This window comes from Megalopta genalis, chromosome 8 (genome assembly GCF_051020955.1).
Source record: "Megalopta genalis isolate 19385.01 chromosome 8, iyMegGena1_principal, whole genome shotgun sequence".
Taxonomy (NCBI): Eukaryota; Metazoa; Arthropoda; class Insecta; order Hymenoptera; family Halictidae; genus Megalopta; species Megalopta genalis.
Genome location: NC_135020.1, coordinates 4,589,570 through 4,877,927, shown reverse-complemented (window position 1 = coordinate 4,877,927; position 288,358 = coordinate 4,589,570). Strand labels below are relative to the sequence as shown.

General features: G+C 38.3%; 1 protein-coding gene and 4 long non-coding RNA genes across 7 annotated transcripts; 3 read left to right on the top strand and 2 right to left on the bottom strand.

Moving 5' to 3' along the window:
• Positions 1–73,258: 73,258 nt before the first annotated feature.
• LOC117225138 (limbic system-associated membrane protein) lies at positions 73,259–259,433 on the bottom strand. Of its 3 annotated transcripts, none has more exons than XM_033478458.2 (7): positions 258,516–259,433; positions 182,308–182,390; positions 133,852–133,960; positions 113,727–113,899; positions 81,230–81,379; positions 78,532–78,865; positions 73,259–74,518 (listed from the first exon to the last, which is right to left on the bottom strand). In XM_033478458.2, exons 3-7 carry the CDS (start codon positions 133,907–133,909, stop codon positions 74,379–74,381), a joined length of 855 nt encoding a protein of 284 aa, XP_033334349.1. In that variant the 5' UTR covers positions 133,910–133,960; positions 182,308–182,390; positions 258,516–259,433; the 3' UTR covers positions 73,259–74,378. The 3 variants fall into 3 exon arrangements, with proteins under 3 accessions (XP_033334349.1, XP_033334348.1, XP_033334350.1); XM_033478457.2 differs by having other exon boundaries at positions 182,182–182,390; positions 258,516–259,432; XM_033478459.2 differs by lacking the exon at positions 182,308–182,390.
• On the top strand, positions 87,174–88,517 carry LOC117225139 (uncharacterized). Its single transcript, XR_004491434.2, has 2 exons — positions 87,174–87,395; positions 87,676–88,517. It is a non-coding gene; the product is annotated as an uncharacterized LOC117225139 (long non-coding RNA).
• LOC143259938 (uncharacterized) lies at positions 88,770–93,145 on the bottom strand. The gene is made up of 2 exons (XR_013033994.1): positions 92,757–93,145; positions 88,770–90,498 (listed from the first exon to the last, which is right to left on the bottom strand). It is a non-coding gene; the product is annotated as an uncharacterized LOC143259938 (long non-coding RNA).
• LOC143259988 (uncharacterized) lies at positions 165,092–241,850 on the top strand. Its single transcript, XR_013034051.1, has 2 exons — positions 165,092–165,309; positions 241,033–241,850. It is a non-coding gene; the product is annotated as an uncharacterized LOC143259988 (long non-coding RNA).
• A 4-nt stretch (positions 259,434–259,437) lies between the features above and the next one.
• Positions 259,438–262,969, top strand: LOC143259989 (uncharacterized). Its single transcript, XR_013034052.1, has 2 exons — positions 259,438–259,954; positions 261,863–262,969. It is a non-coding gene; the product is annotated as an uncharacterized LOC143259989 (long non-coding RNA).
• The last annotated feature ends 25,389 nt before the right edge of the window (positions 262,970–288,358 follow it).

Here is a 288,358-nt window from a genome sequence, read left to right as displayed (position 1 = left end):
GGCAACTGAAACAATGTCTTCCATAGCAACTAGTCTCGATAGAAATCATTCTTTTGTATCACGAACGTGTTGTTTTCTGAATGTAATAGAAAATTTCACACATGATTCTTAAAGTGAAATTTACTCTGTCTTAGTTTGTGATTTTTAAATGAAAAACGAAGCTGAATCATGCTATCGAACGAAATTCTTATAACTGCTTTCACGATAATCGCACTGTTTAACTGATGTTTACTGCCATCGATTATGAATTGCTTGAACTTGAATTCAATTTTGCGTTCGAATTGCGTTCGGTGTTTTGTAAATAAAAAATGCACTAGTATGACGATGAAGCAATCCTATGACAAAAATTGAATAATCGTATTACGAATCGCTGCGCCATTTTTCAGCGGAATTGATTTTTCGTCGAGAAATATTGGGGTTCCCACTTTCGAAAATATTATTTTACGAAAAATTCGTGTAAGCTTCTTTAATTTATCGTTTTTATGTTCAAGTTATAGTAATGACAGTTAACGGTGATAACAATGATAAATTGTTTTCTTCTGGCGCGTCGATTTTCCAATTTTCTTAGAAATTGTTTTGCAAACAAATTATTGAAATTTCTCTAATTGAGTTAATTAAATCAAAGACAAATGATGCTTCGTTCCGTCGATCATTAATTCGGTCGAACTAAAAACCGTAACAAGGTTAGTACGTATTTCGTTAATTTCGCAGAGGTATAATTCGTGGTGCAATAAATCCTGGAACATCAACGATGATTAAACAATACATGGCTGCGCGTGTAAGCGGGAGCTTAGATAAGCTTTAGCTTAAGCTCATGCGCCAGTGTTCGTGCACTAGAGATTTGTGTTTTACTGTCGTAGTAGTCGTACATTTTCCTTGATAGTTAGTGATTTGCATTACGTTATATATATGTATATATTCGTGCAATCACGCCAGAAATTACGTACGTACCTTCGAAATAGAATTCGACTATCTTAGAACAATAATAACGCTTGTACTTCTTATAATTAGCACAAGTCTAATTGAATTAAAGTTAACGAACTGTAAGCCGTAAAAAACTCAAGTTACCAAAAAAAAAACAATAATAAGAGATTTTGTTAACCCTCTATGGGCCGATTTTTTTCTTAAATATGAAAAAATTTGTGCAACGGAAAATCTATTACTATAAACATATATATGCTAGTTAAAAAATATTTAACAGTTTAAACAACTTTATTATAATTAATTCAATTTGTAACTTTGAAGTAACAATGGCTTACAATGTTTCCACTTCTGTGCATAAATGCTTAAGCGTGAAATTCCATAAAACAGTTTCAATCTGGCGTTAAACATTGATGTACGTTGCATTTGGAACTGGTTGCCAAATAGTTTCTTGTGGTCCTGAATTTTCCTCATCTGATGATAATTCGATACTAAATTCAACGTCGCTGTCAATAATATTTACGCGTCGTCTGGTAAATGCTACTGGATGATCTTCATCGGACTCAGAATCTAATAAAGAATCTTCGGATCTATTGCCGCTAATGCGTCTAATTCTAATTCCTCTTTTATTTGTATATGATTTTGTATCCATATTTTGGATATTTGATATATAAATTTGAAAATAGAAGAAAGCACAACTATTATCCTAGATACACTCGAATCTACCACAATATCCCAACGTAACCTGAAAGTTACAAAACTGTATCATGTACAAATGATAACAAAATGATTACTGAAATGCAAATAAATAAATTGATAGTGATATACGAACTCAGAGCTATTATATACGCTTTTTTCTATTTAGTAAACACCGACAAAAGCACAAATAATCTCAATTACACACGGTGGTCCCTTTGGTTTCTATCTGCAGACAACTTGCAAGGTATTTATTTTGACATTTCAGGTTGGTGGTGCTGCCTACCGTCATCAATATTGCTATCGGTTATTTCAGAGGTATTATATAATTAAGACGTATACATCATCTTGTGAAAAAAACTAAAACTATTTGGTAAAATGTGGATATATTAGCTTGAAAAAGAAATATGTGCTAAACAAAATGAAAGTTTAATTAAAAAATTTCAGTTATTTCAGCTTTCTTTGAATCTTGTTTCCGATACAACACAGTTAATTCCGTTACATTTTTCACGTTCTCTAAATATTAGATAAGCCTAAAAAATTTTAGAGATTAAATGTGGATTCTAGCTGTTACAGTTCTTCGATATTCATTTAATTTTACCCACAGTACATTTAGTTCCGTTATATGTATATATCAAATTCCGGGCGTACCATAATATGCACAAAAACTGATATTTCAAAAATTCCGATTTTCCATAAATCCAAACCGAAATAGAGGAATTAACAATGAACGGCGAGGCAGCTAGTCACGATCAATATTTCAAGCGCAAACAGATCTGTTAGACAGACTTTCCCGTGTCTGCGCGTTCGTGTAGGATTATTTGAAAACTCGAATGCGTTGAATAACATCTAATTCTTCAAGAGTGGATACGCGGATAAATCGGATCGCATTGAAATTTCGCAACGCGGCAGTCCTACTTGGGACGAGTTTATCCAACACCGTTTTCCCACACCGCCGCCGGTCCCCGATTGAGAAGTTGCAGATCCGTCGGGTTAATTCGCGAAATAATTCCAGGCATTGTCGGCCGCGCGATCTAATGTTTAATTCAGCCGTTGATCTTTACTTTATCAGAACGAACCGGGCTTATCTTCGCATCGGCTGCGGGGCAGTGCGGGATGCTCGAAAAACTTTCAGTGAAGTTGAACCGCCTTTTCCCGACGCAGTTATCCACGTGGTATTAACACGGATCGTAAAGTCGAACGTGCCCGGTGGCGATATAAACGCGCGATACGTATCCCACAGAAACTACGGAAAAACCGGAAGAAAGAAAGAAAGGAAGGAAAGGAGGAAGGAAGGAATAGAGGAGAATGCGGATAGAGGACGGATAGAACCGGCTGGCAGTATTAGTCGAAAGTGAGAGACAGAGAGAAAGAGAGAGAGAGAGAATGAGGTAGCAAAAGAGTGAGAGAAAAGACGTGGGAGTCAGCCCGGGGAGGAGACGGTGGCAGGACAAAAACGACGGTCGGGAACCGGCAAGGACGAAGGAATCACAATGCGGTGCATCCGTTCGAAAACTTAATAAACCGATTTAATTAAAGCGGAAGCAATTCGCGAGCACCAGAAGCGAACAATTAGTGCCACGAGCAGAGGAAGTGGCGGCACTGCTTAGCGAGACCTTCCGTAAATACCCGCAATATTGATTCCCAATTCCTTGCCTGATGCCCATAATCCCCGACTATTACACACGCAGGCGAGACGCAATACGTTCGCCAATTTCGGAGGTAATGTCCGCGAACAACTTCACCGGCATATTATGAGACACTGCCAGAAACGGGCGAAGGTACAATAAATTCTCTCCAATTGTCACTCAACATCTAAACAGAAATGGACAATTTGGAAAGAGGTGACACGATTGTTCGAGCCTCGTGACTCGTTTTTATAGTTGTTGAAAACGGGCGACTATAAAAACAAGCCGCGAGGCTCGAATAATCGCGTCTCCTCATCCAAAATTGTCCACTTCTGTTTACATTTTGTGTGACAATTGGAGAGAATTTATTGTATTTGGTAAACGATATGTGATATCTTCTTCTTTTCTGAATTCTTGAGCATGTATTGAGTTCACAATCAACTGAAGCAGACATTTAAAACAAAGCATTGGTTGCAGAACACATTTGAAAAAGAGAATTAGTTGTGAAATATTGAAAGGGAGACGTTTCCAAGTAATAGCAACGTAACATTGTTTAAATTCTGCTGCATGTGGGAATTCAAGAAAACGTGGATACAGAGAACTTAGGAAAAATTGTGAATACTGGGTGAACCATTTAAAACAGGTCTCTCGAATACATAGCTCGTCTGTAATTGATAATAGAATCCATCGAATGAAATTTGCTTGGAGCTTGTAATAAAATATTGATAATCTTTTATAGACGCGGATATAGAGGGCATATAAATTATGAAGGTCATACAAGGGTATTCAAAATCGATCGTATGATCTGCCATAGATTTGATTATTGAGGTCTCTGATAAGAATCGAAGAAGAGGAATACTTGGAAGAACGCTCGCAAATATTCAGGATTATCACTTTTTAGAATCATTACATATTTATATAGTTACAAATTTTTGTTTTCTTCAATGTTTAACTCCTTAGATTTACCGTTTGACTCTTTAGGTTATTGATATTTATACAAATATTTGATTGTATTTGATTATTAGATTGAGGATCTTTATGAAAATTCTCATTTTCACATGTTATTTTGGAAACATTTCAATTATAGAAAACTTTTCTTTGTCAAGTAAAAGATTACTTAAAGTAAAAAGGAAATAAATATGCTATATTTGATCTTGTTAATTTATACGTTTCTCTTGAATTTTATACATCTTTGCAACCATAAATGCATACAGATTCGCCGTCTACTAATCAGTGTCCTAATTTTAATACTTTTAATATTTTTGTTATTCTGTACACGTCATAAATTGCATAAAGATCCACAGTCTGGTGATTATGTTTCTGTATATATCTCAGTTGTATCCAAGATGGATGCAGTTTTTGTACGTCCAACTCCCTGATCTGTTTTTAAATCAGGTGTAAAATTTAAAATATTTTGTATTCTCTAAAAAAGCGTTTTCGTCTAAGTCTAGAAACACAATACTATGTTTCACATTGCTTTTTTTGTTTTTATTATAACTTGCTAGTTCCATGTTTATTGCAGGAATTTTTAAGGCCTAAGTTGCAATTTTTCCAGAATTACGTGCGATGACTGGTGTCGATTATAAAATTTTTTCTTAAATTTTCAAAAAATTGTTTACCTAGAAAACTTTTGAATTAAACATTAATTCATTTTAGAATTATGAGAGATTTAAATTTTGTACGCTATCGCATTTGTTATGTTAACATATCTGTACCATTCGTTTGCGTCCAGAAGCTGTTGTAATTATTATGAATTATTGCTCTTTTCCTCTCTGTTGTTTAATAACCACAGTACGATGCAGCAGGAATTAATGTAATACAGGCATTTGATAAAAGTTGACGATTTATGCTGACCAGTACGATAATCCTTTGCTGGGAATTGGAAGGGATTTAAGACGTTCATTTAACCCGAGAACTACAGAATCTTATTACAGTTTTACAGAAGGGCATTCGTTTGACGTCACAGTTCGTTTTATAGACGAAATTATAAGATGGAATTCTCGCTGACTGACTAATAATTTAGAAACGGAAGAGATCGAAATTAAATCAGTGACTGGCCAGACCTAATCACATTTATATATTATTAAATTTTGCAAAGATTCGATTAAATACTATGATATTTTTACAGTCACAAATATTTGATAAGATTCTGAAACGAATTTTACTAATTCTCTTGCTCTCGTAAAAATTTAAGCTAAGTAATAACATAATTGTATTATAATAATAATTATATTATAATATGCTTTAAATACATCCTCTTAAAACTGAAACATCAAATATAATGATGAAGTAATTACGATTACCTTGAATATCTTCAGTTGAAATAGTATTATTAAATATAACGATGGTATAAGTACGAAATTTGATTACGAATACTGCGCAGAAAATACTTCTTTATGGATGAAAATGACGAAACTCTCGAATGCTAATGATTAGACAATGGATTTTTATGCAAAAATAATTTCTCTTGATGATTTCAATAAACAGAGAATAATGTGGGAATGTTCTTAAATTTTTCTAATCCCTTCATTGCTTGGAATTTCACGCAGTCATTTTTATCATCAATGCATAAAATCCGCAGTCTACTAATGATCTTTTGTATAATTGCACTGAAAAGCGCTGATCAGCTAATGCTCTTCGAAGCAAAGCCGTGGAAGTGCAAACTCAACAACGTGCATCATAAATTCATCCGATTGCAGCATTGTAACAATTTGGCTTTTCAAGGGATGAACCACGGCGATGGAAAATCTGCGTACCGTTCCGCGCGTAATATGATTAGCGATGAACCGGCTGGAATTGCTTCAAGCAAAAAGTGATAATACCTGGACGACAAATTCGACCGCAAATGCACGCCATATTGATTCTTAATCCCTCGAATCGATAAACGTAATCCTGCGTATTACATGGACCAGCAGCACAGCCACGTGCGCTTTCCTAATCATGCCGCACATTTTGCAATAACGATCGTGTGGAACGGCTGGAAAATTCTATCTTCGAATATTGTCTCTGCATCGCAGTCGATTCAGATCGAAAGATATTCAGTGTTTAAACGACACGCAGATTTTGTATCATCATTTTTTTTTTATCATCATTTTTTTTATCATCATTTCCCGTGAAACCAATTTTTCGAACACGAACTTTTACATATGTTGCAGATGTACTTCATCGTTTTTAGCAGTTTGCATGAAATTAAAAAATTTAACACGTTCGCTGTCGGTACAATGCAGTGATCGTTTCCAATCGAAAGTAACATAATACAATGTTACAATACACGAATCGGTTGCACACGTGAAAGCAATCAATGCTATGAATACATTCCGTGTGAAGGGGTGTTTTTGTTAGTAAATACAATAAATTCTCCCCAATTGTTCTTCAGCTTATAAACAAAAATGAACAATTTGTGAAACAGAAATGCGATTGTTCGAGCCTCGCGGCTCGTTTTTACAGTTGCCGATTGTCAACAATTATAAAAACGAGCCGTATAACCGTATCCCCTCTCTCCAAATTGTCCATTTTTTGTGCGCAATCTGAACGCGAATTAAGGAGAAATGACAGTATTTCTGTTTGATTATTCTTTCTTTCTCATAATGTACGATAATCATACAAGACACGTCAATAAAAACACAAACTCCTTTATTTATTAATTCCTATAGAATATCACAGGAGTACAATGATTTTTATTTCAATTCAACTTTGTATAGCACAATCAAAATTTTTGCAAACTTTATTCGGAGTTGCTGATAGCTATGTCTGAAAAATTTTCCGGGTGCTAAGAATTTATATAATCTTCTTAACATTTAATTAATTAAGATATACACAAAACAATTGTATAAAAAACCGGCGAATCTTTTTTGTTCCTCTTTTGCTACGGAAAATGAGAAAATGGCAACGCAAAGTGCTGGGAAACGTTTCATCTACGATTCTATCGCGTTGACAAGAATTGTAAAATTTTTCCTATCAACATATAATTTTGATAACGATATTTGCGCGGGATATCGCTTAATTCTATCATTTGAAATACCGTCCCTTGCCCTCGCAAACTCGGCGGAGTGAATTCTACAGAAACTTGTACGCTTTTACGGGAGTCGTCGTATAATGAAAGTATTTTCATTTGTGGTGGAAAGGAGGAACATTCAGATGGTCTTTGTTTTGCGTTGCCTTCTGTTTTCTTTTTCCAGTGAACGAGATGAAAAACAGTTGCATTCAGGTTCCGCGGTTATACGCTCGGTGCTATTTTTATGTATACTTGAACATCTGCGTATCAGATATTTCTTGAATATCTGGCGGAATCGAGGGAGAACATTTCGGATAATTAAGCCGACCACGGTATTCCGCGTTTTACTGCAATAATCTTCAAGGGATTACTCAAAAATAGATATAAAAATCGTGATACTTCTATTGTCCGAAGTCATACGAATTGCACGTGGCAAAATTGAATATTAATGAATCCGATGGTAACCGATGTTTACAGCAATTATCAGCTTGTGTCTTGTAACTGCCTCGCGAATCTAGTCTCTCTGTAATCATTCACTGACAAACTTTCCGCGAAGTAGTCAATCAGAGGAGCCAGAAATTATGTTAATTTGAGCGTAATCTAGCAAACTTTCAAGATGTTAAGGCCACCGAGAAGGCCAGGCGGAAGCAATTTATTACAGCGTAACACGACGATGGATGGGCTTCCACGATGGATGATTTTCTAATGACAACAGTTTGCTAGACTGGAGACTTTCCGTGGTAAATCGATCTCGGACGACTTTTAAAATTCGATTTCGAGAAACTCTTCTCCAATATCCTTTTATTCTTGCATGAATCTTTTGCGTCATGTAACAAGGAGGTCTAAAAAGTTCATCGCTAAAGAATAATCTTGCTGGATACTCAAAACATCATCACCAAAGAAGGATTGTACTAAGAGAGTCGACTGTTTCCAATAATTCCTGAATATAGACCATAAATCCTGATATGCGGGTTGTATGTGCGCGATGTTTCCAAATGGAATTACATTGAATGAAGTCGCTGGTTGTTTTTATGTACACTTTAATATTATAGTACAGCTATGGTCTTAGCGATGCGTTATCTGCGTTCTTAGAGTTCTACGAGTTCTGACCGTTCTAACAGTTCTGGTGGTTCTAACAATTCTGTCTAACGTTCTAGGTGCCTTTCCGCTTGTCACCTCGGTTTTTTTGTTGATTGGTGGATGGAGGGTTTTGGTGGAGGAAATGAAGCGTTTTTGATTGGAGATGGGTGTGTCGGAAGGAACTTGAAATGAGGAATGGGAAACTGTTCGAAAGTTCGGGTTGTAAATTTTCCGTTTTTGGGAAATATGGAATTTATGAGTCGTGTCGTCCGTTCGTCGGGTCGAAGGGTATTTTCGTTCGGGTGCATTTTTTACTGTCGCAGGTATATCGCTTAATTGCTCAAGGGATGGCCAGGGACGTTCGACCTTCGGTGTTGCCGTCGCAACACGGGTAATAATCTAAAACGAGAAATTATAACAACGATAAATAGATGTAGATCAGGCCATTATAATCTCGTTTTCCCACTCGCTCGAATAGGCATTACAAACGACCCTAAATGTCAACGTGCATAAGAAAGAAAGGATATTGACCACGTAATCTGGCAATGTACGTTATTTGAAAGTCGGAGAACCGCCTGCGTCAGAAAATTATATAAAATGAACTACAGTAATATCTCCCAGAAGTGTTCGGAGGTTGGAATTGAAACTGGCAGATCTGAGAAGACTAAGTCCCGATTTTTCTATGGGCCTCGCGGCTCGTTTTTATAGAAACTCGAAGCAGTCGGCAAAAAAGGCAGCGAGCACTATGCCGGTGTACATTAATATGAATACATAGCAATGCTAGAATAAAAGTGATTTCATTTCTAATTTTTTGCCATGATTTGAAGGTAATTCGGAGGCCGCATGCCACGATTCGAAGGCAATTCGGAGGCCGCATGCCACCGTTCGAAGACAATTCGGAGGCCGCATGCCACCGTTCGAAGACAATTAGGAGGCCGCATGCCACGATTTGAAGGCAATTCGAAGGTCATATGCCATGATTCGGCGGTCATGTACCAATATGCCTACCTGTACCTTATAGCTCCGCGGTTTTTCTTACCTGGCTCACACTCAAACATTTTTAGAACACAATTTTGTGTTCTCTTCTGGGATCTCCGTCGACTTTTAGCATCAACTTAGCAATAAATTACATAGGCGCAGGACTAGCACAGGAAAATTCACAGCAACCCGAAGTTTGGCATTTCCGGAAGAAATTACTGTACTCTCCTCCATTTTGTGTGTGTGTGTGTGTGTGTGTGTGTGTGTGTGTGTGTGTGTGTGTGTGTCATACAGCGTTATACTTTGTAAACTCACAGTAGAGATTTGTAATGCCGTCCACCCGTTCCCCAAAAGCTGCAAATTATCTGTTTAAACATTGTAGATTTTAAATAACGTTCTATATATATACGATGCAACGCAAAATAATCTCAAGAGATACTAAAACGTCTTGAAATAAAAGAAAAAGAGAAAATCTCGATGGAAAAGAAAAAAAACCTGTGGTGCAAGATTAACAAGCATACTAATAATCAGAACTTTCGATACACTTTGTCTACCGTCTTTCCCAACAATGTTTGCCTTAACCTTCCAAGTTGACAAAAACATTTCCGATGACTGTTCCACGAATTCCCAGATTTTTGCAGGACATATATGGCGCGCGACGTAATCGGTCGATGTCGTCGCTCTCTAAATAGATACACAGCCAGGGGAACCAACTCCCGCGGCAGAGATTAGCGTGTAAAGTGCTCGAAACTCGTATAACATTAGTGCTGGATGAGACGTGGCTCGGTCGGGGATTCTGCTCTGCTCCGACCCCCGTTTGGTAGCGCAAGAACCACCACCTTCGTCGTCGAACCGGGCTGAGCGTCGAAAGAGGACGGGTCTAAACGAACTTTCGGTCGCTTGCAACAAGAATGATAATGTGGATAGTGTTCGGCACGTTTTGGATTAGGTTTCGGGAACGTTGGCGTCGCTATGAGAGTCGGTTAGGTGCCGGTACGGCGCACCGACGTCTAATCGCACGGGGTAACCGGATCTGAAGCTTCTGTGCGCAAGTTGAGGCGTCGCAACGCGTCGTTGCGAAACGGCGCCGAAGAACGGACAAAAGAGAGTTGCAATCGGTATACAAAGGGAATAGAAGAGAACGTGAGATCGGGGGGCGGGGTGTGGAGACCTGGATTGTCGACTGGCAGCGGCGAGCGGCGCGGGGCGGCGCGAGGAGCTGGCATGAGTTGATATTAGGTATTTAATAGACAGCTCTAGGGAGTTGCTCGGCCGAGCGAGAACTGAACCGTAATGTTAGCACGCGGCAGGAGGGATTTCTCATAAGCTGACCTGGCTGCGGAGGGGAGTATAGTTGAAAGGTGTTGGGCAGGATGGAGTGTAGGGCGAGGTCTCGTCTGACGGTGACTGAAGCCGATCTTCCACGGTCAAATCGCCGCACGATGCTCGCGTGCGTGGTAGTGTCGGCGCCGATGTGTTACCGCGAGCTTCCTCCCGTGGCACGCGGGGGCGAAGAAAAAGGGATGCCTTGAGTTTTCTCACGCTAAACCCTACGGATTACGCGCCGCTTTAACTTAGCGGCGTCCCTCGTTTCTCAGGTGTCGTTCTCCGAGTGTCACCATATTGGACACTTTCACGGTGCCCGGCGTATTGCGCGAGCCTCGACGCTGTTATTAGAAGGAAATTTGATATATCGTCGTAGTCGTATTCGCTTCGCCAACATCACGGTCTACACTGTGCTCGCGTTGTTCTTTGGCACCAGGAAAAAATCAATGTCAGGAACTCGGTGGATCCGTCTTCGTAAATGGCCTATGCTCCTCGATGAAAAACATGGCACACCTGACTCCTCTCGAGTCCCTGCGAAAGGACAAGGACGACCTGGCGACGCACAGTGCTGCGAAAACGACAAATAATCAATTTGGTTCGATTTTGTGTAAATTAAAGTATTATTTTTGTACTGTATAATGTGCAAAGGTGGGATATATAAGAAATATTGTCTACAGATTGCAAATAACCTTCCCGTCTCTCCATCATTCACGACTCACGACCAATCGTAAAATATCTGGAAATTTTCGCATCCTTTGATACTTGCAAGTTCGCCGTCTGTTCGTCGATTTTTAAATTTTCGTTATAGATTAAGAAGAAAAATTTGTTAAATATTTCTTCATTTTTATTTACTTTATTTTCTCTTTGGCATTCCAACTAATTACAATTTTTAGAAACATTCTCTATTTGCTGGCTAGTAAACGGATCCATCTAACGTCTCAAAAATATTCAAGTCTGATCCAATTTTTAAAACGTTTTCGCATTTTAAATATGGAGCTTCTATACTTAACAACATATGAAATTAAACAAAATGTATCGATAAGAGATATGATCCACCATGCAATAGGCTTTAAAAGAGTTTAATGCGTAGCAAAGTGGAGCACTCGAATTTCAGGATCAATCGACTACTTCGCTGTGTGATTTATAATTTAAGAAGGTAAATAAATAATTGGAGATCGATACGTCTATTGAAATTGATAATATATCGTGATGAGTTCGACTAACTTTACTCCTGCGTTTAAATAATTAAACGCTTGTTGAAATACTAGAAAAGGATAAACTTGGTTATTGAACTTCTTGAAACTGGAATTCTAGAAGTAATATCTTGGGAGTTCACCTATTTAATCTCGCGATTAATTGATATCCTCGCTGTACACTTGTATATTTTAAGAGTAGCTTACATCCGCGTTCCGTGGTCCGCAAACTTTGCCGTCGAAAACAGAATTTTAAACGTTCGAAAAAATTCGTGGTCGACGGAAATCACTAACACAGGCATCTACAAAGTATCCATAAATTTTTATGGAACGTTCCCCTTAAAAATTCGGACACGAACGAGGAAAATCGAGTGAAGGGTAGAATATTTTCCTCTTAGATGTAGGCGTCTCGCTACTTTTACTATTCCGCTTTAATGGAAACTTATGTTCTTCTTATGCAAAATCCTACTACCCTAAAAAAGATTTTTCAAAATATTAAAAACGCTAAATAATATTTCTATGCAATTTATTGCAGTTACCAATAAATTCTGATTCATCTCTCTCTGTTGCAAAATGATACATTGCGTATTAAGTACAATCTATCTTTCTTTGTATTCCTAATAATCATAATCAATTTTATAGTTAGATTTCGAATGATCTATTTCAGCAGATAACGCATATTACTATTTCCCGATACTTGAAATTTTTCTCGGTTTTGAGGTTCCTCCACTCTTCTTTTCTCTTCTCCTGCTGGTGGCCTAACCCTTCCCAGCCCCGTCTCCGTTCCCAGCGCCGGGCGCTGACAATATGCCAAATGCATATTCAATTTCAGAAATCCACTCTGTTCTCCGTGAAAGAAAACTTTTATAAGCGACGCTGGTCCCCACATAAATTTGAAAATACAGAAACGTTGCAGGCGCGGCTCTGGATCTCCGAAGATTCTCGCAAACTGACGCGAAACTCGAAGTCGCGCGACGCATATTATGGAGAATATTGGCATTGCGTAATATTGGAATTAAACCGCAACACGCCCGTTAACCTTAGACATTCCAGTTTCTTCGGATCTAATGTCCACAGTTTCTCCTGAAATTGATGCGAAAAATTGTAAATGAAAAGAATATTTCTTAAATACGTCCGCTATTCGAGATATCCAAATACAATTCATCGTTAATAATATAATTCAATTAAATATAATTAAATTATCAGTATATTAATAATTATATATGTATAATTATATAATTGTTTTAGAAAAATTATATAGGAATAAAAGTATTTTTTTAATGTTGATAGCGCTATATTCAAGTATACATACGTTATCGATAAATCGATTAAAAGACGAATTTTCTAACGTCAAAGATAGACTGCAGATTTTTAGACCGAACAGACCAACAGAAGCATGTCCTTTCCCTTAATAATTCGAATATAAATTGAAAATAAAAAAAAATGTATTCTTAAATCTTCTTAACCCTTACAGGACCATAAGGTTGCTAAGAGTAAATATTAGTATGCAACTGTTTATTTTAGTTTGTTTATACGTAAAATAAATAAAAATTATAAGAGAAATCTATAACAATGTGGAATTTTTTTGGAATTTTGTGGAAAATATTTTTCCCAATGGATTATAAAGGTAACACAAATTATGATTAGACTTATTATGCAATGTATTTTATTTATTGTTTTATTATAACAAAAAATGTTTAACTAAAATAATAGAAAATTATGAATTAAAATTACTATACAAAACGATGTGCTAATTATGATATTCTGCGAAGCAATTTCTTTTGATTGTGAAGCAAAGATGAACATTGCACATGGTACATATATTATGCGTCCTATTTTCTATGCGGCGTTTAGCACAATTTGCATAACTTTTCATTTTCTCCGCTTTTTGCATGTTGTGCACCGGCAAATTGCGTTTTCTACCAAAAATAACCAATAATTAAATACGACGATCATCGATTTTCGAAAGGGGAAAAATGTTTCCCTTAGTCGTGAAAAGGGATTAATTCTTCTAATCTCTGTGGTTTGTATTTGATCTATTTATCATAAATGCACATGAAATCGTCCAGCGACGAATTTTTCTTTTCCAATCGCGGGCACGACCGGCTTTTTGTTTTTCCTGGTTATCGCCAGAACAGAGAAATGAGAGGTGCGAACGCGATGCGGGAAGTAGGATGTCAGAAATGGGCAGAAAGTGTTCGTCTCGGTTGGTTTGGTAGGACTGCCGGCGTGCATTCCCGGCCACACTGCCCCGACACCCCTTACCTACAAAAATGTCCGGGAATATCCGCTTCGCTGTTGCTCTCGACAAATCCTATTAAATCTGTCCTGTGCTCCGCGGGGACGCCGGCAGCAGAGCGCGACGGTAAGCGCGATAAGTTCGACAAAAAAGTGCCGACTCGAATTCAACTAGACGCCGCGGCTCGGTTAATGGAACGATTGTCTCCAAAAATATTCATTCCAATTGACGCGGGCGACGCGGAGACGGGCGGCAACGCGAAATATAATTAGAGAAAATGCGAAACACCGGTAGAAATTCGTTGCCATTCGCTCGCACGCTGAAAAGAATGTTCCGAAGTGTGAACACAAAGTAGTGTCCCCATTCGTTTCAAATCAGGCAATCAAATTTCGAAAACTGCAGGATATAATTAAAATAAGGCACGGGTTCGTTCCTTTCTGTAGCAATAATTTACTGTTATAATATGTTATCCTTTTCGAGCAGTTTTTGTGTTTCGTATTTAATTTAATTATTACGCTTCTTGCATGATCCAACAGGTTTAGTGTAATCTCTATTATACACGAACGAATTTTATAAATAAACATATTCACGTGACAGAAAATTCTTGAAACTTCCTTTTGTACATTATAATCATCTTTTAATAAATAGAATTAACATTTTTGCAGGTATTACTCATGCGTATATAAATCAAGTTCATTTTCTTGCAAATAAAATAATATATAAACAATTAAATAAAACTATACATACTGATATATATTAATAATAAGAAGAAGAGGCAGAATCCGAAATAAAATAAAATAAAATAACATTCTATTTCGAACCATCCATCCCATTTCTCATTATATGCATTATTTGTTAAGCTTTTATACTGTAGAATTGAATTCCCGAACGAAAACAAACAATTGTTCAATTTAAATAAGCTTGAAATTTACCTTTATCGAAACTCGTTTCTTGCGACGGGGAAAGCAAAAATATTATTGCAGTGCAAAAGTATCCTGTGACGGACAATCCTTAAGGAATTGTAAAAGAAAGCAATTGGGGAAGGCGCATGTGAACATATAATCGAATGAAATACATGTAAATAAATAGTTCAGTGAATTAATGACTAGTGTTCGTGGAGAATGCGGAATAAGAAGATACGCAGCGATATATTTGCTTGCCGCAATGTTTCGTCGAGGAGAACAGAACGTATTTAAATTGGAAGGAACGGCAGAATCCATTTGGAGCCAGTCTAATATCTCCGATCCTCCATATAAATTATCGTAGACGATTGAACAAACTCCCGATCGAGGGGATGTTGCGAAATCGTCTGTGAGTCCTCGAGTTTTCTCCGTTCATCCACGACGATGCCGGGTGCTGTTGCATAGAAGTTTCGATCATTCATATAACATGAGTCTCCATCAGGCGGTAGTCCATAAATTTTCAAGCAGCAAATGGTGGTACGTCCTCATTTTCTTCGGCAGCCAGAAACATTTCACGTTGGGGGCGAGCCGGTGATCGATAAAAAATAATTACGACCATCCAGTGCTTGATTTCCGGCAGGCAAATAATAGAGCAGTTTCGCCTGTCGACGTTAAGGATCATTCATCTTTTCTTCGTCAAAGGAGGCCTTCGCTGAGTGCATAGTAAACGAATCTCCTTCATTCATTATATATCGCTCTTACTTTGTGAAAATTTCCAATCATGCAGCCGGGAGTGGAACGCGGTCGGACCTGTCGTTCTTGTAATTTCGAACGTCAAGGGGAATACATCGGAAACGCCGCTGCGCCGTATGCAAGCGGGAAGATACGTCAACAAAGACCGAATAATCGCTCAATATTCCCATTCTCTTTCTGTGGAAAAACGGTTTCGGCAACGTTGACAATTTTAATCGCCCCGTGAAGTTAGGTGTACAGTTTGTTGGATGTTGTCGGAATGTGTCATTTAAAATTTCGCTCTCGAATTGTTCAAGCGTCAGGACTCCGTATCACAAATTTCTGTTACGATAGCATCGATTTCTCAGAAAATTGATATAAATATATAACAAGCATCGAATTAATGGTGAATACTGTAATAAACTTTGGTTACCTGTATCTCTACCAGTAGGTCCCGAATTAAACACATCATGCATCTATTACAATAATTATTCGTATATTCGATGTAGGACATTTTGTCGTATTAACAATACTAGCAAACGTATGTGATGAAACAAATCAGATACAAACAAACACTCATGTTATGTATTCTACTAGATCAACATTGTTGACAAATTAATAACGCAACGAAGATGTATTCCATTGTCTACGAAATCTTTAAAATTATGTGAAATATAAATATTATAATACAGATATCCGACTTTACCGCGAAACACTATACTTTACAATTTTATATAAAAATTTACCGTATGTACTTACTCATTATCAAAATCTCAGCAAATTAAAATCAAAATATCAATATTTCGTGTTTTAAGAAAATTTATATTTTAGAAGTTCTCGAAGATTGCGACGCTTTATAAATGTAGACGAATTTTAAACTTAGTAAATGGAACGTTAAATCGTGAAAAATAATCAAATATTTATAAGCTTTGATAAAGTTTGATAGTTCGTATATGTATCAGGGGTGGAATTTGCCAAATTCAGAAAAGAGAACGGTGGCGCCATCCAAGAGAATAACAGTGAAACGTAATGCTCAGAACCAAGACCGGAGATCTCAATGCCTGACAGTTCATGTACTTATGCATGCAATTATTAATTACATGTGTGATTAACACTAATCTTTTTCTTGATGTATTAAAACTAATATTTTCCTTGTAATAATAAATCTTGTAAATATTTTTATAAAGCCCGTGAACGATAATAGCAATGAAATTACAATCTTTTATACATATTCTTCGTGCAAGGATCAGTTGTACTGAAGAATTTATAAAATTTAAAGAATCAAATTACTATGTACGGTATTACTATATGTACGGTGTGAAAACGCATTACTAATAGCATATAAAATCAGATTAAATTAAATCCGAAATTTATAGTTTTTTAAAAATCGAATCATCTACTTTCGTATGCATTAATTGACAGGACAGATTATGTTAAAACTACTACTCCAGATGATGTACCGTGATTTCAATGTCTCTGCTTCCATTAAATCAATATTCAAAATTTTACCAATAAAAATCTTAACCCTCTGTTGTCGAAATTTCATATACGAGTATAAAAAAGTTTATTTAACTCCAGACCAGGAAATACCAATCTTCGCATGTAAATTTAAATAAATTAAATCTTCTGCAATGTGTAAAGTGAAAGTTGAAAATTTCAATGCGTCATCACCACGATTGTGATGGTGAAACAACAGAACAGTATATTTTTTCAACACTGAGACTAAAAAATATGATAAATAGGTATCTATCTTCATAGTTACATCGACCTGGAGAAGGTAAAAATTAATTTCCAAATTTTGCAAACATGTAAACATTAAATAAGTTCGAAAAATTTCCGATTTGAAAATTGATTTCGGCACGCATGGTTGTAGAAAAACAGCAAAGTCACTAATGTTGTTAACCCTTTGCAATCGAGTGGTGACTCTGAGGCGTTACTAAAAATTGATACGCTATTTTCAAGAGAATCATCACATTATTCAATTTGCCTGTATTCGATAAATTATCAAACAACAGAAGTCTTCTATGAGCGTACATGTTCAATTTTATATGCATCAAACAAAAACAATTGTACCAAATGGAGATAATGCAGGTTTGAAACAAATGTCTTCGTTTTAGAATGAAAACAGTACCGAGTGCAAAAGGTTAATACTATACTATACTACTTAATACTAATGTTAAATCAATAAACAAACATGTATACAATGTAACAAATAATTACATCCAGGAACCAACTTCCATCGTTCATGTATCTCCAGATTGCGACGAAAAGCGTAATCAGCCGAGAAAAGCACACATTACTGATTACATTGAAAGACACGCGAGCACATTAGCAAAATCTCCCTACGTGAATCACTTGGTGTACAGACGTACACGCGCGCACAGGTACACACGTATATGTGTAGGAGAGGGGCTCTTGTATCTCTAGTGTCTGCCGATGATACCTTCCGGGCAATAATAAAACTTTCTGTGCTCGAGGACCGGTGTTCCTCTCACGGAAAGCAGCAGAAGACGCGAGCCAGTGTGCGAGAAGAGAAAAGAGGGACGGAGGAGATCAACAGACAAAGAGAGAGAGAGAGAGAGAGAGAGAGAGAGAGTTAGAGGGTTTGTAGATGGGGGAGGTGAGTACAAGAGTCGTGCAAATACGGAAGGGAAACGGATTTCTGTGGTAGGAGTGCTTCGGGCAAGGAGATCCTTGATGTACGAGACGTTTGTTTCGCAAGTCGGGCAACGACAGTTCAACCCCGTAAAGGGAAGCTAAGATCGAACCAGCTTCGTGCACTTTGTGCTGTATGTGCGATAAATCCGTCATGCTTTCGATAAAGAATAAGAATAGCGAACTGCAGTACGCTGGAAACCGAAGAAACTGACAGAGGAATACGCTCGCTTTGTTACACGACACCACGAATTACACCGTACTACGACAACAAACTTTTTATTGTTGCACACGTGGACGCGGTCTATATTCGGAACACTCGCGATGTCCCGAAGTGTGTGAACAGAAAAAGTACTCTTTCTTTTAATCATCTCGATAAAGATTAATCGAAGCGTATTTAAATCTTCAAAAGTGCCTAACAGTGGATAGAAGATGCATTTAACACTAGATTTACGGAGCACAAAGAACAGCTGTTTTGTATTAGTTTATAAAAGTAACAATAAGACATTTATTCTGATTTTCAACAATTGTTAACAAGTGCTGCCGTAAGTCACAAATAAATTGAATAAATAACTCATAAATATATATGATCGCATTATAATCGTAATCCGTAAATCTAGTGTTTAAAAAATTGTAATACTGGTTCGGCGCACAGTGCTACAAAATTAAAAAGTTTGGTACGAAAATTTATATGCATTTACGAAACATGATATTAGTAATCAAAATACAAAAACAGTAATAAAGTTACCATTGCCTGCGATTTGAAATGGAACCTACAAGAGTCGTTTTCCGGATAAAGATTGTGGTGTCCTGTCAGCAATAGTTGTTGCTGAGAGGAACATCGGTAGATCATTGATAGACACATCAAGGAAAACATGCGCACATAAACCGATGACTTAATATATTTCTGCTTAACTAAAAGTAAATAATTAAGTGTAGTGCAGACAAGAAGCTTCCACGATATCGCGGAAAATCGAAACAGTATGAAAAAAGATGTCGCGAGTAAGAGCCAAGAGAGACCTCTGTAGGAAATGATCTCCGGCTAAATCCCATCAATCGCGTGAATTTCTAAATGGAAAAACTTTCTGAAACTGGCAAGAGAGGGACTAGAACTTCGACTTCTGCCGTCGATTGTAAAGCGACGGTGCATCGGTGACGTGGCAATCAGTGCGTCGAAAGAAGTTCTTATCCGTAGGATTTTAATAATACATTCGGCGGGGGAATAAGTTTGCTAGACATGCTTCAGATCCGATGAAATTACATTCCGCGCACAATGCCTGAAGAATGTTGATGAAAGTCGCGTCGTCGATTCAGTCCATCAAATATTTCTCGCCCGGCGCAATATTTGCGCTGAGACAGAGCGCGTTCCCAGTACGATTGTAAACGGCGTGTGCCAGCTGAAAATTATTAAGCGGACATGGAAATATTCAACGACGTCTGCTTACAGTGATATGTAAATCACGCGCGGATCTCTGGAGGCGCGAGAGCTTCGCGTTTTGCCATCATCGTCGGCAATATACAAACGGAGCCGGAATAATGGAAAAGGAAGATAAATAAGGCGTCGCTGAAGTAAAACCTCGCCGCGATTTGACCGAAGACTGACGAAGGGAGGGTAGACGAAAGAAGAGCCGTGTAGCGGTGTGTAATAAGGTGCATCGTGCAAGCAGAATAAAAAGATCATCAATTACCGGCGCGGGAGGCGCGTGTAAAATAGTCCGTTCACGCGAACGTCAGGTTGCAGAATATTATTCAGAGCATTAGGTGTGCTCTCGACCGGGAAGAATTTCCATAAAACAACTATCTGCCATCTAAGACACCGTAGCCTCGCCCCTGGCTCTCTCTTTCTCTCTCGCACTCCTCCCCACGTTCACCCCAGCCTTGTCTTTCTATTACTTTCGCCGTTCCGCCGCTTTCAACTTTCTCCGGTTCCGTCTCGCTCGAGAATAGTTTTCTCCCTTTTTACTGCCGCCAACATCGGCTCATCTTCTTTTTTCTATGAGACCGAGGGAACGGCGCGGAAAACGCTGGGATACAGCGCGTCGCCACGGTTGTTACAACGCCGTTTACGATCGCCTTAAGGGAGCGGGTCGCCGCACACTATGACGAGCCACACATACAAGAAAACCATATACGTATATTAGTTTTAGGGGTTTCTATCGACCAAAACTGACGCTTTAATATCGAAGTATGCAGTTCACAAGTGGAAAATTTAGATTCCGGAAAGACTAAACGACTGGGCTTCGGTTGTAGAAATATCCGTTTTGCAGTTATTGCGGAGATATTTGCAATATTCGGCCAGAGTGGTGTCAATCTCACGAGCATGACGTCACAAGATGGCCGCCGCTAACAGTTTTTCGTAAATATCGAGAGATATAGAGCTCGAATCGAAAATTCACAACCGAAGCCCAGTAGATAAGGCACGTACAAAGGCAATGGAGTGTATTTTCAGTTGATTTCTTAGTTAATTAAGACACAGGAGTAGTTGATAGACCGAAGCACCAACCCCGAGCTTCCGACATTTTTCACTACTAGCGTCACAGTTCTCTTCCAACCAACAAGCTGCACCACAGCGAGCTCAACCGTCAGGTATATAACATAACCTTGACATAATCTTGACATAACCGTCTTTGTACGTGTCTTATCTACTGGGCTTCGGTTGTGAATTTTCGATTCGAGCTCTATATCTCTCGATATTTACGAAAAACTGTTAGCGGCGGCCATCTTGTGACGTCATGCTCGTGAGATTGACACCACTCTGGCCGAATATTGCAAATATCTCCGCAATAACTGCAAAACGGATATTTCTACAACCGAAGCCCAGTCGTTTAGTCTTTCCGGAATCTAAATTTTCCACTTGTGAACTGCATACTTCGATATTAAAGCGTCAGTTTTGGTCGATAGAAACCCCTAAAACTAATATACGTATATGGTTTTCTTGTATGTGTGGCTCGTCATAGTGTGCGGCGACCCGCGCCCTTAAACGCGTGAGCGCCACCCACGCTGTCTCGCGGAACGCTTCCTTCTGAATACGTACTCACATCGACGTGTTTACAAGCGATGCAAGGGAATCTCGTAATACGTGCGGGTTTTTACAACCGGGTTTGTTGTTTTCAATGGTCTCGCCGCACGGGTCAAATATATTTTAGTGCCCCATTATATGGACGTGCTAGCCCGTAACAGGTGGTATCAGCGCGACGGAAGCGATCCTTGCGAAAAAAATAAATGGAGAAAATTGTGATCCGTGACGAGGACAATCGCCGAAAATCTCGGAGCGATGATTGTCGCAGTGATGATTGTGACAGGGTTTGTAGCCTATTCGGTGATAAGTGATGGGATTCAATAGTTAGAATTTTGTTAACTCGTCAAACTGCGACTTAAAAGACGTGGTTCTAAATTTGACTTTGACGGAGTTGATCGTTTCAGTGTATTCGCGCGAGTGATCACTAGGAAAAGCTAATTACAGAAAATTCTCCCGAATTGACGCCAGATTGTATTAAAAAATGGACAATTTGGGACGAGAATATATGATTATTCGAGCGTTGCGACTCGTTTTTACAGATACCGATTGTCAACAACTATAAAAACGAGCCGCAAGGCTTGAATAATCGTATCTTCTCTTCTCAAATTGTCCATTTTTGTGCACAACCTGAGCATCAATTAGGAAGAATTTACTGCAATACAGTTTTTGACCGATGGGTGATTTAATATGTAACGACCTAGTTCTTTATCAAGAGATTAGGAACCTTCGTATCGAAACCCTATTTTATAGAATTGAAAATAGTGATCATATATTTCAGGAAACATAATATTTCTATATGACTTACATTATACACTTGCCTGAATATCTGTGATTCTACATTTATGATATTTCAGCTTTAAGAGTTCTCCATAGGACGATACTAAAGGAAATCTACACCTGAAAATAGTTTTATTTTTTTTAGACAAGCATGTGTGTGATGCTTGGATTAAACGTTAATATTGTAATTGTCAAATTTTGTTTAGTCTGACCTATGAACAAAAAGTACCGAACTGAATAAATAAAAAAGTAAATAAATGAATAAATTATCACAAGATTTAGTGTTTTTATCGATGCTGTTTGAACGATGTATTTTTTCCCAAATACAAAATTATTCAAGGCGTAGTTTGGAATTAATTTGGAAATATCATATGTGAAGTAATATAAACAGTCTATGGATCCTTATGCAAAATAAAAATTGCAGCGTTTGTTCTGTCTTAAATAATCTTAGAAAGTTGGTCCTGATATATTAACTATAATTACTGTTAAAACAACTAGAATTAATGCAACAGTAATAAGTAGACAGCGGATTTGGGGAACTATTGAAATGAATTGCTGAAATATAATATTATGAAGAAACAAGATGTGAATTTATTAATAATGCTACGCTGCTTTCAAAATTATTAGAAGATGCAATTTATTTTCATTTAATTTCTGTTTCTTACTATCGTTGTGAATCATTTTTATTTTGCATAAATATCCGCAGTCTAGTAATGAGTAATATTAATCCTAAAACGGTGGTGCAAGAGTAATAGTCAAACGAAATGATTTTGTTCATCACATGATCACACGTAACAAAATAAAATGTCAGAAAATAGAAAAGTTTTAAACTCGAAAGACTAAGTTGCTTATAATTAATATTTGTATGTTTTTGCATGTCGAAGGTCCTCGCTAATACTTAATTATGTAAATTGTAACGCAGTATTTTTATCATGTTGCAATATAGTCGACTGTTTGTCCCATTACGGCTCCTTTTAAAGTGAAGAGGTTTAACAACCCGTTTTTATTACTCTTCGGAGCAGTGCGAAAAACGACCGAGGTGTTTATGTATAGCGGTAAGTAGGTTAATTAACGTATTTCTTATTACTCTACCTACAAGCCGGTAAAAAAAGCTAATAAGAAAATTATGAAGGTAGCGCATAATGTTTGATAATTTCCTTGCACTATAAGTAACTAATTGTTATGCGACCGTTTCATTTAAGATATTCCTTCGACGCACACATATATACTGTTTGCGAAAAGCGTTACGTTCAATTTAATTTCTTGCGTTTCATGATTCACTTGCGAATGAGCATTCATTCTTAATTTCAAAATTGACGAGCGATTTAGTTACATAGCGATTGTTTGCAGCTGTGTTTGTACACGCTTGTTCATACACGAACATGCATTTGATTATTATCGTCAATAAAAACACACAATTACAATATCGGATATCATTTCAGTGCGACAATTAATTAACGATTCTACTAAAATTAATTAAATGCATAACATATGAATAATTCGATATTGTCCTGGAGTAATTATGATTGGTATCATGTATATGGAATCGTTACACCCATTAACTAGGTCCCATCAAATTATGTATCATCGCAACGAACACTGGTACACATCGATCTAGAAAGAGCAAAATATCTAGGGAATCCAGGGGTCCACGGCGAGGTAGATTCGTTCCTGCCCGAAATGCACAGTCCAGGGAGCGCAGAGATTAGAATTAATTCAGGGCATTGTCTGTGTTTCCGTCAGCTTTGTAATTCTGTCCGGAAAAGCTGTCGATAATCGTTCTATCTACCTGACCCGTTTGCAGGCGCTTACGCATCTCTTCTCTGACAATGTGTCCCCATGTTCGTCCGGCACAGTTTATACGCTGACAGGCTGTTATCCATAAGCATGTTGGCCTAACGGGCAGAGTAATTTAATTTTGCATGGTTCGTATCATCCCCCGACTAGACCGCTAATGCCATCCGCTGGCTGGTTATATTTTTAATGAGCTCGAATCTGAGCCCGTTAAGTTGAAATCTCGTGTAATCGCTGATTTTCGGTCTCCTGCTTTGACCGCCGATCGAGGTAACGCGATTGGGCGGCTGTTTAAACATGCAACCGAACTCTAATTTACAGTTCGATTAATATTACTATCGCTATTATTAGCACCGGATTAGCAGAAAGCAGTGTCTAGACATGGATATTAATTTCTGTCAAGTGATTTTCAAAAACTCAGAGTTAAAAGTTAGTTGCTACGCTAAAAACGAATTTATACGAAATCTTATACCGATTCAAAATATTAAAAGTGATTTATATTTTGTCATTCTTGGGTCGATAGATTAAGTCGGAATGAGTATCATGACACACGTCGCTTCAAATTAACATACCATAATTCAAAACAGCGCTAACATTATTAAATTTATTCGTTTTAAATGAATTGACAAGAATTTAAGGGTTGCGTGAAGTAATTCTTCAATGCTAAAAAGTTGGCCAATAATGTTGAATTTTTATGCAAGAGTTTTATGATGACTTTAGTATTATAATGATCCACGTTTCAGCAGATTTATTGATATTTATAGCTATAAGATTGCGACGTTACTATTTAGCAAGCTCAATCTACCCATCAAACTAATTAAATCATATGCAAAGGAAATGTACTGGACTGCATAAAATATATAGGGTCTAGGATTAAAGAAGTCACTCTTCTTCAAACAATGCACTTACAATAAATATATCTACAATTACAACGAAAATAAAGTGACCGAAAATCTTTTAACAATGAAACGTCGCAGTGGTTGGGTCATTTATTTTAATAAAACTCTGTCTGGTAAATTCAGAACAGAAATAAGCTAACCAATATTTCACCGTTTTCACCAATACCCATTATTTGTAAAGATATTTTACATTTAATTGATACGTTTCTCACAAATACTGGATTAATGGAAGCGCATTGCAGGAATTATGATGGCGAAGCTGATGAAATGATTGGGTCTTAAATCTCTAGACTAGTGCATGGTTTAAGTTTCGGAAGATTGATACTTTTTTATTACTTTTATCATGAATTAAACGTTTTAAGTTCTTTTTCACATATTTGTCTTTTCATAAACTTTTTCCCAATTTCTTATAATTTGATTGCGATGTACAATGGGACGAGTAACACGCGTTACAAAATATTAATTTCCCGAGATTTGAAACAACAGAGACACAGGAACAATATGGAATGCTATTACCCCTTGCACTATAACGACGAGTCAGACTTGTGATGAAGATTTTGCACATGATCTACTAAATGTGAATATTATTCATTTTTCTTAAATCGAGATAAAGTTTGATTCTTCTGTTATCAAAATCATGGAAGTGAATGAAGATGTATGAGAAACAAAAATTGTCTCTCCCCATTAGAGAAATGATTAAAGACCAACGTAACTATCATAGAAATCGTAGTGCACGGTATTCATTCGGTATTTGTTAAAATCGCAGAGATTAATTGTAAAAGTTCGTCACAATAAGTATTGGAATCTGTAATTATAGAATAATACAAAAGATTCCTTCGTTAACTGAAAGATTATCAATTATAAAAAGAAAATAAAAACTTTATTAGGTCTCGTTAATTTATACGTTTTACAGCATTTTAAAAGTCAGCACAGACCATAAAGTGTACCGCAAGTGTACCAATTTGATCACTTTTAATAGCATTATTATTTCCCATGCGTTATATTGTAATTGGTTAAGAATCGGTTTATTTGGATAAAATTGTACAATCTGGGATCTAATTCCGTATACTACTATTAGTATATAATTGTACAATTTATTGAGAACCGTAAATGTTTCAACTTTAAACAGACTAACGTTTGGTATGCAAAGTAATGAATACATTCTATGTACGTGATTCTATGTATTCTATGTATGCAGACTGATAGATATCTTATTATTATTAGTGATTATTTTGGATTGCTTTTTATTGTACATTCTGAAAAAAGTACTAACCAAGTGAATCAAGAATTTATAATTTATATGTTCTACTGATTTCGTACAAGACTAGTGAAAAGTTTATTTTAAACAATTTTATAACAAAACCCATTGTATAATACCAATATAGTGCATTAATAACACCTAATGTTCTAAAATAGAATCTAATTGCATTCTATGTATGCGGCAGCACACAGACTGATCGATGATATCTTATTATTAGCGATTTAATTGTAAAACATCATCATAATAAGTATTGACGAGAACAGCAAAATATAAGTTGGCTTATTTCTGCTTCAGATTTATCAGAAGAAGTTTCATTAAAATCAGTGACCGAATGACTGAGATCTGGCCTTGTAAGTAAATGTCCGAAGTGAACACAATTTAGCTCTATTCGAGGGTCGCCGTCTCTCCAGCGTGGAAAATGAAACACAGGAACTTTCGTTCGCCTATTCGACTGCAAATACCTAAATTTCCATGAAGTCCTGCAGTCTGCCTGTCGCACAAATAAATTCTGCTTATACCGTCGTCGCCGTGAACGGAGCACGATGCTCGTTTACGACGGAATTCGTAACAGACGCGGCCGGATCCCGATCGTGGCCACGAATTTTGTTTCTCGTGGCGCACTTAGAGGGACCCTCGAAAATTCAATGGCCCTGCTCCATCGGCAACGCGGATATTCGGTCTGGAGTAGCGTTAACCCGGCGCCTTCGATCGCGCATCGAGAAGGAAAAGAAGAAGGAATGCAAATTTCAGGATCGAGGAGCTAACCGGTTTGCATTCGGCAATATGTTAGTACGCGAGGGAAGAAGAACGGATGGGAGGGTTTAGACAATTTATCCCATGGGTATCACCGACAAGACTCGCGATTCAGAGCGAAAGATCGAAAGGTTTCGTGGCTGGGCGGGCTCTGTGTTTCCGCAAACGAGGCGAAAAGGGACGTAGACCCTTTCCTCTGATGTACTATGCAACGTTATTCCGGGCGAGGGTCGAACGGAAAATTCAAATATGTATTTTAACGCGCCGACCTTCTCGAGAGGTGTGTAATCCATTTACTTTATGAATCCTGCGCGTGAAATCCTTCGGAACACACGCGGCCTCGTCCGCGGCCGCTGAAATTGAATTGTAAATCTAAACATGCATAAGCACGCGCCTGGATCTCCGGATTGCAGTAATGCTCGCATTCTCTCGCTATAAATTCGGAAGAAAAGGGCGACGAGACTGGCGAGGATAAATATCGGTGGCAGCGCAGCTGTGGGCATTAGATCAATACACTCTCTCGTTATGAAATATTTTCGCCGCCGAGTCGAATAAAGTGTTACCCTGTTCGCATCTCTTCGGCGTTCGTCTAAAAGAAGGCAAACTCGATGATAGAATCGAGAGAGATAAAATTAACCTTTCTACGGCGTTCATAAAATCTTATACTTACGGTGTTCGGTTCACATTTTCCCGATTAAAAAAATGTGTGCATATCTTTGCGAACTGCATTATGGTACGATGCTTTTAGGCTTTTTGTATGAAAGGGTAGGATAATTAATGTAAAAATACGGAAGAAAGTAACAATTTATTTACAGAATTACCAAAATAAATAAGAGCGGTAGAGAATGTAAGTAGGGGACAGAATAAGTAAATTACGAAATAATAAAGTATAAAATAAAAATATAAAATAAATATAAAATATAATATAATATAATAATATATATATATAATATAATATAATATAATAATAATAATATAATAATAAATAAATATAAAAATATAAAATATAAATAAAGTATAAAGTATCTAAATTTTTACCATGCTATAATAATAATATATATACCTTGGCTTTTACAAATGTGTTTTTTTGCATTTTACTCACATTTGTTTGTCGTAATTAGTTGATGGTCAATATTTGCATCTTGCTATGACCCGAACACCATAACTATAACAATTTCCAATTTACACTTATGCAATTTTGAGAAATAACTCATTCGCTATCTTAAAATCAGCAGAAAAATAAGCAAAGTCAGTAATTGCAACTTAAAAAGCGATAATTTAAAAAGTACATAAGTTTGTTACATGCTGTGAGTCATATTGACACGAAAGATCATAGAAGGGTTAATCATCCTGTCAAACATGTTATTCCGTCCGTTAAAGAAGCAATCCGCAGTTTTCTTTTATACGAGGATCAGATTCGCGAGAAGATGACACTTTTACGCAGGCAAATTTCCTCTGCTGAAAATTTCATTTTCTTTTTACCATTCTTCTCCTTATATTCTCACTGTTCCGGGCCCTTATTACACTTTACTATGTATAACGGTGTGCTGCATGCAGTGCTTTGCACGCGAATATCGCGATGTTCACCGACAATTATGAGTTGATGCAAGAAAATAATTAATAAGCAAATGGAGAATTGTCTGGAAATAGTGAAACAAATGATACAGAGAATTTTTTGTGGCTACTCTCAGAATTTCCGAAGTAAGTTGACTAATAAAAAAAGGAAGATGTTTTCACTTGTGAATCTCCTGTAATTGTTCATATGGGTTGAAAATAATTTACGTAACGTAAAACCAGCGGATATCAAACTCTAGATGTAAATCGATAACAAATTTCTAATTTCGAATAAAAGTGAATTTACTTTTATGTATGAAGTGATCTAAAAATTAAGATGCAAAATCGTCCGAATAAATGGGAAACAACACAACTAAATATTTCTACCATATTGTGGCTAAAACTGAAGTTATTAAGATCGTATAAAAGATCAAAATGCAAGTATAAATCAATACATGTGACTTCAAAATTTCAAAGAGCTATAAAGTGATAATTAGACTGCGGATCTTTATGCAAAATAAAAATTTACTGCAACAGTTATAAGAAACGGATGCTAAATAAAAATGTATTTCATCTCTGAAGTGCTTTAATGAATTGAAAATAATATTACAACAATCTTAAATTTCTCTAATATTTGTGCTATTTTGTATTTATAAAACAATCTTAAATTTCTCTAATAATTGTGCTATTTTGTATTTCATCCATCCATTTTTGTCGTAAATGCTTTGAGACACATGATCAAATAATTACTAACACTGTCGACGAGGTACAGAATTTCTTTAAGATTTTGACAACGTTTCAAAATTCTTTTTCGCTTAAGGAGAATCTACGAAGGTTGCGCTGCAAGGATTATGCCCTTATAGGTCAAGCCTCTTACACGGAAGAGGTTTTCTTTGGAATAATTAACAATACTGGTACCTTTGTGAGGTCCTTAGTCTTTAATTACTGCATCATCGTCTAAATATCAATTCGGCCGAGAGCGTTTCATGCGCTGGATAACGGGCTCGCGAGATAACTATAGAAACAACAGCAAGAGCCGTCAGTGTAAAATTAAATTAGCGAGCCTTCGGCAAAATGTGAAAACAGTGTTCGAGGTAAAAATAACAGGTTGTGAAAGGCTTTCCGCCGTGCACTTTACATCGTCCGGCCAGCTATATGTACCTTTAGCAATATGGATCCGCTACCAGATCCTCGTATATCAGCTTTGCGATAATACGATCAAAGGATAACTTGGCAAAACATGTTCGTTCCGGAGACACTTCGCTTCCATTGCAAAGACTGCGGCATCGAAATCAAAATTACCTTTCTTCTATTATCTTTTCTCGTTCGCGTGGTTGCCACTCTTGCAAGCAATTACTTCTCAGAATAAACTAACTCGAAAGGAAAATCGTGAAATTGTTCTATAGAAAGTGTAAAATTGTTCCTTATGCCGTTTTATTGGATAATTCTTCTCTGTTCCATTCGCTTTTTGATTACACAAAAATAGTAACCATATCGATTAAACTAGATTATCATTATTACTGTGGAGCTTCAAGTAAATCCAAATTTTCGTTCCAACCTTCGTTTCCTTGGTTATCAATTATAAAAAGAAAATAGAAACTTTGTTAGGCCTCGTTAATTCATACGTTTTCTAGCATTTTAATAGTCTGCATACACTATAAATGCATAAAGATTCGCAATCTACTAATCGGTGTACCAATTTGACCACTTTAAGTAGCATTAATATTTCCCATGCGTTATGTTACAATTGGTTGAGAACCGGTTTATTTGGATAAAATTGTACAATTTGAAAACCAATTCCGTATGCTAATAGTAAACGTTTCGACTTCAAACAGTCTGATGTTTGGTATGCAAAGTAATGAATGCATTCTATGTATTCTATATATATGTAGTCTGATCGATGATATCTTATTATTAGTGATTATTTTGCATTGCTTTTTATTGTACGTTCTGAAAAAGAGTACTAATCAAGTGAATTAAAAATTTATAATTTATATTTTCTACGAATTTCGTACAGGACTGGTGAAAAATTTATTTTAAACAATTTTATAATAAAAGGTATTACGAGCTTACCTGAACACTATACCAATATATTGGAGTAATAGCACTCATTGATCTAAAATAGAATCGAATTAACATTTGCATGACATAGTCCGTCTTCCGATTATTAAAAAAGCGAGAAGCTTTCGCAACAGTGAACGATGTATCAATCACGGTGTGTAATAATGCACTTAATAGAACACCGCGGCTGAACTTCTCTTTATGATCCTGTTGGATCTACTATCTCGTTATAGCATTACCTTCGAGTTTATCGATCTTCGAGGAGCTAGTAATTTTACGAGATTGTTGCGTCGCGTTCACAAAGTTTATCGCGTTGTCCTGTGGACAATGAATTTTGACAGCCGACAGGAACTTAATAATTGACCAATAAGTAGATTATAATTTTTGTAATCATCGTTCAACGAAGCCACGTATTTACCAGCACACCTTTACGGTGGAAAGGATCGTTTGTTTACGAAGCTTCTATCGCTCGACGGAGGTGCCTTTGTTATCACAGCTTCTTTCGTTCCATAACCGTCCGAAGGGATTCGTGCCGATGATGTACGACCTGGCTTATGGAGAAAAGCCCTTTTTTCCCCTCGTTACTCGAAAGTGCTCTGCCAAGTTCCATAATAATTCTTTCCCAAATATCGTTATTGTAGCTCTTGGTCTTCTCGTTGGACTTCGATCCCGGGCATCCTGCAGGAATCGCGGATGAAATGAAATATGCAAAAGTATTGGGACCGGAAGGTGTATGTAAGAAATCCCGGTTTGCTGACCGCCTTCAGTTCTCTGTTCCGCCTTCATTGATCGTACCAGCTTCGATTTAATCGGAACCTTGGGTATCCGATCTGATTAAATGTTTCTAATCGATTAATCCCTTGCCGTACCATTTTCTTCATAGTTACAATGATAAGCACGATTATTTCTTAGAAGAAAAAGAAAATTTATATATATTGTGTTTGCCCACATTTACTTAAATGTTTAAATGTTGATTGTAAGGGGACAGCATTTTATTCCAGCTTAAACTCCCTGTCACGAGTCAGACTCGTTAAAGTATTATAAAATTTATATTTATATTGTGTTACACACAATACACACATTTACTTAAATGTTTTGATATTGATTGCAAACGGACAGAATTTTATTCCAGCTTAAACTCCCTGTCACGTGTGTGTGTGTGTGTCAGACTCGTTAAAGTACTATAAGAGGTTAATTTTACATTTACAGAGTTTTTTGAAAGATGCAGATTTCATTGTTCGACAAATGATTCACTTGTCGACTCATGGTCAATTCATTCATCTGTAATTCTTTCATTTCTTCATATAATGTCCATTGGCATAAATTAAAGACATCTCTGGAATTTGGTGAGTGCATTTTTCTCCTTTTATTTTGCATCACCTTTCGAAAATTGAATAATTTTAAATAGTTTTTCCATTTAAAACAAAAATAAGTGATTATTATCTTACATTTGTGATAAACAATTGAAGTTGCATAAGGCATCTGGTTAGCTAAGTGAGAATTAACTCTGACGATGAAATCACCTTCTGTAGTTATTGTAGCTCACTAACTTATCAACAATAGTCACGACTGGCGAACATTGTTGATTGTAGATACGTAGCAGCACAGATTTAAGATCTGTACCCACATTGCATGCAATGCTTTTCTTTGTCTCAGATTCTGAATTACCGACCCTACAGAATATAATGTGGTACGATAGCGCACTCTATCCAAATGGAACGGACAGCTAGTGAACTATATCTGACCGTGACAGAGAAAAGTGTCTGTCTGAGGTGGCCAAATTTACAGTGTTGCCAGCTTTTAAAAGTACATTGTTGCTACGTTATATCCCTTCAAAAATTATCTATGTTTGCGGCTAAAGCGTTCAAGCAATTTCTTCCCGGGTTGTCGGCGACAGCACAAACTTCGGATCCGTACAGCTCCTAAATAATACAGAAACGTATTCTAAGTTATAATATTTTTTATTTGACATGCTTATATTAAACAATTATGTGGCTATTCGTTGTATTAACATGTTCCGTACCGAGCTGTTTTAATTCGATTCTTTACACTGACCATTTGGTACTTTACTAAAACTTGATATATTATACGTATTTATTAATTATCGTATACAGGGTGTTCCACAATTATTTTAACAGCCGAAAATGAGGGGTAGCTGAGGACATTTGAAGTAACTTTTTCCTTTGCGAAAATGCAATCTGCGGCTTTGTTTACGAGTTATTAACGGAAAACATTGACCAATGAGAGGTGCCGGCGCGAAGTTCGAGAGCCCGCAGCACGAGGCTTTGACAGATGGTCGGGACGTACTCGAGCCGCGTTCGAAGTATTGAACAAATCACGAAGCGAGAAATCTCCGGATTTTTTTTACTACGTAACAGTGATATTTTTAAGAAAAACGCTGTTCACCTTTACTTTAAAACGTCTGAAGAATATTTACTATTTTTTTGGACCCGAAATAGTAAGTAATTTAACCGTGACGGCCGTTTTAATTTTCTAGTGTGCATGATACCTCGTGTGTAACATATGAAATTTTTAAGCAAGGTGTATAGTGAAGATTAACAAAGTATGTAAATGATATTTTAATTTAAATAATTCCGTGTCCGAACACAGTTCAACGAATGATTCGCAATGCTAATTTAATAAATAATAATCGTGTTAAAGGACGTAAGGAATATGTTTGTTAGAGAAACATGAAGTATATTATCAATAACCTTCAAATAACCTTCAAATAACCTTGACATATCAAGGTCATACCAAGGTCATATCAAGGTTATGTCAAGGTCATGTCAAGGTCATGTCAAGGTCATGTCAAGGTCATATCAAGGTCATATCAAGGTGATGTCAAGGTTATGTCAAGGTCAACATGTGAAGTTGGGAAGAATATCATTTACGTACTTTGTTAATCTTCACTGTACATCTTGCTTAAAAATTTCATATGTTACACACAAGGTGTCATGCACACTAGAAAATTAAAACGGCCGTCACTATTAAATTACTTACTATTTCGGGTCCGAAAAATTAGTAAATATTCTTCAGACGTTCTAAAGTAAAGGTGAACAGCGTTTTTCTTAAAAATATCACTGTTACGTAGTAAAAAAAATCCGGAGATTTCTCGCTTCGTGATTTGTTCAATACTTCGAACGCGGCTCGAGTACGTTCCGACCATCTGTCAAAGCCTCGTGCTGCGGGCTCTCGAACTTCGCGCCGTCACCTCTCATTGCTCAATGTTTTCCGTTAATAACTCGTAAACGAAGCCGCAGATTACATTTTCGCAAAGGAAGAAGTTACTTCAAATGACCTCAGCTACCCCACATTTTTGGGACACCCTGTATATTAAATCTCTATATTATCCCTCCCTTAGTGTCCTGTCTGCTATGGTAACTCGTCTGTGCTGATATCTCATTTGTGCTAGCATCTGTTTGTGGTAGTCCAGTATAGGGGTAATGCATGTACCATTTGGGATTTCTTATCCACGTTCTGAAATACCGACGTTGCTCGAAACCGGTGGCAGAGACTTAGGATTCTTACAGATATTGCATCAGAGACGAAGTATGTATAGGAGTAGATTTAACACACAGATTTAGGTCCCGTACATATTACTGCAATGCATTTTGATACCTTAAGATCTGAATTACCGACTACAGTAATGTCTCCCTAACTGACGTTAAGATTGTGCACAAAAATGGACAATTTGGGAAGAGGAGATACGATTATTCGAGCCTTATAACTCGTTTTTATAGTTGTTGACAATTCAAAACTATAAAAACGAACCGCAAGGCTCGAATAATCGTATCTCCTCTTCTCAAATTGTCCATCTTTGTGGACAACCTGACCGTCAATTAAAGAGACATTACTGTATATTGAAAATGCTTTGAAGTTGTTTAAATGCTGTTATCGGACTCTACATAAATGAAATGGTCATCTCGTGAACTACTTCTGAGTATGAGAGAGAAAAGTGCGTCCGAGGAGGCCAACTTTTGAAAATACATTGTTGTCACATTATATTCCTTCGAATACTATCAGTGCTTCTGATGGAAGTATACATCAAGCGATTTCTTCCCTACTTGTCAACACAAACTTGGGAATGGGATTCATACCGAATGATCGAAACGTAGAAACACACTTGAAACTGTAACATTTTCTATATGAAACAGTTTTCTAAATAATAAATAAATTACAAAGATAAATGCCGGATAGGATTATTTAAGTATTGACGTGTAAACCTCTCGCAAATATGGTTTCTTTTTATATTCCTCTAAATTATTGTTAACTAAAGGTTTCGAAGCTCCTGTAAATAAATTATTGTACTATTTTTATATTATTTCTAAAATAAATGCTTAGAATGTCGAGAACACAAATTGTTTTGTCGTCATTTTATGCATGATAGTGATATGCATGATATAGTGATTAAAGAATTTATAACGTGATAAATAATTATGTGAGTTAATTATGCCCGAAAATACAACCGAAGCACAGCAATTGGTCACTGCTAAATCTGTGCCTCGTCTGTGCCTATACTTCATTTATGTCTCGATATCATCTGTCACGATAAGGCACAACTTATGCATCGTGGGTAAGAGCGGACGTACGCGAGCAACTACATAGCCACAGTAATCGATATTTATACCACATTCGTTATTTCACTGTCGCTGAAATTCACTTCCAGCGATACTGAAATCACGAACGCAGAAAGAATATTGATTTATGTTGCTCGAAGTAGCTTTTGTGGCTCATGGTAAATGCGCCTATTCTTGTACCAGGTGAGACACACCTCGTTCAAGTTTACTTCTTGTGTGGTGAACATTAATTGTTAATATATACCGCCTGTCAATCGGACAGGACGCAATGTCTGGTATAACACTTTCTTGTAGAAATATTGCATTTATCAATCGAGCTTTCTTTTAAGTATTTCTTACAATTTACAACATGCTCGAATGTTCCAAAGAAACTACGAATCTTTATGTGTTTACCATATCTATGTATTTTCAAAGAGTATAAGAAAGTAGATTTGTTAATAAACATTATTTATTTAACTACAAACTATTGGGTTGGCAACTAAGTAATTGCCGATTTGTTCAATGAAATAACAAATTTTTTTTACTTGGAACGAAGTTTAATCTGTAATGTATTTTCCATTTTGTTCGATGACCTTTTGCCATCTCTCTGACAACTTGAAAATTCCACGCTCGTAGAAAGTCCGATCCTTTTCGGCCAAAAACTGAGTTAAGTGAGATTTTACAGCGTCATCATCATTCAAAGTTTTACCACGAAGGGAGTTGACCAGGGATCGAAATAAGTGGTAATCCGATGGCGTGAGATCAGGGCTATATGGTGGGTGTAACATCAATTCCCAAGCAATATCCATCAATTTTTGCCGAGTGGACAAAGACGTGTGCGGCCTAGCATTGTCCTGCTGGAAAATGACACCTTTACGATTGACCAATTCTGGTCGCTTTTCCTTGACCGCTGCATTCAATTTGTCCAGTTGCTAACATTCATGGATAATAAAAAATAACATAATAATAATAATTTTATAATATGACATTCACGGATATCATAAAAATGGGAGTGAGAGACATCTATATAACTGAAATCGGCAATTACTTAGTTGCCAACCCAATATATTTCTAATCAACGTTTAGTGTAAGCTACTGTATTCTAGCTAGTACATTTTAAAATAATCTTTCTAAGTGGGATTTGCATAAAATTGCGCATTTTACTTAGTAAGAATATATTCGAAGCGGTAAATTGAATGTTTTCAAGATTTATCCCGTCCGCGTTGTCGAGGTATTCCAAGTTTTACCTATTAACATGAAAGTGGATTGGACTTGGAATAGTTAGTAGACATAAAAAAAAGTAGCTGACGTTGGAAAGTTTAGTTAATTGATAAAATATTTTACTGGGAACGCTTTGAAAGTTTCAACAGTGGAAAAGTTTTCAAAGTGTCGCCATTTCTCATTTGCTACCGTCTTTGCGAAGACTTATCTGATCACAGTACTTACTAAAATTGTGTCAAGTTCTAACTATAATATTGACTGCGGATGTCTATTACAGTTTAAGAAATTTATAAAGTACGAGACCAGAAATACTTTAGAAAGTTTGGTTAACAGTAATTTCTGACATATGGTTCAATCGTACTCAAACTACTTTACTAGATTGCCACATACTGAATGCTAGAATTAAATTCGAACCGAAGACCAGAGGTGAACACAGTTAATTCTCCCTAATTGACGCTGAGATTGTGCATAAAAATGAATAATTTGGGAAGAGGAGGCACGATTATTCTAGCCTTGCGGCTCGTTTTTACAGTTGTTGACAATCGATAACTATAAAACCGAGCCGCAAGTCTCGAAAAGTCAAATATCTCCTTTCCTCAAACAAGCTGAGCGTGTCAATTAGGGAGAATTCACTGTATTTTTGTTTCTCAGTACTCAATTTTAAAAAGTTTATGTACTAATTGGACTATAGAATATAAGATTTACATATTTATCAGAACAAAATTATAAAAATAAATTCGATTTGAAAATTACTAATACGAAGAATTAATAATCAGAGCTTCGACCCACAATATGTCACAAATGAACGCATGTAACATGCGGTATTTCTTCTTGCAACCACAGATATACACTCTAGAGAATTCAATATTGCGTAATAGTTTTAGTGCAATTTGCAAATAGCTTGTCAAAATGTGAAAACAAAGGATATTGGAACACTCATTTCAGTGATGGATCTTCTGTTACATCTATAATGTTTCATAGTGTATTGATAACGCCGCGGATTACATGGGGATGGTAGTAGGCCGTTAACGTCACAGAATATCGGGTCACGAAAATTCATTCTATATCAAATTTATTCTTATATTTCGTCAATGTTTGCATATGGAGTAATCCAATTTCGAATGTATCTGACAACATTTTTAGGTGATGCCGCCTTCAGATATTTACATTAAATAATCAAATTAATATTTAAATATTCAAATTAATTTCTACCAGAAAATCTAACATATTTCTAATAGTTATTATTTGGCAAAATATTATGTACATTATATTATTACATGGCAAAGAAAAAACAAAAACTTCCAAAAATATTTCTCCGCAGTTTTCGTTCATAGATCGTATATGCGAGTTTTCATAAAATTAAGTTAACTAATCGAAAAATTACACAACACAAATTACAAATAAAATTACAAATATTTTACGAAGAACAATGTGTTTCGCACATTTTCATACGAAAATCGGTGCAATCAGGGTCGGTTTGTATGTTTCCGCGGAGTTTCTCACGGATAAAGCGTTCGTCAAAGCAGGTATCAAGGACATGGGCTGAGCCTAACCCATTCTGTTTGTCGATCTGGCAGAAACTAGTGCCGATACCCTATTCGATAAGCTCCGAAAACTTGTCGAGAAAGCTTCCGAGTAGGCTGAAAGTATTAGCAACTGGCTGGGCTGCTGGCACACGCAGCCACGAAAACGTAAACCTGCGGAATTAAGGATTCCATCGAGTTGCAAATGTTGGCTCCGTAGTTTCGAAGTTAGTTACGTCTTGCTTTAGCCAGGATGCCTCTCAGCTACTTCCTCGCGTTGAATGTTCCGTCGGCTCTGGCACGGGCGTCTGTAGAATCCTGTCGAGATTCAGTTCAAGGACCTCATTCCAACCATATGAAACGCCAGGAGTCATAACACCCGCTTCACCCGTATGCGGGAAGTTTTAGAACCGTGTCGGACCTTCATTGTTTCCTCCAAATAGTTATAGAACATGCTTCTCCGCTCGATCATCGAATTCGTCTGGTAGGGATCAATATGTTCACTTTGCGATTAAACATTCCACAGCGTACTGCTCTTTACGAGGGCAAAACAAGTTGTTGGATCTGTAAACGTTGGAACGTATAAATAGGTTCGGAGTAATTATTATTTAATTTTTTATGCTTCGCATTTTTTGTATGGGTTATGTCAAGGTTATTTATATAATTTATATAATTATAATAATATATAATAATATTATAATTTATAATAATAATAAGTGGGTTTTGAATCACAGTGGCGAAAATTTTGACTTATGTCTTGAAATGTAATTTGTACGTGCTAAAATGTTACGTAACATTGTTACAATAACACTCCTCATTCCTCGCAACGAGAAAAATCTGGCTTATGCTGCTATGATTCTGACCCATTCAAATAATAATCTCCAAACGTGAATTAATGACGTATTCACAATTTTCAAAAAATTGCATTTTCATAAAATTTACATGAATATGTGAAGTGCAATTTTCAAATTGCGATGCATGAATGTCCTTGATTACGAGGGAGAATTACCAGAGCGAGATACTTTTGCCATATCATTGCTAAGAATTAAATTGCCTTAAAATATCTGATAATTCTAGCATTTGTAGAATTTAGAGAATTCAGCACACGTGTGCCATCTTTTTGCCCAGAAATGCAGATGATCACCTCCGCCCGGAACACGTTGTGATTACATTTCTACTCGCCGCGGTGATTAGATTCGGCGCGACGATTTCAAGGACGATTTGTCGGTCTTATCACTGTTCCCGTTATCAGATCGACCTGCGCGATCCTAAATCAATTTGCCGGAACGATCGGCGAAAGTTCGGAAACTGAGTCGCTCTGTCCGCGTCGCTCGGCTTATGAATCGCGCCGATAAATGCGGCCGATCGATCCTCGGTCTGTAAATACAGCTAGACAGCGCGATCCGTCGCGAAGCGTATTCCGCTCGTTGTATCGCCGGCTCGAAGGGCTAAACCCGTCCATTAACCTCGAGCTCGTTCGCCGTCTCACGTAATCCGCCGGTCCGTTGGCTGGTACAGGCAATTTTTAACGTATTTCTGGGTCGGATCGCGTCTTCTCTAGGACAGCCGGTGCGCCGTGCAACGGCAATCGACGTAAATGGAAATCCGGGAAGCTGAAACTTGGATTGAAATCGCAGCCGGGTTTCTACCGATGAACCAGTCGATACTTCTTAGGAAAATTGCCGGGTTACCCTAGCCCCAGCGCGTGCTCTCATTCATTTCCTGCGGGCCGATCTACATCCACTTTGTAACCGATCCAGTCGCTTCGAAGTCGAAGCGAAGTCGAACAGTTTCGCGTTCAATGGCTGATTAATTACTGTGATTTTCGATTAAGTTCCCTACCCCGACTACTGTCACGGTCTAATGATAGAGTTTGCTCCGGCAACAGCCTTCGATACAAGAGAGGTATCGGGCAGGTGTTCGAAGTTTATGGGTCACGTGGAACACTCGAATTCTGTACAGCTTTAAATCTATTTTACCGGGAACAATTCTGTTACGCCGCAGTTAGTTCAATCATCGCTGTTGATTCCGATTGGCTAAATTTATTGTAATTTAGCAATTGAGGGCGTATGTTTGCCGTTCAATTTCTAGTATACTTCTGGCAGGTCGATTGTAATTATCGAATCGTCATTGCAGTTGTTGTTACACATTGCACACTCTAATTATAACTGTTGTCGGAAATGATTTGAGCGGTATTTATAATATCGTATATGAAAAATACCCGACACGCTAAATTGTAACTGCCCACATTCAGGAAATTATATTGGAAATCATTAGACCGTGACAATACGACGAATATATTACACGTATCGTGAACGTAGAAATTTCGCTATGATTGCATACTTTCTCATGTCCAGATGAAATGAAATTATTAATAAATGAATGTTTCTAAATAAATATGATATATATCATTTTATTTGGATATGAGAAAGTATGCAATCATAGCGAAATTTCTACATTCACGATTCGTGTAATATATGCTGCGACGTTGATTGCACATTGGAGAAGTGTAAAACGTAGTAGATGAATATTTTCGGATGAATATTAGAAGACGATGATCTTTCACACAATTTTATGAATATTGGCGTGGAATAAAAAAATCTTGAAAAACAAGAATATGGTACCATGTGCTCAATACATCTACCGATATTCGCTGGGCCAAAAATCGTTGTTTTAATAATCCAAATGAAATGAAATTATGTATAATATATATATAATAATATTCATCTATTACGTTTTACACTTGGATTTCTCCAATGTGCAATCAACATCGCAGCATATCGGAACCAAAGAGTGAATGTGATTTCACAAACGAATGAGACCTACAAGAGTTTCGTACAAGATGATTTATATTATCATAGCTCTATTTTTGAAGAAATTGATTTATATTGGTGAACGAATTTTTCGTACATTCTTCGAATATCGGTAAATAAGCGTAGCAAGTTCGGAATGAGAACACTCGAACCGTTGCTTTAAAATAACCTAAGATTTGTCTTATAATCAGGACGTTAAACCAGGGAGGTCCCTTGGCGCATAATGGAAGTACAGGTCGCTTTTAACCGATGCACCGAACAACGGATGCATTTCGTTACAGGCTCCGTCAGTCAGCTCGATCGGGATCACGGCTCGCTCGCTCGCGAACGAGCATCGCAGGCCAACGCACCGAGTGCTTCGAACCGAAATTGAATCGAGTCGCATTGTTCCCCTCGCTTCGTTTGCCAGCAAATCTACAATGTTGCAGGGAATGCGCAACGTGACCCGACTTTGCTTCGCCGCTAGTAATTGTCTCCCGATTACGAGCACTGCCTTCAACAAGCCATGTACAACCGGAAAACCAAACGCCGGGCAAGTTAAATGCATCGCAATTGCACGATCCGTCTATGGAATTGTCACCGAAACTTCCACGGCTAAATGCGCCGTATTTCTTCAGCCAAACGGGCTCGATGTTCACGGAAATGCGAATGCTATTTTTGCGTTACCGAACAGTAAGTTGTTAATTACGACAGAGGATGTTTTTCTAAGAGCCGCTGTTGCGATCACAGCGGTTCTTGTATTTTTTTACAAATTTCTGATTCATTGCTACACTGTGGATATTTATGTAGATGGACAGGATTCGGCGAATGTAAAATTGGAGAACATTTCAAAAATTCTATAAAATTGTAGTAATTTAGTCATTTTATTCAACGAAATGAAAATTGAAATGCTTGAATGGACGACACTCGTCCTTCTATCTCGTCGCATTTCATAGATTTTAATTAACTGTGATACAGTTATTATTATTACATTCTTATATTATTACATGTATTACATTTTCCGGAGCTCGGGCCTTTAATAATAAAAAAGTTAAGTCATCGTTTTTATTTTACCATTATTATGTACTAATATTAACGTACACCGGAAGGCTGGCAGCTGCCTTTTTTGCTGACTTCCGCGAGTTTCTAAAAAAACGAGCCAAGAGACTCGAAGAATCGTGTCTGAGTGTCTGGCGATTACTGTTTCCAATTCCGAGCTCCGGGCCTTTTACGAAGAATGTAATATATGTGATAATATAAGAATGTATTATAATAATAATAATAACTGTACCACAGTTAGCTAAAATCTATGATATGCGAAGGAATAGACAGTCGAGTGTCATCCATTCAAGCATTTCAATTTTCATTTCGTTGAATAAAATGAACAAATTACTACAACTTTATAAAATTTTTGAAATGTTCTCCAATTTCACATATCACTGTTCGAAGGCAATTCGGAGGCCACATGCCACGATTCGGAGATTGGTCATGTACCTTGTGACTCCACGGTTTTTCTTACCTGACTCACACCCAATCAGGTCATTCTGTGTTGTCGTCCAGAAATTCGCGTAGCGTGCCGCATCATACGCTTCACTGACTCCGTCGAACTTTAGCATTGACGTTGCAACAAATTACATAGGCGTAGGACTAGCACGGGGAAATTCACAGCAACCCGAAATTTGGTATTTCCGGGAGAAATTATTGTGTATTGTAGATAATGACGCAAAAATTCATTCCTAAGTACAGTAAATTCTTCCTAATTGACGCTCAGCTTGGAAACAAAAATGGAATTTTATAGTTGTTGACAATCGGTAACTATAAAAATGGGCCGCGCGTCTCGAATAATCGTATCTCCTCTTCCCAAATTGTTATACAGTGGAACCTCGATTATCTCGACTACGTAAAGTGAAACGAATGTTCACAAACGTTACCCAAAATGGTAGTAGCACTTGAAGCAACCGACGGTTGATCTGGTAGAAGCACACCACGTTTCCAAGGTCTTTGAAGTTCCACGTCCGTACAGATATCACCATCCTTTTCAAAGGTAATCGCGCTTGCGCGTTGAAGCATCGTCTTCAATTCGCCAAGATGTTTCTTATTTTCTTGGAAGATGCCCATTGTTAAACGTCTTAAGATGCATAATGAAGCCGCCGTTAGTAAACTATTGCCTAGGAAACCATTACCGTGGACGCCCGCCGTCCGGATGCATGCAAACGGACGAACGGAAGCGTCGCGTCGCTAGAACGTAATTTGAGGATTACGCCTGCTCGTATATTATCGCTGAACAATGGCCGAGAGACGTCGCCGTCGTACAATCACGCACGTAATCCGCAAGGATCTTCTGAAATTCTGTGCGCTCCGCACCATCTCTTGACTCGTGCCCCGAACACCATCGGGGACCGACAAGCTGCTTCCTTAGAGCTTCCGATGTGATATGCTATGATCCCGTAGGATTAACTTCCTCGAAAGTGGGCCAAATTGTTTTCTACGTTAGGACCTTGTTCCGCTAAACACAGCGGAATTATTTATCCTTCTTGAAGGAGATTGCTCTAACAGCCGAGCGGTATTCTACGGCGAAATTGACTGCTCGAGAGTTAAAGGGAAAGCTTCAATTATCGAATCCATGGCAGATTAGATCGTGAATAAGTTTCCTAATGTTTTCAAAGATGTTTGTCGCAGGGGTTACTGCGACGGTTTATATCAAATAATCCGATAGAGTTATTGGTTTTATGTAACGAGAACTTTAATACAACTTGTAACAAAAAAGGCGATGGGGTACAGTGTGTTTGAAAATACGTAAAAGGTAAAGGTAAGCGAGTGACGGAGGAGACAGAGATACGAACACGTCGAGAGTCGGAGGAAAACTAACTAACTAACTAAGGTCTCCCGGTCGAGAGGTCCTCGTATTTATTGGGGAGAGCGTATTAAAATCGGTAAGGGAAGATCCTTGGGAAGGGCGAAGGCCTTTCCCGAAGATTTTCCGACCGGGATGATCCGGAACCTAAGATCCGAAGCTGTATCTCGTCGTTTTTACTGTTTCATGGCGGTGTGTACGCCTCGCGTCGGGAAAACCCGAAAAAGGCATCTGCACACCCCGCTTTTGGAGGACGTGGCTTTTATTATGTCTGGTCCGCCACAGATGTTTCCATTTGTCGGGTATTTGAACGAAAGTGTGTCTTCACTTTCCTATCAACTGTATTGGATAAAGTATTGTTTAGAATAAAATGAACGATAGACTATGAAAACAAGGACTGGAAGATTTAAAGTCGATGCACATCTACGCGCTAGGCTCGGGTCGTGCTCACAGCGTGCTGGATTCAGAGTGTTCATATTAGACGTACGAGCATGGTGCCAGGCAGGACCGATGACCTCGGGACTGAAGTGCCTTAGTCCGAGATTTCGGAGTTCGACTTTATCTTTTCCGAACGTAGAAAAGGACAGCAAATGAAGGATAGATAATAATGCAATGTGTAACTTCTTTATTTTTTACTATTTCTTAATGGGACTTTTTTTAATGCAATCGTGAACTGTTGCTGATTAAAATAAGACCAAACACGATATAATTTTTGTGAGATTATATTGATTTTTATGAAAAATATATACTTTTCATATTAATACTAACTTAAATATTTCAGGAAACCAGTGGAACGTTATCTGAGACGTGTCGATAGCCGATTTTCCATTTTTTAGTCTTTGCGTAAATGAATCTTACATTAAAATTTATATTTTATTGTACAATTTAAAATGTATTTTTTAAACGAATAACTGGGTGTACATCGTGGTCCGCGTTTGAAAGCCGTAAAGAATCAGGAAATTCCCTTTCGACCCCATCTGTTCGTCAATCAATACCAAGTTATTCTGAAAAGCCGTTACTTATTGAATTATGACCCACAGGTGTTCGCCAGAAGTCTCGAGCTACTATCTAGCCTTCATAGATTCCTTTCCTTGCATGCTTTGTCAAGTCGAAATGTTTCTCCGGGTTTATTGCCTGGAACGTTTGAACGAAAGATTGCGCACTCTGTCCGCATCGTACCAGTTCCGTAGTTCTGTCCCGCTTTGTTTTGGTTACAGGCGAAGCAAGCCTGACCCGAGCCTGCCTGCAAGTGTGAACACGTTCGGACTGTGCCGAGCGGTCTGGCACGCCGCAAGCACGACACACGTAGTGCGAACACTCCAATGTAAATCAAATGTAAGAATGATTCGGCCTTGAACAGCCTTGGATCACGGCCGAGCCTATAGCACGTCGATGTGAATCGACCCTTAACAGGTTGAATGCCACGCCGGTTTTACAGAAATTGTCCGTGGCGCCACGATGAATTTTCTTTTATGAGATACATATCTTGAAATATTATCTGCAATAGATAAGTTACAGTGTATAACCAAGTTTGACATGTTAATTGCGACAGGCGTCACTATTTGAATTGACGATGGTAATAATACAAAATTTTAGATATTGACATTTGTTTAAAATTATATATATTTCTATCAATTTGGGCGCGCCGGTCACCGATGGCCCCCATGGCATCACCGCCAAGTTAAGTGCCGGTCACCGGTGGCCCCCATGGCGTCACCGCCAAGTTAAGTGCCGGTCACCGGTGGTCCCCATGGCGTCACCGTCAACTTAAGTGGCGGTCACCGGTGGCCCCCATGGCGTCACCGCCAAGTTAAGTGCCGGTCACCGGTGGCCCCCATGGCGTCACCGCCAAGTTAAGTGCCGGTCACCGGTGGCCTCCATGGCGTCACCGTCAAGTTAAGTGCCGGTCACCGGTGACCCCCGTGGCATTCAACGTGTTAAGGTGAATCCAGGTGTTGTAGGATTCTATTTAAACGTATTTATATCATAGTTTATAATACTTGCACAAGCCAGACCTGCATAATACCATAATTTAATAAATTGTTTAAAAGATGATCTTTATGTTTTACGATAGATAGTTGTTATTTGTAACATTATTGCGCGTTTTATCACCGCTTCACCAAAATTACCTCAAAACGAAGTAGTTCAAAGTAATTTCCCGCTGTAGGTTTAATGCTTACGTGTGAATAAAATTGGGATAAGTTCACGTTGCAGGATGCTGAATCAGAGAAGTTAGTACACACTTGCTCGCTTAAATGGGGGCCACGGGTCCGTAACAGACCGGACAAGTAGTACAGGCTCGTTTCGGGTCGGACACGCAATATAGACTCACGCATGGTCAGACAAGTAGTGCAGGATCGTTTCGAATCAGAACAGTGATGTAGGATTGTGTAGTCCAAGACAAGTAGTGTAGAGCTCGTTCAATCAGACAATCAATAGTTACTGTTATTTGAATGTGTACAACGCCTGGCTAAGAGCATTCGTTCGCCTTTTAACACATACAATAACTTTTTTAAAACTCCACTAAATGATTTGAATTACTAGTTTGCTGTGCAATAACTAAAATACTTCTTGTTAATTTTCCTATTACCTGGAATGAGACAAAGAAAAAACGAAACATTTGTTCTTTAACTTTTTTATTTGTGTCTAGAATGAAAATTTAAAAAATGCATTTCGTAGATCTAGGTAACTTGTACGCATACTGAAAACACAATTATGCATGAATGCACCATTAAAACAATATTCAAGTAACTTAGATCAATTTAAAAATAGTTATTGCGTTTTAAGAGGTGATCGAATACTTTTTGCCAGGGGTTGTACTGCTTGCGATACAATATTAACAAGCATAGAAAAAGCGCTTAACTCGAAACTTTCCAATTATTAAATGCTTTAGAAGTGCCGTAGAAGTGAGGAGAATAAATTAATTTAAATTTTGCAAGATTTTAATTAAAATACGTGTTGGAACAGCGAGAAGTATCGTTAAAACTTCAGGAATATTAAAATGAAAAACCGGTTATATTTAACTGCAACACAGTAACGGAAGTAGTAGCATAAAATCACGAATGTGCCGAGTTTAACAGCACATTGTCGGGCCGATGTGTCGCACGTCGTCACGCCGGAAACTTCGTCGATGAAAAATTGAGAACGTCACAATGAAACCGGCGCATTAACGTTAGTTTATTTTACAGTTCGCTTTACGACGCACATAAACGTTCAGCAGGGAAGTTCAGCAGATCGTTACATAAAAAAGGGAGGGGGAATAAGCATCGCGAAACTGCTGTTACAACGTTCCAATTACGGTCAGATAAGTTCTTCGTACAGGTCGCGAAAAACTTCCGGAGAGAAACTTCACGGTTACGTCGCCGACTGCAGTTTTTCACTCGACGAGCGTCTCTCGAAATTTTCGCGGAGAAATTATGCGGCCCTGAGGCTGACAGCCGACGCTGGCTGCGAATCAAACTTCTCTGGTAACTTCTGGTCGTTGGCTGACGACTGTTAATGCGACCAGCCGAGAACAATGCCGTGTAATTATCATTTATATTAGTACGGAATGTACTCACTTTGCCGACGAATACCATGAATACTGTTTCACCGACGGTGAAAAGTATCTCGCGGAATAATCAACGGTGTTGGTCGCAAAAATTATTCATACGCTGTCTGTGGAAAATGTTTCCATCAAGTGAATGAAATAAAATAGCACGTTTATTCTCGTATCAAATGAAACAGTTAAATAAATTCCGCTGTGCAATAATTCCCGTCTGTGTTCGAGAAAACTTTATGCAAGGGCGTTTAAAAATTTTGTAATTAAAAACGGTGTTCTTTAACATTTCCCTGTAACTATCGACGTTATTATTTTACCGAGACAGTTGTTGACTTTCTTTGACTGTTTACAGGATCTGATCAAGTTTAGTCTTCGTAGTATGAACTCCCTTATTTTGTTACGCTGTTTACATATAGATTAAGTAACATTGCAGTCGAACCTCGATTATCCGAACCTTCGATATCTGAATTCTTCACCAACCAAACAAGTATGTAAATCAACCTAAGGCGATGTCTATACAAGATTCAATTATCTAATCAATTCAGATTTAATCTAGCGCTTAAATTAGGCAACCGTTCCATTATGCTAACGCTCAGGATTCTCTGGTTAGTTTGGATAGTCGAGGTTTTATTCTATTTATTTTACAACTTATTTTACAATGTTATTTTACAATTTAACTATTGTCTAAGATCATCAAATTTCGATGCAAATTCTAAATAAACATACGTATTGTTGGTAATATTTACTAATAGCATGAAATCATATTTTACGTCAACGTATACAGTGTCTTCAGAAATACATAAAGTATTCCAGACGTCTTTTGTACATCAAAGAGTATATAATATTAAGTACATAATATTTATTTGGAATATGAGTAACTGGAATAATGAATAAATCAATCGAAACATGAAGTTATTAATTCAGTAATATTTATATTGTTAATTGGAAAACTCGAGCGTTATATGCAAAAGGCTTGAGCAGCCTCGTGATTCGCCAAAGAAAAGTTTCGTAATCGAAAACAATTATATATCGCTAATTAGAGAAACAAATAATTTATTATCTGCGATGGTAAATCGGCGGCAGCGTCCCAGTTTCGGGTCAACTGTTAAATAGATTTAAACGAAACTCGGAAGAAATGGCGGAGAACAAAAAGCAAGAGCGGTTTCTCTCGCGAATCAAGAAGGAGTTATCGAGAAATCGAATTTCAGACGGCGCCAGCAACCACCGCGCCGGATCGTTTCGAATCCGTTTCGCTTCGAGTCCTAATCCAACTCTCGCGGATCACGGACGGATAGCGCGGATGGAAATTCCGTCTGATTGACGGAAATAAATTTTTCTCGAAATCGTGCCGTCCCACTCCCCACGGTGTTCCCGCTGGCTCTCCCCTTGCGTTAGACGTTGATTCGCTCGGGAAAGGATTTACGTTCTCAATTACGATAAAACCGTTTATTTAAGAATTTCACAGCAGTTCGCGAGTTTCTTGATAAAAAGAGTCTTTTTCACCCGATGTTGTTCGGAATTAAAATACGTCGACAGGGAGAGGGGGAGAGTGAAATCTCCACGTTCTTTGGCAGACCCTTTTATCTTCGCTGCAGGGTGGAGAATTACTGCAGCCAGCCAGAAACGGCGAGACACTCGGTCTCGCGCAAGCATTAAGACGAGCGCGGAAATGGCTTTCTTTTTTCCGGCCTGGTAGTCTTGCTTGCTAATTAAATAAAAGGCTCGCCGAGAAAACGACGCCCTTAGTTACCTACCTATCCTCCCTTGCAGAAATTCGCATGACGACAGGAAACTCCAGGAAACGTCTTCCAGCCGTGGGCTGATAGAACTCTCGTGCCGCCTATCTTTTGACTCCCCCGCGACGGTCAACTTTCAACGTTTTTCAAGCACGTTCGCCCACATCCCCCCCTCTCCTCAATTTGATCCCGACGACCCCAACCATTTACGCTTCCTCTTCTCCTCTTCCACACCTATTTTTTTTTCTCCTCGAGTATCTTTTACGCTGATTACTGTCTGAAAGGATCGCTGCAGTGCCTCGCGCCGTTTCTGGCCACGATTATGGAGCATATTTCTATGCAGATGCTTCTGGAATGGAAAGAAAATGTTTCACGATATTTTATGAAGAGATTAGGAAATCTGTAATGAAGCGAGCTTGAATGGAAACGTTACTATACCGCTTCCTTTACACTGTCTTCACCTTTTCTATTATGTACTCGATATATTTTACTTTTATTTGATAATATGAAGAAGTGTCACAGTGAAACGATGTTTGATTTAAAGAGGTCAATGTTGTTATGAACAGAACATTTTTTTTTAAATGGGAGTTTCTTTTGTATTGGCATTCGTCTGAGGAAACATTACGAACGATATGGTGTAGGAAAATATTTTTTGTTTTCGTAACCATTGCCCCTTTAAATCAAACACCTTCAAAGTTTTCTTTTTTATATTACCAAACATGAATACAATATTATTATTATATATTTATATTGTGTATTTTATGAAATAAATTATTGTCCAGCAGCTTCTAATCGCCTGATTAAATGGACATGCTTCCTTTTCCCATATTTAAATTCGCGCATTATATATATTTCGCATCCACGTTTTAATATGTCATGTATCAGACTGAAACACATCGCTTTAAAAACGATACTTAGAAATATTACGTTAAGTGCTATTCAAATAGTAAGAGTTCGCGAATGATCAGACTATTGTAACTCATATCAACGTTAACCCATTTGCATCACACGAAAGAACAAAACAATCATCTTGTCATTGATTCTTGTATATAACATTATTTGAAGAGGTAGTTCAATGCACAGAGCTATTCCTTCCTTTTACGATAAATAAAGGAATCAACGATTTTGTCTCCATATTCATGAACTTTCATTCCACGTTTAAATCCACGCAAATTAAATGTTCATTACGCTAATAACGCAAATTGGTTTACACATTTCGACGATATTTTCAGAATGCAAAATCGAGGCAAATGTGAGAAATTAATTTTTTACATTGTTAATGGAGAGTTCCGCATACAAAATCTCTCTTTTAAAGGTCGTCCAATAAGCTAATTTTGAACTTCTTCAAATAGCTCAACTAAATTGATCCTGTGCTAACGAAGTCATCCCGTCTCCAAAATTATCTGAATATCAATTCAAGTCACCGTGTACAAATGTGAATATAATTTTTCTAAAAAAAAAAAAACGGTACAGTTTATTTCAGTCCCTGGTCGACGGTTTGTCCGACAACAAGATGATCGAGCGTTTCGCGCGCTGGCCCTTCGCGCCAGGCGCTTCGCTTTGTTCCAGACGGGTCCCGTCGAGACCCGTGACCTTTCACAGCCAAGAAGTACGTCAGCTCAGAGTTGGTTTAGCTTGCGGCCGTTTCCACAAGGCGACTTACCTTCGACTCGGCTCTAAATGGAGCCCTTCAGACTCGACGGACGCAACGCCTACCGAAAAGGTGTCCGTCCGAGCGAAGAAAGCGCGAGCGGAGTGCACTCGGCCTACCTGAATGTTGCACAAAGCCGGATAAAAGGTTCCGGCGCATCGGGCGAATTGAATAAGCTCTTTTCTTTCAGTGCCGGAGGTCGTGTAAAAGTTTTTCCAAACTCGCGACTTCAAACGCTTCGTAGCAAAAAAATCTACCCTACAAAGACGGAGGGTCGGCGCCAGGAATGGACGTCACGTTTGTTATTTACAAAAATACGGGAAGTCGCCTTCGGAACGAAATTTGCGAACCCTTGAAGCTGTACCTCTTGCGAACCAAGTATCAAAGGAACCAAGTATCTCTCATTATTAGTCTACGGATGTTTGTATAAATATTAATTTCATATAGCCTGTTGTGTTGGAAATGCGATACAAATAGTTGTAAATGTTGTGAAATACTATTCTGTAACAAGACTGCCTTGCATCTTGTAATGTAAAGACTACCTTACTATTTTGTAGTCACATATGTAGAAAATCTGTAATCTAATCATTACGGTCTTATTTGATGTGACCAATTGTTTTATTACCAACATAGATAAATGCAATGCTAAAACTCGTCATATATGCAACAATGTTACTGCAGAAGTGAACAGATTTATTACTCGATCAGGCAGAGTGTGAGGAAATGTGACAGTTACTTGAAAAAGGTTCAAACCATTCCCAAGTGTTGTGGGAACTTCTTAAACCTGATTGTTGTCATTGTTAGACTGTAGATTTCTAGGCAAAATAAGATTTGTCTGTATTAACACTTTAATAGCCATAAAACAAAAAAACGATAACAACAATAACAACACATTTAATACAACAAATTTAACATATTTCCTTTGTATGATAATTATTAAAGCAATCATCACCTACATGCAACGATACTTGGCAAGTCTTACGCATAAAATATGTTGGTTTTCTATTTTCATTCGCATAACAAACACGAAAATCCCTTCGTACACGCTTTTTTATTACTGATATTTTAACTAATTGATGTTTTATTCCTCCGACTAATCTTTCAATTGGATCGGGACGAACGACGCGAGATATAGCAAGATCACCATCCATTTTAATCCACGCACTTGCTAATGTAAGTAAAAAATCGTGGTAATTTAATTTCCGAATGGAATCGGTGAAAAAGATATGGCACAATTCATTAAATAGAAAGAATGTTTCTTTGTTCACCTTTTCGTTCTTCCAATAACCTTCGGCGGTAGCATCACACACATGTTGTATGAGCGGCCATTAAAGTGTTAACTGCAAGATCCAGGGACTATAAAAATATTCTTTTCTTTTCTCATAGAAATCATTATACATTGTGTCGAAAACAACTCAACAGCGTCTTTAAATTCTTTAAACGTTTGTACCGTTTCGATTTTGTTCCATTCATTTCTGTCGTGAATGCACGAAATCCGGAGTCTAGCCACGATCGTCGTTAGACAAATTAGTTTAAACAGTCTATCATTTGAACTGAATATTCTGTTCTATTCCAAAGGAAGTGTACCGTAGCTTGACTCCACAAAGCAATCCTTCGAACGACTACAATAGAAGGGGTCAGACAATCGTGTCCGCAGCGACTCGCTGAACTTAAAGACAACAGTTCTAATAAAACCTCGGTTTCCGCGGGCAATTGTGTGCCGCTATAAAGAGGCTGCCTTAGAACCGGGTAAGTTAATTCTCGGATAATGCCAATGCTTGTTTGCGAAAGTCTCGATATCATGTTATTTGAGGTACGTACGGTATTCAGGCGCAGGATCGTGCCAACGTGATTCCGAATCGAATGCCTTTGCCAGTTGTCGGGCGGTATAAGTTTATTAAGCCCGTTCGATAAATCGTTATTGCCGCTATAAACGAGACTGCCGCGACCGCGGTTCCGCTCGATTCTGATGGATACAATAGTTTCGGCGTTCTTTCGGGCCAATATCGACTGTCCGAAATTTCGATAAAGTTGCTACCCCCCGCCTCCCAGCGTAGTGGCGGATACCGTTGTAAATATGCTCAGGAAACCCGGAATTCTTGCCGGCAGTTATCGTCAGGATGCGCGGTTCATGTTCTTCGGTGAAACGCATCGCGATCTGCAATAATCAGTACGCTCCTGCGGGGAGAATACAAAGGGTAAAGCCGGTTTGCTCGCCGGAGAATTGCTTAGTTTCACAAAGCGTTGGAAATTAGTGTCTGCGACAGCAACAATGGAGACGCAAATGAGAAGAATGCTATCCGCGTGCATGCTCCCGACGGTCGTCGTCATACAACCGTTCCATTCACAAAGCAATAATTGTTATACGCGTATCTCGAGTAATTCGAGCGTGCCGAGATCCTGAACGCTCGCCCCGCTTTAGTGTCTAATTGACTGTAACAATACGGCGGGTAGTCCACCCATTCTTATCACAAAGCGATAAACCCGTTTCTGCGAGAAAAGTAGCATTTACTGCGATGCAATTACGACAGGAAAATAGGACTTCTTCAGGTGAGACAGCCAGCGGGACATAATGTTTGCACTGTTCGCGAACGAGATATAATAACAGTCTTCAAATTCAAGCATGCTAGACATTTGGGAAATTGCATTGTTCCAGAAGTCCACGATAGGGGGCTAAATCACAACCAACACAACTCCTACAAAAATAAACATTTTTTACAGCTACGAGAGTTAAGCGTGGTCTCCCCTCTCCCCTCTATCGTCGTAATCTCCGCCGTGGAGTGAAAGGGTGATTCTCTTTATCTGGTATCATTGGCGGTTGTGGAGTTACAGCCCGAACATCTGACGCGCAGAATTGTAGTAAGCTCGGCATGGACCAGCAAGGTCTCAGGTATGACTTGTTTTCGACGGATAACCATCAAGATTCATACCTACATATTAATTGATCAGAAGTCCTTTTCATTATATGCGTGCTTGATGTGGAACGATAGGAGCATGCGCAAGCAGCACAATTCTTTTTTTCGTTAAAACTTTATTGTTCTTTAAGTGTTCTTAGAATGCGTTATGAACATGAACAAGTTTATTTATAGTTTATTATTTTAGAGCCCAAACATCTGACGCGCAGAATTCTAGTAAGCTCGGCATGGACCAGCAAGGTCTCAGGTATGACTTGTTTTCGACGGATAACCATCAAGATTCATACCTACACATTAATTGATCAGAAGTCCTTTTCATTATATGCGTGCTTGATGTGGAACGATAGGAGCATACGCAAGCAGCACAATTCTTCTTTTCGTTAAAACTTTATTGTTCTTTAAGTGTTCTTAGAATGCGTTATGAACATGAACAAGTCTGTGCAATAACACAAAGCCAGATTAAACAATACATCTGCTTTATTTGATTTCCTTGTTAGCAAGATGTGCTTTCAATCATGTTCGAAAATATTTCATTTGCTGCCGGGAATACTTCGAGCCTGCTCGTATATTTATTAATTTATTCCCATATTTTCTGACGAATCCTGTATTCCCGCTTATCTCGTAATCTCTGCATTTCAATTTTTACTGTCACTGAAAGAGTACCGTGTGTTGTTCAGCTGAAGGGAAATAGGCCACTCAAACAAGTAAAAGAGATCTTCTATCTGGAAAATAATGTAACTCGCTTTTGAGTTGATCAGTAAAATGTGGTATTTTATAGCTGGCCATGTCCAATCCACATTGGACAAAACTGGATATCTGCATTAGTGATAAAAATATAGCACAATCAGTCTTTAATGAGCCCAGTAATATCCCTGAAGTCTTTAATTACAAGCCTGCAGATATAACCTGATTAAAAGAAAAATGTGTAAATCAAGGATATTTCAAGAATTTAAAAGTACGCTTATATTTAGACTGCAGACTTTATGCATTTGTAGCAAAAATGGATAAACGAAGCAGAGAACAGTGGAGACAAAAAAAAAGAATTGAAAAATACTGCAACATTATTTTTGCTGTACTAACAGCATTAAAAGAGGAAATACATTTTTATCTCATTTCTGTTTGATTTGAGAGATAATGACCATTTTTATTCTGCATAAAAATCTGCAATCTACTTGTATTATTTTCATCTTGTAGAAATTATTATTGAAAGAAATAAAGTGCTCAGTGCTGTGTAACTTTTATAAGTAACCTTTTAGTTACATTTTCGTTACCTTTGATCCAGTAGCAATACTGTAAGCACTTTGAACGCATGCAAGTTCTGTGCAACTAAATGAGAAGCTTCGACTGAGATGACCAACATAAGACTACCTACAAAATAATGTAACATGCCTTTAATCTGGTCAGTAGAATAAGACAGTCTATATCCGGCCAAGTAGTATTGGGTTGGCAACTAAGTAATTGCCGATTTGTTCAATGAAATAAAACTTTTTTTTTTACTTGGAATGAAGTTTAATCTGTAATGTATTTTCCATTATGTTCGATGACCTTTTGCCATCTCTCTGACAACTTGAAAATTCCACGCTCGTAGAAAGTCCGATCCTTTTCGGCCAAAAACTGAGTTAAGTGAGATTTTACAGCGTCATCATCATTCAAAGTTTTACCACGAAGGGAGTTGACCAGGGATCGAAATAAGTGGTAACCCGATGGCGCGAGATCAGGGCTATATGGTGGGAGTAACATCAATTCCCAACCAATATTCATCAATTTTTGCCGAGTGGACAAAGACGTGTGCGGCCTAGCATTGTCCTGCTGGAAAATGACACCTTTACGATTGACCAATTCTGCTCGCTTTTCCTTGACCGCTGCATTCAATTTGTCCAGTTGCTAACATTCACGGATAATAAAAAATAACATAATAATGGTGATAATAATAATTTTATAATATAACATTTATACGGATATCATAAAAATGGGAATGAGAGATATCTATGTATAACTGAAATCGGCAATTACTTAGTTGCCAACCCAATAGTTTCCATACAAATCAGGCAACACGGGATCCCGGCATTACTAATGCAAATACCGCAGCACAGTCTTTAAGAATATTAGCATATGGTGTTTGTCAACCTCTAATCAGTCGCGCAGTGTTGACCAATTTTTAATCTGTAATTACCCAAGTGGTATGGATCGATGAAGCATCAGCTTTCCATCGTCCCAGTACTATAGATCAATCTGAAATTATTCATGTCGCATAGACCAGAGTCATGACTACACGGTCGGAAATCGATCACAGGTACTTATACCCGAGAATGCAGTTGTACGCGTTCCTTCCGTTCCATTGTCACGGGCTACAGTATTCTCTCCATAACTTGCAAAAAGATCTCGATCACAACTGACAGCAATATCTCAACCATAACTCACAAAAAGATCTGTATAATAACTGGCAGAACAATTACTGGCATAACTGGTGAAGGGAAAGAGGCAATGATTGAAAATTTTCCAATTCTTGATTCTCTTTTATAAAACTTTTACCACTGCAATTAACTCGTATATCTGATTGAAATGACACCAGACACAACGCAATTGCGACCGTAATTGTTCGTGTAACAAGCGACTAAAGTTTCGGACTTCGATGAATTACGCAAGTGGTTGCAATTGTAATTACATCGTATTTGCTGTTATTTAAACAAGACGAAAACGTGGTAAATGTTTCATCGACGAAAAATCAAAAGTAATGAGACGGAATTTAGCGAGACGGTCATACAGAAAGTAAGTATTTATGACTGATGAAAACGGCAAACGTGGTGGTCGGTCAAGCACATCAAATACCGTAGAAAACTGGATAAAATTCAAAAAATTTTTCTCGTTTTTCGAATCACTATTGGGGTGGTTGCTGAAGTAGTTGGCTCTTATGGGCATATGTGATGGAATTTTTACTAGCGTGTTGGGTATGAAACGAGCGGCAGCCAAAGTCCCAAAATTTACTGGTTCACGTTCCGCCACTCGTTCGTGAATTTTTGGGAAAAATATAAAGCAATGGTGATCCACCGTATTCAACGAATTTGGCCCCCTGGGACCTTTTTCTGTTCCCCAAAATGAAAAAATCTATGAAAAGGCATCACTTCTCGACTATAGAGGAAATAAAGGCAGAATCGCTGAACCAGCTGAGAGCAATTCCAAAAAGTGGGTTTCACAGATGTTATGAAGATTGGAAGCAACGTTGGCAAAAGTGAGTCATGGCCGATGATGAGTACTTTGAAACAGAGTTAAGCATTATTCGGATTATATCGAATAAATATTTATCTAATATAATTATCCGAATAAATTCCTTTTTGTCGAATTTTTTATTCGAATCATTCAAAAAGTTTTTTATTTGTATCATTCGAAAAATTCTTTATTCGAATAATTCAAGAAATTCTTTATTCGAATAATTCGAGAAAATCTTTATTCGAATAATTCGAAATAGTAATATGGAAGAAATAAATGAATAGACTATGAAAAACACACTTTATATTCTATCATTTTTATTGAAATCAATTATTTGCTATATGAATCCCTGTGCAAAAAATTCTTATAAGAATAAAATTTTATTCGAATAAGAATTCATTCAAAAAAATAAGATTTTATTCGCGAATAAGAATTCATTCAAATAAGATTTTATTCTTATAAGAATTTTTTGCACAGGGATTCATATAGCAAATAATTGATTTCAACAAAAATTTCAATAAATTTTTATTCGATAGCGTCAAATAAAACTTTATTCGAATAAATTTTTAACTTAGATAAATTTTTATTCGATTTAATGCCAATTCGATACTACAGAATAAATTTGTATTCGTTAGTTTTTATCTTTTATCCGTCATCCGAATAAAATTTTGTCCAACTCTGCTTCGAAGGAAAATGAATTATATCTTTCATATAATTATGAATTATATTTATTGCTACAAATACATATTTTGGGAACTTTATGATCACACCTTATACTTGGTTTTACACGATCGGTCATCGAAGTCGGAGAAAGAAACTTTGCAATTGCATCGTGCAGGCCGGTCTTAACGGTACCGTTCTCTTTAGACGATCCGCTATCGGTACCCCCCACCCCCTTGTATTCCTGCAGACCCGTAGTATTTCGAAGGAAAACCGACTTGGCAGCCGGGTAATGCGAAGCATCTTTCACGGCAAAGTGGTGCCGCGTTGCGTGCTGCTCGCCCGGGACAAATATGTCTGCGAAATAGGGCTGAGCTCCAATTCCACGCGGAGAGCCGCTATTTATGTTGCCTTGCTCACGATCGTTCCGTTTGTTCATATCTCCGCGGTACCTGCGTTTCCCCTGGCCCTTCCGCGACGATTCCCTTTGTACAGGCGCCCCGTTTAGACGATACCCGAACCACCGTCGAGATAGTTTTCAGAAGAACGTTGACGTCGACTTCCAAACCGAGCATTAAGCAGCTATCTGATTGCGGTGACGTCGTTAAATAACGTCGTTTTCGCACGTAACCTTAACGCGTTGGCTCTCACGTGAATCTCCGCACGTCTCGCATAAGTATCACTTACTCCTGAGGTACAGTCTGCTGCATAAGAACGTGGGCGAGATTGCGTGAATGTGAGCGTCTGCGCTTAAAATTTAGTAGTGTTATAAAGGTATTCTTGTGGAGGTTAAACGTTTGGAAGCAGCGTCGAGTAGCCAACATAAAGGACTAATAATAAGTATTAGATATAGAAATTAAAACAATGAAAGAGATAAAGTGACTCAGCGCACTCAAGATTTAATTGATAAAAAAGCAAAAATATTTGTATGCTAATAATTATAAAATAATGTTAAAATTAAACATTCTGGTTGGATGTTGGCCACAACGTTTAGAAGTATTGACCAGATTAGGTAGAATGCTAGAACTACCAAACTAGTTAAAATTTTTAGTAAATTCAACGTTGTTATTGTTATAAGAAAATTAGTGCTGTTTTTCTTAAATGGTACAAAAAATGAATCGTATTATACTTTATTCAGAAAAATAGATATCGCGAATGATATTTGTGCCCATAATTATGAAAGTGGTCTAAGTCAAAATTTAAAAAAAAATGAATTTATCACTTATTTCACACGACATGATTTTAAACTAAATTTATTCAATGTAATTTTTACGATATCATCAAAAATGAACCTTTAGATAGTAGTTGTAATTACAACGTTATACGGAATTCATTTAGTGTTAATTATGAAAGTGGTCTAAGTCAACAATTTAAAGAAATTATATAATAAAAATTATATGATAAAAATGGATTACTTTTTAAAAATGATTAATAAATGTTTATGAATTATTTCGTTAAAGTTGTTGTTTCAAATGGGCCGTTTATTTTGAAAGTGGTATAAGTTCTTTTTTTTAAAGAAATTCAAAATGCCGAATCTGAGCTTGTATTGTCTAAATACCCCATGCAACGCCACTTACAATTTCTTTCGATGACATTGGACTTACACCACTTTCAAAATAAACGGCTCAAATAAAAATCACAATTTTTTATTACTTTAAGTCAATTATAGGACATTCAGTTAATTTTGAAAATGGTCTAAGTCAATTCAAGCTTTAAAAACAACATTTTCCTATGAAATTCACACAAAATTTCATATCTATAATAAATCTCCATTAATCAAGACTAATAAAATTATAAATTAAAATGTCGCATAATGTACAAATATTTTTTAATTTATTCAAATGCGATTCATTAAATATCTCGAAACAAGAAATATATGACTTAGGCCACTTTCATAATTATGGGCACATTTAATCAAAACTATTGATTATTTAAAAACACACTTTATACCTATTGTCTCGACATTTACAAGAATTGTTTGTTTGCTAGCTCTCACGTGGGATTAGTGTTTACTAGACTGTGAATCTGCATGCAGTTATACCATATGCGAATTTCTAAAATACAAGAAAACTGACGCACGCGTGAAAACTACACAAATGATTCCACCCTGTATTTTACTGCCTATACAATTCAGTATGAAAATGCACATTTGCATAAAGATCTGCAGTTTATTGATTACCATAGCCATCGTCTTATCAGTGCATTGGGAACGAGAAAGCAGAAAGTGCTTATTTTGAATTCTATAGTGAATTTTTTTGCAGCCATTTATAATAAATATCTGTAAGTGAGAAAATAAAATTGAAGTGCCCCTCAACAACAAATCCCTAAACGTACACAACGCCGAACATTTCGGCAAGCAATCCACGTCGGAGATTCGCGCTAGATCGAAGTGCAAAGCTCGCGAAGCGTTTTCACGCGGGATAGCAGTTTCGTTTTAATATGCGTCGGTTCTTATAAGCCGACGATGGAACCAGGTTACTTATGGAGCGCTCATCTCCCTAGATTAGTAATCTTACGTCGAGAACGGTTCGATGGGATTGCAGAAACGTGACACAGTTCCGCTCGGTCTGGGACTTCGATTAGGTTGGAGAATATATACGCGCCGAGATGACAGAAATGATTATCTTTTGAGAAAAATGCACGACTCTTGAGGGAGGAAATAATACCGATGTAAATCCTGGCCATAATTCCCGGTGTCGTATTCAGTTAGGAGAGAGGATCGCGCCACGGCGAATTTCTTCTACGTTCACGGAGAATACGCGCAGACGGAACGTTTATGAATTTAGTCACTGAATCAGGGAACGAATGCGAAACTGCTATGTCATGATAATTCTCAGTCAAGTGCACGTATGTCTCTGTAAAGCTAAGCTATTCCCTTTGAGACGGTGCAGCCTGTACTTAAGTGACGGCTATGGTTCAATAAATAATACCCCGGCGGACTGCCACGCGGTCGATACCTACGTTTATGCGCAATAATAGCGATTGAAGTAATTAGTTCATACGTAATTATTGGTAGTCATACATAATTACGCTACGTGGAAAACGTGCGGCTCACGATCCAATTTCTAAAATAGCAACTGCATTTTTAAGATCGTGGCGATTCGGTGCAAAGGTTTACATGTTTTCAGTAATATTTACATCGGAGAAACATTTAAAAAGCATTTCAGTATTCACTGATATTTTAATCGACATACATTTTAATAATTTGTTAATTTATAGACATCTACGACCGTATTTATAGGATTTCGATCTCATTTGATCAGTCATTATACATTTTTTATAACTACACTGGATCTTGGTCTAAGTAAGTGCGACGCTTTGACATTACGTGTTATCGAATTCATTCAATATTCTGCCAATAGATTCGAGATGATCTATCAATTCAAGGTCATAGTAAAGCAGGTCATTGAATCTCGATGTTGCATATAAGTTACGAAGTCGGAAATACGTGATACTATTTAAAAACATTATGGTGATTAATTTCTTGTTGAAAATAAATTTTTTGCTTCTTTTAAAATTGCAACTTCTTGCTGGCTAAATGTAGATTACTTTTCATATGAAACATTCTTTTGGCAGACCATCGGAAATGGCTGAGAAATTGCGGGGACTAATTTGTGTGTGACCTATTCTGTATTTCTAAGACTATGTTCTTTAACCCATTAACTGCCACGATCCCCATTTGGGGATTTTGGAATTTTACGTGCGTTTGGAATATATATATAACCAAAAATATCATGCTGCAAATATGATAATTTTGTTGTGTTCAACTTGCAGATGATTTCCAAATTTGTTGTATATATATATACAACAAATATACCGTCTGCTGTAAACAATATTGACTGACTATCAGTCAATATTGTTTACAGCAGACGGTGTATTTTGTGTTTCGTTTCTTTTCAACAAGTGAACAAATTTGGAAATCATCTGCAAGTTGAACACAACAAAATTGTCATATTTGCAGCATGACATTTTTGGTTTGCTTTTTATATTATAATTAAATACCATACACACACACACATAAATATATAATTTAGAGGTATAGTAACTATGTGTTACTTACTCAGTCAATTTGTTTTTCTTACAATAAAAAAATTTTTTCTTCTTTTTTTATTCATGCAACCTGCCACAATTCCCATTTGGGACTTTTTAAAAAATATAAAATATTTTAACGACACAACATAAAATTTGAATACAAAAAAGTTTGGCAGTTAATGGATTAAGAAAATGAAACTTAGGAAAATCGATTTTTTGATGGTTCTTGGCTAGAATACACGTGACACGTTTAGGTAGCGAGAACGTTGGCAAACAAGGCGCGAGTTACGTCTCTTCTCACTCGATAGCGGAGATCAAGAGCATCTTTACGAGACTGTTTCGGTGAGCAGGAGAATGGCCCGGCTGGTCGGTCGAGCATTTAGGAGCACGGAATTCTCAGGTGTACTATAAACCGCATTAGAGAGGATGGCGCGGGAACTCGTAAAACTAACCCGATGGCTGGCTAGAGCCGGGGCCAAAAGTGAAAGCTCAGCGAAAGCACGCCGCCGAGGAACCGTGACGTAGTCAGCATCCAGTATTCCGTCCGGGACGTCCCGTTGCATCGAAGTCCTGGGCCGATATTATCGACTGGATGTACCGAGTTCCAGGCAGATTGGCCAGGAGCCGTACAACGATGACGAATGACGTCCGGGGGAAATTTAATTGGCCCTGCGCGGCGTTGCAATCGTGTCTCCGGTAACTCAAAAATCTGTGCAATCGAGCGGTCCATTCTTCTCGTCCCCGACAGCTCGACGTTCGCGAATGACTGGTTTGTCCGTGCAGCAAATATCCGGCGGCGAACGAAACGACGAACGAAATGTTATTGCCACCTACCGTGCGCCCGTTCCGCGGCCCGAATCGCGCGAGACAAGGGACGAGCAACTTTTCATAAAGTGAATCGCTCCCATCGAGAGTATCTTCGTTCCTCCCTTGTCCTTTCATTTCCTTGATAAACGACTCGCTCCTTCTGACAGAGAAAAAATAGAAGCGGATCGCGTCGAGGTCGGGCCAAAGGAACGCGCTTTCATCTTTTATGTCAGGAGTTGCAAGAAGTCGAGCCGCTTCTGAAGTGCGCTTGCGAGAATCGCGGGAAAGAAAGAACCCCGTTATATGTATTAACATCGACGCGCGAGTGACGACGAGGGAATGGAGACTTCTGTTTGCCCTGAACTCTCGGCTCGTAATAAAGTACGCGTATCGGGATGGAAGCGACGAATCCTGTACTGTTTACAGACCAATCTGCCAAAGCACTTTCGTTTCCGCCCGCCGCCGGTCATGTAAAACACTGTCCGACATCGATCCGATTCGAACGCAGGCAGAAACAAAGAATCCGGATCGGACCTTGGTGTTCTTTCATGTCCACAGGATATTATACGATGTGGTTATACTTTGGAAGTCAGCGAAATAACAGTGATACTAAAGCATCTAAAAGGCTAACAGCTTGTTCAGAGAATAGAATTAGATAATACGGTAAGGTAATTTGGCGGCTTCCTACGATAAGCTTGCATTTTAGTCTACCAGAAATGCACACTTGGATTAACTCGATGAAAAGCTCGAACCTGCGGCTCGGACAAATGGAATAGCCTGACAGCGATCAGGCGGGGAGCACATGCTAATGATCGTAATTGGTAGATAAGGCATATGGCGGCTACTAATCTAGCAAATAGGACGAGAATGTATATGATCAATTGATCAATTTCATTACATATCAGTCCAACTGGTCAGATAAATAGTATAAGTCTGTTACTAATCGGGCAAGTAGAATAAAATTGCATAAAAGAGATTATATCTGTTCACCCGTTCTACCTAAAAGACTTTAGGTAGAGAATTATATATATAATTAAGACTGTACTTTTTCATCCGTTCTATCTAAACGATTAGAATTTTACTTATAATAACACGTGTTCTAATTATTAGTCGATATATTGGATATATTTAAAAAACGCTTAAATCACAAGTTGCAATTCGTTTATTAATAGCCATTTTTTCATTAAAACCTTAAAGTTTTTAAATTGTGTGCGATTATATTTTGTTGAATTTCAATACATCATCAATAGCAGCGCGAAAAGGTATTTTTGCTTGGAACGTTTTCCCATTCAATGAGTAATTTACGCGACATTGTAGCTCCTCACGTTCGGAGACTTACCTCGTGTAATTAATGCCGTTATAACCATTTTTCTCTAAATTGGAACACGCGCATGAATGAATAATCGAATCCTTCGGAGAGAAGAAAGATGGCAGAACGAAGTCCATTATTTTCCCAAAATGAACGACATCGCTTCGGAGATTGAAAATGGTATCGTTGCGAGACGTTTCATATATAGTGCGTGAATCGCCACTCGATAATTTTCCAATTTCGCCCCTGAATGGAAGCGAAACGTTAAAAGTTTCAATTCTCTTACCTATCACGGCCGGAAATGAAATCACTGGTAAACTCCTTTCCTTTACGAACTGAAAAATTGTGCTATAATGGATTCGTTATGTCGTATCTGGTGCATTATTTCCCTAGGATATTGTCGGGAACTGAAATTCAGATTTGTTTAGAATTTATTTTTGTTTACGTCGCGTAAAGTAAATATCGGCGCGTTTGATTCGCATCGCGTATATTTTTTTTCCGCGAACGATGGCATTCGACGAAACACGGTGAACACGATTCGTTGGTACAAAGATCGACGATCAAACGATTTCCCTGCAGAATACATAGTTTCACTGCTCACATGGACACGATCCACCAAAATTAATAAAGTCGAGCGATAGTCACTCGTATGATGAAATTTCTATAGCGTTGCAAAAAAGAAAATTTTGGTAAAGTAGACCCAGTGGTTCATATTTGCGGAAAACAAGAATAAATTAATAAGAATTTATTTCGTTCGTTTCATTGTTACAATTTATTATTTTAATCTCGTTTTAGGATTCCACGATATAGTTTTAATATACAGTGGGTAAAATACGTATTCGCACTCCTTTTAAAACGCAATAACTCTTTTAAAACTACACTAAATGACTGGAATGAGTACAATGCTTTCTTTTTTTAATTTTGCTGTTACTCGGAATGACGAAAGAGATAATGTAAGAAAACTCTCGTTTTTTTTCACTTTTTTATCCGAGTTTGCAACGAAAATTTAGTGCAATTTTAAAAAAGTTATTGCGTTTCAAAAGATGTGCGAATACTTTTTTTGCTCACTATATATATGATATAATTTTAATGTAAATAACTTCGTACTTGCACAAATAAAAGAAACGACTCTTCGCATTAAACATGGATAGTACAACACAAAAATACATTATTAATTACTTTTCTTTTTGTAAAGATAATTAATCTCTTATATCAGAACGAGTCAGACTCGTGATGAGGATTTCATATATATACATAATCTATTAAATATGAATATTCTAAATATAATTTCTAAATATAATTCTTCTATGTCGAGACAAAACTTGATTCTTCTGCTGTCAAAATCAAGAAATGAATGTAAATGGAAACATGTAAAAAACAGAAATTGTTTCGTTCCATTAGGAAAATTATTAAGAATGAAAAAGTTCTAATTAACGTACACCTATGAAAGAAATCGTAGTGGAAAGGTTTGACATTTCCTATAAATTTCAGGATATGAAAATATTTGAGTTCACGTAACGGCTTCACAACGAAAAAACAAGAAATTGTAACTTGGTTTTGGGTCAGATACACCGAATTTATGTAGAACGATTAAGTTCCGTGGTCTAGAACCTTTCGCGTAACTGTAGCACAGGTTTGCGCGATATTGTTGAATATCTCCAACCATGTTCTCAAATAACCGTCTCTGCTACCACGCGTATGACAACCCGGTGCTCACGTAATAATTAGTAATTACCCTCGAAGCGCGGGATTGTTCTAACATCGTTGCTTTGACTATTTACGCCGTAACTTGGCCCGAAGTCCGCAAGTGTCAAGAGTCGATCATCTCATAAAGTAATTACCATGCAATTACAGCGATTGTTCCAGTTGGACAGAGGCGGTAACGCAACTTGTTTACCTAACAAAGTGAAGTTTTCATATCGTCGGTTGACACGCAACTGCGCGAGCCGTGTAATTACGGCAGCGAATCATAGTCGAGTGCGTGTGTTATTCCGTGAAACGTTGCACCCAAACGAGACTCCTTCACTCGGGAATCAACACTTTCGTTTGAGAAAAAGCTTTCGCGGCATTGCGATAATTACTAAACACGAACGGTGCACGCGGATCCAGTACAATAATTGGCCGCGTTCCCTCTGTCACTGTCAGCCGCGGGCATCAACATTCAGATGCAAATAATCTGAATTTCATTTTTCTTGTCGTCCGATCTCGTCACGCAACGGTGTGGACGCGGTTATCGCGATTCTCGGTGTTCGTAGACACGAGGAGGTCTGGCTGTCGCGTCGGTCCCTTTACCAGCTGGCAGATGTTTGTGTCTACGTGGGTAGAGTCTATTTATCGACCGGATTTACGGTAGATGCTTATGAGCTGTTTCACACGGCGATACGTGTATGCGATACAAGTAAAGTGATATTTGTTTTCCAAAATGTCAACGATCTCTTTCGCATGATGATACATCTATGATGGATATCAATTGATACATTGTTCATATAGAGATGAGTTATCAAGACGAGTTCATCGAGACGATTCTTGCATCGCGATGCTAATCTTGTGTATCCCGTGAATATCATCGGCTGACGACATTTTTCCTGCGAAGTAGATAGATGAAACGTGTTGGTCATTTGTTCTTTACTTAAAAATATTGGGTCGGCGACTAAGTTCCGCCGTTTTTCTTTAACACGTTGACTGCCGCATCACCCGTATTCGAGTGACAGCAAGAGTTCTCATCAGGCCACGTCACCCGTAATTCGGGTGACGCTGATTTGATTACTTAAAAAGGATTTCCGAAAATATTTCGACAAATATTCTACAGGAGGTAATGAAACTATTGAATTCTTATAAAAATGGTTTATTAAAAAAATTATTCGCAGTGTATAACATTAAAACATTCTCTGCAAAGTTGAGGTTAATCAGGACAGCTTGGACAAAAACTTGTTTGTTTTTTCAGATATACTCGTGCCTCTGATCGGTCCATTTCGTATCTTTTATTTGAACTGTAGCTTCCTCAGTATCGTCAACATTTCTTTCTTCTTCCATGACCAATTCTCGTAAAATCTCGTCAATAGTATCTTCATAACATTCATTATCACTAAGATTATATTTATCAGTATCCAAATCAGAATCTGACGATGTAATTTTATTTATGCTTCTCCTTCCGGGCAATCCGATCTCTTTTCATTATTGAAAAAAAAATAAGGGCAGAGATTTTAAGTTATACCATTCGGTACTCTGCAAAGATTCCAACTGTTCATGCAGGAACAGAAACAGATATGAATTAACAGCGCACGCTTCCTATAGCGGCACGGGTGGCCTGTAGGAGATTTTGTTGCAAATACGCGTGGCAGTCAACGTGTTAAACTTTAACATGCCGCATGTCATTCAATGTTTTTGGCACAATGTTTTAAATCATTCGAAAGAGAATGGTTTGTTCTACCGGAATCTATGTTTTGTTTTCTTGTTCGGGTTAATTTCTGTTAATTTTCAGATCGTTAAAATGGAATGTCGAGTTGAGAAAAATGAGCATTTTCGACACCTTCTTTTTGCTTCTAATCAAGGTTCGAAGGCCGCAAAAGCCTTGAGCTGTGTATGGAGAGGGTGCCATAGCTGCAAGTACCGCTCGTGATTGGTATGCCAAGTTCAAAAATGGAAATTTTGACCTCAAAGATGCATTTCGTTCTGGCCGTCCAGTTGAGTTCGATGAAGAGCGATGAAATCAACTTTTGTAGGAAAATTCGCGTCAAACGACAAGGGAACTGGCAGAGAAAATGGAATGCTCCCACACTGCTATAGAGAAGCATCTTCATTCAGTGAGAATGATGCTTCTCACTGAGCATGGGTTCCGCATGCTTTAAGTAACAACAACAAAAATCAACGAGCTTGGTTGGATGAATTTTTCGAAACCGGCTGATTTCTACCAACGAGATATTGAAAATCTTCTTGATCGTTGGGAAGAAGTTGCAAATAACAAGAGAGAATACATTATTTATTAATTAGTTATTAATTTTTATTGATAAATAAGCTTTTAAAAAATTGATTAAAGCAAAATGATCGATTAAAAGCAAAAAGAAGGAGGTGTCAAAAATGCTGATTTTTCTCAACTTCCATTTTAATGATCCGAAAATTAACAGAAATTAACCCGAACAAGAAAACAAAACATAGATTCCGGTAGAACAAAACATCCTCTTTCGAATGATTTAAAATGTTATGCCAAAATCATTTAATGATATACGGAATATTAAAATTTTAAAAAACAGCGGAATTTCGTGTCACACATTCTTTTTTGGACAAAATACTTCTTTTAAAAAGTGAATGAGATTGAAGTGATATTGCAGTTATCGTTAGACCAAGGATTGTGGATCCGTCTGTTTTCAAGCAGCTGACAAAACTGCATTGCTTTTAGATTAGACAGTGGCAGCGCACGTGCATGCCAGACGTTTGCCTAATAGCACAGAATCGTTCAGGGGTTTTTACTGCAGGTGTTAAGAAACTAAGAGCAGCACACCTCCGTCGCTAGCAATAAGTATCGCCATCACATGAATCGCCTCGTGAAAGATCTGCAGCGCTAATAGCTTAATCGGAAAGTGTGACTGGCATCTGGCCGATAAACGTTTCCCGGTAAACGAAAATCCCCCATCGTTTTCATTACTCTATCAGATTGCTCACGGCGACCGTAACGAAAGTCATAAACAGCGCGGAGAATTTACGGTCGGGCGTTCATTAGTCATTTATGCGCGGCGAACTTGGCCCGCGCGAAGGAAGGGAAACGCGCTAATTGAGCGGAAGCGTTGCTGATGAATTTTTATGATGCAATAACAATGCGAGGAACCAGGCCAAGCCGCGACGTCCCCTCGTTCCGCGACGAGTGCTCCGGGAATAAGACATCCCGCTCCTCCCTTGAATTACCCTGTTATGTGTACATGCCGTCTCCGGGACGGGAGCACTCATTCTTCTTCGAAGAAACGGCGAACTTTCCGGAATACCTCCGACTCGACGTCCCATCCTCCTTCCCTTGGTCTCTGTGTCAGTACACGTCTTACTACGGAGCTATCTTCAGAGAAAGTTGCGCGAAGTTGAGGCTTTACCGCCGGAGCATCTCGTAGTCCCTGTCCCATCCCTCTTCTTCCTCCTCGCTTCCTCGTACAGGATATAAGCTGTCCTTATAAAGAGCTTACCTGTGATACGCACCGGATCCCCCGTGGATTAAGATCCTCCGATTCCGGAGCGTTCAAGATGTACGACTGCAGAGAATCGGGTCACGAAGTCAAGCCGGTCTCACGGCGGAACGCCGATTAAACGATCTGTGAAACTGTACTCTTTTAGGCAGCTGCGTTAAGTTGCACTCTCGTAGCTCAGCTACGCACGATGCGTATCCAAGGAATATATTATAGCTTTGGAGTTCTATTAAAACATTGCAGAATTTACCTCAAAACTGTATTTTACAAGCTGTAACTTCTTTTTATTGCGTCGTATTCAAGATGCTTGTATCAGCAATATTCTCGTGGTAACATTTTTTTATCGGATTTTTATTGGTTCAGAGTCATGAAATCGCGTGCAATTAAAAGGACGGAAAATTGAAAGAATATTTTTCCATGGAAGCATCGTTTTCAGACACATTTTTTAGAGAAAGATTTGTCGTATCACTTAGGTATGTTGCAAAAAATACAGTGCAATTTGTATGTATCTATCATTGAACTTACTCACATTATCAATTCATCATTTTGGACAGTTTTCATGATTTATGATGTATTAAGCCAAATAAGATAAGTATGCTACCTTTCATACTAAAATAGAGAGTAACAAAATGGTAACTGTGTAAAGTAAATAAAACATTAAAATGAAACACATGAAAGACAAAAGTAACTCAATTTCAAAGCCATCGAACATCTTAGAGTTATTCAGCAAGTTTTGCAGATTATAGTATTTCAATAGTAGTTGGCATATCTGTAACTTTGTCAATTCTTCAAATTGAGACGTACAATATTGCAATCACATTTCTGATACGTTAAAAGAGAATATTCACTTGAACGAAATTTCTTATAAAATGTTTCGGGGTAGTATGAAAAATATGGTAACGCATTTTCTACTTACGAGAGGTATGAAATAGTAAACAGGTTCAACACTCTAAGTAGCGAGAACTTACGGTAACTTCGGTTTTGTATCAAGTATAGGATCATAAATGGCAAACTACGTAGTTCGAAGGTTCGCGTAATTCAACAAGTAGTTTGATACAGTTTGTGAGCAAACAAGTATTAGAAGTCTGCCTTTACTAAGGCTAGAAGCGCAAGCGTTTAATCTCTAGGCGAATACTATGAGATTATTCTCAGTTAGACAAGTAATAAGGGATTGCGTTCACTCGAGTAAGGAGTATCAAATGGTTCTATTCAAACAAGTGGTAAGAGATCGTCTAAGTGAGCCAAGTAGCAAGGTTCAGCAAAGTTCAAACAAGTAAGTGTGCAGGATAGCTTGGAATCAGGCAAATGATACACTTCCAATGAGACTGTATCATCCTTCAAATAGCTATAATTGCATTTTGTTGCGATGTGATGACATGGTAGACTTTTAATAGAAAATATTCTGCGCGCGTGAAAGTTCATTGTTATGTAAAAATAATGATAAACCAAAAAACAAGTTTTTAAATAAATAATTAGGAAAAGTATTTCGAATTTTTTACCAGCAAACTCTGATTATGAAAAATAAAAGACGCGAAAAAGTGCGGATTTTATGTTGAAGTTTAAAATATGGCGAAGATTTGATTTCTTTATTGTTCTCAAAATAATTACCGTCACAAATAAGATATAGGCTTGTATTTAGGCAGACGATATTTTTTACTTATTTATTTTTGTAGAGCTTGTCATTTTTTTTTATTAAAGTCAGCTAAAAGGCGATTTTTACGTTTCGCATCTAACCTCCAACGTTTAAGAATTTCGCTCAGAATGACTTTAATTCAGCAAAAGGTGCAGGGTCGTTTTTGATGAAGGAACTGCACGCTGATCGGTGTCAATTTAGGAGTTTCCCGAACAGGAGCAGAGCATTAGCATTTTAGTTACACAGCAAACGCATTTACCGCAGCTGATACGCAGAGCTAAACAAATTACCAGATTGTGGAACCACAGCGGCATCGACGTATCGACATGTTCCCTCATTATTTCTTGTTGCTGTATGTATCTATTGCACGCAACCATACCCAATCTCATGCTACCGCAGCGCAACGGTCCCTTCGACGAAGCAGCCGCGAACGGATCTCGTTCATCAACCTTCGAATGAAATGATTTCTTTGTATGACTCACTTTTGTTCAATCTATGGATATTGTACTTAGATATTTTACTTACAATACTTACTGCTCAAAGGTGCCATTGTTACGTGATTTACCGAATGAACTCAGGAAACAATTTTTGTTAGCAGAATCATGCGTATCATATATGAAATCGTCGAAACGAGTCTGCTTCGTTATAATGCAAAGGGTTTAGACGTTAGCTGACCGAATTTCGCAACAAAAGCTGATCGTTCGCGAAATCCAACAGGATATGCGCCGGTGTTAACTCGGCGAAAAAGGCAGCTTTCTTTGTTGTAAATCCGGGAGGGTGTAGTCGCGACCAGGTAGGAGTGGCCGTGGAACGGTCTTTGTAAAGAAAGTCACGGGACCGTGCCGGTATATTGCAGCAGTGTTTCAATTTAGCACCCGTTAAAAGAGTTTCGGTGCTTTTATCGCGAAAGTTTGGTGTGGCCAGGTAGAAAATAAGACAAGAAAGTACGGCCGGGTTCAACAGAACGAGGTTAAAGGACAGACGGAGGGGTCGAAGTTGGAGGCGAGGAGCAAGAGACCTCGGATACGCCGTACCGTGGCGTGTCGGGGCACCAAGAACTAACCGGTGCCACGCCGATTAACACCTGGCTGCGAAATTAACTTTCTATTGTACTAACTGCACACGGTATCTTCGTCCTCCATGAGAACTTTGCAAATAACGAGCGATACTGCGATCTCCTCGCTCTGCGAATTACTCGGGCGCCTTTCAACGGCTAACCAGGACTAGCAACGCCAGACACCGCTTGCACATTAAACGGTAACAGCGTATACATACCGTCTAAGTGAAGTGGCTGAAAGCTGTTCTTCATCGAATAGGTATTATAGTATCGATCACACTTAATCCTACAACTACCTGGTGCAGTTGAACGACCATTCGAGGTACCATTTCGTTTGCATTATGAGAACCCACTGTACATCGGTCGTGTAGTGTTTCTCGTTGAATTATTGATCAATATCAAACGTCGGTGATCATAAACCAACAGAAAAAAAGGACAAAATATATAGGAAAAAGTTTACATAACTTTATTATGGAGAATGATTAATCCCTTGCACTATAACGATGAGTCAGCATTGCGACGATTTCATACGTAATGTACTAAATATGAATGTTGTTCTTTTTAGATAGGAAAGTGAATGTTGACTTACAAGAAATAAGAATTGTTTCGTTCTACTGGAGAAATGATTAAGAACAAAGAATTGTTAACGTAGCTGTGAAAGAAATCATAGACCGAATATGAAAGTACAACATTAGTTTACATTATTGTTCACCTATTTAGCTATCTCCAAAAGCGAAAATTTTATAATTCAGAGAGAATTCTAAATGCAACTTGTGGTCAGGTTTTCTGGCCAAATACGCAACCGTGCTTCGCTTCAGCGAATTTGCAACAATCAGCAGTATAAAATCGTTGCTAGTTCGATAAGGAATATCGACGACACTTATATCGGCGATGAGTCTTATCGATTCACCGAAGCCCGGGGTTATTGCAAGCAGCTCTTACCGTCTCTGCAGCGGCAAGGGGAGCACATAGTTCAACTCTGCCGGCGGATCGTGATATTTCTCCGGTCGAATTCGCGGTCGAATTAGTCCGTTTTAACACGATTCCGACGGAAGATAACGGGCCGGTTCTTGTAATAATGTTTGCCACGGGCGTGTTAAAGCCCGCGGAAAGTTCGGGGACTTCGTGAGATAGGAAACGCGCGCGTTTATCGGCCGAAGCTATTCGAGGTAACTTTCCTAGGTATGGAGTTTCGTGGAATAACTTTTCTCGTGCGACGCAGGGACGTTCGTTTCACCGGCGAGCGCGCTACTTTGCGTTCAATTTCCTGTCTCATCGTTTGCCTATCGAATGACGAGAACAAATGACGAAGTTTACTCGTGTTCTCGCTTCGTCGATGAACCGAGGAACGCCTTCTCCTTCGCTTTGACGACGGGTAACATCTGCTGCTGGAAGACATCGACTAGAAAGCGACTCGTTATCCTCGGCATTATTCAAGCCGCGAGTGTTTTTTATTATCTGCCAATTATCTTGTCAGCGTTCGAAGAAAACTTGGCTAATATTAATATAATTAAAGTGCTTAATTTTTGTGATTAGTTCAATGTGAACTTAAGTCTCTGTATCTCAATGTAACATTGCTGTCGCTCACTGATTTATCGTGCTTTTTAATGTCACTTTTAGCGATAATGTGGCGAAAGCTTGCTCTGTGGTTTCTTCTTCGTAATCGAGCATGTATCATGATTTTGAATTCTTACTTCGCACATCAGAGTAAATTTAACACTTTTCAAAAATTCTGAATCGATTATTGATTTATATCTAGAGGATGATATTTGCTGGCTTCGAGTTATATGAATATTTATATACTGATATTAAAAATTCGAGCTATAAGAGGTTAAATGTAGTCCGTTGTTTTCGCAGACTGTGCCTTTTAAGTGGTTTCCTTCATTTTAATATAAATAGGTCGTTAGAAGCTTCGTTCATCTTCTTCATTGTTCTAGATAAATTTCTTTTAAGTAACTCAATGATAAATATAACAATATATTGCAAGAATTTAACAGGGTTTATATTGTCGTTACTCGTTTTTATATTTAATTGATAATAATCAAAAGGATCATCCTTGATGCACCTTGAATTACAACAGGATCGAGGATTGAAGACACTTTGTATCGCAGGAAGTAAATGGTCACGAGCATCGTTCACGAGTAATGTTTTATTGAATGTATAATTAGAATGTAGTATTTACATTGATTCCATTTACCAGGACGAGTGACGATATCTGCGACGGATCTTCCACGATCTACTGAATTCTGTTCAACGGTAACGCCAGGGACAACAGCCGTTTTTGCTGTCCGCATTAAAAACTGAACACCGTTAATTTTCTTGGAAATCTGTTCCAAATAAAAGAGTTATCAGCCTGCAAGGTCCGCGATGCCAGATGTACGCGAGAAGAAAGTAAAACGAATCCGTTTCAGCGTCGCGAGTTCACGCCACTCGTCCGCTGACGAGATTCGCGCAGCAACTTACACGCTACATGTATGTGTACATATATATACGTGCATTCCGCGTACGTAACGAATATAGATATATGTATATATGTATGTATATACGTATATTTATGTATTTATATATGTATAACGCACATTACGAAGGAAACGGTTCGCCCATCGCGGACACGGAAAGACGCTAACGAGTTCCTGTCCCTTCACGGCGGAAAGTGGGACAGCAACGGGGAAGGAACTTCCGTTGGCGCGAGCTTCTCAACGCGTTCGTATCTGTTCCATCGTTCGAAGTCTAAAGGATGTGTCCTCACCGCACCGAGTCCTACATCAATTCCAAAACGGAGGACAATCGTTGATCGCGGCCACGATCGCGCGCGGTCTCCGGAAATCAGGAGATTAAGTGGACCACAGTCCGGACAAGCGAACGGACAAGGAGCTCTCGTACAGTTCAAGGACGCTCACAGTTAGTCTGCCGGCGCGGGCACTGGAGCACACACGTAGTCCTGCGGTACACACGAGGGGATCGCGGGAGTGGCGCGGTTGATTCGTTACGTTCACGTTTCAAGTTGTCACAGGTGCACACGGGTACGAGACACTCCGGGAACGAGATCTCACGGACACACTGTTGTTCCTCGCGGGATCACCGGTCCTGGAGGAAGCGACCACCTCGCAAGGTAGACCGGAGTTACAGCTGGAAGAACGAGCGCCGTAGATCCCTCGATCGTCGGAGTCGTCCTGCCGGAAGATGGTGGATCGGGTTGCTGCGGTGGCTCGGGCACGGCTAACGGCAGCCACTCCAGTAACTTCGACGGTGATTCACGTCGGGTAAAGGCTGGTGAAACTCGGTATCCTCCAGCTGACGGCCGCCAGGAGGGACACCAGAAAGTTGCTCGCCAAAATTGCGGGGCTAAGGTTCCTTCTGTCGCCACCGTGCATCGCCGCCGGTTTCTCCTCCTCTGAAACCAGATTAGAAACTCCGACTTTATAACAGCGAGAAGAAGATCCCCCGCGTCCCTCCCGAGCTCGGTCCACCTCGAACCGGGGCTGGAGAGAACGGAGGCTCTAGCAGAAGACCGGTAAAATACCCCCGAGGGCAAACTACGATGTTTTAAACGAGCTCGATCAGTTGGACACCGGACGGCGAACCTTGGGCTAGGACTCGGCTATTTTCCGTCCCGGCCTGCCTTCTCCGCAACGACGGCAGAGTTCGCAGTCCGATCACGCGCGCCACGATCTACGGAATCCACGTGACGGAGGCCAATGCTCGGTTAAGCTCGTCCTTCTCTCCCCCCCCCCTCGCCTGTCCGGATATCTATTAAACGAGGATCCCGATTTTATGGCTCAGAAATATCGATTTTTTCTTCAGTACCTTTCACGCCACTTCTAGATTAAGCAACGTGCCTGCGAAGTTACTTTGAATGCGGTGACGTACAGTGGAAGCTTCTCAGGGAACGTTGGCAACAATTCACAATTTCGTAAGATTTTTATGAGAATCGGCACGCTCCTTTCTTTTTAATCTCGATATATCATCAGGAATGGACAATTCAAAATGGAACATTAGATATTACTGATGACATAAGCATCGTTTTTAACTTATTCTTTTGGTGACTATCAATGATTTTTCGTTATTCGTTTCAGTAGAAAATTTGGTATGACGATCTTAATTTCAACAAATTAAATATTGTTCACGGAGGGCGTTGATGAGATTTACGCTCGACATTTTCATACGTTAACTCTTTGCTGCACAGGATTTCAGAAAATCAAATAGTCCCATGTTGCGCAGAAATTTTATCGCGTTTTAAATGAAACAAAATTAGTGTATTTCTATTAACAAAGGAATCGCTTAATATAAAAACATTAAAAAATAATAATAATTCAATGCAATTTGTTGCTATACGGTGGAACTCGAATAGTCCTACCGTGCTACATGGGTTCATGAATGCGCATGCAGCTATTGCAATATTTCGAGGCGGATCTAAAAATGTCCCACCATGCATTACCGTGCATTAAAAAGATGGGGCATTTTTAATTCCACCGTGCCCCAAAGAGTAAAGTGCCAAATATCAAGCCCAAAAATTCTCAGAAACAACTATGAGGAGATATAACTGGAATAGATCATTCTTAAAACTATACTTCATATATTACTTTCACAGGTTTACTCACGGTTAAAACACTTTAATCCAATTAGCTGCATTAGAATGACAAAAATCGATGGCACGTCATCGGTAGATCTTTTACCAAATATTTCGAACAACCTCCATTTAAATAGTCGGATCGAATACTGGCCCTTTGGATTGGTTCATTGATGTTCACCATTGCATATGAAGTGGTTGGCTCATTTCCTTCAGCTAAATATTCCTGCATTTTATACCACGATGCATGAAAAAGAAATCAGTTCTTTGACCGTAGGGCACTTTTAAACTTCGGAAATATCGACAACTTCTCCAGGAGTTCAAAGGTTTTGCTTCCTTTTATGCCGTGCAGTGTAGCTCGGTGGCTTAGCATATTCGAGGTCAAAACACTTTTGATAGAGAGAAGCGAGGCTGGTGGAAATGTGAAAAGGCTGGAAGCTACTGTAGAAATCCACCGTTTAATAATTGCTATTCAGATTCGGAGTAAATAAAACATTAATTTTCATTAAAGTGCGTGTCCAGTACGTTCACTTTGTTTCGAATGTTTACGCATTATATTTCAGTCGCGGAACATCGATTAATCCCATCGAAAAACATTATCTCCGAAAGCGTTCAAGTACCATTTCCTTACATTTCAATGAAATACTCTCGTCGAAATAATACTTGCATCAGCTGCTATTAAAATACGGTCGCTCTTCGCACGGGTTCGTTTATACGAATTAAATTGATAAAATGCAGTTAGAAAATTATTTCATATTCAACTGAATAAACTTTGTCCTCGTGGACGAATACTTCAGTGGGCCGCGGCATCTGTTCGAAATACAATTCGATGAAAGAATTGAGCCGTTTATTTTGAAAGTGGCCTAACTCCGTTTTCCAATTTTTTGCCGGTTACCATGGTTAAATGTACAGCTTCATGTTATGTATCAGTGAAGCACTTCAGGTTGCTTATATTCAGAGCAAATACGATAAATTTTTCACACATAAGTTTTCAGAATTAATTAAATAACTGAGCCGTGTAGTTTGAAAGTGGCCCAACTCCATTTATACTTACATCAAGATATTTACTATTGATAACGTCGAAAAGCAGTGATGAAGGTAATTTCAACTAATTAGTATTTACAAGTTAACCTAATTTTTGGGACAATTGCGTTAGTTGAATAACCTGTACGTTTAATTAATATAAAACTTAAAATTTAATATTAAATTTTAGAAATTATTTCACCCATGAGGAAAAACAGAACAAGACCATTAATTAGTTCAGATAGTGAAGAAGAAATAGTAACGAATAATTTAAAAAAAAATCGAAAAAGAAACAGAATTATAGAACAATATTCGTCTTCAGAGGATTAAGATCCGAATAACAATGGAGAAAAAATTGATGCATCATACATCCAAAAAGTGCGAAAGATTAAACGGAATTCAGGAAAAAGATATTGCACTGAAACCGGAAATATTGTTCCTGAAAAAATGTTCGAACACAAAGATTGACACCATTGTATAAAACTATTAGACAAATTACAAAACAGCAAAATTTAAGGACATAATTGACCTATTACGATACATACCACCAGAACATCATGATTTCTTCAAATCACTTTCACACGCACAAAATGTAGACGAATAGTAAATTGTTTTGTAATAAATTTATGTTTGTAATTTTCTATGTTCTGTAATTAAAAAATGTTTTAAATCGCATAAATTATGTTTCCGAAGTGTTTTCAAGATATGTAAAACAAATTCAGTATTGTTTTTTTCAATTTGAAACATCTTAAATTATGTTGAATGGACTTGGGCACCTTCAAATTTTATAATGAATCTGGCTGTTAATTTTGAAAGTGGCCCAACTCCATTCTTGATAAGAAAACGCACGTTATTTACTTAATAATTGCCACTATTTTAACAGGAACTTTAAATTTAACATCCTTAGATACGCTTAAGCAGTATGACCCATTAGTATCCTATACGTATATTTTTAAATTCATTGAAACGCAAAACTTTAAATATCTCGATTTGAAGATAAATGGAGTTAGGCCATTTTCAAAATAAGCGGCTCAATTATTGTTTCACGGAATAGGTGCATCATCTGTGATATCTTATTACAAGGACACGCCATTCACGCTACGAGGAACTTTATATACAGAAGACCGAGTGAAAAGGAACCTGTAGAAGAGTTTCCGAGTAAAGAAACCTGTAAGGACTTTATAATCTGATAGGCCCCTTTTATTTTCGCAGAAAGTAGATCCAAAAGGTCAGGCGAGTGATATAAGATTGTCTAATCAATAAAAAAAAAAAGTTGAACACGTAGTGCAGCAGGGTGCGTGTCTAAGTAGGCTCTACGTGTCAAGGTTCATCAGATTGCCAGCGAGTGATCCCACCTGATCAGCCGAGTAATATTGCACCGCGGTTAATCATGCAAGTGGTAATAGATTGACTTGTGAGCAGTAACGCGTGGTGTATTAAGCAGCGGTTCTAGCATCGCGCGATTACAAGCAATAGAGATCCGGTTAAGGAAAAAGTATTGGTCGGTGCCCAGGCGAGTGGAACATTAAAGCTCCGGCGCACGCGAGTAGCGTATCGCGATGATCAATCGCCGTTGGAATACATTACGGCGCAGCCTCGTGGATTATTAATTGCGTTGAAAAAGAAGAAAAATGAAACGGCCGCATTGGAATGCATTTATGCGCGGGTGTTGCCGCGGTCACGCGGTACAACCGGAAAATCGCTGCGATTCCCCGTGAAAAATGGACCGGCAAATATTTCCCGTGAGAATCAATTTAGCGGCCGTTCTTACGTCGCGTAAGCTGCCGTTATAACCGCGGATCAATTTCGCTCACCTTCGATCACGTGGACGACCACGTACGAGGACCTGGCGTTGCTCGGATCGCAGGTGTAATTGCCGCCGTGCACCGGTTTCGTCTTGTCGACCATCAGGATCGATCCGTTCTTCGTTAGCTCGACTTTCACGCCCGGCTCCTCGTCGTAATTGATCATGCGACCCTGACGATACCAGAAGACGTACTGCGGCGACTCCGCGGCCGCCATCAGTTGACACTCCAGTCGAAGACTCGAGCCCTGCTTCACATGCAAATCAGGCGCCCCAGGTATGACCGAGTACGCCTCCGTGATCCGCAAGCGGACGAAATGCCGTTGCACTGGATGCGACGTAATCTGAAACACCAATCACTCTAGTTAGATCGTAAAACCACGGGAACGTGAAAGCTAACACACGTGGACCACTTCTCCGCCATTTTAATCGATGTATGAAGTGTTCAAAAAGCCCTCGGAACTCGTATTTATTTATTCCTCAGTATTGATGTGATCCCATTCAAGGTACAGTCATTTCTCCCTAATTCTCACTCAGATCGCGCACAAAAATGGACAATTTGAGAAGAGGAGATGCGATTTATTCGTGCCTCGCGTCTCGTTTTTACAGTTGTTGATAATCGGTAACTATAAATAATCGTAATAATCGTATCTCCTCTTCCCGAATTGTCCATTTTTGTGCGCGATCTGAGCGCGAATTAGGGAGAAATTATTGTATTCATCGACTGTAACACTCTTATGCCAACGTTGTTTTTAATCTTCAAAACATTTGAATGGGTTAGTTAAAAGACGAAATGTTGAAAAGGCAAGTAACAAGTTACTATACGTTATCTTAACTCTAAATGATCCCAACGATAAATTCGGTCAGTAAATAATACAAATGTTAGTGAACCGTGACACTCCTCGTTTTCCACAATGAGGAAAATGTGACTTACTATGATTTTAACTCGCACATTTGTGAAACGCGTTTCTTGGAATTGCTCTGAATTTGTTCAACGATTTTGCCTCTAATTCCTCTATAGTCGAAAAACTATGTTCTTTCATAGATTGTTTTTTATTTTGGGGAGCTGAACAAAGCACCGGGCAGAGGGTCCGGTGGTCGCGGAATCCCAATCGCTTTATTTTTTATCAATAATTCACGAACGAGTAACGATGCGTGAGCCAATAAATTTTGGGACTTCGACTTCCACTCGTTTCATACCCAACATGCCAGTAAAAATTCCATTGGATGAGTCAATAGCCACGTAGAAGTACTTCCATAAATGGATGAGTTTGTATTGTACGTAACATAAAAATCTGGCGAAATGGAATTCTTAAATTTCTTAAGCTTCAAGTCAACGTCCCCGCGGTTCTCACATCAACTTATCAAATCTTCGCTTACTTTCTTTTCACTTTCATTATCGTTTCGCCTAATGCTATAATTGTTCGACTACATTTAAACAGCACATTGTAATCAGTAGCTTCCTAGATTGAAGTAACAAATCGTCTCTGCAGATCTTAATCGCCTTCAAAACACTATGCTAAAATTAACACTAACTAAAATTTTATTAAAAATTAAAGCAGAAAATTAAAAAAAAGTGTTATTAAAAAATAATTAAGCACTGCTTCTTTTTCAGAAGCTCTCAGACGTTACAGATAAACCAATTAATAATCTATTAAAACATGTCTGCAAAAAAGCTGTATGATATCAAGTACAAAATCATTGTCACAGTTGAAATAGACTTGCGTTTCTCGCAACGATCGCATCGAAGCATTCGTAATCCGTGATTCAAAACAAACAGTGCGCTGCTGATACCATTTAAAGTCAGTATCGTGTTTCATGTGACGCGCATATAACCTGCATTATGGAGTATGGTCATGGTCGCAATATCATTAATCAGGCGCAAGTACTATGGTATCACCATCAATCAGACAAGTAATAAGAGTACGTTTTTAATCAAGCAAGTGGCACAAGGCCGTCATACATGAAACATGAGGCACGAGACAATGACTAAGATCGCGAGGAGTACGTGTCCATATTTCAAAAGAATGCTTGCTGAATTCCTTTAAACGTTACTGCATGTGGAATTTCCATTTGAAACGAAGCACCAATTACGCGGACTCGTTCATCAGCAAACAATTCGACCGAAATACGAATCGACAAAGATTTCGTTGATTCGTTGTTTTAATGGAACGAATCATTACTATCAAATTTGCAGCGGACCATGAAATTTTCGGGAAACGTTAACCTTACTGAAAGGTCAGACCGCTGTATAGACTTTGCGTCGAGTATAATGTCCGGTGGATAACATTTAATATAACGGGCGCTATCAAACATTAAACGCATCGATGAGCATTCTTGACCTTACGCGTCCATTGTTGCGTGTTGGCTATTCCGACGATGACATTTCGGCTGATATTTCGCTCCACGGTAATGTATTACGGTCGACGTAATTAAACGACCACCGCGCGATATTAATGCTCAGCGAACGTTTTATACGGGCCGGCACTGGGCTATCTGTACAGTTTGTTTTCTGCTATTGTCCACGCAGAAAGAAATGCTTCATAAAAGTCGCTGGAAAATTGTGTCGTAAATTTAGGATACGACCGTGGTTTTTACAACCGAATGAATGATATGCACGAGCCAACGCTGCCACACGATAGTAACGCTGTCGCAACAAGGAAACACGGATTTTCTTCCACGCGTGAATCCGTCGACATAGTGCATACCTGACACTCATAGATGCCTGCATCTTCTACGGTGACCGCTCGTATCTGCAGCGTCCAATCGGTACTCGAATGGATCACGACAAATCGTTGGTCGACCGAGTGGGTGTTCATGCCAACGGTCAGCAGCTGCCTGTCTTTCATCCATGTAATCTGTAACACGAGACGAACAATGGTCGAATTGAAATGATGCTCGTACACGGTGTACATTTGAGAAATTATCGGTTTCGGATATTTTCGACACTCAAAATGGAAATGTCAAATGCGAAGAAAATGGAAACTCCATCTGACACATTTCTGTTGGTATAATTGACATTATTGGCTTTTTGATCTATACACAGCTATATCAGGAAGCTTTTCCATCAGTTCGATATAGAATTATACATAGATAGAAGCAAATGTGTAAGACAGAATGGAGTTTTCATAATTTTTAATTTAATTCTGAAAAAATAGTATAATTATTAGAAAACTACATCGAGCCAATCAAATTTAGCTGCGAGATTCGCAAGATTTTGTATTGGTCTTTTTACTCTCACAGGTTGTGTGATTGCTTATTGACAATTCGGCTGACATGCATACAGACTAAAACAATATGTAAAGTCAGTTGAAGTATACAGTGACTCACGTTAATATTCGGACACCTTTCAAAACGCAATAACTTTTTAGACCTGGACTAAACGACTTGAATTTTTCTTTTTAGATGATAGAGTCGTAACTAGAATGCTTGTTATAAATTTTGCTATTGCTTACAATGACAAAAGAAAATAAAAAATTCTCGTTTTTCAACTTTTTTATCTGAGTCTATAACGAAAACTTAAAAAATGCGTTTTGTAGATCTCGGCAAGTTATATGTTTGTTAAAAATTTCACCGAAATCGGTTGATCTTCTTATATGCTGTAAACAATTAAAGACCGTAAGAATCGCACTTTTGTCCCGATTTTTCACACTTTCGACCAATAAGTGCGAGAAATTTGCAGTTCTTACAATCTTTTAACGCCTGTAACTTGACTTTGCGTTAATCGAATTCGATGAAATTTTCAGCATGCTTAATAGCTAACCGAGATCTACAAAACGCATTTTTTAAATTTTCATTTTAGGCTCAGATAAAGAAGTTAAAAAACGAGAGTCTTTTATTTTGTTTTGTCATTCCAAGTAATAACAAAATTGTAACAAAGAAACTTTCCTCTATCATCTAAAAAAAATTCAAATCGTTTATTCTAGTTTTAGTTAAAGTCACTGTATATAACATTAAACATGAATTGGGAACAAAGAACATAGAGAAAAAATATCTCTTTATGTAGAAGTAATAAGAAAACAAGAGAATATTTCCGAGGATTCGCGAACAATTAAACCGGACAGAAACATAGCGTTGTCTTTTGAAATTACAGAAAGTTCTCACACAAAGTGAAGGCCATCGTAGATAAGGGAAAATGTACAAGTTGTTCTTAATACACATGCAGAAATCCTGTAATCTGTTCTAAGGACTTTCGCCGTGAAGTACACGCGAAATAATGTAGAGGTGAAAACGAGTCGCGGTCGGTGGAGGCGTTAAAAGCATTTCGGCCATTTACGGTAACAATGTATAGGAAACAGCGTGTATCATATCAGGGAATAGAGAAGGAGGGGTAAGCAACGCTTGCATCCAATATCAATTACGGAGGCCATTAGTGCACCCTAATTTCGGGCCAATTTTCATTCCTGACCGTAGTGACCACGAAACTTTACTCAATTTACCCGACACCCATCGCTTCTCTGTTCTCCCTGTATAGTACGCTTAAAAATCCCATCATTGTTGTTGATACAGTGGACGAGAACTTGTTCCGATATCCGGCACGTAACGATAGCATAATTTAATGCATTACATACCACGACATTAAATGTAATAATGTAACAAAAGAAGTTGGAAAAAGAAAACCATCCTGATATTTCTTTTGCTCCGAGTCATCTGATCGTATGCTACACGATAAAGACGTCATATTTTCAAAAAATGGCTTTCTGAAAAATAATTGTAAAATACATCTATTTAAAATAATCCAAACCTTTCGAACCGTGTTTCTTTCATGCATCTTTCGTATCATTAAAAATAAGATAGACGTTAAGTGTACGGTTTTATGTGATACCTCCCGCATAAAAGTACTGCGATAATTCCGTTTATAAATTCAATTTAGCAGGAGAAATGAGCAAGTAACATGCATCTATTCAAGTGCATCTCTGGCACGGTATAACAGAAAAAAATATGAGATGAAAACAGCCCTCCAATTTAACGCTGAAAACGGTCTATAAAATATTTAGGTTGGTATTAAACGTTGTGAAAAATGTTTTAATCGACAGACAAATTTCAGCTTGCCCGTGTTTCGAATATTGAAAAACTTTTATAGACATACATTTCCCTTTTGCAAGAAAAATACGCAAAAATGTGTCATACTTCATATTACCTACAATATATATATATATATTGGCTACAATCAATAGCTTGCGAGATATTTGGTTAAACATGGCATTCATTACGGACTCCGATAACTATTTTTATCATTTCAAACGTTCGCAGACATAAAACAAATATGTGATACATATTTTTGCGATCACTGTATTGTACTAAAAGCGTACAAAATACGGCGTTCGTTAGTTGCACAATTCCGCTCGTCAAATATATAAAATCGATATCAACAAACTGATGGTGGAATTTGAGAAGGTCGAACTTTAATTTTATGCAGAAAGATACAGTAGCCTCAATAGTCTAAACTAAAATTCTGTAATAGCCGATTTAGTTGCTATTCGAATATGAGACTTCGATTAAAATTATCTGTGAAGTTTGGAGCGTGTAAATCGGATAATTGATTTTTGAGGTACAATAAATTCTCCCTAATTTTCCTTCAGCTTGTAAACAAAAATGGACAATTTGGGAAGAGGAGATGCGATTAATCGAGCCTTGTACACCTCATTTTTATAATTGTTGACAATCGGCAACTATAAAAACGAGCCGCGAGACTCGAATAATCGTATCCCCTCTTTCCAAATTGTCCATTTTTGTTTACAAGCTGGAGGAAAATTAGAGAGAATTTACTGCATTGTGGTGAGCAATTAGGCAAATATCGTTCTAAAAGAAACGCGATTAGAAATTCAATATTAATTAAAGTTAATAGGACTTACTAGTTTAACATTAAGAGGACTACAAATAGATAAACACAGTGGCCCACAAAAGTGTTCGAACACCTTTTAAAACGCAATAACTTTTCTTAAAACTGCACTAAATACTTTGAACTTTTTTTTAGATGATAGAATGGTCTACTGGACGATGACCAAAATGCTTTTTTTTTTTAATTTTTCTACTACTTGGTATGACAAAAAAATAAAAATCTCTCGTTTTTTAACTTTTTTATCTGGGCCTATAACGAAAATTTAAAAAATGTCTTTCGTAGATCTCGATAACTTATATGCATATTGAAAATTTTATCGAAACCGGTTGACCTTCTTATGAGTTATAACAAATTGAAGATCGCAAAAATCGCAGTTTTATCATGACTTTGACCAAAAACTGTAAGAAATCCGCAGTTTTTAAAATCCTTCAACGCCTGTAGCTCGACTCCGGGTTAACCAATTTTGATTAAATTTTCAGCACACATATAAATTACCAAGATCTACAAAACTTATTTTTTAAACTTTCGTTATAGGCTGAAATAAAAAAGGTAAAAAAGGGTTTTTAATTTTTTCTTTTCATTCCAAGTAATAGCAAAATTATAAAAAAGCTTTTTAATCACCGTCTAGTAGACTAGATTCAGAAAATTCAAGTCATTCAGTTCAGTTTTAAACAAATTATTACGTTTTAAAAAGTGTACGAACACTTTTGTGGGTCACTGTACATACATTAAGGTCGTTAAATTAGTGAACCCTTTAGGGTACATTCTGGTCACTTCCTATAATCCGAAGAACGTGAACAGTGGAAAGATTCGAAGCAACTCGTAATTTGCGATTGCTTGTGCTATGCGTGCTCTTCGACTAGCTGACTCCGTTATCTTCCTGAAGGCTCGATAATCGACCTACCAATCAAGCTTAGATGCGGTTGCAATCAATCAATCCATCCTTGGTTCGCGGAACGTTTACGATGGCCTGTTTTAATGCTCAGCCCGCGCTCTAATTACTGCGATTCCATCTAATATGTCTGAAGGGAGCCGCTGTCCGTGATATGACTCTCGAGAATTCTCCGAAAACCGTAATCCCGGATGTTTCCTATAATCCTGGGATCCACGTGAAAAGGATCTACCTTCTAGAGCTATCCAATAGCAAATCCAATATTTCGACCTAGCGTTTGCGCGTGTACGTGCACGTCTGTACGTGGCCGGTATTGGCACACTATCTCGCAAACATTCCGAAACCGTATGAGTTACCGAGGACTTCAGTTTTCCCCGATCAGCGCAAACTTTGTCTTTGCCCCGTCGAAAACGTCCGACATCGTGTAAGCAAAGTCGAACCACCGACGTTTATCTCGATCATTTTGACTGGCAACAGTGTGCTGGATCATTTGCAAATTTTCTTCAAACCATATTCTTCGTTGCGAATGCTTTAACCCGAGAAAGATAACCTACGTCGCAGAGGCGCCTGCGAAATAAACAACTGACTGCACCGTGGATGACGCAAAGACTGGAAGCACCCACTTTGCCAAGGCATGTGCGAAGCAACATTGAAAATATTCTTCCAAAATCTGCTGTACAGGCTTCCACAGATGATGAAGAAGAACCCTCAGCCAAAAAAAGGCGTTATTGCAGTCTTTGCACGTCTAAAAAGAAAAGAATGTCAAAGATGACCTGTGCCAAATGCAAAAAGACAGTTTGTGGTGAACACAAGAAAGACGTTTGTCATGACTGTCTCTAAAGAAATTTTTTATAATATTATAGTTTTTTTTTTACACTGATTATATTATAGTCTACTAGTTTGTAAGGAGAAAACACTATTTTTTGTGATATTTTACGGGATTTGTTCCCATAAACCGAAGACTGTTGATTTTTGTTAATTTTTCATAGAGGTCTAGTGATTTAAGTTTAAAATTACTTAAAATATAAAAAAATATAATATAAATGCATTTTATTTTTACAATAATGCCAAACCTTTAAAATGACTAGATTAACTTAAATAAATATCCATTGTTAGTATAAAATTGACGCCTTAGAAAAGCATGCGCCTCTGAAGCGTATGGTTATCTTTTACGTACGTTGTCATATGGTTATCTTTCTAGGGTTAAGCCTTTGGAGTCTGATTCATTTTTCGTTAATTTGCGCTATATCTGAAGTCAAGTTTTACGTACATGTAGATGCTAATAATAAGAAATGTTGATTTTATTAGTATTGGTTATCCCTTTTAGACGCCAAGGACTGGGACATTGGTTACATGTAAACAAACATGTGCGTGGTATGCATGCTAAGCTGGTATATTAGTGTACTGTGGAAAAACGGGATTCATTTCTCCCAATAGGCGTACGAAATACATAGCTGGGACACATATGTCCTGATAGACTCCAAAAGGTTAAGGGCTAGAAATCAGTTCATTAACACGTACAGGGCTGCGACGGTCGCATATGCTTAGGTGAGACTAATTTTCAACTAAATCTACAAACTCATCGTTATTGTAATACATTGAACAAACTGAATGTTACTAGGATTTTTAAAGTACAAGAGAGTTCAACTAATATTTCCTGTGCGTAAATTTTAAGTTTCTAATTTCAGTTTCATTAATTAAATGATAACGTGTTAACATTGTCAATGTTAGACCAACGATGAATATTCGTTTCAATCGAGTTTATCTATCTTTTTCATATACGTAAAATAGAAAAATATGTAATTTTATTAAATCTATTTGTGTTAAATTTAAGAGCAGTTTTATAATTCAGTAATATTTCATCTTTTATACAATTGTTTCTAGAAATTTTAATTTTTGAATTGTCATTTTACAGTGAATAGTAAGACTTGGTGAATTCAAATTGGAGAAGAAGACTGCAGAAGCGCCTCGGAATATATAGAAACCCTGCGGCGGCGGCACAGTTGGTGAACACACAAGACGTCGTTGGTTTGAGAAATTTCGTTTAGGTGACAGAAGCTTCCACGAACAAGAAAGCAGAGGGTGCAAACCAATAGAGATTTCGAAGACTGTGTTAACGCTGTGTGCGACTTACAGACGGGTAAATAATGCTACATCTTCGGAATTTTTATTTTACTAAAGTAACCAAAATTAATATCAGTTAATTTTAATCACTAAAATTATTAACGTGGTAATATTACAATAAAAGTCGACTTATATCGCAAAGAAAAAGGTCGAAAACCAGTCACCTGATATGCTTACAGGATCAATGATTAAGTTCAGAAAGTCTTTTCTGAACTTTTTTCATGAAAGACATGAACAGTGCAGTACTATACACTAATAATGTGGCAAGGAATTCATGGAAGCGTTTTCTTTTTCAGTAGCATTAAGCGAAACGTAGTTGACATCGGGGAAATAAGATGTCAAGAATCAAATGAGGGGTATAAGTCATTGATGACATACTGTAGAGTGTTCTGTGGACACGCGAAGAGGAAGGCTACATCTACCACCAAGTATCAAGGGGTGACTTATAAATCGACACGTAGTATAGGTCGGCTCGTAGGCGAACAAATATTTTAATATCGATTGTGAACGGACAAACAGTGCAGAATGATTGATAGTCAGATAAGTGGAACCGTGCTGGTTTTTGTCAAAACAAACTGTAAACCAACTGAGATTATATTCATGAAGGAACAAGCAAAATAGTTTGCAACACAAATTTGTCTCTAAACGATGTCAATGAACATGAAATTATCATTTTACGGATGGGAGTTATAATAAAAATATATTGTTTGCTTTCTATCTCATTTGAGAAAACTAACTTTTGTGAGACTTTCTACTTGACAATTCGTTAATGTTTCTAATCTTTTAAAATGCACTATATTCTCGATGAAAATCTCGTGAATAAGTGATGCAGTGTTAATTTTACCTTGAAAAGTCAGTCTTGCTCAACAGGTGTTTATCAAAAGCTTACGCATTTATATTAAAAATGGGTTCGTGAAAGTTTAAGCAATAAAAATATTTAAAGGATTTGAGGACATCTACGTATTATTTTCAGCTCAATGAAATTATCAAAGAAAAAAAGAAATCTTTATGTGACACATCTTAATTTGACACACTTCATCTTAATTGATGAAGATAAATTTTATTTTTTTTCCATAAAATGATTTGCGGACTACTAATGTATGACCTAAAATTAAAAAAAAAATGATTTGATGTAAAATTAATGTGGCCTCATTATTTCCCGATAAGGGATTTCCAACATTATATTTTTCTTCTAAAATTAGGCGAATATCTGAAGTTTCAAAAAAGTTAAAAATTAATCTGTAAAAAATGAGCTTCTCAGTCTACTTATCAGAAATATGTGTAGAATGTAAATATGTAGAATATAAAACCATAATCGTTCTTTCGCTATTGCTACGTAATACTGTATATGTGCGTTGTTTCCAAATGGAATTAAGTTTGAACGAAGTCGCTGGTTGCCTTTATGTACACTTTAATATTACAGTACAGCTATGGTCTTAGCGATGCGTTATTTGCGTTCTATCTGCGTTCTTAGAGTTCTACGAGTTCTACGAGTTCTGGGAGTTCTAACAGTTCTGACTAACGTTCTAGGTGCCCTTCCGCTTGTCACCTCGGTTTTTTTGTTGATTGGTGGATGGTGGGTTTTGGTGGAGGAAATGAAGCGTTTTTGATTGGAGATGGGTGTGTCGGACGGAACTTGAAATGAGGAGTGGGAAACTGTTCGAAAGTTCGGGTTGTAATTTTTCCGTTTTGTGAAATATGGAATTTATGAGTCGTGTTGTCTGTTCGTCGGATCGAAGGGTATTTTCGTTCGGGTGCATTTTTTACTGTCGCAGGTATCGCTTAATTGCTCAAGGGATGGCCAGGGACGTTCGACCTTCGGTGTTGCCGTCGCAACAAATACATTTATATTTACCGCCAAATAATAGGATCACATTAACTTTGCGCGATGCAATTTTTCATATAATCAACACCCCCTCGGCCGAAAACGATGCTTTAATTTATTGGCCCGTTGTACTTGAAATACCGCCAGAATCGATTACGCATGCTCATCCGACGTGTCGCACTGCTGCATACCAATGCAACAACAACATCCTTTCGCGATCCGCCAAGATTAATCAATCGAATGAGCTTAATTCCGTTAAAAACTGATTAGCGAGGAGGTTTAAAGCGTCCCCGGCAAGATCCTGGTTGATATTCAGATCGATGGAAAGCTCTTGGCGAAATGCAAATTGCGTACCGCGCTAAAACGCCGACTTCATTACGCGATCCCTAATTCCCTTTGACATTGTTTCAAGCCATCGGTCTTCTTAGACGGGAATCGAGCGACCGATGTTCCGGGAATTCCCGGGGGAAGCTATTAAAGCCTGCGCGGGCAAGAAAGACTTTGTATAACGCCGGAGCAATGCTACCTGCACCTACAAGTACGGCCCTCGGAGGATCGTACGTGCGACGAACGCAGATGTGGATCCGGCACACAACCAGCGCGAGCTTTTCAAGGGAACGCTCACCTACACTGCAGGAAGCTTAATTGGAAACGGCTATCCGCAGCATCCACTAACTTCGCCTTACCACCACCCATCCCCTGCCCCTCCCGCAGATGCCCCCGCCGCCACCTCTAACATCCTCCATTCTTAATCTCTCGAATGGGAATTGCCGTGAACTGTGGAGGATGTCTTCTCCCGCGATCACGGGATAACGTTATGGTCGCGTTTCGTATCTTGTCGAGATCTTAACAAACTAGTTCAGCGAGAGCTAAAAGCCCGTTCGACGAGGCCATTATGGCTCGTAGAACGTCGCTGAAATTCCACCGCCGCTGACTTATACTTCCTCATTATGGAAATCCGCGCCGATGCCGACCACTTTGTAAACCGGAATCCCCTGATCAAATGCTTCCGCGATATTTTCGTTACAGCTTCCCTCGACCATTATGATTAACCTTGCGAGCGCTGTACATTATCGTTACGCAGGGATCTTTAATCTTAGTGCTTGTGCACATGTATTCCGTGTGCTCGTGTTTTCACCCGTAGAATACTGATAATTATGGTGTATTCAACGTTAACCCATTGCATTATAACGAGTTAGACTCGTCACGAAGATTTCCTACGTAATCCACTGAACACGAATGTTAGTCATTTCTTCTAAATCGAAACAGTATTCGATTCTCCCGTTATCGAAATCTGGAAATGAAAGGAAATTGATGCATACGAGATACAAAAATTGTCTCGATTTACTAGGTAATTAATGAGGGAAGTAAATTTTGCAGAAAATTCGCATCGGTAGAATTTGATACGAAATTCTCTAGAAATAGAGTAAATATTTACAACGTTATATCATTTTATGTTTTCTTGAAAGCATTACTTTCTATTTCGCGAATGAATAGGTTGTAATTGTTGGTAGGTGATTCGAGGTAATTCTATGAGTTGGTAAAAGTTGAAATCAGTTCAAAGCAGTTACAAGACAGTTCTGAAACTTGTGGATCATTCTATTAAATTATTAGATTATATTATTTAAATTATTACATTAAATTATTTTATTTAATTATTAGATTATTCTTGATGACACTAATTTTATCGAAGTCGTAACAGGTCGACCAGATGTGCGTGTCTCGTAAAAAGAATACGTCGATAAAAAAGAACAACGTTCTTCCATTTAGAGCTGCGTTTATAAGATAATCAATATCGAACATTCGTAAAGTAGAAAATCTGATCACAGTCAATTCTGGATTTTGTACTCTATGCATTTTTCGTCATTTATAAGTACTTTTAGGAATTCGTAAATACATTTTTGCAATCTGTAAATATTCATGGAAGCGTTAGAAAACAATTTATGCGGTTCGAATATGTTAACATAATCAATAGGATTATTCGAAACCCGAGAAATAAAACTTGTTTATTGAAATTGCCTTCGACTCGCGGCTACGAAATATAAAATACAATATACGATACGTTCGCCGAGTGATTTCTATGCACAAGTTTTTATTGAATCAACTCAGGAATTTTAGCATATTTGGTTTTACTACTTTTCTGTTCTAAAGGAGAAACCACCCGTTTCATCCGTGTCGCTGCTTTTATTCGTGCGCTCATAAGTCGTAAAATTCAAGATATATCGAAAAAACATTTACATAAATTTTAGAACAAGTTCCGTAGATCTGTGAAAAAATAATTTTTTACGGAAATTGAATCCGTTCTTTCTTCTCCCGAAAAGTTTTATTTTCTTCGGATAGATAGCAGCTCCGTTTCATTCTAAATCCAATAAGCTATTTCTTCGATACAAATAAATAAAGGTTTCGAGAAATAGACCGGGGAGGAATGGCTTTTTAAGAATGCTGGAAATACTTTTCTATTAGCAAACTCTGAGGTGTTCGTATAATATATCTGTTGCTATAAGGAAAAACGCCGCAAATCACAGTTTCAAAAAATTTTCATTGATGCATTCATTGAACTGTAGAATATACGATTTACGTACTTATCAGAAAGAAATCACGAAAAGAAATTCGACAAGCTCACAAAAATTATGCAATTTAAAGCGCTACTAATATCAAGCATTAGTGATCAGAATTTTAAGCGACAATATCTCAGAAGTGAAAACGTGTGACATTGCGGCGTTCTTCCTTGCAATCACAGATATATCGAACGAAGTGTCAAAAATCTCTGAATGACATTGAAAAAGTATATGGAACTGTCATAAAACTAAAAAAAGATTCCATAAAGTATTAATTCTAAATTGGTATGACACACACACACACACACACACACACACACACACACACACACACACACACACACACAGAGGATCCCTTATAACTCTAACAAAATTTTCTGCATACTGATTTTAGCGCCTTGGTTACAAAATATTAAGGATACTCATAAAAAGACGTTATAGTAGAGTTTATGCAAAATAAAAATTGCCTGCTTTAATTGCAAGGAATAGAAGCTGAGTAGAACGTTGTTTCTTTCTTTAATGATTCTAATAGATTAACAATAATACATTGGCGTTTGGAGATCCTTTTTATGCTTTTACTATTTCAAATTGCAGCTACTCGATTCTGCTATAAATGCATAAAATCCGTAGTATACTCATGAGTAATGTCGTTTTCTTTTCGGTTGGATAAACATTTTCATCTTTTTTATGACCGTGATTTACTATTGCATAACCAATATGTTAATTAAGTTTATCGACATTCAGTGTGTTTGTTGCGAATGTTTGAAAGAAATTGATTGTAAAGTAATAAAATAAAGGGTCAATATTTGGACAGGGTCCGTATCAGACATTTCATGCTTTATTAATTTCAAATGCCATTACTACCACTAGTGTAATTCATTTGGTGAATGTTACTGCATTGGCGTCCTCATTATTAATTTATTAGGTTGGCCGGAATGTTCCGTCGTATTTTAAATAAAACACACTTGAATCAGTTTTAATAACGTTTACTCACGTTTTAATTAATAATATAATATCCATTATATGCAACCACTCGTTGCCAGCTGTTTCAGGCAGCTTGTCGATCGACATGGACCGCAAAATGTCATCGACATTTTGGACGGCAGCCCAGATCGACGATCTTCTTTGAGACTGAAATCTCCGGAACAAAATTTGGCAAACCATCTTTGGCAGGTCCGAACATTTACAACTTCATTTCCCAACGTGTCACATAAGTTTTTACAAGCAACCGATGCGTTGCTTCTTTTCTGAAACTCGTACCACATGCAACGTCTTAAATGCACTTTACCCACTGCCATCTTATTCACTCCATACTTCGCAACTAATTGATGAAGGGTATTGAAAGTAGTCCTCTTATATCCCACGAGAGGTACGCTAAAATAAGACCCCTCACATGACGCATTCTATCCGCTTGTCTTGACCTGACAGATAAAATTACCTGCAGGTAGTAAAATACGACAAAACTTTCCCGACAACCCAATATAAGATTTAAAAATAGTGATTTGTTGTGTTCATTAGAGGTGAAAAGTGGATTCTGTTCAGTAACATGACACCATTGATCCCGAAAAAGCTAATCGCCAGCGATATAAAAACGATATTAATTATGGGCACCCCTAATAATTACGAATATGCTTTAACTCATATTGAATATTTAAATTTTATGGTCTAAAACGGCACAACCAAAAGTATCTCAACAAAGTATGACATTTTTGGTTGGTTTCCAGTAAGATACTTTATAGCCTAAGGTAATGTCTCAAAACGTGGCAAATTTCTTTTAGATGTATATAAAATCTATGTATGTGTGTGTGTGTGTTTTGCGAGGCGTGTGCCGTATGCTGAGCGAAGCGGGACAGCGGCCCGAAAATATGTAGATATTTCGATTCAGAAGAAACAAATGAGTACAGCGTCTCGAGCGAGAGAACAAAGAAGGAAGAAATGCGAAAGTAATCAGCGTTCGGCCTCGAAGCATTGTACATCGAATTTTCCACTAGAATATATATTTCTTTCTTTAAAATATTAAATTAGGTGATTCTTTAATCGTGATATCCGTTCGGAAGACTCGCGATAGGGAATCTCACATCTGTATACCAGAATTTAGAGTTTCACGCTACAAATAATATTCATACGAATAATATTTGTTACAGGCAAATGTATAAAGTCGCAGCGTAACGTGCGGAATTTAAAACTATTGCGCGGTATTGCTTGTTCACACCTAAGCAACTATCGTCTCCTCCGAGGCAGTTCCGCAGGTTTCCCTACAAGAAAATTCGCGAAGACGCGATAGAAGTCGATACGTGTCTACCATTTTCGATTTCCCCTTGTCTGCAAGATAAAAAGTAAGTTACGAAGCTGAACTCGAAGCAGCCCGTCGAACGAAACGGCAACTTTCTCGATGTAATCTCCGAGATCGACGTCCCGGTGTCTCCTCTTGTCGCGAGTTAGGAAGTGTTTCGCCAATTTCGCGCGTGCACAAGGGAATACCGGGCGGAACCAAAGTCGCATAGTATAATCGAGAGACTGCGGAGTCCGTCGAGCCGAGAAACCGGCGGCCCTAATATCTTCGACCCTAGAGTAACCCTTTGAGGAAGCCTCGAAATTACGACGAGCGTTGTAAGAGAGGCGCGTGGGCGGACTGGGCCCGAGTTCGTGCTCGCGATTTCTCAGCGGTAGGCGAGAAAACTTTCCTCATTACCGGAATACTTTCGAAAACCGTTCCCCTGATAACCGGATGAACTTTCGATGTTCCGCCGGCAAATTATGTGGACCGCGCATCGGCCCGCGATCGTAATTGTTTCAACGTAATTGGATAGCGGTTTTATTTCACGCCGTGACCGCGCGCATTGCGCCGAAGTGACGGCCCCGTTTATCCGTAAAATGTGCGATTGAAAGTGCGCGCGACCATGCGACCGATTATATAGGCGAATATACGATTTATTTATCTGCGGCGGATCAATTTCAGGGCACGTTGTAGCTAACGAAAAACTGATCGCACATGCGATCAGGTTCGTTTGACGAATTCGGTTCAACGAGGATTAAACGCTTTAAAACACTACGATTCGGAAATACCGCAGGAAACATTTATGTTTTGCTGAATCCTCTTTGAAATTACGGCTTTTTTCGGCGATACTATCGAACTTGTCCTGCAAAAAGGCTATACGATGTAACTCCGTTTGTATGAACTCCATTTGTATCAGCTAAACTTTAGCTGTGCCTCGTTAATTGATCCTGTATTCAATCCTCTTATACGAACACGAGAACTCCTATTAAATGAACGAGAAATCGTAGTTAGTGGTGGGAGAGTGGTTACATATATAATCTATACGTAAATTGTTTAAATACTTGGATAAATCATGTGCAATGACTTTTACGCTTATAAATATGCGCGTGTGTCACTGGCTAAAAACAGTGCAGTGTTATGGTTTACTGGTTCCTCTAGAAAATGCTGGTTCTTTTTGTCGGAATTAACAAATACAGAAGAGTCCTACAAGTATAAATATTAAAAATACCTGAACAAATGTTATGAGATGATTTTTACGTCTATAAATTCATGGCCAGTTTTGATCACTGTCCTTATTTACCTATTTATTTATTGATTTTCAGGCAGATACCAAAATATTTAGCAAAAATATTGATTGAAACAGAAAACGTAATCTATACAAACTGATTACGCGTAAACAAGTGCTTCCACGTACTTCAGTAATAAGATCATATCAGTGTACATTTTTTCTAGTACACGTTTTAACTACATTTTCACATAGTACCAAGTTATGAAATTTTATTCTCGTTTTTATAATATTGTGAAATATTAAACATTTTTTTCTGGGTAACTGAGTGACTTGAGTTGTTATGGCTAAGTCACTGATTTGTTATGTTAACCCCTTGAACCGTGACAATTTTTGTTTCTTGTATGTCTTCAGTTACTTTCATCCTTAGATTTTAGAATCAATTCGTAGAATCAATTTCTGTTTCGATTTAAACATTCGATTTACATAAAATGTTCATCGCGAGCCTGACTCGTTACCGCGCAAAGATTTAAATCCAGAAAAACCGAGATTTTTGCATGCATGCCAGATTCAGCAGCCGAGAGTTCCGAGTATTTGATAAATAATGCAAGGGATAAGATGGCTTGAGCCATCCGGTGAATACGATTTTAGTTAGCGAATCAGAGCGAAAGCAAGCGATTACAGCCTCGAGTCTTCGTCCGGTTTCTTGCCAGGGTAGCTTTAATTTCCCGAAGTGCTTATTGTGCACGAAGTTTAACAAGATCGGGTTAATAAGTATTTGTTGAAGAGTACCCCTCGGCAGCGATTTCGCGGACGCAATACTGCGCCGAAGAAAATCTTCTGTCCGAGGAAAGGCTTCCTTGTTTGCCCGAAGTTTCGTCCGTGCTACTTAATTATTTCACTACGTAGCCGGAATTCAAAGATTCCAGGCCGGTGCTGGCCATTCGTTTCGCCGTCGTTGTAATCGCGACCCCTGGTTTTAATTGTTTAATCGGCGACCGCGAAGGAGATGAGAAACGGCCCGGGAGATAACGACGACACGACGACGCCGCGGCGTCTGCAACGCTGTGTTTCCCTTATCTAACGACACCGCCGTGGTCGCCGAATTACGCTGACAGTGTAAAATGCGAAGGCGGTGTAACGGCAGGTGACAGTTATGATCTTTACAGCACACGGTTCAGCACTTAACGTGTGATTTAGCAGCATCGACGTTGCGTCCGACCCTCGTTCCGCGGTTTCCCGTAAATCGGCCGCATTAGCCGTACACTGAATAAGTAACGACAGATTTATGGCGTGATAGAAGTTTTGTCCGTGTCAACAACGGGGACAGGTCATATCTTGCCAGCGTCACGTCGCGTCGCGTCTCGTCGAATGCATCGCGGACGATGCATTTGTCATCTTCCGGTCCGGTCGAACGAATAATTGATACGCCTTTGCGCCGTTACCTTGTCAAGCAATCCAAAATGCGAACGATTAACATTTAGAGAACATATATTTAGAGGAAGTTCAGCAGCTGTATAAAATGTACACGTTCTCAGTCGAAAGTTCGAGTTTCTGCAGATTTTTGTTCCACGGTAAACTTTCTTATTTCGCAACAGTTAGCTTCGATTTATTTCATACGCAGTTCATCCCAATTTTTTACAGAAGAATAAAATATTGTTCCGAGTCGCGAATTTGACCCGTTCTAACGTAAGGTGTTCAAAAGCATTCCAGGAACGCTGACATGTACTGTAACGTACGTACCAGTATTTTTCTCGCAGCATGAAAGAGCTTGCTCTCCAATGAATCAAGTCCAGTGAGGAACGGGAAACTTAAATAAAAATAATAGGAGCAATAAACTTTCTAGGCACATTGCGGAAGGCGGTCACGTAGAATAATATTTCTAGTATCACGACTACAGCACAAAATATTTCTCGATCACACAAACGGTTAGTTCAACCGAAAAATATCAGAGTGTCCCATAAGTTCTTTCCTTTTTTCTGCTGCGAAATGATTACACGATATTTGTTGTTTAAGGTTGATTTATCGAGTTATATATGAACCGTCCTGCTCTATTACCTTCTTCCATCTTTCGGGAATGGAGTCGTCTTTTCAAGATTGTTAAGGCTTATTTGCAAAATATTGTTCAAGGTGCGTTTTTATTTCGCTCACGAATTTAAACCGTTTTTCACGGAGAGAATTTTTTAACGAGAAGAACAAGTAATAATCGGATGGAGCAATGTCTGGGGAGTACGGAGGATGAGGTAGAACGTCTCAATCAAACTGCAATAATTTTTGTCTTACGACCAACGCAACATGCGGTTTTGCGTTGTCATGATGAAAATTTGACGGTGTAGAACTTCGAATCGATTCACATATCCCATCTTGATTAAGTGCTTATGTACCGTTGTCCTGGGTATGTTAGTGGCATCCGCTATCTCGCGCGCACTTTATCGCGGATTTTCAGCGAGCATATCTTTGACAAGGTCCGCATCCGTCGTTGTTGGACGGCCGCTGCGGCCTTCATCTTTCAAATCATAATTGCCAGCTCTAAATCTCTCAAACCAATCGCGGACTGTCCTAATAGTCGTAGAACCATCACCGTAAACGGTACAAATCTCGTTTGCAGTGTTCTTTGCCCTATCACTTTTTTTTAAAGCAATGAAGCATAACATGCCGCAAATGCTTCTTTTGGCTATCCGTATTGAACAGCGTAGAAAAATACTTATAAGGAACTTTGTCACCAACGAAACGTACTCTAAAAGAGCTCTGGGATGACTGAAACCGATACCCTAAACAGCCAAAAAGAATAAGTCTGCGTGTTTATATAAACAGTTAGAGTCATTCATAGCGCGACGCGGAAAGAACTTATGGGACACCCTAATATCATTGTGGATGTATTCCAGGACATTGCAAGCTAATTGGTTACAGGTAATCTCGATGAATGGAAATGTGATTGAAGATGAAAGGAGACCGTCACCAAGAATAAGTAGACACGAAGCTCCGCTTCGTTAGCGCATAGCGCGGCAAACAATGAACAAACTTCAAAAACGTCATTACTTCATATCTATTCAAAACTGTATGACGTGTTAAAATGTCTAAATAATCATATGCAGCAACAGAATATTCAATAACTTGAACAGAGGAGATCGATATGAACAGAGTTCGCCGAGCGAATATTGCGAGGATCAAATAGCACCATAATTCATACCGCAGCACCCGGGGATTCTTGTTCCGACAAATTCGTCAGATAGTACATTTTGATACTATAAAACCTTTTTGTGGAAAATTGCGGTTTTCAGAGGCATTTAACAAAATATGTAGCTATAGCCGGTCAACAGCTTTGTACGCGTACATTCGCTTATAGAAATATAAGATTTGATTATTCGATTAAAAAATAAACAGGAATTTTTTGTATGAAATCATGTAATTTTGTTTATGCAGATCGATGCATCTTTGTATTTTGTTTGACAAATTTTTGAGGAATTTTTGTCGAAATTATGAGCTTCGAAGTTATGATTTTTTGTCGCGAATGCTGAATAAGTGTTGTGCATTGTGCGGCGTTTCAACAAATGGCTTTTATTCTATTACGCCACTTAACCGTTGCTGCGAAAACAAACTGGCTTCGGAGTAATTCGGAAAAAGATCTCGGCGAACTTTACCGGATAACGAATTAAGCGCGCAGACCAGTCGAGTGGCCGACGTGCTCTTTCCTTGGAACGCGAATAATAGTTCCCCGGGAACAACATTAATCAACATTACTTTGACCGGAACCCACTTAAGGCGCCAGTTCCTGGAAACTCCCTCCGGAATCCGTCCATGGATTTCCCGTGATCGGTAAAATGATTTCCGACCCGTGGCTTCTGAATGTTGTGGCCCGTCAGAAATGCGGCCCATTAACCGGGATAATAATATTATCGACAATATTCGATTCACGGAAGAATTTCCTCTGCAAGCTCGATGAGATTACGTTTTCAAATGCGATCCACGTAATCTCGACAAATCTCATCAACACCGATCCTGCTAAGCTTCAGTTTAGCTATATTTTCTGATATATTATGAATTTTACGCTCACAGTGTAAAATGATATAACGTTGCAAATAATTGTTGTACTCGACCCCTTGACCTATAATATTCTGTTAAATTCGTTATGAAGATTTAGAACATAATACCCTAAATACGTGTGTTAGTCTCGTCTTCCAAGTCGAAGTCAAATTCTTCTGTTTTATTATCGTATAAACTCAAAGAAAAGATTGGCATGCAATAAATATTTTCTTTCTTGTGTAGAAATTTATTCAAGACAAAGAAGTACGTGCCGATCAACGCAGTTGTGAAAGCAGTTAATTCTTGCACTACGATATCTCTTTATCATTAATACAATATTAAATGATTTTATTCTTTTGTAATTTCCGAAAGTTTATAATTTACAGTTGAAAACTTCTTAATAAATTGTTCAGTGGTACTAGTTGTTTCAATTGTGTACCAACAAGTATCCAGTAACATTATCTGATAATCTCTAGTTTTACACAAGAGAAAGTAAGAATTACATACAAAAATCAAGTATTGCTTGCTTAAGTATCATTACTTAAGTATGATCGGCCCTGAAATACTAAAAGGAATTTAAAAAACTACAAAGGAAACAACAGCGAATTATAGACAACAAAGAACATAAAATGACAAGAGCTGCTGAGTTTATCTGATTGAAACATATCGAATATATTAACGCATTATCTACTGACGATCATATTATAATTTTCGTAACTGTATAATTTACAATCGAAGACTTCGTAATAAATTATTTCGTGGCACTATCTATCTCAATCATGTACTAACAAGTCCTTCGTAGTAGCATAATCTATTGATTTTGATTGCAATTATCATGCAGAAAAAGACGGTTTAGATTTCATTTAGTATTACTATACTAACATAATTGAATAATTGAAAATTGTGTTATAAAGGCGAAAAAGTGCTAGTCAGCGTAGCTGCGAAAGATTTGTCCTCAGTCTTGTTATATTAAATATAATAATATAATATAAAAAATATAAATATAATAAAAATTATAAAAATATAAATATAATAAAAAATATAAAAATATAAAAAATATAATATCTCTATAATAGTCTTGTTATATTTTCTACAAGAAACACTGTTTAATTGATCATAAAGTCGCACAGAAAGGTTTGCGTAAATCGAAAGCATATGTAACAGAGACAAGGAAAATGTGAATGAAAAATGCTATCAAAGCCTGCTTCGGTTATGAGAAATTAATAAAGATGGAAGGAAACAAAATATTTGACTTTTGTGTCGGTATTCGGTAACTAGTGGATCGTCTTTCTTGGTGCGTGGGAAATTAGATGAGATTTTTTAGAAAACTCTGAAGCAACTCTCAATTTTCTCTATTTACGGTGTCTAAATGATGGCCACGGTTGGTGCCGTCAATTTTCCACCGCGGAAAATTTTTCTCCTCCAGCTCCACAGAAACTTTCCTCCTCGTTCGACGCGTGCCTCCGCATCCGTGGCTCGCCGCTTGTTGGAAATCGACTTTCGAAATTGTGTTTCGCAGACAATCCGACGCACCCACTCCCCGGTTTTCTTCAATTCTTCTCCGTTTTCCGATGTGCTGCGACAAGTTGCTCGCAATCCCGACAACTTCTATTGCCCCCGTACGTCTAATTCTCCTGTATGGCTATACTTAGGCGAACTGCTGCGCGCAATATCGCACGAAAGTCTCGAATAACTTGTCCTGTTCGCGATCTGTTACGTGAAACAATGGAACGGATTGTTTTCCCATATTTGTCAATCTGAGATACGCCGAGTTCGAGCATCGTTTACGAATTCTAAAATTAAAATATCTGTAACCATCTTGAATTCGATCGTGTAAATTCTAAATTTAGAATGTTTTCAAAGATTTTTCAGGAACATAAAAATTACTGTGTCGGAACAATGACCGGTGCGAGCCGATCGTATGGTCGAGCCAGGTCGATCTCCAAAAAACCTGCACAGTAGACACGCCGAACAGGCGCATCGAACTAGGACTTCAAATGATTTCTTTGATATTCCAAAAAATAAATCATTTATTCTCTGCTCAAATCTATATTGGATTTTGACAGAAATCTCTGGTCTGTATTTGTATCTTGCTAACTTTTTATTCACAGTTTCGGTACCATGTTATAGTTTATATTTGTTGATGTGAAATATTATCAAGACTGACGCAAACGAATTTCAACAATGTTTTCAACATTCACCTCCAATTTTCGTTATACGTATCTAGTATTTCGAAGTTGATTAATTGTCTGATATTTCATTGTGTATTAGACAAAGCCATTGGAGAAAATATTTCATGATTGCATTCAACGTTGACCAGCTCCTGCTACACACTTCCTTGTAAACAATTACTTTCTACTAAAGAATAAGAATTATTCTTACAAAAGAATAAGAAATAATCAACGCTTAGCAGATATTCAATAGTTCGTCTATCCGGTGGAGGGCAAATTACGAAAATTAGAAGGTGGCATCGAATCGAGCAGTTCAATAGGCCAAGAAGCCTCGATGTCGTCTGTCACTCAATGCTTCTTCAATCTACTCATCCCCATTTGTAGCCATGTTCGACCGTCTCGCCTTATAGAGCAAAACCCCTTGTTTCTCCGCATTCGACTTCCACACAAGACATAGATGAATTCATCTTTTATTCATGGTCCCCGACTGCGCAGGGCCCGCTGACAGTATACCTGCCCATCAACGACGGATAAAATGTTTTACATAAGTGCCACTGAGTTCTTCAACTTTCTTCGCACAATCCCCTATGAGAGTTCCTCGGCATTCCTAGTACATAATCCGACAGATAATGATATAACCCAGCGACTGAGTTCGGTCGACGAGATTTATTGAAGGAACACGACATAGAATTAAGTTCTTCATTATCAATTACGACACGAATGCGCAAGCAAAGTTCAGCTTCCAGTCGTTAAGTAAATTACTTACTGCAGCGTGTTGGTTTCGTGTAACACATTTTCCTCGTCCGTTCATCGTTTTGTACCAATTGTACTGTCTGCTTTGTTTCTCAGACTTCCATTCTCACTTTGAGAACCAAAAGTAAATGATATGAAAGTGGTGTGTGTGTGTAATTTCTGAGGGACTTTCATACAACTGGTTTTAATTATATATCATTGCGTAGAATTGAGCATTATTCCCGAAATGTTTCGAAAAATATACAGGATGTTCAGACATTATGGTATTTCCGGGAAACGAGGGGTGCCTTAGATCATTTGAAGTAACTTTTTCCTTAGCGAAAATGCAATCCGTGGCTTCGTTTACGAGTTATTAACTGAAAACAGTGACCAATGACAGGCCGGAGACGGCTGTGACCACGGCAGAAATGGCTGGCACGAGACGACCGAGCCAATGAGCGGAACTGGACTTCGTGCGCTCGTTGGCTGGCTCGTCTCGCGCCAGACGAGCTCGCCTCTCATTGGTCATTGCTTTTCATTAATAATACGTAAACGAAGACGCGAATTGCATTTTCGCTAAGGAAAGAGCTACTTCAAATGACATCAGGAACTCCACATTTCCCGCTTGTACAATAATTTTGGGACACCCTGTATATAAATAAATGTAAATAAATAAATAAATATTTATCTAAGATAACTATCCGAATAAATTCTTTTTAGTCGAATATTTTACTCGGACAATAATTATACATTATTCGTCATAAATTCTTCTATCGAATATTATTTAATCTAATCATTTATTTTATCGAATAATATAAAAAAATAATATATATAATAATATGAATTATATTATTTCATCGAACTATTTAATCGAATAAATTATACGTGTAGTTCTGTATTAATTATAGGAATTCGATGAAACTCTCTCTCTCTCTCTCTCTCTCTCTCTTATATTTACTTGCAATAAACGGGAATGAAATTAACCGAAGTAATTTAGGCACTCGGGCATAATTGCCAGCGTCCTCGTCACGAAGCAGCGGTCTTCACATTATTTTTGAACCCACTCGTAAATTTCGCGAAAGGTCTGTCTCCTCATCACATATACGCACACATAGTATTCATCCTATAAGTAAATTATGATTCCCTCGATTCCCTCGGAGTTCCTCTGAAACTCGCATAAATATCACGATGCTTGAAAAGTATTTCCAACTTTGTCAATGCTATCGGGTCCGTAGTGCGTATATGTTCACTTGGTTTTCCAATTCGATAGCTTGGAAACGTTTCTATAGCAGATATCAGAAAAGGACGGTTATTTCTAGACTGTGGATTTTCTGCATTTAATATACAAATCACGTCAAACGAGAAAATACATTTCTATTTAATCTCAGCTCCTTGCGCTAGAAATTTTATCCTGACTTCACATCGTTTTATTTTGCAGAAAGTTTCGCAGTCTTGTTATTAGCACCGCAAATAAACGAACCGAAATAAAGTATGACGATCTCTTCGAAACTAACGTAACGATGTAAGTTGAGAAGTATTGTAACGACGAGAAGCATTACGAGTATTAGTAACTGTCTGCTGTTACATTAGCTTGCCACTCTAAATAGAATAAGTCAGCGCTTAGCCGGACTTCTTGCTAGCAGTAGCACAAACCTCTGAACCGTGATCGCCCGAGTAAATAATTAGCGTCCGTAAATTATAGGGAGCACGAAAGTACCCTATATCTCTATTTCGCGATTGGCTATCATTGCATCGTGTCGCTCGGATCGACGCAGAGCTTTGTTATCGAATCGTCAATGTGAAAAAGATGAGTTTTAATATTATAAATTAATTCTATGCGACGACTAAATAATGTCTAAGAGAAGTAATTACTAATTTATAATACCTTTAACGATCTTCCATAATGCTATAGTTGAAATATCTCGAATTACATCATTCTGTAGTACATCCTTGGCAATAAGTATGTATTCGATCGAACAAATTAAGCATATGCTGTTATAATTATTAAGTCTTTTCATTAAGAAATGACTTTATTAATTAGGAATATATGAGTGATTTCCAATGAATCATAACTAGAGTCTCACAATCAAAATATGTTTATGCTAAACATTTATTTAAGTCGCGATTTAATGATAATAGTAATAATAAATTGTTTGTGTAACAATATAGACAATATACATATAAACCTTAATGCGTTAGATGAGATTCTGAATTTGACATAGCAAACAATATTAATACCTTGTGAAATGATTAATATTACACGATTACAGTTGCTGCTTATAAAATGACAAATCGTTTCAACTGGTATAATTGTCTCCGCAAAAATGACTGGTACACTTGCGTCGTGATATACCCCAATTAAAAAGGCAAAACAATATACGCGATCCTAGATAATCTAATTCTATAATAGATAAACGTTCCATTGATATTTTATTCTTAGCAAGTGTAAAAATAATTAAAAAAAAAACAGGGAAATTAAAGTGTTACTGCAAAATGAAATAGAAAAAAATTGTCGAGATCACTCATAGCTAGTTTGCGGATCTTCATGCAAAATAAAATATTTCTTCATCAATAGCAAAAACCAAGAGACAGATAAGAATTTTTAACAATTGTAACAATCTTTTTAACAATTTTAACGAGTTAAAAATAATGTAAAAATAATCTTACATTTTTTTGATATCTTCACTGCTCTGTATTTCACGTATCAATTTTTATCATAAATGCATAAAATCCGCAGTCTACCCATAACTTCATTATACCAGTTAATCGTTAAGACGCCAGCAGTGAGCGCGTTAATTCACAATGTTTTGTTCTTCTTCTTCGTTTGCCTTTCATTTGCGTGTCGAATAAGCCTCCAAAATAAATGCTCACGTATATTTCAAAGATATAAGAAGTATAACAATATAAAACAATCTTACCCTTGAATTCCATTCTTAACCGTTTCAATGACCATTGCTGAAAGACGTACAATGATAAACCAAGCCTTTTTTATCGATCGTAAACATGCGTTGCCCACCCGAAACTGCAGACTATAGTAGATTCTCCCAAATTGACACTCGGCTTGGAAACAAAAATGAACAATTTGGGAAGAGGAGGTAAGATTGTTCGAGTCTTGCGACTCATTTTTACGGTTACCAATTGTCAACAGTTATAAAAACGAGCCGCAAGGCAGGGGCCAAGAATTGTCCATTTTTGTTTCCAAACTGGGAGAATACCATAATGTCGGGACATCCTGTATATTTTTCGAAACAATTCGGGAGAATGTACGCAACATTTCGATTCGAATAAACCTCGAAAACCAAAAACTATGTTATGTACGATCGCAATAACGACCAAAATCCCTCGAATGAAAACTCGGTTCCATCGTAAGACCATTTAACTAAGGAATTAGGCTGCCATCCGGCAGGAACGTATTTCCTTCGACGAAAGCTTATCAAGTATTCCTCGCAATATATAGCGAATAAAAATTCCTTGGAAATCCGCTCGACCTGATCCGTTCTATAAAGAAATCGTTCGTCGTCGCCGATGCCGAGTGGAATTCGATTCCGACATCTGGCTTGCGACGCCACCGGTATCGAACGGGACTTCCCGCTTTCCTACGGTCTGTGTACACAACCTGGATTTTCCGACGTTCCTTTTCTTCCGTCCCCCTTCTTTCTTCCGGGCAGAAAACTTGAACAGAGCACCTGCCACGGTATCGGTTTAACGCTGCGGAACCCCGTAAAATATTCTGAAATATTCCGGCGCCGTAGATTCGAAAGCCCGCAAAAAAGGCCGGCGAAGAGAGGAACGCTGTCGACAAAAAGAGAAGAAACCGCGGCGGATCGGCGGGCGGAGGAGGGAGAAGCGGAACGACGAGGTCGAATAGAGTCGCGCGGGAAAAAAACAGGGGCCTCGAAATTCGGGTCGATTGAAATTTCAACGGTGATCCGGGATGTACGCTAGTGAGACGAAGCTTCGAGCCGCGTGTCTCGCGAGAGAACCCTACCGAATGGGACAACACGACTTTTTTTCGAAAATTCCTCTGCAAGCTAATTTCAAACCGTTGCTTGAGTACTCGTTCCTCGTTTTTCTCTATGCATTTCTGAAGGAACATAAAAATATTAATTAATTTTATTAAATTACTAATTTAATTTCGATCTTCTTCGAATTCCGATTAATTTCGAAAGAATTAAGTATCATTACGTGGGTGTGGATTATACTAAAAATGGAAAGTCGAGATATCGATTTTGAGATACAAAAATGATTAAAAGAAACTACAAAGAAGTCTACGTGTGGATTATTTTAGTGTAAAGTGCGATAATTTTATAATTTGAGTTTCAATTTAAGTATTAATCATTTTGTAATTTATAAGTCAATAATTTACAGTCATAAATTTCTTAATAAATAATAGCACTAATTATAGCAATTGTATACTAACACTTGATTCCAGTAACATAACCTAAAATTTAGTTTTGGGTTTATCATGTAGAAGAAAATGAAACTTGCTAAAGCACAATATTGAAAATTCTATTAAGTTGTACCTGAACCTGATCAAATTAGAAAGTTATAACAGATTAGCGGACAAATTCATGTTCAGATCCCAAGTAATAATTCCGTCACCCATGTATGGATAACATGGCAGTCAAAGTGTTAACAGGTTTCCAGGAGATAAAGCGTTAAATTTACGAAAAAATTAAAAGCGTTAAATGTACGAAAAATTTATGTATTTCAAAAATGATGTCTCACGAAAGTTGTATTCGATTCAAATAGACAAATGCGACAGCTTGTTGCGAGTCAATATATACGATATTGGTAGCAAACGAGTTAATGACGAATCCGTGGCTGTCGTTATCGATGGTCCGCTTCGTGCAGCAAAGAGTAGAACAAAGTGGCGAATGCTTTTTCAGTGCTCCGAGATACTTAACGTGATTCATCGATTTACAGAATCTCGCAAGCGATCCATACAGAGAGAAATATAGGGCCGAGAGAAAGAACCAGTGAGAAAGGACCGCCGAGGTGAAGAGGGGCGAGGGTAATTTGTCTAAAAGTTCAGGAAGGTAGAAGGAAAATTAGCGAGAGCTGCGGCCGAGCTATTTGTTAGCGAGGTGGCAATAATGCTTCTCCCAGTTTCTCTCTTACACATTCTCTCTCTCTCTCTCTCTCTCTCTCTCTCTCTCTTGCTCTCTCTTCCGTAGAAATTACAGTCTCGGTGATAATTAAACTTAATAGCGTTACGCTACCCACCGAATCCGGAAAAATTCGTCGACTAAGGGGGATGCAGGGTGCACAATAAACGACGTTGGAACGCTCTCAAGCACTGTGTCCGATTCGATTTAGTGGTGTGAATTATTCCTTCGCGGGCAACTTTCCTGAGAAATCGCTGGAGATGCAAAACTGTGCTCACTTCGTCATTTCGCCACATTTTACACTTTCACACGCTTTTGAAAACAAGATGTAATATGAACTCTCTCCGCTGGGATATTAAACGATTTATAATACAATTTTCACTGCAACATCGAATCCTTTGAATATTTCACATTGTTCGTGAATTACAATTGTTTTAAACAGTTGAGTGTACTTGAGTTAACTTTCTCATAGCGAGATTCAGAGAGTGGTATTGTTTGCTAACATGAGTATTGTTCAGTAACCAAATTTATTGTTAAGATAAATTTTCGAAAATGTGACTTCCGCCACTGTGATTCTAACCCACTCATTCAATAGTGAAACTACGAAGCCTTAAGCACTACTAACGTATATCATTTTACAACTTTGTACGATTTCTGTAATGATGTATGCTTGAATAAGAAAAAAAAAGCTTTTTTTTCATCTAAAAATTTCTCAAAGAAACATTTTTATTATATCAGAAATTCTGAAAGAAAATACCAAAATCCAATCGTTGTGATTACTTTGGAAGTTCTCGTGTTAAAAAGAGAGAGAGAGAGAAATAATGTACTTACATTTTTCTCAAATAAATGACTTGAAAATGATTAAACTTCTGATGAGCTATAAACAATTGAAGATAGCGAAAATTATAGTTTTTGATTAACTTTCGTTAACTGAAATATATCTGGAGATTTTTACATCTGCCAATGCCTGTAGCTTGCATTTACGCCAACCAATTTCAATGAAGCTTTCAGAACGCACATCAATTATCGAGATCTATTAAACGGAATTGTTCAAATGTCCATCATAGGCTCAAATAGAAAAGCAACAAAACATAATTTCCTTCTTTTTTCTATCGGTCCAATCAATTGTATATTTTACGAACATTTTCTTGCACATTGTCAATTAAACTAGTCCTTCTTGCATTTCAAAAAAAAATCAAATCGTTTGATCCAATTTTCAAAAAATTATTCGATTTTAAAATGTATCCTACATTTCTGTGAACGATTGTAATTAAAATTGCAGTTTTTACTTGATCCACTTTAATAAACAAAATTAATAATCTCATTTTCTTATTTCTGGAAGGGCAATTAAGTGGCATTAAATAGTTAATTTAACAAGTGAAATTAATTGTTCAATTGTGATTCGAAAAGGATTTAATTATGAATCTAATTTGAATCGAAAAATATCCTAATAGACAATACCACTTTTGTTTTTACATTATACGATAATTGTATCGCGAATTTTGTACCAACGATGTCTATTTTTAGCATCCCTTTTTTATAGACTTTCCATTTGACACACTCACTATTTTTACTAACGAGGTTTTCTTTGATTTAAAATTTTGGTGCACTTTAAACAATCCAAAAATACGCTTTGTACCGTCAACTTTGATTACCAACCTGCTTCATCAAAGAATTCTTTGTTCCTTTATGGTAAAACAAAATCTATGTGACGTCAGCCCATTAGATCGATTAATTTTTGCTTTTGTGAGGACGCCTGCGACATGCTTGCCATAAGAAAATTAGGTGACCCCGGACTTTCGAGTCGCACCGTAGTTGCCTGGGAAATTTCACCGTGACCCAGGAAAATTTTGCGAACGTGTGCGAGCCGCCTGCAGCATTTTGCCAAGTGACACCGAACAAAGGGTTGCACATTCATGTTCCCCTTGAAGGGAACAAGTTCCAATTTACGACAATTTTTCGCGTTTCATAAAAACGAAGTATATTTCACACTTCTTTGAATTATTATAAAAATATGGACGCCTGGCAACGACGACTTTCATTTCATACTATCGTTCGTCTACCATCAAATTAACGAATTTTGAGAACGTTTAAAAATATTTACATATTTATTATCGTCACGACTGACCATTAAGAGAATATTTCATGTACCATGGATAACGTAGCAATTGTATATGTATGTAGATCATATAGGAAGTGTTTGGTAATGAATAATAAAAATGTAAAATAAAAAACGTGGATTTTTATTTAAAAACTGATTTAAAAACGTAAGAAGAAAAGAGAACACAGTTAGAATAGCAATAGTAAAAATTATACTGTGCGTTTTATTCAATGATGATGATAATGTATAGGTAAAACTAAAAATGTTGGTCGAATGATGAATCGTTTATTAGAAGAATCTACAAATATTGTTGCATTATGTCGAACTTATTAAAATTACTAAAAGCAAAAATACATTATCATTTAGCTTCTGTTCTTTCTAAGCGCCTTACAAATTTTGTAGTTATGTGTATAAATTAACAATCTAGTACTAATAGTGTTGCTGAACGAGACAAATATACTTGAGCATTGCAATGCACCAAATACAGTAAATTCACCCTAATTGACGCTCAACTAGGAAACAAAAATGTGCAATTTGAGAAGAAAAGATACGATTATCCGAGGCTGGCGTCTCGCTGTTATAGTTACCGATTGTCAACAACTATAAAAACGAGACGCAAGGCTCGAATAATCGTATCTCCTCTTTCCAAATCGTCCATTTTTGTGCGCAATCCGCGAGCGTGAATTAGGGAAAAATTACTGTACATAGAAACAGGAATAGAAACAGAGTGCCTACCAACGTAAATCAATTTTTTCACTCGTAACTCTTTCATCGATGCTATCGTACGAAATTCGAACAGTAATCGAACGGTACAGGAACTTCTGACGTCTTGATGCAATCTTGATGCCTTTATCAAACATTTAAGCAGAAGCATACTAAAGTGACCGTCAGAGCGAAGCAAACGCGTCGATTGAATCCATAAGACGAAAGAAGCAATTTCGAAAATAGAATCAAACTTTTAGGGCAATCGGGTCGGATGTGCCGAGCGTGTGTATCGCGGCAATCTATTGAACAACATTAAATGAAACTTTACTTTGCCCGTGTTCCACTTTGATGTTTGTTCTTGCCGAGTTGTTCTACGGGAACGCTTCGTTTCGAGAGACAACCGGTTGGACGCGTTTTCTTTACCTGAGTCGATCCTTTCGAATAGCAAACATCTTAACTAATGGAACAATATCCGAGTGGCAAACAATACGGACGTATTACTCGCGCATCAACATACTGGCTGTTTCGCTTATAATGAACGTCGAAATGATTTCATTCCTATCGAGAGTGCCTTCTTCGGCAATAGAGCTTTCGCTTACAAAGGAAACAAAAAATAAGAAATGATGACATAACTGAAGAATAAGACATAAAAACGTAGATAAAATAATAAATGCTGTCATGATTTAATTATGTTAGTTGATAGATTATTTTATACAATAGAAATAAAAGACCCACCAAAATGTGAAAACTTGATATACTCTGTTTATATTTCATCAAATAACAGCTCGTACAAGTGTTTCTATTACCAGTAAATTATTTTGCAATATTTGATTCCTGCACACTGTTCGCTTTCACGTTCGCCGCGTTTCAATCAAATTACTGCGGTAATGAGATAGCAGTAACGCGATGGTTTTTCACGCGTTAACGTATTTAGCAAAGAAATGCTCGAACGAACCGCATATACGTCCTGCGCGTTATTTCCATCTCCAATCTCAACCTGTCAAAACTCCCGCAGGAAAAGAAGAAAAGAAATTCCCTACATTCTATTTTTCTTTCTGTATTATACAGACGGCTCATCTCGGAACGCTTCGTGTAGCGCTAATATTCCGCTTGGATTCGCACACGTATTGGCGTACGTGCTGATACTTAGTTCGTATCAATATTAACGCTATGCCGTCCGCAGATCTTAGATATGATTCTTTTGTTTGACGCCGGCATAATAGCTTGGAAATTTTAGATTTTAAAAAACATTTCGAAGATGGCGGTAATATAAATTCCTAAAATTAAGATATGTCATCCAAGAATGTTCGTACTTAAGTATTAGTTAAATAAGCACAATGCTATAGTTAGTTTGTTGCCTTTTAACACCCAAGAAATATAGTTCAAATGTTATTTCAGTTTTTTAAAGTGGCACCGGCATACAACAGATAGTTTTTGCATGGCACCAGCGTGTTGCCATCGTCTCAAAATTATAGTACTTCCAGAAAATAAGAGGTTCCTGAGGTTATTTGAGACAACTTTTTCCTGAGCGAAAATGCAATCCGCGATTTTGTTTGCAAGTTATTAACAAAAAACGGTAACCAATGAAAGGCGAGCACCGTTGGCGCGAGACGGCCAAGCCAACGAGCGGACGAAGCTCAGTTCCACTGATTGGCTCGGCCGCTTCGCGCCAGCTGAACTCGCCTCTCATTGGTCACTGTTTTTCGTTAATAACTCGCAAACAAAGCCACGGATAGCATTTGCGCTAAGGAGAAAGTAACTTCAAATGGCCTCAGGAACCCCTCATTTCCCGGAAGTGCCGTAATTTTAGGGCACGCTGTAGAATCGTGGCCACAGGTTTTAAGACTCAGGAGGCAGTTATATTATCCGAATGCACGGGGAAAGCCTCTTTCTCTCGATTGGACCACGTGTGCCGTCTGGCGAACGGAAATTAAATGAAAATCGCTCAACTCGCTGCTGTGACGGGAAATGAAAATTGAACAGTCATGTGTGGAATGGGTGGGAGGGAGAGGGAAAGACAGAGGGACACAGAGAGAGAGAGAGAGAGAGAGAGAGGGAAGGAGGGAGGGACGGAAAGAATAGGCGATTGGCTTACCGGATGCCAGTGTAACCGCGTATGTACATATGTACAAAAATAGGGATATGTATAGGAAAAATCCGAGAGAACGAAGACATGTAAAGATGGAAACGACAAACAACGGAATGCATACTGGAGAGCCTCAAGATTTATTGTCGTTCTGATTCCCAAGCGAAACAACTATTCGGTGTGACGGTATTTCAGATTTGTAGGAAAATTTGCGGTAAATGTAAAATATAACGTAAATAATGCTTGTTAATATTTTCATCTGTTTTTGAGATTACGAACTGGTGCCACGAATTCGGGGATCCGCAGTCTAATTATTGTATCGAAATCATTGTCGTGTTATTTCCATCGTCGTCTGGATCCCGAGGGATGGTATCGAATCTGCAATGGATAGGTTCCCCGTTACTCTTTAGAACTACAGCGAACTGTCAGCATTTCCCGACTATTCGAGGGATCGATACAGGCGTGGAAATAACCGGCGCAAAGAAAAGTAACAGCTGTTGTGTTGTCGCACGCTGACAAAAAACGAAAACCGACGGTGTACACTGTAACGATGTAAAACTGTGTTTACACAGACACTTCGGATTTCAACGTTCGCACGATTCCTGTCACCGATTCATTGTCACAGACACTCTATTGATATCCTGTGGAAAGTTCTTGTTAGAATTTCTTGTCGAAAATTCGTATCGGAAGTTCTTGTCGAATCTACAGCGACCCACAAAAGTGTCCGTACACCTTTTAAAACGCAATAACTTTTTTTCAAACTGCACTAAATACCTTGAACGTCTTTTTAGATGATAGAATGGTCTACTGGACGATGACCAAAATGCTTTCTTTTTTAAATTTTTCTACTACTTGGTATGACAAAAGAATGAAAATCTCTCGTTCTTTAACTTTTTTATCTGAGCCTATAACGAAAATTTAAAAAATGTATTTCGTAGATCTCGATAACTTATATGCATATTGAAAATTTTATCAAACTCGGTTCATGTTGTTATGAGTTACAACAAATTGAAGATCGCAGAAATCGCAGTTTTATCACGATTTTGACCAAAAACTGTAAGAAATCTGCAGTTTTTAAAATCCTTCAACGCCTGTAGCTCAACTCTAGGTTAATTGATTTCGATCAAATTTTCAGCACGCATATAAGTTACCATGATCTATAAAAGGCATTTTTTAAATTTTCGTTATAGGCTCAGATAAAAAAGTTAAAAAACGATGGTTTTTAATTTTTTCATTTCGTTCGAAGTATTGGCAAAATTTAAAAAAAGAAGCTTTTTAGCAACCGTCTAGCACAGTCTCCTCTATCATCTAAAATAAAATTCAAGTCATTTAGTTCAGTTTTAAAAAAGTTATTACGATTTAAACGGTGTACAAACACTTTTGTGGACACTGTATGTCGAATTAAACTTTTTGATACGTCAATTTGTTATATTTTTGTGAAATATTGAAAGAATTTTAGTGTTCTGATTTCCAGACTAGAAACGATTGTCGCGTTCGTTAAAATACGACAGTTCGTATTGCGAGGAGACACTTACAGTTCCAGCTCCGGGGTTGCTGATCTTACAAGGTAAATTGGCAGTGCTTCTGCTCTGGGCTAGGATTTCCATGGCGGGTAGCTTGTTGACATCTTCACCTTTATCGACGGTGCCTTTTAATGGCACCACTTCGTTGTTGGCGCCTAAAGATCGCTGGTGCTCCGCCCGACTCCCTGTAAAACGAAAGTAAACCGATACACTACTTGAAACGATACCGCATTGTCGCATTAAGAGTGCCATGAACGGGTGATATTCCCACCTTGTGTGAAACACGTAGACAAAATGTGGGTGGACAATGGAATTGAGAAATGCAACAAAATTTTCTACAGCGAATTTATAGCGGACGTGACGTACACAGATTTAACCTCTTATTTAAATTTAAAAAAAAACAATTGAAACACATTCTAAAATACTCATTTTAATTTTACAACAATATGTTGTCACGTAATGTTTTCGGATCTTGTCAGAGCTATTAATAATGTATTTTTTATTATATTTATACGGCTACATCGTCTAAACATAACTTGAAGTATTCAGACTTCAACAAATACATTAATCGTTGAACATTGCATTCCGGACAAACAAACTGCAAAAAATTACAGAAACTCAAGGTTATTAATATATATTTGTAGATTTATAATATCAGAAATCTACTTTCTTCGCAATGATTTTAGTAAATTGAAAATGAAATAAAGTTGTATGAAATGTTTCTAAAACCTCCACTTGCGCATTTCTTTGTGTATCCTAAATATGCTGTAAATGCATAAAGTTCTGTAGTCTGTTCATCGACATAAAACTTCAAAGAGATTCTCAGCCAGGTTTAATATCAGAAGTATTCGGTTCGTTCAGACTCAAGGTTCCGGTTGGAGTGGCCTTAAATGACCAGCGATCCTTCACTTTGACTTCAATCAGAGTTCCACCCAATAAATATCAACCAATCTTGCGAGCAAACATTTCACCTTTCTTAAATAGGAAATCAGGATTGCTACTCAGGATTTCGAAACAAGGATACCGAAATTCTCAGTTCGGGATTTCTTGCAACCAACACACAATGGAAGAAATAGATATTCCAGGTGAAAAAACTGATATGAACGATTCGATATCACCAATTAGCGCATTTCCTAAATCGTGTTTCATTTTAGATAGAATTGATTAAATGTCAAAAAAAGCAACATTTACGACTAATGGAGTTAAAGTAACGATTTTCAAAGTCTGGAATTAATTCATACTTTTATTATTGATAATGTTAAACATATAAGATTTAGCACTAAGGAGACTCTTTACAAAATGTACAAATAAATGGCAGCGCAACAGGCAGAACGAAGAATTTAAAAGAAACTACAATTCTCTCAATAATAATTTATAATATGAGACATTTTCTAAGGATTCTATTACTGCAGATACCTTATTTCTAGTTCTAACATACCTGTAAAGGTATATACTAACTTATATTAACTTATAATCCTCACTTTTCTTCTTCGTTTGTCGTACATCTGCGTATAAAATCAGCTCTTTGCAATAAATACTTCCATGCTCCAAAAATATAAATAATCTATGCTATTATACGGGGTAGGCCGGAATTTGTAATAAAACCGAGCACAGGATGATTCTACATGAAAAAATAAGAAACAAATTCGGTATAACATTATTTTATCCGGGACTTCGTTTTCGAAAAAATCTCTTTTTTTCGAGAAAAAAAAGTTTAAGTTTAGTCATCTTTGTAAAGGATTTAGTTGTCTATTCTACCACAGGTGTTTCCGTTCAAGACAGTGTTTACAAACATTGACAATGATCGAAACACTGCGCCATTGCGCAGAAGAAGCCAGTTGTTTCAGCAGAGGGGCAATCGTCACGTGTCTCGTCGCCCATGGTGGCGTAAATAATACACATGCACACACCCATACAAAGCACGTCTGATGTGCTCCTAGCCGAAAACGGCGACCACGGCGAAGCGAGAGGTGACGGGTTATGTCAGGAGGCGTTGTTTGTTTTTATTCGACCGAACTCGAGTCCCTCGTTTCGTGGAAATTCAGCGTTGCGGCTAATTCGGGGCTAATAGGATGGGATCATTTCTGCCATTAAGAGATGCTTCTGCGAGGGCGTTAACATGGGTGGATTGGTGGGAATCGGTCCTATACTTTCCTCAGCTGATTTCTTCTGAGCAAGGGACAGTACTAGGCCTTATAAATTTTAATGTTTACACTAAAATAAAGATTTACTTTACAGATTTACGAAGCACAAAAGAAAACAGCTGTTTTATATTAGTTTATAAAAATAACAATAAGATATTTATCCTGATTTTTAACAAGTATTATTGTAACATTTGCCGTAAGTAATGTAAAAATTGAATAAATAACTCATAAATGTATCTTTACGATATGAATAATCGTAAATTGAAAAATTAGTGACCCGTCATTTTGACGGGTTCCGTAAATCTAGTGTTAACACGTTAAGCATCAAGCCTGTGTTATCTTCCTTTTCGTTTAGCCCGCGTTATAACATTCTATGAAACCTGCAAATAAGAAAAAATTCTCGTTTATCAATAGAAGTGGATTTCGTGAAGCGTACAGGTCAAGCGGTTCGAGCGAAGTATCCCTCTTGCTCCTCTGCCGAAACAACTGACTTCTTCTGAGCAATGGACAGTACATTGTTCGCAGCAATTAATGCTTGTAAAACGTTACCGCGGACGGAGGCAACTGCGGTAGAAGAATAGACGACAAGTAAATCCTTTGCAAAGATGAACAAACTTTAAAGCCGATTTTCTCGAGAACGGAGCCTCGGATAAAGTAATGTTATACTAAATTTGTTTCTTATCTACTCATGAAGAATCATCTTGTACAAACAGTATTGTTCTCAAATTAGTTGTTATAGCAAACGTAACGCAAAAGTTCTACGATCTCTAAATTAATCAGAAACAATACGAAATGCAGCTTTTCAACGCATCGTACCACAGCCGATTTTCTATTAGGCCAAATAAATTTCCGCGAAAATCCACAGCCTTGAAGAGCGCTCGTAGATCCGGTCGCTTCGAAAGCTGGCCGGCTTTAGGGCCTAAACGGAGCCACGATCGGAGATTAAGTAACGGTTCTCACGAGGGCTAGATTGGCGAAGGGCACAATAATGTCGAGGGCCGCGGCAACGGCCCAGACAGGATTTTCCTCTCCCCTCGAGATTAATGCAACCCCGTCCAAACGATAACGCATAACCCGACCGCGGCGTAAGTGGCTTAAATGAATAACTTAGTCACGACAATTACGCGGCTTTGCCCTGCGTTTGCTGCGCCCGAGCTGTTACAAATCTACTAGGCTCATGTGGGAAATTCACTTCGAAAACACTTAGTCCCGCGGAGCATTTCCCTGTCCTACACTCTCCCAGCCTTTATATCGAATCCATTTCCGCTGCTTCACGCTGTACGCGCATATTTTTCCGTTGAAATGTGGGTCACGATCCGTTTCAATGGATTCGGTTCCGTTGAATGGAACATTACGTCGCCGCGTTGCTGGCAATAATTGAAGATATTGGTATTCGTGTTTGAATAGGCAGAGAACATTGCGAATCATGATACATTTCCACGTTTCTATTATCGATGGGTCGTCACGATGATTGACCACGTACTCTCGGAATAATCTACTCGTTTACCGTTGATTAATATTATAGAGTTCGCCGTTTGATGACTAAAAGAGAGATGATTAACATCCCTCCGTGTAATGACCTTTAGCGGACGTGCGTGCTTTTGCCTCATGCGAACGAGCGATTGATTGGAGGATACGGTAATTTTGAAGGTAACCCTTTGCTGTACCATTTTATTCACTGTTAGAATGATTGGAACTTTCTCGATTTCAATAGTTCTTTAAAATGGGAAGAAAATTTATTTCTACACTTTCTTGGGTGTTTAAATAGTGATGACAAGAGAACTGATTTTCATTCCGACTTAAAAGAGCGGAATGTCGATCTTACTTAACAGGTTATTAGAAGATATCTCCATCGCGAGTCGGACTCGTCAAAGTGTGACAAGAGGATAATAATAGTTTATCAAATTTAATAGTCGCTTTACAAGTTTTAAATTGTACGTTAAAAGCCGTATGTCGTCTCGAAAAAAAATTCCCACAATATCGAAATCATTTAAATGAAAGAGAAATTGGATAGTCAAAATTTATCATAGTAGCTACCAGTTTAACTCCTTTGCATGCTAAAAATCTTAATTACATTCGGTTTGCTCGAATACAAGACGATAAAAATGAATGTTAAAACCTAGTTAAAAATAAGCGTTATCCATATATGACTGACACGGTTCTCAACGCGTTAACATATACGAAAGTATTTGAATGCTTTTTAAAACACAATAACTTTTTTAAAACCAGATTAAATGACTTGAATATTTTTTATGACAGAGGAACTAGTATACTAGACAATAAGTAAAATGCATTTTTTTATTTTCTAATCACTTGGAATGGCAAAACCATAATCACTATAATGAAACTTTTCAACATGTATGTAACTTACCGAGATCTACAAAACACATTTTTTAAATTCTCGTTATAGGTTCAGATAACAAAGTCGAAAACGAGAGCTTTTATTTCTTTTTCTTTTGTCATTCCAACCAATTGCAATGTCTAAAAACAGTTTTTTTGGCAATGTCTAGTAACATCTCGAAAAATATTTAAACCGCTTGGCCTAATTATAAAAAAGTTATTTCGCTTTAGAAGGAGTTCGAATACTTTCGTGTCTCGCTTGTATTCAGAATTGGATCCATAACGAACGGGATAATTCCAATCAAAAAGTATTTACCTAGACAATGTCAGTAGTTAGAAAGCTGATCATTGATTGAAAATTAGGTCACAGGGCTCATAAACGCGGAAGCCGCCATAGCTGCGGAATACACAGGTACATTGTGATTGTAGTCTGTTCATTTAGCATATCAAATAACGACAGTGACTGTATTAATGATGTATTAGTGACTAATTAATGCTACAAAATGTGTAACCGTTTAAAATATCCCGTTTTGGCTGGGTTTATCCTATTAGTATAACGATCTTCGTATGAGCATATCTGATAGGCGTGAAACGGAATTTGTGTATCAATAGCGGATAAAATGAGCACATATTGAGCGCATATTGAGATCAATCCCATGTCTGGTAACACGGCGTTCGACTGTCAACGAAATCCATACATCGCATAATAAGATCCTCATGAATGCACGCGTAAGAAATGAGATGTATAACCTACAGGATTTTCCAAAAATGTGGCACACATTATTGGCACAAGGCACGTATCGAAAATTCCTTTACTTGCTGGTTTAGCCTCAGCAAGCGGAAAATTGTATCAGGTCCTTACAGTTTAAAGACGTTGTTATACAATTTTCCTCAACTTCTTAAAATTACAATTTTCACGGAATTTTAATTTCCTATAAAGATATATAGCTTGCAAGACGGTACAGAAGCTCTCGATTTATATTGAATGCATTATAACTATACGAACTGATTCTCTTCGTTGAAAAATATGAACCACTGCTTTTTGTGCAAAATAAAATTTTATTCAGCAATTCTATCGAGCTAGATCTAAATAAAAATCTGTCTCTTCTGTTGATAGTTTCAATCAATCGAAAATAAAGTAACACTGTTCTTTATGCAAAATAAAATTATATTCAGCAATTCTATCAAGCTAGATCTAAATAAAAATCTGTCTCTTCTGTTAATAGATTCAATCAATCGAAAATAAAGTAACACCGTTCTTTATGCAAAATAAAATTATATTCAGCAATTCTATCAAGCTAGATCTAAATAAAAATGTGTCTCTCCTTTTGATAGTTTCAATCAATTGAAAATAGTGTAACACAGTGTTCTTAAATTCTTCCAATATATTCCCTATTCTGCATTTCTCTTAGAAATGTTTGCAATGAATGCATAAAATCCGCAGTCTAATAATAACAGCGCGTATGTGCTAGCTTTCATTTGCACAAATCACTTTGTATGCATACCATATCAAAAGTGCGCAAGCTCCGGATGAACAGATATTTCTGGAACACCCAGTGTAACGAGGGAGCGGCTGCTTATCCCGCGCGTACTTTAGTCGTGTGTACAGTGAAAACGCCGACAATTAGCTCTCGTTAACCTGCTCCGACGTTCGTTCGACGGTTCGTTAAACCTGACCTGCTTCCTGGTGGCCGCGGATCGTCCTGTTCACGGGGACCTAACGCTAGACGAGAGATCTCGTCACGCGGTGATCGCACGCGAACGCGGAAACGACGAGCATGCACGCGATCGTAGATCGGCCGACGGAGCCGGTTTTCTTCGCGGATGACCAGACCGAACAAGCTTTGTTCTTTCTTCCGACAGCTCGACCTACATCCGCGACTCGGCCGCAGGAAGCCTCCGCGATTTATTGCGTTTTTATTGGCACCGTCGCGCACGTCTCACCACTATAATTCCCTCCGACCACGAGACCCGTCGCTAATTGAAAAGTACACCGGCGGAAGTCTACCCTCGGTTTACACGCGTCCCTTATCGATCCTTTATTCGGCCGATGCATCCGGTACGGCTGTTACTTTAATTTTCCTTTCTCGTTACTGGATGACTGTGCTCGGTGCACTTTATTTCTGAACAGAACTGAAGATGTCTTTAGACCTCTCTGAAACTTTGGAGACTAGCCTGAGGCTAAAAGTCCTGTTTTTAAGATACCTTGTATAACAAAAAACAGGACTTTTAGCCTCAGACTAGTCTTCAAAGTTTCAGAGAGGTCTAAAAATCTCGCAATCTGAAAATAGGAGGTTCCCGAGATCATTTGAAGTAACTTTTTCCTTAGCGAAAATGCAATCCGCGACTTCGTTTACGAGTTATTAACGAAAAACAGCGACCAATGAGAGGCGAGCTTGCCTAGCGCTAGGCGGCCGAGCCAATCAACGGAACTGAGCTTCGTGCACTCGTTGGCTGGGCCGCCTCGCGCCAGTCGTGCTCGCCTCTCATTGGTCGTTGTTTTTCGTTAATAACTCGTAAATGAAGCTCGTAGAATATTTTCGCTAAGGGAAAAGTTGCTTCAAATAATCTCAGGAATTCTCCATTTCCAGATTACGAGACATTTTTGGGACACCCGTTAAATCTACGTATAATTTAGTAAAAACTAGGCGCGCAGCAATTTTTCTGGTCAGTACTAAAGGTTTCATTCTAACTTTCTTAAACTTGATATATAGTAGGAAGTTAAAAGTCCTGTCTTTTGTATTTTACGTATAATTTAATTATAACTAGATGCACTGCCCTTTCTGCGGGCAGAATTTAAAGTTTCAATGGACCTCTCGGAAACTTCGTAGGATAACATTGGGCTAAAAGTGCAGTATCTTTTCTATAAATCTAGGTATGATTTAGTTATAACTAGACTATGAACTTTTGTGCAAAATAAAAATGATCTGTATCGATTGGAAGAATTAGAAGTTAATTACAGTCAAAATAATACAACGGTATTCTTCGACTCTTTCTAAGTTTTTTTTTGTTTTGCAGGTTGTCTACATTGTTTTATCATAAATGCATGAAGACCACAATCTAGTAACAACAATTTGGAGATATATTCTCATACACTGTAGAAGCTATAAGCATTATACTTTACTTTTGTAAAATTTGTTGGTTGTTACTGTCATCTGATGAGTGCAGATCATAAAATGTTCTTGGATTGGTTTATGTAAGGTTTACAATGGTTGATTTAATTGATATAAGTACATTTCAAGCAAAAGTATATACATCACATATTTTGGCATCGTCTTTTATTATTTTTACGGTAATTTGAAACTTCCAAAAATTCAGAAGCGACTGAGAACGCATCTGTGAATTCATTTTACATAGATTATAACGTCGGTATCTGTTCAAATTGCTGAATTTCACTGTAATTGAAGCAAAGTTACCATTGCATTTCATTCCGGCAATTCTCGCTTATTGGATTATACATTTTCATATAACCTGTTAAAGCTTTTTTGATGTCGAAAAGTTATAAATTTATGCGAACGGAGAACGGTAATCAACTATAATAAAGTAATCACATTTTACGAAGCCCCGTCTCTCCGATACAATAAAATGAAATCCATATGAATATTTACCATGCTCTTCGTTTCTACAATTTTCCCTTCTCTTATGTCGCATTAAATACTTAATTTATTAGCGACAAATTGGAATATTGGATTTTGTTTCTAAAACCTGTGAATTCTTCTCGGTAGTTAATATTTCGTGTAGAATGATACTTGACACTGCGGAAGTCAATTATTGCAAGAGCTTAGTCGTTTTCATAAAATGCAGTTGAAAACATAGTTACAGGCTTAATATAACCTGTAGCTCTTTAAAAATTTAATTCATATCTTAAGTTTTCAAATCTTGTAACATATATTTCATATATAATACTATAAGTAATTATATATTGTTACAAGTACCCCAAGGTATACGTAGCGTATGTATAAGTATATGTATAATGTGTGTGTATAGGCATTGATTATATCTATATCGTGCACGCTCCAGCAGATAAGTGTGAAGATGTCCATTATGTGTAAAGAAACCATTACTCCATAAAGTATATTCCACTAGAATTACATACTTTGCGCTACGCCTAGTGCCTCGTAAGAGCATAAAAGGTTGATCTATTCAACCTTGACAGCCCCCACGTCGTATTGACTCAAGACCTTCGATACTTTATAAATATTTCTTACACCGTATATTGAAACAGATAAATATAATAAAAGAAGTCACACACAATACAATAAATTCTCCCTAAATTGACGCTCAGATTATTATATTATACACAAAAATGGACAATTTGGGAAGAGCAGATACGATTATACGAGCCTTACGGCTCGTTTTTATAGTTACCGATTGTCAACAACTATAAAAACGAGCCACAAGGTTCCTTTTTCCAAATTGTCCATTTTTGTTTCCAAGCTGAGCATCAATTTCGGAGAATTTACCGTATCCCTAATCGTGCCTAATTTATTGAATTTTATAGCCTAAAGTGGTGACATAAATACGTACGCTGCACACAGCATACGATACTTCAACCTATATTATTAACGACATGCGTGTACCATCAGATTTGCATTGAAATGGTCATCGAACACTGAACCGCGTTTCATACGGTCTCTTATAGGCGCGAAAGTTTTGCTTTTTGCTGGACGCCTATGGACGTCTAGTTTTGGGGGAAAGAATTAGCAATTAGAACCGTCTAATTCAATGCTAATTAATTCCATCTGTATTATATATATATATATATCGTACCGATACCTTATTGTATTTCCTGACCGCTTATATTATAATAAACGCTTGTGTTATAATTAATTTATACAATAAAATAACGCTTATTTTATAATAAGCGTACGAGATTAATAATATTTTATATTTTATTATTAAAATATTTTCATAACCACAAAACACGTTCTATATTCACTTTAAGCAAAAGAAATGGGTTAAATTGTTGAGTATAGTGATGCGAGGATATTAGGGGAAATAAGAAAGCTCTTATTTTGCATTAATGGTTGGCGCACCGATACGCCCGCGGCGTCGTGACGCGCGTCGCTTTGAAGATTGCAGTATCGTTCAGCGCCCCTCTATTTTCATTCGATGTATTTTACTCGCTCTCTTTGTCATGCGATGATAACAAATCCGCTTCGTGCACGCTACCACTGCAGTCTATAGCAAAAATCCGTTCGACTCGTCTTTGTGAATGTCGCGATAAAAGGTCCGCTGTAGAGCGGATATTATACTACCGCCAATACAATTTACGTTCTTCGCAGCCATCGATTCACCGGTTCTGCACCGTTCACGCACAACGATTTGATCATTGTTTCGCTAGTTGTTTTTGCCATACGCGCGCGCGCGCGCGCACTCGAGACTCTAAAACTGTGCCAATTTCTTCTGCTCGTAGTAACATAATTATCAATAAGGTGACAACGATGCCATTAGTCGCACTATAATATCATTATAAATTCGAACGCGAACGAAATAGGAAGATGAATAATTTAATCGGCGAACAGGTCGTTCGAATATTCCGTCAATCAACAGCGAAATCCGAATCGTGTTATTCGCGTCTCTGACGTGAGCCCGTATTAAATTGTCTCGAAAACAGAGGCCGGAACAAATATGAACCTTTTTGGGTGCACTGCGAATTACGCTCGACCGTGTGAGTTTATTCTACGTTCTCTGGTAAAAATAGAATGAAGATTCGTTAGTAAAGTAAACATGTGCTTTTCGTGTGTAATCCTCGTGTAGCATTCTTTCGTGAATAAAATTAAAAACATTTTATATCAATATTTTCAAACTTTATCACCTGCTAGTTCGTTATTCCACAGATGCGCGCGTTATGTGCAATTGCACATTTTTCCTTTGAATGGAGCGCTGTAGTATTTTTACATTATATTGTTCGTCGCATCATTTTTTCGACGGATATTTTGGGAGATATTTCAAATTTTACACGATATTCATCAGTATTAAAATATGGTGTCACGCTGCTGTTGGTGTCACGCATCTGCACAGCAAAATGTTCGCGTTTGTGAACGTTGCATTTTACAATTGCACTTTGCAATTGCTCTTTGCACCAACGCACTTCTGTAAAAAATTGATCCGTTTGACGATAGATCTTAATATACCAACGCAAAATTATCTTCTCCGATTTTCCTTCCTATTGTCAGTTGCTAGATTCACCGTGTACGGACACTAGCATGTTCTTTAATTTTTGCCTTCCATTTTAATTCATCACTATTTGAAGTATCAACCTTTAACAGTTTACGGACGCAGAGATGTGTTTTACTATGCTACATTACTTTGCTATAAGAATGCTATAAGAACTTCCCCAGACCTTCTGAAAAACTGTTATCTACTGAAAAATGCGCCAGAAACGAAAGACCCGCAGTCACAGTTTGGGAAAAGCGTGAAAACGTTTAGAGTTTAACACTTTGACTGCCGCGTCGCCGTTATTTGTTCAGACTTGAAACTTAATTTTTGCACTAACCTATTATATGTTCCTACTATTATCAGGTCATCAGGGTGCGAATATAATCAGGGTGCCAACATAAGGATATTGAAAATGGAACTGATGATATACAATTTATCTCTTCAATTATAATTTGTTTATAGAAATTACTTTACTTTCATGAAATTTTTGAGATCGTTGACATGTATAGTGCTAACCCAAAGTGCTAACCCTTTGCAGTCGAAGCTATTTGAATTCGACATCCAAAACATGGTTTCTGATCTACAGTATTTCTATTTTATATAATTTATTGCGATTCATGCATATGAATTTAAGCCTATCGACAAATACAATGCAATTTTAACAATTTCCTTTTAAATATAAACGAGTCTGAAGCTCTCGAAATGCTTTTAAAAAATATTTTCAGCGGCGCCTCAGAGTCGTCACTCGAATGCAGAGGATTAATACCTGCTTACCCTACAAATTAACCGAGCTGATTGAGACCGAGATCACCGAAATTTCCGAACTCGTGACGCATTCCATCGTATAAGTTTGGAAACGCTGTTCCGACTCTCGGCCCGTTCGCAGCGCGATCGGAAAAATGTTCAACGGAATGAAGTCTTTTCGAAAAATTCCTTTTTCCGTCGCCGAACACAGAGAAGTCGTTTCCATCGGCGTCGGTGTGTTTTTACTGGCCTCGGGCCGAATAACCCACTGAATAATTTCTATAACGTCAAAGTCGTTTTCCGGCCGCAGCTTCGTTCGATGGTGCTTAACACGCCGGTATTTTACACGCGGGTCGACGTGTCCTGCCGCGTTACGAGCTCTCCTGGGCGCGTGAAGCACCGTCTCGTTCGGCATTATCGTCTTTTTACGAGTACACAGCGATAGCGGTCGGAAGCGGCGGCGTGCGCGTCGGCCGCGAGGTGCTTTGTTGCCGCACGTGTGAGCGGACAATGCGGCTCGCCTGCGATAAACGTGCCAACGCCGTTTCCACGGCAGTCAGGTGAAACCGGTAACTGCCCGGTCAGATACCGTCATCGATATCGATTCCTCTCGGAGCCTTAAAAAACACTTACTCCCCCATCGGATCGTCGAGTAAGAAACGCCGTGAAGGCGACGAGAGATACAGGCTTGCGGCACGAACAATGCTCAGGACTCGTGCTCGCACACCCCCACTCGTAAACACCTGGACCGGAGACTTTCGACACATTTATTGCAAATCTGGCCACCGCGAAGGTGGCGCAGATATGTTTCCTCGCCAGATCTGGCATACACAAGAAATTTAGTACCCACCCCCCGACGGAACACCTACGAGGGGTCCGAACGTGGGTAAACCAACGCCTTCTCTTATCGGTCATTAGGCCGGGTACGGAAGACCCAGTCTTAACTCCACGTCCGTGTAAGGAGTTTTGTGGTTTGCTTTGCCCCCAAAGTGCCACACGACAGCAATTGTACAGCGTGTCAGGCTAGAGGGCGACTTTCGACACAGAGCGGCTTTTACACAGGGTGTCCCATAACTCCCGTTCCACTCGGAAAGATTCCTGAGATCATTTCAAGTGTCTTTTTCCTTCGCCAAAACGTTTCCTGTGGCTTTGTTAACGGGTTATTAACGGAAAACACAGATCAATCAGAGGCCGAATACAGCTGGCGCTCCGCCCTTGCGACCAATGCCATTGCGAAATCGTTACCGCGCCGGAATGCTCCAGCCATATTCGTTCTCTGATTGGCCAGTATTTTTCTCAATCAATGACTCATTAACAAAGCATCAATCAACATTTTCGCAGAGGAAAATGTTACTGAAAATCACCTCTGTAATCATCTTTTTGCAGGTATGACGGGAGTTTTTGGACACCCTGTATAAATGTTCAGAGGACCAATAGTCTTTTAGCACTGAAGGAAAGGTTAGCAAATCGGAGCGCGTGACTAAGGTTACTATTAATGCAGTTTATTCAAATGCTATCGATGAGCGCGGGCGCGACTAGCGTGACGTCGTGGATCCAGGAACTTAGAACAGACTGAGCTCGAGGAGTTGCGCGTTTGTCTCTTTTATACTGGAAGAGAAGAAAGGAATAGATGGACTTTCGTAGGAAGGGAGAAAGTTGGGAAAGTCCCGTGCGGGTCGAGGTGTCCAGATGTGAGGAGAATTGTTTTATTAGGGGTGCGTGTTTTTTAGGGAATTTTAAGGATTAGGACCGGTACTTGTTTGATTGCTAGCGGCCGCGCTCAGGTAGAGGGATGCGACGCCACAGTCTTATTAGAACGTATCTAGCCTTCTACACTCTTTTGCCAGATCCTTTAGAAAACGTGTTCCTATTCTTTAAGAAAGTGGTACTAAAAGAAGACGTAGAATGATAAAACGTTGATAATAATTGTAGCGACCAGTCGGCGCACATAAAAAAGATTTATTTCTCGTGCAAACGACTAGTGTATTTATGACTCTCCTTCGAAAAGGCTATTTTTGAGTGAGCTGTTTTCTGTCCAGATGGCAATAAGTCAGTAGAGTTTTTTACCTAATTCTCGATAGTCAACGAGACCGTCATAAATAACCGGAAATTCCGAAGGGCACGCAAAACGGACCCGAACGCCGGACGTCCGAGCGCAACAGCCCTGAGGAAAACCCCGGTCGTTACGTCACAAAAATCGCACCCACTCCGATCACCACGCGGTCCCAAAACAGGACGCGCTCAGGGCGTAAGGGACAAGGCGGTGAGAATGAAATGGACAACGCTGATTGGGAAAACCCATTCGCGGGTCAACCAATCAGGAGGTGTCCAGAGCCCTTGCCGGGGGCAAACATACTAGTATAAAAAGAGCGGTAGTTAGACGCTCGCCCTGATATATCTCGGACGGAAAAAGACTTGTAAGCTTGTGGTACACGCGACGCCGTTACTCTTACTACGACGATACGCTGCCCGAAGTGACTCTGCGCGATTTGTCTAATAAAGTTAGTAGTTACACCGCACGCAACAATTATTTATCCGAACACCCCCAACAACCAAATAATTAATAATAATAGAAGATTAATATATATATATATATATATATATATATATATATAATATAAGATTAATATATAATGATAGAAGATTATATTGAGACAGATTTTATGAAATCAAAGCCGTTAATTTTAAAAATATAATAATTATCAGCAGTTATGTTACGACCCGTTAGAGAGTACATTCGAGTGCAAAGGTGCTAGGTCGGTTTGGCGTTAAGTATATGTACCGCGATCATTTTAACCGTTTGGCTGCTGACGTATTTTTTCATAATAAGAAGAGCGACATAAGAAGAGCGCGATAGCGCTCCTCAGCAATCAAACGGTTAATATCGTTGTTTAATCCTGGCCGTACCACGCTCGGGTGTTTTTCGGATCCAGAGCTAAAGACCTGCCATTTGTTTAAAAAAAACTGTAAGATAATAGAATAATAATTTCATTTTTAGTTTTTATAACCGGGAAAGATCTTCAACAAGATCCTCGGGAGCGGCCTTACTCTCACTAAAAAATCCCGCTTACGACAGCATTGCCCCGAAATTGTTGAACACATTCTTTCAGGGTGGTGCCGTTCAAATGCGCATTTCAACGCCCTTCGTCATCCTTCAAACCATAGCCAGGCGAGGCGATCAAACTAATAGTAATAATAATAGTAATAATAATGATAACAATAACAACAAAATTTTAGTTCAAAATATTTGTATACTGCGAAGGTTAACGTTATTAATTTTTTGTACTGCAGATTAAAACTGGTATCGATGAAAGTGAAATTTGTCTCCGCGATTTCCATGGATCCCTCTGGATATTTCCTGTCCGTTCTCCTTTTTCTTCTAGAAAATATCGGATAGAAAGTTGCGCAAAAACACCTGAAAAGTTCCAAAGAATTTCAAGCAGAAGTCCAGCCAGCTTCTTCGTCCGCGTTCAAAACGAGCCACAATTATTCAAGTTTCGATTAAAAAGGTGTACACAAGTTTCCCGGTGGAGCTCAAGCGACGTGAAATCACGAGGAACTTAGCGGCGAGTCGCGCTTCCCAGCGAAATGAATTAATTAGCCATCAGCGGGCCCGAGAAACTCTTTAATTACACTTTAGACAGTTTGCACGTGAAAATTAACGGGGAATTGGAAACGCTCAAGCGGAAGGCTCATATAGGGCCGACGAATTCTCTGACAACGAATTACTCACCGTGTTCACGTCTACTTTTGTTCGATTATCGAACGTAATAAAACGTGAATTTTATTAATGAAAGACCGGATCGATTTCTCTGTAGCCAATTTTAGAAATGTTCCTCGTTAATGTCAGATTTCCTATTATTGATTGGAACGGTAGATAATTAATGAAGACGTTAACACGTTTTGTGATTTCAGAAATCTCGATCCAGAGTTATTGGCGGAATAACTTTTTTACGGGACTTTCTAAAAGACTTTCAATGGGACTCGCTGTATATGTTTGCGTTCATCTACGTCAGAGCTGTTCAATATGCCTCGCGGCGGACAAAGCCAAAGCCACAGCCTAAGGGCAAAGCCACGGGCTAAGGGCAAAGCTGCGGCGCAAAGCTACGGACAAGCGTCTTAGTGGAATATAGGGGAGGGGGAGCGTGAGAAAAGAAAGAGCGAAGTGTTTACGTTTTCATGCCATTCTTCCTCTCTCACTGGTACGCATAATTATGTCCCGTAATTATGTTAGCACCCGGAAAGGAGTGATTTCTGAGGTTATTTGAAATAACTTTTCCCTTAGCAAAAATGCAATCCGCGGATTTGTTTATACGAGTTACTAACGAAAAACGGTGACCAATGAGAGCGATTTCCCGATAACGAATAATTTTGGAAACTATGGCCAATACCGAATGAAACACCCGATATACAAAGTGATGGGACTCGATGAATGTTTCTAGCGAACGTGTCTCTACATGTATAAAACCATGTTTACGAATATTCATCTGTGGTCTTTATTTAATACTAGATTTACGAAGCACAAAAGCAGCTGTTTTATATTAGTTTATGAAAGTAACAATAAAACATTTATTTTGATTTTTAACAAGTGTTCTTGTAACATTTGCCGTAAGTAAGATATAAATTGCATAAATAACTCATAAATGTATCTCTACGGTATAAATTAAAAAATTAGTAACCCGCCATTTTAACAGGTTCCGTAAATCTAGTGTTAAACTAACCGGCCCGTGATTTTGATGTATTCCTTGTACATAGATACAGTAAATTCTGCCTAATTGTACACACAAATGGGAAATTTCGAAAGAGGTGATGCGATTATTCGAGCCTTGCGACTCGTCATTATCTATAAAAACAGGTCGCACGACTCGAATAATCGTATCTCCTTTTCCCAAATTGACCACTTTTGTACGCAATCTGAGCGTAAATTTTAGTATAGTTAAAATTTCAATAAACTTCAACGAGTTCTCGGTTTTATTCGAAGTCTAAAAGGACGATCAATAAAGCACTTAAACTTCTACCAGAGAGTAATGACCGCGATTAATTGGATAAGAGCGCTTATTAAACCAAAGATTAGCAACGCTGCAACAACAACAAAAAAACTGTTAACATTAACTGCCTCGGGATTACAAAATTCATTTTACCGCCTCGAAGTGCGTTGACGACAACGTATGAAACCGTAGTACAGCCGTATCCTCGGTCCGTAATGTTTTACTGGCCTTAAGTCTTCGGCAGAGCTTTCCCCGTTAATTCACTTTGCAAAGCATACGCTTTAAGCTGTTCGAGAACAGGCAGTTTGCGCGGGAAACAAGAGGATCATCAGGAGAGGCGTAATTTCCCGTCTTAAGCACGAGCTGCTGAGCAATCGCGTTCCCAGAATCACCCCGACGAAAAACAAGTCGGAAACGGCCGGCGACCGGCGGCGTCCAATCCCGAGAATTGAATTCCCGAATTAGTAGGGCGGTCGGAAATTAATTTCGTCCAATTTTCGGCAGTTCCGACAATTGGAAATCGTAAAACGCCCGAATAATGGAGATTGGCCGGCATTTAATTAAGCTTTCAATTAGGGCCGAGCATCCCAAGGCGGTGTCACGGCGAATGACGCGTGTACGTCGCCGCGGCGTTGCACTGACGGCGATTCATGCGGATGGACCGTCAAGGACCATCGATCGGCGATGACGCGACCGAATTCGTAGATTCCTATAACGGAACCCGGTCGAATTTATTTGTGAAATGAACTATGGCGGCGCTGGTAACGACTCCAATCGGGGAACGAATGGTTTATGGCCCTCGGAAAGTTTCCAGCGGCGCTAACGAGCCGAAAGTTTGTGCGGTCTTCAAGAACACGATAACCGGATATTACTTGTCAGCCATCAACTGGCACAGTGAATTAAGTGTTTTCTGTGTCAGCACGAAAATGACTCGGTGAAACGCGAACAAGGAAGCGCCTTGCGAACGCACACTTCACCCCGTTTCCCTCGACTGTGATTCCGAACAGACGTGCCACTGACTTCTGACAAAATTGTTAACTCCTATCCCCGTAGTCCCTTTCACTTAAGCGTGTAGTCATCGTGCTCGATGCTCCCTTTCATTACGTATTACGTAATTCGTTTCGGTAACGACTGTCCCGTAATTACCCAGCGATGCACAGATTTAACGAGACGTCAATGTTGAGCACTCGATAGGCGTACTACCGTCTGCAGTCGAGCTGCATGTTGTAGCATAACGCTGCTGTGGGAGCATGCTATCTCCCAAATCAACCAAATTAATGACTGAGAGCCGCAATTGAAATAATTGCACATGGTGCATTGGACGGAGTCGCAGCGCGTTTATTTAATCTTCTTGTATAAAGTGTCAAGAAATATAGAACAATTATTGTAATACAATGTAATAATTTTATATTATATATAATAATATAATAATTATATACATATATAAATATTATATATATAGTAATATAATTATTATATTATTTTAATGATTTTTTTTATATTCTACTTACACTATGTTTATATTATAAATCATGTAAAGACCATGATAGATCAAATTCTTCGTAAAGAATTAAAATTAAAATGAAATAAAATAAAACTGTGCACTATTCTTTCTATGTATTAACACTCGGATCATAAACTTTTCGACGAAAATATAACCGAGTATAAGATCATTTATAATTTCAATTATCAATTTTCTTTACATATTTTTTAAGTTCTAGACAGATTAGTTTTACTAGAGACCGTGGTCAGAGTGTTAATAGACTTTCATCAGACTTTCGGCAAAATTAAAGAATAAATTAGAAACCGTTGTATTATAAGAAAAAACTCAAATAAACTTTCATCCAACTCCTGTTTCTTTAAATTGGCTTGGAAATATATTATTATAAAACGTGATGATCAATATCAATAAAATAAACGGCATAATGGAATGAACGTCAATTTTATGAACGTCAATTTTATTACTTTAAAATAAGTATAAATATATGCTTCCTATTTTTTTAAACGTTTAATTGGGTGTCCTCAATGGTTCACATATTATTCATTGATAAAACTTCCCGTTCAGAGATATGCATGTTTGTTTATGAAATAATTAACAATCTCGTCTTTCGTGGACGTCTGTTGCGCCTCGGTATTGAATTTAGTATTTCATTTTTCATAGCGATAAATGGAATAGCCATTTTAGAAAACAAAAATAAATCTACGGAACAGAGCAATTAAATAAATGACTAGTTTATGGAAAGTCTGTTTCAGTTTCGAAAATTCGAAAGATCCTAATGTATTTCTGTGTACACACTTCAAATGTTTCTTCAGAATTAATACGAAAAGAATGGGCACTTGTGAGATTAACTTATCAGAAACTTGAATCTTGCGAAAGCCTAATTGAGTCTAACAGGGGAAGGTCTCCAGGGTTGACGCTCACTTTTTGATGAAATTTGATACAATGATAGAGCTTGTAAAGCTGAATCCAATGATACCCAGTTTTAAGGGCAGACGATTTATAGTTTTTGAGATAATTGATGTTAAAGTTGCTAATAAAAGGCCATAGAGACGCAATGGATTACGCAACAGGGCACCGCGCGGTGAGAACTGGGGGATGCCCAGCACATCGCCCTCAGGCGGACCACCTTATCGTGCCGCCGAGGCACCTCCCCCCACCCCCTACTACCTGCTGCACGGTGCTGCGCTGCGTAATCCAGCGCATCTTTCTAACCTTTTATTAGCAACTTTAACATTAATTACCTCTGTGGCGGCTACCTCCAGACCCGCCAGTAGAGGGCTCCTCTTCCCGCTAGTAGCCGATCCGCCTCGATCCCTATATATACGGAGACTTCGTCCTTTCCTACCCCCACGTCTAAGGCAAGGGCCCGCTAGGATAGTGTGGGGACGTGGTTCCCCCACTCCGACCGCCTGCGCGTGGCGCAGGCGCGGCAGCTCTATGCCGCCATCACGAGGAGCACATTTCCTCCTCGTGGCTCTCCGACTCTGAACCTCGAACTGTGCACACGTATAGTAGGGAACCTTGAGTATCTAATTTCTCATACCCGCCACCCTACATTGGTGACCCCGACGTTCGACTTAAAACGCATTAATTTCATACGGTCATCACCCCTACAATAGCCTTACTGATGAGTCCTCTAGCGGGCCCCGGACGAAACGTCTCCCCACTCCTTTTCCACGACCAAACACAACACACATCAACCGCCGCCAAACCTCAAAAACTATATATACTATATATACTATACTATAGTATATATATATAGTATACTATAGTATATATATATAGCATACTATAGTATATATATATATATAGTATACTATAGTATACTATAGTATATATATATAGTATACTATAGTATATATATATAGTATACTATAGTATATATATAGTATACTATAGTATATATATATATACTATATAACTATATATATACCCCCCAAACTAAATATTATTGGATTCAGCTTTACAAGCTCTACCACTTTACCAAATTTCATCAAAAAGTAAGCAACTCTAGGGACCTTCCCTTGTAAGAGCAAGTACTCGAATAAACCTACCATGTGCACAATTTTGGCCCAATGTCATCATAGTATAACACAGACATTGATCTAATGCCTTCCCTGATGTTAGTTTTACTTAACTGAATGTTTTCCTTCATCGCGGCTTACGCCGCAAACTCCAATGGCATTTATCCGCGATTATACCCACCGTGAAAACTAGTTTCTTATGCTAATAATGACGGTGACAAATGACGCACTTACCGGTGAGATGAAGCTGTATTTCCAGGAAAATGCTCGCTAGGATTAGCAGCGTTCTCATGGTGACAATTAATTTTATAACGTCGTTATTTCAGACGTTCATTGTAGGTATCTGCAACAGAGAGAAATGGATTGGGTCAACAACTGTACTTGGAAAATTGCTAATGGGTCAAGTAAAAGAACTCATCTCCAGAAATATAAAAACCACGAGATGTTTATCGAGTTATTATAAAAGAATTGACGGTGGTGTAGCCGTAAATATACAGCAAATTGGTTTGACCGATTCAACAGAAACAGGACATGAATCAATTGTACGATTAGGATTTTACACAAAGGAAATTTAACATGATTTTAACGCTCAGGCTATGGTTGCCTGACGTTCATTTTGACTCAACTGCGATCAACTATGCGAATGAGACGATTTATAATATTTATTGATAGAGTTATTTGTAAAACTCATAAATATGAATATCTTATGTCAAGGTTATTTATAATGAATCGTATATGTTTTTATTTTTTTTACATTCCTCTATTACTCTATTATTTTCCTATATTTATCAAATAATTCTACGTAAATAATTTTATACGTGATAATATTGTATAATCGTACAACATAATCTTTCCTACTCCGTTTGGTATCTAACCATAACTTTACAAGTTTCATTTCAGTCAGTAAATTTCCTTTTTACATAACCTTTAAATCATATCTATATCAATTACTGTTACGTTTTGAGCGCAATAATATGACAAGATATGACTGCATCGATATCAGCATTTTTTTATTACAAAATTTTCATATCGACACATTATTTTCAATGGTAAATCGTTAACATCTCGAACAAATCAAATAAATACTAGGAGACTAAATTATATCAATATTGTGATTGGCACTGTTGCAAGAAGCTAATCGTGCAAATACGTTTTGAATCAGCGGAGCTTGCTCGTCTGTTTGAAGTTGTATATACAAAACGATGTTCAATGACGGGACGCGCTTCAATAAAAGCGAATACGGCCGATGCCATGAGATGCGCTGGCTCAGAATTCCCTCTTTCTTCTCAGTGTCCACGTCAATGTTCAAGTCCCTTGCAATCGATATCGGTCTAAGTAGAAGGGTAGTGAACCCCAGACCCTTACACGCTGGAAGCCTCAAGATTTCGACACAAGTGGCATACCTTTGTCAAGTATTTTCGACAGGGGGTATGAGAAGGGAAAAATGGATCGCGCAGAAAGTATCCATTGACAAGGAATTCTCGGCGTGCTTCACCGACGTCCGAAAGTTCGTCGAGTTCCAAACATTTTTCTTATTCAAGGAGGCTTCTTGTCATTCAGAAAGCCTCGTTGTCCTGTTTCACGAATAATTACAAATTTCTTTGCCTCTCAAGGTTGCGCTTTTCTCATTTGCATCATCCATGAAAAACGTAGTTTAACGAGAACAGTAAAAAAAAAACCGCCGTAAACATTTAATAATTGTAGTATTGTAACATTATAAAAATGACACCGTAACTGATGACGCTTTAATTAATTTTATGATGCTACAATTTTTAGTATCCGGTTTAATATATGGCCTATTAAACCTTCGAAATATGTTATTATAAAACATGATGGTCGATATCAATAATAAACAGCATGATATAATGAACAGCACGGCGTTTTCATAAACGTCAATTTTATTACTTTAAAATAAGTATAAATACATGCTTTCTATTTTTTTACGTTTAATTGGGTGTCCTCAATTGTTCACATATTATTACAATTTCAGTAAATTCTTCCTAATTGACGCTCAGATTGTGCGTCATATATTTATGTATAAATTAATAGTAATGAGAACAAAATTGTCAGATCAGGTCAGTTACATCAGAAATTGTGTTAAATGACGATGTGTTATCAGTGCATCCAGACACTAATGACAGATAATCGACACCCAGCTAGCCATGGATGTTGCCAATTACTTCCATGAAATTCGACGGTGGATCTATATTTTAACTATACTGTAGATTGTTGATGTAGCCACGGGATTGGTAATTTTATAAAAGAAAGCAGCTAATTTAACACTTTTACCGTATATTTATTCGAAGAGATCTTTCAGTCAGTGAAATTCTGCAAACAATTCTGTAACAAGTAAAAGGGAAAAAACGACAGGATGATATCTTAGCAATCTCTTCGGAGAACGATGAGATCGGTCGATTCTTCTTTATCCCAGCTCCCCTTTAAATATTTAACAGATCGACGGGGATGGTGTGCCGCAACGAGTTAGGCCGTCACGGCGCAGAAATTGCACGAGTTTTCTAATACTATTTACATAGGAACGCCGTTCGATTTTCTCTGCAAACATCCGACGGTACATCGCAGCTCGATAAAGCACGCCTTCAAACTGATTTGTCGGACGCACCGTGACCACTGTTTTTATTAGACCGGCAGAGTGCGGCGCCGCGTGACTTTAACGGCCGAACATAATTCCCGGGCAAGTTTACTCGCTATCGCGAAGAAGAAACCAGACAAGCGGTTCGTGCTCGGCGTCGGAGATTTACGGGCACCCGTAAAACCCGAAAACTCATTGCCAACTGGTGGCTTCTTAAGCCCCACCCCGTTGGCCGACGTGTGTCCGACGAACGTTAATCGGAAATAACGCGGGAAATCGCGCGAGCGCAATAGGGGCACGCGTTCGGTAAACAAAACAGCGCGGGATCCGATAACTTTTCGCTGGTAAAAAGATCAACGTTCCAGCAGCCACGTCTGCTGAAATTCGCCGTCGATTTATCACTGACGCCACGTTTCGACCATTCTGCTTTCGATTCGTAACTTCCCGACCTCCATTCGCCTCTCAATATTTCGTTTCCTATCGACTTGCGATCGTTAAATGCGGAACAATTGCACAAAAGGTGACAAATATTTTTTTGTTTAAAGAACGAACAATTTTTTGGGGACGCGTCGCGTTGCGATTTATTGCTGTCGATACTTTCGTTCGAGTTTGACAATTGATTACATGTGGAAGTTACGTCTGTGAACGACAATGTTGAATATTTATTTCGAATAGAATCGAGACAAGATTGTAAAGAACGATTGTAAAAAGAGAAAACAGAGTTTTCTTTTGTTAAGGCATATGTTACAAAGACATAAAGATCCACAGTCTACTTGTAACTGTTATGTGTGGTCGAAATACTATCTCTCTGATCGATAACGGTTATTTAAACAAAATTATTTTAATCGGAAAAGGAATTTCTATCATATGACTACTTTCTATTTTAATTGTAAAAAGATTTTATCCAAACACGTTTATTATATATGGATCAAACATACGTTCCAGTTTATTTTAATATTTCCCCAGTTGTTACGGAAAAATCGGGAAACGGATGGATGAAGAAATTGCAAAAACCATGGAAAATATTAAAGCTTTTATTCAATATTTACCCCTTGACGCTCATTTTTATGCAAGCGCAAGTGCTTCTATTACGAGGAAATCGAATGATGTCAATTTTCTCTTCATCACATCTAAAAACAAGTAGAACGATTGATAACTGGACTGCGGATGTTAGTAAAATAAATTGTGAAAACGTCAGACGACTTCGAGAATATTTTTATATTCTGTATAAAAATGATTGAAAGGGTCATGACATTTTAATCTGACTTACGTTTTTAACAATCAACTGAAACAATTTTTATTTCGGATAGAAATCCGCGATCCACTGATAACACGATAAATATTCTTTTAAATATAATACACGCGTTTTCTATAAATATATCCTGCATAAATTCTACATATTGCCCACACAACAGAATAATTGAACGTCGTTCAACCGCATGAAAATCAGCAATCCACCGATCAGTATTCACGGAGCGATACGGACACCTCGCGAGCGAAGAGATGAATCTTTCCTTCGTTCATGTTTATGGCAAAGATCGTTGTGGATGATGACAAATCGCATATTAAAAGCAATCGGTAGAGCGGGTGGGGTTGTTCGCTCTTCTGTGACGAGCAATCGGATTTTTTTTCGCTGGCTTCGGTAACAAATGGCCATTTTGGCCGAAATCGCGCCGCGTGTTCCCGCGCGCGCACACGCAAGGAGGAGGGCGGCAATATTCAATAGCTCACCGGCCGAGAAATATCGTTGCAATAAATGATACATGCGCAGCGGAACGTCGCGCGGCTTTATCGATGTCGGCATCATCGCGGCTGCTTCCCGTGGTGCTCGGCCACTCCCGTTTCCAATTCATTTACACGGTCCTGTCGCGTTTACTGTAACGGACAGAAGATTCGGACGAAATAAAGAAAAGAATGAAATTGGTCAAATGAACTGTGGTTGCATATCTTCTCCAGAACGACGTCTCGCGTACCGCAATCCGTCGGAAGACGGATTCAAGAAGAACTTCGATTGAACTTCGATTGGTCCGAGAACAATATTTTCTGGCAATCCTGATTTGTCCAATGTTCATGAGCCTCGGCATATGTGAGTTTCATTTTTCTATTTTCAGTACTCGGTGTTCGTTCCTTGCGTGATCCTCGTGCTCTTAATTGATAATGTTCAATCGTCTTCAAAAGTCCGCTGTTTTTAACCCGAGAAAGATAACCTACGTCGCAGAGGCGCCTGCGAAATAAACAACTGACTGCACCGTGGATGACGCAAAGACTGGAAGCACCCACTTTGCCAAGGCATGTGCGAAGCAACATTGAAAATATTCTTCCAAAATCTGCTGTACAGGCTTCCACAGATGATGAAGAAGAACCCTCAGCCAAAAAAAGGCGTTATTGCAGTCTTTGCACGTCTAAAAAGAAAAGAATGTCAAAGATGACCTGTGCCAAATGCAAAAAGACAGTTTGTGGTGAACACAAGAAAGACGTTTGTCATGACTGTCTCTAAAGAAATTTTTTATAATATTATAGTTTTTTTTTACACTGATTATATTATAGTCTACTAGTTTGTAAGGAGAAAACACTATTTTTTGTGATATTTTACGGGATTTGTTCCCATAAACCGAAGACTGTTGATTTTTGTTAATTTTTCATAGAGGTCTAGTGATTTAAGTTTAAAATTACTTAAAATATAAAAAAATATAATATAAATGCATTTTATTTTTACAATAATGCCAAACCTTTAAAATGACTAGATTAACTTAAATAAATATCCATTGTTAGTATAAAATTGACGCCTTAGAAAAGCATGCGCCTCTGAAGCGTATTCGACACACAGATTTTTACGCTTTCGTACTAAAATATCGAACGAATTCGTGAAGTGTTACTCGCTAAATGGATCGTGACAAACTGTCACGATGTCCGCCGTTCATAGAAGTCAGGAGCTCACAAGCATGAAAGCTAGCTGTGCTAGCTTCGCAGCCTTGTGTTCGAGATTAAGAAAGTGAAACATGCATCCGTAAATTTCAAATCGGAACGAACTGAATACAGTTCGCGCTGAGATTGCGCACAAAAATGGACACTTCGGGAAGAGGAGACACGATTATTCGAGCCTTGCGGCTCGTTATTATTTTTATCTCTTTAGCAGACTGTCGCCGAATCCCGACTGCGTACTATTCCACGTTATTGAAGGGAACTGGCTTCTGACGAATTTGGAGGTCGTAGCACGCGATATCGGTTTCACAAAAAGCAGGACAACGCGTTGCCAGTTTGCAAAATCTGTTAATAGGATTTATAGTTACTATACTCGTCAGAAAGGAATTGATAATATTATTTTGAGTGGTACGCTTAAACGAAGTTCGAACTCGAAAAATCTGTCTGCATCTTACAGTATGTACCGAAAAATCTTAACAGCTTTTTTCGATATGGAAATGTAAAATAAATTACAAGAATTTGGAAATACAGTAAATTCTTCCCAATTGTCCTTCAGCTTGTAAACGAGAATAGACAATTTTATAGAAGAGAAGATACGATATTATTCGAGCCTCGCATCTCGTTTTTATATTTGTTGACGATCGGTAATTATAAAAAGGCTCGAATAATCGTATCTACACATCCTGAATTGTCCATTTTTGTGCGCGATCTTAGCGCGAATTAGGGAGAAGTTACAGAAAATAAGTAACAGTTACAGGATATGAGAGTGTAACTGAAATTAAAATTCATCGTCTTAAATTTATGACCGTAACTGTATGTCCATTCCGGGCGTTTGCGATCCGGACCGAGTTTCCGGCCTCGGCGCGGCCATTATTCCTGGTGGACGCGTAACGCGCAAAGCGGATCGCGAATCGCGCGACGCGACGGCTTCCGACAATGAGCCAAGTGACACCTTTCCGGACCGCGACCGCCGTTGGAACGTTTCCACCGCGGCGTTTCCCACGTTCCAGAACCGTTGTTTTCGCTTCCCGCGTCTTCTCATTCGATTAGCTGCTACAACGAGCCCGTTTAAAAACGGCATTCCGCCGAATCAATGGGACGGAAGCGATTTAATTGGCGCTGACACTTTATCTCCTGCATAATTTGCAGCATTGTAAAGGATACCGACCGCTGCTCGATCGCGATGCCGCTCGTTTCACGGGAACGGCGGGATAAATTATTCCCGTCTGGCGGGTTCCTGCCCTCGCCCGTCCTTCCCCATTGTTTTATTCGCCCTTCATACGCGCGGCCATTGATTCGCGATAATTTCGGCCGGTGCCCAGTGAAGCGCTCGCTTTCTCTCGAATTTTTAACGGTCCGTTATTCTATTTTACATCAGCCTCTCATCGTATTTTCCACTTTTCGTGTCGGGCGTGGAGGCGTGAACTCCGGCATGGCCTCCGCGGCAAATATAACTCTTTTTCTTATTAAGGGATTGGGGAACTACGAACCATTTAGGAAAGAATGAAAATTAACGCATCGTTTCTATTGGGTTGGCAACTAAGTAATTGCCGATTTGTTCAATGAAATAAAAAATTTTTTTTACTTGGAACGAAGTTTAATCTGTAATGTATTTTCCATTATGTTCGATGACCTTTTGCCATCTCTCTGACAACTTGAAAATTCCACGCTCGTAGAAAGTCTGATCCTTTTCGGCCAAAAACTGAGTTAAGTGAGATTTTACAGCGTCATCATCATTCAAAGTTTTACCACGAAGGGAGTTGACCAGGGATCGAAATAAGTGGTAACCCGATGGCGCGAGATCAGGGCTATATGGTGAGTGTAACATCAATTCCCAAGCAATATCCATCAATTTTTGCCGAGTGGACAAAGACGTGTGCGGCCTAGCATTGTCCTGCTGGAAAATGACACCTTTACGATTGACCAATTCTGATCGCTTTTCCTTGACCGCTGCATTCAATTTGTCCAGTTGCTAACATTCACGGATAATAAAAAATAACATAATAATAATAATAATAATAATAATAATAATTTTATAATATAACATTTACGGATATCATAAAAATGGGAGTGAGAGACATCTATAACTGAAATCGGCAATTACTTAGTTGCCAACCCAATATATACAATAATTAATAATTACATGTAATGGTTGACTTTGCTAAAACAAGAGATGCATAAAAATGGTTTTTCCGGGAAATCGCTGCGAAACCTCGATACTCTTATAGTTCTTTGTTTTGCTACAGAAGGTTCTTTTTACTAATCGAATAGTTTCGAATTGAACTGACTGACTTTTACAATCGAACTGATCACAGCGCCACGTGTACCATAAACAGTATACGATGCGATAACTTCTTTAAACAAGCTAACTACTTATGGATTGATGATATAATGAGATAATATAATATAAAATAATAATAATATAATAATAATAATACGTCGTCGTCATCGTTAAAAGGGCTATATGGTGGGTGTAACATCAATTCCCAACCAATATCCATCAATTTTTGCAAAGTGGACAAAGACGTGTGCTGCCTAGCATTGTACTGGTGGAAAATGACACCTTCACGATTGACCAATTCTGGTCACTTTTCCTTAACCGCTGCATTCAATTTGTCCAGTTGCTAACATTCGCGGATAATAAAAAATAACATATTAATAATAATAATAATAATTTTATAATATAACATTTACGGAGTGGGAGTACGAAATGGGAGTGAGAGACATCTATAACTGAAATCGGCAATTACTTAGTTGCCAACCCAATAGATAGCTGCAGAATTATTGTTTACGAAATATTTAACATCTTATTAAGTTAGATTATATCGTAGCTAATAATAGAAGGAAATGGTTACTATTAAATCATAAATCGTTTTTGGACCATGCTACTAGAGATGAACCTACGCAGGCTTTTAAATGGAACAATTTTTTTTAATTTTATATTAAAGTAGACGGAAGAAAACGATGTTCGGAGATGCCAGCTTTTAATTTGTGTATTTCTATTTTCCTTTCATTAACGAAAAAAGTTAATATTTATGTGTCTCTTGTAAAATATTAATATTTTCAATTATCACGCCGGAATTTATCGGAAATTCACATTATTGATTAACATTATCGAACATCATCACCATCTCACAGAACATGTGATTTTTAAATATTCTTCGGTATCAAATATTCAACATAGCAGCGGAATTTAATTATTAACCAGGCACGGATAACTTAGCAATAATTAATATTCGCTGTGTAACAGAGTTCGATTTTAATAAACCTCTGCAGATTTACAGAGCAGCAAGAATGACTGTACAGAAATAATGAGTGTTGAAACAATTTAATATTATGATATTTACCATCGCAAATGGTATACGTAAACATAAAAAAACATACGAAATATATTCACTGCAATAGATCAACCGTAAAACCAACAAAAAAATCTCGAGCAAAACCGTTCATATTTAGCAGAATAGGATACAAATTTAATATCCGCAGCGTATTAATTACGGTAATATGTTCCCATTGCAAACAACAGAAAACAATACAATAATGCCAGGAAGTTGACGCGCGCTCGGAACAAATGCCGAGGACAATTAATAATTCAGCAGTACACGTGAATCGTTAACGAGCTCCGTCGTTCCGGCAGCGCCGGAAACATTCCGACGCGATCGGTCCGATGGCTGCGCAGCATCCACGAAACTCCGCGGAGGTGGCATTTAAGTTTTTACAACAGTCGAAGAAATTCAACTACGCTGCGGAGTTTCGTCTGCGAGTTCGGCGGAGAGGTTTTTTCGTTCGCGGGCGTGGCATCGCATATGAGATCCAGTCGGAGCGAACTGTAAATTGTGTGTACACGCCGGTGATACGCGCGACACGTGCGGTTAGGAGCGCGGGGTTTGGAGCAAAGAGCCGGGGCTCATGGTAATGATCTCAGTCATACGGTTTCGCGATGATAGCCACCGCGCTATTTACATACTGATACGAGCGCCGACGCGAAAGTTTCTGTAATCAGCTCGTCGGGGAGATGAACAGAGAATCCCGGCCGGATTGTCGCGGAGAGCTTAAATTGTGTGCGTGCAAAATATGCGAAACTAGAAGGCAGGAAGTTGCCGCGATAACGAATAGGTTGGGCCGGGCCGGGCCGGGTTGAGTCGAGCCGGGGAACGAGAGGGACAGTGTAAAGACATTAAGCCGATTTCAGGTTAAACGAGCACTTTTACCCCGCTTCCCCTCTCTTTTCCGTTCTTAAACGCGGGCACGCGACCGCGAATTAATACCGGCCTCGGTCGCTGAATAATTTAAACGGAGCATGCGTGTCCTCTGCATCAGCGTTGCGACCGTCTCCGAGGTGACCTGCAGGTACTGAAAACTAGCATTGTGCCGGAATAAACGACACAGGGTAATCTGCTGAAGCTGGAACAATCGTAAAATAAGATAGACAAACAGGGCTGCATTTAATTGTACTGCATTCTTTCTCATATTGGCATTTCTGGAAATGAGCTAACCGACTCTCTTGCTAAAGAAACGAGGAACATAAATATAAACTCCAATGTATGAATTCTCATTCCCCTCACGGATTTTTGCGAATATTTGTTGCGGAACATGAACAGTAACACAAAAGCCTATATTACTGAACTTAGTACAAATGAAGGAAAAAGTTACTTTCAACATTTTTATACCAATAAGTCTAAGCCTTGGTTTCCCCGTCAACTGATTATAATGATCAATCGCTGCAGAGCTAACCACTATTCTTTAGCCTCTTCCCTATTTCGAGTAGGTTTATCGGATAATCCTAGATGTTCATGCAATCATCACATTGTCTGGCAATGTCCTCTTTACGAATCTCAAAGATCCAAATTGTACGAGCAACTTAGTAGCTTAAAATTGTTTCTACCAACCACCATGTCTGTTTTACTTGTTGAACCCAATATCGAAGCGTGTCCTATAATTCTTAAAAAAACATGTAATATAAATGTATAAATAACCCATGAATTACTATTTAAGGTTTATAATTACGTACATTCATTTTACTGTATAGCGAATAAATCTCATCTGAGATTTGAAAGCTTGTAATAAAAGAAAAGAGAAAAAAGATCGTAAAATAAAATAACTGCAAAGTAAATAACTGTATTAGCTGCGCAAACCGGAGGTTCGTGGGAAGCTAGTGATCGACTTGTAATTAGCCATCTGAAGAGTTTCTCTATACATATATACGATCAACGAGTTTCCTTACGCGTTTTAAAACGGAATGAGATTTTACAAGAATTAGTTCATTAGCTGCGATACACACGTTGATTGCTGCGACGCGATCGAAAGATTCGCCGCAGAACGAGTCCTCCCCGTTTAAGCAGTTTCCGAGAGTTTATTCAAGCGCTGAAATTCTTGAAAGCGACACGATGCAGCGATGTACCATGCGAGCGAGCCATCCTCGAGGAAAACAAACAACTTCAGGCGTTTCGGAGCTGGCCAGGCACCCTGTATTCCGTTTCAACGGTGCACGCTCGATGAAATCAACGAAACTCGTGTGTTAACGTTCATTCGAGCAGGCGGAGCCCGGTGTCCGGCCGTGTTTCGCTTCGCGAATCTGCGAGGAGCGTTCAACTTCGTGGTCGGACTGTTTACACTTCATTACCGGCGCGGCGATGCAGGATTTCATTTCGAACCTACATAATTACTTGGCCGAGGTACGCAGTCTATAATTGTGTTTATAGTGTCGCCGGTTCGGGCCGGAACAATGGGGAAAAATGATGACGTCCGCCGCGAGAACGTTCAAGGGAATTCGAATCGGCAGAATTTTTCGAAAGCTGCTTTGGTATATACATCAAAGTATTAGTGTGCGCAATGGGCGCACAATTCATTCGGGACAAAAATATGGCGGTGATACATTATGGTCGCTGGAAAGGCGATTACAAACGCAGCGTGTATCAGAATTTATATCGCGGGCCGATCGTTCACGCCTGAATCCCCCGCATGGAAATTGCCGGGCACGCGATTCCGCAGAGAAGATGATAAATAAAAGGAACACGACGATCGAATTCCGTTTCGAGTTCTGTTATAAACATTCGAAAACGACGGCGCAATTAATTCGTTGTCACGTTCCGCCACGCGTGCACGAGTTTATCCTGAAATCAGTCGTTTCCATCTGGTTAACTAAACAGTGAATTTGAAGTAACATTTTTGCCTGTTTCGGCATCTACTTTCACAATTGTAACAATTTATTGGATGCAACGTATCCTGTCGTGAAATATAAAGTACGACATTGTTACACGAAAGTTATGACGAGTAGCGCGCACTGTGCTTTTTAATTTTTAACGACATTTTGATCTTATCTACGCGATGGATGCAACCACTGCTGCGACCATTTTTCTAATTCTGCGAACGCGTCAGTGAATTTGATTATTGAAACAAGAACGAAAAGCAAATGCTATCAACTCTTTCTTTAAATTGTGATGTTTATGCAAAATTTGATAAGTCATAAAAATGTATAGAAAGTGGATATTTCATCTGTTATACTTTTTCAGCACTGGAAGGGTTAAATTATTACTAATTATTATTATAATATAATTACTAAGTATGATAATATCCTCAATAAAAATTGTCCCTATTAATTGCAAAATGCAAGAGTTACATTTCAATTGAATTTTCCTGTTCCTGATACGAATTATTTAAACTATTTTATGTTTCATATACTCATTTTTCTCATGCACGAACAATCGATAGTTTTTTTACAAACAACGTTTATGTTTGCTGCAAATAAAATAAATTATACAGATACGAATTGCGTAATTAGTTATAAAAAATCTCAAATAAACATTTAAGTCGTGAGCAAGAAATGTTTGTCTACCAATATAGGATGATTTGATCGAATTTAAGTTACCCCGATTTATTCCAAAGGATTCGTAGAGCGCGCTTGATGCGAGAATGATGAATGGGGCTCGGGACTTCGTGACCGACATTTTTCCACGAAATGCGTATAAATAAAGGTAACAGTAAGAAATTGCTGAATCAGTGTTCGTCAGTGATCAGTGCCGGCGTTTCCAGCCTAGGGTAGGTCAAGTAAACGTGCAAGAAAGACAGACATAACGAATGATTGAACGTGACGGTCTGCTTCGAACGACGATATCACGGGAATAGATGGTCGTATCAAGATGAGACTAACGCCATGATAACAAAAAGATTTCCCGCTGCTGATCTCGCCAGTCAAATGAGAAATACTTGAACAATTTCGAAGTTATAATTGCATAAAATCTTTCTAGAATCTCGATTAATTCTGTTGTAACTACCGATAGCAATTTTATTACCAATAATAATAATAATGATAATAATAATAATAATAATAATAATAATAATAATAATAATAATAATAATAATAATAATAATAATAATAATATAAAATTCTGATAGCTGTTTAGCCTGGAATTAGATTCTTTCTCAGGTGTCACGTTAACGCCATTGGACAATGAACGAAATAGCTTGAGATAACCTTTGCACTACTTCGAACACTGAAATAGAACGGCTGTTTTATTAGAGTCGACAGTTCCACGTGGACCTCTAAATCAACTTGAGCGTTTTCTGTACCGCGTTTATTGTATTCACCACACAACAATACTCAATCGTCTCGATCAATTTTTGTGTTACCTCATCTGCCCCGGACCCAATCAGCTCGATTACTCGGGCTCCACTTGGGAAAAATAGGCGGCACGTGATACGCATAACTGTTAGGGAAGAATTTTACCTAGGGAAAAAATCTGAAAGCACGCGGTTCGATGGGAATCGCAACGATCCGGAACAGATTTATTTTACGCGCGTTATTGCGCGAACGTAAACGTTCGGTTGTGTCCCGTATCGTTTTTAGTTTCGCGGCTGACAATATCGAGCTAGCATCGGCCCAGCGACGTCGCGATCGTGTAATTATTTTCGTTTAGTTCCAGTGCGCCACTGAAAATGATAAAAACAATTTGAAAAGCCACGACATGGAAACGTGCGCGGTCGGTCGCAATGCAGCGTGCTTGTTTCATGTCGATGCACAAAAGCGAGATTACGGTACGGCGCGGGAACGTATGCGTTTCCCTTCCGAACCTTCCCAGGCACGAGTCGCAAGTGTCGATCGATCTGCCGATTAATCTGTTGAAACCTTTGAAACGACCGTCATCGGTTAGGTGGGATTACCTTAATCTCTTGTCCACCCCGCCACCCGCCATTGTGCGCCGAGATCCGCGCAGTTTTTGTGCGGTTTCCGCGCATTGACAACGTGTTCGCGCTATGGTTACCGAGTTCCTTTTCCGCTAATGGCGTGCTTCCAGATCATTGGCTTCTGCTGCCAGCACGACACTTTCACACGCACTGTTCCTGTCGATCAAACTGAGACCCTCGAAGCAGATTCGCGACAAACTATTCAATCTTGTGTCGCAATTCCAACACCGATGACGATCTATCATCGTCAGAGAAGATCCTACAAATTGTCGTACATGTATCGCGATGTAGACGGCCGGGGTGTACGTTGCTAACGAGCTGAGTGCGGGCTGTGAAAATCACTTTCGTGGGAAGATAGTTAAGTTTGACTCGTCTTACATCTGTTACGTCCGCCGTAATTAATTCGAACTTCGCCAGGCAGTTGAAGTTATTTAAGGACGAGCTCGAATCTTCACTCTATTCGACGTATTTCTCTTTCGTTTTGGTACTTATACACATTTAGCGCGAAGGTTTTTTTTTAAAGACATTATTACGTAGCGAATAATTCTGCGATATTTTTTGCATGGTCATTGTGACGATTTTTGGAACCTGTAGTGTTGCGACGGCAACACCGAAGGTCGAACGTCCCTGGCCATTCCTTGAGCAATTAACCCCTTAACGTGCACGCTCGAGTTAACTCGAGCGCGCTGAACTGGCCGAACTGTGCACACTCGAGATAATTCGAGCGGCGTTGTACTTTACGTTGCTATAATTTTTCACGCTCGAATGCAATCGAGAATTGAACATAACAATGTGAAAGCAAAGAAAAAACAATCGTTTTATTGATATTTATCATTTACATGGGATTGTATAAGCGATAACACTTACTTATTCGAGTATAAAATATATCCTTTTTCTATACTTATCACTTACGACTTATCTCTTACTTGTGAGCCGCTTTCCGACAGCGTGTTCATATTCAGATTCTGATTCGCTCATTTTTCAATGTATATTTCACTAAAATATAATGTAAAATAAAATATAATAATAATAATAACAATAACAACAACAACAACAACAACAACAACAACAACAACAACAATAATAATAATAATAATAATAATAATAGTAATATTCTGAAAATTAGAAATCATACCAATTGTATAAATATCCATTATTTTTGTATTTTTGTCATTTTCTTGCCAAGACAACGCTCTAAATTGTGTTTTTTTACATTTAAAAAAATTGATCTTTTTTGGCCGGCCTTTTTCAAAAAGACTGTGCATTAAGGGGTTAAGCAATATACCTGTGACAGTAAAAAATACATCCGAACGAAAATACCCTTCGATCCGACGAACGGACAACACGACTCATAAATTCCATATTTCACAAAACGGAAAAATTACTACCCGAACTTTCGAACAGTTTCCCACTCCTCATTTCAAGTTCCTTCCGACACACCCATCTCCAATCAAAAACGCTTCATTTCCTCCACCAAAACCCACCATCCACCAATCAACAAAAAAACCAAGGTGACAAGCGGAAGGGCACCTAGAACGTTAGTTAGAACTGTTAGAACTCCCAGAACTCGTAGAACTCTAAGAACGCAAATAGAACGCAAATAACGCATCGCTAACACCATAGCTGTACTGTAATATTATTAAAGTGTACATAAAAGCAACCAGCGACTTCGTTTCAACTTAATTCCATTTGGAAACAACGCGCATATACATGTAGTATACACAAATTTTGTGTGCAGATCTTAATCATTTTTCCCTTTTATCTCTTACCATCGAACGATGCGATTTTATTTGTTGTTATGTTCGACACTGAGCGAACATGTTAAATTCTTATGTAATTTTTAAAATAGGTTCGTACGACAATAAACCTGAACTTTCTCACAATCCTTTGTTCATTATGTTTTAGAATGCATTTGACTATCATAGTGAAAGAGAAACTGATGATACATTGTTTAAAAAGAAATGTTACAATTTGATAGTTCTTTTCAAATATTGGAAAAAACCTGAATTCACTACAGATTTGAACATTGAAGAATCAATAATATAGACTCACAATTCGATCTCAACTACAATGTTAAAAAATTTCCCCATAAAATTCTGTGTCCAGCAATAATTTGTAACTAGTATTAGTCTCTTACTAGTCAGATTTTATTTCATCGCTATTACTGTGTATAATATCGCTGTTGTATGAGAAAAGTTAATGAGACGTTAATCGCCGGTGATATTAAGTTTAACACCTAATATTAGAGATACGTTAAGTAGAATATTCATAATCTTTCTTTCTACCTAAGTACTTTCTATCGTGCTCACGATTACGCTGTGCTACCCTACATTTCACGAAATTACTATACACCATGCAATTACTTTGATTTACAATTTATAAAATGGTGGCCCCTTCTAAGGAACGACGTGCGAAATTTTACGACACTTGCACTAAAACCTTTCATTCAACGTTATTATAAAAACGATAGTAAACCTGATCTCCTTATAAGACAAACTGAAACTTTCGGAGAAGTACAAGGTGGTCAAAAATATGGGCTGCGATGTGAAAGTTTGCTTGTTTTTTTCTAAGCCCCTAACTACGTGCAAAGAGATTCAAAACACGTCGTGTTAGTCAATTGGTGCAGCTTGCGGGCTGCACAAATACAAGAGATACCCTAACTAAGGTGACAATTCTGATCGCTGGAGTATCCAGTCACACACACGTTAATTTACTACATAGAACTCTCAGTCTCGGTGATCCGAATCAATGCGATTGCGTGATTACGAGTACACTGCACTAGTTCGGGGTTTAAACTTCCCTGATGATATCGATAAGCCTGATCAAATCGTAAGAAGCTAAGGAAGATAATAAGATCAGCTGATAGAATCATTCGTCGAAGTTCACTGGTGGATCACGATGAACAATGGGGCTGGTCGGGATGTAATTAAGCTTCGCACCACGCAGCAGGCATTCTCGAACGTATCTTGCGAGCTAATTAAAATTCCATTTGCTAATTACGTGATACACGAGTTCACGGGTGCGTTGATGATCCAGGAATACAGTCGTTCGATGAATCGTGCCAACGGGAAAGCACGAAGCGAATTTTCCTTCGACAGCGACCGTAAGAAGGCTGCGTGGCTGGCTGTCGAAGGAGCAAAGGGAAAAAATTGCACAATGAAAATTTTCGCTAGGTTCGCGAATGCATGTTACGTGGATATTACTTCGAGGCTCGCGTCCCCCTGGTTAAGCATTCCTGTTCGTCGAGGTCGCGAATCGTTTCCAGCGAGCATGCACGCCGAGCTACGCCGAGCTACGTAAGATGCTAATTTCCCGAGAAAATTGCTGCTCGCATTCGCTCGGCTGAGTAAAAACTGTTCCCACGCCACCTTCGCTTGGTACAACCTTATTTTCCTCGACTGTTTTCACGGAGAACACGTTCATTGAACGGCAGCGCGAAACAGTTAAACGATAACAGCACGGCGAATAAGTGGGATGCGTTATCTAATTTCTTGATCAAATGTACGGCTGCTATAAATGAAGCAATTAAACTGGCGAGAGAAGTTATGTCTGTCTCTCTCGATTTAAGTATTTTCACTATGGCACGATGTCGAGTGGCTTGTGAAATGACTATTCAACATCCAGGTTACAATGTTCGCTCTATTTCCAGACTTTCGCTGTTGCTAATCATTGGACTGTTAATGTTTCTGCAGATAAACATTCCAAACCCCGCTGAAGATGATCGAAAATGTTTACGCAAAACTTTACACGCGCCTAGCAAATTTTAAATATCAAGTCTTTGCATTCGGATGACTTATATCAATTGCGGTACTGTCGAAATAAAAAACGTTTATTTCGTAAAATGTTTATCAATACACTTTTGTGCCAAATTCTGTTTGAAGAACTATCAAATCAATTAAAATGACTAAATTCTGATTCTCTCTTTTACAATTCCTGATATTATAAATATGTTTCCATGAGACATTTTTAAATTATCTTTTTTATTCAATCTTATAGTATAGAAATCGTATAAAAGGTTTCAATAAATCCATATCATCGTCATAAAACAGTATACATTGGTCACGTTTAAGACCTAATAGTTAATAGACTTGATTTGATATCTAGTATCTTGCGAATAAATACGTTCCTAATAAGTGGCCTAAAAAAATTCTTCGATAAGTTTTGAAGAAACTGCAAACTTTTTGTATTCTAATATATTTATGTTGAAAGAAAATCTTAACTTTAGCATTATTATTTATTCTATTTTCATGGGTATAAAGGAGATTATTATTTATTTTATTCAGTAACATTAATTTTAATAATTATATTAGAATATAAATAATCTTAAAATTTAGTGAAATTTATGAATAACATATACAATATATTTAGTAATTTAAAGATTAAGAAAATAAAATTTTTAAAAGTTCAAGTTAATAAATAATTTCTACAAAAGTTTGAAGAAAAATTGCCTCATGATATTTTTTTATAAAGTGTCACTTCATTTTCAATTTGCTTACAATTTGACTTACTTTGAACTGATCTACGTGAACAGCTTGTTCCATAAAGTTGCACAGTCTATCAGTCACGCAGTTCACGTAATAATGTGTACGAACATCTTCAGCAGATGAAGATATCAGATGACCGATCCTTATCGCGTGAGCTCTGATTGATGCCAGACAGCAACAGCGTTGGAAGAAACAACTATATGAGGCTCGATTTGCGAAACACCCCGAAACAGGCCACACGATCTTGCATCACTTTATGGGTGGAAGTTAAATTGCTAAAAACTTCGTAGAACTCTATCGACACGCGATCCATCTACGTACAAAAATACGTGTCGGGTTTTCTCGGATAACGTCGCGGTGGCTGTTAAGAAAGGCAAACGTAGATTCCGTTATTAAATCAATCGCTAAAGACTAGAAACACGTTGCGCAAATTGAAAAAAAAAATATACATAGAACTTGTTCACGTTGTGCGTGTTGCCAGCCAAATTTAATACACTTACTTCACATTCATACGTGAATTTGAAAATCAAAGGTAGAAAGTATGCTAAAGAGTTTTCGGCGCGGTTTTTTCTGTTTTTTGGTTCCGTAACGTAAAAGTTCCGACGAAACGGCGTAAATCGATAAGGCATTAGCAAATATATGTATCGGAGAACGCTGGCACAACACTAGAACGGAAATGGAAAAGTTGTGAACTGCTCGAGGTGGTGCACTTCTTTTTTCTTCGCGAAACAAAAATGGAAGCGTTTCCGAAACAGAGATAAAAGCGTGCGCGATGAAACTGCGAATGTTTATGCATTCACACGAAAGTCGAAACACAAGCGTACTATTTTTTTGTTTCTAAAGCGTAGAATCCTTCACCGTCGAGGCAGAATACCATACGTGACGTAACAATGAAATTTCGACGTGGATTTCGCGAAAATCATTTATAAAAGAGAAGCTTTGAAACTTTAATTCAAAATAATATAGTTGTCCAGTTTTATGTACATTTCCGTGTTTTTTTGATATTTGTGGAGGTGTGCCTAGAGAATTCCAGGGTTGCTATTTCCAAACACGCACGAGCTAAATTTGAACTGAAAAAAATCTGTAAAAGTTTGTTTGAGCCATGTATGCAGATGAAATTTGGTAGAACCGTTTCAAATAACAACGCGAACAGCGCGGAATAAAGGTGAAATTTGTCAGTGAAAATTGGACGAGCAACAGCAGTCTAATCGCGACGATGCGTGATTTAACGATTTTCACACTAGATTTACGGAGCACAAAAAACAGCTGTTTTATATTAATTTATAAAAGTAACGATAAGACATTTATTCTGATTTTTCACAAGTGTTATTGCAACATTTGCCGTGAGTAACATATAAATTTAGTATATAACTCGTACACGTATCTTTACGATACCAATAATCGCAAATTAAAAAATTAGTGACCCGTCATTTCGACGGATTCCGTAAATCTAGCGTTAAGTTATGGTTACCGCGTACGTGGGACGTAACCGATTAACCATACGGACAGGCAATATTCTCCGCAACACTCCAAGAGTTATCGAGCGCTAATGTCAAGCAGAATGCTCGCGAGACGGCACGTTTAAGCAGCCAAGCGTTTCTGGCTGGCGAAGTAGCACGCTTTATATCATGCCGAGAGTTTCAAAAGTTTCGAGACTTTTGAAACCGAGTGAATGCTCGGAGCCATATATCACGGCAGCGGTGGCTCGTGACAATTGAAATGATTGTATTCCCAGCGCTTACGAGTTTATGGAGTGAATTCTTCGGCAGGTAATATTTTCCGCAATACTCGAATAATCATTGCCGCCAGCGCGAGGGCGGTATACACGAGAAAACGATTCTCTTAAGTAGTCAGGCGTAGGTACCTGTCGAGAGAACTTGCTCGGCTCGTAACACGCCGTGAGTTTCAAAAGTTTAAAGACTTTCGAGAGATCGAGCGAGTGCCCTCTCGAAGTAGTTTGATGGCAGGGCGACGTAGAATCGAACGGGTCACGGAATTGCGAGATCTCGAGTGGCCGCCGAACAAAACTGTTCAATTAAACGGGCAAGGTGCACGGAATAAAGAGTCGCGATGTCCGAACGTCGCGTCGCACAATGCGTCGATTAGGGACAAGAATAAAAGAGATCAATTTACGTAAGAGTTGCAACAGAATTTATAGACATGCTCGTGAATAGTAGGGGTAGTTTGCCTGACAATAGACATTTCAGTTCCTGTCAATAGACATTTTGGCTTCGAAGCAGTGATAATATTTACCGTTACAGACAGATCTTTATTTTCTTATTTTCAATGCGGTGTGTTGCTGAAGGTAAGTTGTACTCTTCATTTTAATTTGTCCCTTTATTTCCTTCTGTATTTCCTTTAACCTTTTAGGTACGGCTGAATTCTGCTGGAATTCGGCAGAGTCTGACATGTACTGTAGTACAGAATCTGATACTGTATGTATTCCGTCTGTATATTGTTAACACTGTTGTAAATCGATGTGAAGACAAAATAAGTGTGAAACAATGGATATGAAGACGATTATTTAATTCAAACGGTGAACGAGTGAGCTACCAGAGTGAGCTACTAGAGTGAGCCACTATAGTGGCACGTCCTGTCTAAGAGGTTATGTTCCATTGGTACCTTAAAGTCATAAGATTTTTGAAACTAAAAATTGGACTATTCTAAAACACACAACGAAACTTCCTCTTCATTCTGGCTGAATATCTTCATGAATGTATCTTCTAAAACGTTGCATAAGAATCAGCTGCCCACATTCGTCGTTTGTTTTTTATAACTATTTACATATATCCAAACTTATTTTGAATTACAAGATTATTCTGAGAATATTCATGCAACTATAATTCCAAAAAAATATTGTGATCATTATCGTGCGAAATTAAGCCAAAGATGGAAAAAATCGAACAGAACGCTGGGCCACTTTCTAAGACGAAATCAAACGTGATTAAATCCTATAATGGAACTGCAAAATTTTGTAGCAAATGCTACGCAACGAAATTAAAAGAAAATTAATTAAATTAATTAGGTACACTTTCAAATTTTCCTTCTAATATTATTATGCGTATAAAATGGTTATGTATATTTGTTAAAATATAAGGTTCTTATAATAAAAATGCTAATCCTTTGCACTCGAGTGGTGACTCTGAGGCACCATTAAAATTGTTAAATCATGTTCCAAGATAACTTTTATATTATAAAAGTTTAGATGTAAAAAAAATGGTTAAAGGTCTAATTGTTGTTCATACAACAATCACAACAACAGTCACAAGACTAAATTTGTTGTGCATAAAATGCACTTTGTCGTATAAAATGGAACTATCGTAAGTCAAAAAAATTAATTTAGATTTACAGTTAAATTGGCTTCGAGTGCAAAGGGTTAATATAATACGTAATTATACAGAGTTATGTTATAGGCTGAAATTCATAGTATAACCGAGTAGAGCGTGATTCTACGTGAAAAAAAAGATAAGAAAAAAAATGTAGTATAACATTTTTTTATCCGGGGCTTCGTTTTAGAGAAAATCGACTTGAAAGTTTGTTTATCTTCGTAAAGGATTTGGTTGACGTCTGCTCTTCTACCGCAGTTGGCTCCGTCCGAGATAATATTTACAAACATTGACAATGATGCAAACATTCCGTTTACTACAATCTATTGGTCAGAAGAAGTTCGTCGTTTCGGCAGAGGGGCAATGGGGTATTCCGCTCGCTCCGCCTCATCCACACGCCCGTAGTCACCACTTTTCTATGACCTCACGAAACCCATTTCTATCGGGGGATTGGTCGCCCGCTCCACCCAATCACGTCTCTTGCTCAGCGCGTAACTTAGCCAATAATAATCAAAAGCCAGAAAATTGTAAGCGGGCAACCGAATCCCCTTGCCCCTTGCCCCTTGCGTCATTAAGCATATGCGTAGTGTTTCTTGAAAACGAAGCCCCGGATAAGAAAATGTTATACCAAATTTTTTTCTTATCTTTTTTCACGTAGAATCATCCTCTGCTCGGTTGTTGTACGAATTCCGAACCGCCCTGTATTGTAACTTAACTTTTAATTCATACGTTCGTCTTACAACGTCTCTTGCATGTCTCTTTCGATTACTATGAATGATATTCAAAAGTGTTACAGAAAAAGTGATATGAGTTTTGTGGAGTTGTTTTTGTAAACAACATATGAATGTTATGTTTCTATTCAAATAAGATTTTTACGTATTTCATAATGTGAACACTGGATTTCGATTTACGATTTCATTTTTTCAACTTATAAATACAAATTCGTAATCGGAGGTCGCGCAAACGTTCTGACCCTAGTTTTCGTAAAAATCAAGTCACTTTTTCGTATACTTGTCTGCCGTAAATTCTAAGTCCAGATTCGCGTAATCGGCGTCCTCCGATCACAAATGCTCAATGAAATCCGCGTCGTCTTTATGTTTTGGCTACGTTCTCGATATCTGGGAACACAGTGCGTTGCGCCGTATCGGTGGATTTTCGTGGGGCATTCTGTCTTCCGAGCGAACCGGAAAGCCCGGGCAAATGCCGGAGGACGAGTGGATGTTCAAAGCACGTAGACCGGGTCCGCGATTAATCACGGAAAAAGTTTATCGGTCGTAAGCGAGCGACGGGGTGAAACAAGGGCGGGAGGTGGGCTATTAATCTGAAGTTGATGAACCCGCCTGCGTCCGGCCGATTCTCGCGACTTTCGAAATTGGAGAACTCTTCTCTGCCCCGTTCGGATTCGTCTTCCGTCGCCGGCGTAATTAAAGGGACGAGGTCCTCGGAGCGAAAACAAAATGTGACGGTTTCGAGGCAAAAACTTTTCCTCGATCGCCTTACACTCCCACGGCCATTCTTCTCCGTCTTTTATCCCCCCCCCCCCGGTACCCCCTCGACCGTTCTTCCAACCGGATTCCGGATCGCGTATCTGTTTCCATTTTTATTCCCGGCCGAAGGACGGACAGGCGAACGGGCTCCTCGGTTAATCGAAAAATTTCTCGATAACTGGCAGGAGCCCGGCGCGGACGAGCCGAGGCACGTACGATTTAATTGAACGATCCCGATCAAACGAAGAATTAATTCCGCGCGACGACGACCCGACATCGCGGCCGTACCTTGAACGTAAGCCGATCGAGCTCCCAGTCCGTTGATAACGCGGGCACAATGGACACCAGCTATTCTACCGAACGGAATTTATAGGACGCTATTGAATGGACGGTATTGAACGATGAAAATATTTGTCGCTGGCTGCGATTAAAATTATTTCGTCGAGCCAGCGCGCCAGCGTTTTCAAGAGCCGACGAAATTGAAGCGAGGAGCACGAACAATCACGAGGACCGACGGACAACTTTTTTATTTTTATCGGAATTGGATCTGGGATTTGTGTAAAAAGAGCGGTATATATACAGGCGCATGTACAATAAAAATGTCTCTGCAAAAGGCGCGACTGTATAGTCGGAGTTATTCCTTTTCAGGAGAGCATTCGCATTGGCGAATTATTTTCTAAACATTTCTCTAACCGTTCTGACAATTCGAATTTTATAACGCTCTATACAATTCTGTGTCCAGAGATGCACAATCTTTATTCCGTGATAGAGTAAATCGTTAATATAGTTGTTTTTTTTAATGCTTTCGTGAGATACTTTTTAATTACTCATTTCAACTTGTATTCCACTAAAAATTATATGAAGTTTGAATAATTCACCGAATTATCTAAGTAGTCTTTAGTGGAAGTAAATTCGTTGTTCATTTATAACTAAAATTTGCGTTTCTAAATTCACTGGTTTCCAGTTGTATGAATTATTTGAAACCCATACAAAACTATCGGACTACAGGAGATTAGCGGAATCTATTTTATTTATATCAATCGACTAATGAATAATTACGAACATTCACGAATCTATTTCGAAAAGTTGGAATCTTCGATATAAATGAAGTTCCATTCGTCCAACAAACGATTAGCGAACGGTACAATCAGGTTTCCGAAATGACTAGAATTCAGAGGATCAAAAATCCAAGAGTTTCTTCCACGATAAAATCCCGAACGCGATGAAACTCGAGAAAAGCCAGTTCGCGAGTATTATTTTCGCGGAAAGTTTTAAATCACGCTGAGAAGAGGCGTAGTTTCGCTTAAGATTCCCCGACTTATTCCTCCTTGAGCCATTACAGAAAGTAGAAAAACCTGGTTAAATGTTATTTATTCAGGACTCGGCGTGCCGCGGGGTCGGCGAACCAGATTAGAAGATAAATAATCGCGCCATTACGGACGGAGAGTAGTCGCGAATTAACCCAGAAAGTCAGCGAGCGGATCACCGACGAAATTGAAACGATGGCAACTCGCTCGACGGAAGAAGCAATTCGTTCGCAATCGTCTATTTCATTCATCGATAGCAGATTGTATTGCGGGCACGAGTGCCGCGCGTTACCATTGCCTTTCTTCCCATCGCATCCGGCAGACCGACGACCGACTACCGCCGTGGCGCGCCACGCCGAAAGAATCCGTCGTTCGTCTTCGTGTATGAGAACGATCAATCGTGCCACCCGGTCTCTCCCTTTTACCCATAAGAGGCTCCGTACGTCGTGGAATTTGTTCCTGTTCGCAGAGAGAACCACGAAACTCTTCCACAGTCAAAGAATGCCGTTCGTGCGGGAACGGGGAAAGAAAGAACGGAGGAGCTTCGTGATTTCTCTCCTTGGAAACACCATTCACGACGATGCGACGAGCCAAACAACACGTTGTCGACTAAAGATGCCTCGCACGATTCACCGCACTGCTTGGCGACCGGAAATATTTTTTAAAAATGCGCGTGCGCCTCGCACTGTTCAGGCTCCCACGTTTTCATTTGTCAGACGGCGTACAAGAAATCAAATTTATTTCGCGTTGTAACCAGAAGGCAGATCTTTATGTAAAATTAAAATTTTCCAAGATGATTGTCAGAAACAGAAATTGAATAAAAGTGAATGGTTTCTTTCGATAATTTGTATATTTCGAAGAAAACAATGTTACAATATTATTAAATTCTTCGGATGTCTTGAGAATTTTCAGCTTAGTCATTCTTGCCATAAATGCATAAAATCGTAATTGTAGATATATTCTGAAAATTTTTTGAAAGACTGTAAAGAGTCATGTGATGTTAGAATTTTGTATTATTCAAACACGTTTTAGAAAGTAATCGGCTCAGTTTAAAGCAATCCATATGCAAAACGGTTTACTGTATTAACCCCTTTGCAATTACAATAATTAAAAGATTTTCGATTCTAATAATTTCCTAGAAGAAGAAGCAAATATACAGGATGTCCCAAAATTATGGTATTTCCGGGAAATGTGGGGTTCCTGAGATCATTTGAAGTAACTTTCTCCTTTACAAAAATGTCCTCCAAGGCATCGTTAACGAGTTATCAACGAAAAACACTAACCAATGAGAAACAAGCTCGGCTAGCGCGAGGCGGCCGATCCAACGAGCGTACGGAGCCCAGTTTCGTTCATTGGCTCGGCCGCCACGCGCCAGCTGATCCCGCCTCTCATTGGTCACTGTTTTTCGTTAATAACTCGCAAACGAAGACGCGGATCGCATTTTCGCTAACGAAAAAGTTACTTCAAATGATCTCATGAATCCCTCAGTTCCCAGAAATACAGTAATTTTAGAACACCATGTATATTTATTGTGTGTCCACATTTAATTGAGTGCTTAAAAATTGACGAGAAAAGAGCAGAATTTGATTTCGACTTAAAGGGAATGTAACAACAACATTCATAATACTGATAGGTTATTACTAAAAGTCTCCATCACGAATGGAGAGTCGGCATCAAAATACGCCAAGGTGTCAATCAGTACAGATTAAATTCGACACTGTAACTGCTGAACTGTTCCACTGTCCAAACATTCACGTCACTCTACTTATTTTGGCTAATCGATGCTCAGTTCATGCATAATAAAAGCAGAAACTAGGTATCATATCTATGCATGATAATTATGCACAAACAATGTAAATAGATCATATTGCAACGTGTTGATTCGATTTAGATTACCAAGCTGAGGTATCACACAGCTGGTGTGCTAAACTACCGCAGGCCCAAATTTTATTATTTATTATTATTTAATTTATTTATTTAATTTATTTAATTTATTTAATTTATTTTATTTATTTTATTTATTTTATTTATTTTATTTATTTTATTTATTTTATTTATTTTATTTATTTTATTTATTTTATTTATTTTATTTATTTTATTTATTTTATTTATTTTATTTATTTTATTTATTTTATTTATTTTATTTATTTTATTTATTTTATTTATTTTATTTATTTTATTTATTTTATTTATTTTATTTATTTTATTTATTTTATTTATTTTATTTATTTTATTTATTTTATTTATTTTATTTATTTTATTTATTTTATTTATTTTATTTATTTTATTTATTTTATTTATTTTATTTATTTTATTTATTTTATTTATTTTATTTATTTTATTTATTTTATTTATTTTATTTATTTTATTTATTTTATTTATTTTATTTATTTTATTTATTTTATTTATTTTATTTATTTTATTTATTTTATTTATTTTATTTATTTTATTTATTTTATTTATTTTATTTATTTTATTTATTTTATTTATTTTATTTATTTTATTTATTTTATTTATTTTATTTATTTTATTTATTTTATTTATTTTATTTATTTTATTTATTTTATTTATTTTATTTATTTTATTTATTTTATTTATTTTATTTATTTTATTTATTTTATTTATTTTATTTATTTTATTTATTTTATTTATTTTATTTATTTTATTTATTTTATTTATTTTATTTATTTTATTTATTTTATTTATTTTATTTATTTTATTTATTTTATTTATTTTATTTATTTTATTTATTTTATTTATTTTATTTATTTTATTTATTTTATTTATTTTATTTATTTTATTTATTTTATTTATTTTATTTATTTTATTTATTTTATTTATTTTATTTATTTTATTTATTTTATTTATTTTATTTATTTTATTTATTTTATTTATTTTATTTATTTTATTTATTTTATTTATTTTATTTATTTTATTTATTTTATTTATTTTATTTATTTTATTTATTTTATTTATTTTATTTATTTTATTTATTTTATTTATTTTATTTATTTTATTTATTTTATTTATTTTATTTATTTTATTTATTTTATTTATTTTATTATTATATTAACCCCTATCGAAGATTCATTAACAACCATACAACGAGACATCTCCCTTTCACGTGTGAGACTGGAATAGAAATCACGTCTACTAGAGATTTCACCTAAAATAACAAGGAGTCAAAATGTTTCATTTCTTTCTCGTTTAGCTTGTCAGAAATGTTTCCCGGAAGCAGTCCGAGAAAAGTGTCAACGCGTCGGCTGAGTTTTCCGTGCGGCACGAAGTTCGCGTCGATATCCAGCACAAGACGTATTTCTTAAAAATCAATGACCCACAAGAGAAAGATATATTTATTGGTATCACGCGAGGCCAACCGGTGCGGTGTGCACTTTCCGCAGATACAGTGCTGCACGGGCGCCATAACGGCGAACACTTTCCGGAGATTGTGCCGGTAGGCTCGGCCTCGAGTTCCCGGGATAAATTTCGCACGGTCCTACCGACGATTTTCCTTCGGAAATTCACCGGGAACGACATTACTTCCCCCTATTTTTGCCGTCTTATTGAGCTACTGCTCTCCGCGAACGCATTACCCTACTTCCGGAGTTTAAGTAAAATTTAATGTCGGAGCTCGACGATCGAGCCCGTAACACGCCAGAGATTGTTGTTTCGTATGCAAACGTTTTCGTTTCGTATTACAATGTAGCCGGGATTCCGGCGGCGGATTCGGCGGTCTTATTTAAATTAATCGACTTAGCGGATTACTCAATTAAATTAAAACGAGCTTGCTTTAAGCGCCCCGCGAAAGCATCTAAATCTATGTTACGACAACCGGTGTATCGTAAAGTGTCAGCACTACCGAGGTAATTGAATGGAGTGTTAACCGACGAAACGTTTACCTGATACGTTGATGGCTGCACTATATTGCGTAGCGACGGTTACAATAGAAATTGATGTCACAGGAAGCTATTGTGGAAATTTCATATAGACTCACACGAATCCGAAAGTCATTCTCACGATTTTAACGCGGTCGAATGCTCAACTTCAAGAATTTTCAACGCTTTAGAAGCTTTGTGAATGATCCTTGTGTAAAATGATTATGGCTTCACTTCAAATATAATGATGCATTTTTTTGTAACATTCTGAAGATTCAAGCATGTACGTCGACTGCCACGTCATCCATATATGGGTGACGTAATTATATCCGTGATTTCGAAATTAATTTTTACATTCCAAGTCTGGGATGTGGTCTGGGAATAATTTATAATCAACGCAAAAGTAATTATTCACCTAATTTTGAATTTTATGTGAGATTTATTTCACAGATTCGATAAAATGTAAATACGGTATAACAGGTAGTAATGTTCAGTGATTAACGTCTCTACATCCGATGGTAAATGCGTTTTATGTTCCCGAAGTTATTTTATTATTTTTGCGCACTCTTCTACATTGTCGAGTAAACAATACTACGTAACATCGACTGACATTTTGAATTTAACGGAAGCGATACTATAAATTGTAACGGCCCCTAAATGCACGTATATTTGTAGCCTCTGATTTTTGCACCCTTGCTCCGAGTTAATATAATAAATTGTATAATAAATTATGTAATATATTGTAATAAATTATATAATGTAATGTAATGTAAGTGTAATGTAATGTAAATGTAATGTAAATGTAATGTAAATGTAAATGTAATGTAAATGTAATGTAAATGTAATGTAAATGTAATGTAAATGTAATGTAAATGTAATGTAAATGTAATGTAAATGTAATGTAAATGTAATGTAAATGTAATGTAAATGTAATGTAAATGTAATGTAAATGTAATGTAAATGTAATGTAAATGTAATGTAAATGTAATGTAAATGTAATGTAAATGTAATGTAAATGTAATGTAAATGTAATGTAAATGTAATGTAAATGTAATGTAAATGTAATGTAAATGTAATGTAAATGTAATGTAAATGTAATGTAAATGTAATGTAAATGTAATGTAAATGTAATGTAAATGTAATGTAAATGTAATGTAAATGTAATGTAAATGTAATGTAAATGTAATGTAAATGTAATGTAAATGTAATGTAAATGTAATGTAAATGTAATGTAAATGTAATGTAAATGTAATGTAAATGTAATGTAAATGTAATGTAAATGTAATGTAAATGTAATGTAAATGTAATGTAAATGTAATGTAAATGTAATGTAAATGTAATGTAAATGTAATGTAAATGTAATGTAAATGTAATGTAAATGTAATGTAAATGTAATGTAAATGTAATGTAAATGTAATGTAAATGTAATGTAAATGTAATGTAAATGTAATGTAAATGTAATGTAAATGTAATGTAAATGTAATGTAAATGTAATGTAAATGTAATGTAAATGTAATGTAAATGTAATGTAAATGTAATGTAAATGTAATGTAAATGTAATGTAAATGTAATGTAAATGTAATGTAAATGTAATGTAAATGTAATGTAAATGTAATGTAAATGTAATGTAAATGTAATGTAAATGTAATGTAAATGTAATGTAAATGTAATGTAATTATCACAATCAATTATTAATAATCATGTGCATATTTCGCCAGTAGATTATGACAATGGATCCATTTCAATTTTCGTGACAATTATGTTAAAGTAAGTTTGTCGAATATAGAGCATGTCGTAAGGCGAACTAATCAAAAGAATTATTAACGCAATTACAAAGGAGATAGTCTGAAATTGGGCAGAATGCATGCATGGTGTTTTAAATTCACTATTATATCAAGTACGAAATTAAACTTTGATAAGTTCGAACAAAGCATTTCTGCACCAACGTTTCATTTGCATAAAATCTTGTTTACTTGTTCCAAGTTTTTTTGCAGGATACTTTATCCGAGCATGTGACGGTAACACCTGTACAAAGACGGGAAGGGAAATAGTCAGAGTTTGGTTGCAAGATATGGAAACGTAGAAAGCTGGAATAAATATTGGAACGGGGATAAGGGAAGGAGCGACGAATTATGCGGGCATGTGGAAGAAACGTAAGAACGTATGCTGCTGAGATGTAGATTTAGAGGGAAAAAACGTAAAGGTCGAAGACGTAGTCAGTTGCAGGTAAAGCGAAAAAATAACGAAACGACTGACGGAAGCAGAGAATAAAAAAATAGCAAATAATGGCGTGTACGATAATACATGTGGATGGGTGTGCAAGAAGATTAGATATAAAATATTACATTTTGCAAACGCAGTTCTTGCTAGTGCTATTAAAGCCGGAGGAAAATAAAATGTTACATAAATACAGCAGAAAAGTAAGTGTGGACCAAAATACTGTTGTCATATTTTGTATGCACAATACTTTGCAATTTTTTCTAAATTTGTATTATGTAATGTTTTATTAAATTGCATAATATATTTAATTAAGATGTATAATAAAATTATTGGTTGTGCTCAAGTAAGATCAAATGTGTTCATTTTCGACATAAAAATGTATAACGTTGCAAGATGAAATAAAAGAGACCAAATAAGAATGTGGGTTGATCAATAATGGTTCCTAGTCATTACAGAAAAAGTTTACAAGTTAAGAGTTACAATTTAAAGATTATAATCTATCTATGTATTAAAATAACGTAATATGTTATGTCATTAATAATAAAAATTATGGAGCATTATAATGTAATAAATGCTGAAATGTATTCGCTGACATTAACGCTCTTTATCTAATTACAATTTCTTCAAATTTATGGAATTTTATAGAAATTATATGGGAGAAATAACTTTCAGTATAGAAAATTATATGCAATTTTATAAAATTTATTGCAATATTTTCTAATACTAAATTAAAACGGTATATCACATTCGATTCAAAAGTATTCCTCGTTTTTGGAAAACAATTGCTTATTTTGATCGAAATTCGATGTACACTTTTCCGACGTCCCATCAGAGAAATATCGAGAACTTTATTGGATCATTTGCTCATAAACCATCCGGGACTCTCGGGTGCTTGTGTGATAGAGCCGACGAAAATATTCCAGCGATACATGTATGCGCTCTACGCGGCAGCCTTCGTAGCTTTATCTGGTTTCCGGATCGTTTGGCGAACAGGCCATTTTCGTTCGCTCCCCAGCCGTGGGGGTTTAAAGAGCCGCGACACGTGAACAAACTTGCGGGACGCTGAGGCACGAGTGGAATTCATGTAAGCGATAATCCGCGGCGAAACTTCGTCGGCGCTGCTGGGTGCGCGCACCGTGATTCCGGAAACGTCTTGCAAGCGCGAGGTACGCGCGACGAAAACGAGACCGGCTTCCGTTCGGGCAACGAAAATTCGTCGACACACTTTCTCATCGGTGAACTCTAACCGGGACACAGTGTCAAGCGGGTTGAAGAAGGGAAGCACTGAGAAGAAAAGGTGAGAAAACAGAAAAAAGAAAACCAGAAAGATTCTTAGGAAGAAGCTCGGAGCAGTTCCGAGTGGCGAACTGGGGCCACGAATTGCAGTGGACGCTCGATAAGCAGTCGCTTTTCGGGCTGCAGCCGATCTTTTGCTGCGAGCTGCTACTGATCGGGTAGACATTCTCGCTGTTTTTGTTTGCTCGTTCTTTCGTCAACTGTTCGCCTTAATTATCTTCATCGAGTGGGAACTCCACATTTCCTTTTTAATACGAAGTATCGAATTTTTAACACATTTTTTTTCTGAGAAAACGAGTGGAGTTAATCTAGAACGTGGTACGTGTTTTTACTAGATTGTTGTTTTTTACTAAAAATTTTCTATTTCGTTTATAGTCGCTCACCTTAGTATCAGAATATTAGATTGTAAACTTTAGACAAATTGTTGACGATCAAACTGTCATAATTTCGTAAAGCCGTACGACAAAAAACCTGGACTCACTTTAAAACTTGAAGCTTCTACTTTCGTAATCTATTGTTCATTGTTTTTCTAAAAATTTTTTATATAACATGGTGGTAGGAAAACTGAAAATTCTTCTTGAATCAACAAACATTGGCAAATTATATTGTAGTTAAATCTAAATAATTTAAAGATATGTGATATCATCTATAAAATGTCTGTATTATCAACGGTACTGCAGCAATAATTACAAAGAAATTCTTGAGACGTTCAAAAGCTAATTCATTGTTCTAACTTCACTTTTAACCCCTTCAGCTTTTATTACGGTCTATATTACTTATTTTATTACTATTGTATTCACATTGCATGGATGTCATTCAAATTATATTACTAGCACTTTCATTACATTCATATCATAAATTATACAAATTATTCGTATCATAAATTACATAAAGGTCGTGATAAATCAAATTTTCCACAAATAGCATAAAATTAAACAATATGGCTCTCGTGCCATGCACGGACTGAACGTTTGGAGTATTAACTAAATAATATACTACTGTGATCAAAAAGTAAGGTGAATTTGTTTATAAAATGTAAATTCTTTATTTATTCTTCCAAATCAATTTCATCCCCTTCAAAGTAATCCCCGTCCGATAAAACGCACTGTTTCCGACGCTTTTTCCAGTCCTCGAAACAGTCGGAATAGTCTTTTTCCGGTATAGCCTTCAAGACCTTCTTCGATTCGGTTTTTATCTCCTCAATCGTGTCAAAACGGCGTCCCCGCATTGGCTTTTTGAGTTTGCTGAATAACCAGAAGTCGCACGGAGCCAAATCAGACGAATACGGTGGTTGCGGAACGATATGAGTCGAGTTTTTGGCAAAAAAGTCGCGAAGAACCAATGCAGTATGACATGGCACCAATCGAGACTTGACGCGTTTGAGACACAAAACATCCTTCAAAATGGTTTGGACTGAGCCAAATGATATTCCAACACTATCAGCGAGGTCTCTTATTGTCAATCGACGATTTTCAAGCACCAAATCTTCGATTTTTTGGACGTGGCCCTCGTCGGTAGACGTTGATGGTCGTCCAGAGCGCGGCTCGTCTTCAACGCGTTCTCGGCCCGCTTTGAACTCGTTGTACCACTTATAAACGTTTTTTTGTGCCATAGTTTGATCACCAAAGGCCTTCCGCAACATTTTCAACGTGTCCGCACAAGAATATTCGTTCCGCAAACAAAATTTGATGCAAGTTCTTTGCTCAACAAAATCACCCATTGTAAAAATCGAAAAATTCACTTTTGGTCGTTTACTAAAACACGTGTAACTCGGAGATAATTAAACCTTTTAACAAACAGACGCTTGGCAATTGTTATAGACAGTCCTACCAACCTAGGAAAAAAACAATTGCCTGCCTTCCTAATGTCCGGGAGTTTTAAATGACAATTTCACCTTACTTTTTGATCACAGTAGTATCTTTCACGTATCTGTCAGGAGAGTTCAAGAGTCGTGGATTTCTATTTATTTAGAGCCCGAACAACTAAAGTCCAGTTCGAGATCACCGTGCAACCCGCTGAAAACGGGAGGAACAGTTTTTACGAATGACGATCGGCCGAACATGTCCGATTGCCGAGCAGCACATATTTCTGTGGCGAATCGTTAATTACGACCCGACGCGACGTCCCGCTAGTCGTGTGCATTGGCTCGCCCTTTGACGCATGTGGAAAGGGAGATACGAGGATCGCACTCGGACGAAATAAAACCAGCCTCCTGTACGATGCGATCGATGAACCGAGCCCGACCGACAACATTTTTCTGTTTACCCGACTTCGTCCGTCGGGACGGCCACTTCTTTCGCGAAGCGTCCATTTCGCGGGATTGCGAAAGTTTGCCGTATCATTAGCGGTACAACGGTATAGTAGAACGCGCGATGATAATCTGATAGGACCTATCGCAGTCGAGAATTTTAGAAATACGCTAGAATGTTCGAAGGTCGCGCAAAAAAGTGGTCTTTATCGTTAATTAACTTTGCGTTAGCGGATCCTAGATTTCGCAACGGTGATATTGTCAGTGACAGTGATTAGACCAGATTAGATCAGAGAAATTAGCTTTTCATCCATTTCTATTCTTGATCATTCGTATCTCAAAAATATTCACTCGACCACAGTAATCATATTAACCCTTTCGCGCCGAGCGCCGCATATACGCGGCATCAACTCGACGACCTGTGGGTACGGGCGCCGCATATATGCGGCATCGAAATGAAGTGTATACAGAAGACGCAGACGTGTAATTTGTAGCAAAAATGATAAAAATTACGGATTCGCGGTACGAGTGCAAAGATTGCAATGTTGGTCTTTGAATAGATACTTGCTTTCAAATATATCACACGGAATTATATTATTAGTTTTTACATATTATTATATTTTAATCATTTTCGTCTTAATAATTTTCGTAATTATATTTCCGGAGCGAGTTTCCGTTCGGTGACGGTACTTCGGCGGATGGAGCTGCCGTAGCGAAAGGGTTAAATGAAGTTTGAAATCTGGACACAGAATCGGGCCACCTAATCATAACCGCCACGGCGATCGGTATATTTACAGGGTTATTCAAAAGTTCCTTTAGGATGTTGAATGAGACATTGAGATTAAAAATTCTAACCTACAATTATAGACAATTTCAACGATGGAGTCGTATACAATGAAAGGGAGCGTTAGAGTGATTCAAATTTATTTTAAAAATCAGTGTTCAATAAAAAATACCCATCATAAATTACGTGACTTTTTCGGCATACATAATCGTCCACCTGAGCAAACAATTTGAAATTTGGTTGAAAAATTTGATAAAACTGGATCTGTTCGTGATGTTCATGAAAACATTGCTGCCGTTCGTGAAAGCGTTGCTAACGAACCATCAACATCAATTCCACCTCGTTCTCAAGAACTGAAAATTTCTTATGGCAGTTTGTGACGAATTTTGCATAATGATTTGCATTTGCATCCTTACCAAATTCAATTTACACAAGAATTGAGAGATAGTGACAATTTGTAACGCCGAAATTTCGCTGAATGGTTGTTAGAACATCGTTTAATTGATGCATTGTTTTCACACGACATGATCTTCAGCAATTGAAACTCATTTCACATTAGACGGGTACGTCAAGAAACGCAATTGTTGCATATGGGAGATGAAAATCCAAGAGTCATTCAAGAAAAAAAGCGCAATCAGTACGTTCTTTTTCGAAAACGAGAACGAAGATGCAGTTAAAGCGAATGGTGCACGTTATAATGAAATGATTATTGATGGCTGAAATTAGATGGAATCGACATAAGCAATGTTTATTTTAAAGAAAACGGAGCTACGCCACAGAAAACGCGTGAAAACATCACTTCATTGCGATCGAAATTCAATGGTCGATCAGTTTCAAGAAATGGTGATGTGAATTGGCCACCTGGTTCGTGTGATTTGACCCTATTAGACTCTTTTCTTTAGGGTTATTTGAAAAGCAAAGTTTATACCAACGAACCAGGAACAATTCGTGACTTAACCCTTTGCAGACGAGTGGCGACTCTAAGGCGCCACTAAAAATTGTTATGTCACGTTTGAAAATAATGTTAACGTTATCAAATTTTCTTTATATTTATGGAACTCTCAATAGCGTAATTGTTGCACGAGCTACAAAATTCTATTTCGTATAAAACGGAAACACTATAGGTCAGAGAAACTATTTTAAATTTCGAGTTAAAATGGCTCCGACTGCAAAGGGTTAAAAAACACCATGAGAAACGAGATGGATGAATTAAACGAGCAATGTATGCCAAAACGTTATCATAGATAATATTTGATAATTAAATAAAAAAAAACAATAAAATTCAAAACAGTTTGTTTTTATCTTAAAAAAAACTTCCTACAGTTTATTTTGCATAATCCTGTATTACTGGACTTTTTATATCATTAGTCATTTCATTAGTCCTTATTACATCGGGATGAGAAAATAGCTTGCTTCGTCGACTGTTGTTAATAACCTCTCAAATTCTCATGATCTGCAAGTACTGTAACCCTATACAAGCCAAAAATTCAATTAGGTGCATAACGGAGCATACATGCGTAGTTTCCGTGGACTAAAATATTTGTATGATACTCGAGAGCAAAAATAATTAACTTAAATCGGTCTAAATTTGTTGTTTAACAATATACATGGTAGAACATGGTTTCAACAATGCGGTGAAGTATCGTATGAGATTAGCGCGAAGCACGTCTCGTTAATTTAAAAACAGCCTCGGACGGCGTCGATTGGCGCAAGCTCCTCCTCCGTTGCAAAATCCGGAGCTAACTAGCCTGATTACGTTACACGCTTTATCGTTGTTACCTCGCCGAGCTTCTTCCAGCCCGGCCGAAAGCGAAAATAGAAGAAACGAGGAAGATATATCTCGAGAACGTGATCTCGAAGCGTTCTCCGTTTAATCTTCCGACAATTGCCAACAGGAAGGCTACAACGTGATCAACACATCTTTCGAAACAGCGCTGATATAATTAGTCAGCCGATTAAATTGAAGATCCATAATGCAATATTATCGTAATGAATCACTCAGAGATAGTATCAGAGTCAAACATTGGTCTTGCACAATACATAAAATGTCAAATATCTTGTGAAGTATTAAAATAAGGTCGTAAAGAGTTAGGACATATTATGCCACATGCTTTTTTCCTATATCGTCTTTTCCTATTTTTACTTAAAAAGAGCAGCATCCAGTTCCCGAAATCATCCTGTATAGTTAGCTCGGTTTCTAAAGTTGCGGAGTACCTCATGGATTTGATGATTGCCCTTGATTCGAGAAGCAACGTATCTAGGATCGTACGAAGTCGCTGCTAATAAGTTCGTTAATTTCCGTCTTCCGCGTTGGAATTCGAGAAATGCATGTTCAGATGGCAGCATAAATGTTTATGCACGTCGAACTAGTCATCGAGAAGGTTCTTCTGCAAACAGGCGACGCAAACAAATAACTTCTAACTCCGAAACACTCCGTAAGCTTCGAACATCGGCGAGCGGACCGCTCGCTTCTTTCGCTTTCCGCTTCCGCGTTTGATTCCCGACGTTCGGAAGAGAAACGTTCACCGGAAGGCCTCAAGGAACAGGTCCTCCTAAAGGAAGTAATTGAATTTTCATCGTATCCGGGGCGTACTCTGTGGAAGCCGAAATCCAAACGGCGCACGAGGAACCGCGCTCTAAACAGTTTCGCCAAGTTAAATCCCGGCCTCGGCTGTCCGCTTTGAGGTGGTCGTGATTCACGAAATAAGTAAATTTCTCGAATAACATTAACCGTTACCCTCAGCCGATTCCGCGGTCCACCGGTTCGCCAATAGATGCGGTTTTAAGGCGGCACCGACCCTCGCGATTTCAGGCTGCCGCCCATTGAACAGCACCGCATATGGACGACACCGGATCAACTTTAACACCCACCCGTCATAACATCGACATTTCTCTGTATCAGAATGACAGCAGCGAGATTCTCAGCAAGAATATTTCTTACAAACAATCTTTTCGTTGCATACTCTTTGAAAATCATTTCTTTTGTTATATTTGAAATAGAAATAACCAAATACATATACAGAGTGTCCCAAAATTATGGTATTGCCGGCAAATGAGAGGTTGCTGAGGTGATTTGAAACAACTTTTTCCTTAGCGAAAATGCAATCCGCGGCTTTCTTTACGAGTTATCCAGGAAAAACAGCGACCAATAAGACGCGAGCTCTCCTGGCGCGACGCGGCCGAGCCAATGAGCCGAACAGGGCTTCGACCGCTCGTTGGCTGGGCCGCGTCGCGCCAGGAGAGCTCGCGTCTTATTGGTCGCTGTTTTTCCTCGATAACCCGTAAAGAAAGCCGCGGATCGCATTTTCGTTAAGGAAAAAGTTACTCCAAATGACCTCGGAAATCCCTTATTTCCCGGAAATACCATAATTTTGGGACACCCAGTATATATGTATAATTATAATAATTACATATATATATATATATATATATATATATATATATATATATATATATATATATATATATATATATATATATATATAATTAATATTACATATTAATTATAAGTATACATATATGTATTTGGTTATCTCTATTTCAAATATAACAAAGAAATAATTTTCAAATAGTATGCAGTATATATATATTTCTTTTACTATATTTGAATATAACTATATCAATTGTTAACAACCATAAAAACAAGATGCAAGGCTCGAATAATCCTATCTTCTCTTCCCAAATTGTCCATTTTTGTGGTCAATCTGAACGCGAATTAAGGAGAAATTACTGTATTTCAGTTTGGAATGGATTATTTCCACTAGTTATTTCCCAATTTCATTTCAAATAACATTTGGCTGGGTCTGATATGTTTAATATGCGACAAATAGCATCAACGAGTTAACAATTAAATGCCGTTTTACAATTGACACCTGACCAACTTCAATGCGTTCACATTATTACAATATACATATATATATTTTAAACGTGGATGCTTCCACCAATCCGACGCAGCACAGTATCGACAATCTTTCGCACCGTCGCAACAGTACCGAGTTTCTTAACAAGAATACTCATAACGGAACATATTCCAACGGAAGAACGAATGCTGCCGGCTCGTTGTAATTTACGCTGGAGCACGAATAATGCACACGTGCCGGCCTAATGAAATTCATCGTGCGACGGATTTCCGCTTTATGAGCCCGTAAAATTCTTACTGCCGACCACGAGCTCCCATATAACGACGACTACCGAAGATACCACGGCTGTTCGAGGTTGCACTCGTGTGCAGTTTAATGCACCATCCACGTCGCGCCGTACTCTTGACCATTACACGACCACTGCTTCATGCCACGAACTCGCGTTCTATACGTGAAAGCCCTTGACACTTACTGCTCCCCATAATAATTTCAACACATTGCAAATTTTCTATCGATGCGCTCTACCGCGTTGACTGCGGAACGTCAGCTCCGAAAAGTCCTATAAAGTTACAGTAATTCAGTCGATAAAAACGAAAACGGGCAATAAAGATCCACCACACCGATTGCTGTTTCAATACGTTCGCGTTCGAAAAATATTGATGAAACTCGATTTACTCTAATCACAATAAAAAGTACAGTAAATTCTCTCTGATTGACGATCAGCTTGGAAAGAAAAATGGACAAGTTGGGAAGAAGGGATACCATTATTCGAGCCTTGCGGCTCGTTTTTATAGTTACCGATTATTAACAATAAAAACGAAATGCAAGGCTCAATTAATCGTACTTCCTCTTCCAAAATTGTCCATTTTTGTTTCCCAGCTTGGTGTCAATTAGGGAGAATGTACTGTACTTTCCAAACCTTGACGAAAATTCACATTTGATAGTGAAATTGTAGTATAGTATATCGTAAATAAATAGTATATTGACGCTTAGACCGCCACGTCGGTTATATATGACTGACAGTTTTATTCATTAAGTGGGACAATTTTTTATTGCAATCTATTAAGTTGAAGATTATTATAGAAGCAGTTGCTGCAATAAATCTTGTTCTCTTTCTAGTATTATATTATTAAACAAGTTATTCTGATTTCGTATGTATTTTATGGACACTAATGTGACTAACGATCACATTATCTTCGAATTAGTTTTTCTATTCTCGTCTTTTAAAATTGCGGGAATTAACTGTCACATTATTATTCAATTAGTTTTTCTGTTCTCGTCATTGGAAACGTATTAAGGTGACATGCCCAGTGAATTATTTAATTCCTTGAATGATATTATCGTAACTGTTTTATTACTAAGTTCATACGCTCCTGAACGCAATTCTAGTATTTTTGGATAGCTATTGCTTTTTTATAAAGCATAATATCAGATGAGCTAAAAAATATGCCAAACGATCAATAAATGAATACTTAATAAAATCGATACATTTTTATAAAACCACGCTCGCAAGATATCCATGGATAGCACAATAGAACTACTTTATAAATCTTCATGTAAAAAGTGTACGATAAACGTTGGAGGCTGTTGATTAATTGGACAAATCATCCTATAACCACAGGTCTGGCGCTGAAAAATCTGGTAACTTGAGCATCGATTCGCGATCATCTCGAATCGCGCGATCTTAAATGCGTTCGCCTGCATCGCGCATCGGTGCGATTGCGATCGCGATCGCGAGGCTCACGCGATCGAAAACCCGGGGCCCTCCTTCGACCAGCTTGAGATAGCTATCGCACCGCGAGTGTGAGTGTGTCACGGACTTGGTTCCAACGGACAGCAGAGGTTCGAAACGTGGTCGATGCACGACCTGGTTTTCCTGCATTCGAAATTTAAGTCTGTAATTCCATGCGGGAACGAAATTCGGTGGATAGCGCATAACGAAGACAGCGTGATGGCGATGCATAAAGTTTGATTGAATTTTAAGTGATCGCTGGAATTACCGAGACCTCTTATGTTCGTATATCCAAAGACTCGTCGTGGTCATATCGATCGTTGGAACAAGAAAAAATTGAACCTCTTAACCGTTATACCGAAATGAATTCGACGATTCTGTTAGGTCACCGTTTTTTGTGACTTTTCTGTTTGGTACCACTGTATCCCGAAATCTTTTCAAATCTATTCAAATCTATTCAAACACCAGTACTCATATTGGTTTATTCACTGCATCACAAGATTGAAGGATCATTAATGAACTTCATTTTTGAAATCTTGCAACTTCATATAATTCTGTAGACAAATATACAGTTATTATTATATAATAATTAACTTTATTATATATTTAATGATTTAATCATTAATCATATTATATATGATTATATAATTAGTTTTTCCAAAATTCATTATAATTGCAACTTTATACATAGTGGGAAATCTCCCAATTTCGAGAGGTTATATGTACAGGGTATTGGAGTCGGTTACTGTGGGGTGTGACCAACTATGGTTTGTTTTCGGACATGATTACTTTTATATTTATCAAATAAGGCATATTAAATTTTGTTATTCTTTCATTTCGTTTATTTTTCAATGACAAAATTTAACATATATTGTAAGTAAATTATGATCGAAAACGAACCAAAGGCGCAGCAATTGGTCAGCCCACGGTAACCGTCTCCACTACCCTATAAAGTTTCAACAAAATTGGCAATACCAGGCTTGTGCGCCATTGTTCTATTATCGTTCCACTGTGGAATTCAAGTGTACAAACATTTACTCCTGACCCAGGGATGTAACCCCTCCAAATGATTTTTCCAGTACGCACGTATGCGCTTAACATTCGTGCGACCAGTCTCTCGCAGTCGCGAAACAACAGTCCGCGCGGAAAATTACGTCGTCGAGTTCCTGGTACGCCAAGAAAAGCCGAGAGTGTGTGGGTTCGGGGCAGGTTCGAGGATGGAAGTTAACGAATCGCGAGGGTTTTTCTGACCGCGTGGCTACGCGGTTCCATAGCGGCGGCGGCGGCGGCGGCGGCGGCCTAATTCCGCGCGGGCTCGTTATGAGCCGCAGAGCCGCGCGCACTTGTTACCCACGGCAAATTTACATTTCAAAACCGCGCGCGCGGCTCGAGCGCCCAGCAAATGCACGTCGAAATTGACGTTGCGCCGGCCGTCGATTGAACTTCTCCGCGGGAATTACCTATTACCGACGCGGCCGCGGCGAGCTTATTTTTAGGAACGTTGCGCTCGTTTAACCCGCAATTTGCCGCGCTGCCCTCCTACCCTCGTCTACGTTCGTACACAGACCGAGCGGACCGGCCGAAAGCCACAACGCCGCGTCGGCTCCTGTTAACCACACAAACGGGAAACTTTTACAAGCACTTGAAGAATCGGCAGAATAGTTTATTGTACAGAGTGTTCTCGCTCCGCGACCCTTCGATCCACCTGCTGCACAAGTACAGTAATTTCTATTTCATTCGCGCTTAGATTGCGCATGGAAATGGATAATTTGAGAAAAGGAGATACAATTATTCGAGCCTCGCAGCATAGTTAACGATTGTCAACTGTGCCCATAATTATGAAAGTGGTCTAAGTCAAAATTTAAAAAAAAATGAATTTATCACTTATTTCACACGACATGATATTAAACTAAATTTATTCAATGTAATTTTTACGATATCGTCAAAAATGAACCTTTAGATAGTAGTTGTAATTACAACGTTATACGGAATTCATTTAGTGTTAATTATGAAAGTGGTCTAAGTCAACAATTTAAAGAAATTTTATAAACATAACTTGAAAATACCGCGTGGCCCTCTTTGTCGCGTTTCTAAACTACATAATAATGAAAATAAAAAATGCAAATTACTTATACAATCCTGAACATTACTATGAATTGATCGAAAATGGTAGAAAAAGAAATACATTTTCGATCAAACGAATGTCGCAGCCGAATTTTATTTCAACGAAATCACTTGAATAATCAATAACAAGGAGAGTAAAAAATACCGCGGGCGAATCTGTCTCTTGGCTAAAAATTCAATGGATGAGATTCTTGAAAAATGAACCTTATAAAATGTTTTATAAGACTTCTTTAGATGATTCTGAATTCCAAGTTTTGGATCTTTCACCTAAAAGAGGAAGACCAAAAATATACGAAAATATTCAATTACTTCCATTATACAACAACACTAGACCAGTAACGGAAGAAAAACATAAAGATCTTATGTGTTTACTACCATACATCCCTCCAGTTTTTCAGGAACATTTTAAAAATCTTAATAACTCGAAATTATGATAAAAATGGATTACTTTTTAAAAATGATTAATAAATGTTTATGAATTATTTCGTTAAAGTTGTTGTTTCAAATGGACCGTTTATTTTGAAAGTGGTATAAGTTCTTTTTTTTAAAGAAATTCAAAATGCTGAATCTGAGCTTGTATTGTCTAAATACCCCACGCAACGCCACTTACAATTTCTTTCGATGACATTGGACTTACACCGCTTTCAAAATAAACGGCTCGAATAAAGATCACAATTTTTTATTACTTTAAGTCAATTACAGGACATTCAGTTAATTTTGAAAATGGTCTAAGTCAATTCAAGCTTTAAAAACAACATTTTCCTATGAAATTCACACAAAATTTCATATCTATAATAAATTTCCATTAATCAAGACTAATAAAATTATAAATTAAAATGTCGCATAGTGTAAAAATATTTTTTAATTTATTCAAATGCGATTCATTAACCCCTTAATGCACAGTTTTTTTGAAAAAGGCCGGCCAAAAAATATCAATTTCTTTTAATGTAAAAAAACACAATTTAGATCGTTGTCTTGGCAAGAAAATTACAAAAATACAAAAATAATGGATATTTATACAATTGGTATGATTTCTAATTTTCAGAATGTTACTATTATTATTATTACTGTTATTATTATTATTATTACTGTTATTATTATTGTTGTTGTTGTTGTTATTATTATTATTATTGTTATTATTATTATTATTATTATTATATTTTAGAATCTGAATATGAATACGCTGTCGGAAAGCGGCTCACAAGGAAGAGACAAGTCGTAAATGATAAGTAGAAAAAGGATATATTTTATACTTGAGTAAGTAAGTGTTATAGCTTACAATCCCACATGTAAATGATAAATATCAATAAAACGATTGTTTTTTCTTTCGCTTTCACATTGTTATTTTCAATTCTCGATCGCATTCGAGTGTGAAAAATTACAGCAACATAAAGTACGACGCCGCTCGAATTATCTCGGGTGTGCACAGTTTGGCCAGTTTGGCGCGCTCGAGTTAACTCGAGCGTGCACGTTAAGGGGTTAAATATCTCGAAACAAGAAATATATGACTTAGACCACTTTCATAATTATGGGCACAACTATAAAAACGAGACGCAAGGCTCGATTAATCGTACCTCCTTTTCCCAAATTGTCCATTTTCATGCGCAATCTAAGCGCGAATTAGATAGAAATTACTGTACTTGTGCAGCAGCGGCGCGGCGAATCTCGTTACAGGTGGATCGAAGGGTCGCGGTGCGAGAACACTCTGAAAAATGCACTCTAACACTCTGAACGATTGTTCGAGCTTTGCGGCTCGTTTTTATAGTTACCGATTGTCAAATCGGTAGTCAAATCCTCTTCACAAATCGTTTATTTTTGTGCGCAATTTGAGCGCGAATTGAGGAGAATTTACTATGCTTTCTTATACTCGATCTCTGTCGCTTGAAGTAAATTTATTTATTTAATCAGATTTTTCATTACTCCAATAGCAGATGCCGTTATCAATCATTTATAGGTTTCAGTAAAGTTTTGTCGACTTCATGAGCTTGCCAAGGTTTGAAGTACTGACCTCAGAATACAGGATACTGTTTATATTGTCAGGGTGATTTAATTTTCTTTCTTCAATATCATAGTTTCTAACATTTATCGTTTCATGGTACAGTAAATTTTTCCTAATTGACGCTCAGCTTGGAAACAAAAATAGAAAAGTAGTTTAAAAAGAGTTAAAAAGTAGTAGAAAAATAGTTTAGGAAGAGAAGGTGCGATTATTCGAGCCTTGCGTCTTGTTTTTATTGTTGTTGACTATTGATAACTATAAGAACGAGCGCGAGGCTCGAATAATCGTATCTTCTTTTCTCCTTTTCTCAATTCTTGTGTGCAATCTGAGCGAGAATTAGGGAGAAATTACTGTACCGCGCAATAAACTCAATCTTCCGTCGATCTTATTATTAGGGGCGTGCGACAACCCAAAAATATCGGGACGTCAATAATCGAGACGAGTCGGAAGAGATCGGTCGAGTTGGATCGGATTCCCGAAAATTTCGAGATTTTCAAAGGTTTCGGGTTTCCCGAAAATTTCAAGATTCCCGAAGGAATCAGGTTTCCCGAAGAAGTCGAGATTCCCGAGAAGTTCGAGAGAACCCGGCTACCGTATCTCAAACTTCTGTGCATACTTATTACTACCCCTGTTCCATATATTCCCTATTATATAATTTTATAATGACACAATCGAAATTTCCGATCATTTACATGCGTTTTAATGAATACATTCATGGTTTCGAAATTTGTATTCTATATGTTTTCGGCAAATTGTGTTATTTCACCTCTTATTTATTTTATTTATTACTACAAAATTATCCAATTCGAAATACATGGAATAGGGTGTGTACACAAGTAAATATGCTCAGTATTTTGAGAAACGTAACCGGATTCTCGAACATTTTGGTAATCACGAAATTTTTGGCTATCGATCACGATCCCGAGCAAATTTCGTGTTCTCGACCCAACTCGATATTTAATGATTTAATGGTGCTTAATCCTTTAAGTTTAAAATAAATCTACCGTTCACGCCCCAAACTATTTTGTCCCATATGTAACTTTACGTCCTAATTAGAACAGTTGAGAAATACTATAATAATTGATCCTACGTATCACACAAGTATGGCATTATTCATCAACGTGATAGGAATCGGTAAAATAAGCAATTATTCATACCAAAGTCGATCAGACTGGCATAGAAGCGCAAAGAATTAAATTTGCTATTTTTTTTCGTTATGCAAAATGCACACAATCTAAGTAAATACAGCTAAAACAGAAAATACGTCTGGATCGATCAGATTGCATGGTGCCGTGCAGAAGCGAAATGTTTCCAAGAACGAAACCATCGGCCGTCTATCAAAGCCAAGCCGATTTCCTGTCCCGCATAATCAACGAAGACAGTCTGCTTTCCAATAATTCCTGATAATTCAATGATCCTGGCGAGTTCAATACCTCCGACCGCCTCTGTTCTCCATCAGGGAATAAATCATGCTACCGGCTGACTTTATCGCTTTGACGAAGGCTGTGCGCCCAGCTAATCGTCCGGTCAGCCTCGAATCAGAATGGAGAACCTGCGACCGGTCGACCGGACAGGAGGACACCGTGAGCGTACAAGCGACAATGAAGGGGTCGACGTGTTTTATTGCACCGCTGATACGCGAAAACGGGGAACCGGGCTGTCGGCGATCGCGAGTTAGTACAATGGCCCTCCACCGTATACCGTAATTAATCATCGCTTCCTCGACGAATCCACGCACTACGTTCCTTAACGTACCCGAACCTGTCTGCGTTTGTTCCGGGCTAGCTACAAGTTCCTGTAGCCAACAATGGGACCAGATTTAATGCGTCTGCTCTCCTGAATATCAATCAACCTGACACTTAATTCTTGCGGACACTGGCTGATCCGAGAGTTAATTGAGAAATTAGTCTCCTCTTCAGACGCACGCTCCGTTTCAGCGTACGAAATTTCTCTTCCACGCGAACTCGTTCCTACGATTAACCCTTAAATGCATGATTTTTTGTTTTGAATTTTAAAAAATCGTTTTTTATAGGAATGTAGTCATAGGTTACGTAAAAAATATATAAAAAAATCTAGGTAATAATATTGAGTATTTATTTTGAAAAAAAGTTGTATGTAGACTTTTGGCAACAATATGCGTTCATTACTAAAATTATTGTAGACGTAAACAAATGGTCATGTATTTATATTATCTATTAGTATAGGAATTTTCACATTATTTATAAATGAAATGCAGCAAAACAATTGCGATTTTTGTTGTGACACAAAGCGACCTTGCATTTGATGCACTCAGTCGGTGAAAATCCATTGCAACCTGGAAGTTATCACCCACCACATTCAAATGTCAGAAAACATATAACTTACCCGCCAAAAGTAATGTCAAGTCTTTTATTTCACACATGGTCTAATGTCTATTGTTATCAACGTGTGTTCGGAAACGCACATACTCAGGTTTTTGAATAAAATTAAGTGGAACTGGAATGTAGACAATTGGCAACAATATGCATTTAAGGGTTAAGCGTGTGATTTAACCTTGACAGAGCTGATCGTCACGTTGTGTACGACTGAGTGGTCGCTTAAATAAGCTAATTACAATCAGATTTACGATCGATGGGTGATCTAAGTATGATTTTCACTGATGATTCTTATCAAGTTTTTTATCAAGAGATTTGATGTTTGTACTATGTAGTTGTTCTCGACTACAGAACTATTTAAAGGCAAGGTTTGACATATTTCTTTTCAGCTCAATTAATTGATACATGGGTTGACTAGCACTAAAAGCGATCATAGTCTGTAATTAATGGTCAATGCTCGATTGGAACTTGTCCAATAAATATTATAAAAATACGCAGTGAGAACAACATGTTTGCAACGCCAATTTACTACAGTTTTTAATGCGGATCGACAAAGCAACCTGTTGCAGATAAACTTTCGTTTTGATATTTTGTAAATACTGTTCAAACTGAAACTTTTCTTTTTACGAATCTTCTTTGCATAGAATTAAATGCAAACCTGGTATAAGAGTCTACGTTTATATATTTTAAATATGACATAGAGCCTTACGTACAAACAATTTGATCCTGTATGATACTGTACAAGTATTAGAACATTTTTATTAATTCAAGCTTAATTTTAAATTCCAATAAAGATAAAGATAAAGCATATTTTCTTATTTCACGTCTAATTTTAAATTCACATAATGATATCGTACGAACCCATTTCTTCCGGCACGCCTGATATATCAAAAGGAACGTAGACAGTAATTGAATAAATAATTAAATAGATAATTTAAAAGAAGCTAATCGAAGTTTGCTGTCAGGATGCCGTAAACCCATGAACAGTTGCAGACGCGAATATGCAGAACAGACACAGAGAAAATTGGATAAGACATTTCGCGGAGATTCCTATCGTAATCGAGACTCGGGTATCACGTGAGATTCCTTTTTCGCCGTCTACTGGAATCGCGTTCTTTATTTTCAATTAGCGAGCGAAAGAAGCTTGGAAACTGGATCTAATATAGAGCGGAAGGATTTCGACTGCAACGTCGATTCCCATCAGCCTAGAACCGGAACAATTCCGAGATTCCAAGGTAAACGTAATACCGGTGTGATTAATAGTTCCCGCGTATCCCGTCGAAAATTGCTCTTTGATTAATCGAGTTCTGAAATTGCTTTACACGACGTGCGGCCCGCCCTAGTCCCCCTCCCTGTCTATTCGATAAAAATCACTGAATAAAATGGATACGGTACCGCCGCATTTCCGAGGAACTCGCGACACGAATTTCATTGCGACACGCTCCTCTCATAAGTTCTAAGTATCTCCGGTAAATGGCATTTTTTTTTGCTTCTCTATTAGAGACCCGCCGATCGGACCTTCGAGATTCCGGTCAAATCCTCCAGCTTTATCCGTTCCTTCCGCGACTCTCTTCCTATCTCCCTTTTTTTCTCTTTCCCTCACTCTCTCCGTCTCTCTCTCTCTCTCTCTCTCTCTTTCTCATTTTTCGGTCCTTTTTTGTCAGACCATTTCACCGAGCTATCGAAAAAACGATCTGCCAGCATCCACAATTTCAAGACGGATCTCTTCTCGTTGGACTCGAAATGAAACGGGTGGGAATCGGAATTCTTATTACCGTTCGTTTCCTCGACCCCCGCATCCGTTATATCTTCTCCGCTCGAACACGATAAGAGGGAATCCTGTCGAATTTCTTGCTTCCCCGCCCGGTTGTAAATTTGAATGCGGTCGAGAACTAGCTCACCGGTCGATTAAACTTCTTGGCGTTTTAATATCCCCACTCGGCGCGTTCTTATACTTTTGCTTCCGACGGAATGCCAGGTGTCCCTGAAACACGAAACAGATCGTAATTGCCCCGCGTCGCAGAGAATATTTTATTTTTGTCGGAACACCGATCATTATATTGTGCTTGTGCACGATAATCGGTGATACTGAAAGTTATAGCTCGGATTTATACAGAAATCGAATTTTGACGAAACTGGTTTTTGAATTTCCCAAAATGTAATGAATTATTTGAATTCATATTTTTTTCAATTTGTTTGGTATACTTTGGAATGCTTTGTGTATATTTTACTTGGTTTGAAATTTGTTCACTTTCAAATGAAAAATGTCTTGCATTCCAGAGTACTAGTCAAAAAAGGATGAAATCAACATTCGTCATTAGTACACCGCACATATTTATGTATAATAAAAATTGTCTGCTTCGGTTACAAGAAACGGAAAACAGAAAATGCAACAGTATACATGTATATCTGTTGCAACAGTTCTTTTTTCGATAATTTTATCAAATTGGAAATAATGTTACATTATTCTTAAATCTATTCAGACCAATGTCTATTCAGCTATTTAATGCATTTTAGTTTGCAGTCTAGTCATTATATTCGAAGAAAACAGCTTGCAACACTTTCTTTCTCTCTCACTCTCTCTCTCTCTCTCTCTCTCTCTCTCTACTCTCTCTCTCTCTCTCTCTCTCTCTACTCTCTCTCTCTCTCTCTCTCTCTCTCTCTCTCTCTCTCTCTCTCTCTCTCTCTCTATTTAACACAGTAAATAAATAGAACCTTAAATTACTAAAGTTCTTAAAATTTTTCGGTTCATCAAATATATATATGAAGTCACAAAACGATATGAAAAAAGAATATATATTATAAAGTACAAGCGACAAAAATGCTGTTGGCTTTATAAATTGTCCATCCTTTTCTCGAATTTTATAAATTGCTCCAAAAGGACCAATTTTTAAACCTTATTAAACTCCGATAAATACAATATTTTTTTGTTTACATCACAGTTTTCATTCTTATTTATCTCATTTTTAATGCTATCATCTCATAACGCATTGAATAGTATTCCTCCGCGTTCCAGTTCACGAGACGTCACCATAGAACATTCTGACAAAGGGGAAAATTCAGTTGGAGCCTTTGATGTTCGTATTTGCAAATTGGGTGACCTCGACTTTTTCGCAAAGAAAGCCATTTGTTCGAAAATTCTTCGAAAAGCGGTTAGCAATTTCTATACAAGTTTTTCAAAGTAAAAGAGTGAATCAGACTCCAAACAGTTAACTCCGTTTTTATGATTTCAGAACATTTTCAATTATCAAACGTAGTTTATTACAGGAAGCTTACTACGTAGTTCGTGCAGTTGCTCCAAATCTAATTATTTCTTAAGAACTTCAGAAGGTACATTGTTTGAATACTTTTTAAAAACTCCGCCGTTGGCGAAGAAACTATGATGGTTGGAGTTTGTTCACAAACTCTTTTCAACGAAAAATGAAATGAATTTGTGCGAATCCGTATAGCTTGAAAATGTAATGTGTAGTGACGTCATTTTCAGATAAAAGAATCGCGAGCTCTTTCAATTTGTTACGTACAACAAGAAATGTCTAATTGATGTTTAATTGATATTGTAAGCATCAATTACGCATTTCTTGTTGTCCATAACAAATTGAAAGAATTAGATTAAATAGTTAACTTTAAGTGCGACTAATGTACATTATATGTATTTCAGTTTTTCAGACACACACACACACACTCTCTCTCTCTATATATATATATATATAGTTAATAAGTTAGTTAAAGTTAACAATGTAATCTAATTCTTTCAATTTGTTCAATAATAATAAAAATAAGAAGAAGAAGAAATTATTGAAATTATTGAACAAATTGAAAGAATTAGATTACATTGTTAACTTTAAATGCGACTAATGTATATTATTTTATAATTGGGCTCTGGATTTCATGCATTTATGACAAATATTAGGTATAATTTAATCTAATTAGATGATTGAGAGTATTTAATAGTACCGAAATATTACGTTCATTTTGCTGAAATCATTGAAAAAAGAAGCGAAAGTTCTTCGTAACCTCTATTTCATACAATAATTGATGGAGACAATTTTTACTTTGTACAAAGTTCAGGAGTATATTAATATAAACATGTTTGGATTTATCCAAACTCCGCACAATTGCTGTTATAATATATGCTTGAATAAAGAAGTTTATCGACAATTTTCTTATATAAACGTTTTTATAATTTCATTAACTATAATATAAAAATCATCGTTATATCATCATCGTTAAATATTATAAAAATATCACGTTCGTATAACTTATCATTAAATATTTCAGCACTTGACTGTTCAATGATAACCGCCATTCGAGTTATTTTCTCCTCTCAATTAATGCAAATTCGTCAAGAGCCAAAATAATCAAAGTAATCAAGGCTGGGGAAGTTAGGTGAGTAACAATGTGTACTCTCTCTTCGTTCTTCGTCTACGAGGCAGCACGTTGCACGTCGAGTTATCTAATTAGGTCGAAGACGATTGTTCTGGTTCCTTTCCGCAATATTCCTCGAGTCGCGCGACGTTAGAGAGCGAAATCTGTTTTCTCATTCACCGTTAGACACGTAATGGGATAGGAATATAGCCCAAAGAGGAAACACTATACAAGGTGTCCAAGGACTCCTGTTACACCCGGAAAGAAATCATTCCTGACGTAATTTCAAGTATCTTTTTCCGTAGCGAAAATGCTGGTTGTTTCTCCGTTAACAAGATATCAACGAAAACTACGAACCAATCAGAGACTGATTGCGACACTGATGCGCGTCGGCACGATAACAAGATCGACACGGCTTCAGCCGTACTCCCTCTCTGATTGGTCCGTCTTTTCTGTTAATAACTCGTTACCTAAGCTGTAACCAACATTTTCGCTAAGGAAAAAGTTACTTCAATTCGCTTCGGGAATCATCCCTTTTAACTAGAATTCTGGTACATTAAATTCTCCCCAATAATCCACCAACTAGTAAACAAAAATGAACAATTCGGGAAGAGGAGATACGATTATTTTTATAGTTGTTAACAATCGGCGACTATAGAAACAAGCCGCGGCTCGAATAATCGTCTCTTCTCTTCCCAAATCGTTCATTTTTGTTTACAAGCAGAGGGACAATTCGGGAGAACTTACCGTACATCCTGCAAAAGGAATGGTCCGGCTACCAACGGAATCACGAAGCAACTTTCTTGGCGTTTTCATGAAAAATCGAGAGAGCGAATGCAGGGAAAAAGGGCGCCGTTATAAATTAGCCAGCAGCGCAAAGCGGTCAGCAGTTCGCCTATCGCTGCATGGATCAGTTAATTACACGGCGAACTCGTAACCCGCAATACCTCGTACGATAATAAGCTGCGAGAATGATAACGTCGCCTCTCATTTTCGTTGAACCCCTCGTAAATTATCGCCGAACCGCATGCGAAATCAGCCGGCATTAATTACCGGAGATTCGTTCGCATATTTTCCAATACACCGGCAACTCCCTTATCGTCAGAAGTGTTCGATGGCGCTCGCCCGCCGATCAGCCGCGGATACGCAATTAACGGCGCCGAGATTCGTTCCAGCTGAATGTTTGCCACCATTCGCGCAGAACCGCCCCCGGGAAGAATATGAAATTCATTGGCACGCGTCGCATGGGAAAACAGAATGACAATTACTCTCCAACAAAATGGCCAACTGCATACGTGTTCCTGGGCCGGCGGAAAAAGTCGCGTGCCATGCGCCGCATACGTATTCAATCCGACGATCAGAATTACCCTGGTTGACTGACTGACTGAAACACACGGGATCACCGTGGAATGGAAATGCCCCGAACGAACGGGCTAATTTATGCCGGGCGTCGGGAGAAGGGGGAGCCAAGTGGCATTACCCCGCCGGGTAATGGAAACGTATAGGCTCTCGCGCAACCCCGTCATACCGTATCCTTTGGAATGATCCAAGGCGATAAGATCTGTCAAGAAGTCGGATTAACTCTGTGCGATACAGAATAATGGAAAATAAAAGTGCGCGTGTTGCACAGAAATTTTATTTTATAACATGTTAGGGTTCACTGATCCTCGAGTAATTTTCATTTTTCAAGGTGGTATTAAAAATTTTCTACTATTATTTAAGAATTTGAAAGTTACATTTATAACATGGTTGAATTCATTGTTAACTATTGTGCTTCGACTAACTTTAATTTTTCAAGGTGGTATTAAAATATCCTATTATTATGTAGCTATTAGGAAGTTACATTTATAACATGGTTGAATTCATTGTTAACTACTGTGCTTCGACTAATTTTAATTTTTCAAGGTGGTATTAAAAATATTCTACTATTATTTAGGAATTGAGAAGTTACATTTATAACATAGTTGAATTCATTGTTAACTATTGTGCTTCGACTAATTTTAATTTTTCAAGGTGGTATTAAAAATATTCTACTATTATTTAGGAATTAGGAACTTACATTTATAACATGGTTGAATTCATTGTTAACTACTGTGCTTCGACTAATTTTAATTTTTCAAGGCGGTATTAAAAATATTCTACTATTATTTAGGAATTGAGAAGTTACATTTATAACATAGTTGAATTCACTGTTAACTATTGTGCTTCGACTAATTTTAATTTTTCAAGGTGGTATTAAAAATATTCTACTATTATTTAGGAATTAGGAACTTACATTTATAACATGGTTGAATTCATTGTTAACTACTGTACTTCCACTAATTTTAATTCTTTCAGACGGTACGAAAAATATCCTGCTATTATTTCAGAATTAGAAAGTTGGGACATTTTGAATTCTGTCGTGAGAGTTGAGCGATTTTGAAAGATTAAATACATTAATGCATTTGCAAGCGTTGCATTGTAGCCAAACTTGTTATGATATTGGACACTTTATGTTCATTTCAATCCGAGATATAATAGCTAAGTTAAAATTAGTAATGTCGTGATTTAAGTTACTTTTCCAAATTTATTTCATAATATGTAATTTAAATCACGCTGACATGCAGTGCTTGTACGAAGTAATATAGTATTATGCTGAAGTGTTCATCTGCGATTTTCATGAAACTTTGCTCATCTGTATGTAATATTCATGAAAATGTTCGACCAAGCGTGCTAAAAATTTGTGTCAAATTTTCCGTGAAATCTGCATTTCAGTAAAATGAGGACACTCGACCGTTATTGTCATGATTAGAACTAAAATTATTACTTACTAACAGAGCATTCGAAATTAAAAGTGACGCTTCATTCGATATGGAGTACCGTTCATTTTGAAACTTCATCAGTGGTACTATAGTAAATTTAACGAAAAATAAACAGAAATGCAATGGCTAAAACTATTTCCTTTTATTAAACACGGACAGGAATCAGTATGTAAAGAATAATGGAAAAAAATGAAAGAATTTAATACTCTATTTATCGCCACTTTGTTCTCTTATTAACTCAATAAAATTATATTTAACAAAATTGTGAAAACGTGAATAAAACGTTGCAAAATCGTATAAATGTGAATAAAAATGCAACATATAACAATGTAAAACGAATCAAACAGATAATAAACCAACTGGAACAATTGATCAAAAGGACTAGCAGGAGTCGTGTTTAAATCAATAAATTAATAAAATATATCGAAATGAATATTTTTTCGCCATTCGCTTTGAAAGCCAACGTTTTATCTGTTTTATTGCCAATATATGAAAGTTTAAAAAATACACGTCAAAGAGGATTTGTCAAGAATATTAACTAAGCAAAGTTAATTATAAATATAGCTTACATATCGAAGAATAATTCGTTTACCGTGATAGAGTCTGGCAAACAGCGGTATAAATACATAGCTGGAAAAAATTGTCCGGTAATTTCGCTAATTCCACAAACAGACCACGTAATGTCGCTAATTCTTTTACAGTATACGTTCCCTTTCACGTTCCAAGAACGTTTAAACATTAGCTTTAATACCCAGTTTTATATTCCGTTAAGCGTTTTATCTCTATCCCACTGGTAGTCTTTAGCTCCTTTGTTTCGACCACTTTTCCGTTGTTTCTCTTTGGCTTGGTGAAGTCCCTTCTCTATCTATTGACGCTACAATATTCCTTTGATGCACATTTTCACAATGACTTCGTCCATACCCGAGAATGCCTCGGAGTAAAATATTTTGTCACTGAGCAATAACAACCGGAGCGAGCTTTGCAAAGCATACTGTACGAAATGTTGAAGTTTTTAGAGATTGATACGTCAACCGTTACATTATTCGCGAGTGACACAATCTATATATATTATATACCGTATATATATATATATATATATATATATATATATATATATCTCCACTAACTTCTTTCGCGATGTATCGCTCAAGCGAAATTTCATTATGCTTGGTAGGATCTGAAAGAGTTAATCCTTTAATGTCGCGGCAGACATTGACATTCTCACTAATAGTTTCTTATTTTCCCGATTTAGATTATAGTCATAAATAATGCCACGATTCATGTAAAACTTAAAAGACGGTAACTTGATCCAAGACTTAACTAAATTATTTAATACTAGATTCATGGAGCACAAAAAACAGCTGTTTTATATTAGTTTATAAAAGTAACAATAAGACATTTATTCTGATTTTGAACAAGTGTTATTGTAACATTTACAGTGTGTAACATATGAATTGAATAAATAACTCATAAATGTATCTTTACGATATGAATAATCGTAAGTTAAAAAATTAGTAACCCGTCACTTTGACGGGTTTCGTAAATCTAGTGTTAATACACTAATAACCCCGACTAGCAGTTGATCTGCCTATATTATTTCTCAACTGCTCTAAATTGGTTGTAAAATTAGATATGGTAACGAAAATGAATTTCACAATGTTATAGCAAATTCTGATTTAAGAGTGAATAAAACATTGAACGACAAAGGATTGAATAATGAATAGTTCTAATAAATATTTATCCTATAGTGTTTTATAGTTTCGCCAGTTGAACTTCAATTCTATGGAATTCTTTAGCACAATGTCTTAAAGTTTTCAGACCACAGGCAAACCGACGGGAATATCGTATATGGTCGAGAGAGACTTTTCTACTGCCGATTCGACAGAATTCCAGAAAGGACAAGAGTTAGTCCGTTTCTCGTCTCGAGTCGGCATAAAGAAACTCGATACGAATGGAGCTCCAGAGTCGTAGGTTAGCAAGCCAGAAATAAATCTCTCCGGACTGAAAATATGACTGCCGGGATATTGAGATCTAACTCGGGAAAGAGGGACGAGGTTTTACGAGACAGCGGGAGCCATCAGTCAGGAATGAGGATCGCGCCGCGATAATATCGTAATACTTCGGCGCGGCGATGGCCGCGGGGGAGCACGACACCAACTTCAAACGATATATATGTAGTCTCAGCGAAATTCGGGTAGGTGATAGGTGTTGCCCGGATCACGGTAAGACGCAGAAACTTCACCTGCGGGAGACGGGGATCCCTTGAATCATATTGCTCGAGCCGCTTTAGTTACGGCAAGTTACGGTCTAATATCTGGCCCATGGAAGCGTTCCGGCTGCTCGATGATCTTATGGGTGTAATGGCACCTCTGTTTTAACAATCGGGGATAAACCATCATCGCCTCTCCCCGCGGCATCGATCCGATATCTGACACTAATTGTAGGATTAACCGTGGCGAATTAATCATAAATTACAGCAGCAGATCCCGCTACGCTGCTGGCTATTATCTCGGGCATTTGTCACGAACGAGCTTGAAATCAGCGTTAACCTTCCAAACGAGAGCAACGTCGAATTCGCGTTCTAAATATTTTGTAAAATTTAGCAAGAAAAAAATTTTTATTTCAATATGATTTGATAAAATTTCATTTAGAAAAATCTTGTTGTTCTTTCTTCGTTTCCCTTTCTAGATCCTTCTCATTCTAATTCTTAGGTCGCATTTGCACAATAAGTAAAACCAGGCCACGAATTATCGAAAAATCCAAAACTCGCCCGCGGTTAGAAGGTTCAAAGAGTCGAAGTTTTAAAGATCCGAAAAATCGGCAACAAAATTGTCTTTATTGTTCATGTTGAAACTATTAATCGCGAAATGTAAAAGAAGTTGTACAAAAAATCACGCGACTAAAAAGTTTCACTTTTTGGTTGCAAATAACGATTGAGATTATCTGACGACATTTTTGATTGGCAATAATTATAATTGACGATGGATATTTTCTTCAGTCTCTTATAAGAATCTTCGATAAGGGGAATTTGTAATAGTTGTCGGTGAGGGAAACACTATTTTGGCCATTGAATTAGTGTAGTTAGTGTTGTAGGCTAGAGTGCCGCGCTATTTCTGACCCATGATAAAACTTTGCTCGCAATTGATATAGACAATTTTTATTTTGCACAAACACCAGCAGTCTATTTAACACTAACAACCTTGAATCGAAGCAATGGTTGTATTGCAGCGATTTTTCATATCGATTGTAACAGTTATGGTTTCTAACCATGACTGTTAAAATGATCTTTTACTTAACTTTTTTGAAGTATGTGTCAGAGTGACCCTTAACAAATTTAGCAATATTATAATGATGTACAGTGTAAATTGTGGATCTTTATGGAAAATCAAAATTGTATAGATCGACCGCAAGAAGCAGGAATCGGATAAAAATTCAGTCTTCCACTTGATCATTTTAACACAGTCGAAGCAGTACACAAAATGCATAATCTAATAGCAAGGTAGACGACATTGCAGTAGTCGCTTTATACAACAATACAAATGCACCATTTCTTTTTCGATTCAAAAGACAGACTTAATTAGATCCAAAGGACAGCAAACGAATGTTTATGTCGATATTGGATTCTTCGGTATTCAGGAGTAAATGCAGGACAATTCGTATTCCGATTGCATCGTGCAACGGGCTGGCGCACGTAGCCGGGACTCGAATTGAAATCGATCGATCGACGGCGAGATACGGATCGAGGACCTCCTCGGCGTTATCTCGAAACCTTGTCATTTGTCACGACGTAAGCCATGGGATGGGGGCTGGATCCCGAACCACGTGCGACGTCTCGCGAGATCCCGATGCACAGATGAAATCAAACCGTGGAGAATTAGTCGAGACAGCTGGGTGGTCCTTTCCACCCATATTCCTTCAGTGACTCTCGATATTTAGATAATTGGTGCGCCATTCCGACCGACACGACGCGGCGCGGCGCAGCGTTCCCTGTGATGGCAAACGCGTTCGATTAAACCTGGTACTTAGTATAATTGGCGTACGTTATGATTATCGCTCATTAGACCAGCCCTTTGTGACTAATTGCGCGTCTGATTCGGGCTTATTTCCATCTAAATATATGTGACTGAATTTCAGGAGAACATTGATTCTTCCTTGGATCTGTTCAAGTTCGATGTAAAACGTGAAAATAATGCGATGCGATCGGCACAAAGAAACTTTTGTTTCGTAATGGCTCACAGTCGATCCTTCATTCTTGCTTTTGCGTGTAGACAAAGCACTATGGATCTGAAATTCTCCTCCGTATTCGATGTTTAATTACGCTTTTAACGTAAGCCGTGTTATTCTCGAGTATTCCAGTTTTAGTTTCGTTACAACGATTGTTATTATTTCGCGTCCGAAAGGTAAAGTTATTCAACCTGAAGAATATCTTGACGTTGAGAACACTGGGATCACTCTCGATGGCGTAGCCAGGATACAAAGAGATAATTGATATACTTTTCGCTGGTAAAATATCAAGAGTCGTCGGATATAATGCTTTCGAGAGGAATATTTGCCCCTTAATCCCCGTTTCGATAAAAATGTTCAGTGAACGTGAATTCGAAGCCTTCGAGTGAGAACAGATAAAGGTGTAGAGGCTATAGACTCTGTTCTAGTTCCAAGACTCCTTGTATCGGTTGCCTTCTAGTGGTTATCCTATGATTATTCTCTAAGGCTTCATCGATGGATCTATGGAATTTCTCCGCGATCCGTCCTTATATCCAGAGGAAGGTTCTACTAGATCAATTCGCTGTGCCGAATCGATTCGCGTAACTAGCCTCCAACCGTTCCTTCCATCACGATGGATGAAATTAATTTTCGTTCCAGTATCTAGTGAAAATCATGTTAAAGTTTATCATATTGAAGAATGAAAATTGCTCATTTAGAATTGCGTTCCCCAACTTTCGGACAAGTTGAATCAATCGACGAAAAGAAAATTGATAATTAAATACTGTTCTAAAATGTGTTATAAAATGATGAACTAGTGTTCTTAAATTTTTACACCGAATGTGAAACGTTTGCCTTACTCGCTGTTTTAATACGAACAACAAGATACGTATGATGAGTCATACATCCTGCCACAGTTAGATTAATTGAAACTTTAAGTTCGAATTCTTAACCTCTTGCACTACGATTTCTTTTAAAGCCTCGTTGATTAGCACTTCTTTGTCCTTAATAATTTCGCTAATAGAACGAGACAATTTTTGTTTATCGCATGTCTTCGTTTACTTTCGTTCCTATATTCTGATCGCAGAAGAATCAAATTTTGTTTGGACTTAGAAGAAACGAATAACCGGAGTAGTTAATTAAGCACGCAACATATTATCGAAGACAATGTTGTATAAAAATCAATGTACCAGGCATCGTATCCTTTCTGCATCTGAATTTCAAAAAGCTCTTAACACTTAACAGAAGGATTGTTTTTTTTTCTGTATTTCTCGGTTTCCGGGCATTTTTTAAGAGAATTAAATAAACATGTATGTATGATTTTAAAGTTAGTTTTATTAAATCAAAACTATTTTCGATAAAATTTTACGAAGTTATTTATTTACATGTCTAGTATTAATAAAATATTAATAAAGTATTAAGAAGTGTTAATAAAGTATTAATAAAGTATTAATAAAAATTCAAGCGAAAACGTGGCCCGTCCTAGCATGTCGGAATAGAAAAACGTAAATTTACGTACGTCTGTCGAGCGTTAAGGTTGTGTTAGTGAAGGCATCAAGGAAAAATTGTGGTTTACAATACCTGTAGAAACTGGAATTGAAAATTATTAATTCCAGAAATGTACAAAAATATATATAAAATTGTAACTGGTACGGGTTTGCTAAAGAGTCCAATTTTTATATCAAAACATTAAATTAACATTTGCTACAAAACCTTTATTAAACAAATAAATTTATTTTCTCCATCATCGTCTAGTTTAGAGCTGTTCAACAGCTTGCCCGTACAGACAGCGATTTTCAATTAAAGGCAAACACCGATAGGTGGGCTGTAAGCCCCACTCCCAGCGATAATGGTGCCCCCCCTTAGCTCCTCGTGGGACTTCTCACCAGTAACAATACGTTACTTTGTTGAAAACGGTAACAGAGATCGACTGTACTTTACGTCGAGATTACACTTCGCTTTCTTTTTCGTCGCGTCCCCACTCCGCTAAGACGCTTGCAAATAGCTTTGCCTCGCAGCTTTGCTCTTAGCTCGTGGCTTTGCTCTTGCCCGCTGTGAGGCCTATTGAATGGATTACCTTTAAACCACCGACAATCATTCCACCGGCAATGTTTACATCGACACAATTCCTCTGACACCGGGTTTCGTCGAAGTTGTTTATTTACCGACACGTTCAAATCACCAACAAATGTTTAAGTACATCGACACTCCACCGACAAATATTATCGTCGACTAGCAATCAGTACATTCTTGTCAAACGCGTCGCGTTGTACGTGTCTTTACAGTATTGTATACGTACATACATATAGAAATATTATTTGCAAAGGAGAATATTACAAAATCGTGAAACGTATACCGGAATAGACCTTGTTAAAGAGCTGGCACAAAATATGTCCCTGTATTTGTGGTTAATACTAGATTTACGAAACATAAAAAACAGCTGTTTTATATTAGTGTATAAAAGCAAGAACAACATAAGTGTATCTTTACGATATGAATTATCGTAAATTAAAGAATTAGCGAGCCGTCATTTTGACGGGTTCCGTAAACCTAGTGTTAATAAATTTTCCGTAATTGAAGTTAATATTTGATTCGTGAAAATTAAGAAATCTATGTTAATAAACTTATACACGTGGCAAGTTAAATGGCTCGAGTCCGTCCCGATCTTCTGTCAAAGCCTCGTGTTGCGGGTTCTCGAACTTCGCGCCGTCACCTCTCATTGGTCAGTGTTTTTCGTTAATAACTCGTAAACAAAGCCGCAGATTGCATTTTCGCAAAGGAAAAAGTTACTTAGAATGACCTCAGCTACACCACATTTCCGTATTGCGAGACATTTTAGGGACACCCTGTATATTTTTCCTCTGTAGTAGCAATGAAAGTTTAATTTATGACGATTAGCAATGTTATATTTTTAAATAAAGTATTAATATGAATCTGCCATGGTAGTTTTCATCATCTCCCTCAGTTTTACTTCATAGACGGAAATAGACTGGCGATAATATACAGGGTGTTCCACAATTATTTTAACAGCCGAAAATGAGGGGTAGCTGAGGTCACTTGAAGTAACTTTTTCCTTTGCAAAAATGCGATCTGCGGCTTTGTTCACGAGTTATTAACGGAAAACACTGAACAAAGAGTGGTGACGGCGCGAAGTTCGAGAGCCCGTAGCACGAGGCTTTGACAGATGGTCGGGACGGACTCGAGCCGCGTTCGAAGTATCGAACAAATCAAGAAGCGAAAACTTTCCGGATTTTTTTTTACTACCTAACAGTGATATTTTTAAGAAAAACGCTGTTAACCGCTACTTTAGAACGTCTGAAGAATATTTACTAATTTTTCGGACCCGAAATAGTAAGTAATTTAAGCGTGACGGCCGTTTTAATTTTCTAGTGTGCATGACACCTTGTGTGTAACATATGAAATTTTTAAGCAAGGTGTACAGTGAAGATTAACAAAGTACGTAAATGAGGTCAATGCACTATCCTGCACACATTTCCGTGCATGAAGTGGAATTTACAACTAAATGGGTGACCTTAACATAACTTTCACATGACCTTGACATGACCTTGGCATAACCTTGATATAACCTTGATATGTCAAGGTTATGTCAAGGTCAACATATGAAATTTTTAAGATATGTCAAGGTTATTGATAATATTCTTCATATTTCTCTAACAAACATATATCCCTTACATCCTTTAACACGATTATTATTTATTAAATTAGCTTTGCGAATCGTTCGTTGAACTGTGCTCGGACACGGAATTATTGACCTTGACATAACCTTAACATGACCTTGACATAACCTTGACATAACCTTTATATAACCTTGATATGTCGAGGTTATGTTAAGGTCATGTCAAGGTCATGTCAAGGTTATGTCAAGGTCAATAATTAGTAAATTAGTAAATATTCTTCAGACGTTCTAAAGTAACGGTGAACAGCGTTTTTCACAGCGGCTCGAGTCCGTCCCGACCATCTGTCAAAGCCTCGTGCTGCGGGCTCTCGAACTTCGCGCCGTCACCTCTCATTGGTCAGTGTTTTCCGTTAATAACTCGTAAACAAAGCCGCAGATCGCATTTTCGCAAAAGAAAAATTTACTTCAAATGACCTCAGCTACCCCTCATTTTCGGCTGTTAAAATAATTGTGGAACACCCTGTATATCGGTAAATATTATATGTATTAAGTATATAGATATTGCGAATAAAGATCGTTGTCAATGAAATAAATGTCGATAACAACATTTGTCGACGAAATGAGTGCCGATGTAAACATTTGTCGTTGATTTCAACGTGTCGATATGTAAACAATGTCGACGAAACCCGGTGTCGGTGATATTGTGTCGATGTAAACATTGTCGGTGAAATGATTGCCGGCAGTTTCACACTAGATTTACGGAGCATAAAAAACAGCTGTTTTATATTAGTTTATAAAAGCAACAATAATACATTTATACTGATTTTTAACAAGTTTCATTGTAACATTTTCCGTAACTAATATATAAATTTAATAAATAACTCATAAATGTATCTTTACGATATGAATAATCGTAAATTAAAAAATTAGCGACCCGTCATTTTGACAGGTTCCGTAAATCTAGCGTTAAAAGTAATCCCTGTTGAACAAGCTCTGGTCTAGTCGATGCATCCCCCAAAAAATTAGGAAAGCTTAAGAATAATGCATTAACAATTTCGTGGCATTAGAAACGTGAATTTTCAAAAGCAATTCATTAGTTACCAATAAGATGCAAAAAATGACGAAGATGAGGAAAGAGCGAATTAATTTGAACGTCGAATAATATTCCGAATTTTCAGATCTCCAATCTTCTTGGCGAGTGATCCTTCCGAGGTTTCGGTAGAGACAACTATATATATATATTTCGGTTCACTCCATCATCAATCCCAAAATTTCATACAGCTCGAATTTGTTAGCGCAGTTCCCGTTACATCATTTTCAGATGAATTCTCTCGGCTAGTAATTGGACTACTCCTCGTTGTATCCGACAGTGGATTCCGCAACGGGTTGCCGATTGGTCGCGGCACTCGAGTTTCCTGACCGCAGCTTCCAACTGTACGGCCCGATAACGACGTTCGTGTCTTTTGACATAAATACAAATTATCCGACCGCGTTGTTACGTTACTCGTAACACGACGTCGCTTTCGCAGGCTGAGTCCACTCTGCTGTAATTTTCAGAAACAAATACAACAGTCAGCTGCCTATGCAACAAACCTCGGCCCCGCAGAAACAGTCGAAAAGGTAGAAACTGCGTACAGTTCCTTCGCGAGACTACCAGATGAAATTAACACTTAGCCGACCGATCGGATAGATCTATCCATTTCCAAGCTAGTCGGTGGCCGACAGCTCGGGTAGATCAACCCATTTCCAAGCTAGTCGGTAGCCGACCGATCGGGTAGATCTACCATTTTGACCTGAGAAACGCTTCTTTCTCTATAGAGCTTCTTATTTCTATAGAGTACAACATATAATAAAATGCACACCAGCACACCAACACCACACCCATTAGAAATCGAAATGCTACCTCTCACGACTCTCACAACTTTTTCGAATATATAAGACTCCGCTCAACTTGCAAATATTAGTGTAGAAGCTAAGCTCCTTGCTGTGACTCTCAACAAGTGGTGTGAAACGAAGTATAGAAAAAATATCCCTAAAAATGTCCAGGAACATGAGTGACAATTCAAGCGATGAGTTGTTTATGGACATACTATCAGGCTGTTCTGAAGACATTGATCTACTGATAAGTGATTGTGAAGTTGACGACAATAATAGTACCATCGTTCCTATATATCAGACTAATCGACGAATCCTTTCGGTGAATCGGAAGATGATTCCGCCGATGACTCGGAATCAAATGTTATTGTCAATGGCGTCGATGATTGGACAGAAGATGATATTAGAGTTGAACTGAAGCATATGGTCGAACTGCATGCATCAACACAATGCCTGAACATCACGATATATTACTACTTTTTTGTTCCATATTTGAGTTACGTTATTTATCCGTCATCTTTACTGTCCTTGATTTTCTGACTCTATTAACTATACTTTTTGAATAACCATTAAAAAATAATTATTATAAACTTTTAAATTCGAATTTTGTATAAGCAATATGTGAAATCGTTGAACGAAATTGTTACCGTAAGATACAATTGATCGCATAAATAATTTTCGGACGTTTTTGATTTCAAATAGCGAATTTCAGTCCGTGCTACCTCAGAAAAATGCGCGGTGGATAGCGCAGTTTGGCTTTCCCGAGCGCGGTGGAAACCATACAGGTCTCTGTGGCGCGCGCGGTCGGCTAAGTGCTAAGGGTCGATGCACGTTTAGGATTGATTCACGTGAACGTGCCAGGCTCCGGCCGTACTCCAAGGCTGACCAAGGCCGAATCATTCTTACATTTGATTTACATCGGAGTGTTCACACTACGCGTGCCAGGCCGCCCGGCACCATCCAAACGTGTTCACACTTGCAGGCAGGCTCGGGCCTGGCTTGCTTCGCCCGTAACCAAAACAAAGCAAGACCGAACTACGGAATTGGTACGATGCGGACAAAGTGCGCAATCTTTCGTTATAACGTTGCAGGCAATAAACGGGAAAGCATTTCAACTTGACAAAGCATGCAAAAAAAAGGAATCTATGAAGGCTAGATGATGGTTCGACTTTTGGTGAACATCTGTGGGTCATAATTCAATAAAATGTTAAATTCTGAAGAAAGTAATGGTTTTTCAAAGAAACTGGTTGGTATTGTTTGACGAACAAATGGGGTCGAAAGGGAATTTTCTGATTCCTTTCGACTTTCACTCTTCGTAACGTTAACACATTTTTCAAAAAGTATAACTGTACTGTTCAAGACGACCCATTTTAAAGAATAATGTTTTACACTTGCTCTATCATTAATTTCAAGGCATAAGCATAATTTACTAAGTATGATACAGCTACACGACTATAATAAGCATTTATTTAACTTTTATTTCATATAATTCAACGGCGCGTGTTATTTTGTTGCAAATTTATAAATCAGACAATCATTTCGATACGGAGAGTGTACAAACTACAAAAATAAAAATTTCATCTTGATAGGTTGAACATAATCCTGACATAACTTTGCCATAACCCTGACATAACTCTTCTTTTTTCTTACGTGCAGGAAATCTGCTTGTCAGACACATACGGGCCGCCCGGGGGGGGGGGGGGGCGTACAGTGCCTAGTTTGGGTTTCGACCCTTTGAAACCTCCACGGTGACCTCCAGAAGCTGCGCCGACATCTGAAGATTCAGAGGGGAACCACGGGGATTCACAAAGCATACTACCGCAGCTTCCCCTCTTTGGCATAACCTTGACATAACCTTGGCATAACTTTGGCATAACCCTGACATAATTTAGGTACAACTTTGGCATAACCTTGAAATATCTTTGGCGTAACTTTTGCATAACTCTGACATAATTTAGGTACAACTTTGGCATAACCTTGAAATATCTTTGGCGTAACTTTTGCATAACCCTGACATAAACCTGACATAACTTTGACATAACTTTGGCATACCTTTGACATAACTTTGGCGTAACTTTGACATAACTTTGGCGTAACTTTGACATAACTTTGGACCTGCGTGCATGGGACCAGGCAGGACCGATAACCTAGGAACTGAAGTGCCTTAGATCGAGATTTCGGAGTTCGACTTTATCTTTTCCGATCGTAGAAAAAGACAGCAAACGAAGGATAGATAATAATGCAATGTGTAAATTCTTTACTTTTTACTATTTCTTCATGGGACTTTTCCCAATGCAATCGTGAGCTTTTTCTGATTAAAATAAGACCAATCATAATATAATTTTTGTAAGATTATATCGATTTTTATGAAAAATATATACTTTTCATATTAATACTAACTTAAATATTTTAGGAAACCAGTGAAACGTCATCCGAGACGTCATCGAAACGCAGTATCTTTTTTAAAAAACTGACTAAACGACTAAATGACATAACTATTGACATAATGTCACGTGGAACGCAATGTACGTCCGATAAGAGTTAAAATCGAGGTGAGACCGAATCCCCGACTCGTAATTATCATTTAAGAACCGTGTTCTGGTGGACGCCGCACAATGAAGTCATTATTCTTTTGTAAAAGTCTCATTTCAAACACTGCTTTGATCACGGCACTTCTTTCTCCCAGCCACCGACAAAAGAATTTCGATCGTTCTCTGACCATGCCTCAAGTAACAACAAATCCACCGTGCAGCAAACTCGTCAATGAGTTCCTTGAAGGGTTTCAAGACCGAGTGGAATTCTCGGAAAAATACCGCTACCCCGCTGGGGACAATATCAAAGTATCGTTCCTCCACTGGTTCAATTAAAGGTGATTTTCTACCCTGTTCACGGAATACATATATACGCGTACCGAGAAGACAAATATTTTTTATTAGTACACTTGACGACAAAGCACACTGTGCAATTTTGTTGATTTTCACAAGTATTGCTGATTAACCCTTAATCGGACTGACAATTACAATAAATTTTCTCTAATCAACGCTGAGCTTGGAAACAAAAATGGACACTTTGTGAAAAGGAGATACAATTATGTCAACCTTGTGGCTCGTTTTTATAGTTGTTGACAATCGGTGACTATGAAACCAAGCCGCGAGGCTCGAATAATCGTACCTTCTTTTCCCAAATTGTCCATTCTTGTGCGCAATCTGAGCGCGAATTAGGGAGAAATTACTGTACCGCGCAATGAACTCTTCTCAAATTGTCTATTTTGTGTTCAAGCTGAGCTTCAATTAGAGAGAATTTACTGTACTGACAGTTATCGTCTCAGTAAATATTAGATACTTCCAAATTATTGAGTGCAAGAGTAAATTTACGTTAAAACATTGTAAATTTACGTTAGAACATTGTAAAGATTACATGGATATTTTAAATATATGGCATTAACATACATATATCAACGATGATTTGTTTAAAGCAGCGCGAAGCCGTCACAGCGACCATAATCCGGTTAAGTGGTAACAATAATTTTCGTATGATGTAGCAGGTTTCATCTTGCAATAGTTGGCACACGTCCAGGGTAAATACTTCGTGTTTATATACTGGCTTTAAGTAAAGGTAAGAAATTGTACGTGATTGCTAACTACTGTGTCAAGCTGATCAAGAATTCCTATGCTCATTTAGCAAAATCAACAGTTCAGGAATTAAATAATTCCAACGAACGACATTGGATAATATGGAGCAAAAAAGATGAAGCTACGAAATATTGAAATAACACATTCTTCGGTAGATATGTCAATTTTAACGTTATTTTAAAAAGGAATTACCTGTTTGATTCACCGTTAAATCGTGTGCTATGCATAATGTACAATCAAATCTTTTGTTCCAGCAATAAAAGTGTACAAATACAATAGACGAAACCAAAGAAACCCAGAGAAAATCAATACAGTACGTTATCTTTTAAAAATGAAAAAAAAAAACATAATATCCATGTGGCGGATTATTTTGTCGCAGAGCGTAGACCACAATTATAGAAAAATTAGATCTTCTGCATTAAACGTAAGTAACATGAAAATACAGAATAATTAAAAATATTCCGCAATTTTTCTGGTGCCTATACTTTATGTTTCGTTTGTTTACGAATATATTACATTTATCCAAGAAAGGAAGAAGTTTTTATTCCACACGAGGTCTCGCAGTCTGATTATGAACTCTAATAACTATTTATACAAATAAATAGACACTAAAATCCTGAACTACACTATTATCATTATCACATAAAATATTTATCGCAGTATTTTCTACAAGGGATTTGCTATTAAAGGAATTACGTTTCCATTAAAATACCGGAAAGTTCCACAATTTCAAGGTACAAATTCTGACCGCGCTGCCAGAAAAAAGATCGCAGAGAATAGGCGAACGAATTCGCGAGTCACACTAAATTACAAAATCTCGCGTGGAATAGAGGCTCGTCCACATTTTTTCCCGAGCTTCAGGGAACACGGCGGACACTTCTCGGTGAAACCCGCATCCAGCGTTTTCGGTTCTCTCTCCCGGAGCCACCTTAAATCCTGAAAGTCATACTTTTTCGAGTCCCGGAGACTGTTGAAAAGTTAATACCGCTCCATTTGCTATAAAGCTAACGGCGAACGGGCGCAACAGAAACTCTGGAAACAATGAAGAAAAAAGAAAACGTAAAATAGGAGACAAAAAACCGGTATAACCGTTGCTCTTTCTTTCGCGAACCCGCGGCCGGTGAATTGCTTCGTCGGAGAATTAGGACGCAGCGCGGCGCGGCGCGCTTCCGCGCACACATTCATCCGTTCATTTCGCTATTATCCGCTTTATTGAATTACGTTAACGAACGATCGTCGGCCGAGAATCGGACAGCAGGAGATCCAGAGATTCAAATTCTCGCACTCAGAGTTCGCATGATTTTCCGAGCGCACGGCGGCGAGTGCTCCGAAAGTCGCATCCGCTTGCTAGTTTCCGCTTCATGCCCGCGGCGTAAACGCTTGTCACGGGTCCGTTGCGAGCTCGAGTGCTCGTCTAATGGTCGACTGTTCGACTTATCGACTGTGCGAGCCTCTCGTCGTTGTTCTTCCGCTTTTAATCGCAACTCCTCCGCTCTTCGTTCCGTTCCCGATACGTCCGATGCTCGAGCGTTTTTGCCGTCGCAAATAACTCCTGTCCGTCGACCGGAACCCGCTAGGAATCCGCTCGAAATCCGCGCGGAATCCGCTTCGAATCGGCTCGTATCGGAAGCTTTTTGCTAGCGCGTTCTCCGGCCGCGAGCTCGCGTCTTCCTATTAATCAACGCGCGCACGGCGAACGGAGTTTGGAAAAGTTTAGCGAGCTAAGCCATCGGCGAACGGTAAATCAAAAGAATCGATGAGTTTCCGCGCACCGCGATAGATAGGGAACGGTTGCAAAGACACCTAAGTTGCGCTAACATCCTGCCCTCGTAAATTGCGGCTGCCGGACGACCGGATATTGAGCGCGTGCAAATCAAACCATGAGAAATTGTTACCATAACTCACGGAAAGTGATTTCGTGAGCACTGTATGTCAACGGCGAAAGACACATTACGTAATTATTACTTTTTCATAATCGATGGCGCTTTTATAATAGTAAATTTCATTCCTTATACGATAGGCAGCTGTGTAATATTTTGCGGAGGATGACGATTTAACTTGTTAATCGATATAGCCATCAGATTTCGAAGATTTTTCATTTTCTTCTTATTTCAATCGATAACTCTTTTATTCATTGTGTCGTAATATCTATATTGGTATAAATTATATTTTATATTAATTATAGGACAATTTTTAACCACTCAACTTTTACTTATTGATAGACAATGCAAAGTTTATTACTTGAAAATACTTTTGTTGAATATCGTTATATCTTTTGTCATATTTTTCGAACACGCAGTATGAACGACGTAACTTGATCGTCTGGAACATTTTATTTATTTTTTATAACAGTGATGAAACAAACAAATAGTATGGGAATCGAAAAGTTATCCCGAACTTACGTTTTTTTTGAGATTTTAAAATCGTCAGTGTTTGTTTAAATGGAAACGTGTAGTTTTATCTTTATTTCTTTAAAATTGGCATCGAACCAATCTAATAATCTATAACACTCTGGTTCTCTCTCTGGACTCTGGTTCTTTGAAACTTATTTGTCTGGTTCTTTGAATGAAATGTTTTAGAATGAAAAATCAAGTATTATTTTAACTCTAGTCAATTTGAATACAACCATTTTTCAATCTATATTTTCGGAGTTCGGTTAAATATTTTGATCATACAAAATGGTCAGAAACCTGAGTCATTCTGATACTTAGAATATTAATAACGTGTAAATAATATATCAAATCTGTACGTCCAGAAAATGGTAACGCATGAGATTATACTTGAATTCTGTTGGACCGGTAGAGCTGCTTAAATTGTGATACTTCTCCACCATTTGTACAATGACGATATACATAATTCAATATCATGGAATCGTAACTTTTTGACGAACCAGTGAGTCGTGAAATCCAAATGCGATTGAAGGGCGAGAACGAAATTTTCGTTTTGCGCCGACACACGAATGTCCATCCCGTCGCTTTATCTTAGGCGACGGGTCATTTTCCTCGTCTACATAACTGCGATACTATTGCGTTACTCTGCGCATGGGATCAAAGGAAGGGAAAAGGGAATAGGATATGAAGCGCACTTCTGGTTGCGCCCCACCTTCCTCGCGACCTCACAAATTCTCTCTGTGAATCGAGGAAAATTCGGTAAAACATCGAGTCATATCGTGTCGTCAAATTTTAACGCTTCTTCGCCTATTTCAGGATCGTCGGCTAATGGAATTTCCGACTGAACACAGTTAGGTTCGTCGATTTGCGCCATAACTGAGCCTTGACGTTCCGTTTAACGGTTCGTCAACGATGCTTCCTTCAATTATTGCTTTCACTGCTTCTCTTTCGATTCGCGATAACACCAGTTCGCAACATTAACTTATTCTTAGACTGTGAAACTGTGTCATTCTGCAAGCTGCAGCTAATCACCAGTTATGCCAATGAAGGTATTTTATATGATAAGAAGCCTTTTCCCTGTCGAAGTATGAAATAATTTGTATGATCCGTTAAAATCAGTTTTGTACTCATTTTTAAGATGGTCGAATTTGCAGGTACACGCATCCAGTGGCATCAGATATATATAATAATATTCATATAATCTTATATATATATATATATATATATATATATATATATATATATATATATATATATATATATATATATATAACATACAATCTTTCTCAGAAAAGAAGCTTCATACCATTATGAAGTTAAAACTGAAAAATTGAAAATACTATTCCTAAATTTGGCAAATTTTTCCTTCTCACATTGACAAAAAATATTCACCGTACGCACAAAATTTAACATTGTCTTTAGCTGTACTACATTTTGCAAGCTTGTGTTGCATACAATGTCGTAATTTGTTTTCGGTGACACGTTAGTCATTTCAGTTTAAATGGTTTAAGCACATGTTACAGCCTGTAGACATGACACTATTTAACCGCTTAGCGGTCATGTCCGTGTATGTCACTGACATAATTAATTAACAAAGTATAGTTTTCACCTGTATCAACTTTATTAATCCTCGGCACTCGAGTTGTGACTCTGAGGCACCACTAAAATTTGTTACATCACATTCTAAGATAATTTTAACAAAGTTAATATAACATAAGGCACAATTTCATATGCATAGAATGCACTTTGTCGTATAAAATGAAAATAGTATAAGTCAGAAAAATTATTCTAGATTCACGGTTAAAATAGCTTCGAGTGCAAAGGGTTCGGTTCAAAATTATATTTCATTTACGAAAGAATTCAAATGAATTTTCTTTCGTCGGTCAAGTAAAACCAGATTGAGAAAATGATTTGCGGTACAGGAATGACGACACATGAAACTAATGGAGAGCGCACTAGTTACACACGATGCGCACGTTTATTTATTTATCGGATGACACTTTGAAAAGAAAAATAGTCGGTGATAGGACAGATGGCCACGCGCACACGCTTAGGATCTTTTATTTCCGTAAACGGCGATGTCCGAAGTGAAACAGAGAGGTGCGGAGATGGGCCAGACAACTCGCGCCTTCCCGTATTTCTTCCGTACACTCTGAAACGAGCAAATAATGCGGCGTTTCCGAAATCTCCGACGGGAACAATGCGGCCCGCATCCCCAGCATTCAGAATAAACTTTATCATTCTCTCCTGACCCGGTTTGTCGAGCGATTCCCTAGTAGGCTAGGTGCATCTGCGGTTCCGACTCGCTCACGGAGGAACAAAGCTTGCTAAGTACGTACTCTATCAAAGCTGCGGCGCAACGGACGCCATTGAAGCTGAATTTCACTACCGAAACATGGTATTCTGTCTCTGCATACACTCGGCTCGAAGATCCGCCGAGCAATTATAATTCCGCCGGTTCCGCCAATAACCCCAAATCCTCGATACTCCATGATGCCAGCGGCCGCGAATAACTCCGACTTCCGAACGCATTCCCCACCTTATTAACCATTTAAGATAATAGCAATTACTATTTCGGCATCAGCGTAACGTGAAATTTTCATCAACTCGAGATATTTCGGGACTACCGCGCGATACTAGTTTGTTCGAAAACCGTGCTTTTGCGTAAGAGGCCGACCAGCAGTTTTAACTTCTCTGATGATATGTATGTCTCATTTGGAAAATTATATTTTCACTACAAGATTGCCGAACAGATTTATCTTCTTGTCATGTGATTTAATTTATTTATTCAGTCAAAGATACATACGATATCTTCACAGATTTCAAACAGCTCTTGAAAGCGTCAGCAAATGGTCATAATACGATTCTATACCGTCAATTAAAAAAATTATTGTAAAAATTCAAAGGAAAACTAAATGTGATAAATTAATATGGATTTTTGGTCATATTGGTCTTGTGTGTAATGAGGCTTGAAACCTCGTATCATGGGATAACAATTGCAAAATCTTCTTATCGAATGTGAAGATTCTCATTGAACAATCCATCGCGAACTTATGCAACGTCAGTTGGGTCATTTGCAATGAAAAATCTAATGTCCATGAAATCCCAGCCCAAGATGCCGCAATATCAAGGAAGTACCAAGTCAAGGTGATATTATATTATATAAGTCGCAGTCACTCGGATTTATAGACTGGCCACCCAAAAATAGCTCATAATTTCTAAATTCCTACTGAAATATCTCAGAAAGTCGTTTAATTTTTAAGAATGAGCTCAAGACGAATTTAAACAAAACGGACGACTTAAGAAACATCCCCCTTTATTTCAAATCTATAAATTCATTCGAAAATTTAAAATAACGTTACTTTCTCCACTTGAAAAATTCATAAACGCATATAACAGTTTATAACTCAACATATTTATACAACATATTCCACCATTGTGAAACACATTTGTGTTAACGTAATTTATATATTACACATGTTAATTTTATAAAACGCGTGGTCGCTAATGACTGCATATTTAACGCGACCTAATTCAAGTAATCTGTAAATAAATAAAATAAAATGTAGTTCATTTATTTCAAATTGCTGTTTCGAGAGAAACTGATTTCTTGCATTCCAGCAATTCTTGAAATGTCAGTGAGTTATTCTATTTTGAAATGTTTGCTCATTTCTGCAGAATTTAGTTGTATTCAGGAATTTGTATTTCGAAAACGATCAGTTGAATTCAGAAATATTCGCCCTATGCTGAAGCAATTTTTGTTTTGAAATATTAAGTCTATAAAATTAAAAATCGTGTATAAATTGTTGTGGTGATTTTTCAGTCACACATTTTCAGTTTTATATTACTGATAATAATTGAGGAAGCTGATGCAATAAACTGAAAAGAAACAATTGAAAATAGACTATTTCAAACAACTTAGAAAATACTCAACCAATACCTGTGTCAATAAACTTTCATCGAATGAAACAGCAGACACAACGAAAAATATATGAAACTTATTATCAATTCAAGTTACAATCGTTAGATTATAATTATATTTATATAGATTATAATTATTTTTATATAGCATAAAACTTGTTTAATTTAATGGTTTTGCTTATTTTTTTTAATAATTCTAAGAAGTTGTATGCGATATAAAAATATCCTCAAATTCGTCCCATATTTTCAGTTTTGTTATTGACGTAATATCAATAATTTTGTCAAAAATAATGAAAATCCGCAGTCTAATAATTACTATTACTCAAAACCTTCGAGACATGAGAAACAAATGGTTTGATGCATCATTTTTATTGGTAAAATGTGTTGCTCGTCTGCGTCACGAGATGGGCGATAAAAACCAAGTGGGGAAGGAATGGAAATTGGTCGCTGCATCTGTCGCCCGAACGGCTATAATATGGGGTGGCACCCTCTCGTCGCGACGACGTATCGGCCAATAGGCGTATAATCTGTTTAAGTTTGCTCATTTGACACGGCTGACTAACCGCGATTTGGGCTGACTCGTCTTTCAACGGCTCCCAGGGGCTGAGCATCCCTTATGAGACAGATGTGTCCATGGATCATCCCATAAACACACAGAATCTCGTCTTGCACGTTTTATCTAACGGGGTAGGGGGGCGAGGGCGCGGTGTAACGTTCGCGAGCGTAACATCGCGTAATTTGATCCGGGACGGTTCCGTACTCTATTCCGTTCGAGATCACTGCTCGGATACAATTTTCATCGTCTCCCCTGCTCCCGATGCCAAGCCGCAGAATTTATTTGTTGGCGTGGAGAACGCGCGCGCACGCCATGGGTTACATCACGACCGCCGGTTAACGACTTCAAGTCGAAAACAGGGACGGGGCCGGCTTACCCTGGATTTACGCGGGCGTATCTGCGTTCACGCGTGGCTACGGGCTGTTTTAAAGGGAATCCGCACTCTGTGACTCATCGGAAACATTTCTAAATCTCGCGATATACGAGGTGTTTTCAAACAAACGGGCATAACTTGAGATGCGGACTCGGTGCGCTAAGATAGAAATTGAAGTTCGTGTAAATGTATGCCGAATGTGGATATGCTTTAGAAATACAGTGAATTCCCTCCAATTGTCACTGAACATGTAAACAGAAATGGACAATTTGGGAAGAGGAGACACGATTATTCGAGTCTCGCGGCTCATTTTTATAGTCGTTGACAATCGGATGACTACGAAAAGGAGCCGCGAGGCTCGAATAATCGTGCCTCCTCTTCCCAAATTCTCGATTTCTGTTCACATGTTCTGTGAAAATTGGAGGGAATTTGCTCTATTTTACCTCTTTGTCGTGTCAGCATCTGTATATCTTACTGTTAACAACAGCCCGCAGATTTAAATAAAAATAGATAGGTGAAATTTTAACCCTTTGCACTCGAATGGCGACTCTGAGGCGCCACTAAAAATTGGTGAACCATTTTTCAAAATCATTCTAAGAGCATCGGGCTCGTTTCTACTTGAAAAGAAACTATTAAAATTGCATTGTACTTGTCAACAGGCTCAATTTCATGTGCATAAGTCGCAATAAATTATATAAAATAGAACTACTGTAGATCAGAAATCATGTTTTGGATTTCGAATTCGAATAGCTTCGACCGCAAAGGGTTAAACAATGAAAATATTAAAACAATTTAAGAACATCCCTGTATTATTTTCAACTCACGGAGAGAAGAAAGAGAAGGAAACAAAGTTATTAAAGAAGGAAAGAAATTTTGACTTGATTCAACTTTGTTGCAACCGATCAGTGTAAGTTTTCTTTTGCATGATGATCCGCATTCTAGTTATCAATGTAAATTATCAGAAAAATGTATTAGAAAATTTTCACAGGTGCCGCTAAATATCTGCTCGATAGGAATACTTTTTAAAGATGTTTCCAGGGAAAAAGTATTTTTCCATAAAATTTTTGTTGGAATATCTTATTTCCCAGTAGGAAACGCAAATTGTAACACCACTCGTTGAAAAATGAAAGATAACCGCTTATCTTTATCCTTGCCTTTTTCTGTTTTGTTTCATTCCTGTGAAACTTAGGCTTGTGGTCAAAGTAATCAGCTTATTGTGATGTTCACGTTGCAATCCGCTGGATGCACGAATTCTTTTTAATACCTTTGTGGGATTTTTTTCTAGGATTCATTTACATACAAAGCGATATGAAAATTCTGTTGAAGAGAAGTTTGATGAGATTGAAAAGGGTACATAATTAACAAGGCTTCCAAGCTACTTACTCTGAGACGTAATGCAATATCGTAATCCGATCTCAATATTATCGATTACAGATTGAAGGCTATCGAGTTTAATTAATCTGGGATCCGTAACTAATCCGAGAGTTGTACATTGTAGTTATAATATTTGCAATGATGGGATTGCTCTGACAATATTACTTCGATAAACCGTTCGATCTTGCATCTTCTATACTTGTCTCAGAAGTTAGTCAAACGATTGCTTTCGAGTGTCCATTAACAATCGTGCTTTAAATTTGTAATCGTCACGAAAAAAAATATCACAACTTCGTTCATCGCATGTATATACTCAAAAAAATATACGGAAAATATTTATTCTTTTTAGATGAGTGTGCTAGATTATAGAAATTTTAATTTCAAGTGACAGTTGGTAACGACCTTTTCTTATAAATTCATGCTGCGGCTCGCCAGATGGTGAGCGGATTAAATTTTTATTCCGTTTTATTTGAACATTCGTTTTACTGAATTTTATTCCATTTTGCGTGAATGCATTGAGGTTCGCGGTCTATTAAACCTGTTGCTTTTCTCTCATTGACTCAAAATGATGTTTGAATTGTGATTGTCTGTTTAAAATTTAACAAATAAACGCCACTCCTTAATATCCGTATTACAAAGCTCTAAAAACGACTAGCTTTTGTTACGTATTAAAAATAACAGAACAATAATTCTCAATAGATTATACAATTTTTATTACAAGATATACATCTGCATAAATGAATATGACTAGTACAGTTTATCATAAGTCAAATAAAGACGTCAAATAAAATTGAGAAGAACATATTCGTCACCAGCGTTACGTAATATGTATACAGTGGACTCCCGTATAACGCGCTCCCATGAAACGCGAATTCGTATAACGCGACGAAAAAATTGCGACTAGTACTCATACAACGTGATAAACAGTCCCGTATAACGCGTAAGATAAATTTAACATTTTCACATAGTTTCTGATTTTTGAAGCTGACGAAGTAGCGGTTTATAAAAATATAGTAATACGTACACATTTAAAGATATAAGAGAACAATAATTTTATTCAACATTTGATAAAAGTAAAAATATGCTCTTCACTATTTAACATTTATTCACTGTCGGAAGTGTCAACAAATAAGCTCCAACGACGCCGTCTTGTTAATATGGTTGTACAGATTCATCGCTTGAGCAGTCTATAGTTTCGTCTTGACCGTTATCGTTGATTAAAGACAGTTCTTTCTCCAGATCATTTTTAGATTGAAAATACGGGGATAGACAATCACTCAATTTTCTTTTAAATTCCGTAAACCGCTCTATTGGCAAACCTCGACGAAAAATTTCAATTCAGGCATCACCGAAGACAAGCAAGACTGGGCGTGCTTGAAATTACATCAATTGGTCTGATAATGTATGTCCCGTATAACGCGATTTTGTATTACGCGGAACGTATCCTCCGCGTTGTACGGGACTGCACTGTACTAACATTATTATAATAATATATAATATTACTGTACTATATTATTATAATAATACTACCTAATATAGAGCATTATTTTAGCTATGAATTTCGCCCACGTCCGACTTCAATTCGCAGAGCATAGTCTAAAATTCGAAGAATCTATCTCTGTTGCTTCTATTTTACAAACGATGACTATTGCGATTACCACGCCCGGCAATGAAATCAGGAACACCAGCGGACGGGTTAATAGTTCAGTATGCTGGTAATCACGAGCGGAAATTGTTTAATCGCATAGAAAACTTATTTCACCGTATGAAACATTTATTAATCAAACGGCAGAGTAAAAGTCTCGTGGTCCCGGTCTGAAGTTTCTATTTGTCAGAATTTCACGGGTTCGTGGGCGCGTGAAACACGCAATTACTATTATCGTCACGCGGCTAGTCTCCGTACAGTTATATTTCGTTATTTAATTTAATTTCTAATATCGCATCCCTAACGACCGGCGGGAATCAATTAATTAAACTCGGCCGGTTATGGTGTTAATGCTCCAATAATAATAATTATTATTCGACTAATCACTCGTCGAAAATCGGCTGCATTCGTTTGCTCGTTATCTGTGCCGCCGTGAAAAGCCGCGCTAACTCACCGGATCACCGAGCGCTTAGGAATTCCAGGGGCGGAACCGTTTATCGCGTACGCGACTCGCATTATCGCCGCGATTCGCGCGCGCAGCTCGCCACCGGTGCTAATTAAAAACACAACCGTCCAATGCGATAAGGTATTCGCGATGCAAAACAAGCGAGCCACCGAGACAACGCCGCAGCCGACGAGATTTTCCAGCTCGCGCTGCCTACCCCTTGCGGACACTCGCATCCCTATAACTGTGTGTGTATCCGTCTAATTCTCTCCTCCTCTCTATCCCCGCTCTGTTCATTTGCAAACGATCTCAGCGGCACGCGGATGCGGACGCGGCTTGTTTCCAACGGAAATTGCGAGATTAAAAGTGCGGAAAGTTCACGCGGCAATTTTACGCTACCCAGGAAGCCGGAATTAGGATTCCGACGCGGTTTAACGTACCGAAACGGCCGACCGGCCGAATTCACCTCTATTCGCCTTTGACTGCCGGCGCGAAATTAGAGGGAACAGGAGAATTTTCGCGGACCGCGCGAACCCGGACACGTCGACCGCGAAAAAATGCCCGCGGAATAAATTAAAAGCGTTGCGCCGCGCGGCGCGCCGCGACTCGCGCATCGAGCCGACGCGCCGCGTTTTAATTTACCGGGCCATTGTTAGCCGGCGGCGCGGCTACGACCGGGTCCGTAATTTTCATCGGGAATGTAACGCTTAACGAAATCTGGATACCGATTCTAATAGCCGGCAGAGAAGCGTAACGAGCGCGTTTCCCAGTTTACGACACCGCGCTCGAGATAAATACGTAGATGCTTCATAGCGCGCGACCACACGGATAGTTTATCGCGGGCAGACGATATATTTTCATTAATGTTCCCGCCGGATAGGTTCGTAATTAAAATGCTGCCGAATTAAACAGGTCTTTCCATTTCGCAGTTGCCGGGCTCCAGACACACTTCGAAATTTTTCTGCGGGAGAATGCGCGTTCCTGGATTCGACGATACTGTGATGAATTTTGCAAACAATATGAAGTTTTTGCGTAAACATTTATAACATACTCGTAAATATTAAAACATCTGCCGTTATTTTCTAACAATTCTACTATTGCAGAAGAAAATGCTTTTCGAGAATAGTCAGTAAATTCTTCCAAATTGTCCCTCAGCTTGTAAACAAAAATGGACAATTTGGAAAGATGAAAAATTGTCAACAATGGTCGTTTTTTACTTATCGTGCTTTACGAATCATTTGCAACAAAGCTATTGTACAAATGTAAACAATAAATTCTCTCAAATTGTCCCTCAGCTTGTAAACAAAAATGGACAATTTGGGAAGAGAGGATAAGATTATTATAGCCAGTGGTTAATATCGGCAACTATAAAAACGAGCCGCGTGGCTCGAATAATCTAATCCTCTCTTCGCAAATTGTCCATTTTTGTGTACAAGCTGAGGGACAATTTGGGAGAAGTTATTGTTTCCATTTGTATAACAGCTTTGTTGTGTACGATTCGTAAAGTACGCTAAGTAAAAAACGACCATTGTTGACAATTTCTGATATTTGCGTATCTGTGATGAATTTAACAAATTTGTTGTTCTCTCTTCGACGAGCTCCAAAAAGTTTCGTGATTTCCAAAATATGTTTCTTAATCTAATATTTAACCGTTAGTTCATGTGTTACTAACGATGCGAACAATTGCAAAAAGATGCATGCATTGACAATTTGAAAATGGATGTATTCGAGTTTCGAATTTCGCAATACATGACGTGTAAAATATTTTCTCCGATTCGGGCAACGTTTCGTAATCGCTTTATTGCATTTGAAAGTACTTAATCGGCATTGATGAAACGTGCTATATCATGTTCGCAATGTACTATCATCGGGTTATGAATCGTAGCACGCAGAGTCTCTTGATTGGCATTCTGAAAATCTCAGTTGCGCGAACGCGAATCTATCCCGAGCAGCCTGTGAAAGGGATTTACTCTCCAAATTCCTTTATCGGCGCAACTATTGTACGCTTTTGACGTTTTATTTGGGTCTATCCGGCCTCGGCGCAGTGATTGTGTGACGCGAATACCGTAACGGGAACGAAATATTCTTACGGATTCGACTTCCGTATCGATCAACCGACGTGGTTACCAGTTATAGTGGCTTTAAGACCAGAAACCCGATGCATTCATAACCGGCGACAAAACGTGCGTCACGAGAGTTCCGTCGATCAAGCTGCAACGAGTAAGATCCATCGTCGACCGGAGGAAAAAAAAATACAACGATAGCAAAGCGGACGTGCGTGTGTTGTTCTTTCTTTTTTCGGAAAATCAAAAGGTCGACGAAACATCGACAGCAAAGGAGATCAAATTGAACGTATCGGAGAGGAAAGGCAGAAGCACGTAAACGGCTATCGATCTTGCGGACTAAATTATGATAGGGAACGAAAGGAAGGCGCCGGTTCGACCGACCTTATATCCAAAAACCACTTATCCGTTGACAATGCCCTTTCTTCAAGCTGTCCCTCGATCGAACTTGAATCTATGCCACAATACCTTCACAAACACTGAACAACAATTTTTGACAAATACAAAGTTTTCTTTGCTTTATTCTGGTGTGTCTAAAATAATTGCGAGGAGTATAAGATAGAAACGTATATAATATATAATATATATGATATATCAGATAGAAGTATAAGATAGTAACAATTTGGAAACAATGTTTAATACTAATGTCTTCACAGTTTTGTGTTAGACTTTTATTTTTATTTTTACTTTTGCATAAATGCAAAATATTCGCAGTCTACAAATAATACATCAGTTTCTAGTCGAAGCATCAAATGGCCCAAATGAAAATGTGTTAATAATTAGTTCCACCATTTTGATCCGCGGAACATTAAAAATGAGAGTCACTTTTAAATTTCAGATATTAATTCAGTTTCATGCAGATAAATGTAAACGTCAAAAATTTCACTCCAGACTGGCGAACATTTTATTTCATTTACTGGAGATGAAATAAATTCTTGTTTAACGAATTGGAGATGACTTTGACTTTGAAATTGACTATTTCTTCTTAAAATAATATGGGATAATTACTTCGTTTTTTTGTGACATTTATAATATAAACAAGTGAGATTGCCACGACGAAAGAACGTGTTACGAAGTAAGTGAAAGGATTAAAATAAGCAATAAGAAGTACGGATGTAAATTACGTTAAAACATATACAGTGGCACACAAAAGTGTTCAAACACTTTTTACAACGCAATAACTATTTTAAAACTGAACTAAATGACTTGCATTTTTTTAGATGATAGAGGGATTAGTCTAATAGACGATGACTATAATGCTTTTTTTTTTTAATTTTACTATTACTTAGAATGACAAAAAATATAAAAATCTCTCGTTTTTTAACTTCTTTATCTATGCCAAAAAAATGTTTTTCGTAGATCTCGGTAACTTATATGCATATTGAAAATTTTGTCGAAATCGGTTCACGTTGTTACGAGTTACAACAAATTGAAGATCGCAAAAATCGCAGTTTTATTACGATTTTGACCAAAAATTGTAATAAATCTGCAAATCCTTCAACGCTTGTAGCTCGACTCGATCGAATTTTCAGCACGCATATAAATTACGGAGATCTACAAAAGGCATTTTTCTAAATTTCGTTATCGGCTCAGATAAAAAATTAAAAAACGAGTTTTTACTTTCTTCTTTTCATTCCTAATAATGACAGAATTAAAAAGAAAAAGTATTTTAGCCACCGTCTAGTAGACTAGTCCCTCTATCATAAAAAAACATTCAAGTCATTTAGTTCAGTCTTGAAAACCTTATTGCGTTTCAAAAAGTGTACGAACACTTTTGTGGGCCACTGTAAGTCTTTAAGACTGTTCACTCGTTTCAAATAGAAATCCTACAACAATAATGCACAGTCTGGTTATCACATTACTCTTACGTAGTTCACTTCATTCTTAGCCAATTAAACGAAAGAGAAGCGAATGGACAGGGAATCGATGTCGAATGAAGTCACTTTCGATGAGGTTTCCCGGATACTGAAAGAGACATAAGCCTGATATATTTAGCGGGATCCGATAAGTCTTCTCGCACGGTTTCGAGACAAGGGACGCATGTAGGCGCAGGGTGGCACGAAGGGTTACTTTCCCGCTGGGAACGGCAGCGTCTGACCGTTTGATTACCCACGTTATACCCTCGAGCTGGTAATTACCAGTCAAACGCGATATTCGTCACGCCATCTGTCCTATCTCAGGAGGTCGTCTTGCCTCTGGGGGGAAAAAATGCCGGTACGACCTGTTACAGGGTGCAGCGAAGTTCATCTTGATACGAGAAAATCGAACGGGACAAGTTCATCCTCGCCCACCCCTCTAAGAGGAAATTACGAGGTAATTCCCGACGTTGGCAATCGGCCATTTTTATCGGCTGTCGGACACTTTTCGTTAATTCCGACAGTTGCTAATTGTTTCGAAGCTAATAGAAACGATAGGCATCGAGAAATATCAAGGTTTTAAGATGTATCTGTGGTCGCAAGAAAGAATGCCTCACATGTATTCACTTTCGAAATATTGTCGAGGCTATCAAATATGTTCTCATGATTCGTTTCCGACGAATGCGTAAACCTTATATTCTACTGCTCAATCGCGATGCATAACTTAAACTTTTTGAAATTCTATTATTGTCCGCCATCTTCAAACATTTGTAGCTCAAAGCAATGTTAACTGATTTTAATGGCGTTGTGTGGGTGGATATGTGAGATTGATTGAAAAATGGAGGAACGAGGGTAAAGAAAGGGAGCGTTTTGTCCTGATTCGCAGCGAGGCGGGACTCGGTTTTCGAGCCGAGCAGAGTATTCGGTAAAATCGATATCTAAATATCGGTATAATGTCGATATAATATCTACAATAAAACAGTAATATATACAATATGTTTGTTGTGCACGAAGAACAGCTTATTCGGATCACTCAGAACGCTCGACCATAGCGAGCCTATTGAAATGCGTCTGAATTGCTCGCTTACATTCGAGCCGCTCGATTATTTCGAGCTACTCGATTCTTTCGAGCCGCTCGATCATTCGAGCCGCTCGATCTTTCGAATCGCTTGATCTTTCGAGTTGCACAATCTTTCGAGTCGCATGATCTTTCGAGTCACTCGTTCTTTCGAGTCGCTCGATCATTCGAGTCGCTCGATCTTTCGAGTCGCTCGATCTTTCGAGCCGCTCGATCTTTCGAATCGCTTGATCTTTCGAGTTGCACGATCTTTCGAGTCGCATGATCTTTCGAGTTGCACGATCTTTCGAGTCGCATGATCTTTCGAGTCACTCGTTCTTTCGAGTCGCTCGATCTTTCGAGTCGCTCGATCTTTCGAGACGCTAGATCTTTCGAATCGCTTGATCTTTCGAGTTGCACGATCTTTCGAGTCGCATGATCTTTCAAGTCACTCGTTCTTTCGAGTTGCTCGATCATTCGAGTCGCACACGATCTTTCTAGTCACTCGATCTTTCGAGTCGCTCGATCATTTGAGTCGCACACGATCTTTCTAGTCGCTCGATCGTTCGAGTCGCACTCGATCTTTCGTGCCGCTCGATCTTTCGAGACGCTAGATCTTTCGAGTCGCTAGATCTTTCGAGCTAAGTAATACTAGCTCTAATATGTATACAAATCAGTGACGGATCAGGTAGTTGCAGAGAAAGGTATCCATCTACTGGCGTGCGCCGGAGGTAGCCGCCAGAGATACTACTGACCTAAATCTGCAAAACGTACGGTTTAAAGTTTCAGTACCTGTCCAGACACAAAAGTTATATCAAAGGCGACGTTTAACCATTTGCACTACTTGGCATCGCTTCGTCTTTAACAATTTTCGCAATAAAACGGAACAATTATTATTCCTTATGTGTATGTACAGCTTGTGTTTCGATTTAAAAGAAATTCTAAGCATTCACATCCAGTGGACTAGGTACGAAATCTCCATTACAAGTCCGACTTGTTACTGGGCAAGGGTTTAAACGCATATAAAATTTCTTTCAGACATCATCCAATCTCAGAATGATTGAAGCAGTTTGATTATAATTCGAAAAAAGTTATTCTTCGAAAGTGTCCGAATGTTAATTCCGGCCACCAAAAATCGATCAAAGTAGCCGTGCGATGTGTTAAACGTAGCGATCGAATATTATACAGGGTGACCTAAAATTATTGTACAAGCTGAAAATGAGGGGTTTCTGAGGTCATTTGAAGTAACTTTTTCTTCAGCGAAAATGCAATCCGCGGCTTCGCTTACGAGTTATTAATGAAAAACAGTGACCAATGGGAGGCGAGATCAGCTGGCGCGAGACGGCCGAGCCAATCAGCGAAACTGGGCTTCGTGCGCTCGTTGACTGGGCCGCGTCCCGCCAATCGAGCTCGCCTCGCATTGGTCACTGTATTTTTGCCAATAACTCGTAAACAAAGCCGCGGATTGAATTTTCGCTAAGGAAAAATTTACTTCAAATAACCTCAGGAACCTCTCATTTCACGCTTGTACAACAATTTTGGGACACCCTGTACTAACTGTAGAGAGTTCATCTAAAGGTGACAGGCAGCATGGAATTTATAAAAAGAGATGAGTATCGACGAAGGAGGATCGCAGGTAGAAACAAAACGGGAAACGCGAACGCCCAGAACAACGAAGCGTCAGTTGTCAGAATAAAGGCTTGTCGATGGGAACGCGAACGGTATCTGGAAGACACATTCATTTCCGTAGCGCGCCGTGGAACAGCGAAACCTAAACGGCTGTTTACTTTAAAAGGCAGCAGAATGCCGCGCGGTGGGTTGAAAAGCGGTCGCGCGATGTTGGGACGTGGCCGAAGGGTCTCGCGCGCAATTTTCAGACAATTTCAGGTAATAAGTTTTGCATGTGAAATTGCAGTAATACGTTTTCCCGGAGGGTAAGTCGGTGTACGTTATGCAAAGGCCAGTCTCTTCCTGCTTCTCTCTTTCGGTCGGACGGTAATGGCCGGCGTGTACCGTGAGGTCAACCTTCCGGATGCTACTTACTAGTGCTCATCCTCCATCCTCTCTTCCCTTTCCGTTCCTTCTTCCGCTCTTTCCCCCTCGGCCGCTTTGCATTCGTTTATCAGCACCGTCGCCTCTCTTCAGACCACTTCCTACTTGGATGTCCTGTTTCGCCGATCGAGCCCTTTCGCATGATCACTAGATACTGTTGTTCGGAGGGGCGGCGCGTTGTCCATGTTCACCGAAAACATGCGAAACCCTTTGCCTCGCAAGGGACCGGAGTTATCAAACAATCGCTAAAGATACTTCACGCGAAGCGGAACATCCTGTAGGTGTCAACTCTTTGCACTCGAAGTTATTTTAACACGTTCCGTGCCAAGCCGTTTTTGCTCGACTTATCGTTCAGGCCATTTGATGATGTTTCGACTAAAGATTGATATATTATATCAATTTTATATTATTAGTTATTATTATTATAATTATATTATTTATTATTATTATATTATTATTATTTTATATTATATTATCTCATTATATCATCAATCCATAAGTAGTTAGCTTGTTTAAAGAAGTTATCGCATTGTATACTGTTTATGGTACACGTGGCGCTGTGATCAGTTCGATTGTAAAAGTCAGTCAGTTCAATTCGAAACTATTCGATTAGTAAAAAGAACCTGCTGTAGCAAAACAAAGAACTATAAGAGTATCGAGGTTTCGCAGCGATTTCCCGGAAAAACCATTTTTATGCATCTCTTATTTTAACAAAGTCAACCATTACATGTAATTATTAATTATTGTATATATTGGGTTGGCAACTAAGTAATTGCCGATTTCAGTTATAGATGTCTCTCACTCCCATTTTTATGATATCCGTGAATGTCATATTATAAAATTATTATTATTATGTTATTTTTTATTATCCGTGAATGTTAGCAACTGGACAAATTGAATGCAGCGGTCAAGGAAAAGCGACCAGAATTGGTCGATCGTAAAGGTGTCATTTTCCAGCAGGACAATGCTAGGCCGCACACGTCTTTGTCCACTCGGCAAAAATTGATGGATATTGGTTGGGAATTGATGTTACACTCACCATATAGCCCTGATCTCGCGCCATCGAATTACCACTTATTTCGATCCCTGGACAACTCCCATCGTGGTAAAACTTTTAATGATGATGACGCTGTAAAATCTCACTTAACTCAGTTTTTGGCCGAAAAGGATCAGACTTTCTACGAGTGTGGAATTTTCAAGTTGTCAGAGAGATGGAAAAAGGTCATCGAACAAAATGGAAAATAAATTACAGATTAAACTTCATTCCAAATAAAAAAAAAATTTTTATTTCATTGAACAAATCGGCAATTACTTAGTTGCCAACCCAATATTATATAACAATTAAACAAACTTATGTGCTTTGTTTTATACTGCATTTATTATAATGTCTCATTATTTTGATGGAAATATATTTTACAGAATTAAATTTGTCATAAAATATATGTTTTCAGCGTATTAAATAAATATGTACCATCGGTGCTACACAGTGGACTGAAGATCAAGTTTAACGTGTACCACTGGTGAAATACATGGCACAGAACGTGTTAACCTCAAATCTAAGTCAGTACTTCCGACCTATGGTATTTCTACTTTTGATCATTATTTTTCTGTTGTGCATATGACATGAAGTTTATTTGCTCGCGCAACATTTGCACTTGGAACAATTTATTAAATATAGATAAATTTAATTGTACAAGAATTATGTTGATGAATGATGTAGCAATTTGCAGTGGCGCCTCAGAGTCGCCGTTCGACTGCAAAGGGTTCACGCTCATTTCCATCGCGTCGGCTTTTGCCGCTTGGCTGTGTCGCGTGGCTTTGCAGATCGACTGAGTGAGTTGATCCTGGTAAAATCCGCGTACCCATTGCGTCAGTATGGGCCAATCAGGGAGGGGAGTAGGACAAAGAAAACAAATTTGGTGTTTAATGTCTCTTCAGTATCTTTTGAGAAGGGTGCAGTTCCACTTGAAAATCCAAACGCTATGGCGATTCGTTTTTGACGAATGATGTCGGTGAAATATCAAAGGAAATTGTGCCAGACAGAACTAAATCACCCGCCCGACAAGCAGTTTCGGTCCAAAGGTAGAATCTGGGACAAAAGTTCTAAAATTCTCTCTGAAAATACTGCTACCTCATATGACGAAAAGAATACAGTTCCATAAAAAAAAAGTTTAGATAATCTCAAATTTTCTATGAAGCAAAAATTGTCTTATCAAGGTTTTGTTGAAATTTGTTGTCATGTAAAAAATGCGTAACTTTGATCTCAACAATATTTTTGTCAGTTTATTGTTTGTTTAAGCGTGGGAAATCGAGAATAATTATATGGAAGATTGGAAAATTAATTACATCTCTCTAAAGTAAAATTAAACAAGAAAATGTACATTCAAAAATTGCTCATTAATTATATGTCAACAAATTGCAGTAAAAAGATTGATAAAGAACTTTTTATGCAATGAGACGGAAATTTTTACAGGAGAACATCAGGAGACATTAATTTTAGCACACATGTGTCAGTGCAGCGTAGCTAACCTATTTTAAAAACAATTACAAAATAAATAGCGAAAACGTAAATTGTTTAAACTGAAAATAGTTTCATTAGATACTTTTATGTATCCACTTGTGTATTCATAAAATTTGATTTTCATCGGTCTGGTGGTTCAATAATTATTATGATTCGATGAAAGAAAGGTTGACACTACAATTCATCATCAGGAAGACAAATGCAATACAGATCGGATCATTCAAAAATTTTACCTGTTTCTCGAATGAACCGATATTATTATTATTGGATCGTTCGGAAAGTTGTTTCGTTTTTCATAAAAATTTCATTTTGTAAGGGTATTCAAAAAACGCTTGATTCAGTATTTTTCCAAATGTAAAACAATAAGATTTCAAAGTTACCAGAAAAATGTTGAAAAGTTTGCTTTTATTCGTAACATTTAAAAAATCGTCTTTCATTTTCTCGCGAAAGAACGAAACAACTTTCCGAACGACCCAATATTTTCGAATAACGGTACTGAAAATAACGGTCCGAAGTAAGTGATATTAAATAGTTATTTTCTATTTTTATTTGAAATCTCTTGGTTAAAGTGGCCTTCTGCACGAGTATGGTCGACAGGTATGCATGGGGACAACATGGAAGGTTTATTTGTACGGGACCTCCAATAACGCGAGAGGAGCAGCGCGAAGCCAATATCTCGATTGAAGAATACCGACGTTTAGCTTTTCGTGCCGTTCAGCATCGACCCAAGCCATCACTGCGTCGTTAAGGCTGCGCGGCATGACCAATCGGCAAAAGCCAAGTCAGTAGAAACGAGGCTTTAGAATCGAAAATTATTGTTGTTTTAATGTAACATATAGTTGTGTGTAACAATAATTAACTATCGAAAATGTTGGCCCTACGCCAACTACGCTTTGTAACTACGCAAGATTTTTGTGGAAATCGGTATCCTTATTTTCGGGCCTGTTGAATTTGAATGTGTTATAAAAATCGCAAAATTGAACATTGAAAATCAAACACCAGACATCAGCATTGTTTCTAATTCAGTTTTTGTGAAAATCAATTCGGAATTAAAATTGATATGATTATTCTATATTTTATATATTAGAAAATTTATTGAAAACTGCGACATCCTTAATATTGTTTATAGACAGCGTTGATAAGCACTACTTGACACTTGAATATCTTATTGTGCCTTCTGTTGACATCTTACTATAAGTCATGAATCTTGGTACACAGTAAATATATATTTTCTTTTTCTTCGGCAAAATTATTACAACTGAAAAAGTACTAATCATTAATAACTATTTAATTAATTACCATTATACTACATTATTATATTTTAATTAATTACTATTTTAAATTTATTTTGAGAAAAAAGTTTTGCTTTGTTATAGCATGTATTGTTATAATAAAATTGTTATAGCATGTATTACTTTAAAATGTGATATTATAAACGAATCATAGTTTGCTTATTTCAATGGATTAACTGTTATACTAAAATCTTTTATAAATACGACAGTCAGCATTGTATTTATAGCTATGTTTCGAGATAATCTCTTGTACGATCATAAATAACGAGGACGCTCAGCGACTGCGATTTAAACGAACAACACAACAAACAGAAAAGGAATATTTGAGTCGGTTGGCTTTTGCTGTCAGAATACAAATCACTGGACTATTCAACTTCTTCTAGAGGAGGGTATTATACATCGGATTTGTGATGTTATCACCATGTCACTATGGTCCGCAGTGGAACACGATTTTATTGTCAATTTTTCCCTGCATGAATTAATTCGTTCGGGCTGATTTTCAGAAGAGCATGACAAACAACACGCCTATTCCACTCACGAGGGAAGCCCAGCATTTCGCAAAATCCCAAACTTTGTGCGAGTGTAGTTCGTGCGATACTAATAACTGAACAATTTTTGTTCTGCTGTGAATTGGTCCTCGGAGAGAAAACACACTCTCGGAGCATCGTTGATTCTTCACATTTTCGTGAACATCTAGATAAGCCATTGCAATTTACGTGATTAATGTAACCATTTTCTCGTATCTCATTTACGGTACAACCAGGATTATCCGAACTTATTATTATTATTAACTAAAATAACTATTAACTAATATTACTATTAACTAACTTATCCGAATATTGTATTGTTGTTGCAGTTTTGTACAGTTATTGCATGTTGCATAGGTAAATAAATCGACCTAATGCGATCTAAATACAACATTCTCAATGGTATGAATCGGCACAGATTTAATCTAGCACCATAATTAAAAACCCGATTTACTCAACACTAATTTTAATGATCATGAAATATGTTGTCAAGGCCATCATTCTGAACTACTGTTTCCTATACAGGGTGGGCGAAAAATTGTGGTACAACCGGCTCGGAGATAATTCTACGTGGAGAAATAAGTTTAAAAAAAAAGTAACATTTTTTTCATTTAAGACTGCGTCTTCGAGAAAAATATGTTTAAAGATCCATCAGGATTGTATGGCTTGTAGTATGACAAGAAGTAGAATTGGTATATGATGGCCAGGCGCCAATTGATTCCTATTCAATAGTATTATTTTTTGAAGCTATCCTTTCTCGAAAACGGAGTCTTAACACGTTGACTGCCACGCGTATTTACAACAAAATCTCCTACAGGCCACCCGTGCCGCTATAGGAAGCGTGCGCTGTTAATTCATATCTGTTTCTGATCCTGCATGAACAGTTGGAATCTTTGCCGAGTACCGAATGGTATAACTTAAAATCTCTGCCCTTATTTTTTGTCAATAATGAAAAGAGATCGAATTGCCCGGAAGGAGAAGCATAAATAAAATTACATCGTCAGATTCTGATTTCGATACTGATAAATATAATCTTAGTGATAATGAATGTTATGAAGATACTATTGACGAGATTTTACGAGAATTGGTGATGGAAGAAGAAAGAAATGTTGACGATACTGAGGAAGCTACAGTTCAAATAAAAGATACGAAATGGACCGATCAGAGGCACGAGCATATCTGAAAAAACAAACAACTTTTTGTCCAAGCTGTCTTGATCAACCTCAACTTTGCAGAGAATTTTTTAATGTTATACACTGCGAATAATTTGTTTAATAAACCATTTTTATAAGAATTCAATCGTTTCATTAGCTCCTCTAGAATATTTGTCGAAATATTTTCGGAAATCCTTTGTAAGTAGTCAAATCAGCGTCACTCGAATTACGGGTGACGTGGCCTGATGAGAACTTTTGTTGTCACCCGAATACGGGTGACGCGGCAGTCAACGTGTTAAATGAAAAAATGTTTTCTTTTGCCTTACTTTTGCATGTAGAATCAATCCCCGGCCGGTTGTACCACAATATTTCACTCATCCTGTACATATTACTGCCGGACACTTAGTTTCCGAGATACTCGCAAAAATACATTTCGAATCAAATATACAATATTTCCTGATTACAACGTGAATGTTACTAGCCTGTGGTGTCTTACAATCCACAGTTTTAGCACTGTTTACATACGGAATTGGCTGTGGTTTAAACTGAAAATAGTTTCATTAGATACTCTTATGTATTCACAAAATTTGATTTTCATCGGTCTGGTGGTTCAATAACTATTATGATTCGATGAAAGATAGGTTGGCACTACAATTCATCATCAGGAAGACAAATGCAATACAGATCGGATCATTCAAAAATTTTACCTGTTTCTCGAATGAACCGATATTATTATTATTGGATCGTTCGGAAAGTTGTTTCGTTTTTCATAAAAATTTAATTTTGTAAGGATATTAAAAAAACACTTGATTCAGTATTTTTCCAAATGTGAAACAATAAGATTTCAAAGTTACCAGAAAAATGTTAAAAAGTTTGCTTTTATTCGTAACAGTTTTAGCACTGTTTACATACGGAATTGGCTGTGGTTAGAAGGCGGAAGGAGGGGGGGGGGGGTAAGGGCCGGTCGTTAGACCAGCCTAATCATGCATACGAAAAATCATGCGGTGCCGAACGTGACGACCGGCTCTCTCCTCCCCTCGTGTAACCAACCCCAACCAACTTTGTATGTAAACAGTGCCAAGACTGCGTAATGTGAACTGTGAATTACATTTGAAATGTATCTTCACTAAATATCTCAGGAACTAAAGGTGTTGGCGGTAACATTGGAAAAAGTTGTTCAGAATAATAATAGACTGGATAATCGATTCAGATCACTGATGAAGATTTTGAACGCCATTTCTTAACCCCTTGCATAATATAAATGAGTCAGACTCGTTCTTTTCACACATAATTTCATATATAATCTGCTAAATATGAATATTGTTTATCTCTTGTAAATTGAAACAAAATTTGATTCTTCCGTTATCAAAGTCTAGAAATGAAAGTAATTGAAGACATACAAGAACCAAAAATTGTTTTGCTCCATTAAGAAAATCACAAAGGACGAAAAAGAGTGCAACGGATTAAATATTTATGCTATTTCAACCTGGTCCAAAACTCCTCCCTTGCAGAAAATTATAAGCAACGAAGAAGACGTGATCGCTATAGTCGCAGAATAATGATCACAAGGAATCCTAAAGCAAGTGATTATATATTCATAATGACACGAGAATCTCACGATTCCTTTGAAACAGAGTTGCCTCTCAGCAGGAAAATAAATTGTCTCGTTATTAGCATCGAACGAAATCTGCCTGTGCAAAGTGTATTTTCTCGAGTTGCCGAACTTCCTTCGTCGGTTTCGCAGTCCTCGTGCTTCGAGATCGCGAGAAAAATGATGAGCGACAGCGATCATTCAAAATAAAAAAACGTAGCGTCGAGTGGAACTACGAGACCCCCGCAGTAGCTTGTGCTCGAATCTCTTCGACGTTGAGTTCTCGGGGTTGAAGTGTCGATGCTGAAGCACTTCTCGGGCGACGTCTTAAATTTCCGTGACTGTAGAATGAAAAGGGGCCGAATGAATGCCGAAGGAAATCTGAGATTCACGCGGATACCGACCGGCCAGAAGTAACGAGGCCTCTCCGCGAATCGGGTGAAGGCTGTCCTTTCGTCGAAACGCGTCGAAAGTGGGTCGCATAAACGTATTGGTAAAATGTTACAGTTTCCAGCGGACTTTCGGTCTCCATTCCACGCGAATCGTATAAACGCTCTTGAAAATAATCATTAGACCGTGAACGTTTCTGCGTGCCCTCTCTTCTTTCAGAGATTGTCTCATAAAACGCGCACTTTCCAAGAATTTATTTCGCGGATTGGGGAGACGAGTTTCTAAACGAAGTGGAAGCTTGATTAAACTCTGCTATCCTTTCTCGCGTTCGGTTAACACGTATTTGCGCAATTTCCATAAAATCTGCATAAGAGGTTTATAATAAATATAAGCTTTTTCGGCGTGTATACATAACATTCTAGAGCCGACGAATAATTTATTATGGCCTCGGTCGTGGTTTGCGTTCAGTTAATCTGCCGATCATTCAGAATTTTGTTTTCTCTTCGAGTTAACCATTAAAAGAATGTACATACACACTTCTTCCTGGTTCGCAGTAGAAATTCCTACGGGTACGCTATTATTGGGTTGGCAACTAAGTTCACGCCGTTTTTTTTAATTTTTTAAAAGTTTATTTTTCAATAAAAATTAACAACTAATTAATCAATAATGTATTCTCCCTTGTTGTTTAAAACTTCTTCCTAACGATCAAGAAGATTTTCAATATCTCGTTGGTAGAAATCACTCGGTTTCGACTCGAAAAATTCATCCAACCAAGCTCGTTGATTTTTGTTGTTGTCACTTAAAGCATGCGGAACCCATGCTCCACACTTCTGAACCTTTCCCATTGAGTGAAGATGCTTCTCTATAGCAATGTGGGAGCATTCCATTTTCTCTGCGAGTTCCCTTGTCGTTCGACGCGAATTTTCGTGCAAAAGTTGATTTAATCGCTCTTCATCGAACTCAACTGAACGGCCAGAACAAGGTGCGTCTTTGAGGTCAAAATTTCCATTTTTGAACTTGGCATACCAATCACGAGCGGTCCTTTCAGCTATGGCACTCTCTCCATACACAGCACAAATGTCGCGAGGAGCTTCCGCGGTCTTAGAACCTTGATTAAAATCAAAAAGGAGAAGGTGTCGAAAATGCTCATTTTTCTCAACTTGACATTCCACTTTAATGATCTGAAAATTAACATAAATTAACTCGAACAGAAAAACAAAACACAGATTCCGGTAGAACAAAACATCCTCTTTCGAATGATTTCAAACATTATGCCAAAAACATTTGATGACATGCGGAATGTTAAAATTTAAAAAAACGGTGCGAATTTAGTTGAAAATCCAATACTTTGGCAGCCGTTGTAGGTTGAACATGTCTGTAGAGGAAGACACAGCGATCGATGCAGTTTTGTCTGCTCCAAAATAATAATTAAACCAGATTCGTAAGCACAATTCTGTGGTTGTAAGGAAATACGTCGCATGTCAGAATTTCAAACAATTTTGGTTTATGCATTTATTGAGCTGTACAAAATAGAATTAACCTATTTACCAGAAAACAAGTCGTGAAAGCAAATTAGATGGACCTAAAAAATTAATGCAATTTGAAACACTAATAACACAAAGCATTAGCAACGAGAACTTGAAATGAAAATATCTCGGAGGTGAAATGACGCGACATGCGATGTTCTTCTTTGTAACCAGAGAATTATACACAATATATTATATACAATATCAATATATTATATACAATATCAATAACATATGATTGACTGATCCAATCGATTTACACCTTTTAAAACGCAATAATTATTTTAAAGCTGAACTAAATGACTTAAATTTTGTTTAGATGACAGAGGGACTAGTCTACTATAAACGATGACTGAAATGCTTTTCTTTTAATTTTGCTATTTCTTGGAATGACAAAAGAATAAAAATCTCTCTAAATTTAAAAAATGTCTTTCGCAGATCTCAGTAATGAGTTTCAACAAATTAAAGATCGCAAAAATCGCAGTTTTATCACAATTTTGATCAAAAACTGTAAAAAATCTGCAGTTTTTTAAATTCTTCTGTAGCTCGTTTCTAGGTTAACCGATTTCGATTAAATTTTCATCACGCAAATAAATTACCGAGATCTACAAAAGGCATTTTTTAAAATTTCGCTAGCGGCTCAGATGAAAAAATTAAAAAACGAGTTTTCAATTTTTTCTTTTCATTCCAAGTAATGATGAAATTAAAAAAAAAGTATTTTAGCCACCGTCTAGTAGACTAGTACCTCTATCATAAAAAAAGAAATTCAAGTTATTTAGTTCAGTTTTAAAAATGTTACTGCGTTTTAAAAGGTGTACGAACACTTTTGTGGACCGGCTTATTTTGAAAGTGGTGCAAGTCCACTTTCTTTCGGTTCGAGAAAATTGAATGTTAGCAGATCTGACAATTAAAAAATATAGGTTAATTGTGTAAAGTCTGGGAATGTTTGTACTAATTTATCAATATGTAATTTGATTATATAAATTTCTTTTAGGCGAATTTAACTAAAATAATATACAATTTTCAGGTTGCAAATGAACTTACACCACTTTCATAATTAGTCAATCGTAAATATCATTTAATTTCAATTTTGAAATAACAAATATCACTTTCTTTTTTTGCTGGAATGAATTTTCCTTTTTTTGTAAAGTACTCTTGTCCGGCATTTCGCTTAATTTTGTTTATTCGTTGCGTATATTTTCCTTTATTTTCTTTTACAGAATCCAAGTTCTCAGTAACAATATCCTCATCTGATGAAAATTCTATCTCTATAATTCTTCTTCTCTTTTTACGCTTCATTAATTTATTTTTCATAGTAGAATTATCTTCATCCTGAGATTCTAAAATTATTCTTTTGTTTATATTCATGGGTCTTATTTCCGTGTAAATTTATTTAAAATAAAATAAAATAACTATTTTCAATTGTCATAAAATAATATTGTCATAAAATAACATTGATTTACTATTTCTTCTTACCTATATCACTATCTGATGTGAATATGAAATTATCCATTGTTGGAGGAAATTAAAATAAGTAACCTAAAATAGTAACTTTTGGCACGAAAATAAAACAATATAAATAGCAAATAAAGCAATTGTGAAGCCACCGGTGACCACTAACCCCGCCACCTGTCTATGGAAATTGGACTTACACCACTTTCGTAATCAATGGTTACGCAATTTCTTTTACCGGTCAATTTTAAATTGAACAAAGCATTGGCATTTTTTAAGATATTAACTACTAACTAGTTATAAACAAAAAGTTTACACTAAATAAAGCATAAATTACGTCATATCTCATTTTTTTTTTAAAAAGGACTTACACCACTTTCAAAATAAACGGTCCATATATTGCCGCAGCTTCTATACGCATAGCAACGAAACAGCAACGATGTATTTCTTTCGAAACAAAAGTTACAGCAGGGCGATAATAACATACCTATTTACTGACCCCGTGTACACGCTCTTCCCACCCGTATTATTCGACAGCGGATCTCCTTGTATTTATAGCCTGCAGAACCACATACTCGCGGAACTAAACTATTCAGAACCGATAATTTTAGTGTCGCCGCTAGTGTATCCATGAAAGTGTAAACCTGTATAAACACCTGGGATCTCGAGTGTTATTAATATCCTGTGCATTGCACTGCCATTGTCTCCTCGGCGATATTAATAAATATTCTTGGAAATAGATCGAACGGGAGGAGCGCGTCTGTTCTGCCACTGGTCTCATCACGGGACACTTGGAACAGAAAGGAAGAAAAGCGAAACAGAAGATACAACCGGAGAATTGAACTTAAAAATAACTTTCGCATGACGTCGAGCGAGGGATGCTGTCCTTTGTTTGCCGTCCAGGCGAATAAAACGGGAAAACAAAAGTTCCTCGTTAGGAGTGCTGGCTTTTTATTCAGCGGCGCGTAGAAGTTGAACAATCAAGGCGTAAAAAAAAGAACTCAATTCGAAATCAGCGTCAGTGCGCGACGAAACTTGCAGCGAGTTTACGGCCGCTTTAGCCGGCGCTGTGCGCCGGTCTCGTTCGGTCATAAAATAATTGTCGACGTCGTCTAACCTGCGAAATAATTATCGAACCTTTTTGTCGCGGACGCGTGAACGGTCTCGCGGGGCTGTGGTCTCTCATAATTAAAACACCCGCGCCACACGCCGCAACTTGCCAGGCGTGATTTCATTGTCCGGGGACCGGACACGACACGCATTTCCACGCCGTCTTTTTTTCCTCTCCATTTCGCCGCGAATTTCGGACTTCCGAGCATAATAAATTCTGTTCCCTTTTCTGCCTATTCGTCTTTCCCATGCTTATGCTTCGCTCCTGCGTGGGCGAGCATGAACACGCAATGGCATGAACTAATTAAAAACAAACATCGTAGAACAAATGTTCTGCGCGTTCCACGAGGTATCGCGGAAACTGTGGAAATATAATAACTAGGGGAAACGTTGGTCGGACGACACGACAAGCGCTTATTAGCGATGCAAGTTGCGGGTGCAGCGGTTTTCAAAAAAAAAAAGAAGAAAAAATAGATATTGTTCTCGGGAAATTAATAAAATCACAATTGGATGCCGCGCAGTTCGCTACGAACGCTGTCCGCCCCGTCGCATAATTTTAAAGGGTTCATAACTTCGGCTTTTGTTCCGCGTCTCTGCAATCGATTGCGCGGCTTACCTTTTGTTCGAACACTTTTGTTTTATTTTTCTGTCGATAAACGTGAATGATCTTCCAACGTATCGAGGCTGCGGTCGGTTTTACATGTTTATCTCGGAGGTTCGCGCGATTCATTATCATCGCCGAATCTTTATTGCCGAACCATACAAACGATGGCCACCCCGTTCCGTTTCAGCTTTTTTCCATGGCTCAACTTTTATTACCGTGTTACCCCTATCGGAACGGTAGAGACACGTTAAAGCAGCAGTGCCCGTAAATTCTGTAGAGGGGAGAACTTCTTATTAACCGCAATAAAATTTGCCTCACTTTACAGTCCGGTTCCCAACCTGATTTTGAGATTGACCGTGTCCAAACTTATCTTTACTTATATTTAACTGTCCACCGTTCCCCAATCTTTACTGTCCATTCCGACTTATTGCGAATACTCGACGACAAATTCTTGGTAATAAATATTTTCCACTACAGAGATGCTTTTGCGGAAAATAATCGAGTAAACATCTATACTCGATCATATGTTATGTTTTTATACAATTTTTTATTGTACTACAATATTTTTAAAATCTTTGGTCAATGACCTTAAAATACAGGGTGGGCCGAAATTCGTAGTACAACCGAGCAGGAGGTGATTCTACGTGGAAAAATAAAAACATTTGATGTAACATTTTTTTATCCGACTTTAAAGTTTGTTCATCTTTCTAAGAGATTTAGCTCTCGTCTATTCTTCTACCTCATTTGCCTCCTCCGTCCGAGATAGAGTTTACAAACATTGACAATGAAGGCAATGTTCCGTTTACTAGTGTCCCTTGCTCAGAAGAAGTCAGTTGTTTCGGCAGAGAGTCAAATAGGATATTCCGCTCGGACCGCCTGACCTGCACGCCTCACGAAATCCACTTCTATTGGTCGCCGGCTTTACCAAATCACGGCTTTTGTTTAGCGCGTTACTTAACCAATAATAAACAAAAATCTGGAATTAAAAAATGTTGGAAGAGAGAGAGAGAGAGAGAGAGAGAGAGAGAGAGAGAGTGAAAGAGAGAGAGAGAGAGAGAGAAAGAGAGTGAAAGAGAGAGAGATAGAGAGTGAAAGAGAGAGAGAGAGAGAGAGAGAGAGAGAGAGAAAGAGAGTGAAAGAGAGAGAGTGAGGGTGGAAGAGAGAGAGAGAGAGAAAGAGAGTGAGAGAGAGAAAGAGAGTGAAAGAGAGTGAAAGAGAGAGAGAGAGAGTGAGAGTGAAAGAGAGAGTGAGAGAGAGTGAGAGAGGGAGAGAGAAAGAGAGTGAGAGAGAACACAGGCACACGCATCTGATGTGCTCCAAACCGAATATGATAACTATGGAGGGGGGGGGGGGGCGAGATGTGATGAGAGTCAGGAGGTGTTGTTTGCTTTTATTCGGCTGAACTGGTTTCGTAGAAATTCGGTGTGACACTAAATTTGGGACTAATAGCGGGGGATCATTTCTACCAATAAGGGAAACGCGTTTACCCTACTTCTGCAAGGGCGTTAACATGGGTGGGCTGGTGGGAATCGGTCCTACACTTTTCTCAGCTGACTTCTTCTGAGCAAGGGAAAGTACAAGTGCTTGTAAATTTCAACGTTAACACGCCTGTTTTCTCTTCCTTCCCGTTTAGCCCGCGTTATAATATTCCGTGAAACCTACAAATACCGTGTTCTTTTATTAATATTCATTAAAATTATTTCTTGGTAACGTGTAATACTTAGAGATACATGCTTTTATGATTTCCAAATTATTTAAAATTTATTTCTATAACAGGATATCATTTTTGAAACTGTATATCGTCTGTCACCGGTGACTGACGAGGTCCGAACGGAAGTATAGTGTCAGTCACCGGTGATCGATATGCCGTTTAACGTGTTAACCCAAAAGTCCAGTGCGGCTGACCTGAGAGTCTTTGGCACTATTTCCAGAATTTGTAATTCTATTAATTCAGTAAGCTGCGACATTGATTCATTTTCTGGTTCCACTGATAAATAATATATCATAAATAGGCAGTCGGGTCTCAAAATTATCAATACATTCTAATCTAATTGTAAGTTAATACTTTATTGCGGACAAGTATTTATATATATATATATATATATATATATATATATATATATATATATATATATCGCGCTTTAAATCGTTATTCTCATTTTGTACGTTCAATTGTTATTTTCTGATATATCTATATTGTACAATAGGGTTGTATAGCTCGCTCGATAAATGATATCTAAATAATAAATATTGCATAAAGTCTGAATAAATACTATCATGTAAATTTCCTCAGATGAGACGAACCAGACATTTTTAGTGCCCGATACGTTCAGTGTTAAATATATCATCGTGACAATATTTAACTGATAATAGAGGAAATTTCTGTTGAACTCTGGCTTCGTAAATTCCGTAATAAACCTGTCAGATAGTTTCAGTCGTCCCATTCCGCACCTAAAACAAAATCCACTATACATCTTTTCGTGCTAGCTAAAATCGAAATCTAAGTTTAGAGCAATCGACAACAATATATCCTTAGAATTTAGAAGCGAGATTCCAATTTGCATGTCAGACAAGATTTACCAACGTCTACGAACTCGGGTATACCTGTTTCGAAGATGAACAATTATTCGTAGTATCAGGGTGATCGCTGCACGCATCAGACAATGATAAACGCCAGGCTGTAGCGCACCTGCCATAATTTAACAAGATTGAAGGCTTCGCATTGCGGGAGGCTTGCGTAGATCTGTCACAATTTCTCCTAGTTAATTATTGCTGATCCATGTCCTCCACTTGATCTACAGCGATCGTCTCTGTATTCTCCGCGGCAATCTGGCTTGGCGTGTCCAATCGACGCGCAAAAAGTAGAACGGAACATGCTTCATCCGAATACGAGCGTCACGTCAGTCAAACACTTTCTATTGAAAGATACTTTTACGCCAAAACCCATTAATTTCATCCGCATCATTTAAACACAAACAATAATGTGACGATTGTTTCGAATTATGATACGATCATTCTTAATGCCACCTCAGAGTTAATGATCTGTTTAATACGTTCCGTGCCACGTGTTTATTTAATCCGTTAAAAACATAGTTTATAACGAATTTATAACCGAAGAATTAATTTTCACCACAAAAGAATAGGTCATAATAAGTTTGTTTCATTGTTATATATACGATAATCGATAATTACATAGAATATATCAAACTTTAGTAAAATATCAAATAGTCAGTGTGAAGAGTCGAATAAAAGCGGCTCGGCGCGAAACGCGTTAAGTATTCATTTCGTCAAACATAGCTTTATGTTCGAGAAAATTGTAACAAAATCGTTGTTAATGTGCGTACTGATTCTTTCTCCGCATTCCAAATGTTTAGAGAGGAAATCCATCTGAGAATCGTAACAGAGTTAACACCGTTAAATCAGCATTGAAAAGTTCGATGCAGAGAATAGTTCGTGGAATCTTCGCTATCATAATTATTACGAAAATTCAGTGGAACAAAAATATGACACTGCATTCCGAAAAAGAACTTCCGAGAACGTCCAGCGAATATACTGCGAAACGTCGCGCAAAATAACAATTTTCTGACTAAACTGTATTAAATGTAAGTTAAACACAAATGTGTTTCTTCTGTTAATAATTCCAATAGAGATCAAGGAAACTGTATCAACGTTTTTCGAATCGGAAATCTTTGCAGTTTGAAATCTTCTCTGTCTATTTCATCAGAAATGCATGGAATCCGCAGTCTACTAACGAGTAACGAGTCCGCGTGGAATAAACCTCATTGAATCGAGCTTCTTTCGACCCTCGGCTGATGGAAAAGAGTAATTTCTCTCGCGCGGCGTCGGAATACGATTCGCAACGCTAGAATCTCGGCCATCCGATTGAACCGGAGGCGCAGGTGTCGGCGATGTCGGTGTTAATGCGCCGAATCCTGTGCAAAGCTCCATTTGGCCAAGAAGATTACAGCTAATACACACGATAAGGATTATAGGACAGGTTCCATTCATAAACTGGAATAACTGGTGCGAGGGAGACGGCTCCACGAGTGTCGGGAGACAGGTGCGAGTCTCGTAACCAGATCGTTGTCGTCTCTGGATAATTAAGCTTCTTTCACCGACAGCCGCGGTCGAGTTCGCGATATGACATTATCAAGACCGCGTCGTTTATTCGCAGATCACCGAATTAATTGTCGCCGAAGCGCAAACCGCGATCTTTCCATTATCCGGCCGCTCAGCACGGCCTTCTTTTCTTTTTCTGAATTGGAATGTTCTTCAGCGCATATCGCGCACTGTTGCTCCACCTTTAAACGGCTCCGGGCTGCTTTATTTAGACTTTTCCATTTAGTTCTCTGTTCCTCTGTGTCTATCCATTCCTTTATCTTGTTTCTTTCTACCTTTTGTGTCTCCTCTTTCCGTTTGTACTCGTCTCTATTAGGATTGCCGCGCTCTTCTTGCCATTTTTCCGTATTTCTCTCTCTCTCTCTCCCTCCTCGCTGTCTTTATCTATAACTTCCTCTTTCTCTTTCTCTCTCTCGCTCTCGCTCTCGCTCTCTCTCTCGACATCGGTCCGGGTGCTCCTTTTGTGCCGGCTCTCGAGGAACACGCTGCGGAGATCCGTTGCTAGTTCGTTAACCGGACACAACTTTCTCCTAATTATCAAAGAGCATCCGGGAAGAAACAGCGCCCCGCCACACCGCGCCGCCGTCACGACTCTAATGTAATTACCGCTGCGGAAACTAATTCGGTGCAACTGCTCGCTCGTGCATCGCCGTCGATCGCGACTTTGTAATGGAATTTCGACGGCCAGCTTGTCAAGCCTATCGGAACGGGAGCACCGGCCGATTTGTTTGCACAGACGAGCCAAATGTGACCAGAAATCAGCCACCGATTATTCGTCGGATCCGATAGAGCGATTTTTACGGTGCCCGTTCTCTGTTCCTTTTTACAACCCCGGCTTGCTAGCTACCGGACCGATAAAATTTCACCGTTGCCCCGCAAAGCCTCGTACGTTATTAACACGATCCCCGACCCGATGGGTCAAACAAGATTCGATTCAAGAATTTGTGAAGCGAGCCGGCTCTCGGTACGAAACATACCGCAGAGATTATCCTAATGCCGGCAGATAAATGCGCGTAGAGTGTCGAAAACACGAAGCTGTGCTGGATGAAATTTATAAGAGAAATATTTCAAGTGCTATCTCGAGTAATCGCTATGCCGGAGTTTAAGTGAAATGGTGTTTTGCGAGGCAGAAGTGAGGTAAATTAAATATTTTTTTATTATTGTAGTATATATATATATATAACATAATATATATAATTATTATTGTATTATATATATATATATATATATATATATATATATATATATATATATATATAACATAATATATATAATTATTATTGTATTATATATATATATATATATATATATATATATATATATATATATATATATATATATATAATACAATAATAATTATATATATTATGTTATATATATATATATATATATATATATATATATATATAACATAATATATATAATTATTATTGTATTATATATATATATATATATATATATATATATATATATATATATATATATATATGTATGTATGTATGTATATTGTATTATATTATAAATTTGAAATTGATAATTAAAGCGATTAAAGAGGGGAATTGATGTTAAAATACAGAAGTGATACTTACAAACTGAATTTCTCTTTTTAGTGTCACTTTGTGGGCACTTATAACTAGAAATTATTTTAAAAGACCGTTGTGTACAAATTCAATGTAAATTTCAACGTTTCCACGATAATTCCACAAAGTTGATTATACATTCGGCTGAGATTGAAACTGAAATTCCGATAAAGACGGCACGATCGATTCCGGTTAGCTTCCAATAATCAATATCTAGATAAAGTTCTACCCTTCTCGTGCACGGCTTAAGAAAGTCCAAAGTAAAACAAAAATGTAAGACGTTGTCGAATTTCGAATCTTATAATCTCGATTAATTCTATTTCATCTATGCATAACGCGGAACATATTTGATCAACTCAACGTTGCAACTTCATCACTCAGGAATGAGTTAATGCATCGCGTAACATGCAAAACAGTCTCATTACCATGAAAAAGAAGGAAACAAGCTAAGCAGATTGATCCGGGTTAAAGTTTCCCCCCTATCCCGATCCAGTGTTTATCGCAGAAACGAAACACAAAGTTTGTAAATTATGAACGACGCGGGTGATCGATGGCGTACCGACAGAGATCAAGCGAAATTTATCTAAACCGGCATCGAGTAATTTATTCGATGTATTATGCCGGCCGGGACGACATATTGCTACAGCATAGAATTAATTGCCTTTCGACATGACCGGGACCGTGACACGTTTAACGATGCATTTATAATAAAGCGTTGATGCGAATATAGCGTACAACGTCCGCTTCGCGACCAGAAATCAAACCGTCCCGAGTACATACTCCACTAACTTATGTCGGACGGACGATCCATCAGACAATTAAATCCGCCTGATGGACCTTTTAACGCGTCTCGTCGATGGACATCTGTTTCCTTCACGGTGGAGGACACCGCTTTCGGAGCGACTGTCCACAAGCATCGTTCCACTGTCCACCGACCGTGTTGCCGCTTGTCCTCAATTGGAAATTAGCTACGGTAGAACGGGACGAAAACTTCCATTTTCGTATAAGACTGTCAACAATGGAAGGTGATCCTTCGTCAAAAAATATACAAGACAGAATTATAGAATAAGATTATTTTTCTTCAGGATTGATTTTCAAGATTGGAATGTCCACTAAATACATATTCTGTGCGAAATATTAAGTCGGTCAGAGAGCTCGTATACAATAACGATTCTGCTACCACGTGGTCGATATTCAAACGCAATTATGTATCTTGAAAAGTAAGCCTCGAAAGACCGAAATGTTATTCTATGTTCTTTTCTGTTTTACTTGTGGAAACATTTAATAGATCGCGGATTTGATGAATTTGTGACAAAACTGAGTCCAGTAAAACTATTTAAAGAATTTCAGAATACTCTTGAAATATATTCGAACTCGTAAACAGGTTTAAAAGAGAAAACAGATCTCTGTGCAATCAATGCAGCAAATGCTAGGTTTCTGTAAAAATCTGCAATTTGGTAACAACAACTTAAACACAAATAAGTTCTAAAATTCAGTTCTCCAAATTCAGTTCTTGAATTATCTCAACAACTTTGGAAAATTTGTTTATCACATGACGTTTAAACAAATTTAATAAAATTTATAATTCCCAAGAATTGTGGAGAAAAACATGAACACGTCATTTTGCTTTGTTTTTAGCTGAACCTATAATGGACATTTAAGACGCATGCTTTTTCTTCCATTACCAGCTAGTAAACTAACCGTTGTAACATCTTGAAAATGCTCAAGTCGTTTGAACGAAGTTTTAAAAAGTTACATTCTATTTCGAAGGGAGCACCTTTTCGCGTCACTATACGCGTATTGTCTTGTTTTGTGTCAACGTTATCCAGTAAGGAATTGAAGTATTTTTAGAATTTCAAGAGGAGTATTGATCTTTGTCCGCAGAGTAATGAAAATCGACCACTGCGCGTCGTTTCCCGAATACAGAGCCCTCGTAAAACTCGAACAGTTTCGTGTTCAGGGCCGTGAAGATTCACAGTATCGCAGGGGGACGTCGCCATTCGCCGGTCACCGACATTGCGCACGATACAAAACATGTTCCGCCGGTATTACTTGTGCTGTACGGATATATTACCCGGCCGGGTTAATTGATTCAAATTTGCATGTATATCCCGAATGCACTCCGCAACGTAACGACACCGGAGACCAGTTCTTCCATCCGCGACCCAATTCGGAATAGTTGGCCCGATAGCCGGCCGCGCCGTGATATTATTAGAGGGCTTAGTTCGCCCGCATCTCCGTACTTTTCCATTACCAGGGATTTCCCTGTCACGTGTATGTCCGAACGATATTACCATTAACGGGGAACAACTTTTATCCGAGGGACGACCGCCGCCGTGGTGCGCGTTACATCACGTAAAATAAAACGTCAGGTCCGTTCGGTTATTCCGGGAAACGCGCGAGCACGGATTACAGTCGCTCGCAAAAGTATTCCTCCGCACTGATTAAAGTTTTTGTTAAATTTCTAGTTAACCCCTTGACATACAACGACGAGTTGGGGTAGTCAGACTTTGACGAGTCTAACTCGGCGAAAGCTGTTTTCAACGGACGCTGTGCAGTATATAGAGTGTCCCAAAAATGTCTCGTAATACGGAAATGGGGGGTTCCTCAGGTCATTTGAAGTAACTTTTTCCTCCGCGAAAATGGAATCCGCGTCTTTGTTTACGAGTTATTATCGAAAAATACTGACCAATGAGAGATGGCCAAGGCATTGAGCGGAACTGGGCTTCGTGCGCTCATTGGTTGGGCCTCGCGCTAGCCAAGGTTTCTCATTGGTCACGGTTTTTTGTTGATGACTCGTAAACAAAGTCGCGATTGCATTTTTGCTGAGGGAAAAGTTACTTCGAATGATCTCAAGAATCCCCCATTTCCGGATTGCGAAATATTTTTGGGACACCCTGCATTGTTAGATTACTCCAGATGCTACACTCGTGCGTCGATTCTGGTTTGTTTACAATGCTCAAAATGCCTCACCCTCCCATCTTCTCGGCAGTACCAATAACAAAATTGCATCCACAAATCAGTAATCCAAATTTCAAACTAAAACTTTCTCTTCCTCAGCTTGCACATAACTGTTCAGTTGAGCCAAATTAAATAGTACCTTTCGAACACATCAAATTCCGTTTTATTTGTATGTCGAGGAGTTAATAGAATCCTCCTGCGCGGTTTGCATTGTTGTGGTTCTAATTGAATGACTGGAGGACTGGAAGATTTTTCCACAATTAGTTCCTGATACGTTCCTTATTCAGGGTATGCCCGAAATAGGTGACTAACTTCGATATCGTATTCTGCATCCCCTATAGGTGGGAAAAGGCCATATAAACATAGGTCCTGAAACTCTTCGTTTTAGGGATAATAGTAAATTATAGTAAGGTAATCGATGGTAAGATACTACTATTGACAATGCAATTGAAATACAGTTCTTTAAAATCTAATCTCGCAAACAAAGTATTTATCTCGAAAACGAAGAGTTTCCGGATCTGTGTTTATACGATCTTTTTTTCTTCTTTAAGGGCTGCAGAATGCGATCCCGAAGTTTGATCATCTATTTCGGGAACACCTTGTAGAAATAAATGGCTGTTTGCAACAATGTATGCAACAATGAAAAGTATTTTAGTGACTTCTGATGTGGAGTAAAATTAGAAAGATCAAAGAGATTGTTCATGCTTGATTGCACTGTAAATTATATACGTTGCATTAGAAAATTTTGCATTAATATATTTCCTCTAAAGAAAACTATGAAATTCTTTCAAGGGGAATAAGTCGAATAGTGTGATTAATATCTTCTCTCTTCGGTGCAAGAATGAAAGAACATATTTTGTAGCTAAACTACCGCCGCTTTTCTTCGGGAAAGAAATTCTTTGTAAACTTTAGTTGTTTCTTTGAAGCGCTCTCGTTTATTTACGACTTCTAAGAGCTACTCTACCATTGCAACTAGTTTCTTACGTTGCTCGTCGAACTTGTTTTTTCCTCAGTTTCTGCATCTATCTATCAATTGTTCCTTATATTTCGGGTAAAGTCGTATTTATCATGGTGAACGAAAAGAGTTGCATGTTTTTCTACTGTTTGTGATAATACTATATTGAATTTGATGAAAAAGATTAAAAGAATTGAAAACTGTTGTTATATCATTTCAATTGTATTGAAATTAGTAAAGAAATGAATTTCTAGTTCATTTTCTATCGAAATCCACAGTCTAATAGTTTTATGAATGATTTTGGCTGTTTTTGACAGAGAATTATGACAAGTGACTTACGTTTTCGGATCAAAGCAACTGATTTTATTATTCGATATTTCTAAATTGGAACACATTGTTCGATTCATCGTGTAATGAATTGCGTAGCGATAAAGTTTCCATTACAGGAAATACGTTAACGCAATATTAATGGAAATTTTCTAATGCAACATATATAATTCACAGTGCAATTGAATTACGCGATAATTCCGCACGTAACACAATAGCTAGTGGAATATTAACACGAATAACAGTAATCAATTTTATCGTCGTATTTTCAGATTGTAGCAGACCAGTGCGCTTTACCGGGATTAGTTCTGGCGTCAGATTACACACTTTTGCGCCACAATGTACACGTAAATGCGCGCTGCGGATATCCACGGTTCTAGAAAGCCAGCGCGCAGCATCTGCGTCCAATTACACGACCATCCGAATATCCACGAAACCGGATAAAACACCGGCTGACCTATCAGGAATACTGTAATTCCGTGCACGTCCAGCGCGTCCGAATTTCCCGCGAAAAAACACGACAGTATCCTTATCTCGCGGCAACACTCGCGACGCTACACACATGCATATTCATATACACATACATTGCTGAACGAGAGAATAAGACACTCGACATATTTCGTAATTGTTTACATTTAAGCGCAAGAAACGTTCACTTTACACACTGTACACAGGCTGAGACGTCTAACTCTTTCACTTTCAAATTTTCTTATGTTTTACAAAAATATATTTCGGCCAAAGGATGTTTGGTTTAACCCTTTTAGCACCGAGCAAAAGAAGCGTACCTAGGCGAAGAATACTGGGCCGAATCGGCGAATTTGTAGAGGTTTGCGAAAATGCTCGTAAAAACCAAAGTAGGCGTGATATTTACAAAATTCAAAAAGCAGCATATTGCGAAAGGAATGGAGAATAAATCAATACCAATGAAGTTTCGATATTTGTTAAAAATCATAAGAATAACATAAGTATAAGACAATAAAAATCGTACAAAGTAATTTCTCTTTTTCAAAACGTAATTGCACATAGAAAAAATCAACATGTTCAGAAATTGGTACGTAAAAAATAAATCGAAATATTCTATTGGTTTGGATATGTTCGGTGGCAAATGTTTAGGGCCGGGTATTTCCGAAAATAACGGGCGCGGGTTATATTGGCTATCGTTTTCAACATTTACTTTCCTGAAATTCGTGGAAGATTCACTCTGGCATATACAGACCCTCGGCACGAAACAACGTAAGATATAACAAAAAGTTGATCTAATAAACATTTTTTCACTTGTGTTGCATCGAATATGAACCATTTTAACATTTTATGAAGTTATACTTAAACACAGATCTTTTGTGATGAGTATAATAAGGCTCTAACAGAGGCGCAACGATATATCGTCGTTGGTATTTTTGGCGAGTGCATCGAACGACGATACATCGTCGTTCGGTGCTAAAAGGGTTAAAAAGGAGCATACACGACAACAATGAATTTTTTGCTGTTTTCCTTTTTTTATTAAAACGTGAACATTCTGAATTATGCGAACACGTATTGTTATCTATAAGTGTATAATTAAATTTCAAAACAGAATAATTAACAAAACCATTCATTCTTAGTAACATGAAACAATAACTTTTGAGAACATTAAGATAATTACAAAGGTCTAACGATAAAATGGTAACTGTCATCATTTTCGTAGAAACCAGATTTCGTAGAAACCAGCCAGAACCATTTGTATCTGTGTTATCCGATCTGCAGCATCGTGGAGAGGGATAATCTTGGCATAACCTCTATTGTCGGAATCCCTCGATTATCTGAACAAGCATTGTCCCCGACGCGTTCGGATGAACGAGGTTCTACTTGAATATTATTCTTTTGTTCAGCACTGTAAGAACATCGAAAGGAATAAAAAGGAAGAAAATTCTCGGCACACCGGCCGCCATGACAGTCGAACGTGTGAGAACGTCCACGGAGGCGAGATAAAGCAGGGCAGCGCAGCGCCGAGAAATCATTATTGGCCGACGAGCGTCCACGTCGACGGGGCGAAAATGGAATTTTTTTACAGCTGGCCGACACCTGCGGGGTCACTTTTGCCGCGACAAAAAGACGAACGGAGCCCGTCAGAAGAAAATGAAAAGCATCGCTTCTCTATTGCGCCACTTTTGCAAACGACCTACTACTGAGTGATTTAAAACGCTGGCACCGAGGGCACCTCCGCAAACGAGTTATTGGTGTGAAAAGTTCCCTGCCACCGGGAGAACTTTCCTTCCGTTCTTTTTGTCCTTCGTTCTATCCGCGCCCGCTTCTCGCGATCGATGCTCCCCACGTTTATCGTTCTCCGCGATTATTTACACAGCTTCGGCTATCTCGTCGACAACGAGTTTACGAGCGTGATGAGCGAGCGGATGCTATCGGTAGTCTATCGGGTCTTTATGCAACATAAAATTCCTTTCGTGCTGTTTACAGAGTGGAGTTGAACGGACGTTCGCGTCCGCGTCCGCCGACGATGATTTTAAACCTGCCGGCTGCCGCGTAAAATACTTTGCGTGCAAAACAAGATCATACGGATGTAGGACAGACGTTTGACTTTATTTGAGAAGAGGTAGTAATATTACTCTCTCAGTTTCATACATTGCGGACTCTGTAAGGGTGCATTTATTCCAGAAATACACAGAAAATTGGTTTCGTATGAAAACAAGACAAATGTTTAATTTTATTAAAACAGGTAGAAATATTATTTTCATTTCCATGTTGTGTTAACTTTGTTGGGGTAGCAGTAACAGTTTGTGTATTTGTAAAACAATACACACGTTTAATTTGATTAAAACAGATACAAATATTTTGTTCACTCTTATATTGCGTTAACACTGTGAGGGTAGCAAGTATTTCAAAGACACGTATATAAAACGTATGTAAAACGAGATTATCCAGGTATATCTCAAATGATTAACTTTATTAGAACGTATAAGATTTGTAATAGCAACCTGATATTGCGACAAAGGTTTAATATAAATTCTGAGTGTTTTTTTTAATAATCGTAACTCCTGCAGTTATTATATCCTTAATATCAGTACTAGATACGTTCACACAATTGATAGTTCTTAAAGTACAAGAGAGATTAATCCTTATCACTGACAAAAAATCTATAATGTTACACGGTTATATGATAGCTTGATATACGACACCGTAGCACTAAAATGTAGCATCCTGAGTACGCTGCCTTCGTTCTTGCATTTTGCAGATCCTAATCTGCATCCTAATTAGACACCAAATTTCGTACATAGAATATATTAATGCGAAAATACATGTTTAAATTTGGACTGTTAATTCCGTCTCCCATTTCTGAGAGAAGTGTTGCACTGCACTCAAGGTGTTAATGCAAGCATCTCCCTTTCTGTATTCTTTAATCATTTCTTTCGGTATGCGTCCATGCTTTATCCAAAATGTGTCTATATTTACAAGCATACATTAATTATTATTTATATTATTATATATAAATATATATATATTTATTTATTTACATATATATAATTTATTGTTATATATTTTTCATTCTTGTGTTCAGATTGGTGCTTTTACGAATTATATAGGGTAATTTGTCGCTCGATTTTGATGCAATTTTCAGTATGCATACAAGTTATCGAGATCCACGAAACACATTTTTTAAATTTTCATTATAGGCACAAATGAAAAAGTTGAAAACACTTGCTCTTTCATCTTTTTTTGTCATTCCAGGTAATAGTAAAAATTAAAAAAAAAGTATTTTAGCCATTGTACAGTAAACTAAACTCTCTATACTTTTTATATCCATTTTAGGTGCATTTGTACGTATTATACGCTACCACAAAGTCCCGCAATAATGTTCCACGTCACCGGTATTTTTATTCATGTATTTTTAAGTGGTATTTCAACAGTGAAGTGAAGAGTATATGGAACAATAACGAAACAAGTTCTTTATATTGGCGAGAAGTGAAATTTATAGCAGTCTGACCTGAATAGTCGGTTATTTCTGTGACGTGCAGTTGCTTGTTTGCGTAAAACTGTTCTTGTATTTCTCTGTGATTTTGCTAGAGTGCGCTAACAATACAGCAACACACTTAATAACGGTTCTCGTTATTTTGGCACAGAAACAATTTCGAACTCTAAAAATCAGCACAACCACGGTGTCGTTGCCTGTCACCTCTGTCCATTTTATTTGACTAGAAATATTTACAATTTAGAATATTTTCGCAAAAATTCAAATTTCCTAGAAACATTTCCCAGAAAACTAGTGAAATAAAAACTTACAAAATAAATTATAGAAACAGAAATGAAATGGAAATATACATAGTTTCAGGACAATTGAAATAAGTCACATAATAATATCGTCTATGCAGTATTCACTTTCGTCACAAATTCAAAAAATCCGCAGTATAGTAGGAACAATTTTATTTGTTGGAAAAGGTTCACGCGATTCGGACATCATCCTCGTTGTTTTAAAATGAAAAGCTGCGTATTATTTGTTTGATGGTATAGCCATTTTAAAGATAAAAACGCTATGCATTTTATACGAAACATTTTTATGAAACTTTAATTACAATGGATGTACATGTTTTTAGTAACAATGTCGGGTGCTGTGCGAAACCATTAGCTTCTACGTGAAGGTATCAGACGAATAATATAGAAAAATTTTTGTTTGCAGCATATCGAATGACATGTAACCAACCATCACCGACACGTTGCATTTTATTCGAATTAATCATTCCTTTCATTGTACGAAAAAAGTGCATCAATGAACGTCTGTTCTAAACAGGAATCTCATTGGAGCAGAATAGGTCGCATGAACGACTCGTATAAAAAGACGACGCAGCGCGCGATTGGAATTGCAATTAACGAAATGACCAATCTGAATGCTTGCGGAACCTACGCCGGGCAGAAATAGCCGTAATCAAAGTAATTAATTACCTATCATTCAGCGTTCCGTTGGCAAACGCGTCGATAACAGTATCTCTAGAAACATCGAGATATCGTCCGACCAATCCACCCCTTTGCTAGCTATTACAGCTAGGTTGGCGCATTATATTAATTCAATTTGGTTAGAGTTCCGCGTTCCGCTCTCCAGGACGATTATCATCGGCGATCAGTAATAATGCTGAATTAGCGGTTATTAAAGGCACCAACGATTCCCACATTTAATTAACGCTGTAATTACCGCCTCGCGTAGGGATGTCACTATGCTGACAATTTCGTTTAGTGTATGCCACTGTATAGTCACGACCGTTTTCGACGCGCAAACGTTGTTATCCGGCTGATTAGACAACGACATAGTTTGTTAATATTTTAACAGGTGCTATTCACCTATTCATTTTATTCAGAAACTGATCAGTTTATTACGTCAAGTTGTCGTACGAAGTTGAGATCTTTATTTTCATGTTACTTTTTATAACATTCTTACGACTTTACATTTTATTCGTATTATATGAATGCAATTTAGATCATATTACTTGTGTCTTATATTCATATTATAAATGATATAAAGATCGTGGTAGATTAAATTTTTCTTAAATATCATAAATTAAGCAATAGGACTCTACCATACGTATAATCTACTAAATTTCAATGCTTTTCTTTTTTTTTAAATCGAAGTAGGATACGATTCCTCTGTTATCAATCTCCAGGTATGAAAGCAAATGTCGACTCGCAAGAAATACAAATTGTCTTCCTCTAAATACTAGAGAAATTATGGAGTACAAGGTAGCGATGATCAGCGTAGCTGCGAAATCGAAGTGCAAGAAGTTAATAGGCTTTTGAATAATTGAATTGTATAAAAGAAACTAGATATTTTTCATTCATGTAACCATTCCAGATAAAGTTGCTACATTCTATTAATCGCTTGTGAACAATTTCTTATGAAATATTCAATTGATGATTTTCGGCTTCAAAATTACTATTAGAAGACTGTTCCTAAATAGCGTGTTAACATGCTCACGGTTCAAAATAAAGTGCTGAACAATGTCCACTTTTATCACTTTTCATTACCCGTCGTCATTTTTCCTTCTATATCCGGTGATCGGCCAATATTTTCAATAAATATTACTCAATAACGCGAGCCACAGACGATGCACAGGACAGCGAACATGTTAATGACGAGTTCGCACAATTCCGAGAAAAATCTGAAACGTTCATCGCGGCTCCATTGAAAATGTAATATTAATCCGTCCGATGCTTTGAAAATTGTTCACGCACCCGACCAAAAATGCCGGCCACGAAACTTCACTGTCAAAGTTAACGGGTATCGGGGGCAACGAAATTGACGTTATTAGTTTCATAGGCATTTTTATTTCGCGAACGACGGAATGCTCGCAAAGCGGGACGAAGTGACTCGCGGAAAGCCCGTCAACGGGTACAAAATAGCGGCGCTGATTCAATTTCCGCGTTATTTTCAATTACCGCACAATTTATTTGCGAGGCCATTAAAAACAACGTCCGCGACCGGGACGGGATAAACGAAATTGTCTATTCCGGTGATCGATTTCATTCTTAAATTCGTCGCGGAACACGGTCGATCGCGTAATCTCCTCTTTAGCTGTTGTGCGAGAAAACAGCAAGCGCGTCTGAGCCGTGCGAGCAATTTGCCAATGTCCGCCGACGAAATGTCCTCTATTTCGAAATAACCCGGCTCTCGGTCGATCGATGGAAAGCAATTGCCGAAATTACGCTACGGGAATGAAGATGAATTGTTGACTGGCGTCGAATCGGTGGGCCCGAAAGTCCATAATGCTCTTCAAATCCTTCATACGAGACTGTTCCTTCTACCTGTCAAACGATTGCGATGTCACTCGTCCATTTTCCACGTGGCAAACTATAATGCCGATTGATAATATCGAGTAAGGTAAATATACCGATTACTGCGGTACCAATGCTTGGATCGTACTTTATTGTAACATTTTCCCTAACTTATCATGAAATAATATGTTTCAGCATTTTATTGAAGAATCTTGTGTGTTGCACAACAATCAGAATTAGTGGTCCTCAAAACCTCCAATACCACGTAAGAAAATATTAAAAAATATAAGCATTCACATTTTGTACGTATTACTGCGATCGAAAAAAGTGTCGTGTACCAATTACTGTATACCCATTGATGCGGATTAGCGTTCCAAATACACAAGCAAATGAAAACTACGACTATTTTAAATAAATCCTGAGTGTAGTAATAAATACATCTTTTATTTATTACATTTCGGATGAATGAACCTTTTATTAATTTTAAAACTCCAGTATGATATCACACTTCATTTCTAATGCTATAATGAAATATCTATAATAAATAACTGAATACATTCTTCTAATAAACATTTAATTAGGTAATATCTACTATCTTTAGTTCAGAGCGTAGTAAACTCCTATTCTCTCTCTCTCTCTTTTGTACTTCTTAAAAACTCTATTCTCTCAAGCTTTTCTTTCTGTTTATGAAGCGTCTCATTATTTTTTGTATGTATACATATGTATATAATAATACTATTAATAACGAATATTGACTTAGATTAGTTGTAAATAATTCTTCATACTTTCACTCAACTGAACTCCGAAACCGTATTCTGTTCATGTATATTTGTATATACTTAAGTTACATAACCTAGAATTTTGGACTGAGAAGTAAACCTCGTTTCTAATCGGAATTACAATTTACATCGCAGTTTTACAGTGATTCCTAATGATACTTGTGCCGTAGCAATGTGCTTCTACCTCATTTTAATGCACATAACGCCAAGGTCTTAATTATTTATTAAAAAGACAGGGAAAGTATTTTCTATTATATTATTATTATGTTATTATATCTATCATATTATTATTATATTATTATATCTATCATATTATTATTATATTATTATATCTATCATATTATTATTATATTATTATATCTATTATATTATATATATTATTATATTATATTATTCAATAAATTCCTCCGATCTTGGTGATTTTTTATAGCTTTCAATTTGGCAACAAACATGCTAAAAATACCTCTTGAAGAATTGACATTTCGCAATAGATAATGCCGGTACTTTCGTGCGACAGTTAAATTTTAAGCGTTTGAAATAAAACGTTCGGTGAATTGCCAGGCGGTTGCTCGGTTTTTCGACGCGGGCGAACGAAACTTCTCCCTCGAAATAAAAAGGGCTTCTACAATTGTTTCAAACCCCACCTCCATGACGTGGCGCCGTGTCACGCACGAAGGAAGAATTACGAGAACGATCCGTACGAAATTACACAGGCCAGTGTTCGTCCCTCCCACAGTTTCACGGTAATTGTGCCGGCACATTTCGAGATTACGGTATTTATCGAGTAGGAGGTAAAATCGATCGATACGAAAAGCACATCGCGACATAGTAGCCGCGAAACTCGACACGAAATATTGCGGTGTCGGTGTCGACGCCGTTTTCACGGCCGACAATTTAGTTGTCGCTTTGACATCCCTGGGTTATGTAGCTCACGCAAATGCTAATGCTATTTCCTACGGATACTTGAATTTTCCTTTTAGTTTTAGAGCGTGCTATATATATATATGTTACAGTGAAACACTGAAATCTGGAGAATGTCGACTTTCACCGGTGAATGTCAACATTCACATAGTCGCTTGGTGTATGTCCGAAATATTTGCTAAGTACTCTTATTTCTGACTTACACCGGTAAATGTTGACATTCACCATGCACTAATGGTGAATGTTGAACATGTTGGAGATTTATATTTTCTTCTCCGTAATTCAGTCGCTATAAAACGCCACAAGGGTGACGTAACTTTTTCGCCTCTCTTTCTGAAAGGAATGACCAAGAATTTAAAATACACGGTACATTCTACATGAGAAAAGAAAATAATGGTAATAAAAAAATTACTTACTTATGTGGTTCAAATCTTATTTATTGCAACAACTTCAACTATTATGACACTTTGAATTGCACAAGAGTCCCTTGCTTTTACAACTGCATTTATTTGTGGAACACTTCCTTTTGCAATGACAGGTTTTGGACCTCCACCAGAGCATATCTGTGATTGTCGACACACACCGGAGAGGGTCCGAATGTACAAAAATGTAATGAAATATTCGATCTTTCACCGACGTATTTGGTATCTGTTGACATTCACCGGTAAAAGTAGACATTCTCCAATTTCGGTCATTCACGGTAACATATATACTCGCTCAGTTGAGCTTTGTCAAATGTTTAAAATGTCTCGAAACATCTACCAACGATTTATGACTGATACAATTGAATTATTGCTCTGACATCTGGCATTAACCAACTAAATTCTTGACCACTTAACACTAGATTTACGGAGCATTAAAAGCAGTTGTTTTATATGAATTTATAAAAGGAACAATACGACATGTATACTGATTTTTAACGAGTGTTATTGTTATATTTGCCGCAAATAACACGTATATCGAGTGCCAGGGGTTAAGGAAAAAATAATGATGTCCAATTGGTTATTTGTTTACAACCTTTTTTGATAATAAATGTAGATCGCCCGTCAGTTTCAATTTCATGGTTCAATGAATCACAAGTTCCAACAATTGATTCAAGTTTATTGTTTCAGTCTTCTTTTCACTCCTCTTTTTCATTATACGTATACCTTTTTGTTTTTATCGATTCCCATGACGTATATAATAAAATTCAAACACATCAAAGGGCTTTCACGAACAACTCGGCGCTTTGAAAAATTTGAGAGATTTAGGTACAATTGAACGTTTACTGTGCAACGCGTACGTGAATGGCGCACAGGTCCATTGCCAGATGCGAAAAGCGTATTTATAGGGCGAATACATTTTGAGTGGCACAATGCATTTATTATTTTATTGAATCGACATAAATGATTTTCAAATAGCTGAATATCGGGAACCCTTTCACTTTGCCTCTCTTCAAACACGAAATTCAGTTTCGCAATTATAATAGTATCATTGCTACCATAATGAATTCTCTCATTTGCGTTACGACTGCGATGCAAATATCTCAAGAGTTGTCTTAACAATAAACCTACCGAGATCTATATAAAAATGACTAACAAATAATAATAATAATTCATAAGAGTTACAAGACAGAATTTATTCAAATTTTTCACAATTTTTACAATAGTGTGTGCCTGATTGTGTGTCTGATGTACAATAATTATGAAATAAAAAATGTGAAACCGGTCCCTTGACCGGCGATGATAAATTTATTGTTAATACATAATCTTATTCGCTAATTTCCACAAAATGATTGTAATCACCCTAATTTAAAAATCAAAACCCCGAGATCCTCTTGAGGAGGTGGGATCGGCGACGGGAAGAGAGAATTGAACCCGGTTACAATTAGACTATCTTTATTTACAATCGGAACTAAACTCGCGACGCTCGCGTACCGTTCCCGATGAGGGTTCTTACTGAACTAACCATTCGCTCACCGATGCATCCCATCCAGATCATTCTTTCTCATTCTCACGGTTCGCTTTCACTCTGTCCTGGCTAGACGCATTCATTCTACGCGACACTCAAACCAATCGTCTAGACATTCGCTCGACGCTAACGCACAGCATGCAGCCCGGCCCATTCGTCCAAACATTCTTACGCCTTAAAACTAAACACATGGCGGAGACGTGGCGCCGGCTTGTCGCCGCCACATCACCCCCCCGCCAGTGATTGACTCGATCACGAAACTTGCAATCGGTCCGGGAAACGCACTCTTCTTCCGGACCGTGTGGTGCGTAAACCCGCACCTGGTGGTACTACTATGGGGGGCGGCACCGCCGGACCCCGAGATGGTGGCGATGGTTGGGGCGGCTGCCCCGTAAACTCGCTCGGAGTGGGTGGTGATGATGGTGTTGGTGGCCCCTCGGACTCTCCAGGTAACGCTGGCTGTGTTGCCCCTGGTATCGTCGGCGGTGCTGGATCTGTAGCCAGCAAGTACGCCGGCTTTAGGCGATCTATGGTCACTGTGACCGCCTTGTCCCGGATACTGAGGGAGTAAGTCCGGTCCCCTCGCTCGAGGACCCTGTATGGGCCGTCGTATGGCGGCTGGAGGATTCCTCGCACTGCGTCGTTCCGCACGAACACATGCTCTGCCGTGGCGAGGTCCTTGAAAACGAAAACTCGTTTCGTCGAGTGATTGCTGCCAGGCGTTGGGGCGAGGGTCGCGAAATGCTTTCGTAATCCCGCGACAAAATCCCCTGGCAGCGGCAGCGACTCCGCTCTCTGTGGGACCAGGAATTCCCCTGGTAGGCGCAGCGTCTCGCCGTAGACCAGCTCAGCTGCGGTGGATTGTAAGTCCTCCCTCCAGGCTGCGCGGATGCCCAGCAAGATGGTGGGAAGAACCTTTGTCCAGCTGACGTTTTGCTGGCAACGGATTGCTGCCTTAAATTGGCGGTGGAATCTCTCCACCATTCCGTTTGCCGCCGGGTGATAGGCCGTTGTCCGCCAGTGGGCTGCACCTGTTAGCTGTGACAATGCCTGAAACAAGCGCGACTCGAATTGTCGACCCTGGTCGGTCGTCACGCGCAACGGGGTTCCGAACCGTGAAATCCAACCCTCGTAAAAGGCGCGTGCCACGGTCGAAGCTTCTTGATCCCGAATTGGGAAAGCCTCGGGCCAGCGCGTAAAACGGTCGACGCAGGTTAAACAGTACCTGAACCCCTCTGAGACCGGAAGAACTACAATGTCTATGTGCACGTGCTCGAATCTTCCGGTCGGCGCGTCGAAACTTCCCGGCGGCGCGAAAACGTGCTTGTTTATTTTGGCGCGCTGGCACGGAACGCAACCGCGAGCCCAACTCCGGCAATCGGCTTTAACGGACGGCCACACATATCGTTCCGTCACGAGTCTCACCGTTGCTTTAACACCTGGATGCGCCAAGCGGTGCATCGAGTCGAATGCGGCTCGCCTGAATTGTCCCGTGACGAAAGGTCGCGCAATCCCGGTAGACACGTCACAGATCACTTCAGTGTTCGAATCGGGCGGGCGTATCCGTTTTAGACGTAAATTGTTTTTTATTCTCCCGCTCATGTACGCCTGAAGTTCCGCGTCGCGCTGCTGAGACTCCGCCAAATCGGTGTAGCTGAAAGACTCTACCACTTCTTCCAACCTGGATAGCGCGTCGGCGACGACGTTGTCCTTCCCGGCGATGTGGCGGATGTCGGTGGTGAACTGCCCGATGAAATCCAGGTATCTAAATTGCCTGGGAGAACATTTCTCGGGCTTTTGTTGGAAGGCGAATGTCAACGGTTTGTGGTCCGTGTAGATGGTGAATGTTCGCCCCTCCACCATGTGTCGGAAATGCTTGATTGCCGAGTAAATGGCCAACATTTCCCGGTCGTACGCGCCGTAATTCCGCTCGGCGGCGCTGAGCTTCCTGGAGAAGAAAGCCACCGGCTGCCAATCCTTTCCGACCCGCTGCTGCAGTGCCGCACCTGCAGCAAAATCGGACGCGTCGCAGAACAAGGCGAGTGGCGCGTCGTCCCTCGGATGCGACAATAACGCCGCCTGCCTCAAACTGTCCTTCGCCTCGGCGAAAGCCGCGGTAGCTTCCTCGGTCCACGCCAACTTGGCGTTACCCTTGATGCCGTCGTGCAGTAGGTTATTGAGGGGCGCTTGTACCTGCGCAGCCCTGGGCATGAAACGCCTATAGAAATTTAGCATACCCAGGAACTGCCTCAGCCGTTTTGCGGTGGTCGGTTGGGGGTAGTTGGTGATCGCCTCCACCTTTGATTCCAACGGGCTGGTGCCTTTGGACGATACGGTGAACCCCAGGAATTTAACCTGCGCCTGGCCGAAAATGCATTTCGCCCCGTTGACGGTCACGCCGTACTTGTCGAGGCGTGAAAAAACTTCCTCCAAGTGGCGCAAGTGCTCCTCTTCTGTCGACGATGCCACCAGTATGTCGTCGATGTACGCGTACACAAAATCCAAGCCGCGCAGCACCTCGTCGATGAAACGTTGAAACGTTTGTGCCGCGTTTCGCAATCCGAACGACATACAGGGGAACTCGAATAGTCCGAAAGGGGTGGTTATCGCGGTTTTGGCGATGTCCTCTGTGGCCACTGGAATCTGGTTATACGCGCGCGCCAGATCTATTGTGGAGAACACCGTCTTCCCGTGAAGCGCGTGAGAAAAGTCCTCGATGTGCTTCACGGGGTACCTATCCGGCACCGTGCGCGCATTTAAAGCTCGGTAATCCCCGCACGGTCGCCAAGCGTCCTGTTCTTTTTTGGGCACCATATGGAGAGGCGATGACCACGCACTTTCCGACGGTCGCGCGATGCCGAGACGCATCATCGTCTCGAATTCTTGTCGCGCGTGCCTCAAACGATCCGGCGCGAGACGCCGGGGCCTACAAGCCACAGGCGGACCCGGCGTTGTGCGGATGTAGTGCACCGTTTCATGTTGCACTTGCACGGGTGTCCCCACTGGTCGCGTAATGTTCGGGAAACGTTGCAGCAATTCGTGGAATTTCGAATCACCGAAAATTGTCTTCACCGAGGGCGCCGATGGCCCGCACTCGCGCACTGAGCGTCCTGGCACCGTCATCGACGTCACCTGGTCTAAAAGTTTGCACTTTCCGACGTCCACCAATAGTTCGTAATGCGCGAGGAAATCTACGCCTATAATCGGCTTTGACACGTCGGCCACCACGAAACGCCATACGAAAGCGCGACGGAGCCCGAAGTCGAGGCTCAGCGTAACCGTCCCGTACGTGGCAATTTCCGACCCGTTCGCCGCATATAAAACGTAAGATGCGCGTTCGCGGAACCCGCGAGTTTTCGATCGAGGAAAAACGCAGAGATCGGCACCGGTGTCGATTAAAAACTGCGTTCTCGTTACTCGATCGGTGACGAACAAACGGCGCGATGGTGGGCAGTGGTCGCTGGCCGTCATTAACGACTGCCCATCTCGTTTCCCGACGCGGACCAATTGCATGGGTGTTCGCAACGGAACGCGTTCGCGCCGAACTTGTAGTGGTAAAAACACTTCCCGCCTCGTAGCGCGGTTCGTCGTTCTCGGGATAGCGATCGCGCTCGGCCCGGGGTGGATGGTCGCCGTTGGGAAAAACGCGGACCGGGGTTTATCTCGCGACGAATTGCTGCGAGCTCCTGCCGAAACGTCGCCGTGAGCTGTGCCATCTTCGAGCACAGTTGTTCCTCGACTTTGCACATATCCCTCGACGGCCGTGCGACGGCACCCGCAGAGGCCTCGGCTACCCGCGTGCGTGGGCCCATCGTGTCAGCGATGGTGTCGGCCAAGTCGGCCACTCGGTCGAGCTCGACGTCTCGCTGCGTCGCCAGGATGACCTGCATGCTCGCGGGGAGCCGGCCCAACCACAAGGTACGCAGTATCTCCTTCGACACGGCTGTTCCTCCCAAGGTCCGCAGGTGGCGTAAGAACTGCGACGGTTTGCGGTCGCCCATCTCCTCGTGCTCGAGGAGACGCCGAGTCTTCTGCTCCTGCGACGCCCCGATCCGCCTTATCAGCTCTGTCTTGAGCCTAGTGAACGGCTCAGCCGGGGGATTCAAGATGATTTCGCGGACCTCGGCCGCGTATTCTGGTTTGAGCGCGCCCAGGACGTACCCGAACTTCGTCTTTTCGGTCGTAACGCCGCTCGTCTCGAAACTCGCCTCGACCATCGCGAACCACAGCTCGGGGTCGGTCGGCGAAAATTCCGGTATTTTCACCGCGACGCGGCTGACTGTCGATGCGGGCGGGGATGCCATCGTACCGAATAAACGTGCGAATGTCCGTGTTCTCTTCCGAAAACTCCCGATCCACTGCCACGAAACCACGAACGAAATGCGACTGCAAAATTCGTGTCGTTCGCTTCCTTTAGATCACGTCGGGGTCACCAATGAGGAGGTGGGATCGGCGACGGGAAGAGAGAATTGAACCCGGTTACAATTAGACTATCTTTATTTACAATCGGAACTAAACTCGCGACGCTCGCGTACCGTTCCCGATGAGGGTTCTTACTGAACTAACCATTCGCTCACCGATGCATCCCATCCAGATCATTCTTTCTCATTCTCACGGTTCGCTTTCACTCTGTCCTGGCTAGACGCATTCATTCTACGCGACACTCAAACCAATCGTCTAGACATTCGCTCGACGCTAACGCACAGCATGCAGCCCGGCCCATTCGTCCAAACATTCTTACGCCTTAAAACTAAACACATGGCGGAGACGTGGCGCCGGCTTGTCGCCGCCACACTCTATTTCATCAAACCCACGAATTTTAGTCATTTTAATCTTGGGATATACAGAAATTTTACTCTTATTTAGTTATTCAGTTATTATTTACGCGTTTCTAAAAACGAGTTTCGTTCCAATCGGATCGAATTGACAGCACACTAAACGCAGCATAGCCGTGTCAAACCCGAATGCCTTTTGTAATAAATGCTGCGTTTAATATAGTCGAGAAAGAGAATCGCACGGGAGGCGCTGACGTTAACATGCGAACAAAAAAACGAAATGCAATTATCTCCTGCATACACGTTGTTAATTTTCTGTATTTCGACTGACGGGGACGCGACGCGATGCGCAACGCTGTCATTATTATTTCTGTTTAACAAAAAAAAAAAAAAAAAATTGAGAGGAAACGCAAATACGGGAGGAACACAAATGTAATGGAAATACATATACGTATATATATATGCGCGTATGCGTGTATATGTGTATCAACACGGTCGGTGAGGAGTAAAATATTTTTTTCCCGTAAGTTCGCTGCCGCTCGATAGAGCGCAGTTTATTTTTCAGTCCCATGTGGCCCGCAGCGAAAAGCTCCAGGCAATTCAATTCCGTCATCAGAGAAATCCTCTCTCAAGTGTGTATCTACATAAATTTCCGAAAGTCTAGCTTATTCAGCAACCGGGCCTGGATTGCTTATTCGGCAAGAAAATTCGCACGGCGACTCCGTTATAACTTGCGTCCCGCTCGTGTTTATAGTCTCTAAAGTTTTCATGACAGTCCAGTTGCGATTTCGGAACGAACGATGTCTATAGCGACGAGAATAAATCGTTTCATGCCAGCTTCCATAATTTCGAAATAGTTACTACATCACAAATCAACTTTTTCGTTTCGCGGTTACCGTAAATCGTGAAAGTAATTTTGCGCGAAATTATTTCCTCGATTTTCGTAAGAAATTACGCGCGATTCATTCGATCCGCTCGGTGCGCGAAAAGCAGGAAAATGCAGGATAATAGATGTAAAATTGTGCAGTTTCGTAACAGAAATCCAGGGCATAGCACCGAAACGAAATTGCAGAATTCGAACCTCTCACCCTTACGCCGATATCTCGCCCCCTACGGTCGCTATAGGTGCTAATAAAGCGATTTCATTGTTAAACGCGCGAGCAAAGTTTCGTAATTAGTGCCAATGTATGCCCGAATTACGTAATGCATTCAAGCGCATTAGAATCGTGTAGAAATAATTACGGTATATAAATGTACGTACATGTATATATAGATATGTGGTACACATTTTGCAGCGAATGCAGAATTGTGTAACGCACAGTTTTGTGTATCAGCGTTGTACTACATCGCGCGTATCAGGGGCACGATTTAAATCCCAGTTGGATAAGACCTCTCATTATCAGATTAATTCCTGTCCGCTCGCAGGATAATCAATGTGTAAATTATATCGATGCGTTTCAATTCGAACCACCGATCGATCTTCTTCACCTGTTACCGCTCGATTGCATCTGACGTGTCGATTTTGAAATGGTAATGCAACTCGATTCATCCGACGCCTATCCCAAAAGTGTTGCGTTCTAGTTAGTCGGCTAAAATGGAGTCCAATTAAACCGAGTACGTTATATTCGTATTAACGTTTCTCGCTGCTATATAAATCAGGACGTCTATGTATCATATGAAAACAACCGGAGAACTTGTTACGATTCAGCTGAATAGTTTACGATCGACGACACATTCTAACATATCGCGGGTTTAAAATTATGCTCTACAGGCAGATTCTTCGGATATAGATAACATAGACCTTTATTCCAACAACCATGGGAACAGTTAGAGGTCACAATGAATGACGCGGCATAGACATTGCTTCCATAAGTTTCATACAACTATCAGCTTTCCTTTTACTTTATTCTAGGTCGGCTTACAAAATCGTGCTGCACCGTTAACTGTTAACTAAATCTCGACGAGACGCTAATAGAGACCTTTATTCTGAGTTCTCGTGCAATTGCCACTACGAAATCTCAAGCATTATTTTAATTAATTATTATTATTATATTATATATTATATTATCAGTTAATTTATACATTAACACAAGAAGACAGTTATAAAATGGATACAGTTCTTCTAAAATTACAAACTTTTGTCTCATGAAACCCGTAGTGTAGTATAAATAACGACCTAAATAATAACGTAAATAGTAATACTGTATTTGAATAAATTTAAATACACTAATTACTTCCAATCATTTTGCATTTTAGTCGAAGCGTTGCTTATTAACCTGGGAAACTGTACCAAGTGTAAACTGTTAAAAACAGCCGTAGAATATTAAGAAAAGTAAACAGCACTGATTTATCGAGGAAAGATAAAAATATTCCATTCAACGTCCACATGGACCACCTGGACCTTCGAATGTTCATTAAACGTCGATCTCAGCAGAGACGTCGAACCCGCTCGCAGAGAATCCGCGGTTTAAGGGTTTCAACGTTCGAGCTCCGCGAAAGCTGCCCGTTTACATTCGACCGCGTTCAGAGCTCGGTCTAATTCCATGGTCGTGAACCGATCGTGGGAAACGGTGGTCTTACCTCTCGGTTGGTCCCTGCGTGGACGCCCTCCGCGTAAGAATCCAAAAATGCAACGGGTCGCAGTCCGACGCGAGGCCGATCGAAGTTACGCGCACTTTTTCGCGTCGTTCACTGCAGTGGCGGTAACACGTTGCAGTACTCTCGCGACGTCTTCCGGTCCACTAGTATCACAGCACTGTTGTGTCGCGCCGAGGAGGCGAGGGCCGGCGAGGCGAGCAACGGCGCGGCTGGATCCGCGATCCAAGCGATCCCAGCGATCGAAGCGATCTCGCGAGCAACCGCGAGCACCCTCCGCCGCACGCACCTTGTTCGCGCGAGCGATCGCTTCGATCTGCACCATGGAAGGATCTCGTCGGCGTGTTGGTCAGGGTCGACGCGCGTACTTCCTATCGCGTGGACGGCTCACAGACCAGCCAGTTCCTGTGTTTTGCTGCCGAGTTCCAAGACGGGGGTGCTCCGCGACGCATCCGGTCGGGGTCTCATCTTAGCGAATAAGCCCCGTGGTGTCTTCGAGAGGCGAACCGGACGTCCAGCGGGAGTCCTCGCAATTCGCGATGATCGAGGACTGTTACGGACGCGCGAAACGCGGCCGACACGAGCGGAGCGTTGTCCCGCTCGATGGCTGGATCGAAGGCTCCTTTTCTTTTCGGTTTCTTCGGCACTTTGCGTCCCACGGCAGGCCCCGATGGGTCCCGGTGCGGGAGAACTTTCGCAACGGTGCGGCGGGTCGGGATCGCGCGCGCGTTCGCCTCGTTTCGCTTTCAAACACCTCTTCACTGTGTAAGGAGAGCACTCGACGTGTCGATGGATGCGCGAAAGCGTCGGGACGCAGCCAGTCCGAGAGCAGACGAGGGCACCGATACACAGCAGGTAAGCCGAGCGAGCGAGCGATCACGATGCGCGAGCGTCGCGTCGTGTTGTTGGCAAGCGACTAACCCCCGACGCCGTCCTACACCCCCGGACGCCGCGCATGCCCCCTACCTTAAAGAACTCACCCAACCCCTCTTCTCTGTGCCGCCCCAAAACCACGGTGACTTCATCTTTTTTGACGAGAAGCCTGTGAGACCCCACCTTCACCTACCCTCTGCCACCCTCTCGCTCCCCACTGCCCTCCTTTTATCTTTTCCTCTGTTCTTTCGTGTCCCTACTACCCCTCTCTTTTTTCATCTTCCGCGCCTCGACGTTCTTTTCTTTTCTTATTCTTCGCGCACTGCACCCTCCTCCTAAGCCACTCTCACTTTTTCTTTCTTTCTTTCTTTCTTTCTGTGTTCTTTCTTTTTCTTTTTACAGGACGATGGATGTGAACGTTTGTTTTATTGCTTGTTTTATGTGCGAGCTCGTTGGTCCTAGCCCGGAACGACGATTAGCGGCTGGATCGAGCTGGGGTCATTCTCGCCGACGTTACTCGATTCCAAAGCATCTTTTTGTTCGTGGAAGGGGTAAGTCGGCATCCTTGGACGACCGAATGAGAAATAAAAACAATATATGATTATTAAGGTAGCGATTACGGATTTCTTATTTAAGGAAGAAATCGAAGAACTGTCTGATTTGTGTTGTAATTTAAGAAAAAGTCGTTTCTTAGCATTGCACCCTTTTTAGCGTCTTGGATTATAAATATACTGTAAACCCATGCCGTACCACGCCCGGGTATTTTCGGACCCAGAGCTCAAGGCTTGCCTTGACTGTTTGACACTTGATGCCGTCTGCCGTTTGTTTATGTTAGAGCGATAATCTGTTGTGATTGAAGATAAAATTATTGCCTGCAATTAGCACTGAACCCTTCTAAGAGTTCTCAATTACAAATATACTGTTAATCAGCTTTCTAAACAGAAATAATCCAATTTCGCTCGTATAAAGTATAAGGTACTAGCTGAAAATAAAGGAAGTGTGAAGTAGATGAAAAAAAGTGTAAATAAAATATTTTTATTCGAGGCTCCGTTTCCAAGAAAAGAATAGATCAAGGTTTCAAGGCACGTGGAGCTATTGAATAGGTAACGACAGACATGTCTGCTCATGACTTACCACTTCCACTTCACCTTTCACTCGCAAACGAACTTTTTATGTAGAAAAAGTTGTATCCTATATTTTTGACTTACTCCTTTTCTTCTATGTCTATCGAGACACCTTGTATATAATTAATCTAAATTACTGCATACCTTTAAAAACAATTCAGTGGATTTTGTTTGTATCGCTGTCTTCGTCAGTATCTATGCATTGCAATGTAAAATTATAGTATTGAAACGAAGGAACAAAATTAGTCTTTCAAAATCATTAATATTGTTACGCAACTTCATCCTTCCATTCCACCAACAATGAGTTCGGCTTACGCACTCTGTGGAATATTAATATTGTAAATTCGTGCTAGGCTATCTGCCATCGAATATACTTCGTTGCAAAACGCTGAAGTATTTAATTCAGTACACGGAGATCAGAAAATTGTTTGCTCACGCTGAAGCGTCAAAAACAGTCATTTGTTCATTAGTACCCATTCGAGTGAATTGTTTTCAAAATACACTTGTTGCACATCGGGCGTGCACGATGACTCGAATTGATACGTCTCGTTATAGTTTTACGAGTTAATGGGATATTGGTGTGATGCGAATGACTCTAGGGAATTTCGTTATTTTATAAGCTGCCACGCGTGGAGAGACGAGTCTCGCAGGATTGTTTAACCGATCGTGCTCTTATGAATGTAAACTATATGGACGAACATACTAAATCATGTTTATAAACATATTATTCTGTTCCATCCGATGATAAAAGTATTACCGTGTTGTTGATATTTAACTAAGTTGAAAAGTAATTACTGACCTTATAATTATCAAGTTGCGAGCATCAATATGATCATTCCTCGTTTCAGATTAATCTGGTAACTACAACTTTATTTACAACATTTCATCCGATTGATACATTTGCAAAATTACATAGTCGCCTTTAATAAAGCTTTCTTGAAGAAAGTAGAAAAGATCGTGTTAAACAAATGTTATAAATGTTGTAAATACCACATCCGATGTATAAAATTTTCGACATAAAAAAATTTCGATTTTCTCACACTAGTTATCTTAAATTTATCCGATTCATATTATCACATTTACACATTTTCATCATCGTAAGAAACAAATTGATCGTTAAGATAATTTAAAGTTAATTTAATTGATAATAACTTTATAATTTACTTCATTTATTTTTTTAACATTTTAACATGTACACATAGATTACATTTTAAGACATGAATTAAAATTTTCGAAAATTTTATCATTAAATTATTAATATAATTATTTAAGTTATAAATAATTAGTTATTAATAAGTTATTAATAAGTTATAAACTGGTCTCTTATAATTTCAGGAAGATACGATCGAATCAAAGGAAGAACAATCTAATTGTTGCACACAATAAACAATAATAAATTGATTCACTGGCTATGCTGTAAATAACCAATACGGTCGCGATTCAGCTGATTCTTCTACAAACACAGAGTTTTCAGCAGCACGAATTTTATCGCATCATAGAGAGAATAAAGGTATCAGGATTGAAGAGTCGAAATTTCTTTTCGATCGTCGTAATGTTCCGTGAAGCCAGCGACGCCATTTGGATTCCGCGCAGCATCGCGTCGAGACGATGACATCTTCGCAGAAGGCATAAAGTCGAAGTCGAAGTTTCAGTCGACGGGAATGGCCGGCGATCGCGTCCTGGAAACATCGCCGATGAACAGGCTCGCTTCAACAGGTACAAACGACGGGTACGTTATCCGGCGACGTATCGTGCTTTTTCATACGAAACGCCTTTGTGAGGGCCAGCTCGAAGCCGCAAATTATTCTTCGTCCTTTTTCGAACCTCGTCCCGATGTATTCTCCGGCCGCGCCGCTTGTTTATCACTTCACACGTAAATATTCCCCGTAAACGAGCAACGAAGAGATTTACCACTTTTTTGAACCGCGAAACGCGTTCCGCTCCGCGTCAGGCGCCGCCGCTTCTTCGCTTCCGCGATCGTACTCGCGATGTATGACACGAAATGTTGAATTTTTTTCATCGGCAAGCATGAAAACCGTTTTTTGTTTTTGTTCCTTTGTCCGCTGGTGTGCTATTCTTTTTTTTTTAAATTTCAAGCGAACATTTCGCTCCTCGAAATGATTGTATTGTTGTGAGCTGCAACCATCAGTTTCGGAGAACGGTCATCATCAGCGGGGCTAGCTTTTTCGCGAGGCTTATTGTTTAAATTCTTCTCGTCGAAATGGAACGTTTTTGATTCCCTCTGTGGACCGTTCATTACTGATACCATTGTCAACAGCATTGTTGATATTGCGAGAATATGGCTAGCGCTCCGACCCAGATCGACATTACATGGAAAAACAATCTCTGCCTCCTCGAATGTCGCAATCATCCTACAACGAGATGTTCTACCAATAAAAATATGACCGAGAGAAAAACAAATCAAATATAACCTAAACTGTATTTCACGAGTTACCGTTATTGTTTCATCATTGCTTTTAATTTAATATATGTAAATCTTAAAAGCACCGTTCGTTTAACAAGATACAATAATGACGCTCTAATAATATCGCCTAACTGACGCTCGGATTGTGCAAAAAATTGGACAATTTTGAAAGAGAAGGTACGATTGTTCGGGCCTTGTGGCTTGTTTCTTATGGTTATCGATTGTCAACAACTATAAAAACAAGCTGCAAGACTGGAACAATCGTATCTCCTTTTCCAAAGTTGTCTATTTTTGTGCACGATCTCTGAGCGTCAATTAGAGAGACATTAATTACTGTATTCCTTAATTTTACCTCAGTGGTAACTTTATTATTAACAAACCATTACAAACCTCATCTTACAAACAATATCAATAATCCAGTAATTTGAAATGCGACTCGTACACGAGTTTACGTCGTCTCCGTTGGAGTTCCCTGGTGGTATGATCCTCTTGCTGGCCATCCAATATCAATTTCCATTCCAGAACAATAACGTTATAAAATAAAATGCTAAGGAGTGTCTCTGTTCGCTTCTCGCTTACATACCTAACTAACATAAACAGTCCATTTATTCCTGTGTTTGCACGCTGCGAACGACCGCGTCTCTCGACGGAGAAAAGTTCGCCATAATTATTACCGCGCGAGAAAAATACTTCAGAGCGGCAGGAAATTATTAAAGCGAACGGGGTGAAATATCTGCCATCAACTCTCCCGTTTTTTCTCCGCGTATTTTATTTACGCGTTTCGCGTAAGAAAAATATCGCCCAACTGATTTTCAGTAGACTTCTTTACTATATCCGGAAACAAATACCGAAATTACAAGCAAACTTCTGCGGTCTTTGTCACAGCTGAACGTGGGAGACACTTCGCGCAAATTGCGCGAGAGAAGTTACAACAAATTACGATTAACTGAAATTTCTTTTCGACGCCAATGATCGATATTCATGATAAAAATTCTATTTCGGTCACTTTCAATAATTTTCGGTTATTCGTAACAGTTGTCCGCGGTTTTTCGTGCAGAATACAAATTGCTTGCACCAGTTACACGATGCAGCAGCTACATAGATACTTATTTCGTGACGTAAACGGTTAAGAAGGATATATACTTTCATATTCGTTATTGAATTATATAGTTAATAAAAGTGTTGCATTTAAATAAAATATGAAAGAAATTAATCATATACAGTATACAGTAAATTCTCCCTAATTGACGCTCAGCTTGGCTAAAAAAAAATTGATAATTTGGGAAGAGGAGATAGGATTATTTGAGCCTTGCGGCTAGTTTTTATAGTTGTTAACAATCGGGCAAATTTTATTTGAAACTAATGAGACCACCATATAATTTCCAAAAAGAATTTCACAATTATCTCAAAAATTCCAAATAATTATCGAACGAAATAACACATTATTTGAAATAATATCTCAAATAAAGTTGTTGACAATCGGTAACTATAACCGAGCCGCAAGGCTCGAATAATCGTATCTTCTGTTCCCAAATCGTCCATGTTTATGTAAAATCTGAGCGTCAATTAGGGAGGATTTACAGTAATTACAACAATTTACATACTTTTCAAAGAGATCGCAACAGTTAACTGGTTAACACGCGCGTTCCGTGCCGAGCTTTTTTTACTCGAATCTTCACACTTTGATATTTTACTAAAACTTGATGTATTACGTGCAATTATTAATTCTCGTACACATAACAACGTAACAAAAACTTATCAACGCCCATTCTTGCGGTGGAAATTGATTCTTCGGTTCTAAATTTCTTGTAAACAATTTGTTCAGTTCACTAAGTAAACATGCAAGCGTGTACCATCGATGGTACACGTGGCACGGAACGTGTTAAATTAGCAAGGGATTTACAGAAATAGAAAATAAAAGTGTGCAACGTTTATTTACGCGTTTCGCGCGAGAAAAGTATCCCCTAACTGATTGTGTTCCGAGTTCTTCATTCTCCGGGGAGACAAATAACGAAATTAAGAACACGTTTGTCTTCCCGGTTACACGGAACGTACGGAATGCTTCACGCTATCGCGCTTTAATCGGAGATGTGGGGAAGGTCTAAAAGAAACACATCAAGCAAGAAGAATTAGAATTTGACGATATCGGGCGAAGGCACTAGAGCTGCTTGTTCGGAAATCTTTTCCTCAGTTTCTGAAGGAAGTGCTATCGATTCAGATCTGTCCAGGTGCGCCACTAATCTCGTGCCTCTATTTCTGTCTCGCGGCTCCGCCCACGGACTCCCACAATTTTTCATCTCGAAATGATGACAATACCATTCGTTAAACCACGCTTTACATAATATTGTCGTCGGTCTATTGTATTTTTACTGCGGCGAACACCGTTCAAAGGGGCCGACATATTTAATGATTGCTCCCATTACAGCTGTCTCCTCGCGAAAATCTCTGGGTCGTGTCGTTATTACAGCGACGATAGGTACAGCACCGGTTGTTCGAATAAATCTTGCTCGAGCGAACCGAACGATCTTTCGAAGTGTTTCGCGGACTATTTGTTTGGGTCAAAGTCGACCGGACTGCATGATTTCTACTGACGTAGTGTCCGCGCGACACTAATTGATCTGTTTGAAATTTTTCAACGATTACAATTGTAAAACTTGTAAGTGTGCTTGTCTCGCTACGTTATTAGGAACTGCGTGGAATAATAACGAGGACATGGACAACAGACGTTTCTTGTTCTGTGGCTCTCTCGATTGTCCCCGGGGCTTCGACAGTAATGATGTCAATGGAAGAAGAGACTCGATCTATTATCTACCACGCGGAGCTGGGAAAATAGATTTTTGAAATAGACGACAGAAAGTAACTTGGTTTTTTTAGTTCATCTAGGATGTTGCCAGTAAACTTGTTAAAATATTAAGCGGTAAAACGACTGTTTAGAGGACTCAGAATTAATGATGTTGGCTTTGACTTCGTACAGTGGAACCTCTATTATATGAACGTTCTATTGTGTGAACCTTTCATTATATGAACGTTCTATTATGCGAACTTATTATATGGACGTTCTCTTATGTGAACCATATATTATATTAACGTTTTATTATGTGAACGTTCTATTATGTGAACCTTCTATTATATCAACGTTCTATTATGTGAACCTGCTATTATATAAACATTCTATTATGCAAACTTTCTGTTATGTGAACCTTCTATTATGTGAATCTTCTATTATATGAACGTTCTATTATGTGAACCTACTATTACATGGACGTTCTCTTATGTGAACGTTCTCTTATGAGAACCTTCTATTATATGAACGTTCTATTATGTGAACCTTCTATTATATGAACGTTTTATTATGTGAACGTCCTATTATATGAATGTTCTATTATGTGAACCTTCTATTATATGAACGTTTTATTATGTGAACGTCCTATTATATGAATGTTCTATTATGTGAACCTTCTATTATATGAACGTTTTATTATGTGAACGTCCTATTATATGAATGTTCTATTATGTGAATCTTCTATTATATGAACGTTCTATTGTGTGAACCTTTCATTATATGAACGTTCTATTATGCGAACTTATTATATGGACGTTCTCTTATGTGAACCATATATTATATTAACGTTTTATTATGTGAACGTTCTATTATGTGAACCTTCTATTATATCAACGTTCTATTATGTGAACCTGCTATTATATAAACATTCTATTATGCAAACTTTCTGTTATGTGAACCTTCTATTATGTGAATCTTCTATTATATGAACGTTCTATTATGTGAACCTACTATTACATGGACGTTCTCTTATGTGAACGTTCTCTTATGAGAACCTTCTATTATATGAACGTTCTATTATGTGAACCTTCTATTATATGAACGTTTTATTATGTGAACGTCCTATTATATGAATGTTCTATTATGTGAACCTTCTATTATATGAACGTTTTATTATGTGAACGTCCTATTATATGAATGTTCTATTATGTGAACCTTCTATTATATGAACGTTTTATTATGTGAACGTCCTATTATATGAATGTTCTATTATGTGAATCTTCTATTATATGAACGTTCTATTATGTGAACGTCCTATTATATGAATGTTCTATTATGTGAATCTTCTATTATATGAACGTTCTATTATGTGAACCTGCTATTATATGGACGTTCTCTTATGAGAACTTTCTATTATATGAATGTTCTATTATGTAAATCTTCTATTATATGAACGTTCTATTATGTAAACCTGCTATTATATGGACGTTCTGTTATGTGAACCTTCTATAATATGAACGTTCTATTATGTGAACCTTCTATAATATGAACGTTCTATTATGTGAACCTTCTATTATATGAACGTTCTATTATGTGAACGTCCTATTATATGAATGTTCTATTATGTGAACCTTCTATTATATGAACCTTCTATTATATGAACGATCTATTATTCGAATATTCTACTATCTGAACGGATAATTCTTACTACACTACTATAATGTAACCATAAATATTACTTGATATTGCAGGATGAAATCTATCCTAATGATTCAGTTACAATGTGACATGGGTGCTATAACGTTATATCGCAATGTTGCAAAGATAAAAACGCGCACTTTTCATAATTGAAACAGAATGTGTTGCGAAATCAACTATCGGCAATATAAAAATACGGAAACGGGATATCGATAACTACGTTAAGCAAATGGAAATAGCAGCATGGTTTAAAACTAGCTAGACGTTGCGTTGTTATATTTCACTAGTCTTTGGACTATAGTAATGAAAGAATATTCATAAATTATATGCGAAGAAGCTCGAGAATTCAACGAAAAATTTGTAAAACGGGCTTAGATGGTTTCAAGTCCGGAAGGGATGTAATATTACTGACTTATGTACTTGGATTAAGGAAGTTATGTGATTTGACAGCCAACAAAATTTCGGATCCAAAAGTACGGTGAGATGGAGATTGAAAATTCTCCTCGTTCTTAAATATTTGAAATTTAGCTGGCATTGGTAGACTTTTGTGGCAAACTGCATACAACTTATTGTACCGTTGAGCGTAGGAACGCGAAGGACGAAGCGCACTCGGGAGAGCACGTTTAACCATATTTCACCGTGGACGAGCCCGGGCGAGCGATTATTACATTTCAAAGTGGCGAGGTGACCTGGTAAACGCTGGAATATTAATTTCCATGCTGTTTCCCTCGAAATTTTTTAAAGCGATAATCAATTCGATTGGCCCGTGGAATTTGCACAGGAACGATAAGGGTGGAGGGGCGGCGCGGAGTGTGGCCGGTGGAACTTTTCAATCTCTTCCCCGTGCTCCGGCTAAGGATAAGAGGATCTTGTAAGCCGGCCGATTCGTTTTGCTCCCTTTTCCCGGGAGCCCTTCGTCGCCCTCCCTCGGGAGGCAACGGGAGCCCACGGGAGCCCAGGGTCTCGGTGTCGTGGAAGAGTAAAGAGGGTAAATCACCCCACGGCACTCACCTTAACGAGAGTAAACGGGCTCGTTCGGCAAATCCAGAAGCTCCCGGAGAGCAGGTACTATCGGCCATTTTCGGCTGAATAAGGGAAGAAAAGACTGGGCCGCCCGCGCGCCCGTGATCGTGCCGGAAGCTATATCACACTACGCTAAAGTTCAGCCGGTCCGAAGGAAAAACGCTGTGGAACTTCGCCGTTCGAGTTGTTTCTTCTCGAGAGTTTTCCTGGACTGGTGGATGGGGAATGCAGGGGGTGCCGCGAGGGGGACAGACCGTGGCAACGTTGAACGCAGCCGAAGAGCGGCGAGGGTGCGCTGGGGGAAAACAACTTTGACTACAATCGTGCGTGCCGAATGTAAACCAAACGTTTTAAACCGACTCCAGTTATTGCCCCGGCGAGCTCCAGTGTTTTCGGCGATTCCGTCCTTTGTCGACTACCCCGCGAAACTATAAATGCTCCTCCAAGATCTACTTGTTATTCGGTACGCCCTTCCGAAATAAATGCTACGTGTGATTCATGGGGCTCTCGCTTTAAAGCGTCCATGCATGGGAGAATGTCTGGCCAAGGATTTCTCGCCCAACACTTTCCTGCTCGTCTTTCTTTCGCTCCTCGTAGGCTAGTGGAGCCGATTACTGTGGAGTGACCAATTGCTCTTCGTTTTGTTTTCGGGCTTGAATAACTTTATATTTATCGAATAAGATATATTACATTTTTTGTATCCTTTTATCTTGTTTATTTTTGAATAAAACAAATTTAAGCTGACTTGCTCGATAAATATAAAGTTAATTGCGCCCGAAAACAAACCAGAGGCACAGCAACTTGTCACCCAACAGTAACCGGCTGCACTATCGTATGTATATTATTTGCTTATTTTAATCTGGAATAAAACTGTATTCCGCTGTCATAGATGTTTAACCGCTAGAGAAAATGCGAACCTAAATTCGAATTTTTGTTTAGGATGGATATTTTCCCTTTAAATTTTTTTCCTGTTTTCGATGATTTGAAAAAATATAGGAGGGAACTATTCTTTGATTTGAAGGGACAAATGTTACAATTAGACCGTTGATCTTTGTGGAAAATAAAAATTGGTTTCAATTGCTAGAAACAGAAATGAAATAAAACAGTGTCTTTTCTTCTAATAATTTCAATAAATTCGGGAAAATGTAAGAGCACATTCTCCAACATTTTTACTGTTTTCATTGTTTGGGATTATACGTAGTCGATATAATCATACACTTTTTCTCAAGATCATTCATTTCGCGATTTTAATTCCACCGATGTTTCTTTAGATGCGTGCATAACCTTTCATCGTTATGATGTAGAAACTGGGGTCAAGAGCTATCCAATGACTTATAATACCGTCACTATTGTGTTAGCTAGAGTACAAAACTTGAAGTATTTCGAAATAGACAATCTTGAAATCTCAATAAATATAAGAAAAACGTGCTGTTCACCATAATAATCCTCCCTTAAAACCAAACAGTCTTCCACTTTAACATTTTTTAACATCGAAACCAAGTATAATATTCAGAAATTACAAATATACTTTGATCAGTCTGTATATTTTGTTTCAAAATCTGCCGTAATCGCAACTCACGAAGTCGCCTGACTATAACGACGCGATGCGACGGTCCCGTTCGAGCACTTAATTCATCTCAATGCGTTCTCGTCGCTGTTCAAGGTCTCTCATTAATCGGTTAATTTGAATCCGTCTGGCGTCGCGGCAGCTCTCAGTCATGAACACCGTCTCGATCCCGTAACGGAACGACGCGACGCTGAGTGACTAGTTAATTTCACATGGCGTGTCGTTTCGCGGCTCGAAAAATATCCCAGCAGAAACTTCTCCCAGAGAGCACTCCCTGTTGACTTTTAATTAACCCTCCCTTGTACGCGATCGTTTCCAGGTGTATCCAGAGCGGGGGTCAAATAAAATTACCCGGCCGACGTTGCGAGTCACTTATATCTCGATATCGACCGTAATTAGCATCGCTGCGCTTTTACCGAGTTAATATTAAATTGCGTTTACAAGCCCGTTGCGCTTTGGCCCCGCGTCACACAGAAACGACTCCGCGCCTCTCGTCTCGATCGTTCTTTTTCGCTTTCACCGGCGAAAGGATCGCTCCCGGTATTCCCCGATGTATTAGACTCGGCTGGCAGCGCGCCGCGGTATTGATACCTAACTGTTCGGGACAACTTATGGGAAAGTTTCGCCTGAAAGGTCCTTTGACCGGATCGAAATGCAGAGGACAGTTCTTAATAATCTTAACGTAAAATCGTACCCTGCTACCTTTTCAAGCAGAGTGTTTCTTGCGATGAATTCTGCTCTCTTGTGCTGAATATATTATATCGTTTCTGCAAACGCGCGCGCAGGACCGTCATAATAAATTTCCAGTTTCATGCAACGTGATTTTATTGGATTTTTATTAACCCGTTAAGTATGAATGTTATTTCGTTCCATTGAGTCGGAATAAAATTCCGCTCTCTTGTCGTCAATATTTAATTATTCCAAATGAATGTAAGCGGACAATAAATATAAGTTTTCTTTTTAAGAAATTATTATAACTCTTATTTATTATATAATATAAAAGATATATAAGGTATTTTAAGATATTTAACCCTTAATACATTATAACCCTTATCCGATGTTAATTTGTACAGCTTAACGCATTAAGTGCCGAAAATCAACTAAAAAATTCCTACAGACATCAAAATGATTCAATTAATGAAACTGAAACTAGTTAACACTAGATACACACTGTTGACATTAGATTTACGGAGCACAAAAACAGCTGTTTTATATTAGTTTATAAAAGTAACAATAAGATATTTATTCTAATTTTTAAAGTTATTGTAACATTTGCCGTAAGTAACATATAAATCGAATAAATAACTTATAAATGTATCTTTACGACATGAAAAAATTAGTGACCTGTCATTTTGACGGGTTCCGTAAATCTAGTGTTAAGGAGGGCATACATACGAATTGATGACGGATCAAGTATTTACGGAGAAGATATTAATCTGCTGGTGTGCGTCAGAGGTAGCCGTCACAACAATAAACACGAAGTTTAAAAACTAGTCAAAATTTCGTGTCACTCATATGTGACCGACGCGCCACTCAAAGTATTAATCTGTGCTCCTATATTAAATTGACGCAAGGGTGAAAAATTAATGAAATGGAACTGGATAAATAATAAACTCCGTAAATTTCTTCCTTGAGAATGAAGATAACAAAATAATAACACGATCTGTAGACTAAATTCAGTATCCATGAAAATTGCGTTAAATTGACACAAGAGAGACACAAATTGACAAAATTAACACAAAGCTGTGCTTTCAGAACGTCACGGTCTTTTCAACTGGCGCTACTCATAAGCCTTTAATTAATATGTCGACCAATATATCAACTTCATGAAAATTTGATTATAACCCTCTGCTGGGATATGTAATTTTAAATCGTCGTGCATAGTTAATACGCTGAAACGCCAAGCAGAGCGTGCGTGCAGCGATCGAGTCCAGACAAAAAGTCGAAAGTCGTAAATCTTGAGCTAGATTCTTGCTTTTTATACATCTGCACGCGAGTTAAGGTAGAGTGGCGAATCTAGCAACGATTCTGAATCGAATCAAAGAATTCTCGTTTTTATTTGCACGGTGTACCTTATACAAATAAATTGCTACTTTCTGCAGAGATTATTATATAAAAAAACGTAACTGAATAGTGTCCAAAGATCACTTCGAAAAATTATCTTGATAACATAAGTAAAGCTCAAGGTTATTTATTATAGATAATTTATTAAGATTTATATCTAATATACATATATAATAATAACAATAATAATAATATATATTTAAGATTTTTATTATTAATAAATCAATATTATTTATTACATAGCATCTGTAACAAAAGATAAATGCTAAAAGATCATCCAGATTAAACAGAGTGGCATGCATGTTCGGGTAATAGAACAGTTACTTAATTACATATTTCATCTATATTGATTCATTAATCGTTCTGCATATAGTTAGATCGAGCTGATTACATGTGGAAAATATTTTGACAACAAATAGTTTTGATATCGTTGACTCAAATAATTGAGGTCCTACCGTGCCTAATAAATTATGGCGGACAAGATCGCTGCTAAGTATCAAGCGACAGGACAGAATGTCGCAGTCTGGTTCTCCATATTTTGCAAGAATCATCGCCCCAATAACGTGCATGTACGTTCTGCTACTAATCGCGAAATTCGCGTCTGCGCTGAGAATCATGCGGATAACTGAAATGCCACGAAAACTTAGCGGCTATTGTACCGTTCCTGTCTCACAGCAGGAGCGGCCACAAATTTCGGCACTACGAAATTACTGCAACTACTCAGCCCTCAGGCTTGACAGTTAATGCGAAGCACAGTATTCCGGCCGAAGGATTCCAAATTACAATAACTGGTAGCATCGTGTTTGAATGGCGAGCGACACTCGATTAGATATTAAATCATTGTTTGCATCTGGCTTATACTCCCGTTCCTTTCGCGCATACCTGTTACAATTAAATAACGCGTCCATTGTCCCGCGCATCATGGCCGATTCACATTTACAATCAGTATTTGAGCCGTTTATTTTGAAAGTGGCCTAACTCCGTTTCCCAATTTTTTGCCGGTTACCATGGTTAAATGTACAGCTTCATGTTATGTATCAGTGAAGCACTTCAGGTTGCTTATATTCAGAGCAAATACGATAAATTTTTCACACATAAGTTTTCAGAATTAATTAAATAACTGAGCCGTGTAGTTTGAAAGTGGCCCAACTCCATTTATACTTACATCAAGATATTTACTATTGATAATGTCGAAAAGCAGTGATGAAGGTAATTTTAACTAATTAGTATTTACAAGTTAACCTAATTTTTGGGACAATTGCGTTAGTTGAATAACCTGTACGTTTAATTAATATAAAACTTAAAATTTAATATTAAATTTTAGAAATTATTTCACCCATGAGGAAAAACAGAACAAGACCATTAATTAGTTCAGATAGTGAAGAAGAAATAGTAACTAATAATTTAAAAAAAAATCGAAAAAGAAACAGAATTATAGAACAATATTCGTCTTCAGAGGATTAAGATCCGAATAACAATGGAGAAAAAATTGATGCATCATACATCCAAAAAGTGCGAAAGATTAAACGGAATTCAGGAAAAAGATATTGCACTCAAACCGGAAATATTGTTCCTGAAAAAGTTTTCGAAAACAAAGATTGTGGTTGTCGGAATGCTTGCACAAAGAATTACAATGAGGAAGAAAGAAAGAATATTTTTGAGAAGTTTTGGGGTTCGAAAATATTGTATCGACACCATTGTATAAAACTATTAGACAAATTACAACAGCAAAATTTAAGGAAATAATTGACCTATTACGATACATACCACCAGAACATCATGATTTCTTCAAATCACTTTCACACGCACAAAATGTAGACGAATAGTAAATTGTTTTGTAATAAATTTATGTTTGTAATTTTCTATGTTCTGTAATTAAAAAATGTTTTAAATCGCATAAATTATGTTTCCAAAGTGTTTTCAAGATATGTAAAACAAATTCAGTATTGTTTTTTTCAATTTGACAACATCTTAAATTATGTTGAATAGACTTGGGCACCTTCAAATTTTATAATGAATCTGGCTGTTAATTTTGAAAGTGGCCCAACTCCATTCTTGATAAGAAAACGCACGTTATTTACTTAATAATTGCCACTATTTTAACAGGAACTTTAAATTTAACATCCTTAGATACGCTTAAGCAGTATGACTCATTAGTATCCTATACGTATATTTTTAAATTCATTGAAACGCAAAACTTTAAATATCTCGATTTGAAGATAAATGGAGTTAGGCCACTTTCAAAATAAGCGGCTCATTTCGTAATGCTTAATCATTCTAAATATACGCGAACTAAAATCGATGTAACGAATAAAACCGCATTAGTCGATGGGAAGTGGTATAATGTAGAAATGATGATACATAATAGTTAAGAATACTTGTTAAACATGATGGTAACCTTTTGTAATTTCTTAGAAAATTTTACGATAGTAAAATGGACGGTATTTAATATCTCAGTGCGGTACCATATCTATAGATTGAAATGTTTGAGAATGAAAATGCTAAACGCGTCATTTCGACTCATCTGGTAGGTCTGGTAGATTGATTGCTGCAGATTCAGCTCAAAGACCAATTAATTTTACATGGGAAAGCTATTAAGGGTATCTTCGGACGTTGATTTTGATCGATGATGCTAATGGACTGCGTAAAGTTCGTTACTTATTCTTCGCACGATGTGTTAAATATTCGATTTACAGCAACGTCTGCCTATAGTCGCTTCTTTCCAGGTCGACTACAAAGAGCATTGAATTGATTCAGTTACCAACGCTTTTACGATAATTACAGGAATCAGCTGCGATTACTGCAGTTAACTACACATAGTCACTGTGTTACGAATAATAATACTGTAATTCCTCCTTGTATACTTCTATGGTCCATTTCTCTGGTGTAAAGTGCAGAAAATCGAACGAAGTACAATGTTGAATCAGCTGTTAAATTTCTGATATGAAAATCCATTCGTTTCGTTCCATAACAAAATATACATACGTCATGTTCAATCCGAAAAATATTTTTAAAAACGAAGTCTTGTACTATTTTGGTCCAACTACCTTGATATGTGCAAATAAAACGGAATTTAATGCGTCCGAAAGATACGAATTGTATTTCAATTGTATCAATATAATTTACTATTATCACTAAAACGAACAGTTACAGGACCTATGTTTATAGGACCTTTTCTCACCTTTAGGGGATGCAGAATACGATACCGAAGATAGTTACTTATTTCAGGGATACCCTGAATAAGTATCGTATCAGAAACTAATTGTGGGAAAAATCTTCCAGTCCTCCAGCCATTCAATTAGAACCACGACAATGCAAACCGCGCAGAAGGATCAGGATCACGGAAGCACCACCGATATATCCGTGATTCTATTAACTCCTCGACATACAAATAAAACGGAATTTGATGCGTTCGAAAGGTACTATTTAATTTGGCTCAACTGAACAGTTATGTGCAAGCTGAGGAAGAGAAAGTTTTAGTTTGAAATTTGGATTACTGATTTGTGGATGCAATTTTGTTATTGGTACTGCCGAGAAGGTGGGAGGGTGGGGCATTTTGAGCATTGTAAACAAACCCGAATCGACGCACGAGTGTAGCAACTGGAGTAATCTAACAATGCAGGGTGTCCCAAAAATGTCTCGCAATCCGGAAATGGGGGATTCCTGAGATCATTCGAAGTAACTTTTTCCTCAGCAAAAATGCAATTGCGGCTTTGTTTACGAGTCATAAACAATAAACAGTGACGAATGAGAGGCAAACTTTGCTAGAACGAAGCGGCCCAGCCAATGAGCGCAGGAAGCCCAGTTCCACTCAATGCCTTGGCCATCTCTCATTGGTCAGTATTTTTCGATAATAACTCGTAAACAAAGACGCGGATTGCATTTTCGCTGAGGAAAAAGTTACCTCAAATGATCTCACGAACCCCCCATTTCCGTATTGCGAGACATTTTTGAGACACCCTGTATACTGCACGGCGTCCACCGAAAACAGCTCTTGACGACTCAGGCTCGTCAAATTCTAGAGTGGCGCATGCAATGAATGAGGACCCCAAGTCGTCATTGTATATCAAAGGGTTAACGCAAAACCTTCCGCGTCGTTCGCAATGATCAATCTCACATTCTTTCCAAATTCTTTGAATCATAAAAACTATTTCATAAGAAATGATCGAGTTTTTTAAATTCAAGCATACATTACAATACAAACGCAGAAAAGTCTGAAATAAGTCAATTTTGATTCAGCGTCAACTCTGTCGCATATTTTTTGCTGTAATAAAGGCATAAAGGAAGCAAATAGGAGACAGATTATAAATAAGCGACTGCAATCGCGGATAAAATCAGTCCGCCGTAAGAGCCGAAAGTAATACGGAGCCGCAAAACCTTAATGGCACTTAATAGCAGCCGGTGACATTAGAACGAAACAAACTACCACTTCTACGCGCGGAGTGTCGTCGATCATGCGGAAGGGAAACGCGACAGCAGACGACGGAAAATCCGAAGGGAGACCATTACGAGTGCAGCCGTCGTCGTCGAGATGGAAGGGGTCGAGGAGGTTACAAGGTGGCATGAGGGAGGGGGACGGAGTCATCCGGGGACCGTGCACCCACGAATTTCGACACTGGCGAATTACGCTAACCATTCGCATCCCTCGCATTGTCGGAGGGTTAATGCGAGACGTCTAGCCGAACCTGCACCCGTGTTGCCACCCTCGCCGCGACTTCGGATTACAATGGTACCGCGGCGACGTCGTGGCAGACGTGCGGTACTGTTGCACGATTGGTCCCCGCGTTAGGTCGAGAAGTGCTCCCGGTGTATGTGCTACATACACACATGCGGACGCTGCCCGACACACGCAGGCCTCCCTTAATCGTATTTGTACGCACGCCCGTATTTATCCTTCTCTTTAGCAGACTGTCGCCGAATCCAGACTACGTACTATTGCACGTTATTGAAGGGAACTGGCACGTGACGAATTCGCAGATCGAAGCGCTAACCGTGCGGGACACGCGCGCGATATCTGTTCCGTGAAAGGCAGCGCAACACGTTGACAGTTCACAAAATCTGTTAATAGGATTTATAGTTACTACACTCGTCAGAAAGGAATTGACAATGTTGGAATAGCCAATTAAATCATATCTTGAATAAACAAGTAAGTGAGCATGCGCAGGATGAATGAGCAGAGTGGCGCAGTGGAAGCGTGCGAGGACACTTCTAATGGGACAGTTAATTAGTTATAGTGTTAAATGTAGAGTATTAATGTTAATAATAAAGAACAATTTACTTTAATCATCCCCAGTATTCTAACAGACAATATTACTTTGATAAATCGGTCTACATCTTATAGTATGTACCGGAAAATCTTAGCAGATTTTTTCGGAATGGACGTGTAAAATAAATTACAAGAATAATAAATGTAAAGAAGCGTGGACTAAAGCTAATCTCCACCCTTGGAAGTACAGTAAATTCTCCCCCATCGTACTTCAGCTTGTAAACAAAATAGACAATTTAGGAAGAGGAGATACGATTATTCGAGCCTTGCGCCTCGTTTTTATAGTTGCTGGCAATTGGTAATAGAAACGAACTACTAAGCTCGTCCATTTTTCTTTACAAGCTGAAGGGCAATTTGCAGGGGAGAATTTACTGTAGATATTAATGTTTCAATAATACCACATTTGCACTGCAAATCTAAGATCGTAATGCAACTAATCAGCGGTAAATTCTACATGTAAAAATAAGTCGAAAAAAGTAACATTTTTTTCATTCAAGGCTTTGTTTGCAAGGCAATAAGTATGAAACGTTCGTCGAGTAGAAAAAGATTCGTATGAAGTGAAACATTGAGATGACAAAGTCAGCGACCCATAGCGCGAATAAGGACACCTCTATGGAACAGGTGCGAGTTGTGATCTCGATTTCGTTACATACGAAAAAATATCAAAGCGAGATTTTCTACTTGACGAATTTTTGTTACTTATTTTCTTGAAAATAAAGCTTTAACTAAAAACATTTTGATCTTCTACAGCATTTCCAGTTGCTAAATATGTCAACTTTTATTCAAAGCTTTTGATCCATATTTGTTAACGATATTTTAGCATAAATCATAATAAGAACATTATTTTTGCTTCGGAGCATGGCTATTGAATCACAGCAGAGCTATAATATCAATGGCATCTTTAACACCCACGCAACTGGTACTATGAAACTACGTCCATTGAAAAGCTATATTATTTTAAGTGATTATTATTGGTTAAATTATAATTATTGGTTAAATAAAATCAAGCAACGTTACGATAAAATTTCTTTTTGCTCGGAAGTAGTCCTAAATATGAGATTCAAAGAATAAATTTGCAATCGATATCTACGAGCTTTGAAATAGCGAAGGTAAACAACAAAATTATACAATAATAGGTAAATAAAGTCCTTACCTGACAATTATAGGAATGATAAGGGAGATTAGAACCGGCCAAATAATTCAGTACATTAAAGCTCCTGTGAAATTTCAAAATCGTACTTTACACACCTACGGACGCGTTGTGCTTTGGTGAGCTTTGGGAATTAACCCAGATATTCGCACTATCATATTATTGTTTATTCCGTGCGAGATCGTTCCACAAACCATGAAGTATCTTTGGAACCTGAGTGCTCCGTTATCCGAGGTTCACCCGTGGAACAAGATACTGGAAAATGATAACTAGTTCGTTGCGGCCGAATTAATGTCCCTGCGCAACACTTGTACGAGTACATTCATCAAATTTAAACATGCCGTATCGTTTCACAGCCATTAGCTATTAACCTAAATGCCAGAGGATTTGTTGTTTTTACTAAATCAATTGTTCCGTCGCTCAGCAACCAAGCAAGTGGGATTTTCGTCGACGAGGTGTATATAGCACGAACGTGACGAAAACGCTATTCTTAAGATAAAGATTTTCACATTTGGCGACCATTTGATCTCCAACTTTCCGTTCTCTCCTTTCCCAATAGTGATATCGTGATATAAACTCGATACAGTAAATTCTCCCTAATTGACCCTCAGCTTGGAAACAAAAATGGACAATTTGGGACAATGAACAATTTGACAAACGGTAAATGTAAAAAGATCTAAAATTAGGAAGAATTTATTGTACTTCTAAAGGATCAACCCAAAATCGAAGCTGCCAACGGTAGACCAAAAGGAAACTCGTAACGTTGCGAAGACCTTTGATGTTCCATGTAGGCAGTTGCGGACGATTCTTTAAGGACGCGCTGATTGGAAAATTGCAACTTTTCTCAAGCGAAAGGTTGTTCAACTACCGTCGTTCAAGCAGAGAACATTTTAAATATACTAACATTTGAAATATACAGTGAGTCGCATTAATATTCGGACACGATATTGTTACAAGAATTATTGCTCCTTTTTATTGTTTATGATAGTATTATTGAATCAATTGTTTTCTCATATAATAATGTCAGTTGAGAAAACACACACTTCCAATTGTAATTCTTTCGTACAGTTTCTTGTATCTATTCGGTGTAAATATAATGTATGTAATGTCAATTGTTTACCACACGCGCAACCACTAATCTACCTTTGATTTGTTTGCGTCTCGCTGTATTTTTATTACGGTTCCCATCGATTTCAACGTTGTGACTCCAGATGTGCCAAAGATATATATCCTTTATTACATCTCAACCGTAAGAAAAAAATGATTGCATATAATGCTTGAAGATCTATATAGTAGAATTCGGTAGTAGAATGTAGATTTATTCGAAGAGTTTTCAGTGAAACTGACGTTATCCTCCATCGCAGAAACACGAGTAAAAATCTCAGACAGATCAAGCCGTATTTTCCGAATGTCTACTTGGAATATTTCCATTATTTCTTTTTCAAAGTTTTCAAATTCAGCGCGAATAAGTTTCCGAATTTTGTAAAGAAGAAGGTTGTCGTAAGAAGTTTCGACAAAGCGTTGAGATTTTGAGGGTCCCTGTGATTTACAATCCAGAAACTTACCACTGAAACATAGATGTATCAGTGCGATAAATGCATACAGAGTGTGCGATAATGTTGCATAAAGAACGCGAAACAGGCTCAGTCACACGAGTTCCAAACACACGTTTTATCAATTATTAAAAGAGCAGGAGAATAAATACGATTTCAAGCGTTTAGTAAAACTGATTCAAACACAATTTACTTGTCCTTGTGCGATCTGCAAAACGATAGCGCGCCTAGATAGGGAGGATCGTTAAGACGGGATCGTTAGGACAACAAACTGCAAGAAATGCGAGAAAGACGTCATAAAGCCCCGCTGACTGTCTCCTCGGCGTCGTGACTTCGATCTGATTTTGGTATTCAGAAGCCATCGATGAAAAATTTCATCTGCTTAGCTTTGATCGATCTTCCACGTCACGTCGTCATATGGAAGCCATTCTTTATCATATCCTTGTCTTTGTATCGAAGTGGCACGGGGGTGATCGTTTCCCGATCGAACACCATCGGTCCCATATGCGTTTCATGTTTCTCGTCGACAAAAATCCATCCGTATAGCGTTTCTTTCTCTTTTTGGTAAATCGGATACAACGCGCCGTCGTTTAAAATGCCGCAATATTCCGTCCCGGATCCTTTGTCTCGGGGGCAGCTAAAAATTTGTGCCGGATAACACCCGTTTCGCAAACATACCACGCTCGACTCACGCTGCCCACCAAAAGTTTCGAAATGCCAGCGAATTTTCAGCAAAGTTCTATCTCTTCGCGAATTTTCTCTTCACTCGAAGGCGGTATTTGCAGAAACAGCTACTGAAACTCTTGCTTCTTACTTGGTATAATAACTTCTATATACAGTTTCTCTAAGATAAATAGTCTTTATGTACAGACCTCCGGTTTCCTGATCAGACTTTAGATGAGAATCCACAGTCGAGGAATTCTAGGTCAAACATAATTGTGTCGTGCTTATAATACTTGTCACTAGTAAACTGGCATAATGCTTGTCAACTAGTCTCGCGCGGGGAATAAAGATAATTATTAAAAAATAGCCTCATGCTATTCAACATCATGTACATCAACCCTTTGTACTACGATTTCTTTCACAGCTACGTTGATCAACATTTCTTCGTTCTGAACGATTTCTCTGATAGGAGCCAATTTTTGTTTCTCGAATGGCTTCGTTTACTTTTATTCCTGGATTTTGATAACGGAGGAATCAAATTTCGTTTCGATTTAGAAGAAATCAATGGCGCTCGTGTTTAGAAGATTATTCGACACAAAAATTCACTGGCTACTCAGACCGTAAATAAATTGGATCATATTCGCAGACCTAAAACACACTATACAATAGACTTGAACAATAGATTCAAGTGACAGAATTACCTCGTATCTTTACCTGAGCGCATTTTCACCTAAAATAGAACCCTACATCATAGTTTCGCGCAAATACTGAAAATCGACCTAAGAATTCATTGTAATATTTTCTGAAAGTATAATAACAAATTAAAAATATGTTTAATAGATTATGTATGAGATCTTGTGACGAGCCTGGCTCATGGTTGCAATGTGCAAGTGGTTAAAAAAGACAGACCGTCTAAGAGATACCTAGCATGTTTGTCTGAAATCAGGTTAATTGAATATTGCATGACCAAGGAACGACGTCCACGAAGCTAGAGGATACGGCTGTAGAATCAGTTTCTTCGAGAACATTCGGATTGCATTATTCGTGAACGCGATCAGATTATGCTACTCTGTGGAGCACGTGTGTCGAGATTTCGTGGGGCAGCTAGATTGGTTAATACTGCGGACAGAAGCCCAGGAAGCGAATATTTATGCGTTCCAGAGAGCGGTGGACCAGGGATAGCCATGAGAGATAACCAGAGACACAAATAGCAGAGCGCCGACGACGAGCCAGACATCGTAAACACAAATTTATTAACGGGCCTCCAACGACCGGGAAAAAAAACGAGCGAGCCCGAGACACACGGGTGAGGAGGGGACGGTGGAGGATGATTTTTCAGTTTATCAGGATTAAGGACCGGCCTCGGGAATGACTCGGGCGACTGGCTCTCGCTGAAAATTAGCGAAATGACGCTGTCACCGGTTCCGCCTGCCGGCCGCTAGTATTAAAAGGCGGCGAGCACGTAATTCATTTAGAGGGAAACGCTGCTCGTCTCACAAACTGCCGCGATTAATCCCGGCCGAGTAGCATTTGGAATCGTAAACTACCGTTCGAGTTGTAGATGTATATATATATGTATATATACATTTTTTTGGTCGTTGATTAATGTCCCGTGCCACGGCGAGGCAAAAAAACTTCACCTCGACTTTTTCTACAAGTTTGTGATATTTTTTTTCAGTTCGATGCTTTCAGGGGAATACCTTTCACGCTGCGCCATTTGACATACTTTCAGCGAAACTGTATCGGTGCGAACATCGAGACGTAATTAATGAAGTACGAATCTCATAAATTTCCACCATTTTTATCTACATATCTTTCTATATAACTTCGTTCAGTTTTTGCGGATTGACGAATGCGCGACGATTGTGAAATTGATTTATGGAGGAATTTATGGAGGTTTTAATATTACTTTACAATATTTACCGTTGATTAAAATATTATCTCTTTGCCAGACGCGCTGTGAAAATACACAATTTTATCAAAATACACAATCGCTGTGAAAATACACAATCGAATGAAAATTCTCTTCTATTAGATGTGTGATTATTTCCTGGAATTCCATTTTCTACAGTTTTATTCGCTTCGAATTTTCTATTTTCTCGTCCAGATATTTATTTTCGCGATAAAGAAGTTCTAATCAACGTAATTGTAAAACCTATAACAAAACGAATCAAATTTCCCTGACCTTCTTTTCTCTAAATTTTTCTGTAACACCGTGAATTCGTACAAAGTTTAGTACTAGATTCACGGAACCCGTCAAAATGACGGGTCACTAATTTTTCAATTTACGGTTATTAAATGTGTCGTAAAGATACATTTATGAACTATTTACGGCAAATGTTAACACTTATAAAAAATCAGAATAAATGTCTTGCCGTTACTTTTATAAACTAATATAAAACAGCTGTTTTTTGTGCTCCGTAAATCTAGTGTTAACAGCCTTACTTAACTGCTTCACATTCAAATAAAACGGAATTTGACGTGTCCGAAAAATATTAATTTGGCTCAACGGAACAGTTATGTGTTAAATTTGGATCGTTACATAACATTTAATCAGGTTGATATGTAACGTTAAAGGAGAACAATTAAAGAACAGTAATTATAAAATAATAACTTTAATAATAATTATTATAAAATAATAATAATTATTATTATTATTATTATTATTATAAAATAATAATTTCGTAATTCTTTAAAGTATGAAACATTTCAAAACATTGTGACATGTTATCTAGTATGGCATTCGTCGTGCGAGATTACTGCTATACTGAATACTGCTTTCAATGTGCTCCTTTCTGATTTACTGAACGGATGGATGCATGTCAAGAAGGTAGGAGAGTGGGACATCTCGAACATTGTAAACAAATCAGAATCGACGCACGAATGAAACAACGGAGTAATCTAACAATATACTATACGGCATCTGCCGAAAACAGCCCTTGATGAGCTAGACTCGTGAAAGTCATTCAATGAATGACGACCCAAACTCGTCATTGTATGCCAAGTGGTTAACGCAAAACCTTCCGCGTCATTCGCAATGACCGTTCTCATATCGTTTCTTTCCAGATTCTTCGAATCATAAAAACTATTTCATAAGAAATGATCGAATTTTTGTCAATTTAAGCATACATTATAATTCAAACGCAGAAAAGTCTGAAATGGGTCAATTTTGTTATTTTTATAGAGCGAGTACTGGGTAGATACAGCGTCGACTCTGTCACATATTTTTTCTGTAACAAAGACATGAAGGAAGCAAATAGGAGACAGATCATAAATAAGCGACTGCAATCGCGGATGAAATCAGTCCGTCGTAAGAGCCGAAAATAATACGGAGCCGCAAAACCTTAATGGCACTTAATAGCAGCCGGTGACATTAGAACGGGAGTAAGGTTATAAGCTTACTTTACTCTTACTTATTACTTTATCCCTGGTGATCAATGTACATTACCTACTACCTCCCCACAATATTCCCAAAACAGGCTAATCATTTAACACGTTCCGTGCCACGTGTACCATCGATGGTACACGCTTGCATGTTTACTTAGTGAACTGAACAAATTGTTTACAAGAAATTTAGAACCGAAGAATCAATTTCCACCGCAAGAATGGGCGTTGATAAGTTTTTGTTACGTTGTTATGTGTACGAGAATTAATAATTGCACGTAATACATCAAGTGTTAGTAAAATATCAAAGTGTGAAGATTCGAGTAAAAAAAGCTCGGCACGGAACGTGTTAAAACACCGTCGAGTCTCCTATATTGACCGTAGCATCGAAAACGTAGGTAAATTACTATTCCTCCAATTTTCTGCGGTATCCGAGCAACCTTTGATAGTACGGCGCCGAAACTAAAATATTGAATCGCTAACGAGAACAATACGGACCATCGTTCGACGGCTAACATCGTGGTAAAACGGATCGTTATTCGTGCCCCAAAGTGTGCACTGAAGTCCGTGGATTAAAACAGTGGCGATATTTAATACGGTTTGCGTCGCTGTTCGACGGGCGAACGTCCGCGGGCTAGGAAATCGTTAAAAGTCGGTCAGACGTTCGCGTAGGAGTCCGAAATTGCAATACCAAAATGTTTCGATATGCCGTAACACGGTAACATTATCCGGCCTGTAACTTCGTACCTGGCGCATTAACGTTGATGCAAACTGGCTCCGCGCTCAGGGAACCACCATGCTAAAATATACAATGCTCCGGCCGAGACTCTCTCGCGCGTCTGCGATCGTTATTCTGACAGACGTTTCATTCTATCGTAAAACGATATTACGACGGGGACGACACGCCGAGTGTTTCGATTACACGGCGTACAGCCAAGTTTTGATGAAACTCGTAACACCGTTTGGCTACTCTTTCAGCCGACAAAGTCTCCCGCGACGCTACCAACAGGGCCGCGTTGATGATCGATGAGAGTGTTACATGAAACGGACGCCGTCGTGGATTCGAGAACGCTAATGGTCGGATTACGGGCCATTGTCGGACCAAATGATCTTAATCAGAACATTGTGTAATGACATTCTTAAATTTTTCTTATACCTTCAGTGTTCTATTTACAGTAATTTTTCCCTAATTTGCGCTCAGATTGCGCAGAGGAGATACGATTATTCGAGCCTTGCCTCTCGTTTTTATAATTGTCGACAATCGTTAACTATAAAAACGAGCCGCGAGGCTCGAATAATTGTATCTTCTCTTCCAAAATTGTCCAGTTTTGTGCGCAATCTGAGCGCGAATTAGAGAGAAATTACTGTATTATTCATCTTTGTTACAAGTGCGTAAAATTTGGCATCTATTAATGATGCACTCTTCTAATATCACTGTCTAATAAACTTGAACTTCCTTTTTCTGCTTTAATATACCATTTTCGTACCTTCCCGCCACCACTTTCAGTTTTTGAAAAATTATAGTTGGCATATAATTAAAACAGTAATAAAATAATTGTATATATTCAGTTCATGTAGGAACTATATACAGGGTGAGGCATTTAAAATAGGTCACCTGAATAACTCGTTTGTCTTAATCGATAGGAAAAAAGTTCCAGACAAGAAAAGTTGCTTGGCTTCAGGGGTGCATAATATGGTGATAGTAATTTTGTGAAGTATTTTGTTGTAGGAGCTTTAGTTTTTATAATACTTATGTTAACATACTTACACTGACTCTGTTAATAAAAACGTTCAAGTTTGTACCTGTGTTTGTCGATATCATAAAAACTGAAACTCCTACAAAAAAATGCTTCAGACAAAAAAAACTGCCCTTTTGCGTAGAATAAGATTCTAGAATAGTGTACCATTCCATTTAAAAAATAGGTTTGACCTAGATATGTCCTTTACGCATCCACTCATCATAAAATTATTATCACCATATTACGTGCTCCTTGACATCAAGCAACTGTTGTCTGCAACTTTCTTCTTTATTGTTTTAGAGAGAAACGAGTTATTCAGATGACCTGTTTTAAATGCTCCACCCATATGGAACTGCGAAATCAAAACGAAACAAAATTTATACAAAAATAACTGAAATCCAGAAAAAACATCATATCGAAAAATAAACAAGGAGCACTTTTCATTGGTCACCTTTGTGCTGAATGGAAATTATTTGAATATCAAACAGTTATTTAAATCGCGGAGATAAATTTCTTTTATGATTGTGCTCGAGCCGCAATAATAACGTTTTTAACTGAACAATTAATTCAACTTCAATATTGAAAACTTTAACGATTATTTGAAAGCGATTACGTTAGAAAGGGAAATACTTCATCGAAAGGATACTATGCCGTATATGCATCGAAATCGTCATCGTGTTGAGATGCCCCACAAACGGTGTTTAAATTCGTCTCGTTATAGTTGCTTTTTAATTGTTTCCTCCGGCCGGACGCGACTCCTGTGGCCTTTAATAAAGTTCGACGAGCGTCGACCCTCAAACCGCGTTTCTGTTCCTCGCGATTTCCTCGAAACCGTCGTTTCGCAAGCAAAGTTGCTCGTGCGGTTAACCCCGGCCGTATCTGGTCCATTACCGTTCGAATGAATTATTCCCGCGAACGATAAGAACTTGGAAAGAACATTTTCAAAAGAGACTTCAAAGGTTTAACCGCCGACGACCTTGTTTCTATAGACGTCGATACTGGACGGCTTTAGTCACGTCGGGCTCTGTAATCACGTGAATCGTGGTTTATTTTCTAACATCGTTCAGACTATAAGCAACGCACGGAGATGTAAATATTTCTTGTTTGTCGAACACAATGGAACAATTGCCAAACTATCCGATGAAACTCGTTAAGTCTTGTACGTCTTTAACACGTTGACTGCCGCGTCACCCGTATTCGGGTGACAGCAAAAGTTCTCATCAGGCCACGTCACCCGTAATTCGGGTGACGCTGATTTGACTACTTACAAAGGATTTCCGAAAATATTTCGACAAATATTCTACAGGAGGTAATGAAACGATTGAATTCTTATAAAAATGGTTTATTAAAAAAATTATTCGCAGTGTATAACATTCAAACATTCTCTGCAAAGTTGAGGTTGATCAGGACAGCTTGGACAAAAAGTTGTTTGTTTTTTCAGATATGCTCGTGCCTCTGATCGGTCCATTTCGTATCTTTTATTTGAACTGTAGCTTCCTCAGTATCATCAACATTTCTTTCTTCTTCCATGACCAATTCTCGTAAAATCTCGTCAATAGTATCTTCATAACATTTATTATCACTAAGATTGTATTTATCAGTATCCGAATCAGAATCTGACGATGTAATTCTATTTATGCTTCTCCTTCCGGGCAATCCGATCTCTTTTCATTATTGACAAAAAATAAGGGCAGAGATTTTAAGTTATACCATTCGGTACTCGGCAAAGATTCCAACTGTTCATGCAGGAACAGAAACAGACATGAATTAACAGCGCACGCTTCCTATAGCGGCACGGGTGGCCTGTAGGAGATTTTGTTGTAAATACGCGTGGCAGTCAACGTGTTAAAGAATAATTACACGATTCAGTCAACACGTATTTATTAATAGGACGTATGTTAGCATGACGTATTTTGATAGGCATTTGCAATGAATATTGCATTCCCATTTACGGAGATTCCTGCTATACAATGCACCATACTCTTCAAAAATATTACATTACTTTGGCGACGCAAGTACAAAGTTTCAAGTATATACCTTGTGTGATAACAAAAATTGTTTATATTTAACCGGGGATTCACTCGTGTTTAGTCAATTGTTTAAAACAATATTCGTGACCAATAACGTGTTAATCAAAATCTGTTCAATTGACATTGTAGACTTGCAAATGTATGTCAAAATCAAAGAAACAAGTTATTATGAAAGAAGCAAAATAGGTAAATAGCTGCATTAATAATTTCCCTGACAAAATGTGACTATTTTTGTTTCCTATATGTTTTCACTTACTTTCACAAAAATTATTATGTCGAATATAAAACTGTGAAGACATTAGAAGAAGAATGGATCTTTATTACGTACAACTTGTTGGAATCACTAAAGGAAGAGAGACATTTTTATCAGACTGATGTTTCTTAACCCATTAAATGGCATGATCCCTATTTGGAGATTTTGGAATTTTACGTACACCATTTGGCGCGAAGAATACATCAAATTTGGAAATCATCTGTAAGTTGAACA

Bases quoted from the DNA above. Each gene is read 5' to 3' on its own strand.
- LOC117225138 (XM_033478458.2), bottom strand. From the start codon at position 133,909: ATGAGAACGCTGCTAATCCTAGCGAGCATTTTCCTGGAAATACAGCTT. The intron at 81,380-113,726 runs GTAAGTGTCTCC...CTCGTGTTACAG, and splicing joins GCAACCCCGGAGCTGGAACT to ATTACATGGATGAAAGACAG. The intron at 78,866-81,229 runs GTATGCACTATG...TTGGTGTTTCAG, and splicing joins CAGGCATCTATGAGTGTCAG to ATTACGTCGCATCCAGTGCA.